General features: G+C 43.1%; 13 protein-coding genes and 1 non-coding gene across 23 annotated transcripts; 9 read left to right on the top strand and 5 right to left on the bottom strand.

Moving 5' to 3' along the window:
• Nucleotides 1–15,205: 15,205 nt before the first annotated feature.
• Nucleotides 15,206–15,278, top strand: trnat-agu (transfer RNA threonine (anticodon AGU)). Its single transcript has one exon. It is a non-coding gene; the product is annotated as a tRNA-Thr (tRNA).
• A 43,486-nt stretch (nt 15,279–58,764) lies between these two features.
• LOC133968614 (receptor-type tyrosine-protein phosphatase F-like) lies at nt 58,765–179,088 on the top strand. Its single transcript, XM_062404762.1, has 34 exons — nt 58,765–59,114; nt 74,938–75,112; nt 86,546–86,691; nt 87,662–87,803; nt 106,557–106,745; nt 110,877–110,987; nt 117,835–118,104; nt 118,969–119,550; nt 119,801–119,934; nt 120,676–120,820; nt 123,973–124,278; nt 126,306–126,499; nt 131,369–131,395; nt 134,470–134,587; nt 134,909–135,481; nt 136,189–136,289; nt 137,424–137,671; nt 139,317–139,395; nt 140,589–140,810; nt 147,297–147,442; nt 151,093–151,205; nt 154,958–154,990; nt 156,385–156,482; nt 160,002–160,125; nt 160,403–160,578; nt 165,641–165,760; nt 166,524–166,678; nt 167,176–167,461; nt 169,187–169,365; nt 172,551–172,677; nt 173,858–173,983; nt 175,022–175,176; nt 175,485–175,620; nt 176,428–179,088. The coding sequence occupies exons 2-34, from the start codon at nt 75,013–75,015 to the stop codon at nt 176,494–176,496; spliced, it is 5,730 nt and encodes a 1,909-aa protein (XP_062260746.1). The 5' UTR covers nt 58,765–59,114; nt 74,938–75,012; the 3' UTR covers nt 176,497–179,088.
• Nucleotides 179,089–183,897: 4,809 nt separating this feature from the next.
• Nucleotides 183,898–193,157, top strand: LOC133968632 (neurturin-like). Its single transcript, XM_062404779.1, has 3 exons — nt 183,898–184,152; nt 189,700–189,991; nt 190,408–193,157. The coding sequence occupies exons 2-3, from the start codon at nt 189,727–189,729 to the stop codon at nt 190,842–190,844; spliced, it is 702 nt and encodes a 233-aa protein (XP_062260763.1). The 5' UTR covers nt 183,898–184,152; nt 189,700–189,726; the 3' UTR covers nt 190,845–193,157.
• On the top strand, nt 191,759–197,437 carry LOC133968387 (neurturin-like). Its single transcript, XM_062404385.1, has 5 exons — nt 191,759–191,827; nt 193,638–193,791; nt 194,224–194,442; nt 196,596–196,673; nt 197,274–197,437. Exons 1-5 carry the CDS (start codon nt 191,759–191,761, stop codon nt 197,435–197,437), a joined length of 684 nt encoding a protein of 227 aa, XP_062260369.1.
• Nucleotides 197,438–204,250: 6,813 nt separating this feature from the next.
• Nucleotides 204,251–215,581, bottom strand: ranbp3b (RAN binding protein 3b). 7 transcript variants are annotated; one of them, XM_062404534.1, is made up of 18 exons: nt 215,401–215,581; nt 213,389–213,444; nt 212,765–212,801; nt 212,600–212,677; nt 212,421–212,492; nt 210,168–210,233; nt 209,870–209,962; nt 209,567–209,661; nt 209,348–209,467; nt 209,106–209,206; nt 208,927–209,002; nt 208,719–208,815; nt 208,234–208,311; nt 207,471–207,598; nt 207,258–207,378; nt 206,529–206,671; nt 206,036–206,237; nt 204,251–205,466 (listed from the first exon to the last, which is right to left on the bottom strand). In XM_062404534.1, exons 1-18 carry the CDS (start codon nt 215,420–215,422, stop codon nt 205,423–205,425), a joined length of 1,629 nt encoding a protein of 542 aa, XP_062260518.1. In that variant the 5' UTR covers nt 215,423–215,581; the 3' UTR covers nt 204,251–205,422. The 7 variants fall into 7 exon arrangements, with proteins under 7 accessions (XP_062260518.1, XP_062260520.1, XP_062260519.1 ...); XM_062404536.1 differs by having other exon boundaries at nt 207,471–207,595; XM_062404535.1 differs by lacking the exon at nt 215,401–215,581 and adding an exon at nt 215,194–215,369.
• A 6,144-nt stretch (nt 215,582–221,725) lies between these two features.
• ccl25a (chemokine (C-C motif) ligand 25a) lies at nt 221,726–224,134 on the top strand. The gene is made up of 5 exons (XM_062405118.1): nt 221,726–221,814; nt 222,348–222,433; nt 222,721–222,829; nt 223,176–223,290; nt 223,530–224,134. Exons 2-5 carry the CDS (start codon nt 222,370–222,372, stop codon nt 223,557–223,559), a joined length of 318 nt encoding a protein of 105 aa, XP_062261102.1. The 5' UTR covers nt 221,726–221,814; nt 222,348–222,369; the 3' UTR covers nt 223,560–224,134.
• Nucleotides 224,135–224,193: 59 nt separating this feature from the next.
• On the bottom strand, nt 224,194–230,486 carry LOC133968876 (serine/threonine-protein kinase NIM1). The gene is made up of 4 exons (XM_062405117.1): nt 229,191–230,486; nt 228,780–229,055; nt 228,120–228,388; nt 224,194–227,927 (listed from the first exon to the last, which is right to left on the bottom strand). The coding sequence occupies exons 1-4, from the start codon at nt 229,258–229,260 to the stop codon at nt 227,172–227,174; spliced, it is 1,371 nt and encodes a 456-aa protein (XP_062261101.1). The 5' UTR covers nt 229,261–230,486; the 3' UTR covers nt 224,194–227,171.
• Nucleotides 230,487–231,871: 1,385 nt separating this feature from the next.
• On the top strand, nt 231,872–237,085 carry pnhd (pinhead). Its single transcript, XM_062405349.1, has 7 exons — nt 231,872–232,206; nt 232,774–232,869; nt 233,448–233,593; nt 233,903–234,179; nt 234,993–235,174; nt 236,099–236,157; nt 236,749–237,085. Exons 1-7 carry the CDS (start codon nt 232,155–232,157, stop codon nt 236,897–236,899), a joined length of 963 nt encoding a protein of 320 aa, XP_062261333.1. The 5' UTR covers nt 231,872–232,154; the 3' UTR covers nt 236,900–237,085.
• Nucleotides 237,086–238,748: 1,663 nt separating this feature from the next.
• On the top strand, nt 238,749–240,768 carry admp (anti-dorsalizing morphogenic protein). The gene is made up of 5 exons (XM_062405347.1): nt 238,749–239,043; nt 239,139–239,275; nt 239,372–239,488; nt 239,575–239,764; nt 240,344–240,768. Exons 1-5 carry the CDS (start codon nt 238,749–238,751, stop codon nt 240,766–240,768), a joined length of 1,164 nt encoding a protein of 387 aa, XP_062261331.1.
• Nucleotides 240,769–241,032: 264 nt separating this feature from the next.
• LOC133969033 (excitatory amino acid transporter 1-like) lies at nt 241,033–245,016 on the bottom strand. Its single transcript, XM_062405346.1, has 7 exons — nt 244,767–245,016; nt 243,957–244,094; nt 243,587–243,794; nt 242,701–242,934; nt 242,348–242,542; nt 241,898–242,032; nt 241,033–241,732 (listed from the first exon to the last, which is right to left on the bottom strand). Exons 1-7 carry the CDS (start codon nt 244,942–244,944, stop codon nt 241,594–241,596), a joined length of 1,227 nt encoding a protein of 408 aa, XP_062261330.1. The 5' UTR covers nt 244,945–245,016; the 3' UTR covers nt 241,033–241,593.
• Nucleotides 245,017–246,152: 1,136 nt separating this feature from the next.
• cib3 (calcium and integrin binding family member 3) lies at nt 246,153–249,865 on the top strand. Its single transcript, XM_062404204.1, has 6 exons — nt 246,153–246,305; nt 246,980–247,014; nt 247,364–247,475; nt 247,846–247,993; nt 249,311–249,506; nt 249,598–249,865. Exons 1-6 carry the CDS (start codon nt 246,255–246,257, stop codon nt 249,617–249,619), a joined length of 564 nt encoding a protein of 187 aa, XP_062260188.1. The 5' UTR covers nt 246,153–246,254; the 3' UTR covers nt 249,620–249,865.
• Nucleotides 249,866–250,058: 193 nt separating this feature from the next.
• LOC133968257 (ras-related protein Rab-8A) lies at nt 250,059–255,008 on the bottom strand. The gene is made up of 8 exons (XM_062404202.1): nt 254,827–255,008; nt 254,238–254,298; nt 253,555–253,615; nt 253,371–253,448; nt 253,177–253,266; nt 252,996–253,061; nt 252,859–252,909; nt 250,059–252,744 (listed from the first exon to the last, which is right to left on the bottom strand). The coding sequence occupies exons 1-8, from the start codon at nt 254,948–254,950 to the stop codon at nt 252,655–252,657; spliced, it is 621 nt and encodes a 206-aa protein (XP_062260186.1). The 5' UTR covers nt 254,951–255,008; the 3' UTR covers nt 250,059–252,654.
• A 1,352-nt stretch (nt 255,009–256,360) lies between these two features.
• Nucleotides 256,361–266,352, bottom strand: LOC133968478 (tropomyosin alpha-1 chain-like). Of its 4 annotated transcripts, none has more exons than XM_062404561.1 (9): nt 266,016–266,346; nt 263,013–263,138; nt 259,259–259,392; nt 258,272–258,389; nt 258,109–258,179; nt 257,893–257,968; nt 257,505–257,567; nt 257,352–257,421; nt 256,361–256,684 (listed from the first exon to the last, which is right to left on the bottom strand). In XM_062404561.1, the coding sequence occupies exons 1-9, from the start codon at nt 266,127–266,129 to the stop codon at nt 256,602–256,604; spliced, it is 855 nt and encodes a 284-aa protein (XP_062260545.1). In that variant the 5' UTR covers nt 266,130–266,346; the 3' UTR covers nt 256,361–256,601. The 4 variants fall into 4 exon arrangements, with proteins under 4 accessions (XP_062260545.1, XP_062260547.1, XP_062260546.1 ...); XM_062404562.1 differs by lacking the exon at nt 256,361–256,684 and adding an exon at nt 256,740–257,161 and having other exon boundaries at nt 266,016–266,352; XM_062404563.1 differs by lacking the exons at nt 263,013–263,138; nt 266,016–266,346 and adding an exon at nt 260,547–260,876.
• A 4,549-nt stretch (nt 266,353–270,901) lies between these two features.
• ap1m1 (adaptor related protein complex 1 subunit mu 1) lies at nt 270,902–282,042 on the top strand. Its single transcript, XM_062404690.1, has 12 exons — nt 270,902–271,096; nt 272,143–272,299; nt 272,411–272,478; nt 272,593–272,723; nt 273,297–273,444; nt 273,813–273,939; nt 274,228–274,370; nt 275,423–275,494; nt 275,770–275,928; nt 276,147–276,272; nt 280,719–280,794; nt 281,207–282,042. The coding sequence occupies exons 1-12, from the start codon at nt 271,055–271,057 to the stop codon at nt 281,227–281,229; spliced, it is 1,272 nt and encodes a 423-aa protein (XP_062260674.1). The 5' UTR covers nt 270,902–271,054; the 3' UTR covers nt 281,230–282,042.
• The last annotated feature ends 6,316 nt before the right edge of the window (nt 282,043–288,358 follow it).

Genomic DNA, 288,358 nt, shown 5'->3' with positions numbered 1-288,358 from the left:
CTATCGCTGTTTAGTTTTATTTTGAACAACATTCCTACTGGTTGCAAGAGCATTAAAGTGGTTTATATGTCAAGATACAAATTAGTATGTTGGTGTGATGTTTAATATTTTCCTTAGTGTCGATCAAATCAATCAATCTACTGATCTTATTGACTATGTCCCCTTATGTTCAGAGCTGTTATTGTGCAAAACACATCGATGATCGACACATTTTAAAGGTTTATGCAAAGAGTATATTCCTACATACATGATACTCATTCTTTTTGCCACCTCTATTGTACCAAGTACCATTTACATTAAAAATCAATTAACTGTTTTAGGAGAAATCCAAGACAATTTTAGAGATCTTGATCATGTAAAAGAAAGTAAAACTAAATATTAATCCTGGAGCCGCCCACTTATCCTAATCCACACCATAGTGTAATGGGTTCTTGCCTGAGTCAAACTCCACCCCTCCACTTAATTTCATGGAAATCGATTGAGTCGTTTTTCCATAATCATGTCAACTAACAAACAAACACAGTCGAAAACTTCTCGGTGGGGGTAAATATAAAATTTGATAAATTAACCTAATACTTAGTGTATTGAAATCGCTTCAGGCCTCATATCAAGATACTGTGGTTTGGACAATCTAGTTTTAAAGTGTCTTTGGCTCATTTACGACCTCTGTGATTAACCTCATGTTTCCACATCTCTGCAGCTGCTCATGAATCCAGTGTTTCTATATCACTGAGAAACACAATCAAAAAGACTTTGAACAAAGCGGAATTAATCCGACTTCAACTGCAGCATTAGGTATAAAAACATGATCAATATGTGCCAGCCACTTCCCATTTGCAGTTCTCCCTCATAGACAGAAATGTCTGTCTTTTATAATAGTCACTCATCCATGCACGGTGAAAGAATTAAGATTCACGCTGGGATTCCGAGGAATTAACCATGGTGGATTTAAACACCCTATCTCTCGTGTGCTTTGTCTTCATTAACCCAAAGATCAATATGTCATTGCCTCAATTATGGCAGACATTGATGACATTGAGCCCGCCATTCCTATTTGTTCCGAGTCACTTCATCCCGCCCTCAACCCCACGGTAGGGCCTTGGTACAGCGACTCGACATGCAGCCGCTCCCGCCATCTTGGGTCTCGCCTCCTGAAAGCCAATTTTCATAATAGCGCTTGTGGAGGAAACAGAGCTTGTTATGGCCGCCTGTGCAAAATTCACACACGTGCCCCGTGGGAGAGGGGTTATAGAGATTAAAGGGTGGTAAAGGGAGAACTGAAATGTCAAGCAAACAAACAGAAGGTCTAACGAAGCCGGAGCTCGGAGGAGAGTGCTGCAGGCGGATAGATGTGATAAATTGGGCGAGTTCGAGGTTCTTCAGTCCAGCGAGTTCTTCCACATGCACCTTGATGTCACGCTAATTCACAGGCGGTGCTGTGTGAGGGATTTTTAAATGTTCTCTCCTAAAAAAAAGGAAGGTCCTTGATGGAAGTGCGTTTTCTAAAGAGAAATCACAATAAAGGGCTCAGGGCTGTTCCTAAACTTTGTGATGACTGCTTTTTGGATGATTTCATGCGTTTCAAAGCTTTTTTTCGCTTTTTCTTTTGCAGTGTCTTTTTTTCTTTCAGTGTCGAACCATTTCAGCCTACTTCCATAAAGACCCATTTCAAAGGGGCTTAACAATACCCCATTAGATTTTTCAATTTCATCACACAGACGCAGGCAGAGAAAGGCTCTGATGTGGGATCAGGAAAGTGCAGAGAAGCGCCTCTGATGAAATGCTGGCTTTAGCTGCTCGGTGCTCGTCCGGACGCGTTCCACGAGCTGCTCCTCATCTGCGGGTCAGCGGCACGAGACAAGACTGTTCAGGCGCGTGTGATGAAGATCCAGGTCAGCAGAGCCGGTCCTTTCCTGGTCGGAGCCGAGAGGAGCAGGTGTCACCAAGCCGTGTTTAATAGGATCTCCACAAGCCTCTTTGACATATTCCTCGACTCCAGCGCCGCGTCCCACTTTCTGAATAATATCACCCCCGGTATAAGCACGTTGAGAAATATTCGACTGTAATATTTTTGTATTGAAAGCAGAGAGACCGGGGCATAGCAGGAATACAATTATTTTAAACAGGGATTTACTCACTTCTCGCTTAACGTTATAGATATATATTTAATTAAAAGTCTCCCCTCGGGTTCTTATCTGCCTCTCAACCCTCATTTTTAAAATAGCGGCAGCCTGAGAGTGTAGCTACCTGCCGGACGTAAACAACAACAAAAGGCATTCCCCTGCTATTCCCAGGGCAGGACCTCGGGAGAGAACACAAACAAACCCTAAAACACACATGGCTGCCCCGCTCATGACCCGCTCAGACGACCTGGCACAGCAGCCCGTCTGTCGGTTGTGCGGTCAGCTGCTCATCACAAAGCCTCTTGACAGCTTTCGTCTTTATTTAGGTTCGTCACCTCACTGGCTCTGAGTCAGCTCTGGCTCGCAGAAGGGGCTTATTTCCTTACTTAGGTTGCCACGGCTCGCATCCCCGGAGAGACAAAAGCCATTGTAGACATTGTGTCTTCGCCGCTCACCGGGGCTGCCCGCTGCGTCTGGGAGCCTCGGCTGCTCGGTTGGCAGTTGTGGTGGAGAGACAGAGATCAAGGTTTGGCTGTGGTTAAATTTAGATTTTAAAGTCATGGGGCCTCTTTTGTTTTTTACCTGAAGCTCGTCAGAAGGCCAGAGTGGACTATTTGAAATGTCCTGGGAGATAAAGGAGCGATTTTTATAGATTTTGAAGGAACAGCTCGAACTTTTGGGGACTGCAGTCCTTCCTTTTGTTTGTAAGAGTTAAATTAGAAGTTTGACTCCAGTGTAATATTTCTGCATCAAGTTTTGGAGCTGGATCAATCTCAGAGTTGGCTGGCAACAAATTACCCTCTAGGGGCAACGGCTAATATTCTGGGGCTTCACACACAAGCTGAGATATTATTTTTAGGCCCAGAAGACATTTTGGCCAATTTACAATGTACTATGTGCATCTCGGTTCTTATGTTCCGCCTATTTTGCTCGTCACACAAACTTTTTACCTGCCTTATGGATTCAGAATATCCACGTGTAGAATCTGTTTATTGAACTGTGAGCTGGAGCTGAGAGTTGATCATATAAAGTTAAAATAATACAACCACATACTGCTCAGAAGTTCATCAATTGACACATCGTATCTCTTTTGTTTGAATCGTACGCTAGTTATTCCATACGCTTTCAGTGTTTATGCTAAGCTAATCCAAGCTAATAGCCTCCTGATTCCTTCTCTCTACAGATATGTGAGGGGTAAGAAAGTGATTTAATGCCCCAAAAACGTCAGTGCAACTTTTCAAATATATAATTTCTAGAATTGTTTTTCTTTCAAATTGCACATATGTATGTAATGGCATTGATAAATGAAACTTATGATGACTCTGCCGACTGTGTTCTGTAAAAATAATAGTGGGGAATGCAGTAATTACTCATGATGATGGGACACCTATACACGGTGCATACGGTATGTAACTTAATAGTTGCACAACACTGACTAGCTCCATAGAGCACTTACTGTGGAAGCGTCTCACCCCTGCATTAACCCCTGCTCGGCTGCCACCGGGGCGAGCATGGAGATTGTTATTTTCAAGGCAAACACAATTAAACCTGTGGGTTGATATACATCACCAGAGGCGATGTGAGGGAGAAGCGAGCATCTGTGTCCTGACATGTTGCGCGGCTTCCTGCCTCCTCTCACATAATGCTGCACATTTGTCACCCCCGCTGCCGCCTACACGCCGGGCCGCTGATGTGCAGGAGAGTTCACGCTCTCTGGAGTGGCAGCCGCACTTTTATGGCAACAAGGTGGTGCGGGCTGGACGCGCTCGCTGGTCGATGCAGTCATTATTCAATAAACACTTTTAGCATATACCCAGTTATGAAAGCAAAAACACCGGTTTGGGTGCGATTATCCTTTGTGTCTGCTCACTCCAGGACTTCAGGAGAAACAAACCAGTGATCAATGGCTCCCAGGAAGGGCAATAATGATGTGTTAAGTAGGATTTAACAGAGGGAGGCTTTGAATATTCTGTCAGTTCTTTAAAAGTTTCTGCCGACCTCAGATCGATGTGACACTGGAGTGCACAATATTTATTTTTAACAACATTGATTTGACCCGTTTTAACCTTTTGTTTTGTGTCGACTTTAGATTTAAAACATTTGAATTCTTACCACAAAAAGCAGATTACATCAGGAATACTAAAGGCGCATACATTTTAAATGTAATAGACCTACAATCATTGCAATCAGGTCACTGCCAGTAGGAATACTGTGCAGTGGGTGGTTTTACAGTACAATTGGGTTAGGGGTTAAAGTAAAGGGTTAACCATGTAATGTTGAGGGTGTTAACGCATGAACATACACCACCGGGCTATCTTTACACTGAGTGGCTGTGTGTGTGTGTGTGTGCATGTGTTTATTTTGTGCATGTGCATCTTTATCTCTCTCTGCAGCGCTGGGCTATATTGAAAAGATAATCTGTGTTTTTGTGCCATTCCTGCCAAAAACAGTAGACTGATAACCTGATTCGCTAGTAACCTTACACTTGGGGGACACTGATGACAAATACCTTCCTGGGAGGCCTTGACAGCCGCAGCCCATATATTACTGAAGGGTCACCTTGGCTCGGTCCCCATCTCATCACAAAACAGCGCTCAGTGCCTCCTCACTATGGACAAAGCCATACTTCATGTAGCCATATATCTCACCTGCTGCAGCATCTCGGGCTGTATCAATATAAATAGCAGAAAACTGATAAACTCAGTGCGGATCCTTGCCGTGTTCTGTAAAGAAAAAAAGGATAATATTTTCTCCGATGTTCCCGGAGATAAAAAAAAACTGCCTGCTCCCTGTTTCACATGAGAGATTGGACTCTCCGTCTGCACCACGCACACATTTATTTACATGGAGCCAGGCTTACAAACAGACCCGGGAACAGCCATGCAGAGGATCATCTGCGACAAGTATAATGTAAGATTAAGTATTGATGTGTCACAGCACCATAGCCTGAAGTGTGCAAGCGTATCTGGCATGCGTTTCAGTAACCACAAAAGACAATGTTCCAAATGTGGAGCAGGCCTTGTGGCAGATTGTGGGATGCAGCAACTTAATACATACGCAATAAAATAAAGTACAATAAGAAAAAAAAGGGGGGGGGGGGGGGCTGATAAGTGCTGGTTACCAAGCAACAAGCGGCTTAGAGAGAACTCAAACAATAGCTGCTGCCCCGGTGTCTGCGGGCAAGTGTCATGTCATCTGTTCTGATTATTAAGCACAGAGAGGCAAGTCAGATTCACAGACAAACTATCCTGGTGCTGTTAATGGCTCAGCTGTTTCTGCCACACCATTAGCCGAGGCTGGGACTGTGAGTTATTGTCGTGTTGGAGCAGCTCCAGAAACACAATGATCAAAAGATGGTTACAAATGGTTTATTGATTCGCGTTGTTAGGTGTGTGTTCGTGAATGTGTCGTCCGTGACCAAATATGTTGTGAAGCCACACATTTACATTCACACAGACATGTGATCATAAGAACTCTGTGTGTGTGTGTGTGTGGTGCTGAGTAGGAGGAAAAGTTTATGGACTTGAATTCCAATACGTGTGTGTTAACAGCTTTTATGAGTAAACTTTGGTTTCTTTGTGTGTCTGTGTGTGTGTGTGTGTGTGTGTGTGTGTGTGTGTGTGTGTGTGTGTGTGTGCGTGTGCGTGTGTATGATGTGTGTGTAGAATCTGATAGTTACCCCTTCTCCCTCAGTGTTTCACCTCCGATCAATGCCCTCCCGCAGGAGACCCTATGACTTCACTTACAAAGAGATTCTGTTACCTTCTCCCCCCCCCCCTTTGTCTCGGAAACAAGACCCTCGGAAAGTCTCCTAAAGCCAAAGAGGCTTTTTTTCAGCCATTTTCTTTTTGGGGAGCCTCCATTTCATTACCCAGTCCTTTGTGTTGGCCGCTTATCTGTTGGAAGACCTCGACTGATAACTACATGCACACAGAGGAAGGAGAAGAACACAGGAAATAACAGCCGGTGGAAGGTGCACTTGCCCCCCTGCTGAATGATTCCCATCCCAAACCGTGGGCCTTTCTACCCTTTAACTCCAATCTGAAATCTTTAACATTTTAATTAATGTGTCGTTATTGTGTTCTTCTGTTTGCTGGCCCGGCCGCTGCTCTCCTGTGCAGCTGGAAAAATGATCGATCAGGTTTCACGAGTTGAATGGAAACTGACGTCTAATTTCATCACTTTATCTCCAAATGACACGTTTGAATTAACATGACGCGGCCGGTCGATGGTGTTGTCGCTTCGCACAAACAGCAACAAGGTGAAGTATAAGCAGGCGTGTCATGCTGTCATGTGCAGCGGTGGAAGTTGTGTGAGACAGCGACTCAGACGTATTAACAGTATTTTTATACATGGCTTTTTGAAACCACTATACTACTTATCCTTGCAGGGAGCTTGAGCCAATCTCAGCTGACAGTGGGCCAGAGGTGGAGGTGGGGGGGGGGGGGGGGGGCACCACAGGGCAAAGACAAACAACCAAAACCAACTCACAGGGAGAACATACAAACTCACCATGATACCTCCCAATACATACAGTGTAATGGAGAGTTTTCTCTATAGGCTTACTGCATCATTAGCTTATGATAATGTTATCTGAGTGCATATTTGTCTTTTTAACATAATGACTGGGAGATGAAGATAATTACCCACCCATCCATTATCTATACCGAAAACCATTCACACACCTATGGACAATTTAGAGTCTCCATTAACCCCATTCTGTGTGTCTTTGTACTGGAAAACAAAGAAAAAGGATTTGAACCTATAACCTTCTTGCTGTGAGGCAACAGTGCTGTACACAGCAATTATGATATATTAAAACTTTTTATCCAGTGTTTACAATCAGTATTTTGGGCTATAAATACTTTCTTCTCCTATTCTCATCTTAATAAGTATGACTAATTTTGCGTTCTATTTAAATCAGTCTGTTCTTTAAACTGTTTGTTTGTTGACCTGTCCTGTTGGATATCAGCAATTAACTCAATATATGTATTGTTATTAACACTGATAAGATGATGCATGATGTCCTAAACTGTAAAAAAGAATAACATGCATGTTTTAATCACATGGAATCATCCCCTTGAAGTGTCATCACATTATTAGAATCTGTATCCCAGTACTTTTACAGGTTACTAGTGGGCGTCAACCAGCTACTCTGAATTATTACAAGCACCTCGTTCAGTGCAGCACTCTGTATGGGAGCAGCTGGGCTATAGATATATTTATACCCAGTTACATAAAGGAAAGAGGGTCGGTTCTATCTATTTTTCCAGTGTGTTAATGTTAAAGCCCTGACAACAGTATAAGTAACAATGGACAAAACCAGGTCAAAGAGCAGGAGGGTTCTGGACACTGTTTTCATGACAGAGTGGAGCGGCAGGTCGCGAGGCTTTGTTGAAATATTCAGGCTGACTGTAAGAAAAACTGCAGTTCAACAAGTTTGTGCTTACAGTGGCAGTTTTTTGGGACTTCTGAAAGTGGCTGGCGACTGCAGCAGGAGCAGGTTGACAGATTGATGATTCCCAGCCTCTCAGTGCTTAGCAAATACAGATGGTGCAGTGTATAAATGGAGGCTTGAGGTCCGCGACACGGAGGGAAAGAGAGGAGCGAGCGACCCAATGAGACGTGTTCGTCCAAATTGAGATCGCGAGCGGAGCCGAGTGAAAACGGAGTGTGTTGGAATTAAAGGGGGAGATAATGGGACAGAACGAGGGAAGGCGATGAAGAGCGGGGCAAATCGAGGTGGAGCGAGAGTACACGGGGAAGATACAGTGGATGGGCAGAGAGTGGGCCGCGCTGAGAGAAGAGAGCTGTTTACCAGAGAGGGGAAGGCAGCGACCGAGAAAGAGTCTGCAACAGAAGAGAGATAGATAATCGACGTGGGTGGGGGGGAATGAGAGAAGGGGCGGTCGAGAGTGAAACAGACAGTGACAGAGAGCACAACGGGTGGAGAATAAGATAAAGGTAAGCAGGGGGCGGGAGGTTGTGAGGGAGAGGTTTCCAACAAATGGCCGACAGCTGTGAAGAAAATAAAAAATAAATAAAACAAGGTAAGGAGGGCTCCTGTCTCTCCTTGTGGGCCGACCAGAGGGCAGCCGACCAGAGGGCAGCCGACCAGAGGGCAGCCGGCAGGGACGCCACCCTTGCTGGGGCTGCCCGGTTGAGGGTGTCGGCCGGGACAAGCACTCGCAACGGCGACATTAACAAAGCGTGAAATTAAAACTGCCACGCTGCTGGGACCTCGGTCCTTCACCCCCGGCGAGGTCTGCTCGGAGGCTGGCGGGGGGGCGGTGGCGATGGGGCATTGGCGGGCTGCGGAGGGGTAATAGAGCCTGCTGTATCACTGTAATGATGTGTGGAGAAAGGACAGAGGAGGGAGATTATAGAAGGAGGCTCTAATCACCTCTGCGTGACTGCATGGCTCTATCTGGAACCACAGGCTGGCACACACAGGTGGCGTGTTCATGGAGTGACAAGCACCTCTCTGCTGTGTGTGTATAGGTGCAAATTAAAGAAATGCTGACGAGGCCTGTGTGTGTGTGTGTGTGTGTGTGTGTGTGTATGTTTCCCAATTGGATCGGCCGTGCACCTTGTCACCCACTGCATTACACCTGCATGTCTGTTTTCTCCGGTGGACTTCAGCTGACAGGATAAGGTGACATCCCGGCGAACGCATTATTTGGCATTTCGATTTGTAGCTGACACTCTGACATGTAACGGCCGTGGTCATAACCACAGGTTTCCACTGCAGTTGTCACCAAAGTTTCTTTCTATTTTTTAAAGCTCCAGGATGAGACTGAACCGAATGATAGTTATTCTTTACCTGCAGCTCACAGCTTCTCTCTGCTGTGGCCTGAACAAATTGTGTGAAGGATTCATTTAGATGCTGTCGTCCTGTATTTTTGAATCCTTTAACATTTGGTCAGTGAAGATGTTATATAATAGAGTATTGGCTTCATTGTCCATGATTTTTCTTGTTTACTAAAAGTCTCGCACAAATTGAGTTGCAGCTTTTGCAAAAAAAATGTCACATCTTTTCATTAACTGATTAAATATCTTTCTCACAATTATATCTCACATTTTATAGACTGAACAATCAACTCTTTCATTAAAACATTTATCGACGCATGAATCAAAGATAAAAAGTAATTGTTAATTGCAGCCCAATAAGAGTTAATGCGGATCATGACCTCATTTCCGCAGGTAAGATTTACACCTAATTCGATGTTTGGTGGAAATTTGAACAGTAGACAACAACAGAGGAGGGGACATATTTCTGCCAAGCCAACACATGCTATTCATCATAATTGCACTGACTCTGACGTTCCCAGTGAAAGGGAGGCAACACGCGTTCTCACAGATCTCAATTAATTTCTGTCTTTAAACCTCCTTTGAATTCCAAATGGCGTCATCAGTCCTTTGCCTTCACCCCCGCTCCGCTGGGAGATGAGAGGGATCCGAGGACCGTGTTATGTTTCATTCATGTACGTGTCACTGTCGGGGGGGGGGGGGTGCTGGTGCTGTGCAGCAGTGGCGGACAGTTAATAACCCCGGTGTGAGGTCTGGTGACGGGGTATCATCAGCCGGCTCTGTGCTGTTGTCAGGAGCCATTTACCCCAACCAGGCTCCTCGGCTAATGGAACATCAGAGTCAATAAAAACAATCATCACTGCCAATCCTACTGAAAGCAAGGAAATTATTTTAGGGGGTCAAGGAAAACACGGCTGAAGCATTTCAATCTATCTGTCCGGAGAGTGCCTTGATGTGCATTTAGCCCCACAGCCTATTACAGTCGCAATCTTCTGTGTTTATGCCGCTGCCAATACGCCGATGATCACAGCGGGGGGGGGGCGGTTCTCCTGCAAAACAACGCCTCGCAGTGATCCAGCCATTGTGTTATCACACAGATCCTTCATTTTGATCTCTCTTGGTGGGCTCGGGCAGTCGGCTGGTGGGAAACAGAAATCTATCTCCGGCTGCGTTGGATTGGGCACAGACCTTATCAACAACAGTGGTTTTTACTCCCACCATGGCTTAATGAACCGCTCCCAGCATCCACTCAATATCTCTCCAGTGGGGACCTCCATTGTGCCTCTGAAAGGTCAATAGCTGGACAGTGTGTCTTTGAGAGGCTTTCTTCCTTACTCCAAGACTCCTAATGGTGTTCAATGGAGAGAGCCACACTGCATTCCCGTGGGCCTGTTCCCAGATATCCGCCCGTGATACCTAATCCGGGACCATTAGCTCTCCTTCCAGCCATGAAAGAGCGCGGCTCCCTTGCATCTCAGGAATTAAAAATTAACCAGCTAATATCCATTTGTCTGATGGGATGCTCTGCGAGGGTGAAACAGCAGATTCCCCCAGCGCTGCTCTGTGAGGGATGACTTGTGGAACCCAATCTGCTGCAGGGAAAACGCTGACAGGGACGGCAGGAAGAGACGGAGGGATAATGCCCGTCCATCACATCCATCACCACCGACTCACGTCTCTAACAGCTGGCTACCGCGAGATGACCTCCTCCATAAAACTGGAGTCTATTCCTGGGCTGTCATGTTGCACACATTACTCTGTGCCCGCATCACGACCTTGCTGTTAGTGTCCTTACATGTGCACCCGTGACACGACACACCTCACGCAACACGCTGCATGTTCTGCCGTGTCATGCAACATATAGATATATTTAGCGTTTCATGAATAATTAGCGAGGGGACACACGGACTGACATGTTTGTGGCATCTACGTTGTGGCAGCAGTGTCCAACACTCAGCACAATCCTCCACAGTGCAGAATAAAAAAAACACATTTGTGCTGTGTCGTCTCCTATTTTCTTCTCAGATCTCCGTGCTCAAGGGCCTGGGCAACCTGCTGGCTACCGTAGTGGAGGGAGAAAAGACACAAAGAGGAAGAGGACAGGCTTGTTTCTCTGCCCCCGTCCCTCTGCAGGAATTTTCTGCCTTTGATTTCTTCCTTTTTTTCCATAACCAAGGGCTCTTTTCACTGTTGCCAACTCAATGAAAGCTTTCGTGTCCTTCATCCATTTCCAGCCCACCACTCTCTTTCTCTCGCGGCCTCTCTTACCGCTGCTGTCTCTTTCTCTTCGTTTCTCTGCATTCCCCTTTTTAAATATAGCTTCTTTGAAAAAAAATGCTGTGTGTTTCTTGCAGCTCCAGTCTTTGAAGGAGTGTTTCAGATCATTCATGTCTCTCTCCCTCCCTCTCTCTCTCTCTCTCTCTTTCTCGTGGCTTAAGAGGTGTGCTTGTGATGCAGTGAAATGTTGTCTTTGCTGATCACTTCATATGTAATAGCGCTCTTAAAGGGAATTCCTATTATCTCAAGCCTTCAGCTGATAAATCAGTCCGGTGGATATCAGACAGGAATATATTATAGATATTGGACGTGAGTAGCATGGAAGAGAAAGAGGAAGAGCTTTTTGAAATCGGTGTGATCCCTAAGAGAAAAACATAAAACTCACATCTCCTCCTCTGATGGTGAAGTGATAGAGATTTTTGACGAGTGAATATTAGGAGGTTATGTTTTCACCCCCCTGTCCGTTAGTTCTTTTTACTGGTTTTACGTATAACTGCTGGATGGATTGCTATGAAACTGGGTGGAAGGACGTGGCATGAGTCAGGGAAGAACCTATTTAATTCTGGTGCCGATCCAGATCCGGGGGGGGGGGGGGGGGGATGCAGGAATTTCAATTCCTTGCGTGATAGGATGTTTTATTTATTTTATTAATTTCAATGGAAATTTAGCCCCTTCAAAACGTTTTCATTTAAATATCTCTAGTTCTGTATTTTTAATTTTTACTGTTGCTTTGTTCTCACTGTTTATAAATAGACTCACATCTGCTCTACGGTAATTTTACAAGCTATGTTCATCCAATGCACAACATTGTAAAGCTTCAGGTATTCATCTTTAAAACTGTATTTAGATTTGGCTTTAATACTCTGCCTCGGTTACTGGTGTCTTTCGATCTCCTTCTATTTAAAATATCTGTACTGTCGATATCTCCATTAGCACCTCGTTCTCTCCACTGACAGCTTTGTTGTGGTTCTGGTGGCTATAGACTCTCATCTCTCTGCACTGAACTTATTCTTGACTAATTTTGACCTTTTATCATTCTTACGCTCTTGTGTTTTATGTGTTTTGTGTCTTACCCGAAGCCCAAATTTCCCTCGAGACCTGTAGAATATCTATCTCTCTATATATCTATCCATCTTTACCAATTTAAGGGGACAACTGGGCCTTTGCAGAGGTTTTTTCTAGTTAAAAATGTCTCATTATTGTTATTTTTTCTATATTACTGCTGCTCTGAGGAATAAATCGTGCACCTTTATCACAATAAAGTCACTGCTTGTTCGATAGTGGTGGTGTAGTAGTAGTAGTAGAAGGAGTATTTCATCATCAACAGCCTTGCAGAGGATCTGTAGCATCAGCTGATCAAAGACGAATGAAATGTGCAGCAGCACAGACTGAATTCAGAGCTTCAGTCTGTTAAGGAACAACCGTTTAACTGTGTTCATATCATGCAGATACACCAGGAATGTTCCAATCTTCATCTCTCCTGCTCATTTGTGTTGCCTTGCTGCTGCTGCTGCATGCACATGCATAAACCTCACACCCCCCCCACCCCCACTGTGAGACTGACACCACATGATCGTGTCCAGTTATCAAGCTGCTCGATGCAATTTGCAACCGAGTGCAAGTGTGACTTTTATTCCTCCGACCATTTCCTCTCAGGAAGGGAGGTTCAGCAGCGGCTCGACGAGTGCTCACTTCAAAGTGGGTCTTCATTCTGTCCGACTGCTGAGACGGTAACCGCAATCATTACCATGTCTCACTGCGTGTTGGTTAATGATTCAAAGCTCTGTGTGTTCTCATCATTAACTTCCATTAACTGTTTTCCTGCCTCATTGAATCCTGCGTTAATTGTGCAACAGTTGTAAGATGAAAGCATCCTGCTCTGGAGACTGTGTTCGGTCCCTTGATCATTGTGTATCAACAACATTTCTGACTTTTGTGTTTAACCTTTGAGCAAAACACCTTTGAAGCAAAATCCAATTAATAATACATGAAATACGTTTAGAAAAATATCAGCACGGCCTTTATTACAGATTGTGTTTTGGGGAAAAAAGGTTTGATCGTGTGGCAAAAGAAAGAGGTTTGTATTTTTTATTTCTTATATTTTCCTGAATATATTGATAAACTGTGAATATCAAATCAATTATTAACTACATTTTATCATTTTAAAATGAATTTACATTCTAAGAGAGGACAAATACATTTATGACAATAACAACATGGTAGATAAACTGACATATTTGTTTCCAAGTAATGTTTGTTAACCATAAATATAATAAATAATAATAATAATATTAAAATGAACGTTAGTGCTGGGCTCATATTGGAGTACTGACTCAGGTTTTACATCCAATCCAAGATGTTTGTTTTGCTCAGAGCTGTTCCCTTAGATTCAATTTTTCCCTGATAACCACGGCCAGACGTGTAAGTGTACGTCTGCTGACTCTGAGAATTCATTTATTAGATTAAACCGGGGAGACCAAATGTTTTCTGATGAAACGCAGATGGGCTGCAACACGGTAACACGCTAACGACTGCAGGCGGTCTCCTGGGTTTACCATCTTCTGGTAAAAATCAAAGAGGAAGTCAAGGAATAAGCAGCATTTAACTCAGTTTAATAAACTGATTAAAAACAGAGATGCTCCACGAACAAAATACAAATAAAGAATTGGCAGAAATGAGCTAAATTCCACTTCTGAGAAAAAATATAAACGAGAAAAAATACCACCCATCTCACCAAAAGGGATAAATTGAAAAGGCTAGTTAATGGAAACCCTGGGGCGAAGGGGAGATTAACCGAAAACATCTATTGAACAGTTGCTCTTTTTCCTTTGTAGAACAGATTGCAACGATAACCAAAAAATATTGTTCGAATATTGAAAAATAAATGTTTTTTCTTTTCAATGAAGACCATGAAAACTGAATATGTTTACTTCAAAGCCTTAAAATCATTAATGCATGTTAACTTGACCAACACATCATTATTCTCCCCATTATGCAGCAGGACACATTTATTACCACATGAAAACTACTGGTTGTCATTTCTGTTGTGAAATACAACATGACGCTGGAGCCAGTTTCTATAGATAAATGTTAGAAAGCCTATAACTTATCACTGTGTTGATAGAACCGGCGCACAAACATCTTCACACTGGTAATTTCCCTGTATGTGCTATGCAATTTGGTTTCAGAATAAAACCACAGGAGCAGCCGCTTGGTAATACATGTTGTTGTTATATGTCGGACAGCAGAATATCACTCCAGTGTTGTTTTACATATTTTTGAGACATGAATCTACATCACGTATTTCATTCATTTCTCATTGTTCAGATTTCAATATTAGTCGATTTGGTTCCTTACCCAGAGCAGCTCAATCTCCACAGGTGCAGATCTGTGTGTGCTCTCTGGTTCTCTCCCTTTTGTCTCACTTTGAAGCAGATTAAACCGGGAATAATGAAACAATTATTACACAGCTCATGACTCACGTGTAATCAAAAGACTTGTGTTAAAAAACAAGGTTTGAACCCTTGACTCCCAACTAGCCTTTTTTAAACATGGACTACTTGAGAGAAAGGACTGAATAGAAGTCAGTAATCATTTCTGATGCAGTGAAAGATTTGCAGTTTTAATAAAAGTGCAGGATTTTCACCACTTTTTAGATTTCTCATGTTTCATTAAAATTTCTTGAATTTCTCATGGCAGTAAACAGAACCTGTGTATGTCATATTTATCTTTTGGGTAACAAGGTACACAATATCACCACCACTCTAAATACCACAGGCAATGACTTCCTCTGCCCGTGAATTTCACAAGTAAACGATAATCTGACCACCAATCAGCGCTGACTCCTGCTGCTCGTGTATGTTCTGGTTTCACTGGACTCCGATGCTGTGTCTCGATACAGGGACCAGCTCTTGTGGAGGAACGGGTTTACAGCGCAAGGACTCATGGGAAATGTTGGCTATTTATAAATCCACCCGGTCGAGACTTTCTCATCTGGCGCCGTGGCTTAGTTGGTAAAGCGTCTGTCTAGTAAACAGAAGATCCTGGGTTCAATTCCCAGCGGTGCCTTTATGTAAATTATTTAATATTCCTCACTCCTTCACCCTGTATACTGCTGCTAGCACTTCATTTTGATTTAAATTGTTTCACTATTTTATATGTCACGAGTTTCATGTCATATTATATGTTATGTTAAATGTTGTATGTTATTTTTTTTATCTTGGAATGCCCGTCTACTGCATAGATGTTGCCGGCCAGGTCATAAGAATTTCACTGCTCTGATGACGCTGTTATTTGGTGCATGTGACAATAAACTTTGATTTGATTTGATTTGATATGAAGGAGGCATTTGTCTGGAGGAGTCTTTGAAATGGGTCTAGCTGCACCTCTGTGATGCAATCGGTCTTGAAAATGTATCCCCTGAATGAGAATTGTGACCATATCACGAGAAAAAAATGTCAAAATCAAGAAGAAAGTTGTTATAATACAAGAATAAAGTCATAATTTAATGGGCAAGTCATAGTATTTTGAGAATAAATAACTATATTTTAGGTTATATGTTCCACTCCTCTTCCTCCAAGTCTGTTTAAATATGTTTATGCTTAAATTGATCCACATTCCTCATTTGAACGCAGGCAACAGGCAGATATCAGATACCCCCCCCCCCCCCCCCCTCAAAAGATTACATGTACCAGATAATCCATTCAAAATTACAAACTATACAGAATACACTAACTGTCACTAAAAGCCAGTGTTCCCATCATTTCTCTGCTTCACCTTAGGATTCTTGCTCATATATATATGCTATTTGAATGACACTGTAATGTAGACCACGCTATAGGTTCTGCTTTATGTATTTCATTCTCTCAACAACCTCTCAAAGCCATGAATCACATTCACACACATTCTCCACAGCGATTGCAGTGTTTTGACAGAGGAAATTTAGATGGGAGGAGCCCGGAGATTGAACCACCGAGCACTTAGTGGACGACCCGCTCTACCTCCCAAGCCACAGCCGCCCCACGACTCAGCAGGAAAGTAAATGCACCAGTATTAAATCCGCCTTCAAACCTTCAAGTACTAACAGAGGGGGTTCTCGATAGAAATGAATCTCTTTACAAGTAATTTCTCTCGTCTGATTTCCCCATAGAGTTCAGTATAAAAAATTAATAAGGAGGAACAGCTGATAAAGGGACCCATGTATGAGGCTTCATTCCAGGAGTGTTATGGTTAGAGAATGATTTGGTGCTGTAGACGTTTTTTGATTTGCAGGAATTTAGCCGACCGTTTAATCCAAGTTACGGCAATAATTAATAACAGGAAAAAGTTAAAAGTGCGAGTATTGTTCCAATACTCAGATGGATATAATTTGTTAAATTGGCTGAGGAAGATAGGATTCATTATTCGATATGTCATTCATTCCTTAATGAAACATCCCTGCGCAGGAAGCAGCATATCTCCTGTGTTACCTTCAATACAAGGATAGTACTGAAAAAACCTGATTGGACCAAGTTTATTCGATGTCTGGAAAAGACAAAGCCCGGTGGCCCTCGATGGACTCTTTAGCGCCGTGGCTGCAAATGTCATAAGATGTGTGAAGCTGAAAAACCGGCTCAGTTCTGGCCACCAGAAATGCGCAACAGCGTTATTGAGCACATGCATCTATTTCTCTGCCTGGCACCTACATATTGACGATCGATTTATCAAAACAAAGGCCTCCCGCTAAGTGTAACAGTGCTGCCTCAACCTCTTATTTGTCTGAGAGGATCCTATTCCTGGATCATTGTGCCCTGTACAAGGTTATCGTTTGTCCATACTCAGAGAAAAAGAAGACTCCTGCAGGCTGTCGCTCGATAAAGAACATTTTATACAAGGCTCTGGTCAAAGACCTTCTTTTCACATAATTGTGTACATTACTTTCTCTTTCATTCACTTTGAGGTGGCATAGCAACTCTTTTTGTGACATGAATTAGGGGTTAATGTGTGTGTGTGTGTGTGTGTGTGTGTGTGTGTGTGTGTGTGTGTGTGTGTGTTTGTGTGTTCAATGGAGGACCTACCTGGTTGCCCAAATGCAGGAGACATTAACGACAGGGTGAGAACTCGTGTAAATGTCATTTGTCCCCGTTATTATGGAAGGTGTGGTGGAAAGTCGGGCGACAGTTCAGAGAGGGGGCTCTGCCAAGCTAACGATTGATCATGAGAGGTTAGAAGGCGGAGTAGACGGGTTGTCAGAATCCTAAAGATATTCAGGTCCTCATTACCGGGGGTCACAGTGTCCATGCCCTGCACGTTCAGCCGAGTCGCTTGAGTGCTCATGCACTAACAGTCAAGCTGCACTGTAAGCAGAGCCCTCTCTCTGTCCCCATTACACTGCTTCACTTGTGTATTCTGCAGTTACTGGAATCCGGCCTTGGTTGCCTGTCGGTAGTGATTCAGCTAGAAATGCCAAATCTAGATTTGTAGGTATTGATACCTTCTTCAAATTTCTAAATTGCGCTTTCGCTGCAGTGGCTGTGCACCAAATGGTCTCTGGTCGAGCTTTTTTACTTAACATTTGAACGTGAGCAAACTGCAAAGTCGTAACACTTCTCCTTGTCAACACACAGCTTGTTAACATGTTGGTGTTGGTCACTGAACAGCGGGGGAATATTTCCTGCAACCGTCTCCCAAGGCTGTCTTAAAAAACAATTTCAAGTCCTGGCGAAAGAGCCAGAAAGTTGGCCTGCACTTATAAATTATAGATTACAGTCTTGTCCTGAGCCTTCACAAGGTGAGAGCAAGGATGAGGGTGAGGACTGGGGGCTGGATGCGTTTTATTTGCTCTAAAAAATGAGGATAATAGGGCAGTATTTATAAATGTTCTATTCTCAGGGATGATACATGAAGTTGCTTATTGCAGAGGTTGCCATTGTGGGGGCCCGGGGACCACCTGGATGAGCTGGAGGGGCTCCCCAGGAAAAACAGGAATAGTTTAATTCCACTATTTTAATGAGAGAACGTTTTTAACAATTCTATTTTTAATCTTCCCTATTATATCAGATCTGCATGATCATTCTTTTTATTCATTCACAGTATATTAAGTAAATAATTTTTCCAATTTAAACAGGAGGCCTTGACTCACACAATCTGGAGGGAGTGGTGGTACATGATGGTATAAGATACATTTACACACACAGGCATCCAGAACCACAGATGCATGCACGATACAGCCATTCATTATCTATACTGCTTATCTTTGTGAGGGCCGTTGAGGGAGCTGGAGCCCGTCCCAGCTGACATTGGACAGGTGGCGAGCATATTGCAGGGCCAGCAAAGAGAGACAAACAACCCCTCACGCTCACATTCGCACCCCACTGTCACTAGCCCCGATGTGCACTCCCACATGTCTTCGGACTGTGGGAGGAAGCCGGAGTACTCAGAGAAAACCTGGGGAGGACATGCAAACTTCATAGAAAGACCAAGAACGCCCTGGGATTAGAACCAGGAACCTAGTTACCCCTGCATTACTTTGTTGCCCATGATACATGTATGTGACTATATTCAATTGCACACACACATAATCATTGTGCACATGAAAGTGGGAACAACCACATACATGCTACCCTAAAGCTCAAGAGTCTCCTGACAATGTCCCAGTGATCAAAGTCTTTCAGTATAAGCCAGGTCCTCAACACAATTAGTATATGTTGATTTTTAGACAAAATATTTAACACAAAGAGAACAAGTAAAATTTAAACAGAATAAAGATAAATGAATAAAATGGATCGGTACAGAAATTATAGAACATTATCACACTTATTATTATAATAGATATTATTATAGGGGCATGAAGTAGTCCTATAATAAGAAGACAACGCATTTTTTGAACACGTGGAAAGATGATATGGATGAAATATTTGCTGGTAAATTAGAAGGAGCTTTTAACATAAATGCTTTCTGGGATATTGGCTGAAAGACTGCGGGAACAGAGAAGAAGAGCAGCATAGAGTGTCTCAACAGATAATTGGACGAGTAAGGCCCCATCGATAACTGAAATGTACATGATTAAGGGTTTTGTACATTATACAGTGGTGCGTTGTAATGGGCCAATAACAAATCTACATGGTCGATGTCTAGAGGAGGAAGATGAATTTTAGATGCAGTCTGATGTACAAACATTGGCATTGTGAAAAATGTTGGTTAAACAAGTTTTATTTGTTACAGCGAATGGAAAATAGTGTCTTGATCAATAAAGAACACTAAAAGAAACTATATTTCTACACAATGTGATTAATATGTGATCAGTTAGATATCAGAATGTATCATTAGATAATTGTCTTGCAATCCATAGATTATTTCTGGACTGTATCGTTATCGTTATCCTGTGACATGTATCATAATGTTGTCCTGTGACATGTATCGTAATGTTATCTTTATTCTGGACCATGTATCGTAATGTTATCGTTATACTTGGACATGTATCGTAATTTTATTGTTATTCTTGGACATGTAACGTAATTTTATCGTTATCCTGTGACATGTATCGTAATTTTATTGTTATTCTGGGACATGTATCGCAATGTTATCGTTATTCTGGGACATGTATCGCAATGTTAGCATTATTCTTGGACATGTAGCGTAATGTTATTGTTATTCTGGCACATGTATTGTAAGGTATCCAGGAACAAGTATCGTAATGTTATCGTTATCCTGGGACATGTATCGATATTTTATCGTTATTCTGGGTCATGTATCGCAAAGTTATCGTTATACTGGGACATGTATCGTAATGTTATCGTTATACTGGGACATGTATTGTAATGTTTTCTTTATCCTGGGACATCTATCATGATGTTAGCGTTATCCTAGCTCATGTCTTGTAAAGATATTGTTATCTTTGGCCATGTATCGTAATGTTGTCGCTTTGCATCGCATGGTATCTTTGTCCTCGGAGATGTATCGTAATGTTATCGTTATCCTGGGACATCTATCATAATGTTATCGTTATCCTGGATTATGTATCGTAATGTTATTGTTATCTGGACCATATGTTGTATCGTATCGTGAGTCGTGGGACATGTTGCTTTATGCTTTTTCAACTAAATGATATCTGGCAGTGTTTCCTCAAGAAAAGACAGAACCGTGCACACGCAGTTCCTCAGCCTCTCTCCAGCAGGTGCTTGGTGCGAAAACAGAAATAAAAAACGACAGGTTCGAGGTCCCCCAGGTTCCAGTTGAGTCGAGGGGGCCACGGCATCGAACACATCCGAGTGAACCCGAAAAAAATCCCGCTGATCGACCAGTGTTTGTTTTGTCCACAGAGGCAGAGAGAAGCGTGACTGCGAGGGGGGGGGGAGATCCGCGCACTGCTGCCTGCCTGCCACTGCTCCTTCTGCGGGGAGGAGGGACGGAGCCGAGCGCGCACCGACTTCTGCCGCACAACTTGAAATTTACTTGCGGAGAGAGAGAGAGAGAGAGCGCGATAGAGAGAGAGAGAGAGAAGAAGTGAGATCTCTCCTCCTTTCTGGGTCTGTCGTGTTTGTCTCTTCTCGCTTGAGCCGCCACACGGAGCTCTCGAGCGGGGCTGACGTGAGCGCGTGAGCCGAGGAGCTGCCACGAATAGATCCGGTATCCACGACCCCGGCCGGCGGAGCAGGGTAAGGACCTCGTGTTCCTCCGGCGGTTGGACTCGTATCTTTTCCACCCACCCTCCTTCCACCTCTCTCTCCCGGGGACTGGTTTTTCCCTTCCCAGTCCCGCTCACACCCCCCTTGTTGGTTTCTCTTTTTTTTAAACACGAAGTGGATTTCTACAAACTGAAGCCGGGACTACACGCAGCGGGTCCGGGGGGAAGGAGAGACATGCCCACGGCGGTGACACGGAGGAGATTGAGTGAGTTGCACCCGTTATCCGCTCCCCATGTCCCCCATTGAACTTGAGACGCAGCTAACTTTGTGACACCGGGGTTAGCTAACGTTGTGTGTCCGTGTGCGTGTGTGTGTCTTGTTGAGCTGGACACACTTTGAATAAGACATTGCCTTTTATTTTGTAAACGTGTGAAAGACATGGACGCCAGCTCCCCGGGTCGTTCTCTGTGGCTGAACCGGGCTCCGGCTAACGTCAGCGGCGGCGAACACAGTCCGGAGTCGCCGTTTGTTTTTTATTTTTTTAAAATACAAAAACAAAATTGCGGTAACTCTGAATGCGCAGCTAGCAACTTTTATTTGCGATTGAGAGAGGATGCTAAAGAGGCTCACACACATACACACACACACATAGCCTTTATATCAACATGAAGGTATGTGTGTGTGTGTGTGTGTGTGTGTGAGGAAGATGATGAAGAAGAAGATGCTGAGTGTTCGTCACTTCTTTCTCAAGTGTGTTTTTTTCTTTTCCTGAGCGCGTGCACTTTTCTGCTGGGAGGTGCACGTCTAGCTGTGGTGCGGCTTCACGTCCGTCATGCAGCAGAATCTGTGCAGAATTAAAAACACAAATGATCCCGAACGAATCAACAGTAACGTCCATGTCCTTTTATTTTGTATTTTAATTGCATTGTTATAATTTCCCCTTCCATCTGTGGCCTTGCATTGGAAAAACGAGTCGCCATAAAGGTACCACAGCCCCCCCCTAGGGAACATGCAGTCTTTGCAGTGTCTTTATTAATCAGCACCACACACACCACATGCATCCTGAGTTTCTCTGTGTCCAGGGAGCATGCACACACACACACACACACTCCTATGTGATGCATGTGTCATTCATCTGCCCTCGGACATCCCCACTGCTGCTGCTGCTGCAGCATCGGCTGCGCACACAGGTTCGATGCCATGACTGGGCTCCTTGCAGGGTTGAGGCTAGAAAATAAAGAAAAACAGAAAAGGGTTAGAGACATTTTTTCCAGCAATCATCGGCGTGAGAACTCAATTGTCAAACAGTTTGCCTGTGAAAGGTGTGTCACTTCACTGAATAGCAATAAATCCCTCATGAGGTATTGAACGGATCTGAAAGGGTGGTGGTGCATGGGAGGGAGGAGGGGGGGTGGGGGGGGGGGTCTTTCACTTGGTGGATACACAGAAAGGTTTTCAGCGTTGCATCCAGCCCCTCAGCCCTGTTGAGTTTATTTAAAGACAGGATTGGAAGCAGTTTTGCAGGGCGAGTGACATGCCGAAGTAGCCTCATGGCCATCCTTTATCAATACACGAATCCGATTATAGCTGTCACAGGCACAATGAAGAGACCTTCACCACGAGCCAAACTGTAACAGGATGATGCAGGGTGGGTTAGTTTCTTGGAATTGCATCAGAAGCTTTACTGCAAATAAACCCCAGGCCCTGCTGCATGTTTGGGTTTTTAACCTTAAGCTCCTGCAAGTTGAAAAGAAGGTGTCATGGTGTATTTCTAGTCTAGATTGAGGGTAATTTGATATTAAACTGTCCTGTAGGCTGAAGCCCCCACTGTGCTACTGTATATGAGTGTCAGTCTACTGTAAAGCATTGTGGGTTTTACATGCAATTTCATCAACACTAAAGAATGAATGCTGATTAGTGGAAATATGCTAATTTATTCATAAAGTAGACAACTCTCCCTGGTGCTTTGTGAATCAAGAATTCATGGTTACCTGTGGAATGGACATTTTCAGTCTTAAGGAGATCAGATCCAATGTTGTATATTGTCAATAAATATCAACAACACACTGATCCAGATTCCATAGATTTATGTTTAATTTAATCATAGGTGTACAAAAATAAAATGTAAGCAATATTAAACACAACTTGATTGAACTTGATTAACTAATCAGTAATTAAACTGTGCTACTAGGATCCAGCAGCCTCCATTTTCTTAGTGCTTTTGAGCTCATGAATGGAAATCTACTATTTATGCACTTGATTTGTTCAAGTTTAAATATTAAATGAGTTGCCATATTAGTTTTCATATAGTGTGTATTTATTTGACTCTTGTGTGAGCCTCATGTAACTATATTTAATACCAACAACAAATATTAATAATACCAATAATACTATTCAATTTGACAACATTGGAATCTGCACCAGTTGTGTCAGATATACAAACTCAGGTATTGGAATTGGATTTGAAGTGCAAAAGAAAAGTGGATCAGTACATGTAACCGTGTGTGGACAGGCCTGTTCGGTGCCATGCTGCTGAAGAATTATGGTTATCTTCAAATATGTCGGCCATGTATTGCAGGGAAGCTCCAGGGTTTCCTCACTGTGTTCATTCTGGTTTATCTTCCTGTATATTCTCCATTTTAGTGGGCTGTGAAAGACATTATACAAAGAATCATATTTTTCTTTGACTATTTTGTAAAAAGAGACTCTTTTTCACCACTCGTGTTTATTTGCTGAATTTTGGCACATTATCTCAAGCTATGCGGCCTACTTTATACTGCTGCCACTTCAAAACCAAAATGATTCACGAGAATGTATTTGATTTATTTGACCTAATCCCCACGAACCCTGGGGGATTACAGGGTGGCCCGCAATGGATCAGTGCATATTTATTCTTTTTGTTTCTTGCTGAAAGAGTCAACACTTAATTTGGTGTTTTTTGTTAGAGGAGTTTAAAACAGTTCCTGGGCCTGTTGCTGGTGACGTAATCTGCTTGGCATACATAATGGGAAAAGCTTGGTTACACAGAAACAATAACCAATCGTCAGCCGAGATCCATGCTTGGATTGTGGTTTAATTCTGGCAAACATAGAAACTCAAGTTTAATTTTCAACAGATTGTTCATTGTTGAAATGCTAATAAACTAAATTATTGGTGTTATTGCTTTATCTTCCCCTTACAACCATTTCTGATGTGATTAAACCTCAAGCAGCTTAAGAAACCATCACAGTTTCCTTGTTGGTTGTTGTTCCATATTTGGAAAGACTTGTTCAATACGTAACACATTTAACCAGATAATTCTCATTGTTTTATGCTGAATCTGGCCTGCTATTTGATCTGGGTGAGCCTTTGTATGCATTTGTTGATGGTATTTCCTAGCAGGTTGTGGTCTAGGGAAAGTATCCAGGGCATCTGCCTCAGCTTCCTCATTCGTCTGCGTTCCCTGGCAAGGGCCGGGGTGAATGGCACTGTTAAAGGGCTCCAGCTCCTCTGTGGCCACACGCTGAAAAACCACTCGGCACAACCCTTTCCCAGCTGACGCTTTCTCATGCTTTCCATATGGGTAAAATCTTAGTAATTTCAGGGCCCTGGAGTTAATGAGAGGTTATGCCCACAGGGTGCTGGTCTGTGGTGGGTGGGATCTACGTTTCTCGACTTTATGGGGGATTATAGCTGCTCTTCAGATGCCTCGCATTGGCCTGCTGTCAGGGCGTTGGCACAGAGAAACCAGAACTCTTTTTAACAATCTGGCTCCAACTGGTTTTGATGGGGGATACAGGACCCAGGCATGAGGGTCACATGGGACCCGGGCTATAAGCTGATCTCAAGCATGTAAGTCTGTTACCAAGTGTAGGTTTCAAGATCAAATTCTGCTACAGATGCAAAATATGCTGAGTTTGTGCTGAGACATCAGGATGTTTCACTTGTTCATCTTTGGGCCTGGAGCAACGGCTATTGTCCTGTTTACCAACCCATCCCCACTTGGAGACAGGATGCTCTTAGCCGCACGCTTGGTGGAGTTTTAACAATGCTTGTTCCTTAACGTCAGCAGCATAGAGGCAAGGAGTGATTTACTACTCTGTCTACCAGGGTAATATAGGAGCAATTTGACTGCTGATTGAAACCAGGTCTCTCATTTCAGAGTCCACTGGTGGCATTATAAACCATTTACACCAGTGTTTTATAGGACAACCCTGCTATGGGCAAAGTGGAAACAGACGCCGCCTAAAAATGGCCCGTGCTAACACGCTAGGCCTATTTTTACCCATTCCTTGTTTGATTTGTTGTTTTACCTCAAAGAGTGTTAGTGCTGCTGAGTGAAGCAGTGAATATGGATGAAACTGAAAGGTCATGTGTTAGGTTAATCAGTTCTGTCTGGTTTTCATTTAAGCACAAGGACCTCCTAGATATAGGAGACCTTCTGCTTTGAATTATACAACCTTTTCTGCAAGTGCTAAAGCGTGTTCAGTATGTCTGAATCAGAACTATTGCCTGGGTTCTGTGAAAATTGCCTCAGGCAAATTGCTGTGTCTGCACAGGAAATTTTTGCACTTGATCTCTATCAACATTTGTTAGGAGGCAGCCATTAGGCAAATGGACCCAGCAGCCTTAATTATGTTTTTACCACCTAAGTCTTGCAAACACACACAACTCGTCAGAGTCAAGAGGTTGGCGGACTTCTCTAGAAGAAAGCTGTTAAAGACTAATGGGCGAAGGGTTTTGGCTTTAATGTGAAGCAATATAAGTATGTAATGTAATAAGCCATGGCCATTAGTGGTTCCACATATTTTATTAGGTTTGGAATAGTGTTGGTTTGGTAAAGAAAGAGTTTTTGTCTCCATTTGGATTTTTTTCACTTTTTAGTTTGTGAACTGATAACCACTTTGTAAGTGCAGTTACCATTGTTAATATAACAGCAGCCGGCATTAGAAAGAATTCATGTTTGCTTAATTAAATTGGGTTTTTCATGTAAGTTCACAGAATAAAAATCTGAGATGAAAAAGTAAGTAGTTTCAAGTCCTCAGTTTATTATTTGCCGACAGCTCAAACAAAGCGCTGCTCTCTCTCTTTTTTTTCGCCGTTGAGAGATTTTTTTATGTGAGAAATGGAACTTTCAGACAACTGTGGAATATCATGCACTCAATGTGCAGTTAGCCGCCCATTGGTATTCATAACAAAGTCTGGGGTGAGATGTAGAGTTTGTTGCTATTCGTCTGTCGTGCCTGTAATCTCAGATGGCCCAAGATGGCTTTGCAATCTTACCACAGACGCCATCTAATTAAAAAAAGCACAAAATAGTCCACATAGTAGTCAATTCTTTAAGGTGTCGTAGTTCTTTTGTATTATTCCTCCTTGTTTTCCAGATTAGGATGCATACATGTCTTACCGTTTGTGATATTTCTCTCCACTGGCAACTAAATGTAATTATGTGAATCATTTCATTCAGCTGCAGATGGTATAATTATCTTTTATTATTATTTTTCTATTATTGTCAGTGATTACAGAGGCTTAAATAGTTAAGTATCAATAACAGTGTGTTTAGCAAACCAGTATTAACATCAGTGGCATTGCTAGCTCAACCATGTGAACATAAATGATTGTTTTTGTCCAAACATGCTAATTGCAGGTTTGAGGGGCTCTGATGAGTTGGGTGCTTACTCATAACATGGCTGCTGGTAGTGTAGGAACATATTTTCTCTACAAGGTATTGAAGTTTTATATTACATACAGTTAAAATTAAATAGTAGTGAATATATTGGCAATATTTTGAAATTGGTTGGGCCTTAACTTGCATGAAAATATGAACACCTGGTAATGACAATGGCGTGTATCCATGTGGTCTAATAGTTGAGCGTCACCCAGGGATAGCCTGCACTGTGCTTGATCTGGTAAATCTGATGAATCCAACAATTGACCATTCCATTTACTCAATATCTGCTCAACAATGAAGTCACGTGATCGTTCAGCTGGAGTGATGTCTCCTGTTTTGACACCACATCGGGCGGCTTTTGTTGCATTGTAAAGCACCGCTTTTGTTTTGTGTCATCCTGCTGAGAAACCACTTGAAATGGGACAAACATCCATTGTTAAAATATTTTCTCTCGAATGTTGTACGATTATACTTTCCGAAAGTTGAGTGTTATAGTGAGTAAAAACAGAAAAAGGTAAAGTGAGGATCTAGTCATGCTGTTCTTATTTCTGCGCCGCTGGAAATATGTAAAACTGGGATGCCACTGTAATGCATCAGATCCAACTGTGAATTTTATGAATCATTAGATCCCAAATAGCTTCTTGTCCTGTACAGTTGTCTAATGTGTGTGATTTAATCTCCCGTTTATGGTCCTCCCATAGATTCTGTATGGATGCTCATCCTGGGTTATGGAACACACGACAGTTTTATCACATCTTGTGTATTGGCAAATTTACCAGCGAGTTGATGGGTGTGAACATGTGACATACATGTAAGACCTTGGCGCCTCTGCTGTGCATTTGTCCAGTCAGCACATGTGCACAGATGACGTACTCTTTCATTACGGTCGATTGGAGCGTCAGCAACCATCATTCATTTTCCTTGGCATTGTCAACCTATCCCTTTCAGGTTCCCATCTAATTAAAACATGCTTACACACTTGCACACACGCACACACACACACACACACACACACACACACACACACACACACGTGCTCACACAGAGACACAAGCTCTGCCGGAATTGATGCAGACCATTACATGAAGGTCAAACAGTCAGACGTCTTATCAGGCTAGACTTAAATGTCACACACTCCATGCTTCAAAATGGAAGGATGATGACAAATTCACATAGGTTATGTAGATTACACATTGACTGCAGTGAAGAAAGAGACAGTCTTCACAGAGTTTGACCTGGGTGGTTATCAGGAGTCATTTATACTAGCAGGGTATTCTAGGAAAAATATCCTTTGAGAGATGGGAAACATGTTGTTCTAATCTTTCATACCCTATAACTCACTGATAGTGACATTCTTGCATAACATAACTGTTGTATAGTTGATGATGGGATGGAAATGTTTGCAATGTGACAGCCATATAGTTATTCTTTATTTTTTTAGGAGAAAGAATCATGACCTTTGGCAGATTTAGCGTCTTTCATTGGAACGATGTCAGCACACCGTAGCTTTTCCCAGTTTTATTTTTTTCTCTTTCTAAAAAAGCTCCTGTCCTAGAGGGAATATCTGTCCGAGCCATTAACGGTTTTGGCGAGAAGACAGTCATACAAGCAAATGGAGTGAAGTTCTCCTGAGTACTTTCAGGTGCAAAAAAATCTTGCTGACTGAAACGGATTTGAAATTGGCATCGAGACATTTTTTTTGGGGGGGACCCTCCACCAGGTGGCTTTTAGCTTATGGAAGCAGTGCAAGGTAGTTCATGCCTGGCAGCTGGAGCACTTAAGTTTGGCAGCATTATGATAACTGAAGACGGCCTAAATTCAATTTTCATGCATAGAGGGAGGGAAAAAAAACAACAATGACAGCTCATGTGTTGATTGTAGCAAGCAAAGACTGTGACACAGGAACTGTGGCTGCCAGTAGCTGGGTTTGCTAAAGCGGAACAGTGAATGGCAGAAAAGTGCAATGCTTGCACTCTGTCTGCCCTGCTGGTATGGCAGATGGATGGGATTTTAGCGAGTGGGGGGGGGGGGCAGGAGATGGGAGGGGGGGGAGATGACAGCTCTTCCTCCATGGAGGGCTACTGATGGCCTTGGCTCTGAGCGCCTACCGTGTCGTCAGAGCCTTGCCGCCATCAGAGACCATTAGGGTTGACAGCATGTCATTGTGTCACACTAGACCTCATGGGGAAGCCACGAATGAGTAAGAAGAGTAAATAAAGATAGCCCACTTGGAAATGAATGGGAGATGGTTAATGGAAGTCAAAAGATCTCTGCCCTCTTGTCTACAGCAGCTTTACATATGTCCTGTAGAGATGATGCTTCATTTGGGATATTTTCTCTGCTGTCCAAGTGCTTTCATGGCCCTGTGGCCTTTGCTTTCAGCAGCGAGCCTTCACAGTTCGTGTTGGGGATGTTTTTCAAGATGGCATGATTTGATTAAACCCAAATATATGACACAAGTGAAGATGAGTGACTCCAATATAGCCATGTAATGCAATCATTCTGTGACTGATGTAAGGTTGAGCAAAGCCAAAAAGAGTGAGGCTTTCGCACATCTCTTTTAAGCATTGCTCACCCTTAGATGAGTGACTCTATTAAAGCCAAGTAATGCAATAATTCAGCGGCTGATTTAAGGGTAAGAAAGGCTGAAAAGAGTGGTCCTCTCACAGCTAGGCTCAGATTGCATGGACATTTTTGGAGTTTAGTGTGAGGCTACTTATTGTAAATAATTTACTCTGTGGGTTCCGGTCGAGCTAGTGCCTTTCAAATGCTGAAATGTGTGAAGAGTGCCCACATGGTCGGACTGCAAAGAAGAATATCGTGTACTTTACACTCTGTGGTCTTATCAAGTCAAATCCAATTGTACACAGTAGACAAGACAAATTTGCCCCAAACATGCATGTTGGTTTTATTCTCTTCTCCTTGATGACCTATCAATTTAAAGCATTTCACTAAAGAAAGAATAGTAAAGCATTTAAGTATGTAAATATTTTTTTGTGGGACTATGAATGCTTAAGCTAACACTGAATTGAATTTGTTATCCTCATTATTTGAAATTATTTTTGTACATTAAGCCCAGCAATATTTGATATATATCCCCCTTTGCATGCTTTGTTTTTATACCTTTCTCTGAATAAGACACTATACTCCTGTTATATGTCAAGCCAAAGTGATATTACTTAAAAAACTGCCAAGAGATAAGGCTGAAATCCTTATTATTTTCCATGGGGGCATTGTTTTACTGCCCCACTCTCGTATCTCTGCGAGTAAATGAAGCAACGGCGAATGAAGAAGCACTGAAACTTTTGAACTTGCTTTAATGGAATGTCTGTGCAGTGACCAATATGATAAGTTGGTTCCCGTATCCTGTTTGTATATAAATATTGGCTATGATAATATAAATGACCCAATATGCAGTCGCACATAAGCAGCATTCATCAGGCTGACAATAAGTATGTTTCAAGGTTACACACCACCGTGCAGGGCTGAGATCATGTGGAATTTTCCCGACTGTAGTCAGAAAGTAATGGAATATCACAGCATGAGGTCATGGAGTCGCTTTGGTGGTGGAGGGAGGGAAACTCATTTGGCTCTTACTGTAATAAATGGAATTTATTATATGTTTAATGTTTATGGACACTGGATAAATGGCTGTTTTCCATTTCAGCAGCGTCTACAGTGTATTTGCCATAGGCGCACATGAATGAATGTGATGGATCCTCCATAGAAGTATACATGTTTTCATTTTTACGTTTATTTTTATGTTTATTTTTATGCGACAAATGAATAATTAAGGAACTTCCATTAAAAATGGCTAATACCACATATCACAGCATTTACAGCCTGAGCTAATTTGTAATGTTTATTGCTGAATTTCTTTTAAAAGAAAATACATAAACAGAGCCTGACAAATGACATAATATGAAACTATAAACAAAATAGAACATATACATGTGTTATAAAGGCTTATAAAATTGAAAGGGATGACCCCTGATCATCCATAACTGTTTGACTGATCAGATTCAGAGACTTAGAATTTAAATGATCCCTGGTTTGAAGTTATGCAGGAGAGGAATTTCCACATATTGAAACCCTGAAGAAACAAGCTGTCTGTCCAAAGGACTGTTATATGAAAGGATATTTTACAAGTCCCCTCAGATCAACCTAGATTACGTGAGCCTGAAATGCTGAGATGTTAAACTGTATCACCACACCTTAGGCAATCCTTGTCACGTGCACATTTATAGTCTGCAAGTCTGCATTTGTAATTTTAATGACAGTATTAAAAACGTAATGTATATAATGTCTTTAGACCAAGGCCATACTGAGATATTACAAACTCTCAATTCCAAAACCGCATGGTTATATAGCATCTTAAAAAGCAGCCATTTCATCTTTGCAAAATAGTTTTAGATTTAAGGTCAATATATATTAGATAATAAAGTGAGTCTGGAGTTAAAAACTTGAACAGGAATATAAACGCACAACAGAAATCAGCATTTTTAAATAAATGTCTCTTAAATAGTTTTTATAGACTGAGCATTACAGTTTTAGTTATTAACTTGTCGGTGCTCTAACGATTCAACTATTCAATTGTTACGGGATATCTAGATTATCACAGACTTATCGTTAGATTTGCCAAGTTGTTAGCCGATGCTACATCCTTAGTTATTATGGATGCACTTTCTCTGAGTAAATCACTTCTCCTTACGTTATTTGGTGATTTTGCATTTTTATCGTGTAGACTAACTATAGTTAACTTACAGTTGGCACTGTGAGAACCTGGTTATCGACAGCGCCTTTTGGAAGTTCTTCTTCAGAGTTCAAACAATTTCCATCACTGCCTTTGTTTCTGCCTACCAGGGAGAGTCAAGAGAACCCTGTGGACGCAGCAAGGTGAGATCCGTGCTGCTGCTCCTCTAAAAGGGCAATGATTCATGACGCTGGCTCCCCCGTCCCTGGGGCTGGGAGGAATAGCTGGCATTATCTTCTGCAAATGGGTTTGAAAATGCTCCTGGCCAGGTTGACCAAGGCACTGATTTATAGCTCAAGATGCACTGAACAGTTACGCTCTCTTTCCGAAGCATAGGTATGCCCCCCCCCCCACACACACACACACACACACACACACACACTCACACACCATCACCGCAGCATGCCTGAACATGCACACAAACTCATATGTTTGCTCACACCTCCCCACTTCACTGCTCACAATCTGTGCATCATCAGTTAAAGATTGTCCTGGCCATATATTAAGAAGAAAAAGAAAGACTTAAATTGATGACACCAAAGTTGCAGAGGGAATGAAGTAGTGCTATTGTTCTTAATGTGTCATGCCCAAGGATAAGCAGTTTTCCCCCCTTTATCTTTCTTTGTCAAGGCTTATATATAGATATGAGCCTTATCCGTGACTTGAAGCAGGACCACTGTCAGAAAAATAGGAACTGCCTCCTGAAAATGTTTCCTTTTAATCTTGAATCTGAAGAGAAAAGGCTTCCCTCTGAAATAGAGTGAAATAGTCTGGTCAAGTCCCTGCCGGATACTTAAACCTTCAGAAAGCCTGCTGATTGCTTTGTCTGTCTTCCTCCCTAATAAGCTCTCTATCCCTGTCTGAGCTCCAGAGCCTCCCAGCAGCTCTGCATTTCCCACTTTCAGCAAGGTAATATGGCCCACAATTTTGGAATTAATTAATTGACAAAGCAAACTGAAAATGTTTGAAAAAGCTTTAGTCACTTGAAATGGTTCAGATTTATTTAAAGCCTTCGATTGTCACGAAGCAATTAACACGGCAAACAATTTCACTGAGCCCTGTCAGAGGGGCTGAGAATCTTCTAGTCCTTTTTTAAATCAGACAAACTCCTGATTCCCACGCTGGTTCTTGCGAATTACTCATTGATGGTCTTGTGCTTCCCATGCAAGTAGGAATCAGGCTCATTATTTAATCAACAAGGATTTACCAGCGGACAGAGTGTAAGCAATAGAGTGTAAGCAACAACGGAATTGCCGGTATGTTTTCACATCAAGCATGATCTCCTGTGATTGTGCTTAGCTTGTTCTCATCAGAATTGCACAGCCTGGCGGAACAAGGGGGTGGGAAAGTCAGACTGCAAACAAGGGCTGCACAAACCGGTTTGGACGTACTTTGTGAAGCGTTTGAAATGCAAACTGACAGGGAATGTTTTAGCCAACATCACCTGCTTCTAGTATTGCGGTCCATCCCATTAGCAAATGCCCCTTTTTCCGTCTCACCATTGTTATGTAAGATCTGGAGAGAGGCAGCCAGCGTCCCGTCGTTCCAAGGATCTGCTGGAGCTCCTTAGAGGATCAGCAGTCGCTTTGGGTTTTAATGAGTGACATCTACAGGCTGTGTGTCTCGTAGGTCGCCCCATGGTGTCTGTACACACCATCATCCATCTTTGAAACATTCTGCGCCCCCAACCAGAAAATCTCTTTTCCCAAGATGGATGTTAATGTTTCTAAAGGGTGCATTTAAAAGTGGATCATTTAAAGGCAACGTGTCAGACTGATCTTTATCTGATGGCTTTGCAGCTTGACTTGAACTCCCTTGGTTTTTCTGTCTTTGCATGATGATTAGCTTGTTTTTCTTTTGCTTTCCTTGCTTTTTGCTGTTCAGTCTTCTGTGTTAACTTACCTCATGTGATTTAGGTAGAGAACTCCCAGGGAATGGTTAATCCCTTTAAGTCTCGAATGGGAGTGAATGCAATAGAGTAACGACTAGCCGCATGTTGTGTGCACAAATTAGGGAAAAGAATGATCTTTTTGTATTTGTCTCTACAAAGGGTATACTCTGAGGTGTTTAATTTGTATTTACATTGTCACTTTTTCCGTTTATTGTTCAGGCTATCTTGCATTTCATGTTTGATCACTTTCAACCTTTTAATGAGGCTGCTGTGGCTTGGCAAGACAATAATTGGCAACTTTACCCTGGAGTATGGTGATTTGGAGATAAGACAAAGCTACTTGATAATTGGCTGGAAAAAAAAGGGTACATTCAGCGATATTCAGGTACTAAAACTTTTCAAGAATACCACATCACAGAATCTCTGTGCTACATTTCTGCTTTCATTGAACATTTTCAAAGTAGAATGAGAGGTGCATTGGTAGTGGTATTTGAGATTGCTTCTCATATATGAAACTCTGAAGTAATAGAGTGAAAAGTCAAGACTTGCCCCCCCCATACAAAGCTAAAAAGATGGGGTTTGAAGTGAAAAGCAAGAGACAGAACCAAGGCAAACAAAGAAAGCTGTTGAAGTTTTCGTTACTCTCCCCTCTCAAAGGGTGAAGATCATCAATCTTTGATTTTACAAAAAAAACTATGTAATATTTCAAAAGCATTTACAAATGTTTTCTAGGATTTTGTCCTTGTCTCTTTATTTCGCGGTGACTGTCACGACACCAGGCTTTGTTTTGTATTAATGTCTTTGTCAACCGATGAACACACATACGGCAAAGAAAAGTACAGCTGCTTAATAACAAGACAATTTCTCACTTTTGCTTACTGCAAGTCTTATCTATGCTTTCATATCTGCACAAAGCCAGGTCACTTTGATTTGATCTGAAAGTAACGCGAAGGCAAACTTTATTTGCAGAAGGAAGCAGCACAACACAACACAACAAACATACATCAAGGTAAAGTTTAGAAGGCTGGGAAATAACAAAGATTATTTTTTAATTGAAATATTAATTGGTGTTCTAATTAAGTCTTAATGAGGTGAACCTTTGGTTGATATCTGATAAGAAAGCAGGAAACCCATTACGACACAGAACAGAGACTAACTGATAAAAGGGTAACAGCTTCAAACATGTTAATCAGGTTCCTAATTGATATAAAACATCAGTTTACAGAACTGCATCTAAGTTTTGTACCAAGTCTAATCCTTTGATTTTAGACCATTTGTTCTTGTCTTAGTCTTCTGACAATGCAGCACAATACAAAAATCCAAACAACAAACAACCTCCTGTATCTAGAAATACAACTTGGTTGGTTTGGAATCAGTAAAAACTAAATTAATCAGAACTTTAATGCTGCCAATTTCAGTACGCACAACTAAAAAGGGTATTTATTCAAAGTTAGTGTACAAGAAACACTGAAAAGAGTGAAAATGGATATATTTTTATGGAACTTATATTGACCCATCTAAAAAAGTGGCGGGATAGGCCTTGATCCCAACTCCGGGCCTCAGTCTAACCACAGAGGAAATCCTGACTGCTTCTGAATGAAGCTGGAGTGGTCTGAACCTAACCCCATTCGTGATGCTTTAGGAAACTTTCCAGTCATGAATGGGAACAAGGTCGCAGACACAGGAACTTTCCACATCTCGGGGTTAAGTGAATTAAGTTGGTTTCGGTTGAGAATTAAACCGTCTACTCCGAAATGCAAGCAGACAGAAAATATTGTTTTATAAGATAAGCTAAAATAATATGTCATCGTCTGCACATTCATTGCTGACCTGTCCTATCGTTCAGAGGTTCATTTACATTTTAAGCAGCATATCATGGTCAAGGACTGTGTATACCTCCACCCAACAGCCTCTGTAGCATTCCAATGAGTCTCTGCAGCAAGAGATGAGCCACTTGATTAGAGAAAGCCTGACCTGTGGTGGTAGCAGAAGAGCAGTCACTTAGTTCTAAAGCTTCAAAGAGAACCAAGGCAGTGATTGACCTTGTTCTAAATTAGGACAACAAACACCTTTGTGTCTATTTTGTAATCAGCGCTTAATATGCATTAATAACTTAATTGGATTTGTCAGATCAATGGATTTATTATTCTTTGAAGTTTGAAGGAAAAGCAAGCCTTTTGACTCGCGATGTGAGTCTTGCCAATTAGCTGTCACCCTCAGGCTTTTCGTATATGCAGGATTTTTTTGTGTCACAGATTTTAAGTGCAAGTAAATGTTTGTCAATAACATGCCAGTCCATCAGGGTTGATGAATATACGGCATGTGTCGCTCTGCATGTGTGACAACGTAGATATCAGTATCAAGTGTCACCGTCATAAACTGTGAAATATCTACGTGATTGGTTTTTAGCCAAGGAGAAAAATATATATGTTCATTGTTTTAATATATACTGTAGTTTCTAGCTCATCTCATCTCATCTCCACAGAGGCTCTGATGTGTTAGATATAGCTTGGACATCCATATATATATATATACCATGGGAATGCAAAAGCAATAAATTATCCACAAAGGAAATCCACTAGAAAATGTAATTACCAACATATAATTTTTTCAATAATGTAATTTCAGCAGGTGATTGCAACCAATGGAATTATATCCGGCTGTTTCGATTGAGGTATTTTTTTTTCTCGCTATGTTAAGCAGTTCCTGTGACTGGAGAAACGCTTTATTGTATTTTTTATTGGGAAATGCTGACGTGAATGTGGTACTCAACATTTTGGGTGAGTGCTTCCCTCTGTGGTGCTGCTGAGCACCCCAGGCTGCAGAATGATAAATTCATTGTTTCTTCTACTTCTTCTTCACTGTTGCATCTTTAATAACAGTGCTCAGAGATCACACCGATGTTTTTGTTTAAAAGTTTTTCAGCAGTATACTCATTATAGAGTTTATATTCCTGCAATCATCGAGTAACAAATAAGCTGTTTTCCAAATAAACCCTTTCAGTGAAATAGTTATATCAATCGAAGGGAGTTGAAATTCATAAATCATATTACCCAGCATTTTCTCTGGCGCTGGCAGCAATTCATCTGAATATATCCAAATATGAACTGAATACAAATCCTGTAAAGCCTGTTGAGCACCAGACAAATTGCCCATATCCAAATTAGAGAGGAAAAGCCCTGAAATTAAACAGTTCCTCATCTGTGCGATACATTCGAAGGTTATCTCCGTCATTAAAGGACAGGAGAGTGACACTTCAGGGTTCACGCTGGATATGAAAGAGCGCTGCTGCAGCCACGGGACCGGAGCTCAGTAGGTGTCCGACCTGAGGCTCTTCTCCCCTCTGGTGCGCTGCTCTAATGTGAGCATGTGCTTCTTCGCATTAGCAAGAGCAACGCTGCAGCTGCCATTTGATTGAACTGTTTTAACAGGCCAACAAAGTGTTTGTGTGTGATGCTGACACAGGGCGACACTAGTACACAAGACCAGATCCTCCAGCACAAGTCAATAAACAGCCGGAAAAGATGAGGATTATATTTCTCCCGTCAATCTAGAAAGATAGGAAAAATAGCAGCGTTGCCCGAGGCCAAACTCCAAAGAATACCTTAGAGTTTGGCTGCTATATTTGTTATTGATCTTCATAATAGGGATTAGACTCAACAGCAGTGTGTGACAGGTAGAATGGTCCTGTCGCTTGGGGGACAGTTGCTTTGGTTTTTGGTTTTAATATTTGCCCAGTGATGAACCTGTTATATTTTCCTCTATGCTCTGCCACGATCCCACTCACTTCTCTTATCGTTTGTCAATACACTGCATCAATTTATAATGCAATTGTCTTAAAGTTTAAATTAGACCATGAACTGACTGAAACCTGTGATATTCATGTGCTCTCTATTGTCGTTTTTGTCTCAGAAATTCACAACAGTGCAAAGTAATGGATGATTATTTTGTACCCAGGAGGAATTTATTAGGTAAAACTAATATTTTTTGTGTAATTTATGTTCCTTTCAACCACAAGTCAAAGAGACACGCGGCCTTGGCTCTTATTTTATCGCTGCAGATCTTCTCATGCCCCTCACCTCATTTTTCTTCGAGCTAGAAGCATGAGTTCAAATCGACAGGTCGTGCTCCTGCTACTCAGATGAAGTCACTTAAAACTTGTGTCAGACCTTTTATTGATTATAATTTGTAGAGTTTAGTAAGGCAGTAATTAGATAGCAGTAATTAGATAGCTTTCCATTTACACAGAAAAATATTACTCAAAACTATTTTTGGGATGAGCAGTTAACATATTTTACATGGTCATTGAAATCTATATAACATCCATATGAAATTACATATATTTACAAATAAACCATTGAGGTAAATGAGGTGATGCTCTCCACAGTTATAATTATCTTATCTGTCCATGGTCACCCTCCATAATGATAATCCACACATCCCGCTTGGTTTCAATTATGCATATTCATTATTAAGTAGATTTTAATTATGGTTCTGTTGTGGGTGCTGCAATCAAAGCCCCACACCGACCTACTTTTAAAGTTGAAAGAATATCCACTGAAGCTCAATTATTCTTTAACTTTAATAAATAATTACTCTGGTAAATGGTAGGTTTTGCAATTCCATGTGCTGTTTGAGCACTGATGATTTGTTGCATGATCAAAAAACGGGTTTGCAGGCTTACAGGCTTATTTTGTCACTGCAATTAATAAGGAACAAATTCAGTATCTTGCATGAAATGAAATTTATAATGTTTTTCATTCTGTGGATGAAACTCATGCAAGCTGCTCTGGACTTAATGTCCCTTAGCTAGTGATGCATTGAAGCAAAACACAATGAATGTTTAACGTGTTATAAATAGAGTTGATTCTGCACACTCGGCCTTCCACAGTTTATTTTCATGAAGGGTTTTAACTTTGTATTACGTTACTTTGCCTTCTACAGCGGAACGGACTTGTCTTGTTACTTGTAGAAACAGACTGTGTGATAGCAAGAGAACCAGGAGCCGGATATGCAAAAAAAAAAATTAAAAGAGCTCCAATTAATTTTGAGATTGTTTAATATAACGTGTTTTCACATAAGACTTCGATTTAAATATTGAAATTTGTTCTGACAGCCTCTCTGGATGCTACCTCGGAGTGAGTCACTTGATGGTACGTCAGGAAGCAACTTTGACACACAAAGAACTAGTGTGTGTTGTTGTTTCATTGTGTAACCACGAGTCAGGTTTAAAATGATAACCATCACCTTCTTCACATAATGTGGAGGAAGGTATCGTGTACATTTTTTGAAAAACAACTACAAACACAGATTAAATGGCCGCGGTGTAATGAGAGCCAGCAGCACTGAGTCTGTTAGTTTGGCAACGGAGCTCTGACGCACCCTCACATCAGGACCCATTAATGTTGTGGCAAAAACGGATGTGAAGACTAACCGCCCGCCTGAATAGCTATTCTCTGTGGTTTCTCTCCATGTTAGTGCTGATTACATTTAGAGAAAGGCTTCTTTCTATTAGGTAAGAGGGCTCACTCATGAATACAAAATGTTCTGCAAGGGGCCAATTAATATTATGGAGTTGTTAAAAATAATACATTTTAAATTATTCAGAGTCAGTTAGAGGAACACTAAGGGATTTTCCCAGGGATTTTCCCCCCAAAGGCTTTGCTTTGCCCTGTAAAACAGCTAATGTTAAGCAGAATGGTAATTAATGAAAAGATAAATCTGGTTGGACAAAATAATTAATTCAGTTTGTTGCCTGTCCGACCCAGAACAAAAAATGTAGTTAAAATTTGTGGGTTTTTTTTCAACTGTAAGAGCTCTCAATCATAAAAGTGCCACATGTTTTTTTGTTTCTTTTTCAGAATTATGTTTTTGTGACTCAAAGTATTCTTACATTTGTTGTGCTCCTTTCGGGGGCAACAGTCTCACACTCACTTATTCTGTCCACCGGTTAAATATAATTACCCTGCAGAGCTGACCCAGCTAACACACTGAAAGCATTATAATCCCCCACTTGACATTCACAAAAGTTTGTTTTCCGTTATTATTATTCTTTTTTTCCACTTTGAGTCATTGCTAAGCTCCTTTTCATGTCCACTGTCGCGCCACTTCACGCTCATCCCGAGTCGCTTTCTCATTTCAATAAAGAAATGAGAATGTTTTGCAGCATTAAACACAAGAAAATTATTGTTATCCGCTGGGGACAAATAAAACTGAAACTCATGACACATCCTAATGGGCTTCTCATGGTTGAATGGCAAAAAAGAAAAACCTTCATCTACAAACGAAACAAGCAACAGATCCACGCTCTGACACAGAGTGAGGTTAAAGGCCTGTTTTCAAGAGCTGTATGACATCAGAGATTTTTTTTATGGTACGATCGTCTCGATATGGAACGCCTCATGAACCGCCCCAAGATTTGTCCCATCAATCTACGATGTGAGAGTGGGCTTCTTCACAGGCTGTCTGCCATTCTTTCATTCTGGCCCTGTTGGGAATGGTGATTGGATCCCAGTCAACCAGCAATAGATGGATTGGCCCTCAACCAGGATGATGGAGTGGCCCGGCTGTCTATGCACGTGTATATAGATTCATGTGTGGTGGTGTGCGGTTGTGCGTGCTTACCCTGTATGCATGCTGCTCTCGGCGAACAACAGCACATCTGTTTCACTCCATCTCCTCTCTCTCTCTCATTTGAATTTTGAGTTCTCTCAATCATTGCCAGTGCTGCTGTGCTCACTTCCCAGCTTCTGGGCGTCAGAGGAGGACGGTGTTCCTGTGAACAAGTACTCTTGACTTGGCCATCAAATTATTATCAAGGCAAAGCGACTCGTAATCCCAGTGGAAATGAGCATTCAAGCCGGCACCATTAGAGCATATGTGGCGTGAGACGCGGTAACGTAGGAAATGTGAAGTAGCAGGCCAACTTTTTTTCACACTCATGAAAGTAGAACACTACTCAGTAGAGCGCAAACCACCGCCAAGGTCTAACAGGCCGCTTATATCCAATCAAGCTGCAACAAACTGCACACACTCATTGATATCAGTCCAATCAAGATCCATGCATCCGTGAAAATATCACAAAGAAAAATCCTATCTTGCATTTTTAAAGAAAAATCATATACAAATTCATTCATCTGCTCTAAAATTTAATGGGTTCTTTCCCCTGTCACATCATTCCACCAAGTTTCGTGGAAATCCATGGGGTAGCTCCATCTAATCAACCGGACAGGGGGTAAAAATGTGACCCCCTTGGCTTAGGTGATATCAGTGCAAATGTTTATACAGGTTGCAAAGATAATAAGCATTTATCTAAAGTAAATCCACACAGTTTGTACACACTTTTCCTGAAAGTTAAATATTCAAACAGGCGGATCTCAAGGCACGTCACTCATACTTGTGTGCACCATGTTTTATTAGTCTGTTCTCTTTTTTTTTAACGACTTGTTAATTGCTTTGTCCCTGGTTATTGAGATGACTGCCATGCACTATTACACCAGTTTAATGGCGTGTAACTATTCCCCTTAACAAAGCCATCAATCACAGGTGCTGCTATGGTAACAGCATTAGCCATTATGCAGATGTTGCAGTGAAATGTATGTCACACCTAGAGAGGTCGCACAAATACCACACACGAGTTCCAGGGCCTGTGGAAATCAGTCTTTGTGCAAATAGCAACTATACAAATTCTGTGAAAGTCCAATACATTCTATGGATGCTATTTATGAGTGGTAATTTTCACGCATGGTTTGCAGAGCAATCATCAGAAATCCAATTATCGTTATTTGTGTAGAAGGGCCACGTTATTACAATCAGAGCAGCGTTAACCCTTGACTCTTTTCTTTTTTTACTTTACACTGTACTTACATTTTCCATCTAAACTCTTAGTACCTGTTTGTTGGCCTTGAAGCCGCAGAACATAACATAGAACATGCTAACACAGATTTTCTATTTGTCCTTTGGACAGACGAGTGTCTGCTGGAGACAGCTTGGATCTCACACTGTGCATGGCCAGGTTTAAGTACTGTGTGGTATTGAACCCTCTGGTGATAATAGTCATGACAAAGGTCTAGTCGAGTGTCTCTGCTTCAAAGTAGGTTGTTCAAGATGTTTTCATTCAGAGTCGTAGCCTCAAGCCTGAGAGGGTAAGAGTGAGAGTCCAACAGGCTATTTACGGCTAGTACCTACTCCTCTGCCTTGTTAACGGAAGGTCTCTGTGAAATGTGAATATAATCCAACCATCCTATAGAACAGGACTATTGGAGGTTTGACTTCACAGGAATCCTTGGGCAACTTTATCCATTCTTCAAAACCAATTAATGCACATTGTGTTCCACCATGGCCCCGGAGTCGTTCATCCATATAATTACAGCAGTGGTAATGGTGACCTCCACATCCCCAATTAGACGTATGTTTAAACAACCTGTACGATTTTCAGTACAAGCAACAACAAGCAAAACAAAAATATGACACAAAAACCAAACCACCACTAATGACATAAAAGAAATCGTTTGTTTGTTATTCCCAAAGAATTCAGTTCAGCTTGGTTTGAGGAATTTTCCTGTGTTCACACCAAATAATGACTGTTGGATCTATATTGTGGAAAATAAATCAGAGTCAGAGATCCACTTAGTATCTTTGCAGTGGACCAGTTCTCTTACAGTATATCTACGCCATGCTAGTAGCTAGTTGGGTCAGATGTAACTGTAGCTTATACAGTGAGTGTCATTGGTGTGATTAACGCCAAAGGGAAACAAGAGCTGGAAGAGCCTCCAGTGTCACTTTGGAGCACTGTGGTTTCCCAGTATAGTATGGCTACTGCGGCAAGACTGATAGACCGGGACCGTGCGTCCACAATGTTGAAAGGAGGTTGGGCGCATGTCCCGAAACACTAGCAATCAAAATGCTCAACCGCCAGATTTGTGGCCAGTGAGTCATCATTACACGCTTAAAAAAAAAAAAGTAAGATTCTATGATTCCTTTGTTTTCACTGCAGTGTTAAAACTGTGTCTGACTGTGACCCCAAATGTGATGAACCGTGAAATCTGTGTGGCGTTAACAACACTGCAACAGATTCATTCAGCTTAAACTGTTGAATTTAGTAAATCAGCAAATCCTTCCCTTAAACAAACGGCACATTGTCGTTGTTGCTTGTGAGGGTTGTCTTTGGAAGTGGCTCGTTGGGGAGAAAGCTTTCCCACCCATTATGTATATTGAAAACTACTACCGTGCTATGTGATGGGTGATCTGGCGGCCTTGGAAGTTCTTCGGCTTTGGCATTATGACAGCGTTGGCTTTGCCCCACTTACCTCCCACCCCCCATCCCTTGACCTCTTCATTAGATAAATAGGGCAGCCTATTCTCTGGCCTTCACTTGTGATGGACAGCATCTGGCTGTTTCCGATACCCACCGTGAGAAATGGGGAGACAAAAGCCTCCCTCTCCTTCCCTTTCTCACAGTTTCCTCCTCTTCTCTTGCCCCCTTGCTCGAGTGTCTCAAAACTGAGAATTGTATGATATCATATGTCTTTGAATGGTCCGCAGATATGAGAGAGGGCGGGACACAGCAGATGCCCATTCTCCTAACTCGCCGTGTTGTTTTTCAGGCGGAAGTTGAATCGATTGGTCACACTCTGCACAAGGACGACGGTAACACATCCTCCTATGGCAACAATGCAGCACTGGGTGCCATTTTTTTCTCAGACATATCGTCATGCATTCCTATGTGGATTTAGACACATTAAGAGATTTATTTGGCGTGTCAAGTCAACGCACCAATAACAGCTCCTCAGCTGACGCTCTCACCACATCCTATACCCCTCCTCTTTGCCTTATGCTTCCTCTTCAATTTAGTTTTAAGAACAACTTAAAGTACAACTGCTGACTGAAAGGTATGACTAATTCTAAGTCTGGGAAAGAACTTGGAAGAGAACAAGCTGTAAGTTGCATCATCCACCATGCTGGGAACGCAGGCAGTTACACTTTTTCAGGATGGCTGCAGTGAAGAGTGTGTGTGGGGGGTGGGGGGGGGGGGGGGGGTTGTTGGGCTGCAACTAATGATTCATCTCCTTGTCAATTCATCTATTGACAATTCTTACAACACATCCATTAAGTGATCAATAGATTATTGAATAAAATGTCAAGAAATGCTGAAATATGCCAAACATCACCATCTTTAGCATGTTTTGTTCTTTTTAACCCAGAGATAAACTATTCCCACTTGTATGAAGATCAAACCAATACATATTTAGCAGCTCACCTTTATAACTGACTTTGCAGTGATCATAACCTCCACCAGGACTACAGATCTCAGACTGTCTGGCCCTTAACTAGCAGGACAGAAAAGTCAACACCTTCTTCATTTAAAAAGCTTGAACCTGCATTTTTTTCCAAACACAAACTTGATCATATTGAGTTTCTGAAATGTTGAAGAAAGTGACAAACTGGGCCTGCGTGTTCTAATGTGCCTGAAAGCCAAGCAGAAAAAACATTTTATCAGCACTTTGTCTCCTTACCGTGTGTGCACTAGTGCAGGCAGACAGGCAATCCATCATCAGGCAAATATAGTGTGTGTCACTGAGGAAAGTACTCCGACAGCAAAGTGAGTGCCACACACATCCATATTTTTTTATGTCCACATGCAACGTTAGGTCTTCCTGGCTTGAAATTCAAAACCTCGATTCTCTCCTTCCAACCTGAATATGTCATGAAGTGAAAGATTTTACCCCTGAACAGCATTTCACTGTTGTTATTATACATTTTTTAATTACTTAATTAATCATTTCTTCATTCTTCGATTCCAGAAATGGGTGTTTGAAAGCATACCTATTGTGAAACGTGGGAGCATAATTGCTTTTATAGTTTTCTCTGAATCGTGTCACATTTTTCACAGTTGGATGATAATTTATAGGGGACGGCATTTAAAAAAAAATTATAAAAAAATGAATTTTTCCTTTTTTCAGTATTCAACCAGCTTCACTAAGATGGCAGATTACCAAATGAGGCTTATGCTTATTGTTAGATTAGAAGTGCTTTCTGAAAGAATGTTTGCGCCCTCCTCCTTTGCAGCTCATTTGGTGCAGGGCAGGCTGACAGCTCAGAAAGAACAAGCCTAGGGGAATGCAGTGCGCACGTCTGATGTCGTATCTCCTCGGTCCAGCACTTGTTCTTTTGGAGCTCTGCTGAACCAATCCTACTCCCCGTACTCACCAGACCCCCAGGCCCCACTTTGATCTCCTTTAACAACCAGGACAGCAGTTCAAGCATCTTGTTATATTTGACTGTTTAATCCATCAAATGTGTTTGTCTCAGCAATAGGCTAATGAACATCTCTATCTAGGCCTCGCTTCTGTTGAATAACTCCTGTGATAACAAATGCATGTAGTTTTAAACTTGCATGACAATTTAAATGGGTAATGGGCTTGTAGCTGGAAATTGCTAGTGTCCTATTGGTAGGTTTGATGCTTATTTTATACATCTGGATTAAAAGTACAATGACTCTGCATGAAGAATGGCAATTTACTCCACTCACATTTGACAATGGATACTGTCCTAATACTGTCCCCTCTGCTCTCCTCAGAGCTTTAGTCGAGGATTTGGACCTGAATCAGCCGTTCAGGTTGTGTCCTTCCGCTAGCATGTCCAATACAATCTCCTGTATCAGCCCCCCCGTGGCTAAAATGCCAAGCCACTAAGCAAAATGTCTCAACTAATTAGGAGCTTTAGAGTAAAGCTGTGGAAATGCGTCATATGACGTATTTCCACAGCTTTCCAGACCTTTTTGGGTCCTCAATTTCCAGGCCCACTGTATTCTCTCATATTTTGCCCTTTACGTTTCACTAAAAGCCTTAAATGTTTTCATCTTAAGTGAACTCCAGCTGAAAGGCTTTGCTTATTTTGTATTATTATAGGTAATGTCTCCAATTGTAGTCTCATACTTTGCAAAATGAACAAATGGAGAATGTTTACTCCTCGGAAATGTTTGAACATTTTATGCCCCATAAATACAAACCTTAATACATTATGTTAGTCACATAATGCAAACAGCAAAGAAACCACTCATTGTATTTATTATATCTGTAATTTAACAAGAGTGTAGTGTTCATGAGTTTCCTTGGTAACATACGGATGGACAATCTGCTGGGCTTTACAGGGAGACATGTTGTACTATCAGCGGGAGAAGACAAATCTTGAATTAATGTGTTGTGAACTCAAGTGAACCAATATCGACTCGTGTTTGCCCAGTTTCAAAATTTGCCCAGATTTCTGCCATTATTTAATTTTGTATACTTAAAAATGATCTGCTCTTTTAACTGCACAAATTTACATTTTTATTGCATTTGACCTTGGCACCTCCACCAGGAGACCTTAGTTCTAAAAAAAATTACTTTTAAAGTAATATTAATTTTCATGTGAAGTTTCTTCAAATTAATATCACATGGCTTGCCCCCAATCAGGCAAAATGGTATTGAAATATTCTCACTTTGAGATTTTCAGACAAATCTATCTGGCCTGGGTCCTGCAGTTTACTTTAACATCTTTTGGACGTAATGATGTAAACAGTGTCATGATAGATAAGTAGATACATAGATACATAGATTATTTATTGATCCCTAGGGAAATCTAGGCCTCCAGTAGCACCACTGGGCGGTTTTATCACTCTCATACAAAGTGCAGTAGATTACCGGTACAGATGAATGCATTTTGTAACACATCCTTGCTCTCTCCCACACTTCTATTGTAAAATCCCACTGGAAGCCGCCCATTGTTGCAGCTCGTACAGTTTCTGCACTCTTCAAGGACTGTTTCAACTCCTGAGAGACATTTCATTGCTTCACGTTCTCCGTGCCACCACTCCCAGATGCTCAGTGCAGCGGATCTGCATTTCATAGCCGTTCATACAACTCAAAGGACCCTCAATTAGCGCTAACTATTTTTATATCTTCTGGGTGGTGCTTCTTTCATGTCTTTTATTGTATGAAATGGAGCCAACCAGATTGCATGTAAAAAATCCATAAGGGGTGGACAGCGTGGACAAGGATGTGTCCTGTTCATGAGGATGTATGGACTATCACAAGGCTTGTCAGTTTTCATTTGTTTATTTCATGGCAAGCAGTCTGGTGACACAAACTGACTGGTTCTCCTTGAGAGTATCTTGTGCATGTCAGTCCGTATTATTGATGCAGGGAAACATGTAGAAAGATTCGGCCTTGAGGATTTTGGTCTCTTGTAGGAAAAACCTCTGTTGCCCTTATTTTCTATCCTTTTGTCAAGTAACAAGGACTGAGCAGGTAGGTAGACACTTCTATGCAATTCCCAGTTTGCATCAAGTGTTATGAACATTTACATCTGGAAGTAGGGATCCAAATGCTAATTACAGTACATAAAAATGAGACTCCAAAATCATATCTAACACCATTGCTCTTTCTTTGTCTTTAAGATATGTTCATTTCACATTGTGGTATTAATTGGAATACTCCCTTTATTACTTAACTATGAGTAAAAAAGATCAAGCAACAAAAAACAAGTGTTTATTGAGTAAGCACGTGATTATTTATCTAAGTATTGCGTTGTCAGATTTCAAGTTTGTTCCAATCAGCATTCCTGAACTAAAAGATATTTACTTAACAATAATATATTGGAAGGAATGGCCACATAAATGATTTGAATAATACAATTTCAGGAATAAATTAAAGTTATATTACTTGCTGGCCAGGAAACATTATTTACGGGAGGTTGGTTTTCTATGACTGTTAAATACCAGCCATAATTAGGTTGGTATCAGTGCTGATCCTGTCCATCACTACCTGTAATTGATGAAATGAAAAAGGTTAAAGACTTCCTCCTGCTGATTTTCCAAGCTAGCATTCAAACCAGTACAGCATACATTACCTCTATTAGTCGCTTTCAGTGTGTGTTTCACTGCCTCTTAAATTCAGGACTGACACTAAGCTTGCTGCGGCTGGTGGTGCATGCATATAATGCTGCTATAAGGGGAGATTGATAAGTTCGTGGCCTAAGGTAGAAGCAGATGAGTTATACCCCTCCCGTTACATGCACTCGCAATTCAACTCTTTGAGTGATCGTGCGGAAAGTTTGAAGTTAATAACTTTCATGGTATTTCTGTTTCGAGTAATTGAAGATTGCAAGTCAGCACTGTCTGAGGAAATGGACAACATCGGCCTTCGTGCAGTCATCCGTTCGGTCTCAAGGGCTTATCACCCGAGGAGGTCTGTGAGGACATGGTGAAACACGAAGAGGGGGGGTGGGGGGTGCCCCATCTTACAGCTCAGTGAAATAGTGGCCTCTACTTTCTGGTGGTTCAAGATGGCAACTTCCTCACAGATGAGATCCATATGCTCCTTGACATCTTGAGTATGTGTGTAAATTGCAGAACAAACTATGGGAAATAAATGTTGGATTTCTAGAATTGTATCCTTCTACCTTGTGAATTTATCAATCAGCCCCCGTACTCATAATTTCAATGTGGAGGCTTGTATCCTTGGCCTCACACAACCCTTAAATCATGTTATAATATTTAATATTTATAATAAAATGCAATATCAGAGCTGGCGAGGCATACTTTCACACGCTCGATTTCATGCCCCTTAAGTTAGGACTTGTCTATCGTCTGTAGACTCGGCTTTACTTTGATTCTTCTTCCACTCTCCACCTCTGCCGTTTGTGTCGAGCTTTGATAAACCTGACACCAGGAGATGGATTTCCCAGCCAACCTAGCTCTAAAGTAATGGGAACCCAGAGCGTAACAAATGGTGGTGCCAGTACAGAGCTGGCTCCACTGGTTGTGCAGGTGGTCCGCCATTCCCCTTGTCAAACCCCCCACTGCTCCCCCAAAGTGGCCATGGAGACTTGGGCAAGATTATTTTTGAGTTCAGGTTACAGACCAGCTCTTTCACTAACCATTAGTCACACTCCAATTTCTGTGATGGGGATTTTTTTTTTTTACTGTCCCCTCACATTTTGTAAATGTACACACAGCCTTTCCCCCCTCAGACTTGAAAGGTCACGGCATGTTTTTGTAATTTCATGTCTGCTCTGATTATTTTCACTTCAACTGGGGTGCTGCGCCGGTGGAAAGCAGATGTCATTTAGCTCTAACACTTGGAAAAGTGTAGTGTGGTCTCCATTTGACATAAATGATAAATAGAAGGTGTGCACTCAAGTGACCAGGAAATGTTCATTTTAAATTTCAAGTTAAAAGGGTTTGAAGGATCCCACCCCCCACCCCTGTCAGACCGGGGCTTTTGTTTTCTAACAACTCCTGGCTGTCGCTGAGCCAATAATGGGTATTGATTGGATTTTACTGACCTGTTTGCTCTTGCAAATGTGTGTTGTTTTATTCAGGGGAAGCTAGAGGGTTTTGAATGTGTCAGCATATTCAGAAAGGAGAATGTGTGAATCACATGTGGGAATAGAAATAAATTTGACACACAGAAGGAACCCATAAATCTGGGTTAAAAGCAACATTGATTTAACCTGGTGAAAATTTGATCATATCACTACAAAATAGCTGGTTGAATGATATAAGCTAATAGTTTACCCTTAAAATAAATATATATTAAGTTAATGTGACTCCCTTGTCAGTTTTAGTTGTTAAAATGTGATTTGACCAACTTGCTACTCAAAATCGGAGTCATACTTTGCCCCGGAGACTGTTCTCATTCCCCCACTTGTATTATTTAGTTACAGTTTAGCTGCTTGATTTAAATTGCCAATTTAGTCTAGGGTATTTGACATGTAGACTAATTTGCATAGTCAATTTAGGGACACAGGGTTAGTTTAATTCTGCAGTGAACATATTTCGCTGCCATGGTGGCTTGTCCGCCCACAAGCATTGGCCATCTGGTGACACAATTTTGGAACTGCTCCCCAGGAAAATTAAGCAGAGGGTTTCCAAAGGAGTTATTTTCCTCAAGAACGCATTTGTATCACCATGGTGCTGTAGAGGGGGTGGACACCAGAACACAAACACCTGTATATTGTAATTGAGACTCACACAATGGCCCTAAAGTAAACACTCTGTTATCATGGTCCAAATTAGCTGCGGTTTTCATGTGTGCATGTCAGTCGTGTGAAAGATATTCACTTTATTTATCCCTCTGCATGTTTGTGATGGGAGGACGAAGTAGCATTTATTATTCTAGTCGGCTGCACTAGAAAATATGATACTGTGCTGAGCCCTCCAGCATGAGAACAGCATAGAAAAATATTGATCATTTCATTATTTCATAGTCGTCTGGTGGTTGTTTCCTTCTTAGCAAGTTGCCCCTATTTCTAAAATCTTTAAAAGGGGGTGTTGAAATTGGGTTTTTGGAATAAAGTAAATAAATAAAATGTGCTCTATATACAAATTGGTACTGGTGTTGTTACATTTGTATTTTTGTTTTAAGCTACCATACTATGTTTTATTAATGTGTGTTGTGGAGAGTCTAGATGTGGCAAGTATTTGTATCTAGGACAAATCGCATTATAAATCCACATGCTGAGTTCTCATTTGCATGTCAAAGCTATTATCAGACGAGTTTCCAAACCCAAAGGCCACGTTGATGGAAAGGTGGCATTTGTCCATGGCAGCGCTGTTCCTAGTATTGTCAGAAATATAACTGCAGTGGCAAAACCAGTTACTGAGATCAGAAGTGATGTGAACATTTTCCTGCTGGGAAGCCTCTTCATAGGTGAACACAGGGCGAAACACATCGGGAGATGCTGGAGGAAATTACATCACGGTTCACCGACCATTTCAGTTTGGGTCTGTCCGATGGGATCAGCCATGTGGCTCAGAGCACGGGCCAACGACCAGTGGAACAAGTAGGCGCCTTACCTTTCTGGACAGTCTAACTTTAAACATGCAGCACCTCTTAAAAGCTGACCTGTGATCATGATGGCATGCTGTGTTTACTGGCTCGCAGCCCCCCTAGCGTGACCTAGAGTATTGCTCTGACCTCAGTCTGAAATATTTGATAACTGTGGGAAGAGGGGGGGGATTGTACTGGGATGCTACAGTGTAACCAGCATGGTGGCCCCATTAATGCCATGCTGGTGGGTCAGACAGTAGGGAGCCTAAATGGAATTTAGTAACTCTGAGAATGCTGATCCCTCTGCCTTACCCACTGCGAACACTCGGCTATAAAACCTGCGATAAAAACTAACCTACTTAATTTGAGTTTAAAGTTTAGTTTCATTACGTCTCCTGAAGATCATTAAAATGTTGAATTTGTTTAATATTTCTGTCCTCGGGAATTTAACTGAGATCTTGATTCACAGTGGATTTAAATGGAGTTGCAGCTTTAGTTTTTTCTAAATATTTAGCTCACTATACACAAAGTTATGTTCTGAAAGAGAAACAAAAGGATACAATGTAAGTGAACCAGTAATTTGAACATAAGATAGTTTTGAGTGTTGCCTTTCTTTTAACTTGTGTTTTGGGTTGCTGATCACATCCCTAGGTTCCCCCCCCCCCGACATATTCCACTGGTGAAGAGTGAGCTGACAGTTGTCCTGACTCTGCTGTCAATGTCCCAGAGCTCTTTGTAAGCCGGGACACTTTGCTAAAAGCAAGAGAAGACACACACATAGGGGGAAAGAAATTTGCAGAGAAGGTTTTTGATATCATGATAAATTTGCCAATGAAATGATGTGAAAGCTATCAAGTATTAGTAGAGGGATATGCCTTTGGTGTGTTTAAAAAATGGAAATCCCTTAAAAGCTTGATGGTTTGAATCCTCTTGCTAAGTCAGGCTGGGACGTGCAGGTATTTTTCCCAGACGAGGTTTCCAGGGGCAGAACTGTCTCTGAGGTACACAGTTCTTTTTTTTCATTTCTATTTGCGCCTCAGAGAGCACTGCACTTTAGCACTTTATGTTTAGCAAAACTTCCCCATCAAGAGGTAAAAATGGCACAGAGATCTCTGAACTATTTGAAAATAAAAATGTTCTTCCCCTCCTGGAGCACTCACGCTCACATTCTCTTTTCATTATTAGCTTGCTTCTTTAGCCACAGAACTCTCTTTTTTACCCATGAAGACCAATGCTCTGAATTGAGTTCTCCTGATCTGTCACGCTGCAGAAATCCCTGAGATAAGAAAGAGAAGGTGTTACTCTTCAAAGGGCTAAATGAAGCTGAATGGCTGGAAAGGGAAAACTGTCTTTCTTCTCCATTAGCGCTCAAATTAATCCACTCGTTTCTTCTCTATAAATTTATGAGGCACCGATGCTATAATAAGAAGTTTATGTTGAATATTTAATTTCCTTAATTATTTTGTGCTAGCTTTCTAGTCAGCCAGTTGAAGTCCATTTGTTACGCCCTGCTATGAATGGCTAATGAAGAGCAAAGCACCAACATTTCCAGTAAAGCTGTGGTCGGCTCGGATTTCTGTTTAGCCGAAGCTAGTCATTTATTGAGTGTATTTAAACTTTGTGCTTTCCTTTTATCAGGAAACTTATTCCCTACTGCTCATCATTTAATATACACTATCCAGTCTCACCAATAAGTACCATGAATTATACTCAAATGTAAGAGTTAAAATTTTGGCAGCAAGGAAAGCAGTTAAAAAAAAAATCACCATTCTTTCTTTTAATTGGCTGTTTACTTCTACTAGTTGTTATAAAGTTGGATGCATAATATTCCTTTACATGCAAAACGTCATATAATTTTAGTTACCCTGTGCAGTAGAATGATGACTCTGCCATTGTTCCCCCATGTGTCGACTGTTTTGGTCAACAGAGGGCCCTTATCTTTTCCTGTCAGTCAAGCCATTGTTGAAGAGAGGGACCCTGCAAATGCAAAATGGCACCAGTGATGGATTACTCTTTTATTTGGCAGGCTTTTCATCTGTTGAAATGGTTTGTGTGTGTGTGTATGTGTGTGTGTGTGTGTGTGTGTGTGTGTGTGTGTGTGTGTGTGTGTGTGTGTGTGTGTGTGTGTGTGTGTGTGTGTGTGTGTGTGTGTGTATGATTGTGTGTGTGTGTGTGTGTGGATGTGTTTTTGTGCGCACTCAGGCATGCATGTTTGTGTTTGTTTGGGGAAATTTGTTGGTGCAGTGTAACCTAAAGAACATAACTGTTGCTTATGTGGCAAAAAATCAACAAGAAAACGATATTGCTTACTTTTAAATTATGTAACGATTAATTACTAAACAAGGGAGGAATCCCATGTGACAGAAAATCTTGATGCTACTGAGAGCAGTCTCTTCTATTCATTGTATGTAAATGATCATAATTTATTTCAATATTTTAATTTAGCAATTGGATAGTATTACTATTATTGTATATTTGAAAGCTTTTAAAATATTAATCTAGTAGGTATTTGTGTGATTTATTCAACTAAACATTTCAACTTTGCTAATGTGGCCACTAAAACTAGAAATACTGATCAATTAAACAAATCATCAACGTTCTATTCCTGGAAACGCCAGTGAACTGTTGTGTTTTATATATTACACATCTGCCTGCCATTAGGCGGGGCTCTCTCACCACACTAAAAATATCCCATAGAACAAAGTGGTTTGGCAGGATTTTGATTAATTAAGTTTATTTGCTTGCTCTGTCAAAATAAACTTAATTAGTAACCACATTCAGCACAATCATGTAGACCAGCAAGGAAAGGAGACTGCTGATGCTAGCAATGCTAGCATTAGCCACACTCAGCAAGCCAATATAAAATTGTTGACCTAATTATTTTCCGTTAATTACCGAGACGTTATTGGCCTGACACCGTAGACGGATCTAATTTGTCCCACCAGGGTTTCATAATGAACAGAATATATTTATACACCTCTCATAATAAGATACAAGTTGTATGACTTAGTAGTTTGCACCATTACTTCGCTTAGTCCCTCCTTGCCCATTTCGGAAATCGTCTAAATTTACATTTATGTTTAGTTGAAATTAGTGGTTATGAATATCCCTATTATTTACACAGCCCAAGCCATGAGCATGCAGCCCATCTTCAGTTATTCATGCAAGAGGCTAGCTCGTAATTTGTGGTTTATTTCCTTTTAGCTGTGGAAGTAGCGTTCTGCAACAGAGGGAATAATTTCATATCCCCTTCCTTTTGATTGCAGTAAAGTGATGCACTCTGGTGCAAAGCTTTGGGAGATTTCCTAATGAGAGCCATTAACAATGCTAAAGTTGATTTGTGTGTTTTTGAATGCATCCCTTTGTGTCCGAGTGGTTTTTTTCTGAATGTCAATGGAACGTTATTATAATATTAGAACATTTTATGAGAGCTGCATCCGTTTGTTCTGTGAGAAGAAAAAAACAATTCCTTACGATTTCGAAAAGCTCTTCACGGACTCGTATGTTGTTGTTTTTTTGTGGTTGAAGTATAATACATATTGACACTGAACATCCGTGAAGCTTAGAGTGTATTTGAAAAGCAGTTGACACTTTTCACTATAGCCAGTCAGGCTACTTATCTTCCTGAGTGCTAGCACCTTATCCTCTGTGTGTGGCAGAAATGTATTGAGGGAAAGCATCTGGAGGGCTGTCTTGTCAGAGACAAAGTGTAGCCTCCCCGGCTTGGTTCTGTGGGGCTTTTATTAGGAACCTCTTTGAAAGTTTTTCAGATTGATCAAAGTCTCCTCAGTACACTCTTACTTACTCCGTCTGAGGCACTGCACAAAGTAGTGGCCTCTGTTTACATCCAATATTTTAGCACAAAGTGAGTTTCTGTGCAGGTTCCAGGTTTGCTGCTGGTTTCTGAGTCATATCCACCTTCGATTCTAATCTGCCTCAGAGTCAAATCCACCTGGAAACACTTGTGTTGTGAATTGCGTTGTTAATCATTTTTTTCTGTTTGGTCTTGACTGTTTTCATTTTCTCGAGATCCCTGGAAAAATGTAAATTATAGATGTCATATAACAAACTGCTTATTTGTAGGAGACAATTTCAAACACTGGATGAAGACGAGGTTTTGCAAACATTCAGGAATAAATACATTCAGAAAGATGCAGAGGTATCAATTTCCTCTCTGGAAATAGCCTCTCAAAACAGGATGCATTGTAGAAACAGCTTGCATCTTTGCAGGACTGTTGACAGTAGCCTGTGAAATGTAACACTGCTCAACAGCTGCTCTGTGGCTTTTCCTTGATTGGAGAACTAACTAGGTTGCTTTCGCTATCACTCTTTTTCGCTCCCACAGAAGGTGAGATGTTTTATGTTATCCCCGTCTCTGAGCACTTTTAGTCAACTTGAAGGAGGGTGCAGATGAATGAGATTTGTGTTGTGTGCCGGTGCTGTCAGGCTGTCAGTTCAGAAATAAATAAAAAAAATGCTCCTGACAGGAATCTCTGCGGATTGATCATTGATCAAGAAAAAACAAAGCGAGATCTCGGTAAATAGAGCAGAGGAAGACATATTCAGGTGAGAGAAGAAGTGGGCTGATCCATGCAGGTTGGAGAGGAGGGTGTCGGTGACATTGAAGGTCAACTGCTAAGACATGTTTGGATAAATGGAGCCAGCATCCATATCATTGATTGTCAGCTCACCCTTTTGAAGTTGCACAGAGTTGCGTAGAGTCCCCCTTGTTCTCGCTCGCTGTTCTTGACCTGGTTCTGGGCCTTGCCATAGAGCACCCTGGGGATCTCCACAGTGCTGGAGCGCTGACTCCCACTCCACTGTAGGACTGTGCAGAGAACTATCCATGCAAGATGAAACAAAATAAAAATGATGCCACATCACTAGTGCTTGCCTCTTATGAACATTACCACCCCCGGTTTTCCATATTTCAGCTCAAAGCGACTTTGCTGAGCCACCCGCTTCTTTGCATTCATTGTCACCTCGTACCCATCGCTGAGTGCAGTATGCAAGGAAGTGGCTCTCTGGAGAGGTCCAGGGAGCGCGGGGGGCTAGAGGGTAGAGAAGGGGGCACAATGCTGTAAAGTGCCTCAGTGTCGCTTCATTTCCCCGTTTTAATTGGGCTATCTAAATGCATCCCCGGTTTGTCAATACCCGCCGGGGTCCCAGATAAAAATGATTTGTCTCATGCATTCTGCGGCATGCTCCGCTGTTCCCCTCAGAGAGCGTGCCCTGCCAGTTGTCAGCAACAGAGTGTAATGGTGAGCGCTCGTTGTTTTAGACTTTCAATGAGTATATGAACAAAAATAGGCACCCTGCTCGATCACTCGTTTTCTTGTCACCTGCATGTTACTAACATGTCAATACAGGCATACAAGCACGTCCACCTTAATGGACGTATATAGTGACTGGGGCCTCAGGACACGGTCACATATCTGAACAGGCACGCACACATGCCAGCACTCGCTGAAGGTCATCACCATGAAGCCAATCTTATCTGTGTTTTTATGTGCTCTGTTTCCCACTCTCCTCGTCGTTTTCACACCTCCTGTCGCCATGTCCCATCCCCTTCCCTCTCGGTGCTGGAGCCAGTGTTATCTGCAGCCCTGAGAAAAATTCATGGCCTAAAGTGTGCTGCTCGTGTTTGGAATGTGGAGCTCGAGTATGATGTGCATGGTGTTTGACATTTTTATTAATTTTGCACAGAGATGCATTACTCTGCATTTTTAAAGGTTCTTAACTTGATACTCTCGCTACACTAATGCTCTTTTTTATATTGTGATGGATGCTAATTTTCTTGGTTGGGGTAAAATAAGTGAGAAACCATTTAAATGTTTAATTGCTTCCTCCAATCCCTGTAACCTGTGCTCTTCCAACCTATGTTTGTCAGTCATAACCTGCCCCATGCAGGAGGAATAAATAACAGCCCGATTACAATCTGGAGGTAAATTAGTTAACAAACAGACAACAGCAGCAGCCAAGTCTCGATAAATTGTGGGCTGGGAATTGGGAGCTAACAGGTGTTGCCCAGCTGTGCTTTTGGACACGATGACATAGTGCAAGTCTTAAGAGCCCATCAGCAGCAGCACACTGACTTTCACAGCTCAGTGTTTACGACACAGGTCAGCATTTTTTCACTGGCCTGCAGCCAGGATTGTCTTTATCAGTGACCCATCTGAATGGGAAGATAAAACACATCTATCTGGATGCCATTTAAAGGAGGGCATTTCTAATTTCATTGTTATAGATAATAGAAGATTGTGTGCTGAGATGTGGTTCTTCTAGACAACTGCAGACTGCAGGGTTTCAAACTACAAAAAACAAAGTATGTTCTCGGGAACTCGTATATATCATTCAATCGATGTGCGTGTCTGTCCCTGCACCAAAAAACCCACTTTCTTACCTCAATGCTGTAACTTTCCAAAATGTGTTTGGCAGACTTGTTCGATGGTGCAGACAGTTATATTGATAAAATCCAGGGCCAGTATGATTCATCTTGAGCAGCCAGTGCACTCTCCCAGCGGATGATGACTGTTGGTGTCTGGCTTGATCAAGGTGCTCTACACCTGCAAGAAAACCCTGGAGCTGCACAAGTGATTTTGTTCGTGCAATAACTCAGAAAAATAAAGCTAGAAAAACATTGATCGCACATCGAATCAAAGCTTTCACTAGAATCTATTAAGTGTGTATTGTTAGCACACTGGCTTAAGTCTAAGAGAGGCCGTCTGCTGCAGATTGAAGAGGTTGTCAACCTTTTTTAAGTCTAATGAAATTAGTGGGGGATGGGTGGTTGTCACAGTGTTATAAATTCTCAGACTTGGCAGGGGGGGTGTTTTCAACTCTTTTCAAGCATGTGGGGGGTGGGGCAAAAGATAAGTCTTAAAACTGCCAGGGCTTGAAGAAGTGGCTCGCGGCAACAGTTTATAATCTTGCACAGGGGGTGACTGCTCAATTCCATCTGTGTTTTGAACTTAACAGCAGTAAAATCACAGTAAAAATTAAGGAAGTCGTGTCGTGCAACTGACACATTACACTAACATTACTGCATCCCACTGTTCATGTTTCTCTTCCACTCCTGCTATTAAGACTCCGAGTCAATAATCTTTACTTCTACCTATTAGTACCGTGCAATTTGTTCAGCAATTTGATTTTCAAATGAATGTGACATTTGAGCCGGTGCAGACTGGTTCCCCCCCCTCACAAAAATACTTGTTCTCCTCTCCTCAGCGTGAAATATTTATTCTCCTGAAGGTTCCCTCAAAATCTCATTAGTTTGCAAAGGATGATTGGTTTTAGAAATGTCCAGATTGGTTGTCCCTTCCTTTTTTATTTTTGCAGATAGTTATGATGTAAACTTTATGATGTTTGTGTCAATGGTGGTTACTTACTATTCCATTTGTAGTGGTAAGATTATTGCAGGACAGCTGGAATATATCTCATTTATATTTCAGGGTGTTCAAATTGAATTACTTTTTTACAAGATGACCCAAATTCCATTTGTACTAAACAAGAATGAAAGTTAAAGATAAAACTGTTCTTTTTTCTTGCTGAAAAGTCTGTTGTGTGCAGAGATCTGTAGCCTGCAGTAAAATGTCTCCCATTGTTAACAACAAAGAAAAATGAACAACACATTTCAGTTTGCCATTTTATATTTCCTAGTTTAAGCCAATAATACATTCAACAGTGTAGTAATGCTAAAAGATGATTTCCCCGTTCAGAAAGTACCAACATATTATGATATAGTTGTTATGTATAATTTAATTATTAATGCAACACAACAATACCAAGTATGGCTTCATCTAAGACCATTGGTCTCGGTCTGAGTCATGGCTCCAAGTGTCAGCAACGCCACGGATATATTTAAAATAACATTGTTATGTGGAGGGCGAGTTACAGTCCACACAATATTATTGGGATAAATGAGCAAACCTCTCCCCAAGGTCCCGCGGCCCTGTGATCTATTAAGGCGCTGTCGTCTCGGATGGTGAATCTCAGAGAGTGAGGGTATTTTTTTGGGAAGGAGAATGGTTGTGCTGACATCCTCTCTCAGTGCAATCCCTTGTCCTTATAGAGCGGAAGAAAAAAACAGCACCAGGGGCTGACTTGGCTGTTCCTCTGAGCTCCGTCATAAATCCGACTGAACATTTCTGAACATCTGTTGTGGATGATTAGCTCCATGGCTAGCTAGTTTGACCGCAGGGAGTGAGAGGCAGTGTGTGTGTGTGTGTGTGTGTGTTTGTGTGTTTTTATGTGTATGCGTGTGCATATTCAACGCCTTGCTGATTTAAGAATGAGAATTTTCTCCTGTTTATTTTCTACGAACCTCTTTCGGGAAGAGAGCGTGAAGGCCAAATTAATTTTTGAAACTGTTTCATTAGCAAACTAAGTGTGTTGCTGGACATGTGTTAAATTGTCACGGCCCTCTGGGAATACTTGAACATTTCAAGGTCGAACTTTGTTAACCCCTTTGTTTCTGTGATAATGACATGGCAAATTGATTTTGAAATACATGCAGGAGTGCCATTTAAAATTCGAATTAGAGATGTTGGCCATGTCAGCCAGCCGTCAGGTTTCTGATTAGATGGCATATGAGCGCACATAAGGTCACATTCCTCCCCTTGAAGGTGGTCAATAGATAAGCCCTAATGGAGTCTCCAAGCAGCGGGAATACATAACATCACATGTACCTTTTTTTTCCTGCAAGAAGGTGAACTGCTAAGTTATCTTTCATTGGTCAAGGTTCGAAAGGTAAGGCCCACAGCCTCCTCCCTCTCCACTCTGAAATTTGACTCCTGTGACATCACACGGTGGGTTTGGCTTCTTGCAGGCAGTCCCCGAACACCCGCTCAGTGTGTGAACAAGCTCTGCCTCTGAAGGATCTCTCCCCAAGCCATATCACTCTCCAGCCACAGCTGGAAACATATTGCTGTGGGAGCCAAAAAGACAGTTCCTGAAACGCTGAAAATGGAATAACTGAGCAGGAACCGGAGACTACTTTCTCTTAAAACAATTTTTTTTTTTTTATAAAACGTCGTTCAGGGATAAACTTTCTTGGATCCTGCTGGATTGTCTTTTCTAGGATTTGGATACTGCTTCTCTCCCTCTCTCTTTCTCCCTCTCTGGAATAAGAGCCTCACATTAAAAAGGAATTGGAGGATTTATTTATAAGTGGACCTAATTGATATGCATTGGTAAGTGTGAATTCTGCACCACAGCAATATTGCAATGTGCCAAAACAATTTAAGTCATTGCTGCTCAAAAAGCAAATGAGGCATGGGACATTCTTGGAAATTGACGGAGTTGCCCTCGACTCTGAACTTAATCTGTCTTTATCTGCCGCTGTGTTTTATTTCATCTCGGGATACACCTTTCTTTCCTCTCACAATAAAAGTAACAAAGTAAGTTGATGTGTTACACTTAAATGGTCAGGTATTTTCTTACTATTCTTTTGTCCCCTGGTCTTTTGTCCTTGCTCACTCTTGCTTGTTAAGCCAAAACAATAGTTTAACCTCGTCTAGGCTTAGCTCTATTGGCTGGCTCTCTGGCAAATTGCCTTGTCTGGTGCAAGCCCTCCCCTACGTATTCAGAGGACTTTGAATAGAAGGGCCATAGAATGTCCCCTAGCTACCGCTGCTAAGGTGAGGCTCCCTGCCGTTCTACTGCATTAGGCCTACACTAAGGCCAAACAACCTGTTTTTCCAGTTGTCTCTATCTCCCTGGGCAATCTGGAGGGTAAAGTTTCAGCGACAAGAATTCCAGCTTGAAGGAGACACTGAAAGTCTTTGAAACCCCAGATAATTGTAGAGCACAACTTTTGGAAGTCACAAATTATGATTTTCAGCCTTTCCCAAGTACAAGTACAACTTGTAAGTCCTGTTTCTTGAACTGTCGAAAGGTTTAAAGTTGTTTTTCTTTTACTGGAATGATCAGACGACTCGACCTAAGACACGTAAAAACCTTCAAGAACTAACTAGCTCTAAATTTCCCCGTCAGCTTTAATGAAGTCTTAAATCCAATGCATCTTCTTTTACTACGACATAAATCTTTAGCCATGAGAAACTCTTGCACGGAGTTCACCTCGCTCGTAGACACAATAAATATGGCAGGTGTTGCACAGTACAAAGTACAAGCAGCCAGTGTCAGCTCGAAAAATATCCTTTGAGCAATTTTCTCTTTTCCATCAAAGGCGTCTCAAGTTTTCAAAGAGCGTATTGTAGCCAACATATCTGTCTGGTTTTGTTTGGCTGTTGAAATTACAAGACTTTCCCACAGGTCTGTCTCACTGCAATGAGAACTTAATATTTTCTCTGCCAGTCAAACCAAAGCATTCTTTCTTTATTGTTTATATATATATTCCTTTTGAGTTAACGATTCAGTTTTACAAACCTCACTGTGCAACACACCCTTTCAAGTCTTGACTTGAAGGGGTAACCCCACACTTCATTTTAAGTAAAGTAATCTTGAGGAAAAATTCTTATGGACTCGAGTGTTAAGATGTCTGCTCAGCTGCTCGGCAGCATAAACAAACGAGACAAAAGACGGTCGGCCACGGCTATTTGCTCAAATAAAGCCAACTCCTGTCCACACTTGCTGACCTATAGGTCGTCCTCCTTCACCTCTACCATGCAGGCCACTGACCCCCCATTCCACTTTTATGACTGTGCCTCAGTCACTTCGTCACTTGCAACCATCCAGAGAAGCATTAAGTGATTTCTACGATGCGACCTGAGGAAATAACCACGGCTATTTGTGTACCACTGCTCTTTATTATATTCACTCAGCAAACATACAAATGATCCTTCTCTTTAATGACTACTTTGGCTAAAGTCTTTCCTATTGAATTACCCTGTATGGGACAGTCAATCAGTCGTTCTCCCCCCCCCCATCGGATTGCTCAAAAGTAATTATTGGCTGAACATATGGATCTTTCCATAGAACTTGATTTCTCATCATTGCTGAATTGGTTGATGTGTAATGGCCTGTTAATGCATGATGGATCTTCTTAATCACTCTTGTCTCAGCCGGGACATGAAAGAGGTTGCTTACAATCACCGATCAATGTCTGTGAAGGCGATTGTGTCAGAGGAGCCAGACATTTAGTCTATGACGCATACTGTAAGCAGACAAAAAAAAAACATCCAGCTTGTGTGCCGATATTAAAGTTCAAAGCTTTGTCGTTGTAGTGACGTGTTTGTAAGAAAGTTCCAGGAGACCTGGGACCTTTTCTTTCTCTCTTCATTTGTCCGACTGTCAGGAAATGTTGCCTGATGGGGACAAGGTCGTGAGTAGATGTTTTATGATGACACGGTCTAATTGTCAATCCCCTGTTCTTTGCTAAATAACACGTTTATGCAGCGATGGGTGAGTGAGCAAGACTCGTCCCTTGTAATGTGCAATGTCACTCAGCGGCCACCGCCTGTGTGAAGAGCTGCCTGTGCTGATAGTCACCTTCTGAGCTCAGTTGTGACACTTCTCTCTCAAAGACAGTCCATCATTCATTGTGACAGGTGCTGAGGAGAAGGATTAGAAAATGGGGCTTTTTTTTCCCAGAGCACTGTTGTTTTGACAATAACACTTTTCCTCAGCCGCCCCGAGCACAGAGCACATTTGATAGAACTAGGTCTGTGCTTTGACATCTACACTAGCTTGTTTAACACGGGTTAGGGCTTCGGCTTGAGATCATACCCAAATAGCAAGGCAGGTTTATTTAAAGGTATGTTGGTATTTTTGCTGCCAATTAGGGATGATTGGAAATTGTCATGTGAAAACCCACTATATCCGCGGGAGTGCAGCCTCAGCTCCCGTCTCTTTAAAGCGATATGAAAATAAGTGGATCATAGTGCTTAAGCTTAGATCATATTGAGCTCTTACTTTCCTTCAGCCCTCTTCATTTTTCTATTCTTCTACTACCCATTCTATTCTTCTCTTTTAAACGTTTCCGTCTACATCTTATGCCCGGTTCTAGCCGGCCATCAGAGGTCTGTTATTTGCTCACAGCCTTGCACCTTCCATTTAAAATCTTAGCTCTATGCATTACAGCCATGAGTTCCTCAATGGGAACACAAATCCGCTTTGTCAGAGAGGACATTTCCCTCCTTGCACAAAACTCATTTCAATTCCACATCATCCCATTACGCCTCCACATTGATTGAAACAGCCACCATTTTCAGGGGCAGCTGCATTTTTATGTGCTCTGTATGTACGACAAGGCCAAAGCTTGTGCTTGTGTGTGTGAAATGTGCAATGATGCAGGTTAGAGACAAACAGGGACCATGACAAATAATTCACATATTCTACTTTGTTTCAAAGTATTTTCTGAGAACAGGAGACGACTTTGGGTCACTGCTCAGTGGTCACTTGCATGACACTGTTTACCTCCTTGGTGTTATATAAGTGAATTACTGTTAGGCTAATATCTTATACCTTGTACACTCTACTTCTGAAGAAATACAAGGTCAGCGTGTTTGCCTGAGAGCTGGTGTTACAATAGAATTAAAGGTTGCTGCTTTACCTTGGTCTTTAGTATGAAGGTATAACTGTAATGCTAAACTGCACTAAAGCAAATAAAATTTTATGTAGGCATGATTTATTTAGTGCTTCGTTCTGGGAGTATCATGGTGTGGTTGATTTATACTTCACCCTTTACCAGCCCCCTTGTTTGCGCAGCTTCCCTATTTTTTCAAATGTCTGGCTTAAACATGGCATTCTATGTGATTACTTTACCTGCTTTCCTCTGACATTCTCCTGGATTCTGACTTTTGGTGCCTCTCGCTGTCCATACGATGGCATCAAATGGTCCTGCTATACACAGGCTTCTATGTAGTCATACTAGCACCTGAGAGTATAGCACGCGTGTCGCATGTTGTAGAGCATGACGTTCAGCATCAGCTTAACATTTAGCTTGCGTTCGTCTTGCTCTTCATCCTGAAACACAGACAATGACTTTGCCTCTTTCAGAGGTCCCTGGCTTGTTTTGGGAAGATGGATGGAGATTCATTTTGTTTCATTATAGTGCCTGACTTATTTATAGCCTGCCTTTGCAGCGCCTGTTGGCCCACTGTGGCCCTGTAAGGATGCTGGGGGGCTGAGGCGTTGATGAAACATTCCTGTGTCCAGGGGGTATTCTCTGAGGAGAGCAGTGCTTGTTTAAGGGAGGGCAGCCGGGTGACAATGTAAGAACCACGGGCAAGGCCAGTGAAATCTAATTCTACCAGCCCTGCCCTAGCTACAGCATTCCTGCTTGAGAGCTGTACCCTACCAAAAAGTCTGGCACTGTGGGGGTGTCATGCCATGTAATGATACTTAACACCCCAGCAACACGGGAGAAACTATATAATTTTATCCTGTCCTATGAATGTCGTTATCACAAATATAGCATTCGGCAGAACTTGATTTAAAAAATAAATAAAAGACACTTTCATATTTTACTTCATCACAGTTTGGAGTTTGGAGTGCCACAGCACCAATCCCAAACCTTTATCTGGATCTCCCCCTTCAGCCTCAGAGATTACTGCCTCACAACCCTGGAGCAGGGATGCTGTCTGCCTGGTAATTTGATGGCTAATCCCCTGCCTCTTCCCTACAAATCTCTTCCCTGATAAAGGGGTTGCTTCTACATTAGTAAACATGGGAGACTTGGCTGCCTTGGCTGACTGTCAGACAAGGGGAATGGTTAAGGGAAGGGGGAAGGAGAGAGATCACCAGTTGCCCCTTTTTAGTTAATAGGACAGGCCCTTTACTTGTTGTCCTGTAAACACATGAAGTAGATTATACAAATTAGATAATAATGTATGTTTGCACAAAAATAATCCCTTTGCTGAGTATCTTATGAGGCTGGTAGTTTTATTTTTTTATGGATTGTAAGTGAGCTGCCAGTGTCGCTAAGATTTACAGAGTCCATTGTTAATGCACATTCATTCTGTTTTTGACCCAAATTTTTGATCCTAATGATTAGTGTGCTGCTGTCACCGCTAGACACGATGGCTCACTTAAAAGGAATCCACTTCCTCAGATCTTTCCTCACAGGCTCACACTGGGCTGTAGGGACTGACTACATGACTGAGCACCAATAGATTCTCGCCTGTAGTCCTCATAAGACTTTTATTAGGAAATGTTAGCCTATGCCCCATTACATGGTTTCTGTTTTCTGGATGTCTGCTCCCCTTCTGTGATGGTGCATCAACAAAACACGAAGCCTGAGAATCAAAACTGATGCCTTGTGCCCAAACACACTCAGCCAGGTTTAACTGCACCTGGCGAGACGGTGTAGAACCAATCTCTGGAATAACTTCAACTTGATGACTACAACAGTGGCTGTGATGGCTTCTCATTTGTTGAGCTGACAGAGGCATTTTAGGCCTCAGGGTGGATCTGGTTAGGTGAGTGACGGGTCCTGTCCCTGCGTGTCTTCTGTGTGTGTAACGGCCTGGTGTTCACTCTAATCAGTGTCAGGCAGTTAGATGATATGTCAGGAAGAATTTGGTGAGATCTCTGTTTTCAGCACATTGCAGACCAGTCAAACATCACCACTAATCAAATGAGCTGCTTTGAGGACGCCAAGTTTGCACGTTTGTCCTTTTTTGATTTTCTAATCAATTTTGCCGAATGCGAGCGCCACACTTTCCCGGCTCTTCTTATATGTTCTTGAACAACATATGCATATTGCTGGGTCACAGCACAAGTTGATTTTTATGATTATTTGATGATTAACATTTCAACAATGTGATTTTATTGCTTCAAGTGACCCAATTTTTAAGTGTTACTGATTGTCCTTGAATGCCACTTGTTTTTATTTGCAAAGATTAAATCCCTTGAATTGTTAAGAAACACAAGAATTCCTGATTGGATGAATTTTCACCGGCACTGAATCACTAAAGAAGCTCTTATGTAGATTTTGGATGAAGTGGATTTTCATCTAACTGTTTGATTAGTCAGTAAAATCCTGTGACTCACAATCAACCCAGAATTTCTCTAACTGGATGTGTCAAAGAGATTTGTGTGTGCACGCGTGTGCATGTACACTGTGTGACTGTGTGTGTGTGTGTGTGTGTGACTGTCGTGTTAGCCGAGCTACAGAAAAGCGACTCTACACTGGTGGTAATTGATAGTCTGGAGGCTGTCTCAGCTGCAGGTAAATCCTATCTGCAGCTGTACTGTGAGGCAGAGGGGTGGGGAAGGGAAGGGAGTATAAATAAGTCTTTCAAGGACTAAGGATTTCAGAATAACTAGAGGGATGCTAGGGGGGAGGACAAGAAGAGCAGATAGCATAGCTGAAAGACAGAGAGATAGTGGGAGAAATGTTTTATATGAGGTTTTCGTAGGCAGTTAAAATTTCTTCCGGGATAGCACCGGCCTAAATGTACATTGGGGCTCAAGAACACCGCTCTGAAGAACAGCGTATTAGCCCAGGTCTTCTTTGTTATGTATCCATTGCTTGCCTACACACAAAGCAAAGTGCATGAGCATAGAGGTGGCTTTTGTTTCCACCAGATTCTTTGAGTAAAATTAAGTCCCCTGCTTTGTCAGGAGGGATGTACAGTTGAGAGAAATCAAGAGGAAGCCAAAAAAGAGGAGAGAGCGATGGAGAGAGATTGGCCACGGTGAGAGATTCATAGGTAGTAATGAGGCCATTGGAGGAGTGCAGGTCGTTGTGTTGTGGCTCCGGCCTGTCAGTATAATGGACCTGGCTAGTCAGCTGGCAATCGATCGTATTGCTCACAACCTTGTCCTCCTGTTGTTCCTCGCTCTCGCTGTCTGTCAACCTGCCATGCTGAGATTGAGGACGAAGCAGAATCGTCCCCCAGACGACAGATACAGTGTGCAGTTACTTTCTCATTACCTGTGAGGTGGCCTGGGGTAAGATGTGGAGGAAGGCAGGCCTGACTCCACATCTACAGAAAGCATTGACAGAAAGCCACCGGAGTAGCATCCTAATTGATTCCTTATTTGTTTATTTATTTATTTTCCTTTTTGCCCATGGCCAGTAACTATCAGGATTAGCGATGTCTCGAGAGCCGATACATCTACACCAAGTTGATGCTTAAATTCTACGTCACATGGGGGGGGGGGAGGGGGGGGGGGGGCCTTGCACTCGAGGAAATATAGGTGTTAGTACATTGTGTTGTGGCCCCTACTATTTTTTGCAGGTTTCCCAGGGGATAATTCCTGGATCCTACAAAATGAATTTAGTTTTAAATAGAGAACTGATATCTATGAGAGTTTGTAGTTCCGTGCAGATTGAAATAAAATTCCTTATCTCTAGAATTTAAATGTGATTTCATGAGGGGACTGTCGGGCCCTGGTGGAAGTATGTGCTCTATTGAATGACATATTTGCTGTTGTATCCAATTTGGTTTTGACAATCATAGAATTTGAATGGTATTTGTACCAACCACCAAATTGCTGAAATTTTGAGCTTCCCAGTCATATCTTTTCAACTGATGATCAAATTGGTTGTTGTTGAATTTTCGATCCACAGCACCAGAGAATTATTGAATAAATTCCAACACTAGCAAAATACGATTTTCTGCAGATGCTCAGCGAGGACAGCAATGCCATGTTAAGAGTTTGCATCTTTAGTTTATTTCTCTTCGGGCACATGTGTGCAGTCGTTAGAAGCATTGTACTTGTCTGGTGAACGTGGTCTAAGCAGAGTCACCCAGCTTCTCGTGCCCTTCATCCACTAGCCCCTGCCTATGCCGCACTCATCTCTTTTACATTTTAAATCCTCCGGCCTCCGGAGAGCGATGGGGATATATGGTTCCATCTGCTCCAACAGACTGGCTCATGGCTCACACAAAGAGAAAGAGACAGAGATGGAGACATGGCCAGAGAGAGAGAGAGAGAGAGAGAGGAGGAAACAGGGGGGATGGAGAGAAACACTGTCAGAAAGACAGAACAGCTTATTAGAATCAGCCTTTTTTCTCTAGTTAGACAGGGACTGAGAGGATAACTGCCTGGAATAGAAGGCAGGGAAGGAGTTGGATTAGGGCCTCAGGGATCCTCTTTTTCTACATTTGCAAAGGCAACTAACCCATGTTAAATCTGTTAGGACTTAACTGTTTTAGTTACACCAGTGCTCGCTTTCTTTGTATAATACATACAGTTTTTTTTATTATCTCGCACAGCATTTGTTTGTCTACCTTTTTTAATTCCTCCAAACACGTTTCTCGTTGAGGGGTCCTCCTTTCTAAATCCGTCCGTATGCTTTGCCTCAGACACCATCAGGCAGACTGTTTCTGTTCCTCACCGCAGATGCCTGATTATAGAGGAGGTGCTTTTCTCAGCCCTGCCTGCCTTAGTTCATCCCTTCCCTGTGTAAACACTAGGTTTATTCCTCTGTAGCCTTAAACCAGGGCGGATTTGGCCCTATATTTATCCACTTCATCTCTTACGGAAGACAAACAATCCAGTGTAGTATAAAAAAAATGTATTCTGTCATGAAGTGAATCTAAGCTAGTTACATGACGTCGCATCTCTGTGTTTAGTGGTTGGAGGGAATACGATTTGTGTAAAAGGATGAAGTGAGATATTGAGCTGCTTTCAAGATTAAAAGACAAGCACAGAGAATCCACCCAGTCCTCTTGAATGAGTGAATCATCTTGACTATCTGACGAATAGTTAATAGTTGCGCTCTGGCGAATCCATTTATTTCCATATTTGAAGTTCAACGGTATTACAAGGCAATGGGTTTTAATCTCTGTAGAAATATAATAATGCACATGTCAAGGTATAAAGTATATTTCTGTCAAAATACCTGAAATCAAACCGCATAGCCCACCGGTATGTGACAGAGGGCTATGCTATTTCATTCGCATAATTTTTCTGCAATGACTATGCATATTAAAGGAATGGAAAGGCCACAGGGAAAATGTCTAACACTCTTACAATATACATCCTGAAATAGCCCAAGCCCCAGTGCAAAGTACTGTGGCAAACAATCACAAGAGTTGCTGCTTTGTCACCGAGCACTGAGGCCACAGCTTCTTTCACATGTCAGCCTCTGCAGGGTCCCTGCTGGCCAAAGAGCTTCTGTCCCAGGCCGTTACAGTCACTAATCTGGCCTGACACCAAGCTGATTTATAATACCCCCTACCCTAAGCACTGGCTGACTAGAGGTAATTGATTTAGAACAGTGTAGACACCTGCTGAAGAGTATGAAGCCCTCAGAAGCCCCATCCCATGCTCACTCACAAAGTTAGCCTCGCTACCTGTGAGAAATATATGCTTTAAACTGAAGATAAAGGGAAAGCTTTCACTCAAGTTGGGCAATACCACCGAGAGGAAATACTTGCACAGTGTGTTTACAGTTTGTATTGTATTCCATATCTTCCCATGCTCCGTTGTAGTTCTCCTGTGCCTAATTTTTCTAATATGTCAGCTCTCTCCTGCTGCTGAAAATCCACCCGTGATAGATCAGCGGATTGAGCTGAGCCTGAACAACTACCTGTGTTTGGCCAGCTATTGATCTCTGAAGCCTTGTATTTGCCAGTCTCTCTGCTCACATACCTTCACTGTTTGTCTTTTACTGGCGGAGACAAGGCTTTCTGCCCAGGAGGTGGCGAGGGAGGGGGGTGGCTGAGGTCCTCTCTTTGGTGTAAGGGAGGGGGGGAGTCAGTGCCTTCTGTGTTGCCTGCCGAGTCATTTTATGGCACCATCTGTCCACGAGCAAACTGTCGAGTGGCGACGTCTTAGCCCATATCTCTTGCATGACAGCGTGAATTTCCTTTATATATATATGCACATCTGCTGTTGAGAGTGCATCTCAGTTTATATTGCTAATTTAATATTTGGCCATAGCACATAACTGTACTTATGCATTTATTCATTTTTACAATTCTGCCAAATTAAAGCAAAAATTTAATAAATAGTTTTCATCTTTTTTTCCAGTCTGTGAACAAAGCTATTGGCTTTTAGAAACCCTGAACTTCACTTAATACAAGGCTTTGTTGTTTTTTGTAATTGTCTCCATTTGTTTTATTTAGGCTGTAGTTTTGAGGAATTAAACGTTAGCTTGAATGATAACATAAAAGGACAGATAAGTAATAAAGAAAAATGTATATAAACAGTAATGATAGTACCTGAATATATGCATATAAGTAGAAGTGTCAATGCAATCCTGTACAGATGTCAACAAATAGGATGAATTGTATAAGCAACATTCCTATTCCATACAAAAACCATTGGAATGTAAGTATTCTTAAACCAAACTGGTTTATATTCTGTCGACATGGCTTCTAAGATTGGTATCACTTCACAATGAGCAGCTTCATACAGATGATTGTTCCAGGTATACACAGCATTTCTTTTATTTGATGAATGTCTGTTTTGCATTGAGTCTGCTTTTTGATTTATTGCCGGCCCTTTGCCCAGCACTTTGTAGTGCAAGCCATTTTCTCGTTGCTCCGCAGCCCGACAACTCCAATAATCACTCTCCAATAAATTCAAATGGAAGTGGCACTCTGGTATGTCTCTTCTACTCTGTGTAATACACATCAGAGTAATACATATCACCTTTCATTCCCAGATTGTTTTGTAGCCGCAGAGATTGGTAGCCCCCCAGAGGTGATTGTAAATCCCCAAGTTCAGTTCAGAGGTAATTTATGAAGGTGCTTGAGTTTTGTTAAATGTTCACTCGACCGGACTAAATGCTGATCGACAGCGAATCACATGGTTTTGAGCCAAAATGCCACGGTCTCTGCTTTCTGTCGAGAGGCAAGTTTGTGCCTGTATCAGGAGATTATCAGGAGCATGGTGCATGACGACTCAACCCTCACGCGTCACAGTTGACGTCACAGTGCGTCATGTTGACTCGGTCATTTCTTCTTAATATATGCTTACATTTAACATGGCAGTTGTGAGTTATACATAATTATTGACGTGTCCTATTTTAACAACCCGATTGATTTCTCTGAGTCATCCACACAGACAGACACTTTACCCGTGTGATTTATAACGCGAGAGCTTTCATTGTAGGTCACCATAATCAGCACTCCCTACTTTCTATTGCTCAACTTGAGGATGTTCACTCGCCTGTTACAGGCGTCTTTCAGTTTCTCAATCTTCCTCTCGGCAGTAAAGCGTTAACAATTAACTCAGTGGAATCAGCTTGTAAACAGAAGTGCTCTCGAAGTCAATAGGTCTCAGCACATTACCCTTTGTTAGGTGGATTTCAGCATGGCCCTGTAAAAAATTCATGCACCACTGAGCATGCGGATACAGCTAGGCTTTTCAGAGTAAGAGTGAAAACCTAATTTGGTTACTTAACACTTTTCATTTTACAGTATGTGGCTCACTAGTTTGCAGCTATTCTCATGGGGTCTTAGGTTGTGCATTCGCCGCAGAGGCAAAAAAAAAAAAAAGAGCAGAGACTTGTGAGGCTAAGCCTTCCAGGGCATGGAGAACTAATCAAGGGCCAAAACACTGCTGTCGAAATTCAGCTTGTAACTGTGTTTATGGAGCCGTTGCAGTCTGTGCCAACACAAACCTCGCTGGTCTTGGTTTATCACCTCCAGAGATGGCCGTGATTAGCTCCACACACTGCCAACTATATATCTCCGTCGTCCCACCTCCCCACGCTCAGGATGACCCATTAAATGGAGATGGAGAAAGAGAGACAACGTGAGTAGGAGGGATGGGAACTGTGGAGAGCAGAGATACTACCTGTAGTTAGTGTAATAGTAGTGTTTGCTCAGCCTCTTCGTGCTCTTTGCGTAGCTCTGTTGCATTATTTGTGGCCTACTACCTCCAGTTGGGTGGCCACTCCCTTGCCTCGCGCAAACACAAGGTAATAACTTGAATGACAGCCACCAGATGTGTGTGGTAAACAAGCAAATGGCATAGGTGTGTACTTTTCATTATACCGCCCACAAAAGCTCCATTGTCCTCTAAAGTTCACCGTTGAAAATGTTCACAATCCATTGTTCTGCTTTTAATTTGCTCACTAAACCTCTTCTGCCTGTTATGCTGTATATATAGAGTGTGAATGTTTTGCTCTGCAATATGGAGACTCCCCAGACACTCGAGACTCCAAAGCCTCTTCTTAAAGGACTTGGAGAGTGGATGCCCTCCAGTGACTGGACATTTAGGGTTATTTCCTATTTACCTTCTTATCTCTTCCACAGTGTCTTTGTGTTTAGAGTAAACACTGCCACCACAGAATTCTCTCTATCTTTCTCTCTCTCTCCTTCCCTCTCTGTATATATATATATATATATATATATATATATATATATATATATATATATATATGTTTAGGATATATGATCTTGACATCTTGACAAATTGGACTGAAGCCCCAGAGCTACACCATAAATTGTTTTTAGCCTGGTTGCAAACCTCTGAAGCACCACATACATCTCACATTTTTTTTGTATGGCAATTCAGAGTAATGATTTCGGTGCGGCTGGTTGTGAATGGCTGTTCCTTAGCAGCGGTTAACGGGGCTATGAGGCTCCAGGCTTGAATTTATTTAACACATCCTCCCCCTTTGTTTCGTCAATACACGTCCAAGGCTTAAGTGATAATGAGGTGGATGGATAAAACAAATCTTTGACCTTGCCTTTTCTTATTTTAATATATTAGGGCTCTCTAACCTGGGTAATCATCTAATTGGGTTTGCATAAACTAACTAAACTACACTTTTTGAAAATATGCAGATCTTAGGCAGATGTTGTGAAACGCTTATTTATAAAATATTAGTTTGTGCACTACAGTTTTAAACTATTAATTAATATCATACACTGTAGCTGTAAAATAATTTAGCTCCTGAATTCATCCTGACTTATTATTCATCAGGGTCTGAGTCTCAGTGAGATAATCGGGACGATCTTTTTAGCCATAATTATACCGGGGTTACTCTTTATCTTTCACACATTTCCCTCTCTTACTCTGACACAAAAAAAAAAAACAGGTTTCAGAATAAATCATTTAAAAAACATAAGCATACACATGCAATTTTTTTCCGAGGGCAGACATCCACCCCTATGTGATCTTACTGTTTCCCTCTCTCTCTCCCACAAAATGACAAACAGCGTCTTCCTGTGCTCTGAGCCACTTGCTCCGATTCTTTGGATCAAACTGCACCATTTCCACGTTGATGCCTCGTCCTTCCCTCCCCGGCTCCTCCACCGCAACACAAATGCACATTGGGGGCACGCATTGTCCCGTAGTGTTTGTGTGGGTCTGGGAGGCACCGAGCAGCACTGGGATGAATAAGTAGCTAAATAAATAAAGAATAAACCTCGCTCTAGGAATTTGTCTCATTGAAGATGAAAAGCATCTCCCTCTCTCTGGCATCTGCTGTGAAAGATATCCCTCCACCGCCAAGGGTTTGGAGCACGGCAAGTAGCCAGCTCTATCAGCCCCGCTCACTCTATCTACCCACCGACGTGAACCAACGCAACTCTGGCATACATAAAACTGAGTGTCAAAACACATTTGTCAGCCAACAAACTTGATGTGAGTTGTGCTCATTTTGCAGAGCGAACTTAGTGCATAAACGTTAAATAAAAACGGGGTCTGAATGTCTTAAGATCTGGCTGCAGATTGGGGGTGTGATCCAGTTCTTTGGCACCCCGACCAGGGGTTTTGTTTATCTTTTTTCTCCAACAGACTGCTACAGATTAACACAGCAACAATGAGCTGCAGTCTCATTATCAGTGAAGGTGAAGACACGGATGGAAGGTTTTTATCTAGAGGTTTTAAATTATTAGCACCTCTGGAACATCTACATGCAGGGAAGAGTGTAATACTGATTGATACAATCACAGCATGAGCCTTCACTGACAATAGATGATGCTGGCTGCATTCACCGCTTTTTATATTCATTAGATGCAAGGCAGGTTGCTTTGGAAATAGATTCGGTAGACCTGAAGCCTAGAGGCCCGTTTCTGTAAGGATCAAGCAGTGATGAAGACGTAGCCGTCAATGATACCTGTCTGCAGCTGCTCATGTGAGGAATTCTCATCATCTCAGCCATGCCCGTCTCTTCCTTTGCCAAGTAACTGAAGTAACTTCTCTGCAGATGAAGATAATGAACCACGGATCGGTACATTGCTACATAGCCAATGTCAGCCACGACTTGTTCACCAGCTGAAGCACGTGGAGTTTAGCATCAACTTCAGCAACAGCAGTTTAATTTCTTCATTCTCCGAGATCTGTTTCTAGAGGCTTAAAGCTAAGTCACTGTTCCCCCGGGTTTTGCTTCTATTTCCATCACTTCTTTTATTTAAAAAAGGCTAGCATGCTAACCCGTTAGCCCTGGCGCATCTTGTCACTTTCTGACAGTGAGTCACCGCAGCAGCCAGTCCGCCCTGAAGAAGAAACGCTGCTCCGAAGGCGCATTGTAACCTCCTTGCCTTAAAACGCAGAGACTGCTGAAGCTAATGGCAAGTGACCATCACCACCACCCTCTCCCAGCCATAAACTCACACATTTGGCAAAGGGGAAAAACGAAAATACAGCGCCTTTAAGATTTTTTTGCGCTCCCAAGAACTATGCCTCACAGAGTGTTTCCTTTCACAAAGAGGGTGGTCGAAGAGGTGTCGGTGTGCTTCCACATCACACATTGAAAACACCACGTGAGTAATGGGCTGCTCAACACCTCCACAGGCTTAAGAATGGAAAGGTTTTTTTCCACTAGATACTGGGGGCATTGTGTTCCTGACACTCCAACTTATTTAGCTGAGTTGAATAGACCAAAGCTGACCGGCCACCCAGCAAGCCTGGAGATATTGCACATTGTGAGCACCTCTCTTTCTCTTTTCACAAATATCAGTATTGTTCAGGCAGCCACTATAAACTGGGCTGTGAAACTGAACAGATGAGCTGAGAAAGTCTTCAATTCCATTCCAACAGGCCTCTTGTAAAAGCTCTGTACAGAATCATTGTCGCGGAGCCCTTGAAGACAAAAGTAGGGCTACTTTGAAACTTTTGAAACTTTTCTCATTTTGGTTCAGTTTCTTTTTTGTTGTCTTCTGGAGATACTGCTTTAATTCCATCAAAAGAGAGATCTCTATCTTTAACATGCAGCGGCCTGCTTGACTGTGCTATGATGACTCATCACAGATGGCCATGGGCTAGAGAGTCGGGATAAGAAATTTAGTTAGCTGAATATATGGGGATGCACAGTTACTTTGTTTGTAACAGAATTAGACATCTACACTGCAGGCTATAACTAACTGGAGGTAATTGATCTAAATCTTATCAGTGGGCCTCGTCATTTCCTACATCAAATCCAATTTCTTAAAAGAATCAGTGCATGTGCTGTCTGTTTTGAGGGATGGCCTTTTTTGTTTTTGTCTCCACCTTCTACTTAGAGTGATGGAGATGTGCTCTCTGTTTTATGGCTCGGTCAGTTATGGTTAATTTGTCGTACACCTGCTCCTCCTTTGTTGACCAGTCGTGTGTGTGTCCCCTGGGCTGTGTTGCGCGCTTGTTTATGTATGCATACATGTTGTCATTGAATGAGATCATGGCACTTTGTTGATTTCGAGCCCATCTGGAAGACACAGTTTCAATTTCTTAATGGGAAACATTAAGTGGGCGGCAGTCCCGTGGGACTAATGTTCAGGGGGTCCTCTGGGTTTTTGAATGATCCTCACCGGGAGCGGATGACTGAGAAGCTTAATCCTGCGTCCTGACCTCCCCTTTGTCCCTGCTATTTCTTCCCATGAATTCTCGCTGCCGAGCTGCCCTGCGTTTCTTCTCGAACTCTTGGCTGATGTAGTCTCTGCGTGTTACATTCGCTCCACTTGTATTTTCCTCTGCCCCGAGCAGGGTTTTGTTGTGGTTATTTGGTGCCTTGTTTATCGCGACCAAAGATCCCCAGTGTTGTGCGCTGTTGTCTTCTTTACAAGTATACAAAATTCCAGTCTGCTTTGGTTCTGCCTTGCGACTTGTTTTTGATATTTACTGCTTTACCGTGTTATTATGTTCATTCAAATATATGCAAATGTACGGTGAGTCTGAATACTAATGTTTTCTCTCCTTCTCTGCCTGTGTTTGCTCTCGCAGGTGTTAGTCTTTGATCCTGTCGGAGTGGGACGCATCGAGCAAGGGACTGAGGAGGGAGCAGTGCCAACTTGGAACATGGTGCCTAATATTCACCTGGCAGTGCCCCTCCTGCCCAGAGGGGTGTTGCTGTTCCTGCTACTCTTCAGCTGCATGGTGTTCTCCTCTGTGGCAGAGAGTAAGTCAATTCATTCACACAGGAAATCCTTAATACGCTTAATAGGCTTAATAAATTGCACTTTACACTAGTTCCTTTTAACAGGAACCAACATTAGCAAAGCTGAACGTAACCCACTACATCATGTAAATAAGTTGCGTACAACAATCAGGTTTAATCTATAAATTGTTTATAAATTAGCAGGATTACACAAAAACGACTGGAGGGATTTCTATAAAAAGGTAGAATCCATTAACTGTTGGTGCAGATAAGGAGGAAGGATCCTTTATTTGCTTTCACTTTCTTTAACATCATGAGATATAGGACATAACATTGTTCTCAGATAATAATTATAGGATCATAATGTTAAAAGATCCGGCAGGTTTAGGGGATAGATATTAACTAGTGTGGGCACTTTGGTTTTGGTTTTTATTGTTTGTTAGTTCGCCGGATTATTCAAAAACCACCAAATCCATGACATTTTGTGAAGGGATACAACCCAAGGGAGTACCTGTATCATTTTTGAGACGATCTGAATAAACAGGCAGATTCAGGATTTATTTTTACTCTATTTATTATTGAGAGATAGGTATGCAGTCTCTGATTGCCTATTCCAGTTGTGGAGTCATGCAAATTCAAAATAAAATACAGATTATATTTAAATTAGGTGTCTTTGGTGGATTCCAGGCAAACAGAAATATCTCCCCCTCCAATGCATGCCCCAGAGTACAGAGAGCCTTAGCATGTGCACTAAAAATAAGTGTACAGTGCATTCAGTGAAGCTCCACCGGCCTCTGTGCTCGCCTGTCAATCTGAATGAAGCTTTTTGGCTGGAAGGAGTACTCTCAGAAAGATGTCTCGCCATTCCCGTGCCTTTGGGTCTCAGGGGCACTGCTCTGCCAAAGACGGGGTCAAGGACCGAATTAATTCAACACATGACCTCACCTATAGTGCTGTCACTGGGTCACTGTAATTCAATTACACCCCAACCCCTCCCATTCCTCCAGCCGGCCACGCCAACTGCCCTGTCCTCTCGTACATGGGCCCAATAGGATTTGTTTTTCCGTACCCTTTGCCTCCTCTCACTCAGCCCCTTGTCTCTCGCAGTGTGTCTGGAGTTTTGCACAGTTTAGAGTTGTGAACCTGACCTTGTAGAAATGTTTTGCTCTCCTGTCTTTGTTCTGCTGGTTCAGCGAGACTGTCTTTGTTCTGCTCTAAATGGGATTAGACCAAATCCGACCTTGACTGGAGTAGTAGTGGTCAAGTAAGACGAGGAGATTTGCCCTGAGATTACTTCATACCTAGAGTTGAAAGTGCCATGTATCTGACTCAGGTAGGTTGGCAGTGCCTTTCCCTGTGCGCTCAAAACCAAAGTAGCGTGTTGCTAAACCTCTGATTCTTCCCTAATTCAAAATAACAAACTCTGAATTGCTTTAAAATTCATATTAAGTATGAATTGTTGATGATTAATAATCTTTCACAAAGTGATTGAATAACTGCAAGGTATTCTTTGGGCTATGAATAGGTGGCATCCTGCTTCTCTTGACAAAGCAAATAATCTGGAAAAAGATCTGCTTAGTCAGTAATTCATCTATTTATTCGCTCACCATATTTTTTTTGTCATGTTATGATGTGTACCTGTGCTCCTCTTTACCTTCATTTTAATTGCCACCAAGAGAGGAAACAAAATTGATTCAGCTGCATTTGCTGTGTAGAGATTATGGAGGAAAAGGTACTGTCGGGGGCATAGGAGGTCCCAATACATTATCTAAAAGTGCTGATTCTGTCAGATGCACACTGCACAGTTTGGATGCGACCTTGATTATTTAGCTGTAATGCTATTGGGCTGTTTTTAATCTATATTGTGCAGATATGTCCAAAGTCAATTATTTTGCAAAAATGCAGGACTGCTGAAGGTATTTAAATTATGAGAAAGACAGGTTTTGTGACAGTATTTTGTGCCTTCAGGGCATTTTAAATATATACACTTCATTTGCTAGAGTTAAATATACACATACACCTGAACATGCAGTTGTTTGCTGGACAAAACGTTTAACTTGGTCCCGCCTTTGAACAATTGCTTCTTGTGGACGGTGTTTTACTTAATCCTTTGCTCTCTGTCTGTCTCTGTGAGAGCATAGTCTCCCCCCCCCCCCCCCCCCGGTCTCTAATTTCAGTAATCGCATCATTTACCCATAAAAACACAGAACCAGGGCTCTTCATTAACAGATAGAGATACTCTGCTGTGTCATGCTGTAACAAGCCAGGACGAGCCTCTTTACTGAGGGACCTCCCGGACACTGATACTTGGATAGGGGGGAGAAGAAAAGGAATTTCATCTTAAAAGGGAAGATAAAAGAAATAATAAGTTGGTAAAAAAGCCTGGCTCTGGTCTGAGGTTAAACTAGGGTTGTAGTTTAATGAAAGCACACTTTGGAAAAAGATGTAGACCTGCCATTATGATAAAGGAGTCTTTCTGTAAAGCCAACAGACATAGAATTAAAATAAGACAGTTGGGGGGCAAAAATAACACCTACCACTAATGGCAGGGTTGTGTGCGTTTGGTGTCTGTAATTTGTATGCCACTTAGTTATGTGAACTTGATAGTTCTGGTTTGGATTTCCTGTATTACAGGGTAGACACCAGACAGATATTATGGGCGGATAGTGCCTGGCAAGGCTCTGATTACATGGGTTCAGTCGGGTGTCCTTGTCTCCCCGTAGCAAAAGCTGTCACAGATGGCAAATGTGCGGGCAGGGTTGAGCCATCTCCTCTCATAAAAAACTAAAGGTTATTCCATTTACAGTGCAATGTTTGCTGATTTAGGATGGCCACATGTCAGAGGTTGTTGTCTTACTGTTCGTTAGGCACGATTCCCGAGCTGCGACATTTCATAATGATTAACACCACACATACACAAAGTCCCCGACCAGCAGCACCAGTGATGCTCTGTGACATCATTGATCCTCTATCGCCATTAAGTCAGCTCAGAATACAGTGTGATTACTGCGAGTGCTGATCGCAGACGTCTCATCGATCCCGGGGGAGCTCGGCCTAATCAACCAGCCCTCTATACAGCCCCCTGGTACACAATAGGCCACTGGCCCCCAAGGTCAGCCTCAAAGTCACACAGAGCCAGCACTTAAATGAAATGGTTATCTTTTTGTAGTGCTGTCATTGTGAGTTATTCCATTGGCTTTAATAAGCTTTTGATGTATGTGGCGCCTTCACGTGCCTCACATGTTGTGATCTCGGGCGGCTTTTCATGTGAGGTGCATCAAGGCCGTCTTAAGTTTAGAGAGACTTTTCGTATCAAACCACAGTAAGACTCTCTTTTAGCATATTATTTGTGTTCCCCTATGTACCACAAATAGACTACTGGCATTTGTTTTTACTTGTATAGACAATATCTTAGCCTCTGTGTTTCTTCATCCAATAAGTAGCCCACAAAGAGGTGTCCCATGGGGATGCTATGCTAAATATAAATGTCTGTAAACGGAAATATCCCCAAATAACCAATAAAGTTCCCATTACACCTTAAATCCTAAAAACTGCCATGTACTACACAAACCCATAAAACAAGGTTCATGGATTGATCTGGCAATTTCTAAAGCGACTTCACCGGACTGACGTGATGGACATGCCAAAGCGGTTTGGAAAGCAGCGGACAGACGGGGGGGGACTGGGACTGCAAATTGGATTGTATTTTTAAGTGTCCATATGGTCACCCAGTTCAGAAAACAGAAAGGAAAAGGAATTGATTCTTTTTTAATTAAAAGTAACCATATCCACCTTGGAGAGCCACTCGGAGACTAATACATTTAAAACACAGCTGTGGTCCACACACATCATACAGACAGTAGTGCAGAGGGAGGCTGAGGAGGAGATAAAGCTAAACAAAAGAAGATGTTCTCCTCTGAAGCAGCGGGAGAAAGCAATATATATGAGAGGGAAACATCTGCAAGATAATGTTTTGCAGGAATGCAATTTAGAGGCGGCAGAGATTTGATGGGAAGTTGTTTTCATAAGCCAGTGCAGCAGTGTCAGAATAGAAGGAGGGAGGGGTCACAGGGGGTTAATGATGTGAGATTAATAGTTTAATTAGGGAGCTCAGTGGCACGGCCAGAGGCACTCACCCAAACCCTCGGCTGTGTCCCGGTTTCGGCGATGCCACAGGACAACAAGAAGCGCCAGTGTCCTTCCAGAAAAGGGCAGATGGGGAAAGACATTGTAATTTTCTGCTCATACTGACGGCTTTATTGACAAAACGCGACTAAATACCTCACTGCCAATTATAACTTGTTGTTAATTACATGCTCACTTAATCTTATGGTATATGTATTGGTATAATCCAGTATTAGAAGTGATTTGGATTTAATTTGGGTTGAGAGATATTATGTGGGAAATGCTATTAAGTATTAAGGGATGCCCATACGCATCCCGATCTGATTCTTCTCAGAGAAATACAAGATAGCTGCCGTTAAATAGGGCATAATTGAATATACTTTTGGAACAAAGCACCCATGTATTGTTTACTTTTGCAGTTTCCTCTAAGGTACTTTTTAAAGGCAGTTAACTCAACCCAAACAGCCTGAGGACATGGTGCAGTATAAAACGTAGTCTGGTCTCAAGTGGATTCTCCTGTATTTCACGGATAAATGGTCACCTTAACTTTTTTTCAAAGCTCTAAATCGAAAGGGGAGCTACAAAGTGCCTATTGGTGCCTGTAAAGATAGAATTCCATTGTTGTTTTATGTCCCTACAGTAGCATAATTTAATTTCCTGCTCAAATTTAGCTTGCGGAGAGTTGAATTATTTAAGGCCTCTGCGCCGTGTGGGTGAGAAAATGAGAACAATGGCGGGACTTCTTTGTGGTCTCGGAGGGAGGGGTAATCAAGGGGAGGTAAATTAATGAGGTTACTGGGGTCACAGGGGGGTGCATGGTGATGGATGATGAGCTAACCCCAAAATGGAAGCTCAGAAGAAGCAGGGAGGCATCTCTGCAGCTTAGCCCCTAACCCGCCCCCTCCCGGGATCGCTTAGCGCACTTAACATTTTCCCTACACTGGTTTATTAATGTCAGAGTCCGAGCCGGGGTGACCATTGGTCTTGGTGCTGCACCATTAACAAACCCCCCCCACCAGTTGCCTGAGTCTTCCTTTCGAACTCCCACAGCAGCTTTACAGAGTGGTTTGGATTTCCATTAAAACGGTGTCACACTAGATGCTTTATTTCCATATTCAAGCCGCATTGAAAATGCACTTCTTCCCCCATCTTCGTATTTTGTTTTGCATGCAAGTGTCCCCAGATTGACACGCAGCTAGCCGCCCACACATGCCTTCAAATGCGGCAGTCGTCCTTCAGTTTCTAGATGGAAAAAACACTTAGTATCACGACGGCGCAAATGAGAACATTTCATCAAGCGAGCTAAATGAACATCGGAGGTGACGTAGCCCCAGGGTTATGCAGATGAGCGCCGCAGCTCTGGCGACACATTAGCAGGCTTTTCTTGGAGGTTCGGGTAACATACAGTACGGATTTGGTTTTGCATTTCACATTTACATTCTCCACATTGTGTATCAGTCTTTACAGTGGGTTGTTTTTCAGTTAATTATATAGTGGGGCTCCAACCAGCAGGCAATTATGGTGGTTGCATCGAAAAGAAGGAAACCCATAAAATGTAAAGTATAGTTTGCCCTCGTTTTATTACCATAATTTCAAAAACAGCATGAAGTTGTATATATTTCAATGTGTAATACAACAACACAAGTAGTGGTTTTCTCTTAAGAACGGACAACAAAGAAAACGCAGAGCCGTGTCTGCCTTCATCTAATGGCTGTTGAGACTTTCCCTTAAGGAATGAGGTGGGTTGAAAGCAGCCACAGGTAGTGAGTCATCTTTGAATAGATCTAGGTAGGGCGCCAGTTTAAATACCACAGGTAATATAAAACCTCAGACTCCCAATCGTGTGATACCAGGAACACCCACAATCCGCGCCATCAAAAAAAAGCACACAATGAAGCGTTTGTTCTTTGCGTGTTTGTTAAACAGTCGTTTTAAATGCCTACTCCAGGCTCAGGTCACCGAAAGCACATTGTGGTTTAAAAAAAAAATAAAAGTCATCCATTGACTGACAGACAAGAGGAGAGAGAGAGAGTGCAGAGTTGAGAGATGCCTCGCTCTTTCATAATCAGCTTGAGAAGATGAAAGCCATTACATTAATGTTGCTCACAGTGGGAAGAGAGGAGTGAAGGGTAATTGCACTTAGAGTTCCTGTTCTTCTCTACTGTCTTGAATAATTCACACAAGGCTTGAAGGCCTGATAGAAAGCTCGTCTTCGAGGTCTACGGGGTGTTGAAAGTTTCATGGTTTTCCTTTTTTCATATTCTCCTTTTCAGGTTTAGACATTTTGTCTTAAGTACAGTATCCCAGTGATGACTAATCACATTGTTCTTGTGATTTCACCGAAGTTCCGATCAAACTTCAAATATTTAGACTGAAGTTATTTTCTCAGTCACCTTTCGTCGTGTACGCTCAGCAAGTTCACAGCGAGGCTGACTCAGCGAAAAACAAGCGGAGGAGTTGATGGACTACGGTGAATGGGCCGCTTATTGCAATTGCATCGCTCTTCATGACTCTTTATAAGGTGATATCAATTTAACAGATTTAAGAGATTCAAATTTAAAAACTGGATAATAAAAATAAATCACCTTGACCTGAAATCCCTCAACTAAAGTGAGATGAGTATGTGAAACCCTCCCTGTAATGATTCAGTCCTTTTGTCGCTCTACACAAATCCGTGCACAAATACACGTGTCTTTTGGAAAAAAATTAAAAATAACAATGCTCCATGGTGTAAAACCGAAGTTCAGATAGCAAACATGATGTTTATTGGTTTAAACAAACAGCCTGAAGTGCAGTTGACTTACCGGGGTAAATAACTCGCAGTGGAGGCAGCTTTATACGGAATTAATTTCAAACAAGTTGCATGCTAATGGCCTGAAAAGGCGTTAATGGATGAGTTCCATTAAAAACAACCACTGCTGATGCCATCAGACAAAATCCCACTAAGTGTTGCCTCGTGAAAATGATAACTTGCTGATTCATTATTAATAAGAATTAATGGTTTTCTCTCTGCCCCGTGTGTATCGATCCCTGATACTCTACACTCACACAGCAGCTCTCACCGGGCACTGTGGCGGGCTTGGGAATACACTAATTGTAAGCCACACAAGAGCTATTTGTTTGGCTCTCCCTGCTGTCTCTGCATTTATTACGAGCCCCGCTCAGAGGCCCAAACACACACACAGACACACAGACACACACACACACACACAGACACACAGAGACGTGAGGTACTCATCGCAGAATAACAACCAAAGACAGAAGAAGAATGGAAGTAGAAGAAGAATAGAAGAAACAGGAACCCACCCGCAAAGCTGTGTGACTGTGTTCGCTTGCTTTGCATTTGGTCTCGTCTTCACTCCATTCTCGAGTGAATGGCGTCCACAGTAGAGGAGCAAGGAGAGAGGCCTGATTCCTGTGTTCACCGGCTAATGGCTGCTAGCTCCTTAGCTGGAAAAGTCTCATATGTCGTGTGTGCACTGAAAACAAATTCATAATACAAGGCCTGTTTATTTGACCTTGACAAGGTCATCTACTGTTTGCTGTACAGGGACAGTTTGTCCTGACCATCTGTCCTGCCTGTCTCGTGCAGTCTCTCTCTGTCTATTAGAAGAAAAGCACACCTGTATCAACGCTGGAGTTTGGGAATCCCCCCACATCTTTTCATCGCTCTAATGATCTGAAACCCCACAGATAGAACTGAAGGCATGGGGTTAACTGAGAGAAGCTGTTTAATCCCACACATGGAGCAGTCAGCCGCTCTGTAGTCTCCATCAGGGCTGTCTAAGCCAGAATCTATACACACTTGTCAATACCGTGCCCTCTAGGTCAAATTTGAATTCCATGTCAACAGAGCACATGTATGCATATTTGATATGGGGGATATTACTCCTGCCTCATGCACGCACACTAAAGCATGAACGCTAAACCGTCTCATTTTGTACTACGTTTTTTAAACCTTATGCATTAACATGGTCAGAATTAATTTCCCTAATCACTCTATAATTAGTTTGAGAGTCAGGATCTGTAGCCTACAAGAAACACCTTATTAGTCCCACCCAAAAATTGTGTTTTCACTCTGTATTGTTTATTTTGCGATTAAAAATTTTTTTTTTCTTCATGCTGCAGTGCGTGTACTGTTTTACATGTGGATCACTTTTTGATCTTTCTGGTGCATACATGTGTTAATTAAAACCAATAGTTTCAATGATTGAGTTGTAATTCAGACATGTTTATCTGCTTTGATAGTGAGGAAGATAACCCAGTTTAGGTGTTTACGTGATAGCTGCTGTAATTAGAGTCATCCCTTGATCTGGTTGGTGTGAATAAATTACTATGGTGAGCATGAGGCACTCACGTGTCGATAACCTCAGCCCTGAAATCCATAGCACCTCACAACCAGCGCTGGCCCTGACAGATGTGGCAGCCCTTTCTACACTCTGCCAGTGAGAGGAGAGCGTGCGTTCAAGCTTTGTGTGTCAAGACAGGAGTTTTCAACGTGACGTATCAAAGCTTAGGAGTGTGGCTCAAAGCGTGCAGTCACTGGTAGGGAGAGGGATTTGCATAGGTAGGCTTATGTGTTTTCCACCTCGTCCCTGCCATTGTTTTCATGTGACAACTGCCTGACAGCCAGGAAAATGGGACACAGGCAGAGAAAAGAAGGCAAGAGTCTGGATTTTTGTCTCTCTAAGAAAAGAAACTGACAAACCCAACAGTTCACTATCCTCACCCACCAGTGGTGGCACAGTGACGGAGGAACTCAGCCGAGGCTCTGTCGAAAAAAAATAAATACCTCTGCCCTTCCATTCAAGTGTGTTAGGACATTATTAACCCTGTTAACAAGTCTGGGGTTTGGGGTCAGCGCAGACCCTTTGGAGATCTTGTGATTTGATGCCTGGCAGTTTCCTGTATTAGCAAAGGACAGCTCAGAATGTGCCACAGTTTCGCCTCAGAGTCAAAGGTCAACTATCAAAATTCAGGGGAAGCTTGTTTAAGAGGATTAATACAGGAAAGGCTCAGCAAGGGCCAGTTTGCCCCTTTTCCTCTACTTATCCCTGAAGTCCTGACAATTCCTAACATCCACTGGTTCCCTCAGTTAAATGTTTGTGGCAGTACATGAGTTTGCATCCTTTAATTTGAAGCATGTGCCGAGAACTGTTTAATGCTGCTTGATCCCCCCCGCTTAGGGGCAGATGTTAGCAGGAACTACTGCTGATAATCAGGTCTCTGGGATTCCAACTCACCATCCATGCATGCACTGATGCATTCTCAGGCACACACTCTTAAAAGCTTATCAGGCCTGAATCATTAGCAGAGCTGCCGGTTGTGTGTGTGTGCGCCCCAGTCACATTTTGACGTTGTAGAAAAGGATAAGTCTGGTCCCTGGGAGAAGCAGGGGGAAAATATCATTCAAATGTCAGGTGGGATTAGGAACTATGAGGGGGTCACAGGTCACAGATGGGTGGATGAACGTGTTGGATTACTGTGCATCGCCAGGCTCGTCTAACTGCCTCCTCTCGCACTGCAGCACGCTACAACAACTTATCACCGTCTTTTATGATGACGTGGATTTGATAGTGTTTATGTTTGTCATGGTTAGCTTATCGTGATTGGTTTTCAAAAAGACCACATTAGCTTTAATCTGTTTTTCAAATGTGACACTTATTTGACAGTGGCTTTGACACGTAAAACAGATTATAAACGGAATGAATAATGCAAGATAGATGCTTTCATTTTACTCTTTAAAGCTGGGGAGAGGTGGTGTATCTCAGTGCATCCCTGCTGTTACCAGTATTATCTTTAATCACATGTGACAACAGACCTGTCCAGATACTTGTGTTGGCAATTAATGTGTCTTTATGTAACACAAATGACAAAAATGTTGTGCTTTGCTAGACTGTGTATGCACGTCAGAGCTTTACGACCATTTAAAAGGAAAATAATGTCATATTTCGACAATAAGGTCGTAATATTACGAAAATAAAACTGTAATTTTGGGCTAGCTGTTATTCTAGAGAGGGAACATGAGGGAACAACCCGTTTCATACCTCTGTTAGTACATCTGTCCGTGCATCTAGTTGCATTGATGTGTGCATAAGCATTTCACATTAAAAAAGAGTTATGTATCTGCACACTCCTCACTGCCTGCATTCCCCCCCCCCCCTTGTTGTACTCTGAAAGCTCCTCTTCAGAGATGTCCTTAAGAAAAGACAGCAGGCACCACCACTCTCTCTACAGCCAACCAAGGGCAGAGGGTGATTATATAAGACCTGGAGAATGTGCTCACTAACAGTCCCATCTATACCACAACCTAGTACAGTGTTATCCCAACTAGATATTGACCCCGACACCCCACCTCTACCCGATGTTATAGTAGAAGACATAAAAAAGAAAAGAATGGTGGCAGCCATTGCTGGTTTTTCCCCAGCGTGTGCTCAGCGAGGGAAGGCTGGCGTCTCCTCTGTGTACACAGCATAATGATTCACCCGTTTGTGCGTGTGTCTCTACGGGGCGGTCTGTTCGTCATAACTGCGGGTTAGGTGTTCCCCACCTCCCTCTTTAATGACTCTGGAGATGAAACACAAGCTGACAGAGCTGGTAATAAGGACACCGAGTTATGTTTTTGAAGCCTGGCTTGTGTAATGCACATCTGAGGCTGTAAATACAGCATAAAGCATTGAAACCACAGCTAGGCGCATAGGTGTGCTTATTGTAGCCCCATGTCAACTAAGACAGGGACTGTCACTGAAACACGCACACCATTGTCCAGTGAACAATGACGTTGGGTGTGGTGCTGGGTAGAATCACCCTAAAGGCAAACACAGAAACCACGGTTAGAGGTTCACCAAGGTAATCTATAGTGTTTTTTATAAACAAACAGTATCTAGAGTAAACTAATAGACATTTCAGAACCAAATCACAATAGATGCCTTAATTGAATCCAAGGACATCCTGTCAAATAACCTGGTTAACTTTGAAAATGTTGAATTCACAAGCAGTTTTTATATTTGAGGATGAGCATTGTCTGATTATTTGTCGTGTTTTAATTGATGCTGAAGCAAGAGTAAGAAATTCATCGTTATGAAGTGACAGACAGGAACACAAAGAGACCGAAAGTGTGTGAAACAACAAAACCTGCGTAGGTTGCCTCATTTGTGAGCAGAAAGTCTTACCCACAGATAACCAAGTTTTATATAATGACGTGACTAACATCACCTTCACCTCTCCCCCTCCCTTCTGCTCTCCTTTGTCCTTCCCTCTCTCCCCGTCATTGACTTCCTTCCCTCCCTCTCCAATTCCCTCTGCCCCCCTTTGCTCCATCCTCCTCAGGCATGCCGAGTTTCGTGAAATCCCCAGAGGACCAGACGGGTATCTCGGGCGGAGTTGCATCGTTTGTGTGCCAGGCCACTGGGGACCCCAAACCCAGAATCACCTGGATGAAGAAAGGCAAGAAAGTCAGCTCCCAGCGCTTTGAGGTGAGCACTCATGCGTGACTCTCAGATCTCTGAACACTCCCGGTGCTCAAGTAAACACGGGGCACGCACAAACACAACTCACGTGACAAAACATTGTACAGACTGAGGCGTCAGACAGCCTCTGTAACCCTCTCTCGTTAATGACTCGTCCACATGTTCATCTACACATGCACATGCGCCTGCAGCTTGCACACAAAGCCTCCTCTCCCTCAGCACACACACTCAATTGCCCGGTTATTGAGCATAACGCCGTCTCTTCTCTTCTCTAAGCAAGAATAGACAGGCTTCCCTTCCCCGGCATCTCCTCCTATCTTGATTTATAAAGTCCGCTTCATCTCTTTCAATCTTTTCACACCCTCACCCTTCCCCTTCTGTTCCTCAGCTCTACCATCTCTGGCCTTGCGCCCCCTTGATGTATTACCTGATGTATTTTCCCTCCCCCTTTTGAGCTCTAAGGAGGAGAAGGAAGAGCCTTAGGTGGGATCTCACACTGCTTCTGACCAGTGTTTCCTCTGTAATGTAATGTAGCCATGGCAGCTGGGAGGACTATTGGTTTAAGCCCCTGGTTGGTTTTCCTGGATATGATCTAACTTGTGGTTCTGCTCTGCATCGATATTTTTGTATTAGATTTCATATCATCGTTCACTCTACAAATCACGATTGATTCCCTCTTGTGTTCAAAATGAACGTTTTTGGGAAACAAATAATTTCATTTGCCATTTTTTTGTGGGGAAAAGACAGACTCCACTCTCTGCTTGAAAAATCTAATTCTGCTGCAGGAAATGAAAACAGGCCTTTAAGAAACTGGTCAAGCATTTGCAAACAAAAATGCTCTCATATTAGAAACAATAATATCAGCAACACGGTCACATGAGAGTAGAAATGAATGTTATCTACATTTTGCAATTAATTGATATACTTGGAAAATAAATAACATTCCTGCCCCTTTGCTTTCCTCTGGTTCTCCTAGGTGATTGAGTTTGATGACGGTTCAGGCTCCGTGCTCCGGATCCAGCCGCTGCGCACACATCGAGATGAAGCCATTTACGAGTGCACATCCACCAACAGCGCTGGCGAGATCAACACCAGTGCGAAGCTCACAGTGCTTGAAGGTAAGATAAGCCTCATTTTTTTTTCTTCTTTCTCCATCTTGCTTTCAGTCTCACTCTTTTCTTTAACTCCTTCTTCTGTCGCTGCTGCTGCAAAAGTTCTCATTCCACTATATTTAAAAGCTGATGCTGGCGTTAATGATACACACATAAACATTTGCTAACTCTGAGGATTCCTGGTATTAGAGGTGTCTTAGAGGAGTAGATACATCCTAATGTTAAAAACTATAAAACTATATTTTATATCAGCATATGTATGACACTGAATATACATTTACTATACGAAGCATTTTGGGTGAATAAATTGATTCATCTAAATCCTTACAGTAACATATGAGAGTCAGTGTCACTAACAACTTAAAGAAAAATGCTCTTCTTCGCCATATAAACAATTCTTATACTGTTTTCAACCCTAATACCCCCCCCCCCCCCTGCCTGCAGGCTGCTTTGACATCTGTAGACCTTCATCCTCATCCCACCCATAACAAGTTAATGTATGTGATTCATGTGGACAGGGGTTCTGCACCTCTCCCTGCTCAGCCTTCCATATCACTGAGCCGTGGACAGGAATTTCCCCTTTAATTGATTGTAATTTTGTCATGTGGGCGCCAGTCACCACAGGAGTTGATTCCATTAGAAAATTTCAGGAAAAGAATCTCCAGAGCGAGCCAGGGGGAGGATTACAGCTGTTCATAGCCATTACACTGGTATTAAAGCAGATCCACCCCTCATTCAGATACAGCCTTTCTGTCCCCAGTTTGAATTCTGTCCTCATAACACCCCCCCTTCTCTCTTTTTCTGTCCGTCCCACTGATTTGATGATATCACTGGCCGGGCTTGCGTAATCTTCCCGAGGGACTTTTCTCTTGCACAAAGAAAAGTTTTTTTTCTTCCATCTCTACCCTTCCTTTGCACTGTATCATGAGTAAAGCTGTCTTCAGAAACAAACAGCTCTAACATGACATGTCGTGCACATGTCATGAGATGAGATTAATCACAGTGGTAGTGTTGGGGGGCAAAGTAGGAGAAAAGTACACATTCCCTCTGTAAGTGCAAGAGAAAGACACACAAGTGTCTTACTCAACAGTGAGCAACTGTTGGAGCTGCTAATCTCAGAGTCAAGTAACATACCGACACATGCCATATGATGGAGTTTTCTATTTGTAGGGCTTTGCCACTATGCTCCACGTTCACTGTGTATTTATACTTTTAACCCTGGCTACACCCTAAAGCTCTCAGTTTTTTGGCCTCAGCCTCATGTTCACGTTTAATTATTATCCATCCATCTATTATCTATACTGCTTTGTCTTTTGAGGGTGGCTGGGGAGTGACTGAGCCAACCCAGCTGACATTGGCGAGGCAGGGTACAACATTCAGACACAAAGATACTGAGATTCACTCTTATGGTTAATTTAGAATCCAGCCCCAGTCAAACCGGGATTCAAACCAAGACCATTCTTGCTTTGCTAACCACCATGTGCCACCCTCCAGTTATTACACAGTCTTTAATCTCTCAACAAAAAGAAAAACATTCCCCTTTAGTTTTTTCATGTCATACATATATTTAAAGCTGCTTTAATAAGTACCGTCTGTGATAATAATCACCTGACTGGGCTCCTCTACACAGAGCCGAGACACTTTTTTAGTCTCGTTGTTTTCGTCTCTCAAAATCCAAATAATGTAGGTTCATGAAAAAAAAAACCTGTGGACAGCTGCGCTCAGCCTACGAGCTCAGGCAAGTCCCCTCCACGCTACCTGCACCGGGTGACATGGCAGACAGCCAAAGCAAACGAGTGGCTGGTGGAGTTGTCGTCTGTGTTGAAGCTTTGTCAAGGCAAAGTTAAATCCACACCAGGAGGCTAAGAGGACGGTGTCAACTTGTTATGTGCATCGCAAATAAACAACCTGTCAAAACTGATAATAATAATCTTAAAGGTCTGTTGCTGTGATTCTATTTTTGAATCTTTTCTGCAGAAATATCCTCACACAGATTGTAACTGTCTATCTAATTATATGTAATTGTTGTAATTGTATTCATCAGCTAGCAACAGATACACACTATTTGACAGTCATGCTGTCAGTGGTCATTAGCATAGCCTACTTTAAATTACAAATAGAATATGTAAAAAATGTGTCATTACTTTTCATTTGGAGGAAGACTTGTGTATTTAATGCAGCAACAGGGGCCGGAAAAGAACCTCACATCATATTTAATCAAAACAACTCCTTGAATCTGCTCACACACAACCCCGAGGATGTGCTGGACAACTTGGAGTGTGTTCACACGTGCACACACACACACACACACACGCGCACACACTCACATCCAGGCATGTTATATATTCACTCACACAATCACGCAGACATGCACTCCCTCACTGAGCATTGGCGTCATTTGGGCTCTATTTTTAGACTATTGTTTGTAACGCAGCGATACATCAAGTTTCATATCAGCAGAGCTACACAAGAAAATGGTGGGGCAGCAGTAAACCGCCGGAGACTAATGATCCGCCTCCTTAATGGGCTCGTGATAGCCTGGAGGTTTGAAAAGTCACGTCAGAATGTGTCTGCCTCCGATCCTGGACAGAGTGATAGACTCTGGGGAAAGGGAAGAAGAAGGGAGCTCTCCAGGTGTGCTCGTGTGAAGGGAAAGAAGAAGAAGAAGAAGTAAAAAAAGGAACTGAGGATTGCTGAAAAATATGCTACATCTCTGTCAACCTCCCCTGAATAAAAAGGCGTGGAAAACTTCCCCTTTCATTAAGAAAAAAAGAGACCCCCCCCTGTGACTTAAAGTGCACGTGATTTTTCCGCATCTGCATTAATTTGTCATTGAGCCCCCCCACCACCACCACCGAGATCAAGAGAGGCAATAAGAATGGCAAAGTCATTATACCACTAAGTCGATCTGGATTATAGGTTTTAGCCGAGCAAAGGCAGATTGCACATTAATTATGATTATTCCATATAGTGGCTTTTTATCTTGTAATGCCAATCATGCAAAAATATGGATTATGGCAGTCACACTGGTGCACTGGGTTTCACTGCCGTCTCAGAGGAAGGCTCATTTCAGAAACGTATTCGAGTGTCTCGATCATTTGCTTGTAATTTTAAGTGTAATTCAATGCATCTATGATAATTTTGTGTTTGTTGCTTATGTAACACCGGGCCAAGAAGTCCACTTAAGATACTGAATCATGTCAAAATCACAATTAATTGGTTTTGACAGATAATTTCACCCACCATCTATTTACTTTATTTCACTTGCTGTATACGTGTATGGATATAAGTGAAAATGCTTGTTATACTGAGCCTGCTCCTGACTGTAGCCCCCACAGGAGCTGTCTCCCGGCTGATGGATGGTGCCTCTCTTGTTTACCTAACCTGAGCAGATGATTCGAGGCTGTGTAGTCTGGCCCGTCGCTCACCTGTGAGAAGCTGCTCGGGCATATTTTCATACCAGCTGAAAGCTTTAGCACCTTTTCAGTCATGAGTCTCGAGTCACTCTGTAATTCTGTCACGCCGTAACAGCTCCGCTCTTTGTTAGTCGTGGTTCTCACGCCCCCCCCCTCCCCGCCCGCCCGCGAGGTCACGCCACCTAGACTTACATACAGGCCCAAAGTCAGCTCAGCAATTCCTCATTATTGTGTGTGTGTGCGTGGTGGAACTGAGTTGTGACTTGTGTTCTTTTAAAGTTCCAAGTCAACATCTCAGGATTCTGGTCTATAATCATCGTTTTGTTTGGAATAATGTTGTATGTGCAAAACCCACTCATCAAACGTGTGTGTGTGTTTGTGTGTTTGTGTGTGTGTATGTGTGTGTGTGTGTAGGAGAGAGAGAGAGAGTCAGTCAGCTGTGTGCAGGTCTGACCTGTATGGTTAAATAATGATGCAGACGCCTCTGAGACCAGAGAGGAGGTGTGATGGAGAAATATTGTTCCCATCAGTCTCTCATGTCTGTTTCTCTTCCCCTCTCTTTTACCTCTATTTCCGCCTCCTCTGTTCCATACTTTTTTTTCAGTGTGTATCTACCCCTGCATCTTTTCCCTGTGTCTCCTATCTTTGGTGAACACAGTGGACAGTGTGGTGGCGGTGGTGCTATGACGTCGTAGAGTATTATAGAGAGATGACCAGAGGGAACAATGACTCATTACTCGGGTAACGATGCCGATGTTCTGACCTTGAGCGTCCCTCTTGAATTGAACTGCCTCAGTAAATGTCCAGGTAAAAGGCGCTTGTCTCTGTGATGTATGAAATAAGCTACTGCCGGCCAGAAAAAGACATCTCTGCTCACGACATCAGTCTTAAAAGCAGGGTGCTGCCGGCCTCTCCATGTCGAGGCAATGGTTCATAATTTCACCGCGGTTAACATTTTGAGGAGCACGTAAAATGCAAAATGCAATGACTCAGATCCAGAAATGACTGAGGTGGTGTCAGAACCATCACACAACACGAATGGTCATGCTAAAAACTGATGAGGGATCTGTGGTGCAATGAACTGAGGGATTGTTTGCACATATGGACGCCGACACTTTTTCACAAGACCACAGTCAAATTCTAGTGAAACCGCTCAAAGAGAAATCCATAAAAGAACAAGGTTTTAATTGGCCTCTATCAGCAACCAGGGAATTGCAGCATTGACAAGTCCTGGGAAACGTCTCCACAGAATGTCACTGGTATCTTAAAAATGATAAGTCTCATTTTCCAAGTAAAACAAAACAATCCTTCCGAGTGAGGGGATTCGACACAAGCGTTTAATTGGAGGTCACATATCAACGCTGCTCGGGCACAAATGTTGATTTTTATTTCCCCCTTTTATGGCATGAGAATGAAATGGCTCACATTACTGTTTGGTCTGCATTACTTCTGTATTTTCACAGCAAGTGTTTGAAAGCCATAAATCTTTACTCCAGCCAAAGCATTTGGAGTCATTTCAATAATCCAATACCCCGTCCAAACCCCTGGAAAGTGAGCGTCCTGACCCTCACCTGCTGACTCGCTCTCTTGGGAAGTTTCTCTGGCAAAGCCTCTCCAAAATAACATAGAAAAGCTCAAACAAGAATAAAATTGTCAAACTGATTGCTGCGAAACTCGCTGTGACTCGAGGAAATTCCTCAAACATGAGCAGAAACTAGGTAACTACTCCGTGACTTCTGTGCTGCGCACAGAGAACATGGGCTTGTCCTCTGGGAGACAGCGGACCTGTCTCCGGAAAGGAGGAATGTTATCTAATGGTACCAGATCAAAAGCCCAGCTCATTACTGGAATCCTGCACTGTCTGAATGTGAATGAGAAAGCTTCTCCTCCAGACCAGCTGCACACCTTTTGCTGAATTTCCCTGGCAACTCCTTTCCTGAACTTGTTATGTCGAGGGGAATGTTTTTTTTTTTTAATGCTTTTAAAGGTCAAACACGAAATATGCAAGAATTCAAAGATCCTCCTTTTGAAAAAAAACAGCCCTTTGCTCGTTGAAAATATGTCAACCATCAAATAATTGCCCCTTGTTAATAGAGAGCGCTCATATGAGTCCATTATACACCTCTTTAATTCTAAGAAGGGAATGAACAGCATAACTAAACACCAGTGTTGACAACTTGTTTGTTTTCAAAAGGAAATCTTAATTGAATTTAGTTTGGCTTTAATGTCTTGCCTGTGTTTGCTATAGTGGACCTGTGTTTGGTGGCAGTAAACAAATTACAGCCTCACCGGTTAGAAAAGGCCTTCATTTGCCTGGCATGCATTATAGTCCCGGGTGCATAGGCAGAAAATGACTGCGACACAATGCCAGTAATAAATATCTCAGGAGCCAGGCAAGTGCGGACAACAAACCCGACTGGATAAACAGCACCGAAATCTCATTGCTCCTCTCGCCAGGCAAGATAAATACACACCAGCTACTGTATATCGGAATGATTTAATACTACGCCATGCTCCTCCGACAACTTAATCGCCTCCTTTCCTTTGGCTATTCAAATCATCCACAATGACCAAAATATAGTCTGTTGTGTAACGGCTATTCCCCCACACTACTTTTTTTCCGCTCTCTGAGTCTCTCTCTGAATGCTCGTGGGTTTCAGTAATGTGTGTGCTGCCGTTTTAATAGCAGCTCCTTCACTCTGTTAAAAAAAGGTGAGTGTTCAGTTCATGTTTAACATTAAACACCGTGGGTTGTTGATGACAGTGGTGCAGGGCGTGAAGGTTTGTTGGAACAGGTTTGGCTTCCGTTTTAGGCAGGGCTGTTATTTCTCCAAACAGGCAGGGAAGGGGAAACAGAGGAACCAAGTTGCACGCACACAGAAGCACTCAGGGACGTGTTTCTCTGCACACACGCTCCCACACCAATCTGCAGGTGGACTGCCGCCACCTCCCAAACACTGTTTCCAAGCTCCATTGTGACGGTCGGTGTCACAGATTTAATTTCTCCCACCATCTGCTGGCTGGAGGCCCAGCGTCGTAGATCATATCCAGGCTGACAGATACAAACTGCATCTGTCTTTTGCGTGCTTCTCTCAAGGACTCGCACAATATGGCGAGGTGAAATCACTGCGCTGGCCACCCAATCTGCATCTTTACATCACCGCTTCCAAGGACAGGCATTGTAGGGAGGACAAACAGTGTTTTAGTTTGGTTCAGGGCTGGTTGTCTCTGAAATATTATATGATATATAATATAGTAGACATTGTCCCGGGTCCGCCAATCATGTCCTTCAGTTCAGTCATATCGATAACCGGTTTGTCAACATATTATAAACTATAGTCTCTGCTTCCTTGCACAAACATTTTCACAATTGGTGTAGCTGGTACACGTTTTTTGTGGATTTAATCAGCAGCAACCACCCTGACAAAGTGTCCTTGAGCAGGACATTGAAGCTCTAAGACCTTTAGCTGTACTCCTTCTCTGTGTGATCGATAAATTATCATAAAAAAAAACTAAACTCAATTGTTTAATAGACCCCTCAAGGTTATTATCTTCAGTTGTAAGGTACGATGGATGTGCTATGATTGATGATAAACGTTCAAATGATCAATAGCCAGCCACGCTGATCCTGGCTGCTCGATCTCTCCGGCACAACTTGACACCGGGCTTTATTTTTTGCGGGTTATATGTAAGACATCTGGATGGAGTCGTTCTTCCTTTGAGGCAGCATTTTATCATCTGTACTTGTCCATCAATTGCTCCATGCTTTTGGCAAAGGTGTATCTGTATACACGGCTATGTCTGCGTTGTCAGTGCTGATCATGTCTGTAAGCCTCAGGGGAGAGAGGGAGAGGGAGAGAGAGGTCAATGAATAAAAAACAGCAAAAGAAAAGCCGTTCCTAGAATAGCAGGACCCAGAAAAATAGTGTGGAAATTAGTGCAAAGAGTGCACAGTCTTTGTTTTGTCTTCTCACAAGGAATAAATTACAGCTGTTCTAAAAGAAGTCATGTGATCTGCTCAGCTTGTTATGGTTTCCCAGCAATTTTTTAAATCGTTAGAAATTTTTGATTGCATGTAATTTGTTTCAAAACCTCAAAACACATCTGCAGACTGTCGAAATAACCAAACTGTGATTTTACATTTCTCTAATTTATCCCACACTTTCTGCCACTCACTGAACTTCCTGATATGTCAAGGTAAACCTCACGCTGGGACATATTAATCCCAATTTAAGTGGGCCTATGATTTTCAAAGAGTGCTGTAACACTTGTCTCTCAAGAACACACTTGCTACAGAAAGCTGGAGCGAGAAAAATGCAAAATGAGCACAGACGAAATCCTCCGCCTTTTTGTAACCTGATCCATTCATGATGCTAATATCAGCTCCTGTAAAGTCTCAGAACCAGTCCCTGTGGTGGACTCGCTCCAGACTAAGTTATAGGTATACTGGTTGTCTCTTGTGTATACCAGTAGCCTAACGTGAGTCCAAACGCGATGCTAAGTGGACAAGCTAGTTAGCAAAACCCAGAATGTTTCAGTGTTAGAGAGAGTTTGAACCTTCTCCGTATGTCACTAAACACGCAAAGCAAAATGGCGCCCTAGTGTCAAAGATTTAAATCTGTGAGTTTCAACATGACAAGTGGTTTGTTAGCTTGTAAGATAACTCTTTTATTCTCACAATCTATCACTTTCACTCTATATTAGAGCCAATCTAATTAATAACAATTCACAAGCTGGAGAAATTATCCAATTGTCTGATCTATGTTAGGAAGAAGTGTAACAGCCCCTTTGTTTGACAATAACAGTGCAGAAAAGCAAGAATATGCTCATAATATGTTATATGTACATAACCAGTATAACTCTGCAATCAGTGGCGATACAAATGATGAGCTGTGTAGTGGTAATACCTCTTGCAAACCTATTGTACCGTATTACACAGTATTGCATAGGTGTTCCTGTTGATATATCCACTCTACATAACGAGCACTGTCACCCAGTGTCTTCTCTGGCTGCTGTCATACATCTACTCGGAGCAGAGATGTCTTCTGTCAGTGTTTAGACTTGAAGTTATGGCCACTGTCGATTGTCAGGACATATTGAACCGCTCGTCCGGACGTTGTCTCTGCATTTGAGGAGATATCGGAGATGTGACAAGACATGCACATCTGTTAATATCTGCACATTGTCAGGAGCAGAATAGAGTGTCCGTGAATTGACATTTGCTATTATGCATCTGCCACAGGCAACTGCAACAGGCTTTCATTGTTCAATTACAGATTTTTACTCAAGATTTGTTTGTGAGAGCATGTCAGATGTGTTTTTCACCATGCATGCTTTCAAACTGATGCCTTAACCACACTAATATTTTAAGGGGTTAAAAGTCATATGCTGTCTTTGTATGAGTGCTCTTAACCCTGCAGGCAGCCACTGTCAGTGCAATATTGCATCATATTCAATTGTTCATTTCCTCATTCTGTTTTTCTTACTTTAAAATTGTTTGTGCACAGCTAAGGTACAAGCTGTCTCTCAAACTTGGTGCCGGTAACCATTGTTAATAAAGAGTTTTTATTTGTATTAAATATTCAATTTCCTCTCCATGGCAAAAGAAACCATTATAATGTAAATCATGAATCAGAATGGCACCGGTTTGACTGAACATTGGAGAAAAGCAGACTATTTTAAAAAGTACAGAATAAGAAACCATTTTAAATCTGAAACTGCTGTAGAGCCAATACTTCTGACGTTCATCTGCATGTTGATCATGAGCATTGGGAACCTGAGAGTAAAATTACTTTTGGCTTCATCTCTATCGAACAATTGCTTTATTTTATTATTCTTGATTCATAATTGCACGCTGCATTGTATGGTGCATATAGATGATTCCATGTGAATGCTCAGATGCTGGATACAGCTGCCTGCGGCTTTCTTCTTTCCTCTGAGTCATACAGAACCAAAGATTAGACAACACTCGCACCAGGAAAATAGAAATCCCTGCACAATAGAGCACAATTAGCAATCTTATATAAAGCTCTGCAAATTGATTGACTTCTATCGTCAATTATAGGTGTTTCTAATCTTTTGCCCCCCTGCGCATTAGTTATTAAAACACACACAACCTCAGAAATCATCAAACTAACACTTTTATTATCATTATATAATTAATAATTATAAAAAATATGACATCATTCCCCTATTATTTGACTTTTATTTCAAATTGAATTGCAGGATTAACCCCTATAGATGTGTACTCTTGTTTTAAGTGGGGTACTACCCATTAGATTAAGATACGGATCAGGGGGCAGATCCAGGATGATCTTCACATTTCAAGGTTATTCCTACGATTTCCCAGAAGGAAAAAAAAAGGTTCTAGAGGTGAAATTCAGGCGCATTTATAGATTTGATATCTATCGATATGTTAAATTTTATGTACCTTGCTATAATTCAAGTTGACTGTTGGGCCTTGGCGGAGGTATGAGTTCTACTAAGAGCTTTTCTAATATTACATCTTTGTCACATTGTTTTTTTTATTTCCCTACAAGAATATGAAATATTGTCTGACCTGACAGTTTTCTCTTCATTGATTGGTTATTAATAAGAGCCAGGGCCTGTGCTCCTGCATGTAAAGAGCAAGGTCCTCATTGCAGCTCTGCAGGCCAACAAGTCAACGACTCCCCAGGCCCTGACTGGATATAGATGGATGGGCCTGCTGCATGTTAGGGAGGGATTGTATACCTACACTCAATGAGCTGGCTAATGGGAGTCTTTTCACCCTGACCCCTTTTCCTCACTCATTTGCACACCAGGCCCTCCTGGCTTACCTACCGGGCCAGAGAAAGAAGAGGAGAAGGGCTTGACTCACTATCAGGCGAACGCTTGACATTTTTGTCATGTTTAAGAGGCATGGGCCCATTTTGACTAAGCTGCTAAGCTGTGTTTTTCAAGGCTGTGGTTGATCGCTCTGCTTACAGCTGTCAAAGGCACTGTTGATTTTGCATGCGTTACATCTGCATCAATATTTCTTAACCTCTTCTGCGAAGGGAAGGTTGACTTAACAAGCACACTCCGACTCCGGTATGCTGCGCTGCTCCACACTCTCGGTGTCGGGGCATGTTCACCAGTCAGTGGGACGAGCACATTCCTGTGTCTTTATTTCTAAGACAACAACGAGGCCCTTTTATATTTTTTGTAGTCCTCCATTTATCAACTGTGACTGTTGGGGAAAACAAGTCCCTGATGCAATTGTGGTGAGATTAGAACCAAGATGGTGATCGAATCAACGTCAGAAAACAGTCATGAAAACATGTCAGGCTTCCCCAAAGGCAGGAGAGTCAGATCACTTGTTGACATAGCCATCATAATTTGTAGATGTTGCTATAACGAGAAATGTGTACCTGGTCAAAGGTCTTGTTTCTCTCGCCTTTGCTTCTGATGTTCAGCATTAGCAGGAAGTATTGCACCCTGCCAGTTTGTTTTTCGAGGTGACCACTTAACAGGCTGCAATGTGATAATTGCAAACAACCAGCACTTCAGCGAACCCCCTACATAATCAAAGTTGAGGCTGTCGACATTGACTCACAGACTCTGTGTATTTTTCATTATCTGTGACTGAGGGAATAAGTAAAGGCTGTCACAGGAGCCCAGTCAGTGAGGATTTAATTAACAGAACCTGCCACATTTCACTTCATCCACTGCCTTTCTCAGAACTCATAAAAGCCACCCCTATCTGTCGTAATTACACTAAGCACGTCCCAATAAAGCTCTGTTGATGATTAATTTGAGTCGTGGAGAGGATCAATTAATTCATTTATTTGCAAACGGCCGCACTGCTTCCGTTTGTAGAACCCATTTCATTAATCGTTACGCTTCCTGATTTTTTGGTCCTGTCCTTTTTCTTCTTTCTTCCCTGACACCTGGAGGAATAACCTGTCTTATTAGCCACATCGCATTACCACAGACATTTACCAAGAGCCCAGAGGTTCTACCATCTCAGAGGCAGTTACATTAAAATGAGCTGTAAACCACAAACCGTGTACCCTGTAATACCATAATCTCAAGGGTCTTCAATCAAACTGCTGTTAGTAGGACCACCAGGCAGGAAGTAGAGCTGTAATCTCAAAATGAAAGCCTACAGCTGTGCTACAGCTATAGCGTAGTTAATGGAGGATGTGATTCTGTGCAGCAGCGCTTGTCCCACAAGGTGACTCGGTCAGCAGAACCATGTGAATTCAGAAGACCACCCCTGGGTTGCAGTAATGGGTCAGAGGCCATGGTTATGTACTAACCGGTGCGCCGCGGCATTAATAATAGGCGCGGGGCATCTGGCAGGGCCGTAGATCATCCTGACGACGGTGGAAGTATGATATCAGATCGGAGAAAGAAAGCAAAGTGGAGATAAATCGGAAAGTGGAGATGGTAAAAAGAGAACGAGGGGGGGTACAAAAAGGAAGGCATTGGGGGGGGGGGATTAGATGTCTGTTATTGATTATCTGCCTGTAGGCAAAGAAAGTCAGGCCAAATGTTCTGCTCAGCCAGACAAAAAAAAGTGTATTATTTCAAAGGTCATGGCATGCATTACAGCCTTTTACTCTAAGTACGCTTGGTTAAACAGCAGAATAACAGCAACCCCGATTCCTCCTCCAGCATGTAGGACTAAGCGTCTGAACAGCCACATTAGCCGTGTTTTTGTTATGGCTGTGTGTTTTTTTGCGATGGTTCCGTTGCGTGCGGGTGTGTGTGTGTGTGTCTGTGCACGCCGGTGATACGCACCGCGGACTGTTTGCCCGATGCACCAACATCTCCATGGAAACTGCCATAACACCTGCTCCAGGAGATAGCGTGCCAGAGACAACCGGCTGGACAAGGAGTGCAGACTATTTAGATTGCACATTTCAAAGCACATTGTCCATTTGCATTCATTTTCTCGCTGCCTAATCGCGACTGTAGTAAATCTAGACTCATCTGCCTGATATAAAAAGAAGCTGCTGTTGTGTAATTGTGAATGACGTCACTGTTCACACGGACTCTGTGATTTTCTTTTTTTTTATCTTGTTGTCTTTGTTTTTTCTTTCTCTTCTTTCTTTTTTTTTCCCGTGGAGATTTTCGCCATTTTCACGTCATTACAACAGAGTTACATCAATGGCCTCCTTTGCCGGGCCTTTGATGTTGCAGTGGGAGTTCTGCCAAGTGATATTGCTCTGAAGTGCAGGAGGGTCCTGCTCACATGCCCTTCATGGCAGAACATGTGAGGAAACTCCCTGCCCTCCGATGCTTTGCAAGTCAAAGAAGGCAGAGGTAGTTACATGGATACCACTCGGGGTCAGGCTGCCTCGGTCGCTGCCGGAATGCCACAGGATTTCAGAAAGAAACACCTGCAAGAACCACACAGTGTATCAAACACTCACACACTGCACCACAGGAAATGTTCCCAAGGAACAAGGAACAATGTAATGTTACTATAAAGGGAAAGGCTTTTACTTCCAGATACGTTAATGGATAACCACTGTCCAGCAGAGTCTAACACAGCCATTACCTTTGTGTTCCTCCTTAATCCCTTGCGGTTAAACATTCCCCATGTGAACTTGCTGACTTTCTTTACACACGTCAATAATCAAACTATTCCGAGAGCTCCTAAGTCGAAACTCAGGTTGGCTTCGGCTCTTTGTTTGCACCTCCAGCCGCCGCTGACACCTCTCACATTCTTCCGTGTCTCAGGCAGATGCAGATCTCTGGGTTGACGATGTTCCACGCGAGAAACAGCCGCAGGCGAACTGCTCGCTTTGACTCCGCAGACGACCTGTCTGCCTCCCAGAGCCAGATTGACTCAGCACCAGTTGAGACACAACATTTATTGCTCTGTATTTAGTTTCTCTCTCTCCGGTCGGACGAGCAGAGAGGCTGGATGATTAAACGTTTATCGGTTGAAAATAAAAAAAAACACAGAGGCTGTATCTTTGTAGTTCTCTCGCTCTAACACATTTAACAGAACAGATTCCGCTTTCAAACATTTAGTGATCACTTTAGAGCTAAATGCGTCACAGCTTCAAACATGCGCAGGCAAATGGAAATACCAACAATGGCAGACATACTCTCAAGAGCTGCATAACCCCTCCCCTCCCCCCCAATAAAGACAGTGCACTGATGTATGTTTGAAAGAGGGGGGTTTTGGAGCAGTAATATTTCATGAGGCGAGTGCCTGTGCTGCTGCCACTGTGGTCCTTTGGCTTGTTCTATCAAAGGAGGTTTCACCTGTAATTGTTGTCATCCATCACCTGGCACACGTGGAGATCACAAGGTCTTTTACCCCCTTCTTAATATTATTATTTCAACTCCGATGTTTAATCTAAATAACTTAAGAGAGACTCACTGTATCGCCTTAATTTTTGATGCCGCACATTGACGCCGAATTCGATTAACTATTGATACAGAGCAAAGCAGGATGCTGTGGGCAGCTTATGAGCATGTATCAGTGATGTTTTCTCATGAATATTACCAGACACGCCGTGTGCCCCCCCCCCCATGTCTCATGAATGTATGTTCACTCCGAAGGGTGCGCCTCCCCGGTGAAACCCTCACTTAAAACATTCATGGCAGAACATATCATTCAGCACTTTGTGTACTTGAGAGCGTGAGGTGGAAGAGGATGCCTCGGAACACTGGAATGGAAATGAGGCAAGGATTTTTTTTTATGCAGAAGTGTTGTATCTTGAGGCAGTGTGTCGGGGGCTCCCCTGTTATGAAGGGGATGGGGAGTCTGGAGTGTGCCCCCCCCCCCCCCCCCCCCCCCCCCCCGATTGAGATGAGTATGTTTGGGCTGAGGGAGAAATCGCTGGCTGATGTTAGTGTGGGATTGAGCTCCTGCAGCCTCCCAGTGGGACGGGGGGACAGGGATGGGTCTCTTGCAGCAGGGCTCTGATTAGACCCATCGCCCTAGCTGCCACGCTCCACTCACACTGGTAATTGGAGCTGGCAGGAGGTTGGCATGCACCCCTCCTTCTCTCCTCCCATCCCCTCTCCTTTTTTAGTTTTTTCCTCCCTCTTCTCACATTTAAATCTCACCTCTCCTGCCTGTGGCTGTTACAGCAGAGGCACACCTCCTTGACACAATAGTTTATGATTACGGTATCATGTTTTCTTAATTTTTTACCAATTACCATATTACCAGAGCCTCTTCTCTTTACAAATGATGTTGCCAGTGTTTCCCCATGGCTCTTGTGTATAGTTACGGCCCCCACTGCTTTCCTAATTGAGTAGTGCCATCAGAAAACCACATTAAGACTTCCCCCTTCTGCCCCCATCTTTTTCTACTTCGGCGCTCTAACCTCTGAAAACAAGTTCATCTGCTAAGCTGCTCATATTGCAGTTGGACTGTGCGTGATAAAATGCTGCTGGGAGAACAATGGTCCTATTTACCTTCCAAATCATGGAGGAACCAGTTCGTGCGTACCTGTCTCTACCTCTGAGGTGTTTCTGGCACTGCCTGTGGCCTCACTCATTTGCAAACTGTCTGCACTGTATTAGTTAATCAGTGGAAAAAATGGTTTGCATGCAGCCTGCGCAATGCTGGATTGTTCAATCTGCATATATACAAAATAAACCGCCGCTGTGATAGTAAGATTGAGAAGCAGAACGCAATAATCTACTTCCATACCACACATGACACAAGTATTATTTTCTGCTGTTGTTCCCCCCCCCCCTCCTCTAGCACTCTTTATCTCGGTAATGGAGCGCCTACGTGACATTATCGCCTGATTTTCGCCTTATTCGTAATTTCTTGCCCTGCCTAGACAGAGGAGTGGAGCTGATGAATTACACTAGGGCACAAGAGGGCCCTTGTTTTATTAAAAATGCCCCCTATCTTGACAAACATCAAGCTGCATGGCCCGCACTATTTCATTGGATTCTCTCCAAATTTCCCCGTGCCTTTTGTCTTCCTTTCAAATTAAAGAGGACTGAACAAAGGCATATCTTTGTCTTCCTGGGATGACAAGTTGGCAGACGAGGCCAGCCACAGGAGTTAGAGTAGCAGGAATAGACAGGCAGTGCTCAAACCTCACACAATAGCTCGGCAATATCTTTGATAAACGCCTTGGAGAGAACTTTGAATTTATTTCCTTTTCTACTAAAAGCCAGGGACATTTTTAGAAAGATATGTTTATAAGAAATGTATAGTTTCACCTTTCTATACTGAGCACCGTGTCGGCAGTGGAACCAAGTTATAATGATTACCTGTAAACTTTTTATTCCAAAGGTTTTATTATAGGTGTTCTTAAACAGCCTTTCATCACATATTTAATATATAAAAAACATATTTTCTACAATTTGACAGTATGTAATTTCACTGCGAGTGAAATATCACTGATTGTGCAAACCACGGCTCTGCTGGCAGGGTTCTTCAACATGTGGGAGGCCAGCGTGTCACAGAGTTTATCATTGTGGGTCTGTGGCCCGGCCACTGAGAGCAAAGTGTTATGTTGTGACAGGCAGCCAGAAAGTCAGCTTAGCAGTTAATATTGAAAACAAGAGTGACCTAGAGTGACTAACTTTGGACGTTTCCGAACAAGCACCTCTCTGCCTCTCTTTATATAACCGTACTTACAGCGCAGCCACACTTTAATCCAATAATGTCCCAGAGTGGACATACCATGCAAAGTCGTGGTGCAGGTTCCACTAATCAGACACACTGTGAGAAAAATGTCCAGCTGCTGTAATAACAGTTCACCTGCAGTGCAAACATTACGCAGAGGTACTGTATAGGGGATAGATTGATATAGAAGCTGTGCAGCAGCTGTTTGCCTTTTAAATTATTCCCCGTTTTCCTGATATGACAAAGCCGCTGACTCGTGTAATAACTCCTTTGGGGTCTCTCACCCTGTTTTCCCATTGGTTTGCATTTTTCACAGCTTCGGAACATTTGCCAATAATCCTAATCATAAATATTCTATAGGCACCAACAACACGTGGCTTTGGTGAGAAGTGTCCTGATATTCCAGTTGTTGCCTTCTCACAGTTACACAAAGCACCATTGCATAAATAGCCTTTCCCAGCTGAAGTACACAACTCTGCTTTCTGCGCCTAACTGTGTGTTGTTACCATTGAAGAAGCTGTAGTTATATTCTGGGCGGAAATCAAATATTCAAACATTCAACTTATGAATATGGTATGTCAGACTCTCCTGACCTCTCCTGTACACTCTCTCAGTTAACCGGCTCGCTGTGATTGACAGCACAGTGTCACGCTTCATTCATTCAATTGGTTTCCACCATGTAGTTAATATATACAGTCGACCCCGAGTGGAAGCTGCACCTTCTTCTGCATTTCTAAATGTTGGAAGCCCAATCATGTGTGACGTGCTCGAACAGCAGGTGTCAGATGATGCATGAACACTAGGAATAAAGGTGATGTACACAAAGATTTCACATCTCTATAGCAGTTACAGTGTGTGGTACACCAGTATCTAAATTATAATTATGCTTTATGGATAAAGTTTATTTTTATTATGAACACACTGTATCTAAAGTGAATTATAAGCAGGTGATGCTGAGGTGTAGCTCCTTCTGGGTTTGGGATAATTCTATTGTTTCCTCGTCCTCAAACCCAACGGTTTGTAGACATCTACAAGGAATTGTTCTTTTTTATTCTTTTCCATTCCCCGTCTCCATCTCTCATCCTCTCTGCCCTTGTTCCCTATCTCTCTCTCTTTGACTGTTGTAGAGAGTACAAACCACAGAGGAACACAGGGCGCTCTACTGTTACCATTATTCATACGGTGACAAATTGTACTCTATAATTTCACTGTGCTTTCAGTTGTGTCGTTTGTCGAGGTATCCTGATTTCGGTCTGGATGTCTGAAACAAAAAAAAAGTAGAATCCTGTATCGTCAGACAGGAAGTTTGCCTCGCCACAGAGATAAGACGCCACGCAGCGATCTGTCAACTACTTTTGAATATGAGACGATCCGGGCTGCAGGCCAAACACAAGGGTGAAGGGAGGAACAACTGCTCTGCAGGAGATCAGAACAAAGAACATCACAGACACTCGTATTCACACTCCAGCCATATAGTTTACTGTGTGTTTACATGTGGGTTTTTCCGACTCAGACAAACAGACGCTATACTGTTGGCGTCGGCCTAAAAAGTAGAATGAAACTAATTAGATGGACACTTGTGAATGAGTCAATAGATGTTTTACCAAAGCATTTGCTGGGTTTCTTATGAACAGCTCAGACTTTAGACAGTCGCACTAACAAGAGAGCAGTGTGTGTAGTTAAAACATCACAGAGCTCCTGACACATAGTTCTGACAACAGACAAGATCAAAACAGCTTTTGTGTTTCCCTCGGTGAATGGAAAGAAAACAGCATTTTACATACTTTTGAATTTTTGAATCATCACAAGTTGATTTTGAGTAGACCAGTCTGTTATAACCATTCAGTCTTAATTTCATATTATTGTAAAACCTGTTTCTAGACACAATTTCCCTCATGGTTCCTAAATAACCAAACTGTACATCTTGTGTTATTGTTGATCCTCCTTCCAAAGGGACTAATCCTTGCTTATTGTTAACCTGCAGTGAGATATATCTTTTCATGCCGAACCGTATTGGCAGCAGCGTGTTATTACCACACAGAGAATTCATCCACATACAAGGAGGAAGATTAAAGAGATTACATGTTGGAGAGCAAGCTGATAATGATCCCCTGCCAGGGCCTTCGGGTTTCCTCTTTATTAAGGTTGTCCAAAGGTGAAATTGGGATTCATCACGAGTGCGAGGCCTCAGTTTGTTTCCCTTTGCTGAAAAAAATTTGACTGATGTTACACAACAACACAACTCGCCATCACAGAGTGAAACAGCGGCCAAATGGCAACGGTTATTTCAAAATAACTAAAAACCCAGAGCTGAATCACTGGATACGAAGAGTTGGATTATTCATATAGGTTGGTTGAGGTTGTGGAGGCGGCTCATTAATGCAGGGGTGCCCAAAGGCAGATTGTAACTATCCTTCCTCTGTTTAAACCTGAGACTCCCCATGCTGGGTCATACGCTTGTTATGATCCTCAATCAGGGACCAATTTTAGTTTTTTTCAAATCTAAACCATCATCATCAGACCTACCATTCGACAGTTGGGCACAATGTTTACGTGTGTGTGTTTCCTGATCAGCGTTTGGCCTCCAGCACCTGAAACTAGTTGCTCTCTCTCTCTCTCTCTCTCTCTCATCCTCCTCTCAACTCAGCACCTTTCGCAGCACCTGAGAGCCTATTCTGTCAGAATCTTGTTTTTCGTCTTTTTTATTTTCTGTTTGTGTGTCTGCAGCCATACTTAAGTTCTACCATTGCACTTTTTCAGAGAACCAGGTCCCCCATGGCTTCCCCAACATAGACATGGGTCCCCAGCTGAAGGTGGTTGAAAAGACCAGAACTGCCACCATGCTGTGCGCCGCCAGTGGAAACCCAGACCCGGAGATCACCTGGTTCAAGGACATGCTTCCTGTGGACATCAGCAGCAGCAACGGGCGAATCAAACAGCTCCGCTCAGGTACAATTGATTTCCACCTGATTCACTTTCTTTCAAGATGTTATTCTACATGACATATGGAACATGTTTAATTATAGCAAAGGCATGTTGAAGTCTAAGAGATGACATTAAATGCCAACAGACACACTGATAGTCGTGTTAGACATGAGAATGATGTGAAAACACAAAGGGCCTTTGTTGTCATGTGTGACTTAATTTATTCTCTTTCATCACCAAGCACATGAAAGTTTTACACAGCTTGTCATTGTCGCCGCGATTAGTTGGCCGGGTTCTCAGACGATTCTATTTCTCACAACAGCTGCAGCCACTTTTTAAAGTAGCACAGAATATTGCGATGAGGTTGTTCGTGCGTTCCTGCAATCCGACAGTGATACATGAGCTTGTAACCTTTCAAAGTACAGAAAGAGAATTCCTCACCGCATTAAATATTCTGTAATCCCCTCTTAAACATACGGCTGGGTCACAATGAGGCCAGCCGGTGATGCATTAGCTCGGATTCAACCTTGAAAAATACAAAAATCAATGAGGTACCTTTTGTTCGCTGTATCAGTGCACTTGATAAATAAACAGCGCTCGCCTGACCTGGATCAGATTGAAAGATTAGTGGCTTTTGACCAGGTTCGGTCTTGTCACTCCTTACTAAATCTACCTCACTTAGAGCGTGTCAGGCCGGGCTGCGGGTCTGAGGCCCCGAAGATTAAAGAGGCGAGCTACTCCAGAAGAAGCCAGGTGCTAAAGCTGCCCAGTGGAGGCTGAATACAGGTCACTGGAGCACGCTCACTTGGACTGTGCACGTTCTCACAATATTAAATCCTGGCTCTACTACGAGAACAACCCGAATTAGATTCATCGCCAATTAGATACTAACAAATCTACTAATTGTTTGATAATGTTTTTATAGCAAGGAATAAATTGTGCCTATTAATACGGCCTTTTCTATCTTTTTTGTATTTTACTCCCGGCAACACACGTTTAATTAGTTTCCTTCCTTGCACATAGCGAGAGTGTCTGAAACGTGCTGATACGTAATGCCCCTCGAACTTCTTTCTTATCCGCCACCCTTCTCTTGACATCTGCCGCCATATCAGCATCAGCCACATGACCTGAAATTAGAAGTGCATTAATTTGCTGCCACAGTGTAATGGGAAAGCCGGAGCCCAGTTCCTCATATTGCATCACACATTTCCAGTTAGCACACATTAGACACATTAGTCTCTCTCTTTTCACGCCATCCAAATCTAATACCTCTGACCTGAATACGTTTTGCCCCGGCGCCACTCTAATTGCTGTGTATTACTGTCATTCATTTTCTCTTGGCCATTTCACTAACTGCGATCTGCACAAAATAATGGGGGTTGGGGGGTGGGGAGGGTCATCTTAAATTGGAAATCTATTTTAGTACACCATTCAAATGCTGCTGTGAAGTCACATGTGAAGGGACAAAGCTGCAGTAGCAAAGAAAATCTAAATCTGTGTAGTTTCCGGTAATTTACAGACATCATGTACAGTCCAAAAGAATTACACCTCCTTAATAGCGTTGATGAAATACTATGTCACATTGCATCAGTTATTTTTTTCTGTGGCAGAAGCCATGTTTTACTAACTTATCTCTCAACCCTGTTTGCATCAAAATTACTCCCACCTAGGTGGTACACCAATTAGAGGTAAGGATGATGAATAAAGTGTGTTGCAAACTATCACGTTCAGACCATTCCCCCACATCAGACTCCTGCATCCCCACCAGTTCCACATTACCAGGCTCATTCCCGCTGTTACAGCAGCCACCCGCCCTCCCCCCACTTCCCCCCGTTCGTCTCTACCCCAACATGTTCTGTCTGATCATGTTCTGTCTGCTCCTTAACAAACAAATGATCACCAACCCTGATGCCAGGAGAATGGAAATGCAAAAAGATGGTCCAAGGTGTTATAACGTAAATTAGCTTTTTCCAGTCTCCTGTTTTGCTGTTAGAAATGAACCATGTTTTTGAGTGAAACACAAACACACACACAGACTTACAAGTTCACACAGAAACAAAGCATCTTTCTGCTTCAGCCTCTTCTCTGGCTTTTCAGTTAAAAAGGGGCAAGGACTTGCATTTTAAACTAAAGGCCACAGTCGCCACTAGAGGATCCACCTGCCTCCTCCGTGCAGTTAATGTAAATTCAAATGGCTGCATTTGCATACAGCCGACGCAGCATTGCCCCCCAGCATGGGAACAGGATGCCTGGTGGAGATTGTTAAGGGCGAAGGTTCCCTTTTTATGGAAATCCTGCTTTTCTCCAGAGTAAAAGCATGATTTCCAATCAACAACAGAGAGGTAAAAAGTGGACGCCTGGGTCAAGCTGCATACATTTGGGACCGCCAGCAGTCTGTCTGAGTGTTATTGCGTCCAGAGCAACTAATACAGTCCATATTCAATTAGGTGTTTAACTCTTTATGAGTTATGATAGCCTCATGACAGCCTCTGGGTCCCTCCTGCTCGGTGAATGACCTTGTGGAAGATCCAGCATTCCTCTAGTTGGGAGTAATTGACAGAGTTTAGTGTTTCAGCTCTGGAAACTGTCACACCAGCAGCCTTCTACATTCCAGTAGTACTTCCACTGTTTTTTCCCATGGGAGAGTGGGTAGAGTGACAGATTTGTGACACCAGCATTAGTATGCAGTTGCATGTCAGCGCTGAATCAGTCAGCGATGAGCTCAGCAAGCGGAGCAAACACCTTGGAGGGACGTGTTGTCATGAGATCTGAGGTGGTGTTATCACATGTCACTGCCCCGCCCTGTTCCGCTCCTCCTTGTTTTGGTCTCGCCTTGATTCGAGTCCTTTACTGGTTGGTGGTGAACCTGTTTGTTGCATTCATCTCATACTGCATGATGTGGAAAAAAATATGTATCCTGACATCATCGTACACTGAGTATTTTTGTCATTTTCAAACTGCATGGTGGCTGACTGCCTCGTACCATGCTGTGTTGGAGACATGATGACTGTTTCTTTTGGTTTTTGAGAAAAAGCTTTCTTTTTAATGTGTATTTGTTAAATCGAGGGAAACCAGGTAAGTTTGGTGTTGTTGATCTTTTTTTTTTTAAAGTTGTCAAATTATAAAATGGCCTCATCTATCGGCCATTTGCAAATCAGTAGCAATGATTCGGTGATGTTTCTGGACATGGTGTGTCACTGTGACCACCACAGACAGGACTCCTGGGCTTTCATGGTTTGTTAGAAACAACATGTTAGCCTTCTGTGTGATCACTGCAGCTTCTTGGGATTGTGAATTCTAATCCAAGCCATCTGGCGGAGGAGTGTCCCCCCTTGAGGCTTTCAGTGAGACATGGTCAAATAGTTTGTAATGAAAGAACACTGAAATGGCCTCCACTGCTAAATGTGTACTCACAGGCTGAAGGAAGTATATCTGACCTGGCGGCAATTTGGAGCAAAGTCTCCTGTTATGTTTACATTTGTGCTGTACTTAAATATGGTCACAATTTTATTTAATGTCCCCATTAAGCATCTCTGGAAACATTATTCTCAGCTCAAAACACTTCAGAGTAACGTCCCTCCTGAGGGTCTAAATAACGTCCCAATGCTAAAACAGTGTTAAACACATTTTGCACAGTAGTTGATATTACGCCACAGCAGTTTGATGGCTTCTTAAGATATAACATAAATTCTGCTGCTTCTCTCGTGCAGTACAGCTGCAGTAGAGCTTAGCTGGGTTCTAACATCTGGCTGAGCTAGATAACCCTCAGTGACATAAACACTTTGGTTTGTCAATTAATTCCATAAGCAGAAAGCCTAATCAGACTGTGATTGTTGTGGCATGTTATTCAGATGATTAATTGACCCTCAGTCATGGTCTTTTTTCTCCTTAACACGACTAGGCAAATATTCTGTTAGCAGCTCCTGTAAACTTGCCAAATAAGCAAAAGGCTTGTGTTGCTGTAAGCATTTTTATTTTTTTGGACAAAACCACGTCCGTGTCTGAGACACTTAATTACGCACGAACTGGGTCATACTAATTGACTACAGGCTCTCAGGCGAGTCACTGTACAGATATCTGCTGTGGTTTCATGCAAAGTTATATCTCATATTCCACAACTGTCAAGACAGCTAAATTTGTTAATCCTCCATGCAGGAGCTCTGCAAATTGAGAACAGCGAGGAGTCCGACCAGGGGAAATATGAATGTGTTGCCATGAACAGTGCTGGGACTCGTTACTCTGCTCCTGCCAATCTCTACGTACGAGGTAAGGTCCAACGTCTCTCTCTCTCTCACTCTCTCTCACGTCTAATATTTGTGTTGTGTCATGTCCTTGCAAAATACAAAGAGCTGTGTTACCCTTTGAAAATTCTTGGCTGTCTAATTCTAAATGTTGTTCACTCCAGCAACCATGCAGCTCTGTGTCTAATCTCCCTTTAAAGACCCTGAAATCTCCCTTTAAAGAAGTGATTATAGGTGATTAAAGCTCTTCTCAGGAGTGCATTGCAGTGTGTGATTGACATATTCCTCACTCTCCTGCTAGCTGTGTTGCACCTGCCAGGGTGGCACAACTGAAACTCTGTATAATAATGTGATGTGTGCAAAGGGTAATTCCCTCTGTCTCTGTCCACCTTCAACCTGGGCAGAGATTGAATCGGCCTAGATGAGTAAAAAAAAAAAGAACGTGCAGGGCCTTTCATTAATGTCTAATCGCCCCATTTATACCACTTCTTCTTTCTTCCACTCACCTTCAACAGCTTCTCTCACCATTATCCGTGCACTGCCATTATTCTCACCAACTGTCTAACCTCAACGTCCTGTTTGGCCGCGAACTCGACCAGGTGCGGCCTCTGTGAAAACAGCTGCATTGAAACAGATTCCTCTGCTGGCACTGGGAGCTGTGACAGGCCTTGTTTCTTTTTTGTTTTTTTTTACCCTTCTGACTGTATCGAAAGGCTCCATTAACCCCCCCCCAGCACCAAAAGCCATGAAGGTGCCTGGAGTTTCATGGTTTGTTTTTGTTGTGGTGTGTCTGCAGACTAATGCAGGACAAAGGCACCATTCTACCCGTCCTGGAAAGTGCTGGAATAGGGGAGAGAATAGTTGAGGTCAGGCCCTGTGAATAACACCACCACACTGTCTGATGTTCATGAAACACAATAGCTGCTCCAGTTGTTCGTGTGGGTGGAGTTGGGTGTGAGAAAGTGTCGGGGAAGAAAGAGACATTTCAGCTATGACTCTTTTTTTATTTTATCCGTCATAAATTCGAATCAAGATGACTATCCTTACCAGACAAGTCCCCCGTTCTCTAATAGTAGTATCAGTATTTACCTCGTAAAAAAGAAAATACAGGGGAAATGTTTTTTCAACCGACAGTGGCTCCTGGATCAGAGGAACCAGAGGTAAAATCATCTTCAAGGACCATCGCAGCATCAAATTTACAGATTAAACCCCGGGGGCTCCAGAGGGTTTAGATCTTAAATCTTGACAGAGGGAGGTAGTCAGCCAAACAGCAAAGGCGAGGGATGGATGTAAGCCTCGTCTATTAATCAGGCCATGTCTGTCACAGGTGCAGACATGGCCTTTTTTTCTCCACAGAGGTAATTACAGTAGTTGTGTGGCGTGGCGCCAGCAGGGCCCCGGGGCCCAGCTAGTCTGTAACACACCACCCAGGTAGCTGTCAACCCATTGGCCCCGACACCGGCTCTTTCCACCAGCCTCACCACACCAGTGGAGAGATAGAAATCAAACCAACCGTAACCTTTTAAAAGTGTTCTTGTCTGCAATGGGGAACAAAGGCTCGAGCCATGTTTTCACTGTGTCTTTGTTGCCACTGCAAGAATGAAGAGACAAGACCCGGGGCTGTGTTATCACTGGGCTGCTTGATTGGGTTTAAAACATGAGGGACTCCAGACAAATGGCCTTTGACGCGACTCTTCCTTTACTCTCTTCCTTTTCATTGAAAGACACCAGAGGGAAGATTTAAGCTTTCAATGTCTGCTCCAACTTGTAAACATAACAAGCGTTGGAAGCAAACGAGTCATTGGACAACTGTTCACTTTTTACAGTGTTGATGTTTGGCAGTAGGCTGTTAAGAGCTGATGTTAAACTTTTAATACAATTTTAAAATGACGTTTGGGCTCTAAACAAATACAAAACAATGGTGTTACAGTTCTTAATACCTTGAGATGCACACGCCATCGCCATTTAATGCCCAGATGGACTGTTTCAATATTCCATTCTCACTTTTTTTAGTGGAGGCTTTAAGAATCTATCACTTATATGTTTTGCCTTCCAACAATATCTTCCTCCCCACATTTATTGCCTTGAAATGTCGATAACCACAACTTGAAGGCGACATGAAAAGATTAGCAAGGGAGAAAGAATGGTGTTATTATTCTCCATCAACAACCTTGTAACACCCGCCCACACATACATCCCTGTCAGACTTCCATTAAATGGGCTCTTTATGGGTTTTGTGTCTGAGAAAGCGTTTCAGCTTTCCACTCACCTGATCCAATTCCTGTCTGCAGGTGCACTACCACGCTGCAAGCGCCGCACCCGCCGCCATCACCCTTGTCCTGACATTTCAGAGCCGCCACAGAATGAATGTCCTTATATTTCTGTGTGGGAGGGGGAGGCGGGCGGCGGGGTGGGGGGTCTACTCTGCTCATGGATTGTTTTCCCCTTCCTGCCTGTATATCTATTTATTGTCCTTCCTCTTCTCATCCGTTAAGAGCGCGTGAATGTTAACGTAGGTGTGCGGGTGAGCCTTGTTTGTGTCGGGTTGCTTTCGGTGACCCCCCCCCCCCCTCTCTCTCTAAAGAAGGACTCCATCAACATTGGCAGAATCACAAGCGCACTGTGATTGTGCATGAGCGCTCATTTGTCAAGCGCTTATCCCACAACGGAGGAGGGATGTCAGCCTCTGTCTGCCGGCACTCCCTCATATATCCATGTGACGTGTCAATATGTCACAGAGGATAAAGTGCTGCAGCTGGGCTTCTCTCTTTACCAAAATGTCTTCATGCTGTTCTATGTGTGTGTGTGTGGGAGTCAGAGAGGGAAACTTACAAATGTGAGCAATCTGAATAAGTTCTATGAGGAAGAAAGTGAGGTACAGAATCAGATTGAGTGACCCCTACATCAGCAAGTGCTCCTGAAGGATGCATTGTGCATGAGGCATAAAGAGTCCAGAATCAGGAACTTTTTTATTTGATCTCTGATTCATTCAGATAAAACATAATACTTTTATATTGCTCATCTAATGTACCAATAGCATTTTGAACAGCACAGTAATTGTACAAGTGTGATATCAGTCAAATATCTGGAATAAAGAAATAAGTCTTGATATACTCCACTTAGGAAGTAAATAAACAAAATATAACTTTTTTTAATAAAAAACAATAAATACAATGAGTGAGTTTCCCTCCCTGGCACCGTATGTATGCATTTTCCTGCTAATATCTGTACCATGTCACTAACCTCCACTGGGTCTAAAGAAAACACTGTTTGGTTTCACTGTCTTGTCTTCCTCCCCACTGTCTTTTCATTCCATCGCTCACCTCCATCCAAATCACTTCATCCACAAACAGATCAGCGGGAAGGTTGGTCATTTTCACTTTCAATCCCTTCCCTTTCAATTTGATGCAGATTTTAGAGAAGGTTGCCCATCCCCTCCCAGCCCCTCGGATCAAGAGACAGATACCCCAACCTTGAAAAACCCCAAATATTAAAAATAGCTCCCTTCCCCTCCTTAATGTTTTGTCAACATGTTTGCATGAAACCCTGAATAGTTCTTGCATGCTACACATCGTCACTCCCTCAAACCGTGTTGTGATTAGTCTTTGTTCACTGTCCCTGTGCAGCTTACTTCAGTCATTATTAGATCTCTGTTGTGTTGCGTATTTTTCCAACTGCACCCTCAGTGTCACTGTTAGCGTCGTGCACCAAAAGCTATAGCTCCTTTCACTCTCAGACTTTCCACCCCTGCAGGGACATGGAGCCTATAATAGATTACTCTTGTATTCAGATGGCAATGGGACGTGTCAGTTATTTAGGCAGCAACACCCCTGCTCTCCTCCTGAGAGACACCGGTATCAGCAGGGACAAAGCTGTTCTCAAGAGATTGTCTTTTCTTTTTCTTTACTGCCATGGATGTCCTCCACCCAGAGACTGAAGGTGTGATGAGTGCATGTTGGTGTAATGAGAGGACAGCCCCCACATCTCCCTTTTAATTTTGCCGCAGGAGGTCAAGCAGGAAAGACAAGTTTATGATGTGGTGCTGCAAGACGTTTTTAATAAACGTAAACTCTATAGAGGTTTCTGTAAAATAACTAGTAGATTTGATGGTCTTGGCTCCTTTATCCACATGTTTACAAGTGGAATCTCTGTTTTAGTGTTAATGAATAACAACATTGACACCGTCCACGGTAGGTTATGTTTTGGAAGTGATTTCTTCACTCCGCACCATCTCCAAAACACAGCCCCACAAAGAGCTGACCTATGGAATATTTAAGAATGAGCTGGCAAGGTGCTGACAGGGGGATGATCAGCCATCATGGTTTGCCCAGTGCTGCTGCCAGGAAGCCGGGGAGGTTGCTGACTCTGTGCCAGTTTGCACAGATATTGATTCACCGAACAGGTTCTGCTATCCTTGGGCACTTTGTCAAGGCAGTTAAATTTATAGGTATCCAGCGAGCGGGCAGGCAGAGTGGAGACAGGGCTTATTTTGTGGTTTTGATAGAGTCCTGGAGCTCGTCTCTTCAAGCTGCTCTCAACAGGAGAGAGGCTTCGGGGGAATCGATAACAATTACCTGCCCTCTAGTCATTTTGTTCCACAGCACCTCTCCAAACTTAACCGCACGCCATGAATTATTCACAACATTAAGTGTTCGATATACACAGGCCCCATTGACTGACTGCTTTTAGCTCTGTTTGGTCTGCTTCTCCACGGTTTCACTGTTTCATAAGCATATGTTGTGAAAAATAGCAGCACTCTGAGAAGCTGCCAGGGTGTGAGAAGACACCCAGAGTGGAACACCGAAGCCTTTTTTATTTTGTACTAACTCATCTGTTGTGCATTAGTCACTGTGGAAATCAGATGTTCGCTCATTTTTATGAGAAAATTGGACCAAGTCCCTCCTTTATCTTCTGCCCCCAGCGTGCGCAGGCTTCTGATCCCGTCCCATATCTTTCCCGTGCATGCTCTTCCTGAGAATGCTTTCCTCGCCCTGTTCCCAGGCTGGTAACACTAGTCGACCTGTCCCATCTAAGCATGAACAAATCATCTCAGTCCCTGTGAACTCCAGAAAGCTGATGTCATGGCCGATAATCTGTTAGTCTGTCTTTCAGTGTGTGTCACTTCACTCCGGCATGAATCCCCCGACATGATGTAACTTCATAAAGTTGTTCCCCTCCTGTTCACTGAGTCATCTTAAAAACTTTCGACTTTTTATCATTTATCCTGTTTTAATAGTCAACTGCCATCGTTACTGACACCTCAACTTTGGCTGAACTCTTTGGTTTTAGGATTGCCACACATCTCTCTGAATAATTAAGACCTTAAGAAATACATTTACTTTTGATTTACCCTGGGAATTGTCGAAAAGTAAGTCAAAGACCTAATTCCACGACATTGTACCAGTCTGTCAGTTTTGCGGCACAGACCTGGAATATTAATATTGAGACACTGACATATCGAGCCAAGAAGTTCAAGCCTACATGATTGTATTAATTAAAAACCAGCTTCAGGGTCTATATACATCCACTCAATTATTTGGGGGGGGGGATTCTGAGGAGTGTGAAGCGGGTCCTTCTCCTTGTTACAGCGCTGTCCACGAGAACCTGCCTTCTTCCTGACTGGAATCTCAAAACGTGCTTTTGTGTTTTTCCATTTCACCACATAATGAGGGGGAATAACAAGCATGGCTGTAATGACGTTCCGGTTCAAATTAGATTCAGGAGGAGAGGGAGGGGTGAAGGGTAGGTTGGGTGGGGGGGAGCGGTAAGGGAAGGTGGAGGGAGCCTCGCATTTTAAAATCCATTTTCATGGGGGCCGGTGCAAAAGAGCAATTACACTGAGGTTTTTTTTTTTTTTTTCTAGAGAGACACAGAGATGTTGTTTGTGCATTAAGGGAAACAAGCAGCATGAATCCTGCAGGGAGACCTCCATGCCTCGATGTTTTGAATACATACAAGCAGCAAGTAGTGAGGTGGCAATAACGGCTTCTCACTCGGGAGCTTAATGTTTGGCTTGGCCTCACTTTCGAACACAATCAAGGTCAAAGAAGTCAGAGCTCCTCCTTCCTGCATGTCACAGCCGCACACTACGGCAGTGTTCAGCATGTCATAAATCCAACAGGTCTGACACTGATGGATCTTCACACAGCAGCGTCAAGTTAGTTTTTGTTGGCTTTACCGTGTCAGGCAAGTTGGCTGTCGTTGCCCAAAACGTACCAGAGGAAGATCTTTAAGTGTATAAGCATTGCCTGGGTGTCTTTATTTAGATTTAGAAAACAAGTCGTATGTAAATGCCGGCTGCCTGTTTATTGTGGGCCAGCTTCTCAGTCTCTGCATCGGTGTTCGCCTTGTCCCTGGCGACGTCTACCGGGCCCTTCGTGTCTCCATGGGAACCCCTTTTTAATGTCAGCCTATCTGCATATCAGGAACTGCACAAAGAGAGAGAGAGAGAGAGAGAGAGCGCGAGGGCGAACGACAGGCTGAGCAGAAGGAGCCAGCGAGAGGGAGCAGGAGGAGAAATCAAACAATGCCATCTCCGCAGGGTCCCTCAGTGATGCAACTCTCGCCACCATTTGACACTCTGACAAAAGAGGGCCAGACATAGTCTCCAGCAAAAACTGGGCTATTTTTCTCATTATATTCTGTTTTTGTAGGCAAGCGGATAAAACGCCCCCCTCTTAAGTTTTTCTTGTGGAGTTTCCACAGCCATCTTGTGACAGTCCTATTATTCCCATTGTGCTCGCCCACACACTCGGACAAAAGCAATCAGCCCTCCATTTTGTCAGCTGTTTTGAGTCGGAGTTTAGCATTGAACTATAAATTCACCTTACACATCCAACGTACTCACTCCTTTGTCCTGTTGCTTTCTGTAGTGCGAAGAGTCCCACCGAGATTCTCCATCCCGCCCACCAACCAAGAGGTGATGCCAGGCGGCAGCATCAACCTGACGTGCGTGGCCGTGGGCTCTCCGATGCCCTACGTGAAGTGGACGACGGGCCAGGTGGAGCTGACCAAGGAGGAGGAGATGCCGCTGGGACGCAACGTGCTGGAGGTCACAAACATCCGCGTGTCGGCCAACTACACGTGTGTGGCCATTTCTTCTCTGGGCATCATCGAGGCCACCGCCCAGGTCACTGTCAAAGGTGAGAGGGTCAGGCTTCCTCTGAGGATCCTGCCTCTAATGGGAATTCTGTTCATTTGAGCCTCAGATTCAAAATCCAGATACGATTCAGAAATGTAATAAGAACAAAACAAACCACTTAAGTCAATTCAACTTAAACATCTGTGGTTTTTATTTATACTCGGAGGTAAAAATGACATGCTGCTGCTGTTCACAGTCTCTTTGTCAATGAGCATCGATGTCTTTTATGCATCTCTGTCTTCATGTTGGTTCAGTTCTTTTTTTGTGAGTGTTTGTGCGAATGTGGCTTTTCCCAGCCTGTGTGTGTCTGTGCCGATGTGACTGTGTTGTCTACCCGCTGCAGCCTCTCTTATCAGTTGTCGTAAAAATTGATCCCACTTTCCACTCAGCTGATCGATACACTGAATGTCACAGCCATTTAGAGGGACCGCCGCATTACAGCCCCCACCCCCCATCTTCAAGGAAATCATAATGAAGATACCCTGTTTTTCCCCCCCCATTGTCCTTCAGTCACAACAGGAACCCCTCTTGCAATTTTCTCATATTGTTTGTAATGGCCCCGGCCGGATATAAAACACAAAATTGTGATTTCAGTCTAGCTTTTCTTTTCATTTGGGGATAATGGCTGCTGAGAGTACTATAAGGATTAGCTTATAAAACAATCATTTCAGTGCGATGACTTACAGAGCGAAGCATTATGGAGTCATGTCTTTTCTCCACAAGAGCGAATTCATCCGTAATGTGTGGATTCTGAGAGTTATGCTGTCAAATGTGTCAGACATCCAATTTTTTTTATCAAATAACCCACAAGTCCTAAAAGGCAATTTCTGATTTCCAAGCTAATGCCCTGCTTCTCACTCCTCAGCCCTGCCAAAGCCCCCAGCCTCCCTCATTGTGACAGAGACCACAGCCACCAGTGTGACACTCACCTGGGACTCCGGAAACCCAGAACCAGTGTCCTACTACATGATCCAATACAAAGCCAAGTCCTCAGACAATGGCTTCCAGGAAGTGGAAGGTGTGGCGACCACCCGTTACAGCATCGGCGGACTCAGCCCCTACTCCGAGTATGAGTTCCGGGTCATGGCTGTCAACAACATAGGCCGCGGGCCGCCCAGCGACCCAGTCGAGACCCGCACCGGTGAACAGGCCCCCTCCTCACCTCCGCTGCACGTCCAGGCGCGCATGCTAAGTGCCAGCACAATGCTGGTCCAGTGGGAACCGCCCGAGGAACCCAATGGGCAGATCAGGGGCTATCGAGTGTACTACAGCTCGGACCTGACGGCCCCGCTCAGCGCCTGGCAGAAGCACAACACAGATGACAGCAGTCTGACCACCATCTCCGGCCTGACTCCGGATATCACGTACAGCCTGCGGGTGCTGGGCTTCACCTCTGTCGGGGACGGACCCCCCTCTGACGTCCTGCAAGTGAAAACGCAGCAGGGAGGTGAGAACCCAGCCACTGTTAATGGTCCTGTGTGTTAATGTGTGGTTTAAAAATGTCTTTCCTTATTTTGTATCAAATATACTTTCATATAACTTGAGATATGGTTTAAATTAGACTAAGCATGTATTATATTATTTTACAGAAGCCTTACTATACAATCAGTTTTTGGGATGTTGTTTTTAATATTGACATTAGGCTTTTTTTTCTTTTATTTATTCTAACCTCTATCCCCTCTCCCCTCTGCACCCAGTCCCTGCGCAGCCGTCCAGCTTCGAGGCCGAAGCCGAGCTGGACACCCGCATCATGCTAACATGGCTGTGGCCAGTGCAGGGCCCCATCACAAAGTATGAGCTGCAGTACTGGGAGGCTGGCTCAGACGACAAGGTTAGAATAACAACACAAAGTTATAATTATTTCATGACCTGATTCTCTCTACCACACACTGAATCTATCTCTGTATGTCTGTCTATCTGTCTATCTATCGATCTATCGATCTATCTATCTATCTATCTATCTGTCTGTCTGTCTGTCTGTCTGTCTGTCTATCTGTCTGTCTGTCTGTCTGTCTGTCTGTCTGTCTGTCTGTCTGTCTGTCTGTCTGTCTGTCTGTCTGTCTGTCTGTCTGTCTGTCTATCTATCTATCTATCTATCTATCTATCTATATATCTATCCATCTATATATATATCTGTCTGTGTCTCTGTCTGTCTCCGTCTCATTTGTGGTCGTCTCATATTTTACTGTGCGAATGAAGACAAATGAATCTCGCCTGTTATGATGCAATTTCTCTGAATGGGGGAGCCTCGGCTGAGAAGTGTTATTGTAGTTCTGCAGTCAGCTCCCCAGCTGATGAGAAAGATTCAGTATTGTAACAGACAGCCCAGTTGTTCAGTGCTGTCTCGCAGCGTTGTTGCCCTTCATTCAACTCTGCTGGACCACTGCACCAACCAGAGGACAAATTGTTTTTTTTTGGGTGTGAGATGCTCTCAAATGTAGCTGCATGAGAGTAGGAGAACCAGCAGTTTAGTCCAAGATTATTATTCCTGTAGCTCAAGATGTGAAGCCACTTAACTGTCTTTGATTGTAATTCATCAGAAAGGTTCTGTCTGACTCTCCCCCCCTCACAGATACACGTGACCTTCAACCCGGCGGGCTCTCACGCCGTGGACGCTCTGAAGCCTGACACCTTGTACCGCTTCTCGCTGGCCGCCCGTTCTGAGATGGGTTTAGGCGTTTACACACAGCCCGTGGAGGCCCGCACCGCCCAGTCCAGTAAGTTCCAACCATCTTCTCCTCCTTCCTCTCCACTGACTTCCTCTCCTCCTCGTCCACTAACCAGCGATTTCGTACGGTGACGGTCACCCACAGCCGGCTGACACAGATTAAGGTCATCATCCTCAGAGCAGCACAAAGTTGACTTTCATGGAGCTTAAAAAACAGAGATTGTGGGCAACTTGAATGTCAAGTCAATTTCAGCACGACATACAGTTAAGTGCTGACAGTGCAGCCGTCGCTGCCAGCCTCACCCTTCCACCACCTGCCCTCTGTCACCAACACTAACCCTCCTGTCCGTCTATGTGAGGGCAGGCACCCTAGTCACTGTCAAAGGTACGTTTAATGTGTCCTGGTCATACATTTGTGAGCGGGGCTGCGTTATTTAACCTCATGTCATAATGTGCTTTTACAGAGAATGCACCCAAAATGTCCCTCTGCCACCTCCCTGCTGATGTTTTTGCTTGTTCAGAAATAAGGAGGTTCAAAATAAAAAAGAATAATTGCACCTTCTGCAACTTATGATTTGGTAAACAGTGTGATACTCGCAAAAGAAGTGTGTAATAACACGTATTACTGTTGGTACACACTGTGTTCTACTTAGCAGGGAACACCTTAAACCGTAAGACTGTAATTAAAAAAAAAACTAAAGTTATATTTGTGTATTTTTCTGCACAAAGACAACTATTCAATGGTGTCGAAGAAATTCCAAAATAACAGATGGACGGTTACAATTCACATTAAAATCCATTTCCAGTCAGGAGCGTAATTGCTGTGGCTGCACCATTAGAATAGAAAAGATCGGAACTGGGTGCATGGATATGTCTTTTTAAAAACACCCCCCCAATCGGGACAGACAAAATCATTGAAAATCTAACACCTCTGCCAACCCCAGAGTTACATAACCGTCAATCAAGATCAAGAGACGTGATGAGCCTGTGTCCTCGTGCCTCCTGCCAGCCGCAGCAACAAGGTCACACAATTTGGATTTACATGTGACGGTAGGACGCTGTGCAGCGAAGCCTCGGGAAGGCTCAGCAGCAAACAGACGGTGGGACAGAGGGACATTTTTTTTCAAAGTGCTGCATTTCAAATGTTCACTTTTGTTTTTTATTAGGATTCAGAGCACTGAACAAAACTGAGCTTTATTCAAACTGCAACTCTACCTCTCAGGGAAGAGACTCGACAGGTGGACAAGTCCCATGAGAGTTTACCTAAAACTGAATGAGAAATTATATAAGTAAAATACAACTATGAACAAACCTTATCTCCATCGTGAGAAATTAGAAGCAATCAGACCTTCTCATCAGTTATACAAACCTTGAACAACAAGTATACATGAGTAATTGTATATTAGGGTTTAGTGTTAACCATTACCGTTGAGCAATAAAAAGAGATCAATATTTGAGAAACAAAAATAAATATATAACTTTAACCTAAAGAGTTAGGTATTGGACTTTATCTCAGAGGGGGGGGGTGTACTCCATCCCCTCATCCATCACATTATTCACCAGGACCTGGATTTCTACACATCCTGAGCGATTCATCTGCATTGTTGTGATAAACAGAAACACACAGTGTTCTCAGGTCTTGATAGTTTTCTCTCTCGTGGATCAGTGACCACCTGATGTGACTCTCTTCTCTTTTGTTAAGCCTTAATATACTGAGAAGGTAGAGCTCCATGTCCTAACATTAGTTTATTGGATTTGCATCTGAGCTCACTGTCCACTGCTCTGCTGATTAGAAGAGACATTTCATGGGCATGCTTTGTGAGAAACCCCGGCCTCGAATTCCCCTTTCCTCAGTTTCTCATTTTATCCCCTTTTTTTTATAGTCGAGTTGAACAAGTTTGTGATTGTGTTAGATGCATGGAATTCATGAATGCTTTTCAGTTTGTTTTCTGTGTTGTACTTGTGTTCCATTTTAGAATTGTTTATTATTTTCTGCTTTTACCTCTGGACTTGAGAGATGACATGTTTTCCTTACTGCCTTTTTAAGCTGTAATTTGAATAATAATTGAATCTAGTTTAAATCTGATAAATATTTTTTTTTTTTTGTTGGTAATCCTATTATTCCAGACTGGAGGTGTAGCACGAGATTGCCAACTCAATCTCTGGGGGCGCGCACCAGAAGAGTTTATGATTATAAAATGTAACAGGATGAGGTAGACAGGCTATAACTGAGTCCAAAGAAATGTAACGTCCCCCAAAAAATGAGAATTTGTAATAATAATCATGATAATAATAATAACAGCGGCTTAAATTGTAGCTGCTGATTATGAAATTACAGCTTTATGTATATATAACCTCAGTAGTAGCTCAGTGTATCTCAGCAGCGGCTCTGACCGGGTCTGACACCACTGTTAGGAAACTCAGGGCTTCGACATTGATGTGTGAACGCCGTTTAACACGGTTAAGCGTTTGTTCACACAAGGGCACATCTATGGTCAGTTTACTGCCTCCTCTGAGCCCTGAGAGAGGCAGCAGAGAGGGCGATTAAGGGCAAATCACGTCTTTATTAAAAAAAAATAACGCTGCCTTGTAAGATTTCGGCACATTTTGTGTTTTGTTCACTTCACCCTGTAGTTTCACGGCCTCTCGCATAAATTCAGTGCCAAACACAGCTTCAGCAGTAGCCCCGGTAATGTGTTTTTGAAGCCAGTCTCTCAGTCCAGAGGCAGCACCCTGTTTAGTATGGAAGCTGTTTGTATTCAGCATAAAAATGAAATGTCATATTGGCTTTTGCAGTCTAATATTATTGAATTTATCAACTACAGTCTGCATCCAGAGAAGATGTCTTTAATATGAAATAGATTGATTGGACATTGAACTAAGACTAAGACTTAGACTGGTAGACACATGTATCCTAAACCCAGCTTTGTTTACTTTTAAATAAACTTAAATAATCACAATAGCAGTATTATATAATTACTTTATATAATTATAGAGATGTCCAATGCAATAAATTAGCACTTTCAGTTTTCTTATATAACCTGATACGTATATTGACATTTTATTTTTATATTGACCACTGTACAAACAGCTTCCACAGTTTTGCCTTAAGTTTGCTTGTGTTTAGTTTCTTTTTTCGTTTGCTTGATCCATGCCCCTCCTCCGTGTGGTTTTGCTCCCCCCCTCCTACCCTCCCTGCAGCCCCGTCCGCTCCCCCTCAAGAGGTACACCTGGTCAGCCTGAGCTCCACCAGTCTCAAGGTGAGTTGGGTGGCACCACCTGCCGCTAGCCGCCACGGCGCCATTGTGCGCTACACAGTCAGCTACCAGGGCCTGGCTGGAGAGGACACAGAGCGGCACGACGTGACTGGCATCGGTGCAGACGCCACCAGCTATGTGATGGTGGGCCTGGAGAAGTGGACTGAGTATCAGGTGTGGGTGAGGGCACACACTGATGTGGGCCCGGGCCCTGAAAGTGCCCCAGTGAAGATGAAAACCAAAGAGGATGGTATGTTGACACCTGTTGAGAGACATGAGGGTTTCTAATACTTAACATAGAGTGTATGAAAGAAATTTCACAAATCTCACACCATGCAATTGTATATCACACTTTGTATGCATGTATCAAATTAATTCACATATAGGCATGTTTGCACAGACGTAATTACATATATGTTAAAAAGCTCTGTAGGCTCTGCTCCCAGCACTTTAGAAGTTTTTTGCTAAATGTGAAGCTGTTTAAAAACTCAGTGCTGGTGTCATAATATTATCCCTCTATGACTTTTATTTGGTTAAAAATACTGTGAAAGTTGTATTTTTACTCTTTCAATAAACTACTTCAAAGCAAATAATTGATTTCCTTCGTTAACATGTGGCCTCGGTGTCAGGAGGTTGAATGTGATCGAGCACGAAACAGCAAGAAAACAACACTGTCACGTAACCTCGTAGATGGTTCCCAGTAAACACAAGTGTTTTGTGTTAATTCACAAAGAACACGCGGCTGAAACAATGTGCGCTGATGGAGCTGAATGCTTCTCCTCCTGACAAGCTCATTGCACCTGAAGTCTTCTGATCCAATTGGACGGTTGACTGATTGAACGGTCAGAGGGTAACGTCCCGATTGGCTCAGATAGGAAATGTGTGCATCAGTCTGTGAAACTTTGTGAATCATTACCGTAGAAATTATACTGGGAATCTAACTTCTCTACAGCTACACACACAAATTAACACATTCACACACATGTATATATTCTTCACACACACACACACACACACGCACACACAATGGGTTGTAAACATCTGCAGGGTGTGAGATTATTTGTGACGGATCATTTCATCAGCTCAAAATATGAGGGGCCCTTGTTTGACTCCGTAGACACCTCTCCTGAAGCAGAGTGCTCTCAGACTCTCGCTCTCGGCTGTTGTCACTGTTTCTCTTCGCTCTCTTCAACTTCCACTGCACATTTCTCTTTGTCCTGTTGATCAATTATGAGTTATTAAGGCAGCGGTGGTTGGAGAATGGGGTCAACTTCTCTTTTTTTCTCCTCTTCAAGCTTCTTCTTTTAAGCTTTAAGACTTTGCATCCGTGGCAGGTTGAAATCACCCCCAGGCCTCGGCTCGGCGATACTTTGCTCACTGTTTAAATGCTTTTCTTATTTTCTTTCTTCTGTTCCAAGGAGGAGAAGTGGAACACATCGCTCCCTCCTTTCCTCCGTTTTTTCACTCCTTCCTCGTTTTGTTTGCAGTGTGATCGAGAGCGGCTGCTCCTCAGAGAGGAATCGTCTATAATTAATGTGTTTGAAGTTTGCTGCAACACAGCTAATTTCATACCGGAATTAAGGACATTACAGACATCGCTAGACCCCATGCTGTACCGCATGGGGTGTTTTCGGGACACGGCCGTCACAGAGGGTCTGAATTTGAGTGGAGATCATTTTGATTCATGGCCAGTTCTTGTCGCACTTCCTGCTACATGAGCACCAGAGTCTATAAAAATCTCAGGAGTCATTATTTTGATAGTTCTGGCTCCTCATCACAAAACACATGGAACTTAGGGAAAAACACTAGCTCGACATATTTTAGCTCGTTCCTCCCTCCCTCACTAGCCCCGTTTTCACAGCACTTGTTTTAGGCGGGAATGTTAAACCTTTATTTTGTCTTCCATTTCTGTGTAAATGGGGGAGTGGGGGGGGGGGGGGGGGGGGGGGGGGGGGCATCGTTGCCTTTATGCCTGCAGCAGATGTAGTCACAGAAGCACATCGATGTCTGTGCAGAAGGGAGAACTGGCGAGGCAGAACAGATCGGAAGCTGTTGCGTTACACGTCACGCCTCTGATTCCAGAGTGCCATCATACTCTCTAAAATCAGACCCTGGAGCAGCGCTATTCTGGCTTTGTTTGGCTCAGTGTGGAAAAGCAAAGCTGGCCTAATGAGGGGTCTTCTCAACAAAGCTATAGCAATGTTGAGTTGTTCTCTCTGCTGTCTGTCTTACTCTTGCAATCTGCCTCCGTCCCTCTCCCCCTTTTCTTGATTCCAGTGCCAGGAGCACCCCCCAGGAAGCTGGAGGTCGAGGCCATAAACTCCACAGCCATCCGGGTCACCTGGAAGCCGCCGCTGCCGGGGAAGCAACACGGCCAAATCCGAGGATACCAGGTCATCTTCTCCCGGCTGGAAAACAGCGAACCTCGAGGCCAGCCTAACATCATGGACGTTGCTCTGCCAGAGGCACAGGTACTGGATGATGTCTCACTTCTGTCCAGTCTCTCTCTGTCTCCCTTTCACTCGCTGTATCTGTCTTATGATCGTTTCCCATTATTTTCATTCTCCACCGCTCCCCTATTCTCCGAGTTCACACTTCATTTCCCCCATACTGGGTGACACACATGGAATTTTCTTACTGTCGACTGCAGTAGCCCCCCCTCCACCACACACATACACACTCTCCTCCGCCCCTCTTTTTTTTTCCATCTTTCTCCACATGTGACATTCGACTCTAAATTGGTACCCTGCTCCTAAAGCTTTGGATTAGCTGTCGTAACAAGATCCATTCTAATTCTACAGTAATAGCTATTAAATATTTTATATGTGTTACATCAGGACGGGGCTTAGCGGAATCAATGCACCTCTCGTTGCGAGTTTAGCAGTAATACATATGCACTGCCTTGTTACCATGTTTATAAATTAGAGTTATTTTCCTGACGCCGTCCTTTACACATTAATGCAGGCGGCTCTGAATCGCCCCAAAGCTGTGCAACGTCGTGAGATGGCTGAGAGATTGTAATCCTTAAGAAGGACTCACAGATTCATGAATATCTTAAAGCCCAAAACCCTACTCTTACTTTTCCCGCTCTTTGGGCGAGGGGAGACCAGCTTAAGAGCCTTTTCTCTGATTGTTTGCCGGGAGTAACATTTGCGCGAACACGCATTCACTCGCACCCTGGATGGCCTCCAACAAAAACATCTAATTTGAACAAGTACACACTCTCTGGCTGCAGGAACATCACAGGAAGAAAAAAAAAAACAGAGCAGCATTGTATGTTTGCTGATAAATACTGAGCAGCAGCTGCAGGGAGAATGGCAGGTTGCTGGTTCAGATTCCAGGCAGTGCACACTGCTGTGTCCTTGAGTGGAGCTATTAACCCTCATTTGTGTTGGTAACCCCCCACACCCAACTCCCCACTGTCTCTTATCTTATCTCTACAGAAGAGGAAGCCCTGTCAAAGTCACCTTGATACGATGTGTCATGTGTGGTAAATCCCAAGTGATGCAAAGTAGGAGTTCAGTTGTGTGACAGGGCCGTGAGTGATAAGTACAAGAAGAAAACAAAGTTGTTAAGTGACTCAAGTCAACTCACCTGAGACTCAATATTCATTTCTGGGCACAACATGAACATTGAGTGAATTTAAGATGCTGAATAACTGTATAAGAGTCCCAGTCCAACACCTTTGTTTCACAGCACTAGTTTCTGGCACCTTTCTCCGACAGTTAGTTGTTGTTATCTAACTTTGCAGCGGATTGCTTGACAGCCAGGGCAGCATCCTCTGGTCTGGAAGAGCAGAACAACATGGTGGCTGCTTGTCTTCCTGGAAGTGTTTTCTTCATGTCGACATGTTCGGCATGACTTTGATTTGCGTTGGGAAAAGTGAACTGAACATGAACATGACCCAACTTGTTGTGCAAACAATAGACCCCGCCATGTCTCATTTGTGCCGGGTTCACACAGCAAACACAAAGACACGCTGCACTTTGGTGTTCAGGATAGCTCTCATGTTCCAGTTTGGCGCCCAGGATACCTCTCAAACTCGCGGTCCCCTCCCCAGGCAGAAACCTGAAGACCTCTTCCCTTCTAGTGTTTTTCTTTCCTCCCTCCCTCCATCTGCATTCCCTTTCTCTCTCAGCAGCCTTTTTGCACTCCCGAGAAATCGGTTGAGTAATGACCAGAGGCTTGCGTGCGAGTTGGTTATCCTTGATGGCGTCACCTCAACAAATTGTTTTCTGCGGGACGGCCCTGCGTAACCGACCTGCACGAACCTGCCCAGATGTCACAGTCCACCGACACTCCATCGTACATGTTTGACAAACTGGTTTCAGACCAATCCCTTTACTTTTTTCAAATCACCTTTCCATTCACATACCCCAACAACAAGTGGGAAAAACAAGGAAGATAACGTGAGCAAACATGCTCAGCGTATATCAACATAGTAGTAGGCGTTCCAGCTGGCTGAAAAGATTCATGACTCATGCTTGAGTCACGCAAATCCCTCAAACGCACACCTGTAATTGATGGGAAAGAAAAGGCACTTTTCTTCCATCTTGGCACATTACATAGTGTTTCTTTGAGTAATTTACCTAATGTGTTGTGAAATGAGCTCCATAGCCAGCCTTTCACCTGCATTGGATACACATCATGCCTGCCGGCAGGAAAAGGAGAATCCAGAGTTTTCAGCATTGACAACATACCAGAGACTTCAATCACAAAATCTAAGTTTGATTGCGGTTTCTGTCAAATTCAGTACCACCTCTCTCCTTTGCTTTGTCTCACTGTTCCTGGCTCCTTCTCTCCGGTTCACACTCTCTCAGGGTTAGCTGAAATGCCGGGAGGAGAGCTAGGAAAGCTTGCCTGAGCGTGGGCGGTTTAAGCGCCTCTTTTCGTTTCAAGCAGAAGCCCACACAGCGCCCTCATTTCCCTGCTAAATTTAAACCAGAGGCCATGTTGACAGTGTGATGGTATCGACCCCTTTCCAGCCATATTTCTGTTGGGAAAAGTGGCCTGACCCTGAGTGGGCACCACCGCACCACATGGCCAACTCCATCACTGCGGAGTCACAGCAGCCTCCAGGCTCCTGTTTTCATACAGTCATCCATACAACCTGGGTCAAAATGGCATGATCGAGTTTAAAGTCATTAGCCAGCGTCTATACATTTTCTGCACACGTTTGCTTTACGGCACAGGTTTGCCTTTTTTTCCAGGTTCATTTCGTTTGACCACTCATGCGTTATTTTGTGGTCGGTGTGTTTTTGTGTGTCTGTGTGCACGCGAGGAAAGCACGGTAATGCTTCACTACCTCTGAGGCCTTCAGATTGGAGTTGAATGGGAATGGGGGCGAAAGAAGCACCTCAGCCTGCTGCACTCCATCAATCATGACAGCTCCTTCTCTTCCACATCACTCGTTCCCTCCTCGTTCCCATTTTAATAGCCACACATCTCAGCCCATGTCATCACATTTGCATTCGCCCGTCTGCAAAATTATACCGCTCCGTTCCCACAAATGACCCTTATCAGCAATGATGTGTCTTCAGCTTGCGTCGGCAATCGAAATATAAATGAGGGATAATTTATAATTCTCCCGTGGATAAAAGCAGAAAAGCTCAAGAAGTTGCAATAGAAAGGGATTAGGCCCAAATGAGATAGGGACTCATGTGAGCCATGTTCGCTGATCTGTTGACATACTGTGTGGAGTCGACGGTAAACAAATTAAGCAATTAGGCACGTCGCAAACTGTTATTCATGGAGTTAAGTAGCAGCTGTTCTTAAATGCTACTCTTTAATGTCCCGCTAAGCCAGGGGAGCATGAGGCTGCAGATTCTGATGCACCAGGTGTCTCGACCAGTTGCAGCAGGGACCACGCCGAGTCCTAGCTCATGCTTCAGTTAGCCAGTTGGCGATAAAGACCCATCCGCGGGGAGCTGGGAGGAGAAGCTAGGGTCTTTTGTCTTTTCATATCCCAACAGTCACTGGGAGGATGATGAACGCAGTCTCTCTTAAGCACAATGGATCAACAGTGTGTGGGGCTCGTTCCCCGTGTTTGTGAAAGTCTGGAGGAGAAGGGGATTATAGATGAGGAGGAAAGCAAGGATCCTTAAAGCATTTTGTCTTGTCTTAAAGGGCACATGTCTAATGATAAATAATTGGTGCTCTCATTTTTGCAGGTAATCCTCAAATGAACCTAACATTTAAACAAATGCCGTCTGATTGTTCCTGCAATGAGCAAAACAACCAAAATGTCATTAATTGTATTAGAGAGTCAAGAGACCCAGAGATCTCTAAATCATGGTAAAAAGAAAACCGTCTTGCCTCGATCTACCACCAGGGGTAGGTGAAAAATGTGTTTGTTGGTAATTCGCTCATTACGTAGAATTCTCAACGGTTAAAATTCAGTTTCTGGTCTCGTAACTTCTCCCACTTCCTCTCGTCATCCCCTCATGTCCCAGCATTATCACTCACTAATCCACTCCATCTCGTGTCCCTAGTGGTTCACCGGCAGCTGTTACAACAGCCACGCGCCCTAATGATCAAATCAAAATGTTTTCCATCATCACCCTCACCCACCGCTCCTCCTCGGCCCGAACCATCCTTCCCGTCTCCTTTTTGTCCCTCATCAGTGTCACCGGTGTCACCACCCCCACTGCCCCTTGTCAGCCAGGCCACCCATCAGCGAGCGCCTCTGCAGAGGCCGAGCTGCAGAGCGAGTTGCTGGTAAACGCCAGCAGTGGCGTTCTGCATCGATGGGGTTTGATGTCACAGGGCTAGCATAGCGGCACTGATAATAGGATTTCACGCTCTGCACCAACGGAGCCCCACGGCACAGAAATGGGCTTTCACTTCCCCCAGGAATCACTCGGCCAAGCACAGCAAGGAGCAACATTTTGAAAACATATTAAAAAATAATGAATAAAAGCCCCACTCTCCACTTTTGTACGAAAGAGGGGATATTTCATGGATTCTGCATTTGGTTTATGTCCAGTGAGATAGAGTTTTTTTCCAGTGCGATTGTGCAGCCGAGGAAGGGAACGTTTTTATTTGATTCATAGGAAAATGAGAAACAAGGCAGTGCATCATAAACAGGACTGAGTTTCACAATCATTGCTCAACTCGTGTTACACAATTTGTTTTATGCCACTCAACATGTCTTCATTCTTTTCTCCACTCCCTCTCTTCCATCACACTCTCTCTGTGTTTTTTACACTGCATGACTCTGACACCAACATTCATCTGTCTCCGAGCGAAAAAAAGACCAGTGCTTTTTTTCCGTGTCTGTTGTGTTGTCTCTGACTCATTTCTCTCCCCAACCCTGTGTCCTGTGTCTTCTCTCTCATCAGTGGAATATTGAGGAGTCCACCGAGCATGTGAGTAACCCTCATGTGTGCTGCTGGGTTGTCTTGCAGGGCAGGCCTTATCCACTCTGACGTTTTTTGCAGGGGGTTTTGTGTTTGCTTGAGTGTTTGGATTATGAATTGTGTGTGTTTATTTCTGTGCAAGCCGTGCCTGTAATCCACTCGGTGTGAATCCTCGCGACAGATCATAACCCCATCATAACCACAGCAAGAGATGTGTGCTCTAATGGCTCCGGGTTTTCATATTCGTGTGCGTGTGTGTGTGTGTGTGTGTCTGTGTGTGTGATGTTCTCTAAGAGATACTTCAACCACCGAGCATGAGGATTTTTTTTTCACTGCTGATTGCATTCACGTCTAATATTTAAACATTTTACTGCAAGACAACTCGAAGTAACAGCTGGGCAGTCACTTGGATGGGAGGCACTTACTGGAGCGACCATGCAGAGCCCCCCCCCATCCCCTACCCCACCCCCCCACCCCCACTGAGCGCACGGTGCAGTCGAAGGCTGTGTGTCACTATCTGAGTGCGGCACTGACATTAATCAGGCTCACCTAACCTGCTGTCTCCCCCACTGTTCCAGATGACATGTCTATCTGAGGGGAGGAGCTGTGTGTTTTATCAGCTCCACACATCTCCAAGATTGCCACCAGCCTTTCATGTTCTTTTCATTTGCCTGGATGGCAGCCCACTGTTCCATGGCTGTCACATAGCCCTTTGTTATGGCTTATTACTTCCCAGACGTCAGATTGCACTAGCTTAAATGCAGTTACTTACTGTTCCCAGTCAGAAATTCAATAGAAAAACCTGCCAGAATAACAAACGCTGTTTTCAGCATTCGTACTGGGGCAGATGGATTGTTTAAGAAGGAAAAGATAGAAATGGGATTAATCCGATTGGAGACCACCCGTAAAGGTTGATGGATGCTCTTTCTGTTTATATATCAAGATAGGTTTTTTTTGTCTTTATGTCTAAGTGAGCCAGTGGGACGCATGCAGATCATTTTATTTATCTGATGACATTGAGTTAAATAGAAAAATCTGGATGCCTGGCACACATGGCCAGATTCCTCCAGCTATACCCACATTGCGTGAGTCAGGCTTGCCTCTCCTCCAAATGTGTTGATTAACACCTGACAGACAGAGACGTCTGAGGAAGACATCTGTTCACACGTCTGTATTATTTCTTTAACAGCCATGTTTAGGCAATAGCAGCCTGTGAGCCAGTTAAATCATTCTGTGTGACTAGCTGCAGACCAGTGGCAACAACAGCATGTCTTGTCGACCCGCGGCTCATTCACAGAGGACAGAATTGATTGAATTGAAGCCATATTCATCTTTCACATAATTATGGCAGGTTTAATTCAAACAACACATGGAGAACATCAGATGTTGGGCTTAGGCAAAAGCTTATCTGAAGCAAATGTATTTGTTTGAACAAAGCTGTCCATTTTTCCCCTGGCATGTTCTACCCCAGTGAGGATCGTGGTGTAGGGAGGCTTGTAGAGAAGAATCCATTTCTATAACTAGTCGACTTGATAATCTCTCTAATGCCCTTTGGTGCTGCTCTAAGCATTTGCGCTGAAGGAAACTTTGAAGCCCCGCTTTTTTCCTTTTCTGCTGAGTTTTAAAAGTGTTAATGGACCAGATTCGTTCCTGCCAGAATAAGGAGGAAAAAGATGTCTGCGGCTGCCTCGGCTGAGACTGTGAAAGCCATTTTGTATGATTCAAGTAATGAGACTTTCTCCATAAAGTTTAAATGGTTTTATGATTCAGTAATTTAGCATTTTCCTGCCCATCCCTCTCAAAGGGGAGTGTGGGAGCACCGAATGTCCCTTAAAGAGAGGGGCAGTAAAAACCATTGTCAAACAGGGCTGGCTTATATAGACAATGTTCTTCAATGGTCAGGAAATTAAAACTTCATTAGTCGGAGAAACAGCATTAGGGTAGAGCCATATACCATTTTACCGAGGGTGTGGGAAGTTTGCAGGAAGTTCCAACAGGAAGGCTCTTAGGCATCGGTGCATTCGTCCTCCCAGTGGCCCCAGTGAGAAACAGGCAGCTCCAGTGTGTGTGCTCAAGCCACAGGCGCTAATTTGTTCTCTGTATCGAGTGTGTGCACGTCTGCACGTATCATTGTGTGTGTGTGTGTGTGTGTGCATACTGGTATATTAAGTTGTGTATTTATATACAGTACATATAATGTACACAGGTGAGTATGTGCGTTCACATATGCGTGTGTGTGTCTGTTTACATACGTTCTTTGTTTAAGCTCAGGGTGTTTAATTCAGTGTGTGTGGGTGTGTTTTTATTCAGTCTGATGCAGTCTGGTGAAGTGAGTGCCAGCACTGCAGCAGGTTACCAATAACAGTGTGTTACCGCAGTTGTTTGTTCCTCACTGCTGAGTTACTGATTGGTTCAACCACCTCAGTGTGTCTGTTTTCGTGTTCGAGCTGTGTGACTATTTACCGTACTTGAGAATCCAGAGGTCGTTAAGTGTAACTTTAAGGATTTAAAAACAAAATTTCTGATGTTTATTCATCTTTAAGATTAATGTTGAAGAGTTTAAAACACGTCCCACAGTCAGACGTGCTCTGTTTTGTGGGTAGTGTAGTGATGATCCTAAAATCCTCTGGGTATAATCTCGTGCTTATCCACGCAGCAGACACGAACACTGACACACCGGTGACGTTCTGGTTCATGTGGTTGGTTTGTTGGTTAACGGGTTATGCGTGTGCCTTAAGACTCAGGGTGAGGAGCTTTTCTTGACTAAGAAAAGTTCCTGGTCCTGTGTGTGTGTGTGTGTGTGTCTGTGTCTGTGCGCCTTCAAAGTAATTGAATGCCTAATATTTTTTCCTAATAGGCAAATTGATCAAGAAGCCTCCAGTGGATGGAGAAAGGGGTTTTAATCCTATCATGGCTTCTTTTGGTGCTGTGTGATTTTTTAGGGGCTAGGCGCTTGTGTGAAAAGGGTTTCTCTCTCTTTTTGTTCCTGGGGGGGGCGGCGGAATGCCACTGAGGCGGTGTCATTCTGCTCACTGATTCCTTTTAACCTCTGATCTTGTGGTTTTTTGTTTTTCATTTTGCAGGAGGCCATCATTGCCGGGCTGCATTCTGAGACCACGTACTCTGTCACTGTGGCAGCGTACACCACCAAGGGGGATGGAGCCCGTAGCAAATCTAAGGTCATCACCACGACGGGGGCAGGTCAGAGTTGGTTTATATCATGAGAAACGATTGGCTGTGGGCCACCTGTGCACAATGAATACAGTGGTGTTATCCTTTAGGCTTGAAAGCTCTGTCTTCCTCATTCAAGACAGTGTTATCTTTAGAAGACTTTATATCACCTGTATGTTAGCCTCACATATGTTCGCTATAATATCTAGAAATGCTGTGTCAATGGTAATAGCTCCCTCTAAGCTTCCTGATGTTGTATCAGGCAGTTTTACTGTCTTCTTAAATCTGAGTGCAGTTTGAAATAGATCCTAAAATTCATTCATTGGTTGTTTTCTTAAATTTGTTGTTCAGTGCCAGGCAGGCCGACCATGATGATCAGCACCACCATGGAAAACACCGCCCTGATCCAGTGGCAGCCTCCCAAGGAGATGGTGGGCGAGCTGATGGGCTACCAGCTGCAGTACAAGCGCACCGACGAGGAAACCTTTACCTCCCGCGAACTGAGGAAGATCGACGACCACTACACTGTCACCAGTCTGCACAAAGGCGCGACCTATATCTTCCGCCTCAGTGCTCGCAATCGCGCAGGCATCGGCGAGGCCTACGTGAAGGAGATCAGTACCCCAGAGGACGTGCCCGCGGGCTTCCCCTTCAACCTGCAAGTAACAGGCCTGACTCAGGCCAGCACCCAGCTGACCTGGGAGCCGCCGCTGGTGGCCGAGAGGAACGGCAAAATCGTGCACTACGTGGTGGTGTACAGGGACATTAACAGTCAGCAGAACAGCACCAACCGCACCTCGGACACGCACATGACCATCCTGGGCCTGAATCCTGACACCACCTATGACATCCGGGTGCAGGCGTACACCAGCAAGGGCGGGGGACCCCTCAGCCCGAGCATTCAGAGCAGGACCATGTCCAACGGTAGGACAACTGCCGGAACATTTGTATATACACATAGCTGAGGTATTTGATTTGAATACATAACATCAGTGCTGCACCTTTCAGTTTATACAAACCCTCCCCGCGTACATTCGTGAGTGAGAACTGGAGCCTCGCCTGCTGATGCTCACTAACCGACTCTTTTTCTTGTCTTTATCGGCCGCGTGTCTTCCTCATCTACCACTCAGTACTGTACAGCACTGTTTATTGATTTCTAGAGTACTAATCTCATTACACGCTGCAGTCACATTACCATGCCTCCTCATCCTCCCTCCCACTTCACACAAATCTAACACGTACGCGGCATGAACCTCCTCTTTTATAATCTTATAAATGTAATGTTTTTTTTATTTATAACCAGTTGTGTGTGATGCCTATTTTGAGACACACGTTGCCCTTTCCCACTGCAGTATACATTTCTCTGTAATCATGTTGTTGAGTTCGGCTCGTTGCATATATCTTGTTGTGGAAGCGGTGTAATAAGTGGAAGGCTTAAGGAGATGAAGGCTATTTTCTTGATCAACTTGCCAGTGGCTTGTCGAGCCTGGTCTCGTTCTTCACATTGTTTACTGAGAGGGCTACATGCTGTACACTGCTGTGAAATTCAATTACACACAGAAATTACAATGTGGTGTACAAGATGTCTCAGTTAAGATATTAATCAAACACTTTTTTTCTCCCACCCCCAGATTTTCCAACACTAAACTTCGGCGTCAAGGCTGTGATGAAAACATCCGTCCTTCTCAGCTGGGACCTGCCACCGAACTACAAACCCCAAGTGCCTTTCAAGGTGAGTCTCCCTCCAAATACTTAAATACAGGTAGAACAGTTGACCTTGAACACTATTGAAATAAACCTTTATCAATTACTTTTATACTTTGCAATACATTTAATTATTATGTTTGAATATTGTGAAATCAACATTTTTTCAATACTGAAAAAGGAAAATACAATACTTTATTTTTTTAATTGGAAAGCCATTACTGTCATTATTACTTTCCACCAAAATGCTAAATGTTTGATGCAAAATAGACTCAACCTACTGAAACAACGCAACAAACACAATGCGGCCAAGTCTGCTTGTCTAACTTTACACTGCCACAATCCGGAGCATCCTGTCTCTATAAATTGCTATCTGATGTGGAAATGCACTTAAGGGTGTATCAAAGAAAATGTACACAATTATCATCAGAGCATCACAGATCCGAGTCTGCTAATTCCTCTCACTGAACTCCATCTGCACACACAGTGTTCCGTCTCAGGACTGATGAGCCTCTTCCCTCAAGGTACAGGCAGGAGGTGTAGGTCACTCGGAGGCAGGAGAAAATGGAGCTTCCTTAAATACAGGGAACAGACAGTTGGTCTGATATACCAGACGTTTACACTTATGCTGATACTTTTGATGTGTTTATGTGGTTTAATAGTACAGCTTTTCCATCTGTACTGATATTAATTCCACCGTGTGGCAATGAAAGTAACTTTGAACTTGAAAATGTACATTTACATAATGTTACATCATTGAATCACATCCCAACGCTATTAGTGGTTAACACTTTCACCAGGGTTTGATGCTGTGACTCTGCTTATTCGCTCTGAAAATCAAAAAAATAAAGAAAAGGAGAAAAACAGACTCAGTTTCACTTATGAGGTGTAATAATCTGTCAAAATGATCGATCAATTCTCACTCTGTGTTAATGGAGCAAAGACAATTTGAAGTGTAAGAAAATAGTAGATATGCACCGATGGGAAAGTGGGACCCTGAAGCAGATGAGATGAGGTGTCGGATTAGATGGACGCCTCCCTCAAGACTTTACTGCTTCTGTCAATGTGTGAATGACAGGATTGTGTTTGCCTAAGAGATGTGTTTTACATGTATAGAACCCAACACCATTAACTCGTACGGTTTCCCCTTGTGTGCTTGCAGATCTTATATAACCAGCAAAGCGTGGAAGTGCAGGGAAACCTGAAGAGGAAGCTGATAGCGCAGCTGCAGCCGGACACAGACTACTCCTTTGTGCTGACGAGCAGGGGCAACATGGCCGGTGGTCTGCAGCAGCAGGTGTCCATACGCACTGCTCCTGACCTGATCAAGACCAAGCCCAGCACACATCAGGCTGAGGGCGGCAAGATGACCATCGAGCTGCCCAAAGTCCAGACCACCACACGCGTCAGGTCAGTGATCACAGGCATCGGACCGTGCACACAGGTTTGCTCTGACACTGGGCACAGATCCACCGACAGATCATGACTCTTGTTAGCCGGTCGACCTTTTTCTTAAATTAGCATAAGGGACGACGTAGCTTTATGTCTGTTTGATTCTTGGCTGATGCAGTGACCCAGGATTTTCCTCCAGCGATTAGTGAAGTGTCTTGTGGTTTACTCAGGCTCCTGCTAAATCGACAAACCCACACAGTGGCACTTGGAACTTTTAAGTTAGACAACATTCATTTATTTGTGCAGAACCACAATCAAGCAGCTGTTACTCACGAACACATCACGTCATCATTTTAGAGTGAACATATATAATCACTATAAAAACATCAAATTGAGTGAGTAAATAAATGTTTCATAGTAATGACTGAGGGAATTAAGGGTGTAATTTTCTAGTTTGTGGCCCCACACCACTTAACAATTGTTGTCATCATCCCTGTGGAGGTAAATCACTGACAACTCTGAAAACTGAACAACCTTTTCTATCTGCAGCCACAGTACGAGTGGAACAATTGTACCTGATCAATACTGAGCCTATTTTCAAACTTTAAGTTGCAGCTTCTAATCTCAGCCAACCTTATCACACGGCAGCTGATTATAATTGTGACCTTTAACATCAGGGTGGGCTGTATTATCTTTCGACTCAAATTGTCAAGAGCAGAATTGTGGCTGACCCTGACGAGTAAAGCTTTTGCTTCACATAGACACACACACACACACACACACACACACATGCACAGATAAATGTGAGGGGTGGGGAGTGCACAGGGTTGATTGGTAAAAAGATTACAGAGCTGTCAGGGCTGGCCAAGTTCTGGCTTGGATTGACAGGCAAAGAGCGCGGGGTGATTGAGGATGTGGGAATGGAGGGGTGTGTGCGCGTGTGGGTAAGAGTGGTGGGATGAGGAGTCTTGTTATACATGTCTTCTCCCACTCCCAGACTTGACTGACTGTTGAATCGGAGTGGAGGCCTGGAGAGAAGGGGAGTGAAGCAGCTGCTTTCACTGTCAGCAGCAGCTGATTTTACAAGTGGTTGAATACAGCAGTGGGGAAAAACTTAGAGCTGAGAGGGGATCGACTCGGGGAGAACACGAGCGAGGCAGCAAGAGAGAGCCAGCACATAAACAAACACACACACAGATGTTTGTACATTGTGAACACGCAACGTCTCAGTTTGAACACAAACTACTAAAAGTCTTTCTAACGCTTCTGTTTTCCTTCTAATTTTGGTGTTAATAATGAAGGCAGTGAAATACACATGAGTAGTCAAATAGCTGCTCCTATTAACCTGTGGAATCCCATTGGGATCTCTATTAACTGAAGGCTCTTCTCACTGGGATACTGTTTGTTCCAGTACGCATGGCAGATGTTCTCAGTGATTAGCCATTAATTGGAGAACGCAGTGCCAGACTGCTGGTGTTCGACCTTGGTTGTACCAACTTGTGTAGCACTTAAGTTTTGAAATCTGCCCAGCAAGCCACAAAGTGAAAAAAATGTCTTCCTGAAGGATTAGACTGCGTTGTTAATGTGCTTGGCCAACATTGATCTTAGCCTGCATGTGCTTTACTCAGTCTGTCTTAAACACACGCTTTATTATTCTTGGCAGGTGGTACTACATTGTGGTGGTGCCAGTATCCCAGTCACAGCGGCAGTGGAAGAATCCAGACGAGATGGACCTGGATGAGGTGAGTGCCAGCTGGGGGCTGATTGGCTAATGTGCCAGGTCAGGGGTTTCCAATAGTATCTCCCTCCTTTCCAACTGGGTGGGATGTCATGGGTTGCAGCTAATTAGCTCCACCCTCCTGGGCTCAAAACGGGGGGGGGGTTGGCAGGGCAGAGAGATTTTAAACCATGACTCATTGGGGTGGGTGGAGAGCCTCCTGATTGGACGCCAGGTCTGAAGACAGTTCCCTGCTGTTGAATGCAGCACTTTGATTGGTCAGAGAATAATCTTAACCTTGTATGCCAGAAATAAACTTAAATAATGTGGCACTTTTTAATACAGTAATTCCTCATGTTTTTATAAGTCAGGGTTTGCCAACTCCACACAAAGTTTTGCACAAGGTATTCAAATGAGGATAAAGATTTATCGCTGCTTCATTATTCTATTGAATAAACATCTTCTTGGTCCATGAGGGAATTTAAGTTAATGACATGCCTGAATATTAATAGCATGATTTTCAAGTAAACTGCCGGGATCGCTGGGTTGAGTTGCCATTGTTCAAGCATTGTTTAGACATAACAGAAGAGACCAGGAGAGGGAGAGAGAGATGGGATTCCCCGAGTCATTAAACACTGAGCAGGCCATTGTCTCCTCCCCCCCCCGACATAATGATTTAATAAAGCTACATCTGAAGCGGCACGTGAGACATCACTAACAGAAAACAAAATGCTTCTGAAAACACAATGCCGCAGTGCCGTGTGCTCCTGTTCATTTATTAACCAGGCTGGCAGTCATGCTGAGATTGTGTGCTGGAGCCAGTGTTGATTGCTCACTTCATAGCTTGGCTGTAATCGTTAGCAAACTTATTTCAAAGAGCAGAGGGACATTTTTAGCTGTGTGGAGTCATTATGTCGAATTTGGAGTCATGGCAATACCCAGACCTGGACGTAGTTAAGATTTAGATTAAATGTTTGAGGTTCCAGTTCCTTTTTTGTGCATTAACTACTGGGGATTTTACACAACCCACTATTGTTATATGTGCCATAAAGTGAATGTTGTGAATAATTAACCCTTTACCTCCACGTCACCATGAGATGCAATAAATGTAGCTTTTATTCTAATAAGATATTAATGTTTTTTTTGCTTTAGAAATTAGAGGTCAGGGTCCTTCATAACCAAACTTGACTTTAACCTTTGCCTCGATGTTTTCCACAGCTGCTCAAGGCGAGCGAAGGTCCCGTCCTGAGGCGTCGGCGCCACCTGGATTCCTCCAAACCTTACATTGCAGCTAAACTGGCCGCGCTGCCCCTCAGCTTCACCCTGGGGGATGAGAAGAGGTACAACGGTTTCTACAACAAGCCCCTGACCAGTCCACAGGAGTACCTCTGCTTCGTCCTGGCCATGCTGCGATCCGACGGGACGGATGCTGCAAATTATGTAAGACACTCATGCACCTACATTAAGTAAAAATTCTAATTACCAATCTAAGACAGACAATCATTCCTTCAACATCATACCTCATATGAGAGTTTGGGTTTATTTAATTCATCTGATTCGTTTCAGTACACATGTCATCTTTTCTTTTTTCGTACAAACTATTTAGGTTTTATCACCGGTCCTCAGGCTGTAACTACACTGCCCCTGAAGCATTTCCACAATGGCAGTGGCGAGCCAAATTGTTGTTCTTTTTTTTTTTACTACCATTTAGCCTTTAATACTGCTGCCTATAAAAGGCATTGCAGCCTGTCCTGATAACTCCCTTATCAGTGGACAATTAAATCAGAGATCCGGCTCGGCCATTTCTGCAGCCAGCCGGCCCCCGGTGCAGATGTCTTTACAATGCTTATACAAGACTCTTGGCTTTCTAAGTGGAGGCCTCATACACTCATCAAACAGCAATAACACGCAGGCCCGGCTCTCCATTGGATGGTCAGGGGTAAACTTCAGTGCACGGAGAATGAGACTCTGCGATTGCTCTGGGCTCCTCCGCTACCCCGGACATGCATATTCAGTAGCTGGGCCCTGGGCAGCCACAGAGGGAGAGAGAGCGAGTGCTCCGTGTCCGAAGCCAAATCCCAGACATTTCACCTATTTCTTTCCACTTCTCTCTCTCTCTCTCTTTCGCTCGCTCTGTGCTTATCTGTGTGTCTCTCTCGCTCCTCCTCTCCCTCCATCTTTCTCCACCGTGAAGAGAGCAGAGGAGATTGATTAGTGCGGCTGGAGTTAAGAGGAGTGCGAGGGCCTGGTTACAAGGCCTAGGGAGTCTGTAAAGCAGGCCTGATTCCCTTGAAATGCTGCTTTAAATGTCTCTAAAGCCACCACCAGCCCCCCTACCCCCCCCCACCCCCTCCCCGTAATCCCCCACTCCTTCACTCTGAGTGGGGAAGGGAGGTGCGAAGGGGGCTACAGTGGGCAGCCATGATACACTCCACTTCAAAGGAGACGCTTAAACCCCATTGCAACACTGTTCCTGCACCTGCCAGACGCACCATTTGTCTCTTTCTGTGTTCTCCCCCTCCTTAAACTGTGCAGCACCCTCCCACCTTTAAACCTAATCGCTCGGATTAATCAGGCTTCGCTCAGTGAGTCAGTCCGTGTGTTTACCTTCACTTCAGTAACCTGGTTATCGGCGGCGCTAGCTGCTATGCAGTGACCCAATTTGATCGACTTTGTGTAAACAACACTCCTGGTTTCCATAGCTGGTGTTAAGAGAAAGCAGCTCATTAAAATCTTGATCTCTAATAACACCTTTATGTGTTATCTTGTATAATGAAGATTCTGCTGCATTTGAATTAGAGACAGAAGCTGCATTAAAACAAGTGCTTCTTACCAAAGAACCTAAAATACCCCATAATGCTACGTTATCCTAGCTTTCTCCCTCCACCAATGAAAACATGCTGTTCCCCCATATGATGCTGATGGCAGAAAACCAGCAATGAAATAGACCAAGTGAGAAGCAGCAAATGACAGAGAGGAAAAGCAGAGACAAGTTTGTATAATGGATGCATGAATAAAAATGATCCCAGTAGAAAAACCCTGGAGAAAATCGTGATTTACTTTTTTGTTCAGATCTGTGCAGCCCCAGTTTAGAGTTTAACACAAGGTATTAAATTAACATAATTGCCTGGACAAACCATAATTTAGATAGAGAGGGAGATGCTGTTACAAGGATTGAAAGAAGGGTCCCAACTTGTAGTAGTGCATCCACACCCAAGAGTTTGAATATCTAAGTTTGAATAAAGAAATTAAAAACTACAGATCTCCCACTCCTATACTTTGACTGAAACTCCGTCCAAATACTCAGGAAGAAATAAAACTTGGTTGGTTCGAAAATACTGTAGGAGATAGGACGAAATCCAATACGTCACCTGCTGCATACAGTATAATAACCACATAATTTACAGTAACAAGATTGTTAAAGTGCATGTAAACATCTAAATTCTCTCATTTCTCCCAATAACCAGTTGTTTAGTTCTTTAGTTTTTAGTTCTACATCTAAATGTACTTAGCTCTCGATGTGGCAACTACAGGCAAGCATTTCATTGATTGCTGCACAAATCCCCTAACCGCACTCTTTGGGAATCTCAGATACCACAGCAGTGTTTGTGTTTGTCACCCCCAACACGGCACTTGCAAACATTTATTACCAAACACAAACGAGTACAGAAGGTAAAACAGCGAGCTGGGATACCGAGCAGTCGCCAGGAGCTGCCTCGAGCAGGATCTTCACCAGACCCGGGAGAATGAGACAAGAAGTAATGGAGTAAATGACTTGTGTCTTTACTGCACTTCTTCGCCACCACCCAAACTCCCCCAGCGTAGATCAGAACGACCGCCAGGGTTTAATAAGCCCTCGTATATCAATGGCCACAAGCAGCCAGCAGTGGTTGGAGGGAAGAAGAGAAGGAAGGAAGGCAAAGGGGGGATGAGAGAGAGAAAGAAACAGTGAGAGTGCCTTCATGTCTCCCCAGCACCCAAGGCAGATAAACAAGCCGGGGGAAGTGTGAAATGGGATGATAGATGCTGGGTGTGTATAAACAGTGTCGTTTAATGCAAGAAGAGAGTGAGGGAGGGAGGTAGCATGAAATATTGTGTGATGTGAGACGAAGGGGAGGGTGTGTGTTGGAGAGAGGAAGAGAGGGAAGCAAGAGATTGTTTTGTCTTGTGTCCCGTCCAGCATGTGAAACCGGGATGAGAGAGAGAGTGAACTTGTGGAAGAAGGGTAGATTTGTGCCTATGCGTGCTTTTCTTTTGATAAGGACGAGGTGAGAGTGGGGCGAACGGAGAGAAACCGAAAAAACAGAGAGTGTTCAGATGTGTTCACCAACGTTTTCCTTTTGTATCGTTGTCCAGGAATTTATATTCAACTCATTTTCAACAAGATTTGGCTTTGTGGCTCTAATGTCTGTCGGTGCCCTAGGCTCAGAAACCCCCTTAACTGGCCCATTCTAAATGTAAAAGCCTTTGACAAACAATATCAATGGGCATCATGGTTTTGTTTTTTCAAGCCCAATCTTTCTCCAAGGGTGGTAAAAAAAATAGGCAACATTGAGAGGATCATGTGCTCAACCTGCTCTGTCACTTCCTCCTAGAGGCTTCTCCCTCCAGTTATGCCTCGAGATATCTGGGCTGCTTTGTATTCAGACAGCCGAGGAGGGAGGAGAGCAGTATCTGGAAAGGAGGACATGTTCGGATAAAATGGAGCAGCGACAAAGAGAGGAAGAGAGAAGTGCAGGAGTGTGAGGGAGAATGGTCATCCTACAGGATACACTACTAGACCCTGCAGCTACATTTCTGTTCTTCACACACAGACAAACACACACACACACACACATACTGTACCATCTTTCCCATTCAGCTTTTCCACCTCTGCTTTCTCTTCTTCTCCTTCCCTCTTCCTCCCCTTCCCTTTGCCTACGTCTAGCACCGATGAGGACGTTGGCTCCTCAGCCTCCCTGTGGAGGCAGAGACAACAGCAGATACATAATGGAATCCTTGCATGTTTTTTTTTGTGTTTGTCTGGCGCACATCCCTGCGGCTTATTCAAGCCTTTTTTTGGAGAGAAGTGCGCTGGAGGTCAGAGGCATGTTGAAACTAATGCGCCTGTTCTGCACATAGCGGATTCTATGCTCAGGGGAGGGGTGGCACAGCGGATGACTGGGGAAGTTGTGTAGCCCACGGGCCAGATAGCAGACTTGAAATACTGCTGCTACCACAACACCTCTGCCTCATTTTCTCTCTCTCTCTCTCTGCCTCTCTGTCTCGTCACTCTTTGCCATCTCTCATCACCCACACTATCTCTCTCTATCTCCCTCTCTCTCTCTCTGTCTCTCTCTCTCTTACTCTTACTCTCTCTCCTTCTCCATCTCCTGTTCTCTTACTGTGTCTCAGACCAACACTTACAACCCACCCGTAGGCACTCGACTCTGAGCCGCTGCGACCCCGACAAACACAAACACTCTGGAGTTTCAGAGCAGCTGGAGAAAAAGGCTCAGAAAAGCTGGTGTTTTGTGTATCCTCACACAAACACACACACGCACGCACACTCCTACACACATTTGTTTAGTCTTAACACATAGTCACACACCTTTTCTTTCTGTCACTGACAGATGCGCACGGTTCCTTACACATGCAAATACATTTTACTATCATTCACGCACAATGCTTTGAATATACAGCATCTGCTTCACAGTAGTAGATCTCAATTGGAGCCCTAACGCTCATTTCTCTCCTCTTCTCATCATGGACGGGGTTGTTTTATAGGTCATAACAAATTAATTCACTTCCTTTATGAAGCCTGTTTAAATGAAGTTGCTTAAAAATGTTTTTATAAAAATGTTAAAGGTCAGAAATAACGAAAAACTCTAAAAAGAGATCTGTCATCACTTTTTGTTGTCTGAGTGACACCTTGCAATAAATGTTCAAGGCAGAATGACCTCAATCTTTTTTATGCAGTTCTCTGCACTATCGATATTTTAAAGAGATTTTATAATTGTTGTCCTCTGAACTGAAGGAATTCAGGTATTTTATCAACATGAAAACAACCTGCCCACGTGCTTACTGTACACAAATACACACACACACATAACTGTTACTTTAATGTCTCTCACTTTCTCTGACTCACTCCCAACCTCACACATTCCATCACTGCACCATCACTCCATTGTGATCCCGCCCCGCGAGGGCAGAAGCATTCGGAGCTGCGTGACTGAGCTTTAATCAGATATTAGAGCCGTTCAAATGGATGATCCCAGAACTTCGCCGTGACCAACAGACAGAAAGCCCTCTCTCTCTTTGCCGGGCCCTCGCCCGTCCGCCCCATATTCCTCTCTGAAAGCACAGCTGCAGTCATTTGTTACGACTGGAGAAGAAGAAGAAAAAACTTTCTCTCTTTTCCCAGGATTCCCAGCAGGGCCACATCCTGCAGCCTTATTCGGGCCGTCCCGAAGGAACAGGAAGCCTCGTGGTGTCGTCACATCAGCGGCGTCCCACCGCGGTGTCCTCTCTCTTTGTTCTTAGATAATAGGTTCCTCCCGGAGGCACGCAGATCCCGAGAGAACTGCTCTAATGTGCCTGATGTGTGTATTTGTGTGTGTACAAGACAACTGGAAAACTACTGCAGCTGTAAACTACTGCTTCATGATACCAATGTGAAACTTTTTATTCTCTCACTCGAGTTATCTGGCGTCCGTGCCTCTTGCAGAGTGTGCCGGTTCGCATGTACATGATTGAGACATGCTGTAACATTAACATTTTTCTGCCACTTGCCCAAGAGTAGGAGAGAGATAACACAACTATGTGACAGAGTGCAGGGGTCTTTGAGCTCATCACAGCTTATCTTTCTAATTAATATCTGCCTGTGTGCCGAGGAGCGGGCTGCTGTGCGGCTAATGATCCGGATTACTGCTGCCTGCCGCCCCGCCACTCCCGCTGCATGCTGTGAGCCCAATTCCCTTCGAGGGCTGCGATCTGTCACCCATGCCCCTCCGCACACACACACTCCCCCCGAATCTACATCTCCCATCGTCGTTCAATAGGAGGCACTCTGAGCTCATAACGACAGATGTCTCGTACCTCCCTCTTTCTTTTTTTTTACCTGTCACCTTGCTCTCCCGCAGTTTGACTCCCTCTTCTTTCAGAACACTTTTTTTTAAACGCCACACTGGCTGCGTCGCCTCGTGCACCCACTCTTCGGATACACACTTGCACACCCCTGCCTCCTCCCCCGCACCGTCATTTGTAGATGAAGGAGCGGGGGAGATGTCTCATTTACAGCCAAGGTGGAAACGCACCCTCACAGTCACCTCCTCCTTCTCCTCCTCCTCTTCCGTCACGGTGTGAACACTAATGAAGAAGAGATGAGTCCTCTCCTGTGCCCCCATTTATCTCAGCGGCCAAGGGACATGCACACTAATCCTCTCTCCGTCTCTACCTCTCTCGTTCTCATGTCTCTCACTTGCTCTGTCAGCAGCAGTCGCAGTTTCCTCTAATGTCATGCAAGGCTTTAATAGAAACATAATAATAACGTCATTAGCCGAGATGCTTATTGTTTTTGGGAGAGAGTCCTTTGTGTTTTCTCGATAGTTTTATGTATTGTTCTGCTGCACACCCATGAACCGGGCTCTATTATTAGCATGAACTTTTTTCCAACATTGTTGCGGGTACAGAAGATTCTGTGTAATAAATGTCTATCATTACATTTTTGGAATAAATTGTTGTGTTTTTCTCTCATTTAGAGATATAAGAGGTTGCTTACTTTAATATTTTGAGTCAGAGGTTGTCTTCTAGTATCAAGAACCAACAGTTCTTTACCTAGTCAAATCAAAACTTCAACATTTTTATACCATAAAAGACCTCATATGGAACCCTTTCAATTAAAAACTATACAGTGTCTCATGCCTTCTGTTTTCTGTCTCCTCACAGATGACGTTTTCAGCCAGTCCCTACTCAGACCCGATCCAAGTCCCAGCCAGTCTGAGCGAGCAGCCTGAGATGTTGTGGGTCATGGGCCCAGTGTTGGCCGTGGTCCTCATCGTCATCATCGTCATCGCCATCCTGCTCTTTAAGAAGTAAGAGGCCGTGCCCATGTGTCATTCCTCACTTATTCCTCTCTGTGTTTGTTTGAGGTCGAGCTGCAGCGACACGTGTGATTGTAAATTTCTTTTAGTTGCATCAGGAATAATAATGAGACATGCTCCCCTCTGCCCCTCGCACCAGGCTGCTCACACGCCAAACTGTAACAACCAATTTCCTTACAATAATATATGGTGTAATTGCAAAGGAGCCAGAGGCGAATTGATTTGTCTTTCAGAAAACTCTCATTTCTCCCCGAAGGATTTTGGCCCCAGTTGGCTGTTCTTTAACAGAACTACTATATGAGCTGTCAGCTGGAAAGGCAGCTGACATTGACCTCTTAATGAAAAGTATAGCTCGGCTGTCGGTAACTTTTAGGTTGGAGTGGGAAGTGTGCTTCAGCCAACACCACTGGTCATTTCAGGTAACAAACAGAAGGCTGCAACAGAGGGCTTAGCTAAGAGCTCGAGCTGTATCTCTTAAAAGCTCCTCAGGTGCCCGTGTGCAGCCGACACACCAACAGACAAAGAACTGGGGATTCACAGACAAATGATATTATTATACATGTAAAATAATTTTGCAAATGCTTCATTAATCAGTTGGTTAATATCTTCTTTGTTATCTTGATAACTGAATAATCATTTAAGCCATTTATTAACAAAAAATTTGAAATATTTTGTGGCTGCTGCATATAAAATGTCAAGGTGACTTCTCAAAATAAACGAAACAAGATAAATGTATAGACCAAATGATAAATTGATATATAGAAAAAATGAAAATAATAATTGTTGCAGACCTAAATACAACCATCCATTATTTCGGCTTGTTGGTGTAAAACAGTTGTTTATATGTTTATATCACCTCATTAACGATAACATAATGGGTTCCAGACACTATAAAAATCACCATTTTAGGAATCTATTACCTACATTTAAGCCATTATTTACCTCAGTGGACTTCCTCCTGATTAAGTCCCACCTGCATATCTTCTCTTAATGGCACCGTTACAAAATGTCTTATTTCCCATCACACAAGCCTCCAGCCTGCCATCCACGGCCTTGCAGACGGCCATGTGGCTGCCATCTCCAGCAGACTGAGAAAAGGGACTGGTTAATAATAGGTCTGGAGACAGCTCACTGCTGAATAGCACGTCCTCTGTTTGGAAGCCCTTTCTCCACACAGACACAGATTGACAGAAGGAACTGTGGGAGGTGGCTGTGTGCCCTTGTCACAGTGGACTGGCAGCAAATGTGCAAAGGAATAATCACTCTCTCAGCTTGGATTGTTATTGCTACCTGCATATTCACCAGCGCCAACCGCAGTCATCACGAGGTTGTGTTCAGAGAAGTCTCCAATAATTATTAGGTTAACTTTTCTATGCTGTGGTTTACATTTCTGGAGGAAGTACATTCAACCTTCTGAAAATAGCACAGAGTCAGAAGAGCATTGAGTGAGGAAGTTATCGGTCCATGTGAGAAAGAATTACATATTAACCCCCCCACCCCCTTTCTTTTTGTCCTCTATGAAAGCAGCAAACAGGAAAGGTGGGTACTGTTACTGTTACTGTCAGTCACAACTTCATCCCCCCCACCACCCAAGACCCCTTCATATGTGTTGTTGAATTGTTGGTGTTCACCAGCTCTTAACGGTTGCAGAGTCAGTTTCCTCTCTCTCTCTCCTCCAATTGGTCTTCCAAAAAAAAGAATCACTCAAATATAAACACAAGGGCATGTCTTCAAACTGTTCTGCCTGATCTGATTTGCCCCGTTTTACAAGAATTACACGAGAAGCAACTGACTCTGCAACCTTTGATAACTGGGGTTAAAGGAACTCCAGGTCACGTCTGTGTAGCAGTGCATGTTCCACATCTAGTGCCAGTGTTCCCCCTCAGATCGTCCTGTCTTCCATGGTTTGTCTCCGTGCTGTGTTTCATTATCCAGCCAGTGTCAGCGCACCCCTTCAAGATTGGCCCCATCTGAATATGCCAAGGCATCACCTGCTGCTGAAAGGGCCATTGTGGAGTAAATGCCAGACGAGGAAACTGCTGAAAAAGAAATGTTCCCATCTCTTAAGCTGACATTTTCCACCAAGACTCATTCCTCCACTTTTAGCCTCCCCCCCGCCCGCCTGCTTCCTCAAAGCAGGAGTCTTAACAAAGGGCCCTGTCCTACCCTCATTAAGTGCTCCCCGTACGGCACACACACTCCGTGTATAAGTCTGTGTGTACTTACATTCTTACACGTCTTAACCCTCACTTCGAGCCTGAGGAGAATAATCCCATTGAGAAGGCTGCTATGTTTACTTAAATCCAGCACTGAAGTGTCACGTAGATTGGCATCTGATTGGGGGAGAGTTAGAGATGAGGGTTGTGGAGAACAGATCCCAGATGCCCACTTACTTCACACACACACACACACACACACACACACACACACACACACACACACACACACACACACACACACACACACAAGCAGCTACCCCCCAGCACCAGCAGTGGGAGAACCGGATACGGTCTGGATCAGCTCTCGGCTGGAGAGGAAGAGATGCTTGTCATAGATTAGCCGTCACGCTGCTAACATTAGCTTAAGCCTTTGCTGCAAAAGTTAACAGGTGGCAGTGAGGCCCAGGGCCCCGATGGCTGAGGTGGACCGGGTTAAGGCTGCGCGTGCACCCCCAGCTTTATGTATTCTCACAACGCTGGGTTTCAAACAGGAGGCCCCCGCTCCCTCCTAAAAACCCACGCTCGCCACTTGCAAATGGAGTGCAATGAGTTGTGAAATTTCCACAGGGCACCCTGATGCTTTCTTCCGCCCATTTCCTTTTGCAGTCAGGAGGCGTGTGTGAGTCTGCAGCTGTAAGTGAGAGAGGTGGCAAAGCGTACATCTGTGTGTGTATGTGAACAGATGCTGCCTGTCTGAACATCCAACTATAGGCAGGATGGGTTCTCTGTACCCCCTCTCCACCCGATGGACAGACTCACGGCCGACTGAGCTGAGCCAGGCCGAGCTGTACTCTCATGTCTGTGCTATGTTAGACTGAGCTGGGCCAGGCCTGGCAGTGCAGGTGCTGCAGAACCAGTCTAATTACCCAGTGTTGTGCCACCCAGCTGATGAGCTAATTACAGCATCTTTCCTCTCAATCTGGAAAGCCAGTAAACACAATGTGTGGTTATTCGCACACACACACACACACACACACACAGCAAAGAAAATCACACTTTGAGATCTTTGCTACACACAAACACACACGCTCAAGTACACATTCCCACACAGCAGCTGTCACCTATCCAGCAGCAAACAAACTCAACTTAGTCCACTCCAGGAAAATGATGGCATTTCTTCAAACACATTTAAACTCCAGTTGGCAAACTAATGGGGGGTTATGCCCTGCTACCTACTGTGTCTTGAATTGCTGGTCCTCAGAAAATAATTTTTGAGAACCATTAACTATGCAATTAACCTCATCAAGTCTGCAGCACAGTGAAGACGTTAGTCTTGTTTTCCAACCAATTAGAAGAAACATGAATTTATGCTCAGTTAGTACATTTTGAATGTTGACGGCCATGTTACCGCCCCTGTATTGAGCAATTAGCTCGTCTCCACTCAGTGTCCTCATCACCTACTTCCTGTTTTTGCTACGACAGGAAACGGGCGTCACCTCTACCCAAAGACGACCACTCAGGTGGGGTGAAGGACTCCCTGCTGCCCAACTCCTCCGACCCCGTGGAGATGAGAAGACTCAACTACCAGACCCCAGGTAACAAACGATGGTCTAGCAATCATAGCTTTATCTATGCATGGTCAAGTTTGCTAAGCTTTCCCTCAACTGCCCCTGAGAAATGAACTCTTGCTGAATTTATGTTATATGGGATTGATGGTAGAGGCGGGAGAAAGTCCCATCTTCAGGACTGTGTTCATCACCAAGACAGTTTCAGATTAAAGAGCTGATTGTGTGGTTGACTTTACATTAAAATGAAACAACACTGAACAACAGTGATGCATAAATGTACTTGAAGCAAGTGCCAACACGGATATATATATTGCTTCCCAGCCCTAATTACGACTTGGAAATTGATGTTAACGCTTCACTAGTCAAGGCACTTTGCACGGTAATGTTGAGAGCTCTCAGTATAACAGAGAAACCCAACTGTTCTGAGCAAACACTTGGCAACAATGGAGATGAAAAGCTAGCCTTTAAACAGGAAGAAGAGCTTGAACGGAACCGGACTCAGTGTGGGCGGCCATCTGCCTTGACCGGTTATTATGATTGCAACTTTGGAAACTCATAATAACAGTGGCTCAGACAGGACGTGAATGCAGAATTAACCTCCCGTGAACCTGTATGTTTGTCCATGGGAGAGCGAGTGAGAAAAGTTTGTTGTACCGGGCATGTTTCTTGAAATGTGTGACTTTCTGCTCTCAGTTTGTGAATTATAATCAGAGCAGTGTTGGAGAAGAGTTCAGGTTCACTCGACGGTTCTTTCATAAAAATGAATAAAAAAGTACACTCTGCCTTTGTGACGAGGGATTTGAAAACACAATCGCTATGTGGAATTCATCAGGCAGTAATTTAAAAACAGATGATTTCTAAAGGTGACTCGTAACTATAATAGTGTTCCTTAATATATTTTATTTTCACCCTTTTTTTTAATGGTTGGACATTTCATTTTCTTTTTTCATCTAAACTCAAAAACAGCCTCTCCAGAAGCAATCTGCTTCAGCAATGAACACCTGCCTTCCTCTCCTTTTTCCTCTAGACGGGTCTCTTGTTTATTAGTGCCTTGTAACAGATGTTGCTGTGTGCAATTTATGGGTCCTGCTTATTTTGTTATTTCTCCGTGGGCTAAAGAAACCCGACCAGTTCTCAAAAAAAAAAACACACAAAAGAAAAGGGTCGATAAGAGAGAAAATAAACGAGTCGTGTTCCCCATCATATTCTGCTCTAATCAGAATCAGTGGAGTCCTGCCGAGTGATTCAGATTCCACTTGCGTTAGTGAAGTGGGGCGGGTTCTGGTGGAGGTGATGGAGGGGGGGTGCCCGCCTCAGCATCAGTCCCCCCCCCCCCCCCCCCGGTCCTCAACCCTCCCTCCTCCATGAGCTCCTTTCATTCCACCCAGCTGGTAATGAGTCCTGCTGCCTCCAATGTCAAGGTGAGCCAGGCAGAGGGAACAATGGAGCTGAGAGAAAATGTCAACCCCGGCGCACACAAGCGTCTGTGCACTTCTGTGTGTTTAAAGATCCCATTCGACGTACACACACAAACACACACACACAACCACACAGTCACACACGGCCCCTTTGAACCCCTGCAAAGGAATTAAGCAATGCTGCAGCTCTGAAGGAGGCCTGTTCTTCCATCCTCCCACTCCACCTCTTTCCTCTTTCGTCTTCCATTTCTCCCTGTAGGGTAATCTTTCTCTCTCTCCCTCTCTCTCTCTCTCCCTCTCTCTTCATCTCCCTCTCTCTCTCTTTCTATCTCTTTCTCTTTCTCTCTGTTCTGCTCTCTGTCTTCACAAGTCAACATTTATCTCTTTCTCATCCCTGTCCACCTTCCTTTTTGTGTGACTATCGAAAATCTCATGTGTGAGACTGAGCTGAGTGAATATTGAACAGGCCGTTCCTCTGTCTCTCGCTCCTCTCTCACTTTGATTCGCCCGCAGCAGGTGAACATGTCTACTCGGATTCTGATTGTTGTTAAGTGCTCCGGCAGATTGGAGCTCTTGTCTCCAGCATGTTGGTTTTGTTAAGGGATATTTCTGGTACTTTAAACGTGAGCTCTATTTCCCGGTTTCTAGATGTAAATGATTAATAGGGATAAAAATGTTTTATTGAGCAAGACCACTATATATGGAAACTGCGAAGCGGCTGTAATGTAATCCCCTGGGGCATTTGTCTACGTCAAAGCACTGATGCCATGTCAACAGAATATTTTAAGCTAATAACATTACCTCCACTGGGTCTGCCGCACTTCTCTCTGCTCTCGAAACCGCACTTTCCTCCAGGAGTAAGTGCTTTAGTGTTGGATTTCTTCTCCTGTTTGACCGGCAGTGGTGGAAACACTGCAAACATGATGGTAACAAAGGTGTAGTGTATGGACCTGTTGCACAAGTAGCCACAACTTCAACATGTCCCTATGGACTAAAATAAGCCTGTGAAAGCTTTGCAAACTTTGTGGTCAGTCTTTTTTCCAATGGCAGTAAGTTACGCCTCCTCGAACTCAGTGTTGTTACTCCGCTCTGTCACAGCCTGCCCTCTGTAACTCTCGCTCACGTTTACATAGTGAGATTCCTGCAAAATCTCATCTCTCATGAGATTCATGCTTGAACGAAACTCACATTTATCTCGAGGAATCCAGACTCTACAATCTAAACATATCAGAGCACTTTTAAATTGCTGTCTTTTTGAGGTTATAACAAAATATTCAGCTCATTCAAAACATTTATTTTTCCTCATTAATTATTTATAGTATTTAGACCCAGACAGATTTATTATTTCTGACCCTGAAGTAAAAATACCAGAATTATCCTTTAAACAGACCTGGGTTGTAGCTTCTGGCTCTCCAGCAGCAGTTATGTTGTTTTATGAATAAATGATTCATCCTTCCCGGAACCTGGATCAGATTATATTTGCAAATACCTAACTATTATCACTCTGTATTTGAACGCTTCAGATAAAGCGTGCAGGGCCATTTACAGCATAGGGCAATTTGCAGTAAGTATTCACAGGGGAGCATTTCCGGTCTCATAACCTGGGTCGTAGTGTCGGGCATCATTTCTTTCGGTGAAAATAAGGTTGTAGCCACCAAGGCCAATGGAGCAAATAATGCAGGCAATCAGACGGTAATACAGGCTTGAAACAAACAACCAGCTTAGTCAAATTTGGAGTCAAAGGTAAAACGATCACCCAAACTGCCATCTGTGATGAGAGACCATCTTGCGTTGGATGTATTATCCCATCTAAAGGTCATTGAGGTGCAGCCAAGCGTTAAAAAATACACATAGCTACTATCATAGATATAAGATAATAAAAATACCTGACTGATGACATGATCATGTCCCAAGGAGATAAAGTTTAGGGTCATGCAGGACAAAGTGCACTTGTTAGCGACGTGTTGACCCATGTGTACTCAGTGGACTTTACTGCTCTGTACTCTCGGCTTGGACCACACCTTTCCTCATTTTGACCTTAACTACCCTCCTGGTGTTTTGTGCTTTTATCTTTCCATGGACAAAAACACTGAAATACTTGACTAGCCACATTTAGCAATGAAGGCTCACTCTTAGTCTCACAAGGTGAAAAAGACTAATACAAATCCAAGCTTTGTGAGCTCGTCTGTGTCACAGCCTTACGTACACTGCTTGAATTGTCCTAAGAGAGCAAACACTAATATCTGCAAACCAGCTTTTAAAGGTTATTTGCGGATTTTGTGAGGCCCTGGTCGGATCCTGAGCCGTCCCCATTGATTGAGTGTTCTTCTTCCTCCTTCCTTCACTCTCCTCTCTCCACAGGTCCCAGCTCGCATCGTTGCCCCAACACTCCAAGTTAGTCTGCTCTCTCACCTACTGTGTATTTCCCACACATGCAGTCTCTCCTCTCTCACTCACCCCCGATCCCATTCCCATGTCGCAATCCTGACAGACATCACAAGCCCACAAGCTTGATGCCTCTGGCACTTCAAGGATGCAGCGAGGTCCACTTCAGGCCGTGAACTTCCCTCAACACCTATTTGGTGCGAATGCACGAGACTAGATGGCTTCACGGATGGTTGAGCAATACGGACAGTTACACTCGCTGTACATTAGCCTTGTTATCTATGACTTCACTCTCCATTTAGTATAAAACGTGGCTATAAAAGACCTGGCCGAACAAACACATACACACTAATGTGAATGTGCTCTTTTGTGCCCCCATGCGATAGTATTAAATTAGTCTAATTGGTCAGGTCTCATTTTGTGCAGTGGCTGTAGCTACCGAGCATTAGCCATTAGCATTGCGGCTATAATGAGCTTTCAGCAGTCGCTAGTCTAAAAGCGTGACCCATGACCTCACAGAAGCCCTCAGCCAAAGGCACTAATGTTAATATTTCCACCGTTTGAAGGTGTAATCCTGATCTCTGTGTGACTTCAAGGCTTTATGTTAGGTTAATGATGCTCCATGTATAACTTGGGGGCGTCTTCATGCGTGTCATACAGTTAACTTTTTACACATAAGGCAAGTTCCCGGCAATCCATTTAAGCACAGAGCCTTGCCAAGTTCAGAGGCACAGGGGGAATTTGTGTCGGTAGATTAGCAATAAATCATCCAATAACCCGGCGATGAGAAATCTCGAGAGCGGTAGGGGGGGGTTGTTTGAAATTAATCCAGCCCAAGCGCTCCAGGCTGGGCCGAAAGATAGTCTATTGTAGGGACAGGGATTTTCAGAGAAATGAGTTTTGGCTGGTGACCAGTGACTTTTTTTCCCTGCTCCCTGGGAAGTGACAGTGTGACTGATTTGTAGAGACTTGTGGGTTCTTGCTCTGATCCCACCTCTGCCACCGATTGAGCGTTGTGGAGTCAGAGATGTCTGCCTCCTGCTTCCTTCCAGGAGCATGCTCACCCAGTCACTCATGTGCATCGCAGAGCCAGCCCCACCTCTGTCCTCCTCACTTAGCATGACGATATCACCAAATGTCACCAGCCTGTTTCAACCTGTGTCCTCTCTCTCTCTCTCTCTCTCTCTCTCTCTCCTCTCCCTCTCTTCATGCATTGTTGAACAAAGTGCACTCTCCTCACTGTTATACAGCCACCTCATGGTCCCACCGGCAGCCTCACTCACCCTGTGGTCCAACCAATGTTTGTGTGTGTCAGTGTGATTGTCTAATGTAGGAGGAACAGCCTGGTCTCACTCTCCTCTTTGTCCTTTTCCCTCCTCTTCTTCCTCCTCTTCCTCTCCCAGGAATGAGGGAGCACCCGCCCATCACTGTCGTTGACCTGTCCGACCACATCGAGCGACTCAAGGCGAACGATGGCCTCCGTTTTTCCCAGGAGTATGAGGTAAGAGCCGTGTGCTATTGTGCTCATAGCGTATCAGTGTCTAGCAAAGCGTATAAATGTGTTTCTTTGTTATCGTGTCTGGGAGGACATTTTGTGTTTATGTCTCTTTGATCCCATATGCATGTATTCAAATGGATTATAGAAGACGTCCTCCGCAGACATTCTTCAGTCATTTTTACAGCTCTATTACCGATCCCACCAGGAAACCAGCACTTACATTAAATGCTGCTAGATGCTTTTTCACGAAACTAGCAGGTGGCGAGTTGCTTAAGCAATCTGTGTGCGTCCTGATGTTTCCCCGAAGAATGTTATTTCACAGGCGGTCTCTGCGATGCAGCTCTGTGAGGGATTATCTCTTGTCAGTGTTCTTCCTCCAAAAAAGGGAGCAAATTTGCATTTAAAGTGGCACATGGTTGGTGTGGGGACTAAAGCGAGGCCAGATCAAGAGACGAGGCATCCCTGAATGCAGAAAAACAAGAGGGCGTCTTTTATTTATTTGCTGTGATCGTTGGATCCGTTGTGTCTGATCAAGTCTATCCCTTAGATTGATGGATGGAAACAAAGCAGCTGGAGTGACTGCAGATCTTTTTTTTATATTCACCATCACCTAAAAGGTTACTCGATTGCCTCTGTCTGTGCCCAGCATGTGTTGCTACAGTATGAAATTGGCAGTGCAATTTCACACTCCAGAGAGAAATAGAAAATGTATTTTAGTGGCCTTGTGACCTTTCCCCCGAGCATCACCACAAGCCCCAAACTTTAGCCAACATTTCATAACTGTTGTGCTTTCTGCTCTGTCCAGTGCTGTGGGGAAAAAAAACATCTATCTGAAAGCCTTATATAACTGTTCTATCATTTAACTAGTGTTGCGCACTTAAAAAAATACATTTACAGCTGTAAGTGGTACTTTATTTTATTAGTAATTCATGGTTGTGCTTTTTCTCGCACATGATTTAGACCTTCATTCCGATTTGAGATGTGATTACATTCTCAGTTCCAATCTAATGCGCTCTAACTGAACCGCTCTGCATAAATCCAACCCTCACAAAGGTTGTTAAATTAGTTTTAGAGATATTTATTCAACTTCATGGTCATTATGGAGGATGTGGTTTGTTGTGCTGTCAAGCTGTGTTATACTGATAGGATAATTTCCTCCAACCCATTTATATCAATGAAGACGGAATAAAACTTTGGTCTTCAAATCTGAGAGGGGTCATTATAATGCTTGAGAGAGACATGTTATAATATATATTTTTTATCCATGTATGCCTAGTTGCACTTTGTTTTGATGATTTTTGATGTGGTTGGCTGTGAAACGAGAAGCTAACTGGGGAGACAATTAGGCTTTGGTTGTGCTGCTCAGTGCCTCTCCAGCACTTTGCCCTCACGGCCTGTTGAGTTAGTGTAAACGAATCAAGCCAGAGAAGTGGCTTGTCTGACTGCAGGCCACCAGCTTGGCCCCTTTCCCTCCGTGCACCAGTCATTCCGAGCCAGGGAAGACCCCCTCCATGCCCGGCAGATGGCCACCCGTCCCCGCGCCAAACAAGCCGCTGTGGCGGAGCTCATGGTGCTTTGTCACACTCACGTTCGCCGGCTGCTCCCGCTGTGCTTTACCATCATGGCTTCGGAATTTGTCGAGGCTGCACCGCTACGTCTCCCTGATGTTTTAGTCGGCCTGACACTTCCTATAGCACCAACGCCAGTCCGTAGCACACTGAGCCATGTGCACACTGGGTAATGAGCAGGATTTGTCAATCAGGCCTGCTGCAGCTCCTCCTGACGGGAAGCAATATCACGCTGCACTCGTCATAGCGCCATCATTATATTCATTGGAAAGCATTTCCAGTGTACGAGCGAGAATACCTTTTTCGTTTGCTTCTCACCTCTTCCTACCACCTCTACCTTACTTGTTTGCTAGTTGTCATCGGGGCTAGTGTGCCCCGCTGTGTTCACCGAGCTCTCATATGGATATGACACGTTTTGACTGCAAATTAAATCTTTCTCTTCACGCTGGCAGGCATGGACAGAGAAATTGGCAGTGCCGAGCTCATCAGCAGCAATAGGCCTATGCCCGCATGACTCTCTCCACTGAGCAATTTGGAGCTGTTTCCTGCATATGAGCACTCATACACATTTTTCACATCTTGTTTCAAAGTCAAATAGCACATACACAGCGTTCCCTGGTAACTTAAATAGTCAGATCTGAAACCGCTTTTTTCCGTAATGTAACTTTGAGATGGTCACTTTACACTGTAGGACAGATTAATGAGCACTGCTGTTGTACAATAGTATTGAGGCCACGCTGCTGTGTGTGACTCTATCTTGTTATAGACAGGCAAACCAACAACACCATTAATAGTGCTGCTTCACTGGTCTCTGAATTCTCCCCGGACCTCACCTTGATCCCTTTATTCGATCCTTTATCAGCTTATAATAATTATTATGTTTTATCTGTCAAGCTTTGACAAAAAAACAATCATCTCTAATAATTAGTTTAGTGCCTCGGCCACATCAAGTAATTGAAAGAATTCCAAAAGGAGTCGTTCAGAGTCCTGCTGGATTTGCGAGTCAAAAGGTCCGGGGAATTAGTGGACAAGGTTCCTGTGTGAGCCAGTGGAGATCGATAGAGAATAACAAGAGACTGTGACTTTATTGAGCCGAGGGATGGGAGGCCGTCACATACCCCCCCCCCCCAGATCGATAGGTATGCAGTCGGCTGTCGTCTTAGCCCGAAAGACAAATGACATCAGATGGAAAGGTTTAAAAGCAGAGAGGAGCTGAAAGGGAGAAGGTGAAACAAAAATAGAGCATAAGGAAAGGAAAAATTTGAAAAGACAGAAAACAGAAAGAGAAGAACAGTGGTTACCGCGAGCAATCAGGCATGTGACTTTGGAAAATCATGTAATTCAATAGGACTATATCCTAAAGGGACAGAATGAGTATTCACGGTTGCCTGCAACTCCTTAAACCTAATTTCGTTCTCATAACGTTGGTTTAGAAGCTGGAGGAATTCATCGGGCTCTCTGGGCTCAACTGATGGAGACGATGTGAGAGCGTAAAAAAAAACGAGTGCTCTTATATTTCTGCCTCATTAGCATTCAAGACATAGAGTGCCGTGCAAATAATTAACCTGCTAATGCACCAACAGCAGACGCCGTGTAGCAATATGGCACTTTGTTAACTGATGGCTTCAGCCGGGCATAGTGTCCCACACAATTTAAAACCACTTACCTGTAGCCCTCCTCTGTGGCTTCTGAAGGGACACGTTGGGGGGGGACACGTTTTAAAGGCTTTGTTGTCCTGATTTAGAAGTGGTGACAGCAGACAGCGGTGTAATTTTGTCCCATCCCTTCCACCAGTGTTAAACACAAGAGCCTCCCTTTGTGCTTTTTTAATCTTACCCCCTTCTTCTTTTTTTGTTGCTCTGTGTCTCTCTCTGTCCACTCACTCTCTTATAATCGTCCTCTCTCCATCTCTTCTGTTTGCTCCCCCTCTATTCATCCCTGCCCGCCCTCACAGTCCATTGATCCCGGCCAGCAGTTTACCTGGGAGAACTCTAACATGGAAGTCAACAAGCCAAAGAATCGCTACGCAAACGTCATCGCCTATGACCACTCCAGAGTGGTGCTCACCTCCGTTGACGGTAAGAGCTCATGTAACCACTTAACCCCTCAGGCGGCCATTGACGGAGGCCTCCTCCACCGGTTCCAAGGACATTGTGTGTGAAAAGCAGCCGCTGCTCAGAAGTCTCCCGCTTCCCTTTGATACACAGTGTTTTGATTTGATCGGAAAATACCATTCAGAGCCCGATTGTCTGTTCAATGAGCGTAAAAGTACTCAGCACCAGTTCAATATTATCAGATCAAATAACCGTACTGTGTGACATATGTGATATACGCCCTGTGTGTTTTCTGTCGCAGCTGTTCCAGGCAGTGACTACATCAACTCCAACTACATCGACGGCTACAGGAAGCAGAACGCCTACATCGCCACACAGGGGCCTCTGCCAGAGACACTCAGCGACTTCTGGAGGATGGTGTGGGAGCAGAGATCCAACACCATAGTCATGATGACGAGACTCGAGGAGAAGTCACGGGTAAGGAGAGACCCCCTTGATGCACTCATTTATTGATTTGCACACACTCAAATGATTTACTTACATTATTTATCAACAATAACAACATATGAATGATTACTGCATTATTTATTAGTGAGAAACTTACTCAAACTCCCCTTTGATAGGGGTAAACAATGAGATCCCCTCAGAACCAGCAACCAACACATTTGGATTATGCAGTTACTCAGTAGAAAAGCATCTTTTACACCATTTTCCTTGCAGTGAATTTGCCATTTTACTGGCAGTGTTCCCCTCCCTGTAAATGTTCCACTTAAACGAGTTCCCCCCCGACACTGTTTACAGGGGCATCTCTCCTGCATCCTGGGATTAGCATCACCTCAGACTGTAACAGGTGAAAGAAATACAAACAAGCGAGGTTGGGTTTTTTGTTTCCTTGGAGCAGAAGGATAAAAGGTGCAGCCAGACCTTTCTCCAGCGCCCTGGTGATAGGTCTGGATTTTGTGAGATTGGTAATCAACTAGCGAAAGAACGAAAACCAGAAATACGTTTCCTGTCGGGGAAATGTCACCAAAACAAACTTGCTCTCTGCAGATGATGATAAAAAAAGGTATTATTTCATGTCACTTTGCATGAGATACAACATCCTTTACCTTGTTACTCAGCCCAACCACCAGGAGGCTGCAGTGAATGAGGACAGCTGCAACACAAGAAGGAAAAACAAATTTACTTTCATGAAGAACTTAAGACCATTGAAGTCGACAGTACAGTGACATATTAGACAATTTGAGTCACTGAGAGTTGAAATGTGGCCAGAAATTGAGTTTCCTGACATGGTGTGTATATATTGATGTAGCTCGACAGCAGTGGAGTAACGTTACACCCAACAAAGCCTGGAGGCATCCAGACCCCCAGCCCTACTTTAAAGCAGGATTTGTCAGCCTGATCAAAGTCACAAGCACTTCAAAGAATATTGTAGTTGTCTGTGGACAGTATCGCTTCATGTTGCTTCTCTTCTCCAGCAATCTCTAAAAACTTCTCCATGAACTCCTTCTCAATCTTTTTGCCAACTAAAATTGCAAAAATAGCTTTTTTAGCATTTTTCCCTCCAGTTACTTGTCGGAGTTAATCAGTGCAACCATGCATGTGATGACAACACTCACATACCCTCTACTGAGAGTATGGAGATGGTTCAATGCATATAATAGTGTATTTATATTGAAAGGCTCGTAAATATGCACGTTCTCTTTCATTTATTATTTAGAAAATTGCACAGAGAGTTCAAAACTTGATTGTTACATATTATACTTTGCAGCACCGTGCCAAAGTTGTATAAACCTGGAGTGTCTCTGTGTGCACTCTCTGAATCTGGCTCTTGAAAGCTATAATGAAAACTCTGAAGTTGGAGTTTAGAGGATTGTCACCCAATAACACATGTGATCCTAAAATACATTCAAGTTAATAAAAGCAGGTTTAAAAAAAGGAGCACATGGGCAACTTGAGATTCAAAATTATTTAATTACCACCAAAAAAGCTGTGTTCATGAATTCCTTGGAGGTAAAAAAACAGCGTGGGTCCCTGCCAGTATGTGGTGCACTATAAGTGAGTGCATACGATTCCCTGATGGAAGACAGTCCCCAGAATAAGACGTAGTAATAGAGAGTGTAAATAAAAGATTTAATTTCCAGAATCTTAGAAATTGATTTTTTATGTTGGGAGAAAAAATCATTACCTAAAGTTGAGTTTCCTTTAAAGTGAGTTAATAAAGAAACGACCCAGTGTCAAGTAAAGATTCAAAATTAACTTCCTTCAAGAAACAATCATCAGCTTAAAGTTATTGATGATATCAATCAATAAGTCAAATTATGAGTCTTTGTTGGAGCAGAGCTCATTTAGTGGCACCTTTGAGAATACCTGCAGGGCCAGATAGGACGACCTTTATTACACATTCAGTCAATCTCAGTGAGGATACAGCCTCCTCTCATCCCTCTGTGTACAGTCTGCAATGTGTGTGAGTGGCAGGACCGAGCGCCAATCCCAGAGTCACGGCCGCACATCTTTCCACGGGCACAAAACGATGGAACCCTCCAGAACACGGAGGAGACTTGAAATGAAAACATTTGCCCGGCCTGTCCCCACTTCCTACACACTTCCGAAAATCAATTGGCTCTCCGGCGCGATGGAGAGTGACTCAAAGAACCGAATCTGCCCTGCTGCTGCTGGGGGCGGAAACATTTTTGCCAACTTATATCTGAGTACTTTGAAATCTTTCATTTCACGAGGCGTAGCGGCAGCAGCAGTTCCAAACCAGAAGCTGGTGACTAACACCGGTTTTAATCCTTTATAACAGTCTCTAGTTTCATCGCTGACATTTATTCTACTGTAAATAAAATAAATTAACTTTAATGGCTAAACGTTTTTGTAAATTAATACAATATGTACATTAAATTACTCTTTAAACAAAAGTCTATCTTAATTAAAATTACAATATCCATTATTCTGAAGAGTTATTGTGTAGTTGAATGTCAATTAGCGTAATGCGATTCAACAAACAGTGAATTGAAATGATTAAAATTGCCACTGTGTTGAAAATTACATTATTTAATAATTACTAAAGAAGAGGAGCAATACTATCAAAATGCAAATTACATCAAACAAATAATGTTTGCAAGTTGATTGCGAGGAGTCATTTAATAAGATAATTACAGAACATCAGTTATTGCTGCATTTTCAGGGATTCCTGCTATTTTGTCCCGGCCCTTTCCATAAATACACATCCTCCACTATTTCTCCCTCTCTCACACAAACACACAGACACACACACACATATGGTGAGTGAGTCAACCTCCCACCACCCAGGCAGACTGATGTCTTGGGCCAAACAGAGCAGGAGCTTGACAAACATGATAAGATCCGCAAGAAGGATGATTTCAGTGCTATCATAACAAGTTAGTAAAACCCCTAAAAGGTCAGAACTTGAAATGAGACCAAATGTATTACTCACTTATGTGTGTGTTTGTGTCCCAAGAACCTGAACTTCTCTCTTTGTGAGGACCAGTTTGAATTACAGACCTTCCAGTGGGATCATTTCACAATTTAGTTTTTCCGCAATTTCTCAAAGGGCATTTTAAGGGGGGAGGTTTGATTTTAAGGTTCAGGTCGGTGGGAGTGAATGAATGATGTCAATGATTGTCCTCACAATGATAGAGGCGTGTGTCTCTAAATATGTGTGTGTGTGTGTGTCTGTATGTGTGTGTGTGTGTGTGTGTGTGTGTGTGTGAGTGCATATCATCTGTGCATCCTGCAGAAGTCCAGATATGTGAGAAGTTCAAAGAAGAATCTGTGTGTGTGTGTGTGTGTGTGTTTGTCCTTGTGTGGTTGTGTGTTTCTTATGGAGAATATACCACCCAACCTCAGACTGCGCAGAGATATTCATTACTGGGGTGACTGCTAATCCATATGTTTGTACTGCGAGCGGTCCCCTATCAGTCAATTGAGTTTCCCCTGCAGTGTCTCCCTCTGCCTCTGAATGGAGGCTTGTCACCAGACCAGGTGAAATATGAAGGGTGAATTATGAAGGGTGAATTTCAGCGCGTTGTGTCTGTCGATCCGCAGCAGCTCGCCGAGACAGCCAAGGTCCTTCCAAATGTCAGCTCAGTGCTGCAGTATGGATATGATTAGCTTACCCGCATCGCATCTCTTCCCCTCATGTGATCCGAATCAATAGCAGCAGGTCCTTGTCCCAGAAATCCTGACATTAGAACTGGGCCTGCATTCGTCCACTTTCTAAACGGACAAAGAGATATAGCAGAGTATGGTGTTAGTGCTTCTCTGAGATGATTCATTTTACATCTTTACAATCTTTAATGTTCAGCATTTTGTTTTCCAGAATTACTTTCTGACTGATAGAAGACCTGTGGTATTCAGGGTTTAAAGTTCACTGTCACTGCAAAGGATTTGTGTCAATTGGATTTGAGAGTATAAAGAGTAGATCTATTCAGAGTAGATCTGTAGGGGAGAGAATGGAAGCTCCAAAAGTGTTTAAGACCATCCACTGTCAATACCTCTTATCCTATTGGGGGGTTGGACCGGTCCTGAGGCCAACACACAGAGACAAACACACATTCACACTCAGTCACACCTACAGACCAGTTCGATTCTTCCAGATCCAGTGCTACCCACTGTACCACCGTGCCATTTGGTGTTTAAGACATATACTGGACATGTTCTGAACCCAGAAGACTCAAAAGAGCTCATCCGGCTGTGCAGAGTGTTCAGATAATGATGCCACTCGACTCAAACTTCCTCACCTTATGAGAAACTATGGAATTAGGTGTTAAAACATCCAAATGAAGCACAGTTGTGTGCTTGTTTCCAGCAAAGACATTTTTACCGTCGACCGGAGCCAAATTTCAGAGACAGCCAGTCGTCCATTTCATAACGGTGGTTGAAAAAGGTCTCTTTGCAGATATCTGAGTAGGGACTGTGGCCAATTAAGCCGTGCCAACCACAAGGAGTAAAACAGATTGTAGCAAAGGCCAGTGTGTCACTCTCTAACACACACAGTGGAGTAAGTGCCAGTGTTTGGAGGATCTCAACAGATAAATGTGTTTTCTGCTCATATGGAGCCAGGTGGCTGAACCTGCTGTCCTGTCACCCCAGACCAGAACTGGCTTTGAGACACGTCTCCCTCCACTATGCAGAGGCCAATCCTCACAAATGCCCCAAAAGCATAAATCACAAAGGCTTTGCAGACCACCTGACAATTAATTCATTGAAAATGATCACAGGCCGATAAAAGACGACGTCGGCTTTTTTTTAATGCCCTTTTGATTCCTGTTTCAGCTGCAGACACACACTGATGCACTCGCCTGATACGCTGCTGCTTGTTTTTTTTAAAGGATAGAGGAGCTGACTCAGAGTCTCCAGCTTTTAATTAGTCTGTGGACAAAGCCTGACCTCTCTTCTGTTCCCTCCTCTCTAATCAGTGTGATCCTACGAGCCTCTCACCTGCCTCACGGTGGATGTGGGAGGCAGTTCACTCCTCACACTGTGCCCTCTCTATCTCTCTCCCCTCTGCCAGGTGAAGTGTGACCAGTACTGGCCAGTGCGAGGAACCGAGACCTATGGGATGATCCAGGTCACCATGCTGGACACCGTGGAGCTGGCGACTTACAGCGTTCGTACATTCGCCCTCTACAAGGTACAGTGCTGCCTTTCTCTTTGCAGTTGCACGTATAGTATGGGATTGTCATGAAGGACGTGTTCCCAGCAGGTAATTGCGGTTTATCATTAATGGGGTCATATTTTAAAATGTAATTTCTTATTTTTCTGAAGGCCGATAAAGGCTATTACCACTGGAATCGTTTTTTTTTCACCGGTGTAATTGGTTTTTAGCGTCAGAGATTTGTCTCTTCCTCTCGACAAAGCCAACGGAAGATTTCGTTTTTTTCACTTTGACTTCAGTGCTGCGCTGATGTGACACCTGATACCTGGTCCTTTACATCCTCCTCTTCCCATTACTTGCTTATCATTTCAAAAACATTATAATTCTAAATTAAAGGAATGTCTAAGGCTGGAGCAGTTGCTTGGTTTCAATCAGGAATGGTGAAAATGCCACGGAACTGTGTTTTGGAGTTCAACCCTGAAATTACACACGTTTATCTACACTTACACTCGCAGAATAATCACAGCCATGAAAGTAGAGCACGTAATGTGCTGCTATCAAAGCTATGAGCCAAATCCAGACCTTTGCTTAAAATAGCTCCATTTCTGACAATTAAATTACTTGTTCTTTTCAAACTGTAACTATTCCCCTTCATCAGACAGAGCCACCTTTACCTGCTCAAAACATTTGATCCTAGCATGACAGGTTTCCCTTTTAAAAAAGCAGCCAATTACATTTTTCACAATGTCACAGTCTCCTACCGAGCTCACACTCACATGCTTCACTCGCTCTCCTGCAGAACGGCTCCAGTGAGAAGAGAGAGGTGAGACAGTTCCAGTTCATGGCCTGGCCAGACCACGGAGTGCCAGAGTACCCGACACCCATCCTGTCCTTCCTGCGGCGGGTTAAGTCCTGCAATCCTTCAGATGCAGGGCCCATGGTGGTCCACTGCAGGTTGGTGCACAGAGAAAGGAATTGGTTCTTTTTCTAAATGTCTCTTAGTGCCATAAAACATGTAAATTCAATATTATATAAATGTGCAAATAACAATTATGATATTAGCTTTAACCTATTGTATGTGTCCCATTACAATTTGAAGAGGAATAGGAAAGAATAGAGTGCTTTTTAATATACAATCATACTTAATATAATGTGAAGTCAGATCTTGATAGACATCCATATACTGCCTATATTACAATAGAGGTAAACACAAGATGAGAAGCTTACAGAAATGAAATAATAACACCTTATAATTTTGATGTTATTTGAAGCTTAAAGTCTATTAACTCTTTTGATTTGCAGTCCAGTCCTGTGATTTAGAGCCAGTTCTGTCTTTGTGTTTTCAGTTGACCTCGTAATACTGTGTAAACACAAGTAAGACATTTACCTGCTACACAAAAGTAAAACATTAAATTATTAACCCCTCCTCTCTCTCTCTCTCTCCCCTCCAGTGCGGGCGTGGGCAGGACAGGCTGCTTCATCGTGATCGACGCCATGCTGGAGCGCATGAAGCACGAGAAGTCCGTAGACATCTACGGCCACGTGACGTGCATGCGCGCCCAGAGGAACTACATGGTCCAGACCGAGGACCAGTACATCTTCATCCACGAGGCCCTGCTGGAGGCGGCCACCTGCGGCAACACCGAGGTGCTGGCCCGCAACCTGTACGCACACATCCAGAAACTCACCCAGCCCCCGGCCGGCGAGACGGTCACTGCCATGGAGCTGGAGTTCAAGGTGACTGACAGGCACACACCTCAGTGATGTATTACTCTGTTTGATTACTCATGCAGTCCACACTGAATGAGCCTCACTAGTCGTGTCCTTGACTCCTACAGGAGGAAATGAAGCGTGTACAGATTGTTTTTGAAATGTTAGTTTACTGGGTAGTTCACAGGGTCGAGACTGGACAGGAAGGGTTAATAATTAAGAGTCTTTCCAGTCTGCCTCGGTTTCTCCATCTTCCCTGAACTGAAAGCACCAGACTGGACTCTTCCCGTCATTGTCTTCACTTGTCAAACTACAACACACTGCAGAGGCCGACCTTCAGTGTAGTGTCACCGCACTTCAGTGTCAGAAATAATGAATACACCCCAAAAAAAGTCGATGCAGAAACATTTGTATTGGCACCGGTGCTGTAACGTCACAGCAGAAGCATCACAACACAAGGAAAAACACTTTTCAGGCACCAGAACACAAACACATCAACACACCTACACATGGAGAATTAGGATGTGACTGGCACTTACACAGACACACAGCTGCTGTTCAAGGTTACTCGAAATCACACACACACACACACACACACACACCCTCTGTCAATAGCCATCAACTGTGATGTTATTTCACACTTTCCTCCCAGTGCAGCATCAGCCCTCTTGTGTCCATAATCCATTCTGTTTGAAGTAATATAACATCTACACTTCTGCCAAAGATGGAGAATGGAGAGAACGAGAGAAGGATTGTGGCGTATACAGGGGGCCACAGCCTTTCGTGCCCACACAGTCTGGCCGCAACACAACACACAAATTCTCCCGACGTAACCATGACTGTCCGAGCTCGTTCCTGTGTCGTCCATCTGTGCTCTGTCCACTGCCAGCACCGAGCCCTGTAACGCAGGCAGTCCTCCGAGTAAGCTCTGGGACGCCTTGGGAAACGAGTCAACTGAATGTTGTAGATATTTAATTGCTAGTAGACAAACACCAAAACAGAAGACAAAGGGGGTGTAGGAAATAACAAAGTAATTTATTCGCAATTAAATTAACAAAACGACAGAAAGAAAAAAAAATCTGTCGCTCTGGGAGCGAGCGAGCGAGTATAGGCTGAGTTTTAAAAACAAAGAAAAGGAAACAATAACAACAGAACAGAGCTGTCAGGTAAGGAGGACTGAGGCTACATCCTAACTTCTACTATTTCCTTTTAAAAACTTCATTGTCACACTAAAACGTCTGCAGACCTAATCTAATGAGTTTAAAACTAATACAGAGCCCACAGCACTTCCAAACTTCTCAGTTTAAGTGTCTCCAAAACTCCAGAGTCGTGTGGACACAGGCGTATCTGAAGCAGAGTTGATGCATTTTCTAACAATGACGTAATATCATGGATGTGTCCAGACTGACCTGGTACTGACAGCTGCTCTGACTTGAATGTTTGGGGCACAGTGGACCTGGGTGTGGTCCAACGCTGCTGATTAACTCCCAGAATGCTCTGCAGCCGTGTTGACAGGAAGCAGAGTAAACCAAACAGAGGAGCTGTCACACCTCCTCTTGACTCCGATGCCTCCTCCTCGGCTGATTTTCTTATTTATCTTGATGGAAAACATCACGTCTGAATAAAGACTTGTCAGGGAAACGTTTCAGACTTCTGTCTTTGTTTACTTCCGGTCACGGGTCACTAATTTGTACTCTCTCCATCTCTCTCTCTCTCTCTCTCTTCCTGTCTGCTTTCTTTAAAAATAAACAGAGACTGGCCAACTCCAAAGCCCACACGTCACGCTTCATCAGCGCCAACTTACCCTGCAACAAGTTCAAGAACCGCCTGGTCAACATTATGCCTTTTGAGTCCACCCGCGTCTGCCTGCAGCCCATCCGGGGCGTCGAGGGCTCCGACTACATCAACGCCAGCTGCATCGATGGCTACAGGTAAACTTTTAGAGATTTGAGCTGAATGCAAAAGTGCTGACTTCATTATTACAAATAATGTTCCTTCTGGACATCAAAAATGTAAATTTGAAACTGGACAATGACCTAGAAGGAACGATATCTTACCATTGATATATGAATGATTGTGGATATCTGAAATTAAACTAGGATTTTTTGATATTATATATTTCGTTTGTTTTCCAGTTGAATATATATGAAAAAATGTAACTTAGAGATTGGAGTGGGGTTGGAATACATTTCTAAATTGTTTGCTTAAATAGAGAGATAATACTCGACAGTGTTCAGAGTGACCAATCAGAACAGCAGAGGCTCGTCACAGGAAACGTCTCAGGGGAAATGTTACTCCTCCTCTGCTCATATCACAAGAATGCTTGTGGTTTTCATGTGTGTGGGTTTGGAGACTGATCAAATGCCAAAACATCCTTTAATTAAATCAGAGAGTCAGCAGTTTAACCTAAGTCGTTTTTTTAATGTCAAGTCTAATGTCACGGAACGAAAAGACTCGACACGACAGAAATTGCATCACTGTCCTGACACTTCCCCGACTTGCTCTGGATGTGACAGGTCTGTTCTCTGAGAGATTGCTACCGGTGTGAAAAATACAGGAGGTATATCCACAGCGGAGCAGATAAAGATGTATGGGAGGGGACTGAGGATGAGGCTGCAGTGGCCAGTATCAAGTTGCAAAGAATCACTCCTTGCTTTGTTGATGTGGCTCTCATCCGCTGAGCCGCTACCACTTTCACATGGAAGCTGCCGCATGTCCTTGTGTGCTCCACGAGTCCAAATTGCTTCCTAGAGGGAGGAAGATGAAAAGGCAGCTCTCTGTTTTATATCTATATAAGTACAGGCAGAGTCTTCTGCCTGTACTTATGCGAGGAGATGGATTTAGCAGCCATGAAATGCCATTCAGTCCATAGGAGGCTTTGCTTCATACGGGGATACGGCGGAGACAACACCTCCACCCCCCTCAGCCCCAAGCCCTCAGCCCCCAGCCCCCAGCTCCCTCTCTTCCTCCGGCCCTGTTGTTAAAGGGGAGGCTCTCCTCAGAGGCCGACCCTCTGTTGTTGCTGTGTAAATGGCATAATTGCAGCGGGAGAGAATGTAATGAACTGTGTTTTCTACACTCCTCCCTCCTCTATGTACTCTGCTTTTCTCCTTTTCCGTCCCTTTCCCTTTTTATATCTACTCCCTTGCATCTCTGTCTCTCTCCATTCTCCTCCCTAATCTGTCTTCTGTGCACTTCCTCACTCTCTCTCGCTCTCTCTCTCTCTCTCTCCCGGCACCCTCTTCTCCCACTCACCATCTTAATTTTCTATCCCGACTTCGTGGCAGAGACAGACGTATCCGGGTGGGGACCTGTTGTTTTCACCGGCGGCACTGTGTAATTAAGCCGCTTTTAAAGCCCAGGCATAAATAAAAACTAAACAGGAGCCTCCAGTGCCCTTCACCCCAGCGCCTTCAAGAAAAGCCAATAATATGCTAAGCTAATGAGAGGCGAACCATTGATTCCAGCTATGCTATCAGGGGCGCGAGCCTGGATATGCTCTGATGCAGGCTGGAGTTTTAGCATTGTAATGAGGTTGAAATGAAACACGATGTCCTCCAGCACTACAGTCATGTGGGATGATGCAGGGAGCGCGTTGTGCTGTGTGGCAGCGCACTCGTCGGGACAGTGTGTGCAGGGAAGTCCGTATTGTGTGATACGGTTAGAATTGTTTTTGTTTTGGCTAGGGGCTGTTTTTTTTGGAGAGGTTAGAGGGGTCCACCCTATCAATTTGAAATTAAGCATTCATCCCCTGCTCAGCTTTGCTCTCCTTCTCTTCACTGCCTGACTCTGTTATTAAATTCCCCTTCTCCTCATCCTCATTCCCTTCCTTTCCCTTGGCTTCTTCTTCTTCTTCCTCTCTCCTCTCCTCTGCCTCCTCAGCAGTCAGTCCTACTTTGCAACTCCAATGGCCAGCTGAGAGAGCAGTGCTTTTCATCTCCTCACGTTTTTCCTCCTTACATCTTCTCTTTGTACTTAGCACCATCTCCACTCTTTGCATTGAACCACCCCCCCACTCCTCCCTCGTTTTCATCTTTTAAATTTCTTTCCTCTCTCTGCTGCCTTCCCCTCTTCTTACACCATCTCTGCTCCTCTCCACCGATCTGTTGTTTCTTTATTTGTGCGAGCGAGGCCCTGAGCATATTCTAATCTCCCGGTTCCACATTAGAGCTTTGCCTGCAGCACCTTCATTAGTGGTTCAGCCGTGGCTCAGTGTGTGACCGAGTGTGTGTGTTTGTGGTAGCGTGTCTGAATGTACATGGACAAACTGCTGCACGCGTAAAGGAGCACACCTGGATGCAGCTTACATGTGCCACAAACATGTGAGTGTGTGCATGCACGCCCACGCATACATTTGTGTGGGATTACTCAGCTGGCTCTCTCTCTTTCGCTGTCGATCGGTGCGCTGCTGCCACCTGCTGTTTGCCAGAATAACTGCTCCGCCGGACCAAAGTCACGTAGGACACAAGCACAGCTCCGGCAGCTCGGGAGGATGAGCTCATCTCTATGTCTGTGAGCATATCAAGGGCTGGCTCTCTCACTCTGGGTTGTGTTACAGAGAGGAAGGAGGAAGAGGGAGAGGATCTATACAGGCTTAAATAGCTCAATGATGAGCGTGGCTGCCAGGGATTATTTGCTATCTTCATTAAATGTGTTGGAATTTGTCGTCCGCATTATGGCAGAGGCGATTTGACAGACAGTACAAGGACGACGGAAACATTTCTTTATCGTCAGTTTGCAGCTGAATGCTTTTAACAACGTGCCTTTTATGGGTTTTGAATCAGATTTTCCACAAGTCGGTCTGTTGAAGGTGCCTCATGTATAAAAATCCCCCAGATGGTCTACTTTGCTTTCATTGAACAAAAATGGACTAAGAAAGAAAGCTCCGCTGCAATTCTATTTGAATGGATCTGTGTCAGAACGTGTTTGATCGTTTTAATAGTCAGTTTAGTTGCAAGGCTCATATCCTCTGTATGTCTCTTATCACGTTGAGGGTTGTAGTGACACCTAAAACAACTGAATCCTCTCCTGGTCATTACTTTGTGCTGTAAATGTTATATTTATTCTGTCTAATGTGTTAACCCTCTGCCTCCTCTGTGTGAATCTGAATCTTCAGACAGCAGAAGGCTTACCTGGCCACCCAGGGCCCGCTGGCCGAGACCACCGAGGACTTCTGGAGGATGCTGTGGGAGCACAACTCCACCATCGTCGTCATGCTCACCAAACTACGAGAGATGGGGCGGGTAAATAAACACACACACGCCATCAACGCATGCAGCACCTACACATATGAGACCTACTGGATCATTTCAATGGAAGATAAGGATCTTTATATGCTGAGTTGGTTCAGCACTGCTTAAATATTCATTCATTCCAGCTCTGAGCAGTAACTTAAATAAATAATCTGCCTCCTTATCAGCATGGAGGGAATGACTCTGGTCTGAAACATGCTACTGTGCCCATTTGTCACTATATTATGCATTCCAAGGATACAGATACTTCCTGCTGTATTACCCTTTCATTAAAATTTTGATTAGTTGTTTACTGGTATATGCTGCTCTTATGAAAGCTGGGAACTTCTTTATATACCTTTCAAAGCTGCTTTGTACGCATGTGCAGTCGATGCATCGTGGTCACAAATTTGCTTTAGCACAATTGCTGGAAACCGACAGAAACCAGTGATGTGCCAGACGTGCATCCCTGTACTTTCCTCTGGTTTCCCTTTGATTCCACCCCTGCTGGAAGTCGTAGCCTCGCTCTGACTCTCCTGTGGCTTCTTGCCTGCCTCCGCTCTGTCTACGGCCCAATAAAGGCTAAGATACCAAAAGAAAAACAAACAATGAAGGTGCTAGTCAACACATGTTTTTAACCTTTGGGCGAGATATCACATCGATGTTCCACGAGTAAACAGCTGCTGACTCCAGCTTCATGTTTTCAGGGTCTCAGATCTCAGAAAGCAAATAAACTCAAAGCATCTCCCAGAACTCTACACATTTTTTCTTTCATGGAAAAACAAACATCTGCGAATTTACATCTGTACCTGTTTGATTGAATCCATAATGTCTCCGACTGGCCTGTTCTGTCATGTTAATGCTCGTGATTCCGACTGCACTCCACTGCCTTTCACAGCTTTTATCACCCTCTCATCCCATAATCAGAGTTTATGAAAAGACATCATCGCTTAAGAACACAAACAAATTATGTAAATATTTTCCCACTGAACATGAATCAGACCATATTTCACAGCCGCAGATAATATGACTCAGAACCTTAGTCATATTATTTGCCTTCTCTATTAACACCCCGGCAGTTATTATGTAAAAAACTTAAAATGGAAATGCTTAATGTCTTCTTCTTCTTCTTCTTCTTCTTCTTCTTCTTCTTCTTCTTCTTCTTCTTCTTCTTCTTCTTCTCCTTTTGTAGGAGAAATGTCATCAGTACTGGCCGGCAGAGCGTTCAGCCAGGTACCAGTACTTTGTGGTGGATCCAATGGCAGAGTACAACATGCCCCAGTACATCCTCCGAGAGTTTAAAGTCACAGATGCCAGGGTATGTTGGAGTCGCTCTACGTCTGTGTTTGTGTGTGTGTGTGTGTGTCGGTGTGTGTTTGTGCGTGGGTGTGTTGGAGGGGATGAGGGTATATCTACATTTTCCCTCAAACACAACCATCCAACCCAAATCCATCCTAATTCTTGTTTTCATTCAAATGCTGACAGCCGCTCTAAGTGTTAAGAATTACACCTGTGACTCCGAGCTGGAGATGATGTGAACGCATCGCATGTTATTTCTCCCGACAGGTTGACATCCAGTGAATGTGCCATCAAACATGTTTATCCAGAATTAGTAAACAGTACGCCTGCTCCATGGATTGTATGTGTATATGTGTGTGTGTCTGTGGAGGTGTGTGTGTTAAAGTGCATGTGTGTTTTTTCGACACCACAGTGAAAATACATGAAAAGCACAGCCTCATATCCCAGAGGGCCAGAGCTGAAACTCCCTGTGATGCAGGAGTATCCACCAGATATAAATACACTATATACTGTGATCTCAAGGCTCCCAGTGCAGCAACACACTCATCCCACTCCTTCCCCTACATTTACATATCTATACTGTGTGTACATACATTTAAACAGAGGGAGATTTGGAAATAAAGTCTTGATTTGAACCAAATAAAAGCGTTAGAGTCCCACAAGCCGAAGCCTGGGTGCTGTGAGACGTGTGAAACGGGGTTGTGTGGTTGGACGCCACAGCCCTGCTGGTTTTCTCTCCTTCCTGCCTGTCAACTTCATTCATATCACATCCCAGGTGTAAATGAGGTGATTAGATGGCTGCTGTTAAACAAACCAGCAGGGGCTCCACACTCATGGGACGACCTGAGAGACACGGCTGTGGTGTTTTGTTGTGTTTGTTGAGTGCACATAGGAGCAAAGGCCACAGAGAGATGTGTGTGTTTTATCTTATTAAAGAGATGAATGGAAATTGTAAAGTGAGCAGAGCTGAGTTAAACACACAATTCACATCAATCTAGTTTTTCTCTGGATGTTCCGCTGCCTTTCAAATGCACTTAAACTTCTCCTTCTCCCCCAGGACGGCCAGTCCAGAACAATCCGCCAGTTCCAGTTCACTGACTGGCCCGAGCAAGGAGTGCCAAAAACTGGAGAGGGCTTCATTGATTTCATCGGACAAGTCCACAAAACCAAGGAGCAGTTTGGACAAGACGGACCAATCACTGTACACTGCAGGTTAGACGGCTCAGATTCATCCTGAAATTAAAACACAGCCGACAGACACAATGGATGAAGCCACTCCGGTGCTTTGAACAGACTCACACATGTTACTGATGTCACAGAGCTCCTTAAAAATATCACTGGTGTGATAAAGAGCATCCAGAGATTCTCATATACACATATAGGATGTTTTCTAATCAAAATAGGTATATTAATCCATTATTTGAAAGTACACTGAGTTTAATTCCTGTATTTTGAACATAAAGTCCTAAAGAGCTTCCGACAGTATATGTGATGAGTATCTGTGTGTGTGTGTTCCTCAGTGCCGGGGTGGGCAGGACCGGAGTCTTCATCACCCTCAGCATCGTGCTGGAGAGGATGAGGTACGAGGGCGTGGTCGACCTCTTCCAGACGGTGAAGACACTTCGCACCCAGCGGCCTGCCATGGTGCAGACCGAGGTAAGGACCACGCACAGACAAGGATGTAAATCCCACAGCGATGGGACGGATTTTCAAAGTCAGTGTTGTATATTGTGAATGTGTAAACATGATGTTATCTGAGTGTCCTTTTGGTGTAAAGCTCCTCTGAAACAAAGACTTAGAGACAAATCCTTCTTTAATGGAGGTTTTATAGGCGGATCAGAAATCACACAGCAAACTCATCTGGTGTCATCACAGAGGCTCAGCTGTGATTATTGTTTTCTAGGAATTAAGGATTGATAAATACTTTATATAGCAAACAGGGAAAGGAGATAATAAAGCCCATCAGAGGAAAGTGTCATGGTGTTCATTTAAATTAGTTCACAGTCATTTTAAAGATATAATATGGAACTTATGTTTATTTATGGCGTCAGCATGAAACTAGGGTGTTTGCTACTGATTTTATTCAGAGGGATATTAAACGTTAAAGAAAATTAAATACAAAAAATTGTAGACGCAGAAAATTGATCTTTCATTTATGCCTGAAATTACAGAGTCACTTTATTAATTTGGTTCATCTTAACTAACCCAAAGATAAATGAGGGTTAACAATTTGTTTCTTGTAATACTTATAATAATATACATAAAATACAATAACAAAGTAAAGTGTGTCGGATTAGATTTTAATGTCAAAAGTATGAACAAAAATATGTTTACTGAAGGTTTCCTTCTTAAATGAATCCATAAGCACAAGAATGAATGATCTTTAAAAGATGCACACAGACCTCCTCACTCTCTTCTTCTTCCTCCTCCTCCTCCTCCTCCTCCTCCTCCTCCTCTCCTCAGGACCAGTACCAGTTGTGCTACAGGGCAGCGTTGGAGTACCTGGGGAGCTTTGACCACTATGCAACGTAACCACTCCCTCCGAGCAGCCTCCCTGGTCAGACCTCTCAGGAGTGTGCCAAGTGTCCCATCTCAGCCACCATCCACTCACTTGACCCCCCCCCCCACCCCAACCAACCCCCAACCTCCATGCCCCAACCTTTGCGAAGAAAAAAAAAACAGCCCCCCCCCCCGCAGCTACCGGAGGGGAGGAGAATGGCACGTGCTTGCAGACCCAGTGACGGGTTTCAACCAATCACAGAGATTCGCGTCCACGACTTGTAACCAACCACGTGAACTTCTTTTGCTTTAAGAATAACGGAACCATCACCAAGACTCTGACTCTTGTACAGACGCGACGGAGCCGGGCCGACGCCCCCCGCCGCCGGGCCACGCCCCCAGCGCTCGGCTCCGTCCGAGCCAAACCTCCCTGATTGTCAAAGGCTACTGGTAGCACTAAGAGAGCTCTCTCTCACTTTTTTCTTTCTGTTAGTCGACTTGTCAATATTATTGATTCATTATGTCATTATCTTATTGTTTGGTATACTTCTTCTTTTCTTTTATTTTGTGGATGTTTTTAATAATCATTTTAACATCAGACATTTTTTCTCCTGTCTTAAAAAACGGCCCCAGCCTCGGGCGTGCATTATTTTCATAATCGGTACTTTTTTTATTTTATCTTAGGGTACTTTAGCACAAGGGACATGTATTTTTAACACGTTCCTAGATACTAATACAAGAGGACCACTGTTCTCTGAGCTGCTGTCGGATTTATTTTATCATATCATCGTTTTATTCATATCTTGTGTCATAAACGTTGTGTTTCATGGTCTTATTCAGTTCAACACGTCACGAACAATTTGCCTTTTCACTTGCCATTTCCGATTTAACAAAAAAAAAGTTATAATCAGAGAAAATTGACTTACGAGCACAAACTTGATTAAGGTGTCCTTCTGCAAACCTGGTAGCTAGCTAGAAAAAAAACAAGTGAATTGGCCAACGAGAGACGAAATAAGAGGTGTACAGAAATGGAAAGCACATGATTTCTACGTTTTTCCTTTTGGTTGTTGTTGTTGTTGTTTGTTTTTCATCAGAAGCCAATGGCATTGAGGCCTTCATGCTCCGCGGCGGAGAACTTACCTGAGGAAAACAGACTTTTATACCCAAGGGGTAGTCGACAGAGAAAGAAAACTCCCTGATCTCTGAACATTAACGCTCTTCAAGTCCCTCCCTGGCTCCTCGCTGCCCGTTAGCCTGGACAGTTCGCTGGAGTCGAACCAACACACGCTCACACACTGACAAACACACACACACACACACACAGACACACACTGAACGGAGCGGGAGCGGTTCGTATGGGCTGAGACGTGGAGCCACCGACGCTGGCACCTGTACAGAATCAACCATTCCTACCCGAGGGAAAGGGACTCAGCCCTTTGGACTGAATACCTGATATTATTTTATACAGAAATAGAACTATAAATATATATATATATATAATTGATGATTGATTATATATATGTACAATTACACAAAGATATATACACAGCTTCAAAAGTATATTGTTAAAAAGGATTAATTCTGCTGATCTACCGACACTAGAGACACTGCAGAGAGCCTGCTGTCCTAGAGTGTGTATTAATGGAAACACCATTGTATCTACTGTAAAACCATAGTAACTTTGACAGCTGGTCGTCCATCTGAATGAGCAACAGCAGCACAACCCCCCCCCCCACACACACACACACCACCACCCTCCACCCATCCAAGAGACGGACGACTCCTCACTCAGCACAGGCCACCGCACCACTCAAGCACATGTCCTCTGCCGCAGGAGGAGGAAGAGGAGGAGGAGGAGGGAGCGTCCGATCCAAGAGGCCTGTATGTCGCGGTGGTGCTTGTGGCGGCCAGTGGGGGAGGCGGCGATGGGAGGAAGAAGGGGGGGGGACTTGAAAAACGCTGGCGAAAAAACACAAAATGTTCATTTTTACCTTGTGAATGCTTAGTGCTGTAGGGGTTCGATCTGTTGTACACACAGTCTGTTTTCTATTTGTTGATAAAGAACTGGAATTTAAAAAGAAACTGTTGATGAAAAAGAAAAAACATTGATGTTAATAAAGTTAAATAATTCGGTTTTTGTACAAATCCCCGGCTTCTGAGGTTTTTGTTTTCTTCAAGGTGTTGTTGTTTTGTTTTTTTTGTGCCTCTGCTAAGGACGTTTTGTTTTCACCCGTCTGTTTGTGGGTTTGTTTGTGAACAACTCTCCAGGGCACTTAGTGGAAGGATGTGGTCTGAGTCCGGGAAGGACCCATAAAACATGTTGGTGCTGATCCAGGAATTTCTTTTCTCTTTCTTCGACGATCGTTTATTGACGTTCTCAATGATTTCTAAAGGGATAATTCATGGATCCTGATGAGACAATTAAGGAAAATTAAGGGAACTGAAGTTTATAAATGTGTGAACTTTGGTGCAGAGGTGGATTCTCTTCTGACTGACTTCTAACTTGTTCTCTTTCCGTGAGTCTCACTTCATCTCCTTGAATGTCGCCTGTTATTCTGCCTGAATATATCATCTGATGTATGAACACTGTGATTTGACTTCAATATAATGTGTCATTTGTTTCAAGGCTTTTCTGAAACTTCTTTCAACGATGCAACTAAATAATAAGACACGAGTGGAGCCTGGTGTATAAACTTATACTCAAATAACACAAAATATTAAATGAATCAAAGTCTTTAGGAGGAGATTATTGTTGAAAATACAACACAGATTAGACTTTAAATATGCTAATATCTGCTCACAACTACTTTACAGTGACAAATCCTGATTGATCAGATCGACTCAGTCTGAGTCGATCTAAATAATAATCATATTCCAACTCACACAATGTAATTAAACTTCACCTTTTTAGTGTCTGAGTTTTGAAAGTTTATATTTATATTTTTAAATGATATTCACGGTATTTTCTGTTATAAATCATTTCAAGCTCAAGTCTCATTTTGTGGATTTAGATATTACACCCTCACATCACTACAGCTGATGACGCACAGAAAGGGAAATCCACTCAATGAAGATGTGATGTCATACACAACCTAACAACACTCCTTTTCTTATGATTCCAAGGAGACTACTACAAAATACTAAAATACTAAGTATTTATTTTTAGTTTTGGAGTCTAAAACTCTTGACGATAAAAGAACCAAAGTTGATTTGAACTTATTTTGACTTTCACTGTTTCTCTGAGCGTGAATGTAAATATCTGCTCTCGTGGTGAAGCTTCATTATCTCCAGTCCTGTAGATTAAGATTCTCCTTCCTGATGAAAACATAGACACAAACAATGTATTATCACTGAAATGACTGATCCTCTTGTTCTGATGTGTTATGATGATGATGATCCTGATCCTGATGCACCCGAGTTATCTCGTGATAATATTCTGTTTCTTAAAGAGGATTCTGTTTGTGAGTTCTTAGGGTTATGATGTGTAATGTGGAGATTTCATTTTAGCATCTTACAATTTTGTTTTGGATCCCAAGGAACCAAGTGATATCATAATCATCATCATCATCATCATCATCATCACTGGTGGAGCATTTTGATTCTTCAGCTCTTGGTTCACCTGCTGTTTCTTTCCTTCACTAACAAACTCCTGTGCAGCTCCGTGTTATTCAACCTGAGGAGATAATGTGAACAATCCAACAGGAGACTGAACGATCTACGCTGCAGGACATCCTGATGCTGAGTCATGTGTTGTCGTGGAGCTGAGTCAGAACATCTGCGTGAACTTGAGCTGCTCTGCCTGCTTGTTGAAGCCCATCTGTTGGATTCGTCACCTGACACAGTTCACACCTGACGACTTCCTGCTCAAACCTGCAGAGGAACCGGCAGATCCTCGAGCTCCTCACACTGGCCACAGCCGGGCACGTGACTCCAGCAGCAGCAGAGTCCTCAGAGCTCCAACACAGACGTTTCCCTCCTCTTCACCCGGAACATCTCTGAGGAGCAAACTGGAGGAGACTGAGGCCTGGAGTCACTTTAACCTTCACACACGATCATCTAAACGCTCAGTGGACAAGAACTTCACAGCTTCACAAGTTCTGACATCTGAGTGGCAGTTTGTGAGGCCTTCAAAGTCCAGAGGGAAGGTCTGTGTGTGTGGAGCCTCTGGAGACCTTCAGCACCACGTCAGCAGGGAGGACTCACCAGAAGAAAAGCATGAAACACACGCTCTTCAAACCTCAGCAGATTCAGACCAGGTGGAGCCTTCTGCTCCAGTTACGGGTTCACGAGGAGACGGGAGACGCACGTCAGCTCCAGAACACTTTGAACATCTGGCCTCAGAAGAAGCTTCCAGCAGATCTCCTACAGCTGCAGCGACCAGGGGTCCAGTGGGATGAGCTGTGGCCTCTGCAGACTGGGAGATCGGAACACGTGCACACCTGTACGTGCACTCCTGGTGCTGCATCAGCCCTCTTGGTCCTAGCGGCAGCAGAGCGGTTTACAGGCGGAGAGGACGCAGCAGATTAGAAGAAGAAGAAGAGATCAAACTCTCGCCTCGACGGAGCGGAGCCACCTGAGCTGCTGAGTCACTGTGGCAGATTAACAGAGAGGACACTTATCGTGACGCTGCTGGAGCAAATCAAAATATTTGTTGTATTTAATTCACAATTAAAGCTTGTTTAACTTCTGGAGGCTCTATGGTGAGAGGCTCTCTATAATGGGCGACGTGCAGTTCTGAGTTTCTGGCAGGAGGGGGCAGCATTTAGCCGCGTTCTCAAACGTCTTGTTCCAAACGCTCACATGTGGTTCACGTGTCTCCAGTGTTTGTGTGTGAAGTAAATGCAGCGCATGTAAGTGGAGCAGGATAGAAAGGAGCTGAGGGGACAAATTGTAACACAAACTGAGGCGAGCTGGGGTCAAAGTGTCTCTGGATCAACACGAGCGTCTTGTGAAACGCGAGCTGGGGCCCCAGCTCACAAACTGCACAAATTGCGTTGTATATTTGTTCTGTAGCCAGGATGGATTCTACCTTGTGACCACTTTCTCCCAGAAGGACGTGTTTGCTTTCACCGCTGCGCAGGAAAAAAAGAGACCCTCATTGTCCGAGTGCATCTTTTACACAAACGCCTGTTTAGATTCGGCTTCTCCGAAAAGTAGTTTTCCACTCGCCGAGACGACATTTGGCTGAAGGATCCTCGTCCAATCAGCGAACCACATCTTGTGCAAGACGAGCGTAGTAGCAACATTTGTGCCTTATTTCCAGCCGTTCTAATGACACCTCCACTGGAATGGAGTGTTTATAGTGTAACTGATTGAGGGCTTCCTTAAAATCTTGCCCAAACCCAAACAAAATGTGTTTCTTCACTCATCCACGCCCAGTGGAAAAGGTTCAATTCGATGTGTATGGGATTCTATCTCGTTCAAAATGGAAACACACTGTGTTGGGTTATTTTCCTCTTGTATATGCCGACTGTCTCCCTGACTAATGCAAGTGAAGCTGCCGAGTGAGACTCGGTTGTATACGGATCAGATGTATCACTCTATTGTCTCTGACTTGATTTAGCAATTAACAGCTGTTGGGGTTTTATTACAGCCGAGGTCGGCCTATGAAAACCGTACACATCTGTGAACAATATGTATCGAGTCGAAAAGGTTCCTGCCCAGTGTCAGGAAATGTTTCTGCGCCGAACGTTCTGTCTCAAGGCCAAGAGAGCACGATACCTCCCGCTACCTGGAAGTCATTATGTATTTACGCAGCCTCCTCTGGCCGATAATTGAGGTGCATGTCAAACAAGTTAGTTCTAATAACTCTAATGATTTCATTGATTTTTTTTCGCGTGCACCTGCCGAACTTCAAGAGCAAAAATCTCCTCTGGCTTTCTCCGGGGTTTAAGCAAAGGGGAGAATTTGAGTCGGCTTTACTTCGGGGTTTACACCTAATCTCGACTTTAGGTCCTGAGATAACAAACCAAATCCGTCAACGCACATTTCCCGTGCGAGGCCACGTTTGGGTAAAGAGTCCTTCGCTTTTTCTTTTTGCATTTTCCGATTCGTCAACGCCGAAGGAATTTGAAGTCGTGGAGAGTTTGCGTGTGGGTTTGTGTTAAACACCACACAGTGTGATGTGTTTCATTTGGCGTGAGGGTATCCGAGTGACTCACGGCGTCAGAATGAGATATTTGTGAGCAAATGATTTGTTTCCTGTTATGATGTGGCCTTCACCGGAGGTTCCTGCTTTGTGTCGGCGTGTTATGCTTAGATCTGATCCGTCGGTTGTGTTTGGGTCGTCGTTGTAAATCTAGATTCATCAAACTCCAAAGCTGCACCTGTACCCCGCCTCCCCCCCCTCCTCTCTCCTCCCTTCCATCCCTCCGCTGGTCCCCAATCAGTTTGGCCTTTGTATACATACCTGACCGACCCCACACACCTGACGCATTTCCTCCGTGGACGGGCTATTTATTTAGATTTGGGTCTGGAGAGCCTGATACCTTCCCAAAGCACAACCATCTGTTCCTCATTTGCCGCTCCAGGCTCAGGGGCTCACACACTGGTTTGTATTGGAGGAGACGTGAACGTGAGATCCTGAACAACAACAGCCGCGGTTTTATCCGCCGCCAACTGTAGATTGAATCATCATGAAATACCTCTGCTGTGATAATTCCATTTAACTCGGGTTAACGTTGCATTAGCACCATTAAACCAATTGTACACTTTCTTAATTCCTCCTAAAAGATTGGAAAACACTTGGTTGATCGGACCGATCTGCCCAATTGAGGCTATTATCAATCTCCCTCTTAAGATGGCAGCCTCTCGAGCGGCAGAAGGTGAATGTAAGCCCTCGGCCAGGCCAAAGCATCCTTTAGTGCTCCTGGACCTAGAGCCAGGGAGATTATCATGTCAGGAGTAATCCGACTCGGCCCACAAGCACAACTATGGAGGAGGAGGAGCAACAGTTGAGGGGGGGAGGCAGGCCGAGGCATCAGAGGAGCTCTGTGCTCCACTTACAGTCACCACGCTCTCCCTCCTCACCCTCGCCCATCTTCTCGCCCCGCAGAGTTCCCCTGGCTGCAGCTGAGGAGGAGACCTGCTGCTGGAGAGAGGGTAAGGAGATGAGCTTTTTTCCAAAAATGTTTCTGCAGGAAGGAGAGAGAGATTCCCAGCACGTGGAGTGAATCTTAAAAGTCCTCTGGTCCCTACCTGACAGTGTTCCTCAGGTCCTGCGTCGCAGCCTGCTCCTCTCTGGAGGGAAGTTGGACGACAAGAAGTTCTGCGGTGATGACAGGAGTTGTCTGAGGTGAACCAGATGCCAAGTCGGGGGGGGGGGGGGCTTCTCTAAACAGCCGCCCTCTCGTCTGTCTGAGTGGATCGACCTGCCCGTGAAGCCATGAAGCCGTGAAGCCCATTGCCAACAGCTGAAGGAATGCTGATAGTGATCTTTGCCACTTAACAGCCGAGTTCTTTGGAGGTACAAATGTGATAAAAGAGAAACACAGCCTGGACCTGAATCAAGTCCGGACACCTCCCCTACTTGCAGGCACAGGGAGTAGTGATGCTTTTCTGGGGAATAAGCGGGATTCCTGTCCCAGCGCCTCGCCTGTGATGATGATGGACTTACCTATCCAGCACTTGCCTGTGGAGGTCAGCTGAAGACGAAGCCACGCAGCTAAGTCTGGATTAGCCGGCCGAACGGTAAGGACGCCACATCTTCTTCTGTTAGTTTAAGCCAGCAGCTTATGGGGAAGGCGTTAGGTGCCGCTGACGGGGAAGCCTCGCTCGACCGCTCGAGTGGCAGAAAGCACACGTTAGATTATCTGTATCAGCAGGCGCCCCCCCCCCCCCCCCCCCCCCCCAGGCAGTCGATGACGCCAGCGATGTTGGGAAAAAACGACGAGAAAGAAGAAATGATTAATAGTCTTTTAATCTCTTTTACAGGATTTAAATCTGTCGCCACAATGTTTATTTTTTCAGGGAGGAATATTTTCCTTCCGTGTCACTTATCCATGATGGTGGTTTTCATCATTAACAAGTGTGATTGCCTCGGCGCTCTGTTCCCAAAGGTTCGAGCGCCACTCCAACGTCTCACCAAACACTTAATCCACCTAATTATTCTTCTCCCTATTTATCATGTCTGAGGTTTAATTTCTTTTTGCAGTGCTGCACCTTTAATGCTGTAAATAATTGGCTCAAACTTTTTTTTTATCTGAAATTATAGTGCCCGGGGGGGAAGCTTGATGATACTCGCTATGGGCATTTTACTGAAGTGATGATCCCCCTCTCACTAAGCCCATATCATACGTAGAGATTATACTGTATCTCGCGGAGCCCCGAGAGAGGCCAGATCGAGGTTAAGCCGAAAGTCAATTGAGCTGCTCAACTTTCATAACCTGCCAAAGCTGGTCATAACTGCAGGAACCTGACGGGATAAGCTGCACTCGTGCACCGCTCCTCATTGTGCAGCTTTCATTTTGCAAGATTCTCCCTCAAATATTCACTGTGCACTCATGAAAATGAACATTTGTTTTTGCGCCGAGCAAATCACAGACATTTAAAGATGTAAAACATCATCATACTTCAGATGTCTGTACTTGCTTGTGCTTGCCGGCATGGGTCATATTTGGAAACGGCATTCAACGTGTGCCAGATGGCCGTCAACCTTTTGTAGCTGCAACATCAACATGTTTAACATGGGTTTAGAGCCGGCACTGTTGTGTGAAAAGAGGATCTGGCACGGACAGATTAGCAGCCAGAATAGCAGCTCGCCGACTCGTCCTCACAAAGCGGCTCAGACGGCGTCAATCTTTCTCTTTCCCCGGCTCGCTGAAACAAAACGATGAAGCGAGGTGACGTCTCCCTGCAGAACCTCGATGTCCATCAGGAGAAGCTCTTTAGAGGCTCGGCACCTCGGCTCCACCCGGGCCGTGACGAGGGCAGACAAATTGGGACAGGTGTCAAAGGCGTGCGATTCATCTCTTCGTCACACCTGGTCGAACGCCACCCTGAGGGCAGCAGCTTTGAGTTGTGCGTTTTCGTGTTAGGCTGTCGGGTCACTGGATTAATCTGAATAAATCCCCGGGACCCAATAATAGGCCCTCCGAAATAAAACGGGAGCTTTTGAAGCTTCGCGCCTACGCACGCTGATGAGTCGTGTTTAGAATTCGTAGAATGTTTGTAAGAAATCCTGACCCGCACATGTCCCCCCCCCCCCCCCCTCCCCCCCTCCTCCCACATCTTTTTCTTTCTCTTTTCAATAATGAACAGCAGCTTTCTCTCTAACAAGGAGCCGGCTTGCTTTAATTATCCTATGGTTACTGAGTGAACCAGCCGCAGCCGACTGAAGTGGATGCCCAGTAAAAAAAATTACAGCACTTTCTAACCTATAAGCCTTTTTTCCCCAGTTGCATTAGAACCCGGGCTGGATTTAGAACCGCCAATCCTGGCTCGGAGCGTCCACTTTATTTCACGGCCCTGTTGCGGCCCCCCCACCCCGATGGCACCACAACAGCCCCTCGCCCGCAGAGCATGTCGCTTTCTCCCGTCATCATTGTTCCCAGTGAGAGGCAGGGAGAGCGTTTTTCAGACGGACAAAATGAGAAGTGCTCTTCTGCATGCTGGCCTAACCCCTGAGTTTGAGGTGTCTGGTGGATTAACACACACACACACACACACACACACACACACGGCGAGGGCCTGGGCTCCGCCACCAACGCTGCAGCCAGGTGTTAACCCACGTGACTGCAGATAAAGCCGGCAGGCATTAGTGCTAATCCCGCCCTGATCTTTGGAATATGTCCCTATTACCTCCCCAAGCACTCTCTAGCTGTCCCCAGGCCTCCTGATGCTCACTTAAGAGGGGGAAGACGAGACCAGGGCCCCTCTAGGACTCACTCAAGCACCTTGTTTCCTTACAACGACACAGTAGGTGCCTTTACCGCTGTTTGTTACCCTCCTGTTATCTTTTGGGCGCAGGTATTTGCGGGGTGTGTTCAGAGGCAGCCGGGTCACATGGGCAGAGCCGAGGACACACAGCGGCGGTGGCAGTCGTGTGTTTCCAGGTGGACGCCTCAGGTGGGGCAGAGTTCGCCCCATTGGACATTTGTAGTCATCAAGTGGCAGCAGCATTATGTAAACTGGATTATCTGGTGTTATGTGATGGTGCTGCAGGGAGATTGTTTGTGTGTGTGTGTGTGTGTGTGTGTGTGTGTGTTTGGAAGTTAAGTGGGTGTCTGGACAACGGCTGTAGATTGGACTTTGCCTCGAATCTCCGCTGCACAATCAGCACGTCGTGTGATTTGGGGGGAAGTGAAGCCTCGTGCACGTGTGTAGTCGTGGCGTGTGTGAGTCACGGCGTGGGAGCGCGGGGCCAGACAGACCGGCTGTATGTCCGTCAGCAAAACGCCACAGAGCTGGTGGCACATCAAAATTGGTATCACGCACAAAGATGCTTTTCATTGGCGCCGGTCTGTGATCTCCTCTCTGTCATCACATCACACTGGTCCGGATCCAAGCGAGCTGACAAGATGCCCCCCCACCCGTCTGCCAGCTTCATTCATAAGTGTCAACCACAGACGGCCCTTATCCTCATGGTGACAGATCTCCACTTCATCTTCCATATAGGCCGTGGCATTCTGTTGAGCGTCCCCCTCTGGCACTGGAGGGAGGGGAGGACTCCAGTGCCATGCTACTGTAATTACATTAACGTCCAGCTTAGCAGCGCCACGGCCACTGACCCGATTACTCCTCTGAAAACACTCATTTCTTTGGTGTGATGTGAAATAATGCGACCTTTGAGTGGCAACAAGAGCGCGGTTGAGGATCCGGCTGCGACGCATGACTCCGAGGATACAGAATGTCTGAGGAATGGCTTTGAGCCACTGGGGGAATTCTTGGCCGAGCATTTTTTTTTCCCGCGTTGCCTCAAACGCTTTAATGACCTGTTCTCCTTCAGCTGGTAGCTCCTTCAGGTGACGTGTGACTGACAGCTAACACAAGGTGTGCTGCTTCTTACATACCTCCTCCTCACCACCACTCGCGCTATCAAAACAACTTCCTACTGGGGAATTCACACGTGTGAACTTTGCCTTTTTTCTCCCAGTGAATAGACTGGTTTCTGTGTTCTGGCCCTCACACGTTTGACCGGGCCTCCGAGCGTGCACGGGCACATCCGGGCCAGACAAGCTGCGGCTGCGTGGGAGCTGCTCCGGTTGTCTTTGCGACTCGCCTGCACTTTTTAATGTCTCTTGTTTGTCGATGGCTTTTCCTTCTGCTGCCGATTCCTCTGGGGCCTCCACCATATGCTCTGTTAATGCTCTTGTCTGTTTTCTGGAGAACAGCAGCGTCCTCCTCCTCCTCCTCCTCCTCCTCCTCCCTCGTGTCCCTCTGCTGCTCACCTAAAAAAACACTGGCGCTCCCCCCCCCCTATCGATATCTGTGTATTTATGTCCTGTGGAGCCGGGGCCAGTTGTGGATATTAAATGTCTGCCCTGATTAATCATCTGCGACCATCTGAGCGAGCGGCAGAATGCTCCTTGGCACTTTTATTGGTGCCAATCGACTCAATATAGAACTGATGTGTTTCAGAGTGGAGCAATTATGACAATCACAGTGTCCTCAGGGACATGAGATCAGGACCGTCCAGTGTCGGAGGCGTCGGAGGACTCATCTGTCTCTCGCGAGCTAATTGTTTTACCGAGATGAGCCTCGGAGCGAACGGGCTCAGGACGTTGAGTAATTATCCCAAACTGAGCGATTAATAGAAAACAATGATCTCATCCTTCTCTTCACATCATAATAAACTCTTTGTTTTAATTGGGGAAATGATCACGAGAAGCTTTCTGGTGCCGACAGAAACCAGAGGAAACTTTCCACCGAGCTGCAGCCGGGCGGCGAGTCTCATTCTGCAGGAGCCGTGGTTCCACGCTTGATTCCCAGACGAGCTCGTGAGCTGAAATGTTTGACTTTCAAACGAAAACCCCTTCATTGTGCAGAGGCCACTCACAAACCCCATATGGAATTATGAGAGATGAGTCAAGCTGTGACTGATAGGACTGGTCCTACCTGTTTATACTGTGTTTATACCACTGCAGCTTGTGTGTGCAGCGTCTTTGTATTTTCCCACTGCCGCGTCCAAAACACTCACACGCACTGCAGCTCTCCTATAGTTCCAACCTACTTCCCGGCAAAAGTTCAATTCCACAAGAAAGACCAAAACATTTTTCAACAGCAGCTCAAAATCACAGAAATCATTCATTGCAGCTTATTTGTTTCTATACCCGACAGAGATATGTGACATTCTGTCCCACTGTAAACAATCCAGCGGTCTGTATACGTCCAGGATCCAGTCTGGTAAAACACTTTGCAACAAGGCCGGTCTGGATTTGCTGTTAGCCGCTGCCCGTTTACCGTTTCCGGCTCTGGGGAAATGTTTTGCTCGCTGGTGACATGATACGAAAAAATACAAAGAGGTCAGGTTGTAAAACATCTCAAATACCTGCGGACTGACGGTGAGGAAAGAGGAAAAACGTAAAGAGTAAGTGAGCAGGGCCGTGTGCAGTGGGTGGGAGGGGCTGTGATAAAGGGATGTTCAAGCCCACATGTTCATTGGGCTCTAATCATACACGGCATAGGAAATAGGTGCGGTGAAGAGATTCCTTAAAAGACAGGAATGGATTTTCCCTTTTTTCAAAAGGACGTTTCGTAAAAATCTGCACAAAAAGGGGATGTTGTTTTCTTCAGGAGTCATGAAAGGACGCTTAAATTCACATCAGGTATTTTAAATGACACAAGCTTTGAAGAGGTTTCCATGGGGAGAAGGGGTGTGGGGAGGAGGAGGGGGCGGGGGGGGGGGGTCTTGCATAACTCATCCTTCTGTTTGAATCAAAAAAAAATCTGCCGAGATGTTTTTCTGCCCTCGGGCGATGCAACTTTGAACACACACTGCGTTCTCAGGTGTCAGCAAGTGATGTGGAGCCCACAGCTCGTGAACTCAGAGCTCAGTGTGAAAACGAGCTGACAGCAGAATCAGGAGAAAGTAAACTGACAGACAAATAAAGAGCCGCCGTTGAGAGACGTGGATTCACGGGCGGGGGGGGGGGGCACCGAAATGTGACGGCACAGACGAAATCCATTATGACGCTGTTCTCTGTGATTCCTGTGACTTCTGGTTTACATGGTTCGGATGAGTGACCGCTCTGGACGCTCCGGACAACTGACGCTCACGTGTGTTCTTTCTCTCCGCAGAGTTTCAATGCTCCTCCGTGTTCTAAGATGAAGTTATGGAAAGGTGCTACTTTTGCCTTCATGCTCTGTGGCGCAGCCCTGTCCATCCTCCTCGTTAGAAACATGGCCGCCGTCGGACAGTTCAGACCCAAGACAAAGTATCCACACACATCTTCATCCTCCTCGAGAGCGTCTTCATCGTCGGGATCGACGCCCAGAACCTCGCTGCCACCGGCGGTGCTGTCCCGGCAGATGGGCGGATCCCATCGGAGAACCCGCTCGGCGGACAACGTGAACTCTCTCCTCACTGATTGTAAGATAAACACTTTTTTCCTGTTTACTTCCTGTTCCTCACCAGGTGTCGTGTGAAGAGGTCTCCGGGGTTCAGGCCCGACACTCAGTACCTGACTCTGTAGTTTAGAGAACTGGTTTTAATGTCATCTACTGTGACCTGCTGTCAATTAGCACCTCATGATTCACTGGAACTGCACAACATTCTGCAGGTGTCTTGTTATGATGATGATGATGATGATAATCAAAAGCTATCACAAGCTCCGATAATGATCTCAATACACATTTTGTTCTTTGAACCTTTTTGCCAACGACAACATGTTTAGTTGGTGAATCATCTGAACCTTGACTTTCCTGAGAACTTTATCCACAGTTCAAAGAAAATCAGATACACCGCTCGTCACCTGTCCATAATGGTCGACTTATCTCCTCTTTCAGTTACCATGATGTTCCAGAGCTTCACCGAGGGCGAGCTCCAGCATGTGGTCGGCAGCTTGCTCGACCGGAGGAGGAGGAAGAGCCGGCGTCAGGGCGACAGCCAGGCCCGGAGGACTAAGAGAGCGCGGCGGCCGAAGCCCTGCTCCGTGAGGGAGCTGGAGATGACCGTGAGCGAACTGGGTCTCGGCTACGACAGCGACGAGACGGTGCTGCTGCGCTACTGCAGCGGGAAGTGCTTGGCCCACCGGCACAACTACGACATTACCATGGAGCACATGATGCGGACGGGCTTCAGGAAGAAGGGCCGCAAGGACAAGGTCGGCAACGGGCCCTGCTGCCGGCCCACGGCGTTCGAAAACGACTTTTCCTTCCTGGACAACAACAGCCGCTACCACACGATACACAACGTGTCGGCGAAGAACTGCGGCTGCGTATGACCCCAGAGAAACGGACGTGTTGTTTCTTCATGCTGCTCTCGGCCTCGGGTGGAAGTGTTAAACAGGGATGCTGTTAAAAGACAAACGCAGAAATCTTTGGAATATAAACTCAAGGAGAGGAGGAAGAGAAGGGAATATGTATTTGGCTGCTGCACGGCGGCCATGACAGACAGACAGACTTTGAATGCGTCTGTCACCACAGCTCGGGACGTTTGTGTGGATTCCAATGTAACAAAAAAACAAGACAGAACATGACAACGTTTTTTTATCATCTTTTCTATCTGTGTAGTAACACTGTGAACTGTGAACAACAACATAGCAACATTATTTGTGATATCGCATCTGATCGGTGGAACATGTTACTGCATTTCAGTGAATCGTCTTTCAGGCAAAAGAAAGGGCTCAAATGTCAACACACAAACAAAACAAACAAACAAACAAAGATACGTTGAAAGCACCAAAGTTTTCTTTAAGTTCTGTGCGGGACAGTTTGCACCGTTGACCTAATTATAGCTTCTCGTGATAAGCTATATTGACACAGGGCACGACTGTGTTTGTTGCATCCCTGTTACTGATTGCAGTGTTATTACACAGGTATAAGAGGAAGTGTTATTGATGATGAAAGAAAATACTTTTTTCTATAGCTCAAGGTTTGATACCCACTTTTAATAAATGTTTTGTATATGGATGATTTGTAGATTAACAGGGAGGACCTGCGTCACAACACACGTGAACAATATGAACATTGCTACCATTTGCTCTTCATAGTAAATCACAAGTCCTTTTTTTATTTTTTATTTTTAAATAAGCCAGTATTACAATTACCCATAATCCCCTAGAATTGCCAAAACACACCAAGTCAATTCAACGAGATTAATTCATTCACAATCTTAAATCACAGACTGTTTATAAAGATGGACGACAAGAAAACTGCCCACAAGGGACACCAAGCGTTCTTGATCGCCCTCTGGTGGCTGGCTGCGGTACAGCACATCAACCCTGCTTCCTCCGTGTTGAGTGTGGGAAGTTTACAAAATAAACCTAATGCAACCGATTGAATCAGAGACTCCCGATCTCGAATCATAAATATCAAACTTGTAGCAATAACATGGAAACTCCCGAACAAGTTTGATATTTCCGATAATCGGCTCCGACAGAAACACACTAATAGTCAATGAGAGCCAGTTCTGGGAAGAGTCACCAACCAGATGCTGCGGCTAAAAACAACAATAATTATGGGCACAATTAAACTTTTAAAAGTTAAATTTTAAAAGTAAACGATGGTTTCTGTTGTGTCGGTGCCTTGTGTCACACTGATATTCGTTGTCCAGTAAATTTGGTTTCAATTGGTTATGAGAGGTTATAAAAACAAGACGTCGACTAGCAATTGGTCAAGAATCGACATTTAAAAAAACAAGATGGCGTCACCACTGTAACTTCATCTTTGCCCAAACGGGAGGAGGCGGAGATCTGTCGTCCATCTTTATAAAGAGTCAATGACTAATTTATCTAGCGTGAACATCTCGTGTGTTAACACCTCTGTAATCGTCTCTGGTTGTAACTTGTGAATGTTTACACAGAGTTTCTGTAAAGTCTCACGTGTGAAAGAGTCAAACGCTCTTTTGTGTTTCTCTTGCTGACAGAAAACTATGAAGTCGAGACGTGATCTGTAATGTGTTCGCGCCCCTAATCCCCCCCCCCCCCCCCCCCAGCCTGCTGTGATCAGGGCAGCCTTCTATTGGCCCATCGAATGCCTCCTTGTTGTTTTGCCTCGTAGACTTTTAGCGGGAAACTAAGCTGTTGAAATTAATTATGAAGCATTTTTTTCACCTTCACTCTTTATTTGGTTTGAACCTGTTGCAACTGTTTGCCTGAAGTACGATAAATGATATTGTTCTGTCTTTTTTCCTGAGGAGGTGCAGTGCAGGGCGCGGATGCGGTGCATCTTTATTGTAGTTTATATTGTATTTATTTGGGAAGTAAATTATGGTTTTTGCATATTTATTTAGATTACCACACAGAAGAGGGACAGCTTATTATCATTAAGCAACTGTGCCAAAAAATGTTTTATCTAACATTCTATATTGACTGCTGAATAAACGTTATTTCAGAGGTATGACGGTGATCATTTCTCCCAAACTATTGATCTTTGGGTGTCAGATATTCTGTATTCAGCCTGTATTTAAATAAATAAATAATTACGTATTAATAAAAATGTTATCATGCAACCTCCTGTTAATAAAGACCAAGTGAATGCTGTGAGGAAATGTGAGGATCACAGCAGCAGGAGGATGAACTCATAAATAAAACACAAGTTACACCTTTTGTCCTGAATCTACACTGTCATTGTACCGAGTTGTGTGTTCCTCCATTGACATGAAAAAAGCCTCTGAAGTTTATTTTGAGTTAACACCACATAGCACAGGACAATGTGCAGCCAGAAACTCTCACTGGATTAATCCGCAGCTGAAAATAGTCCCGGACAAATTACCCATTTAGTCTATTGTCCGGGACTAAATGGGTCCCGGACGAAACTTTTGCAAAAAAAGAAAAATACCGAAAGAAACCACTGAAGCATCTTTTTGTGAATGAAACTAGCCCCCGTTTCTCCTTTGTCTACATTTAAATCTTCAGAAGGATCTAATAGGATTTGGGTGGAGTGCCAGAGGGTCATCAGAAATCCAATTAGTTTCTAATGAGATCTAAAAAATTGGATTTGATTTCAACAGGTATCGGTTTAGATTTGACGAATTGAGATGAAATGTGACAAATTGTTGATTTCGATTTGGGGAGTATCCACACACATCTTCATCCTCCTCGAGAGCGTCTTCATCGTCAGGATCGACGCCCAGAACCTCGCTGCCACCGGCGGTGCTGTCCCGGCAGATGGGCGGATCCCATCGGAGAACCCGCTCGGCGGACAACGTGAACTCTCTCCTCACTGATTGTAAGATAAACCCTTTTTTCCTGTTTACTTCCTGTTCCTCACCAGGTGTCGTGTGAAGAGGTCTCCAGGGTTCAGGCCCGACACTCAGTACCTGACTCTGTAGTTTAGAGAACTGGTTTTAATGTCATCTGCTGTGACCTGCTGTCAATTAGCACCTCATGATTCACTGGAACTGCACAACATTCTGCAGGTGTCTTGTTATGATGATGATGATGATGATGATGATGATGTTGATACATCAAAAGCTATCAAAAGCTCCGATAATGATCTCAATACACATTTTGTTCTTTGAACCTTTTTGCCAACGACAACATGTTTAGTTGGTGAATCATCTGAACCTTGACTTTCCTGAGAACTTTATCCACAGTTCAAAGAAAATCAGATGCACCGCTCGTCACCTGTCCATAATGGTCGACTTATCTCCTCTTTCAGTTACCATGATGTTCCAGAGCTTCACCGAGGGCGAGCTCCAGCATGTGGTCGGCAGCTTGCTCGACCGGAAGAGGAGGAAGAGCCGGCGTCAGGGCGACAGCCAGGCCCGGAGGACTAAGAGAGCGCGGCGGCCGAAGCCCTGCTCCGTGAGGGAGCTGGAGATGACCGTGAGCGAACTGGGTCTCGGCTACGACAGCCCCGAGACGGTGAATTTACAATTAGATTTTCAGTTTCAGGTTGTGATTTGAAGGAATATTTAGATTTGAGAATTGTTAACAAGAATTGAAAAAATTCTAATAATTTTCCACTGGATTGGCAGTTTTTGGTTTGAATTTGAAATATCTTTGATAAAAATTGTGAGATTTTAGAGTTTTTGAAGAGTATGCAAGAACTTTGTATCAGGCTAATAACTGAACAAGTATATTCGGTGTGTCGATGCTGATTCCCTATTGGAAGTTCGATTTGAGGTTTCTTTGTTTGAGGTTTATTATGAACTTCTAGCTTAGCTTTCCCTAAGTGTCATGGAGACCTGGATTTAAATGTAATTGCCCTGATACCGTGAGCCTCACAAAAGAAATAGTTTTGGGTTGAGGCAACAATTTCCCAGAAAGAAACATCGAAACCTGTAATTCTGCAAGAACAATCAGGAGGTAAGTGACATTTCTTACCCCCAACAATCAAGTTGTGTTTTCTCCCGTCTTAGGTTCTTTCTCTGCAGGATTATGCAGAAACTCGTGAACAGATTTTCATGAAACTTGGTGGGAGGATGGTACGTGGGCCAAGAAAGAAGGCATTCAATTTTGGCGCAGGTGAGGGGAGCATTGGGCTTTGGCAGAGGTTCGAGCTCCACTGAGTGCCGGTCTAGTTTTAACATGATTTTTATAAATGCAGCCACAGACACAACTGACATGAGATTGGGAGGAAAATTATACGAAAGAATGAAAATTAGCACGAGCATATAATTACACAGGACGGTCAGATGTGTTCTTCAGCTCACAGAAGTCTCCGCCGAGGCTAAAAGCAGCAAAGCGAAAACAATCGCAGGCACAGGACGCCGTGTATTCTGACTGAGGGGCACAGCTGTGGGGGTTTCGCCAGGTACAACTCTCTATAGGTCTGATCCACTGCAGACATTTAAACGTGTCATGGCAGGTAAAGCATACGTGTAATTGATATCATTAATTGTATCTGCATTCCTTTCATGTGAGTCAGACTCAGGTTGTTGTGCCACTGACTCACACCGACACACCGACACGCTACAAACCCATCATTGATTTAATTAGTTACACCTGGAAAAGGGGTCTGTTGCTGTGTTGAAATGCACTCTGGGATATCACTAAGAGGCGGGGGGGGGGGGGGCGGGTTTGTTGGTAATGTGCTCCAATCAGAGGAAATCTAATGACAGCACTTCAAGACATTCCCCGCAGTTTGATCATATATTTATAACAGTTTGCGAGTATCCAAGCAGGAATTTGGCTTTGACTTAAAGGCAAAATAAAACATGCAAAACTCGAGTCTGAGTGTTTTCATGTGACAGCAGCGATACATCTGTCCTACACTGTGTGTTCTGGGAATAAATCATGTGGAGGTAACTCAAGAGCACTATTTATTTGAGCTATATGCCGCCCTGCAGATGCCAGTCCCGACTTGGAGACGTGGGTAAAAGGGTTCGCTTCCCTCTCGGCCCACCCCTGCAAAGAATCCTCTCACTCTACTGCACTGCAGATGTAAATTATCTGGGATTTAATGTGTTATCGCCATATTTCAACCTCCCGGGTAGCAGGAGAAGCCTCCTCCTGAGGTGCACAGGCGAGGAGACGGAGAGCTTGTTACGCCCCGCAGACACGAATCCCAACAAAATGAGACAAACCGCCACCTCGGAGTTTAAACGGTGGCTGCAGGCGTTTGGCGGCAGCACGGGAGTTATCCGAGTTTAGAGATCAGAGACAGGTCACACAGAACGACGTGGCGGCGGCTCGGTCCTGTTAAACTGCTGTGTATTTGTGAGGGAAAACATAATCCTCTCCCTTTGGCGTTTATTTGGCCAAGTGGAGCACATGTTTGAATGTGACTGTGATGTAACTGTATTTATTGCAGCTGCGGGAGGAGAAATGATTTCAACACTCTGCGTTCGGAGCAATTGAAAATCTGATAAATGGAGAATTTCCTCTTGAAATTAAACTTTCACACCAGCGACCAGAGGGAATAGAAAAACCTGGACAGCATTCCTCCAGCAGGTTTTATTTACATTGTTTTCTATGTGTAATTTCCTTCCAACTCAAAGAGCCCAAAATATGCTTTAAAATGTTTATAGCTGCCTAAAAGTGGAACCACTTCGTCTCGGATGTAAACAGACATTTCCGCTACTTGCCACTGTGGTAAATGTTCCTCAAGCAGAATGTCCCCAGAGGCTCGGCTGAGATCCAGGGGACGTCCTGGGATAGAAGAAAGTACGATCAAAAGCAACACATGTAAGAAAATACAGCGTAATAACACATGGCAGCCATTTGATCACAAAGTATGATTCATCCCCAGGAATCTGAGGCATTCTGTGGTTTGACATTTAGAAAAAACAAAAAATAAATCATTACAGTTATTTGTTGCTCCTGACGTTCTTTTCACTGGGTGATAATAGAAGGTGAGACCTCTGGCCAGCGGGAGTTTACGAGGTCCAAATTGAAAGAGGTGACACTCTTTGCCTCCGGAGGACTTCACGTCAACAGGGACGCCCAGCAACACCCAGTGAACCCCCTTCACCCATTAGCCTCCCAGTTGGGTTCTTCGTTGTTTTACGCGAGAGGATTCCTGGATAATCTTCCTTCGTCTTGTAAACCGAGCTGTATGGGGGGAAAAAGCACATTCTGGGCAAAATTAATGATTATTTGTGTTTGCGGGGTTTAATAGGAAACCCCCTCGATATCCGTGTCAACATCCTAGCGTGTTGGAGGATAATAGAGTTAGTGTATACAGGACATCTGTTGTTGGTAACAGCGCTGACAAGATCTACAATAAACATGCCAAACTTTTGAAAACCCCCCTCCCATGTCCAGCTGCAGCTCGCTGCCTCAGCTCGAGACGTCTCCGGAGAAAGATGGCGGGGATGGAGGATGCAGCGGTGACTCTGGAGGACTCGAACAACTGCAGCGAGCAGGTGGTTCTCGTCCTCCTGAGCAGCTCGGGACTCTCCAGAGATTCATTCACACAGTGCTTTTAGCCCCCCCCCCCCCCATGACTTGATTACATTAAAACACTGGGCGTGACCCTTTTATTCGATTAGAAGATTCTACTGTAAAACATAAGGTTGTGTAAACATTGTTTAAAAGTGGAGATGTGCACAGGTCACAGAAACCTCATGTTAATTTATTATTCATGAACACCCTGTGGCACAAATTAATATTTAATACCTTTACACCTAGATAGAAATTTATAATTCACTTAAATGATATGATCGTTCATAGAGATGGTGCACTGTCGCCTCCCAGCAGGAAGGTTCCCAGTTCGAATCCCATTTCGTCCAGCGTGGAGTTCTAACTGTGGACTTGATTTGGGATTAGGTTGATTGCAAACCGTGATTTGACGTGGATGAGGCGTGAACGTGAGAGCGGTGGCCCTGTGATTCACTGGTGACCCATCCAGACGACACAGCCTCTCGCCCAATTGGCTCCAGCTGCCGCCCACGACCCTCCAGGAGTCAGTGGTGCAGATAATGAATGGACGCTCAGAGAGGAACTGCTCAATCTACAGCTCAGCTCATAATGGGAGACTGTCATGTGAACAGGGTGAGTTGATTGTCTGACGGGGTCCAGATGCTGCTGCTGCTGCTCAGATCTCCCACTGACCGCTCTCACTCGGAGGCCGCGCTGGTAGAGGAGCTAGAGCCGTTTGACTTGGCAGCGTTGTCTCTAAATAGATCTCATAAGAAACCGACTCTGCTGGTGCAAAAGAATGACGGTCATTCTGTGAGCGCGGCTGAACAGAGGATCCACTGTCCTCTGGTTTTCACGTCCTTTGGTCAAGTTCCTGCAAACAGTCCCACTTGGTTCCTCTTGCTGGGGAAATGCCGCTGATAGCCCGCGTTCTGGAGAGCTGCTGGACCATTAGCAGAGGGGGGGGCATTGTTGAGCAATCAGAAATCAGCGTGTTATTGATGCCACACAGAGATATACGTCAGGCCTCAGTAGAGAAGCTGACGGTTATCCCTGCCTCAGGATTCTTCTTCCACTTTCTCTCTTTGCACCTTGACACCTTTACACTCACCTTTAAAATACTTCTAATTCCAGTCAGATATGTATTTAAACAAAGAAAAAGGACTGGTCATTGCCGGATGTTTTGGCTTGTGCGTTGGTGGGTGTGTGTGTGTTGTTGGGTGTGTGAGTGTGTGAGTGTTGCAGGGGCTTTGGGACGGGGCTGGGATGGGGAGTGGCAGGATTTGATGGTTGGATCAGAGGGAGGAGTGGAGCAAGGTGAAGCAATGAAACGGAGTAATGATTAAATATAATAAACAAATGGAATAGTACACAAAACGGAATCAGGCATGTTACCTCAGTCAAGGAGGTTATGTTTTCACCCCCGTCGGTTGTTTGTAAAATGGATTCTAGATAAGATTAATTCAAACAAGAACTCTGCTCACTGTTCTATTTTTAAATACTGGCACACGTTTGCAGAACTTACATATTTGACATTTTAGGCCCCTCAGCCCAATCATCTTCTCTTGAGATGATCATTTCAAGACTCTCTAGGATTTTCAGGAACCTCTGCTGTTATTACACAGTTATTATTCTCAAACGTGTAAAGGACGAAGAGGAGGCAGGAAGTTTTGCTGAGCTGTGATTTCAACATCAGTATTCATTCAAACTCAGGCTGATCTAAAATCCATAATCAATCCTCCGGTATTAGAAAGTTCTAGTAGCTGTTTGATATTCGAGACACGGCAGCTTTTTCACATAACAGCTCCCCCTTGTGGAATAACACGAGAATGAAAATAGGGTATAAGCTATAAACAAATGAACACAGATGACAAAATGAAGATGAATGATAAATAAACAGAATATATATATATATATACACACACTGTATATGGGGTGTTTCTAGCGTCTGACTCAGATAATAGTGTGGAACCATATCTGACTATTGAGTAATGTATTTATTTACGTTACGTGAGGACTTTAACTCAAATCCACGTCATGCTACTCGTTCATTCCGGGTAGTGATCGCACTTTATTTGTCCAACATTTCCATCCTGGAGGAGGAGGATGCTTCTCGTAAATTCCTCACAGCCGACAGTCGTGTGCAGTGATTCTCATTTTCCCATCCCTCTCAGGATGGACTCGATTCCTTGTAAGGAAACAAGTGACACAAATAAAGAATTCTTTATGGGATCAAATAAATGTTGCTCTAGTTTTCATGGTGTTTTCTCTTTTATGTGGCCCCTGTTGTTTTCCCAGGCTGCTCGGAGAGAAGAATACTGTATAATATAGCTGTGATATATATTTTCCTCACTTCATTGTGACACAACACATCCACTCCCTCTGCTCCTTCTGAGCATCCCACATATTCTCGTACTTTCATCACCGTCTTTTATCAGCTTCTCTTTCTGGACCTAATCCCCTCTGACATGGTCTTCTCAAAGCATCGCCAAACCTTTGCAACTTGACTAAAGCGGCATGACTCATTTACGGATGGGCCTATTGTAAACATGCTCCAGCTCACAGGTGATAACAGATCTTGAGAAATGTGGCATGTGCGGCTGTAATTTGAATTTCTCGCTCCCTTTTAACTCTGTGTGAGTTATAGCACTGAGCCAACTGTGCAAAGAAGAGCGATGAGTGGAGGGTTAGCAGGTGTGATTCGTCCTCGGAGCAGAAGGAATTCTTAAAAGAGGCTGTTTGCGTAATGACACCAGAGATAAGGCTCTGGCCTTTTACATGTTTAACAATGTATATGAGCTGCTTCTCATTCTGACATCACGACGGGTCACGACCTGAAGTCGACTGAAATTCAGGAGCCGCTGCAGCACAGACGTATCATCTTACAACAACTTCCACATGGTCTGAAGTCATGCATCTCCACGCTGCGTCATTTGCATTTAATGGGTAGAGATCTGAATATTCATTGGATCTAAAAACCTTACAAATGAACTCCCTGCTGGGACGAAGGAGGACGTCTCATTCAGAGCAGCATCAACATTCAATAAGAGACAAGAGCCTTTCACAGAGATATCAGCAATTGTTTGTTTGCTGATGTACATCGATAGGAGCACTAGAATAAACTAGAACTTATGAAATCACATTTAAATGGACTAGATCCAGATTTTTAAGAGGGATCTGCAACAAATTGCACAAACCCATGAACATCAGTCTACTACATATGTCTGCTTTGATATTATTCTGAGAAATCCACGAAAATGTGGCAAAACATCTTATCTCACAAAAAAAACATCCTAGAACCAACCCCCTGATCCAGATCTGCTTCAAAACCTCATTCTGCTGCCAAGTTTTGTGATAATCAGTCCAGTGGTTTTGCGTAATCATGCAAACACACAGACACACACAGACAGACAGAGAAAAAAGAAACAGACAAAAACATGGTTGAGGTAACACTGGAGAACAGGATTTTGTGTTTACTTTCCACATAAGTATATGTTCATTATATAAGTTATTTTTTATTGAATTAGTGTCTTCTTCTTGCTGAACACCCCCTCACCTCACCCTCCCCTTCCAAACATGAAAGAGAACCTGACCTTCAGTCGGAATAAGAAAACTCAAAAAAAAAATTTAGTTTGTCCAGTTTGGGCTACTGTAAAAAATAAATGGCGGCCTCCATAGAGCGTCCCTAGGTAAATATACAGTATTTAAATATAAGGGCCAGTCCTAGGGTCAAGAAAACATCAATTCAAACAATTTAGATGAAACACACAAGTGAAAATATCACTAGGATTATTTTATGTTAAATCTCTACTAAAATATTCCTCTAGCTGAAATAGTACACACTTTAAGTGCCTTCAGATAAAGTATTAAATTGAGCTCTGGGGGGGGGGGGGGGGGGGAGTCGACTGTTGTTGTGCTGTGATCTCAATGCTAACGTCAGCATGCTGATGGGTTCACTGTGGCAGCTCTAACAAAACGCTACTTTTCTTATTGCCACGTCCAGTAGCTGGGGCTGTGAGTGTCTGTAGTTGTGCAGATATTTGGTCAGTAGCAAAAGAAATGGAAAGATAACGTTATCGAGCTCTTGGCAGCAAGAGGTAACAAATCAGAGGATCAGTTATTCTGAGCGTCCGTATCGTCCAAACAGACCTTCAGCCGTACGTCCTGCAGATTCTCTCCAAACCACAACTGTGAACCTATCGGTGAAGAAAGCTGGTGATTTAGGGAAGATGTTTTCACCAGTGACGTGACCTGTGTTTAGTCCCGCGGTCATGTGGTCGTATATATATTTATTTATGTGCGTCCACACCGAAGTCCTGACATCTGCTCCCAGGTAGCCACTGCTGCATTTTCAAGGGGTTATAAAATTGTGTTTTCATTCACTATTTATAATCCTTTCATTAGAGCTCAAGAACCACTGCTGTGCATCGTAAAGAATTTAGCCATAAAGCGCTGCTTATCCTTGAATATGTTTTACACAACACATGGAGATCATGCTGTTACTATGATGATTATTATCCTCACACGACCACCACGCCTAAAGCAAACAATTAAAGGGAAGGCACGATTCAGAAAAAACTGTTATGTTTCTATGCAACACGCTGCTGCTGAACAGGTACGACCAGCCTTCACCATTGAATTAACTCTATATGACAAATGTACCTGTTAAACTCAGAGTGAACCCCACGTGTGACGGTCATACGGACAAACTCTGTACAATTGTGGCATCTGAAACTATAAATATGTGGTTTTACTTAAGATAATAAACCCTATTGAAGTCCACTGGCACAATAAGCCGGTGTGCTACCTTAATGAGGCTTTAAAGGAAGAAACATTGTCTTAGTGAACAACAGCAGCTTATAAAACCAGCTCGTAAAAAAGGAGGAGTGACCTGCTCGAGTCAATATAAATAACAGAAGTTACAATCCTCACTCCTTCCCTGCCTGAAGCCAGTGGCATATCTACATCTATACATCCTCAGACCGCAGCGCCCCCTACTGGAGAGCACTCCTCCAGCTCTGCACACTGCTCTCAGTAGGTCTGTGTTTGTTTAGTTTGCTGCAGAGTTCCTTGCGCAACAATTTTTTTTTTTTTTGAGGAGAGAATGGCCCTAATCCTCATAAATCAACAAAGGCTATGAGAGAGGAGGAGTGGAGTGTTTTTTATTACTCCACAGGCAACTCCATCCCATGAATGAGGGAGAAAATGACTTTGATGCCGACATAGCACAGAGGAAAACAATGGCTGAAGACTCAATACAAATTATAGTCATAGCCAGTCGCTCGTTAGGATTGACTTTCATTTAAAAGCCTTAAAATAACAAAAGATCATTCAAATGACGGCATGGAGATAAATAATTACAGAATAACAAAGGAACATGGGAAAGAGAACTGTATCTGGCGATGATGGGGAACATAATAACAATATAAAATAAAATAATAAATGTTTACAGCAACAAACTAAGACAAACAATATAAGGTCCAGTAAGAACTCTGGTGGAAATATTTAAACAAATAAGCTTTATAAGCCACCAGGGACAGAACCGATGCTGGAACATATTAGTTTGACTTTTATTATTTGCAACTCTACAAACAATTAATAAACTACTACACTCTGGTGGTCCCAGCATTTACCGCCTTGTTATTTTTCATATGATCATACATTGAACTTCTTTTAGACTGTCGGTCCCATACATTGAGATATTTAGAGAGATGATTTAGGATTTGAGGATGTATACGTTTTGGGGGTTTTTGTATTTTATTTTCTGACAATGATTATTTCAAACAATCTCCAGCAGAGTAAATTATAGCCAATCGTCAATATGTGACAATATTAAATAGTGTACATGTGTACTGATGTAGTAATAACTCCTGAGTATTCATTTAGTAATAACTACTGAGTTATGTGATAATGCAGCAATAACTACTGAAGGCTAATTGAATAATGTAGTAAAGACTGAGAACTGATGTTATCATGTCGTGATAACTACTGAGCACTCAGATAATTGACTGGTTTGAATACTGCATACTGAATGAATACTGATGGTTGTATATTTCATTAAGCTTTTTATATTGTCTATACTGTCCCTCTGCCCCCTTGATTTTTAAAGCACTTTGTAAATATTCTTTTAAAGACCTGCACATAGTTCACTCGCCCTTTTCTAATGTACTTTGTAAATAAAGTGTTGATTGGAACATTAAGTTTGTGAAATTAGTCAGGTGAGGTTCTTTGCTGATACTTATTTAATATATATAATCGTGAAAACTGGTTTAAAAAACTTGCAGCTTTGACCAAAGCAGTATTCTGTACTGTATGCAAGTACTTTTCAAAGACATAACATTTTTTTAAACTGAAAGCGAAGCCATGTGTTGGATTGTAATGCCCCAACATCTGAAGTCAGACTTTGCTTCAACATTTCCATTTCCAGGAGACACTAGAAATCTACTTTAACAGCGACTCACTCCAGGAAGGCAGATAGGGAGGAGAGGTTTGGGGCAGCGGCAGTTGTTCCTACTTTAAATTTACAGATTGTGTTGGACTGCTAGGATAGATACATGCATCAAATATTCACAACCTTGTGCACACAGTGTTTATAAGCAAGGTTTGGTCAGATTCCTGCTCGGGGCAGTTGGGGAACAGCATTCATCAAACTGTGGGCAGGCCCAAAACATACGAAACAGATGAATCACTCATTCCACGCACTTTTCTTATGTTCAAGGTTAAATCCGTTATCTTTGGTTTATACTCCTCCTCTTGTTTTGATTTAACACAGCTACCTGATGATAAGTGGCCAAAGTGCATCCTACTCAGTTATTGTCTTATTCATCAGGATCTTGCGATTGTTATCAAATTTAAATCAGGAAAAGAAATGTATCACAGAGGTCAGTCCAAAATGGTTTATTTTGTAAAGGGGGCAGTTGGAGGAGATGAGAAAACATGGTGCGCTACTAAATGATGATATATTCAAATGTACATGACATTCAAAGGGTATTACAGTTTCACTCAATTTTCCACACATGTAGTTAAGTCTTCGTTCCAACATGTTCTCCAAGTGTAAATGGATAAAAAGTTTGTATATTTTCAAAATAAAAAATATAAACACAATAAATTCTCAGAATGTTGAAAAACAGAAGTAACAGTTACATGCAGAATGTAGACTGATGAGTTAATTTTCTTGATCGAAAAAAATCATAATAAAGAAATAAAAAATAAACCCTCGAGGTGAATAACTTGCACATCCTGTCAATTTGGAGAAACTTTTGAGGTGAATCCTTCTTCTGCCCTTTTGTCCTCACATTTCACTCACATTAGCAGAAACCGCATTGTTTCAGTCCTGTATCACTAGAATGTAGGTCAATGGGAAATTTAAGAAACTTCTATTAATCACAACTTGAGTGGTCTTGGCTAGCCATTACAAACAGCACACGTGTTGAGATGCTTCATGAAAATGACGGCCCAAAATAAATTACATTTTCCAAAAACCTAACGCACAGACGGGTCGGGATGGGGAAGGAGGGAGGATGGGACTGGATGTAGGAACAAATGACTGGATGACTAGTCAAATACACTGTGAATGAAGCTCCTCTGGATGTGTGGTGTCCAGGGGCACGGCTGTAGAGTGAGTAAAAAGGTCCCAAAGTAGAAACTGCAGTCTTAACATGTGCCATACTTTAAAATGTAGAGGAAAACACCCTTACGCTCATCAATATGATGAGCAGAAAAGTCCCAAACCAAAGCTTTGAAGTCTTTATTTTTGCTATAGGGGAGAGGAAAAAAAAATAAAAAAAATACTCAAAAACAAAAATAAAAACACAAAAAATAGGAAAGGGAGGGGGGAAAAAAACGGCTCCAGATATTACGCTGACTGCAGAGAAGATGAACTGCACAAGTTGGGTGAGACACTCCGGCACAGGGGGTTATTTCCTGGAGCTAGACTTCTAATATCCAAAAGTACTGGTCTGGAGGACCCATGTTGGTCAAGGGGTGTCCATGGAGATGCCTACAGCAAAAAAGCTTTAACAGCAGCATCTTGGCAGGCTGTCCACAAGTGACGCTATGTGCTTCCTGTTGCCTGGCTCTCTTCTCCCTCTGAATTACCTGCAGGAAGAGGAGTGACAGCAGGTTGGCAAATGATTTGTCAGCGAGCTGGTCTGGATATGTGTCCCTTCAGCTGGCAGTTCATTATTAGGAAGCTACAGCTAATAAACGCTATATGATTCCTTCCTGATGTCCAGATTGTATTTAAATTGTTTTAAAGCAGCATTGATTCACCCTAATGAGCACGTTGGTGTCTGTTATTTAGCCTTCCTGCCATAATACATGGGATGGACAAAATAATGGAAACCCTGTCACTGTATAATGCAACATCACCACAGAATTGCAGCCTCCAAAACAGGAAGTTAAACCAGCACCTCTCGAAAACACTAAACTGAACTTTAAAACCTTCAAGAGACTTATGATAGAATAGTTGTATAACACTGCATTTGTTTATTCTAGGTGTTCCTAATAAACTGCCAACTGAGTCCATATCTCAACTGCTGTGGCACAAAAAAAGCAAAAGGTAACAACACAAAATAAACACTGAAAATCAAGACAACAAATTTGAATTGAAGCAAACGAGAGAAAATCCAAACACACACTTGAGCCAAGACATAAAGATCACGTACTTGTAGCAGGAGCGGAGGCTAGGGCTGAGGCCGAGGCAGAGGCATTGTCATCCTCGTCGCTGTCGTCCTCATTGGACTGTGGTACATCGGTATCAGGGATGGTTGTTGTCGGTGTCTCAGGCTCCTGCTCCACCCTGCTCTTTAGGGCCAAGATACGGTGATGTAACGCTGCAGCCAGCTGACCTACATCCTTAGAGCTACCCTAAAGGAGAGGGACACGGGTACAGACAAGTCAGCCTCACTGAAGAAGAAAGACGAACCAGAACGGCCAAAGGGTAGAGAACATTCCTCCAACAAAGAAAAAAACAAATCTATCTTGCTCTCGGAAATAAAGAAAACTACAGGATTTGTCCGTTTCACTGGATCTGCAATTCAATGTATTACAAAAATAAAATAAAGAGTCTGTTTGAAATAAAGCCCCCATTCAAATATAGACAAGCAACATATCGGATAAAGTCCATTAATTGTCCGAGCTTAACGACGATGGACATACCGATATTAGGAAGACCTTGACCCCCTGGTCCTCTGTGTCCATGGCAGTGATTCGCACACTCTTCTCGCTGGCTTTGTCCACCTGCATCTGGGGCCAAAGTTTAGTGTTGAGAATCAACCGGAGGCTGCCCTGGGTCCTCATCACTGGAAAAATGGAACCACAAAGAGCAGGAATGAATTACAGACGCAATCGGCCACATGATTCACTGTCCTTTCAGTCCATATCATTCTTTCTCACTATGACCTCAGCAGCAATAGGTATACAAATAATAGTAATAACTATAAGACTTTAGTGTGGATGCTATAAGTGACTGTTTTTTGCCCTTTAGCATAGATACAGGAGTAAGAAATGTTACTGACAATGGACTCATAAACTGTGATATAGTAAAACCTGCACAAAATAACTCAATACTTTTTAAAATTAAGCAAAAATCTCAACTTTTGTTTTGCTTACTTGATGGAATAAAATGTTTTACAAATCATGGTCCATTTACAGTGTGTATACGTTTGTTGTGATGTCTTGTCTCTACTAAAGGGCTCCCCCTTGTGTTCAATAACTTGTAATATATATATACCAATTGTTATGAACTTTCTAATCCCAGCTCTTTCTTGCAAACGGACCCAACCAACCAGAAAATACATGCATTTAAACACTGATCACCAAACTATAGTCAAATTCAGCTGTACACAAGTTGTTGAATCCATTCATTTCACGTGCAGCTGTGTTTACCTAGACGGGACTGTAGCGAGCCGTCGTCCGTCGATGCCATATCATTGAGCCTCAGCAAACCCCGACCTCGCTCTATCCACGACTGAGCGGTTTTCTCAAAAACATACAACTTACACTGCATCTGTAGAACAAGGGCAGACAAACAAGAACTGTAGCACTATCTGACACGTGTATTTAGTGCAATGTCATGGATCAAGAGAGCCCACCCTCTACCTGTAAAACATTGCTTTCTGATTCCTCTCCAGTCTTGACGTCGACTTTCTCTAAGACGCACTTCTTGGCTGTGGCTTTGGTGTACGCTGCTGCAGACTCCTCCAAAGACTCCGAGACGCTGTTCACTGCTGAGATGAAACACGTCAGGGAGAAATTAGCATCCTACTCCGAATGTTTGATCCCTTCACGTTTCATCAATTCATAGGCATGTGTGAAGTGTGCTCCTTCTTCCAGGATATTATATTGGGACACAACAACAATACTGTCTGCACAGCTGTGGACGAGACAGTGCTGTAACTGTGAAGGACACATGGAGGCACTCTATCACTTACACCAGAGCTGCAAAGGCCGCTGCTGATCATTCACAGAAAAGAACCACTTGTCTGTTCCCACATTGACGAATGTCTGAGCAGCAGCAGCTTTGAAATGCTGGATTTCTTTTCATTGTCACTGAACAAAGTGGACCGTCGCTCTCAAGGTCCTAAACTCTATGTACAGCATCGTCTCAGCAAATCAGAGACCTCCCCCCACATATAACATACATGAAATATTGGACTTGGCTGCAATGTATGTGTTCATGACTGGTTGAGTATGAAACCAAATATAAAACTTTATATTTAACGACAAAAATAATAAAATTACAGCCTCCATGAAACCCAATCTTTCAGCCATCTACATTTGTAATGTGAGAATAATCTTATATTTCTTCCCTATAAACAAGCAGGAGATATTTTCAAATGATTTGAATTCACTTCACACTCACACAAATGTGACACAATTCTCTGCGGCACCTTATCCCTCTTTAGCAGTAATTTGTCTGCACTGTGAATAAACTGCGAGTCTGATGGGAAAGAAAGGGGACAGTTAAATACCCTCTTTAGTGGGAAAATGTTAATCAATTCAGTCAATGATATCAACACAGAAACCGGCATTAATGTTTAATTGTTTGGATGCATCACTGGTGGTATGCGCATCTCAGATTGAGTATTTTACTATAGGCACAGGTCTTTAGGCTGAAATGATCAAACACACAATTACTAAACTACTCAATATGATGCTGAAATCAAAAGACTTGATGTAACATTTTTCAATGATTATTGTTGGTAGGATTACAACACATGTTGGATGTCTGATAAGCTGCTTGTTTAAACAATGCAAGGTCTTTTTGTGGTTTATGATTGTGTGAAGCCAGGTGTATAACCAAACACGGAAGCATTGTTTGAGTAATCAGTGGGGTTGTGTTTTTACCCTTCTCTGGGGTGGTTTCCTGTGATGAGGGCTCTGAAGCTGGGGTAGCCAAAACCTCTTTATATTCCTCATTTGCAGACTCACCCTTGGGAGGGCTCTGGAAATACAACAAACGTGTCACTGGAACTCGTTCAAAGCCGAATAATTAGGCGTGTTGCCGATTTTGGCAAAATGCGGAGTGACTATGCAACAGGCGGTTTGGACTCACCAGAACTCTTTCAGACATGTTCTGCCCGAAAACGAATTTTGCTGCATTGTCTGTACTGTTTGTGTCATTTTTTGAACTGGAAAAAGGAAGAAACAAAAAACAGTAGTGAGTTTATTGAAGTTAATCATAAATGAAGATGAGTTTCTAAAAATACTCAAAGGAGGACACACTCTTATTACCTTGGGGTAGAGACATATTGTAAGAAATAATTAGTGCCCTCTGATTGAGGGTCCAGTGGCACACCATCCTTTGACTTGCCTTCTGTACTGTTTTCCTCCACCTAGAAAAAACCCGGACATGTTAGATATGGAATTGTGCAAAATCCCAGATGAAAACTCACAAATCTGTTTTTAATGCAATCCTGACTCACATGTTGCATAGTAAATCACAAACGGGTGTGAACAGTTGGAGAACAACTTACTTTTGCTCTGTCTTTAATATTCTGACCAAACACAAAAGATGTTGCTTCATCTGTCTCCTTCATCTCTCTCCCACCTCCATCGCTGTTACCACTTGCTCCATCTTCCTCATTTTCATGTTTCTGAGACAAGAAAAACAAACCAAAATAAAATATCTATTGTCCATTTTCACAGGTGTGTTTTAGCACTTGACAGTTTTTCAACCAGTAGCCTCTCTTCACCATTGACTTGCTGGCCGAGTGCTCTGTGTTGTTCAGGAAGAGGGACGGGGGCCCATCTGAGGACTTTTTAACACCATTGGTTCCACAACTGGAATCTTTAACAGACAGAGAAAAAGAAGACTGATCATTTACATCACTGTTTGTTTACCATCCTTAAGGAAATCTATCCTGTGAAACACATGCAAAAATAACCACACAAATCATCAGTATTGACAGTTAAAGAATTATCAGACTAAGAAGATTTTAATGAGGAGTAAAAGTTTTTATCAACTAATGCGGGCAGGTGACTCCAAGCTAACTCACTGGACTCTATATGTGATTTAGAGGGTGGTGCCTGGAGAACTGCAGGGCGGAGGACACTGCGTTGTTGCTCCTTGGGTTTCTGACTTGGGACACCTGCAAAAGACAAAACTTGTCTCATACTTTTTTTTTAAAAGCACAATAAGATGTTTTAAGGTCTATTAGTTCAAGTCTAGATGTACCTTTTCCACTTGTGAGAGGGGTCATATAAATGAGTGCAAGTCTGGGCTCAGGTTCATGAATTTATTTTCCATTTCAGTAAACTCTGTGTGAGACAATGTTTATGAATGAAACAACCAACCTGAACTTGGGGCCTGTCCGTGTATGAGAGTTGGTGGCTTTAACCGGAATCCCACCGGCTTCTCCTCTGGTGAGAGAGCACACAAGGGGACAGACATCAAAAAACAGATCCAAGAGTTGCAGAGAAAAACACAAAAGGCACATTCCCTTTGTCTTTGCACTTTCAAAACCACAACAGCAGTTACCACCACAACCCTTGTATAGCCTCAATAGTTGTCAAGCACTCCGACTCCTGTGCCATAACATGACAGGCTCTAGGGCCTGTGGTCTATTTCTACCTCTGTGTATCTCCATCTCAGCAGCTTTAATAGCCTGGCATGACCTGGACTAAACCAGGGCTTAAGTACAAAACCTAAACACTTGTAAAAAAAGCACTGCAACCCGCTCTCCCTCAACATTTATGAGCTTATCCCCATGTCGAGCAAACAGTCATGTTTAATTAAATGTCAAATTGTGTTTCCTCAGCCCAGACCTTATTTTCATTTCCCTAGCCAACCCAATTCATAGGACACAGAGGAGCCACAAACAGTTGTACAATGATTCAAAAATACACATAACCACATAGCAATCTTCACAAGTCTGTTTTAAATTAAGGCTGATTGCTTGGAATTGAAATATAAGAAATCATTATATCTGGTACTTAGCAGAGTTTCTGCCTGCTTTTGGAGTAGTTGTACCAAGAATCTATGTTACAATTTTACTGTGTGCCTATACACATTGTACTTTAAATAATTCACACAATCATAAACAGTCCAACTGCAGTTAGAATATCTGTACATCTTTCTTTTCCAAATTAAATCAGTTTCATCTCGGCTCTCCTTCCTAACAGAAATCTCATCCTGTTGAGAGTAAGTCCAACACGGTTGAATTAAAATATTAATGATGGCAATGCCTCATCATTGGACAGTGACTCCAGTCAAATACATGTGATGAACCATAACCAACATGGTGTCAAACAGAACATTATCAGCTGTTAAGTGATAAATGTGATTGAGTTTGACCCAAATCACATTCAAAGGACGGCACTGGCATGGAGCTGAGACCTGAATGCGGTCTGTACCAACATCAAATTAAAATGCAACTGACTGCTGCTAAATTGGAGTCCTGAACCCACTGCTATACGTTTTTATTTTTATAATTCTTTAAAAAAAGAGACAGAACTTGAGAGATTTCCCCACCAATTTCAAATAACTTGTAGCGAAACCGTGACTATATGCTCACCAGCAAAAAACACAACTACCTTATAATCCCTGATAAGCCATTCCTCTGACATGTACAGGAGTACTACACACACACTGCCGCCAAATATCAGCACATGACACGGAGGAATCTCATAACAACAAACCCTGTGCCTTGACCAATATCCAGGTAAACTCCACATCTTTACTGGCATCATAACATGTGGCTGATAAACTCTGAACTTCCTAAACTCACTTGGCGGTTCAGACATAATTTAGAACTGCTACAATATTATGTACGGGCATCCTCCTGAGTCACACAAGGTCATAGTGTTCCCACAGTGAATAAGCTACTTTTTTACCTAGTTCAATTTGATCTAACAGTGAAAATTAGTTTACCAGGCTAATAAGAATTGATACGATTCTCCTCTCTATGCTTGTTATATTCCACTCTCTATTTGCAACACATGACCCTAACAGAGAAAGAAAGGACAGGGGACCAAATTCCTTTAAAACAACCAAATCTCAACCAGACCCTAACACAAGGAATGAGCCTAGCCGACAGATATCCAACTTGACTGGGAATTCACTAATCTGGAACAGCAAGTTTCTTCAGATTAGAAAAAACGTATTCAAACTAATACGTGGAAAAAGGGAACAATTAAGTTGATTTTTTACCTAACTGCACTCACTGACCTTCAATGTACATTTATTAATGTTTCCATTACCTAGAACTTATCAATACATTTCTCATAACATAAAAGATGTCTAATATTGTGCTTTGGCTTGAAACATCCATTTTAACAAACGTGAAAGATAATAAATCTTTTTATTCTCTTCAACACCAATGAATTCCTCCTCTACGGTAACATGCGGGTTAACCAGAGCTGGTAGGATTTGAAAGGGGAACATTTGCAGACAGGGAATACAGAAGGATTATTTGACATCTTATTTGAAACCACTGCTGTTACGACTTTAACAATCAAACATCCTCAAGAATGACTTTTGATTTATAATCCATGGAGATGTGGCCTTTAACTTGCAAAGAGAAACTACGAATGATTTGGATGTCTCACCTGGCTCAGAGTCAGAGTTCCCAGTCGGAGACTGGCAGAAACTCGAGGGCATGAATACATTGTTCTTGGGAGCTGCAAAGTAGGACAGGCATTGCACTCAGCATACAAATCATTGTGTACACCACAGGCAATCAAGAAAAAACAAAAAATGCTCTTGGTTTGGTTGCCATTGGCCTCACCAGAATGTGGGGGTGGAAACGAAGAGGTCCTTTCCCTTTTCACTGGGGGGCAATAGCTTCCTTCATCTTTGTCTGAATCTGAAGACGGTAATAAAATATTAGTTTGAATAAATTCATGTGAAACTATTAACAGAGACAGGGGCAGTTTGGACATTAGATCATCACCTTCTCCATCCTCTGCACTTGAGCCATCTGCAGATCGCTGAAAGAAAACGCAATAAGTCATTTAGTTCATATTTCTCCCGAAAGAAGAGTCCTTATCCTTTGAACTCATTACAAAGTTGAGAACACAAATAATAAAAGGTTGAATCCCAACCCGTAATAATGGATAAAGGTGAGACCTGGTATTCATTTTAGCAAGATATGGTTGACTGGACGTCAACATACACTTAATCTGCAGTTTACTTGGTACAGAGAGCTTAAACAAATGCAGCCTAATACAGCTGTCATGCCATTTATCCTACGTTTATGAAGGTTAAAATGTTCAGCTTCAGTACAAACTGTTGGTGTGCATTCAAGTTTATGATCATTTTGGAGGCTGAGTTATACAGAAAGTGATTATTTTCAGCCTTTTCATACCAATGACCAGCAAATAACAACTCATCACTGTGTAACAAATTTACAATTTAACAGCAACAAAGAAACATATTCTGCAAATTAGTATTATACTATTCAGTGACATTGTTTTCCTGAATGAATCGAGACTTAATGCACCTATTTAAAATCTGCTCAATCATAACATTGGTTTTCAGTCTTGATGATAAACACTTGACATCTAGAGAAACTTACCTTCTGTGCTTTTTCTTTTTGGAAAACAAACACAGGAGGCGCTATGGCAGGCTTGTCTGTTAAGAGAAGATGAAGGTTGGTCATCCAGGCACCAAATTAGGTAGGAAATTATCACATTCTTACTGTAGGGTTGAAAAAGTAGTTAAGGCAATCGACTTGTATGGTCTTAACCCCCCCCCCCCCCCCATGAAAGCAGGGACCACATTGATGTTGTTCAGGCCTTTGATGATAATCAGCAATAAAGAAATGAACACATGATGCAAAAGGCATCCATAACATTCCACATTAAACAGAGCATATGACCGGTTAAAATGTTGTTGCTTTAATTTACAGCTTATTCAAGTGTCAGTCTTAGCTGGGCCAAAAAAAGAAAAGGTAAAAGGGAAGCGTGAGAACATTGTGACGAATGTGGCAGTGGAGATAAAAACAAAACATGACTTGACTTTCAGAAGCAATCCCACGATACCATGCGGGTCTTAAAACAAGTACCAATAAGAACGAGATCACAGTGTGTAGACCTCAACTAAATCCTCCTAAAATACCCAAAACAAGGGGACAAAATGAGAAACTATCAAGGGGCGACATTGTAATAGCCACGTTTTAAAAGAGCCATCCAACTTTGTCACTCCACATCGCCAGGGTGCTCTGGTAATCAAATGGGAGAATTGTGTCACACCAATGTTGTGTTGCCCCTGTTGTTGTGCGTATAGCTCCTGTCACAAGCAACAAGGACAACACACAAAACCCAGTGCATGTTATCAGCTGAACTCCCATCAGGCCACTTGATGAATCTCCCTCTCCACAGTGTAACCTCTCTAAAGAGATGTGTGTGTAATCCTGTAACGTTACCAGACAAAGGTTTCCCTCCGTCTGGGTTGGGCCTGTGACACCGAGCAGGTGTAGCATCGTTCGGGGGAAATAGTCCCAAATACACGACAACACGCCGGCAGCCACGGTAGGAAACCCCTGCCTCCCTGGCACAGCCCCTCATGGCCGAACACTGGCTGTTCATGTGGGCTACACGTTTAAGGGGCAGAAAAACATGACAATAACGTGTGACCTACATTTCCCTGCTAATGGCCCAGCTTTGTGTTCACCTCCGCCTCTGCGATGCTCAGCTGTCCTGTTGTAAAGGTTGTTAGAAAATGCAGCGTGCAACCCCGATGTTCACTTCTGGAACTCGGGCAGCGGGAGACGTTCCCGGCTTATGTTAACCAGCTAGCATCTTGCTACACATCTGAGCCGCTCCAGCAAATAGTCGGCACCGCCGGTTGCTCGCTAACGGGGCAGAGTTGTAGCTTAGCTGGCCGGCTACAGCTAGCTTGCTAATGCGCTCCATCCCGCGTGAGTCATCTCAGCCGGGCAAGGACAGCAAGATGCTCGCTCGATTCCACCGCACACTGAGCAAATCAACACGATAACAAGTAGAGGGGACCGGGGGAACTTAGCAAATGTCCACAAAGAAGTGATCCCACTGAAGCATTAGCTCCGGCTTGACGTTTGTGTGTCTACGCGCCTAAATGAACCCAGACAAAACTAGACTGCATTAACAGACAAGGATGTGAAACTGTAAACGTTATATAGAAGCTGCAGTTGAGATAAAACATTAGCCTCGTTAGCTCCACAATGTTCCACCCGAGGCCCCCCCCGTCATGCTTAGATTCAAACCCACAATAAGATCGCGTAGCTCGCCGCAAATGGCAAAACACACCGCCTATAAATAGCCGGGTGCTAGCATCAGGGAGCTAAGCCCAGCTAGCGGCATGCGACGTTCGAGGGCGTTCCGAAGGCGCTCCAGGAATTACCCGCAGCCGGGCCAGTTAGCATCGTTAGCCCCGCTCGCTACCGCCGTTGTCTTGCAAACGCCGCGGAGCTCGTAATTCCCCGGGACTCGGCGCACAACTCGCCGCCACCCAGCACCGCTCCGGTGACCGACCGCTCGGACGGTGTGCAGGCTCCGCTCGTAACGCCGCGGCGGCCGTATTGTTTTTCTCTCACTGCCACTCACTCACCTTCGTTTGCCAAGTCCGCCATTTTACTTCGACGCTCAACACACCCACAACCCACCGCGCAGATAACACACACAGATCCACGCAGGGATGTGTTGTCGGCGGCGGGGCAGCAGCACGTTGGGCCCGTTTCCTGGAGATGGTCCTCGACCCCTGACCGCGTCCGAGCCCCTCGACCCGCCTCGCAAACACCGCCTGACGTCGCCCTGGCCCAGCGAGAGCGTTGTTGTTGTTTTTTATCTAAAGCTTTTTTTAAATGAATTCCAAGAAACTGATCCAAGATCCGCTGCAGCTCGCCAGGACCTCGGAGAATGTGATGAGCTGCGGCGCGAGGATGACACAGAGTTTTAAAAATAAAGTTATTACATCACGAGGAGTCGCTTGCAACAGACTTTACTGATCTTAAGAGAATAGTTTATCAACTTAGGAGTCCTTTACTGACCCTTTGATGAACTTTTAATTACAGTCTTCCTCAGTATCATCGGTTCTGAACCTTTGCTTTTGAACTGTTATACAAGTCAAGTTTATTATCATTAACATTATCATCTATTACAGTTATGATAACAGTAACAAAAACAACAGAAATACATGTGATGAATACATCTCTTTTCATTTATAAAATGCAGCTCCAGTGAGTTACAATAAATCAAAGACATAAGGTATAAGATAGATCGAATCAAAAATAAACACATGGTGTCACAAAAAAGGATAAAATGAATTAAAAGCAAGATCCAAGAAATAGGTCTTTGTGTTCTTACAACTATCAATGGAATTATAATGATTATTATGTTCAATAACAGTTATAATAACATCAATAACATTCTGGATAAAGTGCACAAGAAAAAATAAATAATATGAGGAATCTCCCATTCAGCTGGAGCTCCTGAGGAAAACCAGTCATATGTGACAGGCATGAGTGGGAGTCATAAGAAAAGATGAGTAAATTGTGAAAATAAATAAACACACGAGGGACGATCCTAACAGTATGTTATTCCCAGTTTGAGGGACATTCTAATCCTCAACGTTCACTTTTTAATCAATTTCTTTCTTGACACACTTTCACCTGCTCCCTCTTGTTTATGTAGCTCTCCAGTTTCTCCCCTAGAGGTGTCCTTGCACAGGAGGTGAATGTGATCTAAAACAAACAAGGCATACTTGGCATTTCACTGATTCAGATCCCCCCCCCCCTCCACCTCCAGTAATCACCATGTGGAGGTTTCTACACGTGGTGGCGCAGTGCTGCCTCACAGTGAGAGGGTTAGAATACAGAAGACAGAAAAAGACTCGGGATGACAGGGACAAAACAGGCCTTGTTGATGAGGAAATATAATCCAAACAAAGAGAACCAACTCATTCTGTAACAGGTCAGTAATGTTATCTACGAGGCCCACGGTGATAAGCCACAATCGTTGGGGTCAGTCTTAGATGTTTAGTCATTTTACTGTCAGTGTCCAAGAAACATGTTGAACTCATTTCCTTCCTCATAAAATATGTACACAGAGTTTTGGGATGTTTTGAAATCATTCTGTTTTAGCACCAGCTTCTCTTTTTTGTGTTGCCTTTGTACCTTTAAACAGCTACTTTCACTTCACTGGGAATCAAACATGATAATTTGTTCCTATAACTGTGAACACAAAGCAGCTCCAAAGTGACTGGACCCTGGATTAGCTCTTGTGCAGAGATCATGTGACTTTGGGCAGCTTTAAATCCTATTCTAAGTGAACAGCTTTTCATTTTGAGCATTGATATCTGACATTTGTGTTTGATCAAACTACTTTCATTTGATTTGTGCTGCGTACAGACAGTGTTGTGCTCTTCTGCTGCTCTGCATGGGTAAATGCCCGTCGTACTGAGAATGTAGGTCAACGCGCCTTCCACCAGAGGGCAAATTAGCATTTAAATCTTGAGATTAACTTTCACAGATCAAGATAGCTATCAGGGTGAGTAAAACTTCTCACCGAGGTCTTTTTAAAACCACTGATTTTCCTTTTACGCTCTATCAACACAACACAACATAAGATAACACTAAGGTGGGCCTTAGCACATACCTCGACCAAGGCCAGACAGGCTGCACCAAGTTTCACACACTTATGAATATCAAATGTTCCTGATTTCCTGTGTTCGCATTAAATCAAGGGGGGATGTAAAACCGTCTTCTTTGTCCTCCAGTAACCTGAGATAAGCTTCATGAAATTCAGCACCAGTATGTTGTAAACATGAGACTGGGTTCATTGGGCCAAAAACGGTTTAATTCCAACTTTTAATTGAGATAGATGCATATCTTATTTTTGTAATTTCCAGACCAACTAAAAACACCAAAAAATTAGCTAAATTGACTTCGTATCATTATAAAAGGGAACTGCAATAATCAGATCATCTTGTTATGACCTTGCGGTAAAGATATTCAATCAGTGATAACAATTGTAGCTTCTCTGTTGAAGAGTAAAAACCTTTTTTCCTGCTCTGACCTTCTCCCTCAGTCTCATAAAGAAACCGGGCTTGGGCAGAATTTACTGGACAAGTACAGCACACAGAAATAAACATGAACTGCCTGTTTGTTTTGTTGGTTCAAATTATGGTGAAGGAAAAGTGAAAAGAGAACATTTCTTGAGACGCTGTATTGCTCAACAGTGACCCAAAGTTTGCAGAAAGACAATTTTTTGCTTCAGGCAGGACTCAGTTTGCAGACAAGCTGCTGCATGTGTTTCTGCTGTTTGCCACACACGGCCCTCATCTGCCAGAAGAGCACGGCTTGTACTTCGAGCTATAACAGTTTTCCTTTCATTTCTTTTTTTTTATGAACCCATCACCGCCGTACGATACGTCCAATGTCCACTGTTTATCGGTTACTTACTTTATATCAATTGGTAGCAGGCCAAGGACATTAATTCCTACTGAACTCTGATTATAATAAAGCTAAATGTTCATTGCACATTTTTCATGTATAATCCAGGGGAATTTGACTGTAAGCGATATGGGGATAATTATGATGCGGACATTCTTTCTTTTAACCTCAAAACCATCTTCTGTGATATTATTTAATACGCCTGATCTTATCTACTGAGCAGTATCATGTGTGAACACATCTTGTCGATACTATGCAGAACAGCTGAGTGACGGCTAAATCTGAATGAAAAGCTAATGCGATAGCTTGAAAACTGCCCCCAGGATGGTGCAGAGTACCAGCTAGACAATTAGCAATTTAGCCACAAATAAAAGTTCAAATTTAAAATTTTGAATCTGATTTTTTTTTTATGTCGAAGGGGATACGATGCAATGCCAATGCCATAATCAAACCTGACCGAAGCTAACATGATCTAAGCTAACCCAACCTAAGCTAACCCAGCCCTGACCTAACATAGCCTAACCTAACCTAACCTAATCTTATCTAATCTTATCTAATCTTATCTAACCTAACCTAAACCTGACCTTAACTAACCTTCCGGTTTAGGGTTAGGGTTAGGGCTAGTCACATCCTATATACCTTGTGCCTTCTGACTGTATACTATGTTTAGTAGACTTTTTCTTCTCATCAATAAAGTACGATACATAAGAAAGTTTGGAAACTGAATACTTTTGATGATTGTTTCCCTTGTTGACACAGGCTGTTTACAAACAGATTGGTTGAAACAGTAGTAAATATTAAATATTCAGGCAGCTCTGTCCTCATGTACGCTTGAGTTGTTTTCTACCAGGTGCAAAAGTAATGTTTCTTACACAATGATAAATGGCTTCATGGACGTCTTCCTTCACATGCACTCAAAAACAACAGCAACCACAGAGAGATGAAACAACATTCATTGTATGAATGGAACGCTGAAGGCAGTGCAGTGTATCATGACACGGCCTCGCTACCCTAGGCAGTGGACCATCATCTCTCCCGACAGCTCAATGCCAAATTTCACAATCACAACCAGGAACAGAGATAATCACAGCCAACTATCATTTTTTTCTCTTGTCAAAGTCACAGGTTGCTTTGCCAAGAAACAGTCAGATCTCTTTCATGAGGCTCAAACCCACGAGGCATAAAACACTGAGGTAATTCTGCAATAAAACACATTAAGTTAAATGTATTTGCACCGCCTCAGAGCCTGGGCGGTAAGTGAGAAGAAACAGGAAATTTGCAGATTCCTTGTGCACTTCATGATGCCCACTCGTAGGGTTCTGCAGCAGCAGTGTAGTAAACAACTGGAGTGAGCAGAAGTTTCCTGCAGGCTAAGGAAACGAGGAGGGCAGGTCCATGAAATGCCTCATTGGGCCTAAGCAGTGGGGGTGTGAATGCTGGTGAGTGTATAAACAGTGAAGGGTGCTATCCGATGACCACTCAGGCACACAGGGCTCATTAGTATCTGTCACTAAGTGTTCAACAAAGAGAGCACAGCAGTTTTATTTTCAGGAATGAAAAGGGAAAGCTGTGCAGGATACGCACCATGACAATGCTGACAAGTCTTTTTTTTAAGTTTCTCAACTGACAGAACACAACATGACTCAGGGGAGGAAAGTTCAAATATCTGCGCTTCTGAAGTTTCACACATCAGAGTTACGCTGAGAATACAGACGAGCATAACAGTCAACAAGCTTTTGTTGTTGAACTAGTTTGTTTTTCAAACAGAATGGTTCTCAGTAAAGCACAGTCAACCGAGGAGAACCCAACGGCCCCTTAAAGTCAATCAAGCTGCAGAGTACATTGACATAAGTTTCAAACACACAGCAATTAAGTAATTAGAATAGAAACCTGATATCACCGATGTTGACATATCTGACACCTCTCTTTTATATATTTGCATTAATATGCAGTGATGATGACTTATTGACTTATCATTTGTGGCTTCCTGTCAGCGCAGAGGATCAAAATGGGTCTACCACTTGATTTATTCTTTTATTGGAGTCACTTACTCGACACAGACATCCTCAGCTATGTGCCTTTTACAGAGTGATCCATTTAGCTTAGTTTTAACGTAAAGATATGTAACATATGTTTTTTTGTTTCCCATAATTTTGGAGAAACAAAAATAATAATAATAATAATAGAATTACTAATAATACAGAGAGAAATAATAGTAATGATAATAAATAATATCAATAATACAACTATTAAATAAACAAAAGATATTTACATATTACCAACATGCATACATACGTTCTTTAGTGCATCAAAAACAATTTAGACTAAAGAAGGGCGTTTTTGTGAAATATAACTTTTCCATTTCTCCCAAGTTTCCTCAAAGTAGGTTTCCTGGATTATCATGGAGGAAGTGATTTGTGTCATAAAACAATGATCATAGATCATATCATACCAGTCTCCTTCTGATGGGGCGGGGGGGGAGGGATGCCATATGTTCAGGTGCCAGGTGACCTGTGTTGCTCCTAAGAACAATAGATAAAGCTTTAGTTTATGGCCTGATACAACTTGTGGGGATTTCCACACACAATTAAGAGTAAATGTGTAACAGTGACACTTCACCTGTTACTAACTTTGTGCTGCACACAACAAAACACTGTTGACTTGTGTTGTGTCGAAGAAATAAAGACAGAGGTAGGATGTCAGCTGAGAACTCATCGAAAAATCTAAATAGAAATATTTATGTTTTTAACATTATATAAGCTAATATCACATGTTATTGTATTATCAGTCATTATTTATCCGTTTGGTTGTATACAAACAACAACAACACAGGAATTGACTTTTAATAATGTTGTTTTTATAGGAAATTTGTTCACTGTCTTTTCAAAAGCTTTAGAATTATAGTGTACAAAGCCAATGAGTTCTGCAGGATCAGATTTAACAGGTACATCTTTTCACAAAAGGACAATTGTCTGTTATCCCATCCCCTGCATGTTCAAAGCTGTTTTCAGGAGCGAGGACTGGACAAGCACAACTTCTTGGATGAGGTTTGAGAACATGTTGCGTAAGACTGAGTGCACTTAACAACTTTATTCAATAGCCTTTATGTGAGGAGGAATATTCCTGCGTGAGGTTACTTTCAAACCTTGTGAGACGTCAACAGGCCGGGCTCCAATTACAACGACCTGAGGCAACACACGAGTTAATGGTGAAAAATGTATAATAATACAAATGTTCACTTTCATGCCCAAAAATGAATCTTTTAATGTTTGATTCATTCAATTAAATCATAAACATGTCCAGGTCTGCTTTATGATTCCACTATTTAACGTAAAGGTATACTTGGTAAAATTGTAATATTTGTATTCAGCAACACATCAAAGTCTTCATCTGTCTGTCATGAGCTCCGGGGGGAGGAGGGGGGGAGAAAAGGGGAAAATGAGCTGAGGTGCAAAGGTGAGGTAATTTATGGAAATATGATATCCAGCTCAGAGCCACATAAGAGCGCCTCGCCTGCACAAGTTGATAGATGCAAGACGAGAGCGCTGCAGACGACACCTTGAGCAATAGAGGTGAGTAAATGTGAAACTATGACAAGAAGCGAGAAAGGAATCTGAACTATCAGGACGTCGCTCAACGATATTAATATTTTAAACTACGTAATGTATGTCTGTAAACTTTATTTTCTGTTTTATTTGTATTTAGAACTTGTGGAAAAGATGTTTATTTTTTTTTAACTTCATTTATTTCTTCTGTATTTATTTACCTACCGATAACAGCACAATTTAATGCACTTTATCACAATCTAAATATGCAACATTTGATCCGTGTTAAATCAAAAGTTTTTTTTTTTTAACTGAGTGACTTAATCAAATCTAAATACAGGAAACATTTGCAGACAACGGACGTGGAAAATACAAATGTGTTTGGGATTTGTTCAGTAAAATCTTGACTGAAGTAGGGTTAAGAAATCATCAGAAGTGAAAGGACAGCGAGATTAAACAGATTGAATTTGACACAAAGTTCAAGGTTCATTGTTTCAGATGTGGGCACAAGAGGAGTGGCAGGAGCCATAAAGTAAATATTATAATTCTCCTCCTCTCAGAGCCGAAACTACCGACGGCACCATGCGGTTCTACCTGACGATCCTCCTGCTGGGACTGTCCTGTGTCTGTCTCACGCTGGCACAAGGTAAGAGGCTGTGGACGGACGGCAGTGTCACATTGACAGGACGCAATAGAGAGCTGTGGACAAACAGACTAATAAAATGAAAGGACCAGTGAGATTTAGTTGTACCTGCGTGGGTTGATGTGCCCTCACTCATGTTTATTGCACTTTCAGCTCTTCCTGATTGTGCAAACTTCCTTTTGATTAAACGACTCATGTACTTTATCTATGTCATATAATACATATTATACTGTGATTACGTGGAACTGGATTTTACCAGACTCCTGACTTGGGGATTTCTGATCCCTCAGTGTCCTATGAAGACTGCTGTCTGAAGTATGTGAAACACATAAGCCAGAGACATGCAGTGGGTTACAGACTGCAGGAGCAGGACGGCGGCTGCAACATCCCTGCTGTGATGTGAGTACACGTCCACCTCCAAGAGTGTGCAGCTCACACAACTTTAGGACATGTAGAAAATACATTAGGCTTTCCAGAGTTTGTCTGTAACCAGCTCCATGATCTCCTGACACTTACTTTAATGACTAAGTGTGTGTGTGCGAGTATGTGTGAGCATGTGAGTATATATGAAGACAGTGTGTAGATATTTTGCCTCATTGATTCCGTCGCTGATTCCTATCAATCACTTTTGTGTATTTTCTTCTTCAAATTCAATAAAAATATGTTTAAAAAGATTTTCCAGTCTTTTTTTTTTATTCTTCTTATTTCTCATTGGCTTGTTGTTTCTGTTTCAATGATTGTGTAGCTTCATCATGAAGAGGGGGCGTGTGTTTTGCACCAACCCCAAAGAGTCATGGGTCCAGAATCTGATGGATAAGATCGACCAAATGGGAAGATATGGCAAAAGACCCGGGAGACGGGTGAGTTTACACTGACGATAGTTGTAGCACTTCATTCCTCTCCATTAGGATCTTCTTATTTTCAGTGCGAGTTTTTGTATTGAGATCTGTTTTTTTAAGTTAGATTACAGTTAGTTGCTCCACTAGAAAGTACTTTGAAATACTTTGACTGCACTGACAGATTTGTTCTCTTATAGAAGACAGGGATTTGTGCAGATCGACCTTTTAAAATGAACTTTGGATGTGTTTACCCTTCACAGCCCTATCGACTGCAGAAGAACAGAGGCTGAGGGCGTCGGCCTGCTGCCTCGCGTGTGTCCCTCCGCCCTCTGGCAAATCTTAACATTGAGCAACAGTGGTGGTTTTATGGCATCTGACTGGCAGGCAGTTGAGGAGGTTTGCCAAATCCTGGAGCATCATATCTTTTGTTTCACTTTCCAGAAGGATGAGGGTCAAAAGCTTGTGTGGATAAAAAAAACTTTGTTCTCCGGGGGTTGAACGGCGGATGTGACTGAGTGGTCTCCAGATGATGCTTTCAAATAAATAGACACATTCAACAGCTGCTTCAGTGAGAGCCTGTTCTCGCCTTTCAGATTTTCAATAAGCTGCTTAATCACACAAATGGTGATGGAATCTAAACACTTGTAATTAATAAGACATTTCTTGTGTGACGTACCCGTGCTTCTATGGAATATGTGTGTGTATGCAAAGACCAATTGCTTAAATAGTTTCTGCAAAGTGTGTCATAATAAAAGAGAATCTCCTGTGTTCATTTCAAAATGTCTATATTTTCATATATTTTGTATTCAGGTTTTGTTGTATTTTGTAGTGTGTGTTCAAATAAAAGCATTATTAAACCAAACAAGTTCAAAGTTGTCTTATATCTTTCTTTTAATTGTGTTATTTGCATTAATTTCTACACCTTATTGTACACTTTAGAATATTCAGAGTATGGATTTTAATCATAATAATCATCATATTGTGTAAGAAGCTTTAAAAAGCTCTACTGACTTCACTCTGTGTTCATGGGGCTTCAAACAAAAACAGATCGTCCGCAAACCAGCAAGTCGGTGGTTCGATGCCTTACACCTTCGTTCCACGTGCTGTTGTGTGATGGAGGAATTGCTGCACATAACTGCACTGTATGAATGTGCATGTGAACAGAGCTTAGAGTCATATCAGGACTGGAAAAGCACAAATACAAACCATACCAGCTTTATTTATCTTATAAATCACTTGATATTATCAAAATTAAACACTGAACACAAAAAATGAACGGATGAATATTTTCCATAGTTGTTATTTGAGTGTGTGTCCCACTTTAAAATCTTATCAGACGTGTGTTCATTGCAGTTGTTTTGCTTTGCAGGGGTTGTAGGCTACAGCTCATTGACTCAGTAGAATGATTCCAAGGAACCTCTGCAGAGAGACAACAGGTAGCACATGTGAAGTCTTCTGGTGTGTTGATTTACAGCCAACATGAGCATCACCCTCTCATCTCCAAGAGCATTCAGAAGAACTGCAGGGACATGCAGCTGATACAATCTCTCTGTGAGCAACACACTGTTTGTATATGTGCACATTGATGATTTCCACACATTGGGGCCATGCAGAGGCTTCATCTTGCAATTTGCTATCATACAATCCTGCAGTTCATGTATTGATGTCTATTTATCAGACAGGTATTAACACATCTGCTCTCCAGATCTGGACCTGCACATGAGTACGAGGTAAGAGTTTTTATTTTTAAGTTGCGCAATCAACATTTAAAAAATCTTTAATGCCCAAAGTATTTGTTTTATGCTGCCTAGGCAAAGGTGATTTATACTTATTTTACTGGCATTAATGGCATATACCTCTTATACTTCAAAAAGTTTGACAAGTAGACTCACCACCTTCGGGAATCTGGCTGCAGCTTGGGAAAGATATATGAGCTGAGACCCAGTTTCTTCTTGTGTTTATCAAAACAACACGTCAACGCTCGAATGCATGGAGAGAAAGAAATAAATGGCTGGTTGGCATCATAAGCAGAAATCTGGGCAGTCTTTCATAAAGCGGAGAAAAAAACGTGAAAGGAAAGTATGAGACAGGAAAACAATATATGGGAAAATCACTTTAGGCTGCAACAAATGTGATGAATTACAGGGAATGGGATGTTTGAACACGTATAAATCAGAAGAAGAGAAAGTGAGGCTGTTACATGTCGCGGCAGGTTTTAAAAACTGAAATAAAACCAATAGAAGTCACGGCACATACTTGTTTCCTATTGTTTCATCTCTTTCACCTTAATGGCATAAAAAAGCTTTGGAAATTAGAGTGAACATAAATCCAAAGACTGACCTGTCATCTTGACTCCTATGAGTCTAGAAAGGGCAATAAAAAAGGGAAAGCTGCCATAAATCACAGCACATCACAAAGTGAAATCACATTATGTTTATTATCATTTCTCTATCATCATGTCATAGCTGCTACTTTAGCTCATATGCATATGAGTATTTGTATATATATATATATATATATATTCATGTATACTATGAATCTTGCAGTTAAGTAAATGTTGCAGACATCTGTTAACTGCTTATACTTTTAAAGACATTTCCTGGGTTGTATAAATATAAAATATTAATAAATATAAATTATTAAAAATTGCACATAAACATAAGTGTTTACATTTAATCAAATTATAATGACCCTGTCTAAAATATAATAACATTCATTAGTTTTTAAATCACAAAGACCAAATTTGTTTTGTAAACTCAGCATCCCAATTTAAATAGAATGTCAGCAAGAAAATTCTGGGACAGATTTTGTTCATGTCTTTGCTTTAAAATAAGGAAAAATTAAATGTTTTATACTTAATTATTTATAAATACGTTTAAAACTAGAAGAAACATCAAAATATGTTGCCCCTGCTTATTTATTTGTTTGTTAACTGTATCTACTATAATGCTAAATTGATGTTAAGCATTTATGAGAATTCATTCATCATTAAGAATTTAATTAGTTATGGATGAGTGGAAAAAATTATCAAACTTTTTACCACGGATTCATCTACAAAGTCTGGACGAAAACCAAAGTGTTGAAATGTATTGAAAATGTAAGAACGCTATTCAGAAGCATCGTTGTTGACCTTTGACCTGATTGGCATTTCCCTGATCATCATTGATATAATTTAAAAAAGTGTAATAAAGAAACTTATGGTTTTTATTTCCGCATTCGTGGCAACCTGAGCCTCGAGGGCTTTGAGTTTCCCTTCATTTCAAATAATCTCAGAACATGTTGGAAGTTGTCACAGAATGTGTCTCCGGGCTGAACTTTCATTCACGGGGAATCAGCGACACCTCCTCAACGCCAGAATCAAAAGTGAAACCATGTTCTGTCCTTTGAGCTTCACCAAGAATCTGGTGAAATCTGCTAAAGGATTCATTCAATATTTGATGGCTGTTCTGCTAGAGTACGACCAAAAGAACCGTCTCATGAACTTGTGTTAAACATGGAGTTTGTGCATCTGTTTGTGTAACATCTACAATGGTGTCATATCATGTGAAGGCAAGACAAGTGTAGGAAGTGAAATTGACAGGTCCACCTTAAAAAAATTATTGATGTGTGCTGCTGGTCACATTTTAACCAACTCTATACTGTATTTGTATATCTTTATTTATATTACATTAATGATTGCCACAGTAATATATGTTTGCCTATTCCCATATAATGATTGCTCTGGTAATGATGTTTGCACAGTTATCAAATATACAACAATAAAAAACTATCGTAGATATAGATATAAGTTTAACCTTTGGACAAACTGAGCTTGGCCTCCTGGCTCCAGCTCCACACCTCTCCTCACAAACTGTCACATCAAACTCTTTGGAAGAAGTCAAAGAAGCACGTGGTCCAAAGTGCTACATGATGACACAGACAACAGAGTTGTGTTCATTCAATGGTCCGTCCGAGTCCACTCTCCATCGGAGTCTGTTCTGAGATTCCCTCATGCACTGCTGGTTGTGTCCCACAGCCTCCACACACCTCCTCTTCTGAATGCGATGCAGTATAATCCGGTAGGTGCCGCACACGGGGCTCCTCAGGTCCACGCTGCTGTTGAGGAGGTGAGCCCTGGTGATGCCGAGATCCTCCAGCGCCGCCTTCACATGTAGTTCATCGGGGCTGAGGATGCGGGTGGGCTCGGCCAGATGTGAGGGAGTAGAGCTATAGGAGGGAAACGCCTGGGGGTACTCTAGGCCTCTCATCCAATCACTGGACATGATCTGTGCCATCGTGAGGCGATCAACAGGCACCGGCCTCAGGAGGCCCTTGATGACCTCCTGGCAGGATTCAGGTACGTAGGAGGGGATGGCGTAAGAGCCCTGCAGGATACAACATTTCAGTCTCCTGGTGTTTGTAGCTTTGAATGGCATGGTGGCGGTCATCATGAAGTAAAGCAAGATACCCAGCGCCCACATATCCACATATCGACCTATATAGCCCCTCCCCTTGAAGAGCTCGGGGGCGGCGTAAGGTGGAGAGCCACAGAACGTGTGGAGGACGTCGCTGGGGCAGCAGAAGACGCTGAAACCAAAGTCGCCCACTTTAATGCAGCAAGTGTTGGTGTAGAAAACGTTCTCTGCCTTCAGGTCCCGGTGCACAATATTACTGTCATGCTGGAAAAAGAGAAATAAAAAAAGGAGGAATGTTTGAGATTGTTAGATTCAGTTTTCTTGAAAGGGAAAGTCACATGAAACTTTATTTAACTTTTTTTTGTATGATATTGTTAATAACGGCCCCTCTGTCTTTCATTTTCATGCTAGAATACACTGATATCATTGTTCACCTACAAGCTACTGTTGACTGACCATATGCTTGACAGCAGACAGGACCTGGGAAAACAACAGCTTGCTCTCCAGATCAGACAGGCGCCCCCTGGTGCTGATACGCGAGAATAGCTCTCCTCCGCTGGCGTACTCCATGACCAGGTGGAGCCTCCTGAAGGTCTCCACCACCTCATACAGCCGCACTATGTTGGGGTGGGCCAGCTTCTCCATGCAGGAGATTTCAGAGGCAAAGAGCGTCTGTGAGCGCTTGTCCAGACGAACCTTATCCAGAACTTTAACTGCCACTCGCTCTGTGAGACGGAGACAGGACAGGGGACAAACACATTTCACTCTGTGGCATGTGGGCGCAGCCTTTTCATCACTTTGACAGATTTATTGTAATTTGTTTAGTCATTTGCCCAAGGACACTTCTGCAGACTGGCATTGATCTAACGTCCTTCTGGTTAGAGGGTGACCCGCTTTCCCCCCTCAGCCACTTTATAGAGCATCTTTCCAGACACTAAAGGCAACATTTCAAAAACAAAACAAATATTCTCCAAATAGAAACATAAGCAGTTTTAGTAAAATGCACAGATATTTGACCCTGTGACCAAAAACAATCATTTAGCCGCAGTCTAATCTAGCCGCATGTTGGATCACTGAAGCTGTAGAAACCGGAGTAAAGAACATCCAGCATCTCACCTTTAGTCAGGTCATGTATTCCCAGTCGGACCTCGGAGAAGTTGCCACAGCCGATCTGCCCTCTCAGCTCATAAAGCCCCACCCTCCTTCCAAACGACAGGTCGTTCATCACCCTCTCCGAATGGGTCAGGTCGTAGAAGGCCTTCCCAAAAGCTGTGCGCTGCGTTGACTCCCGCTCCTCTGCCACGTTCTCCTTTGCCTCCAGCCTGTTGTCCCCCTTCGTGGGCAACAGGGTGAGGATCCCCTCCTGAGGTGGAGGCGTCTTCAAGTGAGTCCCTGAGGTTGAGATGATGAGATGCAACAGAGACGATTTTGAAATATGTATGAACTTCATTATATTGGATGGAATAAAAGTGTATGCAGAAATTACCAGATCCTACAATATAAATGTAGGGATGCGTCTGTACTCACATGTTTTGCCTTTTAGGTTCTTCCTGCTCCTCTCTGTGTTGATAGCGTTATTCCTGTTCTGCAAATACATTATTCCTGCAGAATCTGAGGGTTTGGAGATGTTCTAAATCCAAAAATAGGAAAACCGAGACGGTAAATGTCCATGAACCAAAAACTACAGAAAACAAACAATGTAAGATTCATAGTTTGAGTTCAAAAGCATCGGCATGCATCAGAGAACTTGCTCCAATAAAGTTGCTCTGGTCCAGAAGCTGTTCTACCACCGCTGGTCCACGACAGCTCTTTTCCTTGTGCTGCACCATTGTCTCCTGATGTATAATCCAGACCTACAGGCCTGTAATCCCACAGTGTCGGACTCCACCCACACACACAGACAATAGACAAGCTTTACAGAGGCTTCTTTAACCCCTAGACTGGAACATGGAGGCTGATACAGGGGCAGGAACAGGACACTGATGGGATTATATGTGCTGCTTATAAACCGTGCTAGGGGTCAGTGGACTGAAGGACGGTGGTGATACCACTCGACCTAGTTCAACTGCTTGATGTTAAAGCAAAGTATTGATGAAGGATGCACTGATAACGTATGGAAATTCAATTATTTTGTCATTTTCCACCAAATCAAAACCAAAAAACAGCAATTTAATCTTCATTGACTCAACCGGAACCTTAAAGGAGAGCACACAGGACGGGAAGACACAGTAACACATTGACCTGAGCACTGAGAATGACAACAGACAGAGACACAAGGCCAGAAGGTCCAGGTACTGATGAACTACCCCCATCACTTCTGTCCACCTCTGTCCCCAACCTGGACACAAGGATTGTGATGCAGTCATTGGGCATAAGCTTCATGCTGCAGATGAGTCATCGTAATCCAATCAGAACCACAGTGACTATCTGAGCACGTGCACTGCTGAATGAAAGTCAAAGGAGAAAAGAGGCTGAATAGAAAAATATGCAAGATCCGAGGAGACTCATCTGGAAACAGGAAGTCAATGTGCAGTTCACTATCTGTGATGAAGACGACTGATGAATGAGGAAGAGATTACAAATGCATTTGAGATGTCAGAACATTTACACCAGGCCTGTTTGAATTGGTGTTAAACCCCTTTGCATGTTGACAACTCAATTTAATATCAAAACATATTTAGAAATTCGTAGATTTGGGCTTTATATCTACTTTAAAATCAATAAACTGATGCTGATTAGTATTCAAAGTATTCAAATTGACAAGGTGGTGCCTCTGTAGATTGTGAATTCCTATAGTTTCAATAGATAACAATATTGTGGGGACTGACAGTTTATTCTTGTCCTTGAACCGAACAGTTCACAAGCTCTGGTGCTTTCTGTTGGATTAAAAATGGCATTTGAAGAATTGCAGATGTTCAAATGTTTATTTTCTTGTTTGACTATTGTTTCCTTGTTAAAATTTGAACTTTAAATGTCAGCGTTTAATCCAGTTATAAGTGCTCAGAGAGGGGGGAATTTGTAAGAATCTGTAGCACCATTAAACTTTATCTGCGGAGGAAGATCATGTGACACATGAAAGCTCCACACAAATGTTTTAAATATAAATACAAGCAAGGACACACAAACATACTGAAACCTAGCTAATCAAATAAAAACAGAGAGCACACATAAATCTTTGGCTAAAATTAATATAAAAAAAAAACAATTCAAACTGATTCAAAAGTGATTTAAAAAACTGGTTAATCTATTCTCAAACTTGATAACCTGCGACCCCTGATGACCTCTGAATTAAAACTGCATATGGACATAAAGAGTCCACAGTTTATTCTTATTATCAGCCGTGACCCTTTAAGGCCCCAAAACCTAGGATTCAAAATAACTACTTTTGATCAACTTTATAGAGTTTTGACTCAATCGACAGAATATCATGGGATCTACATAATTAAATCAAGTATGAGTGAATGTGGGTTTGACCAGGATTATGATGGAGTTTCAGTAAGATTTGTTGTAGCTGAGTGAAAGGACTCAACAATGGAAACCGCTGCGGGCATCACACTAATCAAGGTGTCTGAGTGCCGACGGCTCTCTGAACGATGATCCGTTGATCCCACAGAAAATGAGGGAATCACATCAACACTTCAAAGAAGGACTAACACCTTATTAAGGCACGAGTGGCGGATCAGTAAAAAGCCGACTTTGTAAACGTCTCTTCTGTGAGTAAAGCAGAAAGTAGTTCATAACGAAAAGGAAACAAAAGATATTATTTAGAGTTTATTTTTTAGATTAAAAAATTAGTAAATACTAATAGTTATTCTTGTCGTTTTTGCCAGTGTATTGGTTTCTTAGTTTCTGTTTTAGATATCATAGACTTGGAGTGGCCTACGTGTTTGGAAGCTGTTTTAACACCGGTGATCCTGTTTTCTGTCTCTATGTTTCTCCCTGGAGGGAATGAGCAGCAGCAGAGGGTTGAAGGGCAGCTCTGAGAGGTCTGGCCATTTGGTGTCATGTTGAATAAACACAAAGGTGCTGGAGCTTTCTGAAGGGGAGGCCTCAAGGGGCCCCCACGCTGATCCTGTTTATGTGTTTTGGCCGGGTTTTGTTTTAAGTCGGAGGTGCTAAACACCTTCCCCCTGAGATAAAAGATGATTAATGCTTTGAATGAGCGACGCTTTAATGGCTCGAGGCTACTTAAGCCCTTCATTAGGCTGAGCTCGGGCCCGGTTGACACACTGTGATGTCCCATCGCGGCAGAAACAAGAGGAGCTGTGCAGACTCCCTTTGAAGTGGCCCCTGCCTGTAAGAACACACGGCCCTTCAGCATGGAAATTTGATTAGCTCTCACTTCTCTTTTTGACTCCACACCACTCTGAGACCTGGCTTTTCGGGGTGACATTTGGGGCTGAAGCTCGATCCCACATAAATATCAGAGGCACCGCTGAGCCGAGGGACACTCAGGATCTGGCAGCCGAGGAGCAGCTTGGGACTAAAGCCATGGACGTACCCTGGTCGTTGTTTCTCCTCCTGTGCGGCCTCCACATGACCTGTAAGTACTGTTTGCTTTGCTCTACTCTGCTGCTGCTGCTGTGACTTTATCCAGGCAGCTATTCACTCACTGGATTAACACCGTGTCTGCTCAAATGTACTTGCTAATCCCTTGTTATGTGATTAAACGTGTGGAGAGGATGTGATGCTGTGGGATGTGTGTGTGTGTGTGTTTAGTTCACTTGGGACTACTGCACCAGGAAGGTCAAATTACCACTCTGAGAAACACATACATAAAACATTTCAGTATTATTTCCTAACTCTTATTTTCATTACGGATAAATGAATAAAACACTTGTTTTCAACACAGTTAGGCAATAATCTCTAAAAACATTTTTCCTTTTGTAGCACATATTGAAATAATCAATGTTTTCCATTAACAAACAACCCTGAAGAAAGTAAATCCTGCCCAGTCGCATTTTGTGTTTAACTTAATTTTAACCTTGATTGCATGCTTATGTCTCCCCCACCCCCCACCCACACACACACAAACACAATGAACTGATACAACATGTTACCATGTGACGGCACTGATGGTACTAATGTGTGTTAATGATGTGTTTTCCAGTGACCGGGGTGTTGGGCAAACACATCGATCCCCGAAACCTGTTCACGCAGAGAATGTGCTGCAAGAGACAGAGCCACTTTGTGTACATAGGACAAGGTAACGCTCCACAACCCTTCAGGGATTGTTTGTTCATTTTTCACACTTTTGCACTTTCTTCTCTACTTTTTGTACAAATTTTAAAAAAATGACGTCTTCTCGTTTTTCATTTTTGGATTGTTCAATAGCAAATAGCACATAGATAGCACCTATCTATGTATCTATCTATGTGTCTATGTTTCTATCTATCTATCTATTGAAGTATCTATGTATCTATCTATCTATCTATCTGTCTATCTATCTATCTTTGTATCTATGTATGTATCTATGTATGTATCTATCTATCTATCTATCTATCTATCTATCTATCTATCTATCTATCTATCTATCTATCTATCTATCTATCTATCTATCTATCTATCTATCTATCTATCTATGTATATATGTATCTATGCATCTATCTATGTATCTATCTAACTATATATCTATCTATCTATCTATCTATCTATCTATCTATCTATCTATCTTTCTATCTATCTATCTATCTATCTATCTATCTATCTATCTATCTATCTATCTATCTATCTATCTATCTATCTATCTATGTCTGATAATTTTTTCTCCATCTCCCCCATCAGATATCTCTGGGAGCCCTGTCAGTGTGGATGTGGGGTTGTGCAGGTCTCACTGTGTAGCAGCCTCGTCCAGAGTCTCCTCACATGAAACTGGGCAGCAGGATTATTCCAAATATTCCACCATGCTGGAGTTCCTCAGGAGCAAGAAAGTAAGTGGCAGTTCCCAGCCTCGCCACCAGGGGGCGTCATTGTGACTCGTGTGGTTGTCTGATAAGGCGGATTTGATATAAAGGAAGTCAATGTAAACATATCAAGACAACTAAGTTTTGATTTATATATCAACTTTATATAAAATTAATAAATGTCACTTTGGTTGATCAATAAATACAAGTGGGGAGATTTTGGTGTAGATATCATACAGTGGGAGTCGAACCACTAAATGCATCTGATTCCTCAGACATGTTGAGACATGTGTGACCCGGAACAATTAAAACGACTTTCCCTTCACCTCCCTGAAGCTGAGGAGCCGAGAAGCCGGAGCCGTGGAGAGCTCGGAGCCGCAGACCCAGCGGCCTTCCTGCGGGGCCGAGCATCTGTGTGCGCCCACCGGGATGCGTGTGGAACGGCTGCTGCTGCTGGAGGGGCCCCGGGCGGTGGAGGTGGTGCAGGAGTGTCAGTGCGACATCAAGCTGAGTCAGTGCCTCCGAGTCCCGGCGCTGAAGACCTACTTCTCCGAGACCCCGTACGAGGCCGTCATCGACGTGGGAGGATGCTCCAGCTCCAAGGGCTTCCCAGGTGTGTGTGTGTGTGCGTGTGTCTTTGTGTGTGTACGAGTGTGTGCACGTGTGTGTGTGTGTTTGCAACAATCACAACAGAAAGTGGTGCTGAACAAACAGCAGGTCACGTGCAGAATTGTTCATTTAGAAATTTTAACTTTCAACCAAACAAAGAATTATCATCCACGCAAAGATTGATTTACATGATCTCTATAAACTGATAATATGATAGGAACGTTTCACAATTACCCATTTTTTTATTATTTATTTAAACAAGTCTTACATGTGTTTAGTTTTTTACACTTAAACATTGTTTTAACTTTCCTTTAATCAACTTTGACATTTTGAGTCAAGTAATTTATTTCATATTCTAACGTGTAAGCATGGTAACAGGGAACAATATCAATATCTGAATAAGGACTTGATTAAGATGTGCTTTGAGTGAAAGATTTAAAGCCATTTAACTTATGTGGTTATATTGCTGTTCACTATACTGATATAGTTCAAGCTTCAGGTCTTGCCCATGTCATGGGCAAGAAACAAATAGAAGCTACATTCAAATACATGATTGAAGGATTTGGTTTAAATCAACAAAAAAAAGAATATCACAGTCTAATTGAAAATACAGGGTTTCAGGTCAGTGTTCAGATATCACTGATGTAAACAAACATTTAACAGCATCAGAAAAATACACATAAATTAAAACTTCTCTCTCATTGAAAGGCCCATCTAAGAGCTGCTGTGGATGTATCTGTTTGTTTGATTCTCAGATCATAACTGAACTTTTCGTCCTCCATAAAAATCTAACATTTCCTTTAACGATCACTCACAGAGGGATTCTCCTGTGTCCCCACCAAGTTTGACTCCGCTCTGGTGGAAACCCCCAACAAAGTGGATCTCATCCAGACGGTGGTGGCCTGCGAGCTGAAGGAAAGCTGCTACCGGGTCCCGTACGTGGAGTATTACTATGAAATCGTCCTTCACGCAGATGGGGTCCGAGAAGAGAGGCTAAAAGTAAGCACTGAAACACAAACTCTCATATTTTCATCCACCAGAGCTCGTTTCTTCTGTGATTAGCTCAGCATACTTCACACCAGCCGAGCGATTCATTTCTTTCACACTCTTTTGTGAAAAGCTGAGAGGAAACGGGGATGGAGTTTGGTGCCAGACAGTAATGAAGTATCTTCATTCATCACATACATGTGTGGGAGACGGCTCTTAATCAGGCTAATCCGCTGGCCGCTGGCTGGCACCGCACGTCACAGACTTCAGGATGTTTTGCTTATTCATGCACAACCTGCAGCAATACACAAGTCCGACTGGCAGGTCTCATTTTGAATCAGAGACAGAGGAGGAATTTCTTCCACTTCACCAACTTCCAAGGAACATGGAGAAGAGGAAATAGGCTTCAGAGGCCACATCTCCTCCAAGTGCAAATTTATTTAGAAAAAAGCACATTTGCCCTCATCAGGGTCTAAAAAACATTATAAAGAAGACGCTTGATCACATGGCAAAGAAAACAAACTCCACATCCTGAGCAGGAACACTTTTTCCTGGGAGATGTCTTGAGGAAATGAGGATTTAGATCCAGTACATCCCATTCAACAAACTCTTTAAGAAAAAGACTACCAACCAGATATGTAACATTCTTAAACCCACAAATGAATCTGGCCTTATTTGGGACATTTTCTGATAAATGAAGGGGTTCGATGGAGAGGATTTGAAACTGATTTCCTCCTCCCTCTCCCTGCTGTTGGTCATCTGCTGTGTTGCAGCCCCAGAGGTGCGAGCGGACTGCAAACACAAATGGCCCCTGCAGGTGTCGAATCCAGGCAGTTAACATGATAAACAGCAGCTGGCCCCCCGGCTCAACTGGGTCAATATTTGTGACCAGCTGTGAGCTCATTGCCCTCTCTCTGTGTTGCTAATTCTCCACAGGAAATAGATGTGGGCAGATGCTTGGGAGGCTGCACTACAGGAAACCGATGCCTTCTCAGGTAAGTATGAACCCCAGCTGGTGGAGACACACACACACATACACATACAGACACACACACACAGACCCACAGACAGACACACACCTCCTCTGCCACTCCCATGACAATTGCCTGTGAGCTCTGACACCTCCTGTGCTCTGCATGTTGGCCTTTCTGGTGGATTCCTACAGCCGATGCTTCTTTTAAACTTTCAGCATCATAGATTGTAGCAGGCTTTTTACAACAGCGCTGTCAGTTTAGATAAAGAGTTCCACTTTCCAGATTCACCTCATAAGACATGGAGTTTATGGCCTGATTGAGGGAATTTTTGCACACAAGAGAACAGAAAGAATTTAAATTGTATTCATTTCTGTCTCAACACATTTCTGCTAATTCACAGAAGAGATGAAGAGAAGTAATAATATACACAACTTTGTCCGTGTGTTACGTTCTAGTAATAACACTGGCTAATAGAAACTGTAGTTTAATTATTTATTAGGAATTTCCAAGGAAAAACAGAACCTATGTCATGGGACACACAAGCACATACAGAGGTTGTTTAATACGGTGAACGTGATTTTAATCTATTTATTTTTATATTTTCCTCTCTAGGAATCCATCTGATCCTGGGAACTGCCACTTATGGGCCGAGGGACAGTCCAGCTCCTGCGTCCCTCAGAGCTATGAGAGCCACAGCTTCCTCAACCAGCATGGACTGATCCGCACCGTCCTCTCCATCACGTCCTGCCTTTGCCAAACCTGAACACTGCGCCTCCTAGTGGGAAAAACTACATCCAAGACCTGCAGGGGCCTCCCGAAGTCTGACTCACAGGGACCAAACCATATACTGAGACTTTCTTTTTGGACTTTTCTACTCTAAAGTATTATTGTATTATATGTAATATATGTAAAAATGATAATTTTTGTAAATAAATTGGATACCACATCATTATAATGAATTGTCCTTGTACCACTGTGGAAAAACATTTGATCCAAACTGCCAATGAACTCAATCACATGTTTGTAACAGGGCAGATCACATCACCAGGAAAATAAATGATATTTTACAGTAAAACAAATAGTGAGGTGGCCCAGCTTTGATTTGATACACAAGATGATTAAAAGCACAAACTGTATAGTTATTGTTTGAGTGCAGTAAAAAAAGTTAATCTACACTGCAATGAGATACTGGCCGAACTGAGTCTGAGACTTTAATGACAAGGATCAATGAAATCTGAAATCGATTTGAATAGGTATTGGGGTTAAATGTTTAGAATGAAGCTTTGAAGAAGAGATGAGCGAAACAACTTTTCAAACGTGCCTTTGAAACAACACACGTGCACGTGGCTATTGGCTCCTTATTTTGATATGAAAGTGTGAAACAACACTTTTCTGTGACGGTCACAGTCTGTTTCATCTCAAGAGACGTTTTATGGCTTGTTTGGAAAGTGCCGCGTCGGAAAAGAAAACTTTGATCTCCTAAATGTTTATTACAGTGTGGGGGAGCACTTTTCTTCTCGGTCTCAATTTGTCTCCTGCTCGTGCGTCATTGTGCGTAAAGTTCACAGGGACCAAATGGCCCAGTGCGCATTTTTCCTCGCTGGGTTCTGAACTACAATTTACTGGATTTAGTTAAACCCAGTCCAAACAGCAGACTCCAGAAATGTACTTTTTAAATCAATGTTAACATATTAAACCATCTAACATGGATTAGATAGTTATGTGTCTAAATGGATATGATGGATAAACGCTCGAGCAGATTCCAACTTTCCAGTGTGAAACCATTATCTATGGAAATATTTGGGGGGGATTTCACACAGTAAACTATATTCAGAATGAAAAATATAAATTGTTGTAAATGTTATAAAGAGATTCGTCTGCTATGGGGAGGCAGGAAACTCGAGTGAAGCGCTTTTGCGCAACACGCCAGTTTGTGCCACGGAGGAGGTCGCTCCATTTGGATTTCTTGCAAAAAAAAAGAAAATACAACTTAGAAGTTGTGGTAATTATCCAGCTGTAAGTGAATAAGCAGTTATGTTAATCTCTCGACGTGTAGCCAGTGACACCAGGCTCTTTGTCGAAGTAATAGGTTCGACCTAAAACACTGTGCCTATTATTCTAAATTAATGGAATCATTTAGGAGCAGTTAACCTCCCACGGTGCCCGCACTTCCTCAGGAGATCAGCTCTAAGTTCAGTCTCTTCACATTATTTACAGTTTAAGGTTGCATATCAGATACATATATATATATAAATATCCCACAACGACACACGCACTGGTCTCACTGGTCTGTGCCAAAGGCTGGACTTAGTTTATTTGAGCCTTTATTGCCAGACGTGGGGACAATGGGCTTGAATGGAATCTACAGTGGGGGTCACACCTTGTTAACGCTGCCATTAGTTCCCCTTTACATTCGCTGATTGGTGATTTACATTTGCGACCAAATAGCATCTTTACTGCTGTTTACCGAGACCTCGGGGGCACTGGGGAGCGAACCCGGGCATTTGATATAAAAAGTGGAGCCTCCAGGATCCCGCAGTCACTCCAACTCCAAGTTTCTGGCTGGATGTTCCAGGACACCGGTGCGCCACCGACCCACTCACGCCGCAGAGATGCTCATGTTCGCGCTCAGCTTCGCCGCCCTGGCGTGCACGGTGGCCGCACGGCCTTCACTCAGCTACCTGGAGAATCACTTCACCGCAGAGGATGAGTCCGAGGAGGTTCGTTCGGCCGCCATCAAGAGGCTCCTGGAGGTTTTTGGGATGGAGGACCCTCCCGCTATCCATGGACACAAGCAGGCACCTCAGTACATGCTCGACCTGTACAACACCGTGGCCGACGTGGACGGTGTCACCAAGGACCCGTACCTTCTGGAGGGGAATACTGTGCGCAGCTTCTTTGACAAACGTAAGATCTAACATGCCCTTTTCAACGGGCTCCTGCAGAAGATGAGACGTGATGGGAGGGTGTTTGGTTTCTAACGATGTCCTTTTCAATTGCAGTGCGAAGTGAGCAGGTGGAGTTCAGGTTCAATTTGTCCACGGTGGCGAGGACAGAGAAGATTCTGACTGCAGAGCTGCATCTGTTCAAGCTGCGACCTCAGGCGTCAGTCACCTTCAACAGACACCACTTCTGCCAAGTATGTGACATGAAGAGATCAGTAAAGAACAGTCAATGATGCTTCTCTCTCCTGGATGTGTCTAATGTTTGGCTCCTTTCATTGTGTTTCCTCCAGGTCAGTGTTTATCAGCTGCTTGACAAAATCAACAACACACAGGGCAGGAAGCTGCTGTCCTCTCGACTCATCCCAGTCCACTCCACTGGTTGGGAGGTTTTCACCATCACACAAGCTGTAAGTATAGCCTCTTCTGTGCAAACACTGAATCATGTGAAGCATATTTTGGATTTGAACTGACCGACGTGCTCTTCCTCCTGAAGGTCCGCTCCTGGATGGTGGATGAAGGCAGCAACCTGGGCCTCCATATTGTGGTCCAGACCCTGGGAGGAAGCCAGGTGGATATGAAACTGATCCGCTTTGCTTCAGGACGCAGCCACCACCAGAGCAAGCAGCCCATGCTGGTTCTGTTCACCGATGACGGACGCCGCTCCGCTACTCTTGAGAATGCAGGTGAGTTTCTTTGGTCAGTTTGGTAAAAAAATAAACAGCTCGGGCATTTCTGTGGTTTTACTGCTGATGAGCAGGGGTGCAGAGAAGAATTTTGAAGCCCAGATGGAGCTCTGGCCCCCACCGCCCCCCCTCATTCTGATCTAATCTTACTTGATCTATGGTGATTTCTGAGTCTACATCAACAATGCAAACAAACCTTTGTGCATTTTAAACTGGACGAATTACTTATTTCTGCACTCACCTTCTTTCAACGTTTAGAAACAATTCACTCTGTCGTATTCTTGATAAATATATAATAATATATATATGTTTTAGAAATTATTTTAGATTCAAATTATTTGAATACAAGCAATATGTGTGTCATTTGGTTTATTGTAGAACTGATAACAAGTAAGGATTAAACACATTGGATTTATCAAAGCTAATCCCCTAGGATTTATCCAGAGGCATGAACAGCTTCCATGCATGTGAACATAACAATAATTAAGCTTGACTTTAAACGTACTCTTTATAACTTAACTTTGCACATACAGAACCTAAGCGTGATGTCTAACATAAAGTTTTCCTTTCCTCCACAAGATTTGAATGATACCCCAGTCACCCCCAGCCTGCCCCACGCCCCCATTGCAGGCCCGCCCTCCCGCAGCGCCCGCTCCCTGGACTACAGCGAGGAGGAGGGTCTGTCCAAGTCCTGCCAACGCCAGCCGCTCTACGTGGACTTCGAGGAGATCGGCTGGTCGGGCTGGATCGTCTCTCCCAGGGGTTACAACGCGTACCACTGCAAAGGCTCCTGCCCGTTCCCCCTGGGCCAGAACATGAGGCCAACCAACCACGCCACCGTTCAGTCCATCATCAACGCCCTGAAGCTGATGAAGGGCATCGATACGCCGTGCTGCGTGCCGGACAAGCTCTTCTCCATCAACCTGCTCTACTTCGACGATGAAGAGAACGTGGTGCTGAAACAGTACAACGACATGGTGGCGGGCAGCTGTGGCTGCCACTGACATCCACCGGTCAAACGACAGCACATGTATTCTTAGAAAACACAATGTAAGTCGAGTTTGGGGACGTTGAGACCTACTGCCCTTTAAAACTCAGCTGATCCCAATGAGTAATGTGCTCTGTCCCACATGTGACTTTGTAATATATGTAAATATCCATAAATTATAATATATGGCAGTGATGGAAGAGACATCCTGTGAAAGATGTAAATGTGTATATTTTATGTTCTCTGGTGTGAATGATTCAGAATAAATGGTGCAAAGAAAAAGAATACGATTTGAATTTATTAGTCGTGACAAACCAAGCTACGCAATTATTTCCTGAACACCATGGTCCACTCTGTGCAGTTTGTATGATCACAAGAAATAGTTAATTTAATATACTGATATGTGTGTGTTCCGTCAAACAATGAACACTAATTTAAAGCCTCTTTTTTTTCAAAAAACGACATTTTGTCGAAAAACGCTCAAACATTTCAGATAGAAGCAGCAGTTTGAAAAAGTGTTGTCAGAAATTAGCTTGAATTTCATTCATTTTTCTGACATAAATTAAACCCCTGTAGAGTTTTTAGGAATGTTGTGAAATTAGACACTGTTTTCACTTCCTTTAAATGTATCCGTGCAACATTTATGCTTGAAAATGTTCCTGAATTAGATTTTTTTTACTATTTACATGATGTTTCTAATCGGTAAGCAGCTAAATAAGAAGTATAGTATGATAGTTGTTAATGTTGCTATCGTTGCCATATTTTCCTGAGCATAATTTGTGCCTAAATCAAAAAGCGTATATTTGTTGCAGGAAGAACATTAAGCGAGTTTAACGGTTGGTCAGTCAAAGGGTTTCTCTGCCTCTCCCTCGACCAAGCACTCCACTGGGGGAGCCTGCCGCTCATGTCTGGAGAGGTGATGCACGACTCCCACACCGAAACAGTCGCTCAGCACGTTGGTGGTCGTCCTCAAACGATCCCTGTCCACAGTCACACAGGAAGTGTCCATGTTAGAAACTCATCACAAACGTTATCTATAATACACATAAATTCACTGGCAGTGTATTGTTCAGACTCTATTTGTGTCGTGAGGTTTTCAAGTCGTGCACAGACACACACACACACACACACACACACACACTCACAGCATCCAGTCGACTGTGATGATATAGGAGATGCCTTCAAGGGGCAGGCCAGTTGATGACAGCACCATAGCCATTGTTGCCATGCCGCCCTGTGGGATTCCAGAGCCACCGATGGCTGCTACTGTCGCAGTGATACTGGAATAACATGAATAAGAACAAACAATAATGATCAACTACGCACAAAAGAAAATACATGTGAATAAAACAACATGGAAGAAACATGGTGAAGTTAACACACAAATACTGAATGAATTCATATGAATTCTTGATTATAGATCAAAAGCTCCGGTTTAATGATGAGTTAATAGAAGCCTAAATATTAATAAATATATAAATTCTTCAACATTTGATCAAGTATTATTAACCTTTATCTGCAGCACGTATATATATGACTACATTTTTCAATGAGAAATATCATTTCTTTTGTGTGAAGTAAAAATGTGATCGTACCTGACAATGACAATTTGACCCAGATTAAGTTGCACATTGTAAACCTGGGCTATGAAAATGACAGCGACGGCCTCATAGAGGGCTGTTCCATCCATAGTCAAGACGGCACCTATAGGCACCATGAAGCGCGTCACCCGTTTGTCCATTCTCAGATTGTTCTCCAGACACTTGATGCTGATGGGTAGCGTCACAGAACTGGGGGGTAAACATATATATTAACTTTAATGGTGATCACATCATTATTCATAGCCTATAATACAAATGAGCTTCACTTTTGGAGAGACGTCCATCGTTGTCTTTATATCTTTCTCCGGTAATAACATGGAGATGTTAATCCTGGAAGTGCATCTCACCTGGATGAAGTCCCAAAGGCGGCGGTGAGAGCCTCCAGGAGACCGGCCATGAATGTGAAGGGATTTTTGTGTGCGAAAATGAAATAGATGAGCGGCAGGGTGATAAAGCTGTGGATGACCAGGCCAGTGGTCACAGTGAGAGTATACATGCCAATCTGTTGTCCTAAAACACCGTCGTCCTTCAGCTTCAAAATCTGTCCTGCAACCAGGAAGAAGATTCCTACCGGGGAATACCTGCAGAAGACCAGATGAGATGCAGAACATCTGATGTAGTGACGAGAAATGCCTGTAGAGGGCGACTGTAGAAGCAGCTTGATAACGTGTCCTCCTATTTTACTCACCAGATTAAGACACCCATCAGACGCATGATGGCTTTACTGAGGCAGTCGAAGAAGTCCTTCAGAGGTTTCGCCTCATCCTCCATTTTGGCCAGGACGAGGCCAAAGGCGACGCAGAAAAACCCTAAGCCCAGAATGTTGACCCCGTCGATGGTGCCTGGCATCGGTGTTGTGTTATCTAAAGTCAAATCATGTAATGTTTGTACACCTCATGATAATAACCACTTACAACAATAGGTTCAACTTAAAAAGAAAGTAAAAAAGGGAATGATTTAATGGAGCTTACTCTTTACAGTTATGTTGAAATCGAGAGTTTCCTTTTCAGAATAAATTGTTTTATACTGAATAAAAGACAAGAAAATCCTCATTAGGGACTAGAAAAGAAAAAGGAGCATGAGAGAAAAAACACACCAGCATCACCTCACCTTTCTGAAACAAGCCTCCACCAGATTGGGAGGAAACATATCTCTGCAAACCAGAACAAGGGTAAAAAAAAAATCAAAGATTAACGAGGATTAGATATTTGACAAAACCTTTTTCACGCCCACCTGATCAGATCCAGAAAGGAATCCAATGTCTGCATGGTGCCCGATGTACCACCAGGGGACACTGAGTTGTGCGTGGGGGATTTCCCTGGCTGGATTAGAACCACTAGGACGATGCCAGTGAACACAGCCATGAAGGTGGTCGTCGAGTAATAACAAAAAGCATAGAGCCCCATTTTCCCCAAGGACGTCCTGTCCACTGACGACATGGCTGAAACAAAAAGACAAGTAAAACAACCTTGCAACTTCAGCTAGAATTATAACAACGTGTAAGGTTCAAATACATAGAAAACCCTTTGAAAATAATGAGCGTATTTCTGATATTTAGAGACAGAGAAATGCTGAACTTTTTTCTCCAATGTTGGGCTCTAACCTGTGATCAGACTGGAGATGATGAGAGGAAGCACTATCATCTGCAGCATTCTCAGCAGCAGGTCTCCAGGAAACATGAAGTAGTAGATTTGCAGGTCCGTCATGTTAGCCGCACGTAGAGCATAACCCAGGCTGACACCTTGAGGAGGGTGAAAGGAGCCGTGTTCAACATGTCAGGCTACTATGGTATATTCTATGCAGCCGAGATGCCGATGTTGTTGTTGAAGTTGACGTTGATGAAGGAATCTCAATGTTCTTGTTTGTATAATATGTTTATTACACAAGATTATAAGATTTGCAGGTCAGGACAGGCACCATGTTATACCCGGAGACAATCACAAGCCAAATACTGAAAGTCTGACTTGCCGGGGTCGAACACACAATATATAGAAAGATTGGTTCCACTTATGAGGATCTCTGACCAGATAAGGGCTTGTTCCGTACTTAAAGTTGAAGACGTATCTTAAAGAAGATTCCCTCTGCACTTCAGCCATTAGCAGGTCAGAGATCATTTCCCAAGTCACGGATCATTCCAAAAGGAAAAGGGCTAACGGATAACATATGGGAGAGTATTTAAAGAGTCTGAGAATTTAAGAATCAAGACGCCAGAGATATAAAGAATATACAACAATATGAAACAGCCTTTTTAGTTATATACAGTGAATAAGAACAAGTGATGATATCTGTTCATTCTCCCCCTGGTCTATAGCTAAATGAAAATACAATATTCATTCAACACTGAGATTAAAAGAAACTTAACAAGGAGAATTATGTAGAACTTCAACTGACAATAATCAACACACAGACTTACCCAGGACAATAGCAACCACAGTGAGCAGGAGAAAAGCATTTCTCCGGACAAAACCTTTAACGTTACATTTCCAGAGAGACAGTGAAGTCAAACTCCAGGGCTCAGAGTTCTCAGGACATGTGTCCCTGTCTCGGTCAACTAGAGTGTCCTCGCTGCTCGGCTTACAGCAGAGAGGCATCTCGCTCACAGACTGAGGACAAAAAGAGAGAAAGAGGAGTCTTCACATGCTTTTACAAAAGAATACAACAGTTATCCAGTGAGGTATAGATGTTAGAAAAGGAGAAAATTTACAAAATCTATTGGAAGAAGATAGTAGAAGTAGAAGGTAGTTTTCATTCGCCTAAATCCAGTAAAAGAACTCGATTCAAACCTTAGGAAGAGCTGTAAACTTCCTGATACTTCCCTCTCGCAACTTTCTTTAGTCTAAGTTTAAAACCAGTATTATAACTTATTCTAATTCTAATTAACTATTTTCTGCTCCTCCTAACCCAGAGGCTTTTAGTCTATTTGTCTTTCTACACAACATTGACTCAGCGATCACTAAATGTTGCTCTGGATATTAGATATCAGAGAAAATAGGAACCATCTGAAATGAATGCTCAGTGCATGATGGGATTTCCCCCAGCTGTCTAGATCTATAGCAGCAAAGCTAAGGGATGGTTCAGGACTACCCTGATCCAGAACTAACTGTAGGCTTTATCAAAAAGAAATGTTTTAAGTTTAGGAGTAATATGCTGCAGGCTTTGGGACCAACTGGAGGCTTTCCCCAGACTTATTGGGACATCCTGATAACAAAGAATTACAGTAATCCAGTCTACAGGGAACAAATTCATGGACGAGTATCTCAGCATCCATCTGAGACAGGAAGTTCCTAATTATCCTTAGGAATCCTTGTGCAGGTAATTTTAATTAATATTTACAAATAGGAATCTAAGTTCAACTCAAACCAGTTTAGTTCCTTCAATCTTCACATGATGTTCCAGTCTCTGGGACAGAAACTCCTGATCCCTGGTGTCAAATGTGCCACTAAGACTAGGTATAGACACAAGTTACCATTCCCTGGTCTTGTTTCTAATCTAATCCTAAATATATATCCAAGGATTAATTTATGTGCCATGAAACTAAACCTTATTCTCAGCAAAACTATCTTTGCTCATTACAAAACCCTGTCTGTGAGGAGTGTAACCTGAGCGGGACGGGGGCGTTGACCATAGTGTGGCACTAAAGGGGGTTGACACCACTTGGCATGATGCTGAGCGGCAGCCAGCGCTCATTGTGAAAGGGGCTGCGACTCACAATGGAGAAAACAACGAAATGCTGCCACTATAATGGGAACCGAAGGGCCCGGTGGCAGCCCGACACCTGATCTCCTCTTTGGCCCAGGCTTCCCTTTGTCCCGGTATTTCATATCTGACAAATCCACAGGCCCGGAGGCAGATGAGGCTGGAGCAGCAATGGAGCTGAGGCTCGTTGTCTGTGGGCTCAGACATGGGGAACAAACAGACCATCTTCACAGCAGAGCAGCTGGACGCCTATCAGGTCGGTGCCCCTCATCCTCTGAATACGGCTCAGTGCAAACTACTGACATCTGTAAACAGGGCTAAACACACAGAGGAGGGCTTGAGGCCGATTGGATTATTTAGAAGCCAATAGAAAATGAATTGGAGTGATGCATCCTTCAGGGAAACTATGAACTAGGTCGAAGCTTCTCTGATGGTGTTTGTTTATTCAATATTGTTTTTGTTACTTAACCAAACCAGGATGTTAACTTAGGTCTGACACAGTTAGTGACAATTGCATAAGAGTTAATCATCAGTTGTTAGGGTTAGGGTTATAAAACTAGGGTTAGGGTTAGGGTTACATAAAATGATGTATATGATAAAGGGTTAGGGTTAGGGTTAGGGTTAGGGTTTAACTTCTTCATTTTAAATAAAGAAGTTAAAATGAACTCTCGGATTTGCTTTATGACAAAATAATAATTGATAGATAAGTCAAAATGTGCAGTATAACTCCAAATACTGACCCCAGGTTGTATTTTGTACCAAACAAGTGTGTGTTTTAAAGTAATAACTTCACATGTATGTCTCCCATAGAGTTTTTCTACGATCTGAATATGTCTTCAGGCAGATAATGAAGCACAAACAAACGAGAACATCTACATCCTCACCTTCTTTCTCCCTTTTATGTTTTTCCTGTCTCGTTTGCAATTGCAGGACTGTACTTACTTTACCAGAAAGGAAATCCTCAGGTGAGCAGACGGCTCCGGTGTTTATTCACTCGTATCAGAACAACGCTCAGTCATATCCATTGTTAAACACCTGACTCAGCTGAAATTGGTTCTGCACAGTACTGCCCTGTAACTCTAAACTACTGTATCGGCAGCCCTGTTATACTGTGGGGCAGGTGACCACTGAGATCACATGGGATCTCCAATCTTGCTATTGGAGAAGCATTTCAGAACCACAGCAAGATGTTTTAATGCCTTGAGCTGATTAGGAGTTTTTTTAATTATCTTTCTAAACCGATTTGCACCTGTAGAATACACAAGGTTTCATGTAATTCAATGTTGAAGGTTCATTTCTTTAAACCTTTCCCAGACTCTTCTACCGTTATCGGGATCTGGCGCCGCAGCTCGTTCCCCTCGACTACACCAGCCAGCCAGATGTGAAGCTACCATATGAGCTGATTGGGAGCATGCCAGAGCTGAAGGTAGATCCACTGGTCCGCGCACACCCTGCAGACCCGTGCTCCCCCCCCTGTGTGCCAGATCCATAATTAATGGGCAACTAATCGACAGAATTCTATGACAGGTTGTATGTTACCCGACTCCTTTAAACTTGAAGAAAGCAGGTGGGTCCCCGGGGACACACTCTGCGGGAATGGGTCAATTATATGCCTCTTTACGTGCTGAGATAAAAGGTCCAGAGGTGTGTTAACACGCGGGTCACTGACATGTGCTGAGAAGGGGGGGGGGGGGGGGGGGGGCTGTCGAGATCCCGCTTTCCCTCACAGACTTTCACTTTTTCCAAACTTTGTAAGTGTTGGAGACGTAATAACTTGGTGTTGTCCCTGCGTCCAGGACAACCCGTTCCGTCAGAGGATCGCCGAGGCTTTCTCTGAGGACGGACAGGGGAACATGACGCTGGAGGACTTTCTGGACATGTTCTCAGTCATGAGTGAGATGGCTCCACGGGACCTCAAGGCTTACTACGCCTTCAAGATTTATGGTAAAATATCGGGGAAAAAGGATTTAATCATAAGAAAGTCCCCATTGTAGAGGTATAGACTGGCTTGACTTCACTTTTAACACAATATAAACTGTATTTATAAAGATGGACGACACATCCTCCCTGAAATGAAGCCAAAATATGCCAGATATGAACGCTGAGTGAATTTTCAGTGGGAACTAACCCTTTAAGACGATTTACAAACAGGAAGATAGTAAGTTCAAATAATGAATATATGGTGCAAGCAATTAAAATGTGTCCTGATGTAAAACAGGCCTGACTTGAACGCAACATAACCCCTCAATCCCTGGAACTAAAGTTAGTTATGAACCACTGTTTTTCTGGGTTTAACAATATGAATCATGCATTTTAATATGGTGCAACCATATGTCAACAGAGGGTGCACGGTGAAGAGTTACGGAGCTGTAAGCATGACGGATGGTGCATGGGTTGTTATAAATGATTCACCAGCCCATTATGGAGGCAAAGCGCTTGTCAAAGCCCCCCCCCCCCCTCCTAATTAACAAACGATGACAGATGAAGAAGTTACATTCACATTGTCGTGGTCATGGATCAAGGAAAGTTTGCATCCATTATTCAGACCCGCAGAGGAGGGAAATCAAGGAAGGTGACACACCGTGCAAGCACAGTTGCATCACGATGAAGATGCTTGAGCTCAGACGCCTGAAGCCAAATGAAACATGGGAAAGTATAAAGCCTAAAAAAAATATGTTCACTCACAATCTTAACAGTCAAATTTGTTCCAAGATATCAGCTGCAACAATAGCTCTGTAAAGAGTAATTACTTCCAGCAAGGGGTTTATGGTTGTTCATCAGCAAGGTTATGCAAAAAAACGATCGAAAGGAACTCAACTTGGTCAAAGGATGGGAGATGATCCAGGTGTGTGTGGATCAGGGGCAGATCCAGGACTTCTTCTTCATTTCCTGTAACATTGAGAGATCAGGTGCTTTGTTACATATTCAACGGTTTCCCAGAGATCAACTCCTGGATCTTGATGAAAGAAATCAGGCATATTTATGAATATATTCCTATGTATGATGGATGTCTCGCTGTAGCTATTTATTCTTTTCATAATAAATTATTCTGTCATATTCTTTCTTGGTTAATAGCTTGGCCCAAAAATGTCAGAAACTTTTCCAAATCACAATATCCCAAAGCCGAAGTTGATAGAAAAAGGAACAGTCTTCAGAAACCCAGCAATTTTGACTGATTACCTGAGTTAGAGACTTTTTTTTTTCTCCTGTCATTGATTTATCAACTGATCATTTCTCTATATATCATCTACCTTCTCCAAGACTTCAACAATGACGACTTCATCTGCAAGTCCGACCTGGAGAAGACCGTGAACAAGCTGACCCGCAGCGAGCTGACGGAGGACGAGGTGAGGATGGTGTGTGAGAAGGTGATCGACGAGTGCGACCTGGACAACGACGGACGCCTGTCGCTGGAGGACTTCCAGCACATGATTGTTAGAGCCCCGGACTTCCTCAGGTAATCCACCGTCACCCATGCACCGCGGGATATAATGTGCATTTAGCTTTTAACTCTGTTTAAATCTGAATTCTCTCATTTCTGTCCGCAGCACCTTCCACATAAGGATTTAAGGACAGGAGGACCTTTCTTATGCATCTTGTTTTTGCTTGTTTGTGTATTTTGTACAAACATTTGACCCAAAAAAACAACTCTCACAGACTTTTTACATTTCACAACCAGAGCAAGTACTATGACTCATCTTATCTTTAATCTTATCATCCCTGTTAACATTTGGGATTTTGTACCAAATGCAGAAATAACACCAGTCAAGGTGTGACCGTACGACTGTCATCAGGTTGGAGCATCGGCCGATCCATCATTATAAGGCACATGAATTATGATCAACAGTAGATTTCTTTCAAATACAACAGAGCATAAAAGAAACATGTCAGAATCTTCCGCCTGGATTCACCGGACCAAGAATGAGAGTCATTTGTCAAGGGAGCTGTCGAGCTTCAACTGACCGTGTCCATTTCTCCGAGTCAATAAAGAAAACCAAAACAAGGAGGCTGAGCTTTATAATCTTGTTTTATTAAATCAAAATTACACATATATCTACAAACAGTAGATATATTTTCATATGTGTTTAGAAAGTACAGTACAATTTAAGTAAATCTCTTTTTCAATGTGATATTTACAATGTTCCTTTCACATTTCTCTTTTCTAAAAGGTTTTGCATTACTCTCCCTGTGTACTTCACAACGCATGGAATGAAAATCAGCTGTAAAAACGGATTTGTATACGGTTATATTACGACAGGTGATGGGACTATCGAGAAAGAGGATATGATTTAAAAACAAAAAAATCAAAAAAAGAAGGGAGGTATAATTTCGGCTGGAAAAAGCGACACAGCTCGAGTGCCACGAAAGCTCCCCATGTTTCTGTGGACGACTTAAAGCTAGGGCATCACTCAGGTGAGAAAACAGCTCTATGTCTACATTTCTACGTGCAGATTGTTCCGTCTTAACCACTCAAGGTGAATTTCTCTCTCATCAATGTTGCAACGCAGGTTTCTACAAACAGAGCACGTGTCCTGCTTTCTTTTCTTTTTTTTTGGCTCAGTGATTTAAAACAAAAACAAAAAAACAGCCACACATTCATCTTTACACGTTTACATACATGTCTGAAAATCACGTCACACACATATGCACAGGTCCAAGACTCACGATGCATAGCTCACCTACAACAGGACTGAGTAAAGGCGGTTAAGACAAATGGTCGCGAGGTCCCAAAATTATTTGATATTACAAAAAAAGGAAAAGGGTGTAGGCAAGGAAAAGCCCCCCCCCCCCCCTTGGTGTTTGTGCATACAGGAGCTGGATTTAGACACAAGTTAGCAGGAAACACGGGGAACAACGGAAACAGACTCAATGTTTAACAGGAGCTGAAGGAACACGTTTGCATCACACAGCTCGTGTTGACTGTGGCTCGTGGTGGTTATAAAATACTGGTTTCAATTCGGGTGGTGGGTGGTGTGATGCATCCTGTGCCACTGGTGCCACCTAGCTGTTTCAATCGGGGGCCACAACAAGACAACGGCACAGAAACATGTACAATAACACTAGTGGGACCAGCTTTAACTCATCACTCTTAAACTAGTTTGGCAGGACAGTAGCATAGAAAGAGAGGCTCACAGATTCTCTTATAGAAGTATATATAACTGCTGGAGGAGGATTTCTTTTTCAGTGATCTTCTACCAGGAGAGTGGATGAAACCGCAAAGGGGATCAAGTCAGTTATAAGTAGGTGCAGTTACATTTTCGGAGGTATCCCGATTTTTTTTTGTTACAGAGACTCCTCAGATCAAAATATAAGTTTCTACTAGGTAATTGTATAGCTGTACTGCAAACTATCACTCGGCACTGACTACACACATCACACGAGTTACTGGTAAAGTGCAAGGAGGAGAGCTGCTTGGATTGAGCAGGGGGGGGAAGGGTTTTACAGCGTGAAACCTCAAGAGTGAATATATTTGCTGATTGGAATGAGCAGAGACGTCATTTAGCTTGAGGGCGAGTTAGAGCTGCGACAAAACCTCCACGCGACTCAAATGAAAGGCGAAACTTGAAGTAAAACATTTTTTAGAGTGCAAGTAATTTGATACATTTCAAATAACTGTTCGGATAATAATGGTCTAAATCTTAATTTGCTGGTTCCACTTTCCCAAATTGTGAGGATTTGGTGTGTTTTGGGGTAAATTTGCAATAGTAAACTTTTCGGTTTCGACTGTTGTTCAGACAAAACAAGACATTTGAAGAAGACATCTTCTATTTTGTAACAAAAACCAATCAACTAATCAAGACAATAAGTGGTGAATTAATCAAACATTATAGTTTAAGAAAGGATCTTTTAAAAGACCAGAATTAAACTGTGGAGGATCAAACTATTCAGCAAGCGCCTCCAATCCAGTGTCAGCACATTTGCACTCAGATGTGTTTTAAAATCAAGTGACAGTTTATAGTCGCATCAACTGACTGTCAAGGACTGTGTGCAATAGTAAGAGCAGGAGTTATAAAGCCTTTCATACCAACTCCTCTCTGATCCTCGACTGAAGTGTGATTGATTCTTAACTGCTGAAATGAAAAGAAGGTTTGTGCAGCTCTGTCTCACTGGAGTCAAAGCCGATCGGTCTCCGGGTGAGATTTATCACATAAAAAAGGGGAAACCACGAATAAAAATAGATCTAAATGTCACATTTGTATTTATAATCCCTAAACCTTGACAAAATTATATAATTTTTCTTTCTCGGTTGTGCTACCAGCTGTATGAAATGTAGAAGAGGCTAATACAAGAAGTAAGAACGGGTCTTTTTTTGGTGCCGTGGAACATCTGAGCAACGCTCCAGGTCCAGTCCTCCACCAGTCGAGCGGTCTGACTCGTGAAGACAACAGATCTCCTTTTAAATGGAAGAGATGCACCACTGGAAGCTTTCAGAAGAGGAAGAGAGGAGAGTAAGTCTTCCACTCACTGGGAGTATGATGGTTTGTGTGGACTGGGAGGACAGGCCATGGTTGGGCAGAAGGGGGGAATGGGGAGAAAGTGCTATAAGCAAAGCACAGTCCATTTATGTCCAGCCAGCTGGCCGCCACTGTTGAAGGCCTCGGTCCTCAGAGGAGGCTGCAGCGGAAGAAGCTGGTTTTTTTCTGAGGCTCGGAGATCTTAACTCCGTGACTGCTCCCCTGCGGCGCATTTCCCTCCTGCAGAAGAAGAACAGAGAGGTCACCGCTCTGTGTCAAGTGGAGCTGTGCATTTCAAGTGGCTGGTTCTGGATATACAATACTAAACCAAATGATCAAAAAAGCTTATCTTACCAATTTTGTGTCCATCTTCGATTTGATGTCTCGGGCCAGTGTCAAAAACGCCTGAAAACCAGAACAGATATATTGACACATTTGTTCATCTATTCAACATGTTGTGAAACAAAAGAAAACAGAATATAACTACTTACGTTTTCCACGTTGATGTTGGCCTTCGCACTTGTCTCCATGAACTTGATTCCAAATTCTAATGCAAGCTGAAAGAAAAAACGGAGGAAATTTACGATACAGTTCACAAATCTTTTTTTAAAGTAACACTTGTAACTACAATCTAATAGAACCCTCTGATCATGTAATACTGTGACTCCTCACCTGCTCCCCCCTGTCCTTGGACACCTGCCGCTTGTCGTTGATGTCACATTTGTTGCCGAGGACCATCTTCTCAACATCAGAGGATGCATGCTTGATTAAAGAAATAAAATCACTTAATATGTTGCAAATCAGATATTTAGAATAGGTAAGAGGTAGTTAACACATAAACCAGGTTATGTTGATCTAGTAAATACCTCCTCTATGTTTCTTATCCAGTTCTTGATGTTTTCAAAAGACTTCTCGTTGGTGATGTCATAGACGAGCATGATGCCCTGTAGAGAAAAGTGTCAATATTGAAAGTGCCGGAAAAGCTGAGGCTTCCTTTTAAAAGAGGTGGATTTGTGTTACTTTTGTGTGTCGGTCCACAAAGTTACCCACCATTGCTCCTCTGTAGTAGGCAGTTGTGATTGTTCGGAAGCGCTCCTGGCCGGCCGTGTCCCTGGAAATCAACAGAAAGGCAACGATTAATATGCAATACTTCAAAAAAGGTCGATGTCAGGAAAGATCAGAGGGGGGGGGGGGGGGGGGGGGGGGGATTCCTGTACATTTTGCTCAGCAAGCTAGCAGAGGGGAAGTTGTTTTATTCTTGGAAATATAGCGAGGGGCTGCGAGAAATGTCTGAGTCAGTGGTTGAGACAGTCTCCATTACTCTTCCTGCCAGCGATACAAGTAAAATGTCTGGGTAACAGATCCAATCGAGCCCATGTGAGAATACAGCAAGAAGAAAAAAACTCCTGCTTGGTTCCATAATATGTGAAAGAGAAAGTGCGGAGGATGATCAGACATTTTCTGAAGCTGGTGCCTGACAGCGGCTTCACTGAGGCCATTTCTCCACAGAGTGTCAGAACAGATACTAGATATGGATTTCTGGCCAATCAGAAGTTGAATATATTTGAATCTTAGGACCATAAACATGTGATTTGACCACTGAGGACATAAAACTACACATACAGAGTGATAGAAATATGAAAATGTTAAAAAGTGACTTTTACTTTGAAGTCTTTTGAGGGCCGTCACTTTGAGAGAAGAACACTGACACAACACATTCATCTCGAACTCACCATATCTGCAGCTTTATCTTCTTGCCGTCAAGCTCTATCGTCCTGATCTTGAAATCAATGCCTGGAGGGATAAAGGAGGATCGTACATGTCATTCATACCGTTAGCTCGTTAGCATCTGGCTTCCGACACAACACAATACCACTTTAAAACACTGGGAATGAACTAAACTGGGAGCTCAGTGGGTTTGATACCGCAGTAATGTGTGTATAAAATGATACGGGTGTGTTTATAATGGTTAAATTACACAGTTACAGCGGGATATGTAACAGGCTTTCCGGTGTGTGCCAGGAGGTAAACGGGGCCTAAGAGCTGACGTCAGTGTTAGCTGTTAGCTTAGGAGCACCCGGCATGAAAATATAATAAAACACACACATCCCTGCTTTTACATTAACCTCCCCCCGAACACACAGACAACAATATACACACTATCAACCACTTTATCGTATTCATAACATCTCATTTCACAAGAGGAAGGGCGTCGTTATCAACCGAACGACAAAGAGAAACTACAGCATCCTAGCTAGCGCTCCAGCAAGTAGACGGAGCCCCCGTCAGTGTAAACACACAGGGACACGGGCACAGTCTCACCTATGGTCGAGATGAACGTGGAGTTGAAGGCGTCCTCTGAGAACCGGAACAGGACGCAGGTCTTCCCGACACCGGAGTCACCGATTAGCAGTAATTTGAACAAATAATCGTACGTCTTCGCCATACTTGATGTTAGTGCGGAAATCCCGCCCGGCGCGGCAAAGATGAACTGAAACGGAAAGGACGCCCCCTTCTGGCGCGGAATTCACCTGCAGGTTATCTCTGACCAGCTGAGAGTTCACGCCCCAAATACAGTAAACTACAAAACACTGCAGTAAACCACTTTAAACTGCTCAAAACTACTAAAAAATACTGTAAACTACAGCAAATTTCTGTAAACTACTAAAAACGAGTGTAGAGTACTGTAAACTACTAACCACTTTGAACTACAGCAAATTACTGTAAACTACAGCAAATAACTAACTACTGAAAATTACTATAAACTATAGTTAGACACTAAAAACTACTATAAACTACAGTAAACTATTATAAACTGCCAACTAACCACTTCTTAATGTAATCTTCTAACTAACCACTAACTACTGTAAACTACTAAGTAACCACTGACTACCAACCGTGGTGCGGTGTTATGAGTTAGTATGGTCCAGTAGCCTTGACGTCTTCTACTACTCTCTGCTACACCTTATACAACATGTTATACAGATACTGTTTTTCTACACATGTTCCAAATCATGATGTATTATAGCTTCAGCTACTGCAGCGATTCTGTACATATGTATGAGTTTATTTGCTATTTTACGTGTTTATTAACATTGAATATTTCAAGTGTACGCATTTTTATCTAAATTTATTATATACACACGCTACATAAGCTACTAGGCTTATAATAAGAATACATATTATAATCGTGCATCACATGTATGCTAATGGTATACTTTGTACTTTTAACAAGTACTTATTGTACTGTTAAAATTGATACTCATGATTATGATTACTTCCATAACATGTTGCAGATTTGAAATATTGCTTTAAAGTCCAGCTTGTTCTCAAACCTTTAAACCATGGAGACGTCTTCACTTAGTCACTCTACTTTCCAGACTACTTAGTTACAGTCTTGTAATTGGGAGATAATTAGTTTCTATGGTTTTATTATGTCATTAATTCATGTGTGATGCTCCTGTGTGAAGAACAAACTCAAAAATAAAAATTGATGACTTTTGTAATCATAATAATTTAGCATTTAACTTATATACACCAACAGTTGAAGCTCACCTATATATTTGTTATACACTTTAGGCCTAATCTTTAAAAGTAACTTTATAAAGTGATGTGTTGTACATTTAAATGGAGAAAAGAAGCCATCTGTTACAAGGATCTGTAGCTTTGTCAGTGAGGAGCTCACTGTGTTAGCAGAGAACTCACAATACATTGTGCATGTTCGTACATGTAAATTGAAGGGTGAGCTGCCTCTCCTGTTACAGTTTATGGCTGCAGTTTGAAACTGCGTGAGGGACACACTCACACAAACACACACCCACAACACATACGTCGAACTACGCACAACCACACATCGTCATTGTCATCAGCTTTATTTGTGCTCAGAGTTGGTCTAACACAATGTCCAGCACCAAGACTAATATCAGATGGACCCAAAACCGTATTTAAAAAAAGAGAAAAGACACAAAGGAAACATAAATATATAAAAAGGGGTACAAGTGTTTAAACAATCAGAAATAAGAGTAAAATGACAGGGAATGGATGGCATGTAGAAAATAGGCTTTTTTTTTTTATTGCTTGACGTCCTTGACGGCCTTTTACAAGCTGTTCAGCTCCTGCAGTGTTTGGTCCAGGACTTGTTGCATTCCTAGGTTCTCCTCTTTTGCAGATGATAGTTTATCTGCAATACAAAAATTAGCAGCAGATATGAAATATAGCGGATGTTGGTGGACTGTCTGGTTTATGTTAATAAGGCAACGCAAAAGCAATATCATGTGTACAATATTCAAACTTAGCCATAAATACTAACTACATGTTGAAAAAAAATATAAGCGAATTTATAGCTGAGGTACAAAGTGTATTACAACCTTACGAATTAGATGTGAGAAAGATGAGCTCAATTGAAAAGGCAGAAGACAGGATAAAATAGAAACATCTTTATTGAGCTTTACTTGAATGGAAAAGCAGGAAGGAGCAGTGAGAACAGAGGGGAAGAAGAGACAAGGTGTTTCCAATCAGGCCGAGAGATACAAAGGAAGAGTGCAAACATTGTGGCCGATGCAAAGGCCGAAAGATTACAAGGTGTTCATATCATTGAGGGCATGATCCAGCTCCTCGCTGATAGCCTTGTATTTCAGCTTCTGAGTGTACAGCTCGTCTGCAGACGGAGGGGCAGACAGAAAGCAGGCGGAGTCAGAGGAAAGGGAAGAGTTGTGCAGACGACAGGAGGAAAAAAGAGAGAAAAAGAAGAGGAAAATTAAGAACATCAAAGATATGAACAAAGGTCAAAGTGAAGAGACACTGCAGCTCATTGCAGGATTGAGAGGAAGAATTGAAATGACGTGTACCTTCTAAGTCATCTATGGTCTTTTCCAGTTTAGCCGCTGTCCTTTCTGCAAACTCTGCACGGGTTTCCGCCTTAAAGGAAAACACCATATTAATCATCCGGGTAGAGATGAGGTTCTCTTTGAGGAACCGAGTCTGAGCAGACATGAACTTACCTCCTTGAGTCTGTCGCTGAGGACTTTTATCTCCTCCTCATATTTGTCTTCTTTCTCAGAGTACTACAGAGACAGAGGAATATGGGAAGGATGTCATTTAATTGCCAAAACAATATCGTCTTTCTAAGTTTACTTTGTCTGCGTCTTCTACACGATTGGAACCAGTTTTTCACCCTGAGATATGATATAATGTAGATTTTTTCCAGTTCTCCACCTGTCATGTGGGGGTGCTACTTGCTCAAAGGGGATTTACTGGACATTTCATGCTGTATTCTGACATGTGCACACTCTGGACAATCTCCAGGGTGTTTATTAAAGTGCTGGCAGGAGAAACTTCGGACATTGACCTAAGCAACTGACTGGGACATTTGTCAAACAGGGCACTCACCTTGTCAGACTGAGCCTCTAGCGATTTTAGGTTGTTGGTGACGTTCTTGAGCTCCTCTTCCAGGTCACCACATTTCCTGCACGGACAGAAAGACTTGTTCCAGTAACCGTTTCTGGCCCTGAATGGGTCTTAGGTGGTTGTGTGTTTAATCTTGGCAATAACCGAATGAGGGCTGCAACGGTGTGCATATAACCTCATCGATGTGTTTGTGCTTACAGTTCTGAGATCTCCGCCCTCTCCTCTGCTCTCTCCAGCTCACCCTCTAGGATGACCAGTTTACGGGCAACCTGAAATTAAGAAGACACAAAATCTAAATGACCTCTGATTCATCACTCAACTGGAAGATGAATGTCGCCGAACATGTGATCTGTTTTCATACCTCCTCATATTTGCGGTCGGCCTCCTCAGCAATGTGCTTGGCCTCTTTGAGTTGCATCTCCTGGATCTCCATCTTCTCCTCGTCTTTCATGGCTCTGTTTTCAATCACCTTCATGCCTCTGAAGACGAGAGAGACACACGGCATTTAACTTCGACTGGACCACAAGGTTCTTGACCTTACTGAATCAACATGGCATCTAAGACTCTTCAAAATCTCACCCCGCCTTTTTTCAGCCCTAATATTGTGGAGATGCTTTGAAGCTGCCAAAACAGCTTGTTGGAATAATTCCATTTAACTGTCCATGTGGTTCTGTGCTGTCTGAGGTCACTGTTCAACATAAGCTTTGAATTTGTAACTTCTCATGGGAAAATAAATACTTTCAGAACTAACAGCTCTGCAAACGTCTCCAGTCTGTGTTAGAAAAAAGGTAGGACCACTTTATCGGCGAGTCAGGGTGAGAAAAGACATTTCCCTTTAGGTCTATGGACTTTTCAGCAAAGCGTCTATAAACAGGATATACAGCACGAACACGTAACAGGAAGAGAAACTAAAAGTGTAAATTAACTTTAACACCTAACGGACTAAGTGTCCCATGAGGCTGTACTTCCCCTCTGGAGTTTTTACTCCACTGACACAGCAAAATTAAGTGTTTTCAAATTAAAGATTGCATTCACTGTAATATGACTCGTTGACTTTGAGTTGAGCAAACTTAAATTGTTGTCCTGTGATGGTTAACATCAGCAGAGTAACCGCAATATTTCTGAACAGCAGCGCACTTTGACAAAGACAATTTATTAAAAAAAGATATCTCAAATATAATTTATAGCTTCAACAGCCATTAAAACATCATTTTCCAAAACTACAACTGATGGCAGGTCCATAATTTGTGGTTCCTATACCACAGATAGGTAATAACACGTTTTCATTATGATGAGTCATTGTTTCTTTGTTGCTTTGAACTGGTGTGAAGCCGTCACCGGTCGTCACCTTTCGCTCTCATCTGCAGCTTTCTCTGCCTCCTCCAGCTTCTGCAGGGCTGTGGCCAGTCTCTCCTGGGCGCGGTCCAACTCCTCCTCCACCAGCTGGATCCTGCGGTTCAGAGACGCCACATCGCCCTCGGCCTACAGCAACACAGGTCACAGGTCAAAGGTTAGCCTCGCACCGTGCTCAAGAGGAAAACCTGCTGTTAAGGGGGGGTCGGAACTGCTAATTCAAAACTGGCTCCATGATACCAAATCATTACCCGGATGTAAAATAACTAGCTGCTTAATGCTTTGAATTTGAGGGTGAGTTGAGGGGTGTTCAGCTGCAGCATGGACTTGATCTAACTTGGGAGGTACTGGCTCTCTTCTGAGTGATAGTTTTTGGTTTTGAGTCCATCAGAATGACAGTTTTAACCTGAACACAGTCACATTTCCAGTCTGTAAGATTAAGGTGTTTGGATCTATCGGCAGAAATATAGAATAAGCCTAGTGGAGTTTTTACAGTAGCCCACACTGGACAAACTAAACACCTTTTGAGTTTTTTATGACAACTGGAGGCTACCATACGTTCCCTTTCATGTTTGGAAGGGGAGGGTGGGGTGAAGGGTGTTCAGCTGCATCATGCAACTTCACCACTAGATGTCACTAAATTCTACACACTGAACCTTTAAATCAAGGCTCTGGACTTGTCTTTTTTTTAAACGTAAAACCCAGCTTTGTTAAACAGATTGTTTCTTCTTCCCCCCTGTTTCCTGTGTCACTGGTATCTCACAGATGTCTGCTCTCTTCTTCCTGTGCAGAGGAGGCGGAAGGACCTCACCTCCCTGCTCTGTGTCAAAATAGCTCAGAGGGCGAGAGGAGCAGAGACAAACAGGAAGAACCTATTTCCTATAGAGAAAAAAAGCCCAAACTTATAAAACTTTACCAGCCAACTATCCCTTATCTATCAAACCATTTTGAAGTGATAGAGAGGCGCTCGCAGCTTTTCTCAGTGTTTCACTCGAAATGGGGCGTGTTGAGGTTAGATAACACAGCCGAACAAAAGTATGAGAAGGAATGTGTCCTTAGTGATGCCTCAACTTCCCATGAGCCTTTGGAACGACCTCGTTTAAAACAATACAAGATAAAACACGATACTTTTACAACGGGGGTTCTTTTCAGAAAGTTCTAAATCCTTTGTGTGACCGTTTTTTTTCTTGCACATTCTTCTCAATCCACATCTGGAGGGAGTGGCCATTAGAGTGAAATAAATGAATGAGGCTCAGCTCGGGTGAAGGGCGGATTAATCTCACTTTTTCACGCTCTTTCTTCTCAGAGTCCAGCTCCCTCTGCACGTCATTGGCCCGTTCGTCCGCTTCATCGATCTGCAGCTGCAGCGTCTGGATCTTCTTCTTCACGGACAACATGGTCCCGATCTGCGCTTTCTTTTTTCCTCGAGAACGAATTCCAGGAAAAACGGGATGAAGTGAAGGAGCGGTCCGCCGCGTGGGGCTTTGGGAAAAGTTAGTGATTTGCGTCAAGTACCAAAAAAGTTGCCAGATCCGACTGGAAAACGCGTTTTCCTGCTTCTCTTCTCTCTCAGGCAGGAAATCAGGGACGTGCAGGGTTGGGATGGAGGGAGGAGGGAGGGAGAGAGAGAGAGAGAGAGAGAGAGAGAGGAGTTGGGAGTTTTCAGGAAATTTATGTCGAGATCCTCCAATCCTGAGGAGTCCTGTATTCAGATGACATCACAGGATTTAGGAGAGGAAGGCACCGTTCCTCCACAAAAGAAGTGTGCGTGTGCGTGCGTTTATGTGTGTGTGTGTAAAAGAGAGAAACAATGAGTGTGTGTGTGACAGAGAGACAGAAAGAGAAAGAAAAAGTGTGTCTGAGACAGATAAAGGGTGTGTGTGTGTGAGAGACTTGGACTTATATGGCAAATCCAAGGTGTTGCCCAGGCCGCATTTTTGTCCTCTGATTAGAGATGCGAGGGAGTAAGGCCTGAATCATCCGTCTGATTCAGATGCCTATGGTGAAATCATGTCCACAAGAAAATAAAATTAAAAGTGTCTGAAATCTAAGGGTTTTAATGGTTTTCTTCCGAGGTGGAGGTATGGGTGGGGGGCAGGTTGGGGTGGTGGGCCGCCAGCAATCCTCTTCATCAGGGGCAGTTGACCTGCACTGGCCTGGAATGTAAATTGATCTGTTTGCAGAAAAGGCCCGAAGCCTTTGGGTGGAGACACATTTCTTCAGCGCCCCCTTCTGCCTCCTCCTCCTCCTCTCCCTCCTCCTCTCCCTCCACCTCCTCACCTTTCAGAACAAAGCCTGACTGCATTTGCTCTGTCTGTCCTTGTTTCACACGTTCAAGCCTTGTACCAGCATCCCTCATCAGAAAAAGTGATGGAGCAACATTTCGAAAAGCAGATCTGTTAAGACATCTGATTCAGGCGCTGGGAAAATCCAGGTGGAGTCGACGTCAGGCGTAAACGTGCGGATGGAGCTGGAGGCGGAAGTCATCTGTCGTCTGACCTTTAATCTTTGGGGTTTTATCTCACCGGCCATCACTGGTAATTCCAGAGATAAACTGTGGGGGTGCGCTCACTTGATGCTATCTGACTTGAGCGTAACCATTATAACTGGTAAATCGATTATTAGAAAAATAAGTCAGGAAATGATCAACTGATCTTTTTAATAATGTTTAATAACTCCCTGTGTAAAATGATAGAGGAAGGAGATGTTGTTTACATTTTGAATGTTTGGTCACACAGAAAAGTTTGATGTCACATAACACTGAATTGTTTCCATCAGACAAAAGATAAGAATTGATCTAGATAGTTAGGTAAATGAACATAATAAATGAAGAGGAGGCTCTCTAAAGGTTATTGGTTCTTGACCATTGTTCTGAGGTTTTTACTTTAAGTCCAGGCGGAGGAGGGTGTAATATCTCCACCCCAAAAAAGGCCAGGGCATTGATTTCATTAGACACTGCAGTATGAGGTTCTCTGTTTGCTTAAGCTGCATTCCTGGGATTCCTGGTCGGCTACAGGCCGGCCAATTTTTGTCTGTGCTTGAGAAATAGTTCAGTTCCAGACCTGAGTGAGCCACCAGTGTTTCCCAACACTATCTGGGTTAGAGGACACAAACAAGTCATTTCATGATTCATTTCCTGGCTGTTGGTCGACTTCAGCAGGAGATTCTAAGTTGTGGACACAGCTGGGTCGCAGTGTGAAAGTCGGAGTTTGCTGTGAATTGTTTCTGACATAAAGATTCTCCTGTACCAGAATATCTTTAATACACAAAAATGGGGTTTTAAAGTAAATCTCATTTGAAACCTTTTACACAATGGTCCTTTGAAGTGAGTTCTTTCATTTCTGTGTTGTGGTGAAATCAATGAACCCTTTTAAATAATGTGTCGTTAGTTTCCTTGATTAGAACTGAACAAATAACTTTTTATGTTAATGTCACTGTTTTAATCAGTTTCCTCCATATTGTTTCATCCCTCGGAGAACAGCCAAACTAAATCTCGGATTGGACCCAGTAGGAGCAGCACCCGATGTATTTGTAGCTCATTTCAATGATTCTCTTATCTATTTTTTGGGGGAAAGTACTGAACCTGAATGTTCCGCTCTCACTGATCTTCAGTCAGGGAGCAATGTTTAGTTCCGTCCATCTGAACGAGTAGATATTGATACTTCACAAGACTGAAATGTAGAAGTTGTGGTGTACCACTGTAATGTGGATAACGTTTTTCAGATGGCATCTTTCGTGGTTAAACTCACGTCTCCGGCCTTCTTCTCCGACATTTCCAGATTCTCCTGAGCATCCTTCAGAGCCTCCGAGTACTTGTCCAGCTCGTCGTCTGTTCCCTTCAGCTTCTTCTGCATAGCCAGCAGCTCATCCTCCAACTGAGAGACAGTTCAAATGACACAGTTAGAAAGGATACAGCAGTTCTGGCAAGTAGGAAGGAACATTATCGCATTTTTTGTTTTATCGTAGGCTGGATTTTGATTTTGCTATTATTCTTGAGATATTTCAGATAGGTGACGATTTATTTAGGAATGCTCTTCTGCTTATACTTTTGGATTGGATCATAACAAGTGAAGGGGATTTGGTAAAAACCCAGAAGCACTTAGGTTCCAACCTGGGTTCTCTGCCTTATTTTTACCCTTATATGGCCATACACATATGTTATACAACTGAGGTGGATGGAATTTGGTCAGGGGGGTTAGTAAATAATTAATGTAGGGCAATCTTATGCAACTTTTCCCCCTAGAATAGCAGGTTCACAGTTTGTTTGATGGTTCACTGACTTGGAATAGAGAGAATGGGGCCACTCTCATTCCCACTCCTCACCCACACTCACTGTGGTGGTATGATCTCCTGGGAGAGTGTGTAACTGACCCAAAGGGCTTCAACAGCCAGAATCAGGCCCAGCAAGTTCAGGAGTATTGTTGATATGTAGTCAGTGTTTATCGCCAATAATCAGCAAGGAAACTTTTAAAAAACGAAGATTTCTGGAGAGAGTTTGGTGGATTTGTTACAGCCGCAGCTCTTCTGGGTCAGGAGGCTGGAGATCATGAGGAATATCCAACTCTTGATAGATTTTGTTTAACCACTTCATTGCTCAGACACAGACCCCAAAAGAATTAATCACCACCCACACAGGGCACTGTTGCTCAGTAAATGTTACATGCAACATGCAACATGCAACATGCAACATGCAACATGCAACATGCAACATGCAACATGCAACATGCAACATGCAACTTAACCACTAGATGTCACTAGATTCTACACACTGAACCTTTAAGCCAGAGTTTACAGTCATGCATGAGGATATTTGACAGGACAGTATTTTGAGACCAAGTGGTACTTCAAGCCAAATGCTAATGTCAGCATGCTAATATGCTCACAATGCCAATGCTAACATGTTTTTTGTTAGCAGGTATAACATGTACCATGGTCACCATCTTAAATATTGTTAGTTTGGTGAAAACCCAGAAATTGGACAAATTAAATTTTTGACACAATGAAGCAGTCAAAGTTATTACAATCATCCTCCATGGACATCCATCCAATAGACGTTGAGACATTAAAGTCTGGACCAACCAACACTGCCATCTTTAGGGTAGCTAGTGTGGCTAAAACTTTTAATAATACATCATCGGGGCATTTGAAGGAAGCTCTCAAGTACTGTTCATTTCCTTGTAGATTTGGCGACACAATCCCTTAATTGCTGCTGTATTGTCTGTTCCTTCTGTTCCGTGTAATGTAGTTTGGTGTATTTTCATTTCCTCACGTCAGCCTAACTTTACTCTGTCGCACCAAGAATAGCAAAGAAAGCTTCTCCTAGTGGTGCGTGTGTTGCTGCCATCCAAACAAACTAAAGAGCTCTACATAATCTTCTAGGATTTCATGCTGTCTGCTCCTTGTTATAGAATACATGCTGAGGGCCCATATGTGCGGTGCCAGTGACAACTGTCACTTCATCTGCTCTCTAAGGGTATGATTAGGGCATTAGCCTCCACAGAGAGGATTCTTTCCACTTGCTTTAATGTAGATCCTGGCTTTGTCCAAGCCTCTTCAGCTCCCTGCTCCCCAGCATTCCTCTCGCAGTGCCATGATGACGACACCACCACCCATCGCCAATAACTGCCTCTATTTGGAAACCTCAAATATCCTCTTACGTCTACAGAATCTACTTTGCTTGTATCAAGTGGTGCACGTATCTTTTCATTAAGTTGGCCCTGAAAATATGAAGATGCCTGAGGCTCTAGCAACGCAGTGCCAAATACGGGTGTGTAGACATTTGGAATGTTAGAGGTTTTTCCTGAGATTGCACAGACTTCGATTTGAATAGCGATACTGGGTAACTCGGTCTACTCCAGTCAGAACAACAGCTGCTGTAGATGATGCGTTTTAACTTCTGCAGCACCATCCCTCTGGTTCACTGATGTGTCCAGCAGTCGTCACTCCGCTATTCTGTCTGCTTTCCCCTGTGGACGTCCTCCACCTTCTCATGCCCACTTCAAGACAAGGCCCCTGGGCTCAGGATCAGCTGCTCTCTGTAATTCAGCATTTGGTGCTGTAGGAAATACTTGACATTTTCTTTCTGAGCCCCTCTACAGTCTGCTCAAGAGTTAGGCGACTTACATTTCATTTTAGAACAAGCTATTGTTCAAATATCACTTATATGTTAATATTATATATATTAATAGCAAAAGCGGGCTGTTTTCACAAATTGATTAACCTAAATTAGATTTGGAGCAACAACGTATCATAGAGGTCAATGTAACTAACTATCAAAGTATTAAGAACAAATACAAATTAGATTCAAGCAATATATACCTAAATACTTACACTTCAATTAACCTAAATTAACAACTCATTTTGTTAAGTTTAATTTGTAATTTATAATTTGCATTCAGTTGACAATAGAATAGATATTGCGGCTATAACTTTATATTAATATATTAGTAAACTGTATATTATATTAATAAATTGCATTTCAGTTCCTCATTTTGTACACAGTAGGTGCATAATGTATCAAGTCCTTTTCATGTGCACTTATATTTGACACTTTTCCATCTGTTCTTGTTCTTGCTGCTGTTAAATGTCCATGTATGGTATCAATATAATCTATATTTCCTTATCTATGAAAGTCAAACTATTGATTGACTTCCCATCTAACTCCTCATTCAGCACAAGTACAGTATCTGCTCTGTCACTCCATCACATCCATCCTCCTGTGGTTTCCTATGAATCCCATCATTCCCACTCACCTGCTTGCATTTATCCTCTGCTGCCTTTTTGTCCGACTCGGCCTGCTCTGCCCTGTCGATGGCGTTCTCCTTGTCCAACTTCAGCATCTGCATCTTCTTCTTGATGGCCTCCATGGCGACGGTCGGGTCTCGGGCGTCTCGCAGAAAAAAACTTTTTTCTCTTCTTGGTGAGAAGCCGCTGCAGATGCTGAGAGCAGAAAGCGCTCACAGGAGTCCTCACAAAGTTAACGGGGAGAGCGAGTGGCAGATGGAGAGAGGAGGAGGGAGACGGAGAGGGGAGCTCAGAGCGAGGGAGCACAGGAGAGGAGGATGCAAAGTGAGAGTGGCTATCGAGCTCTACGGGATTTAAACTTGACTGGAGGTTTGGAGACAGCCCCGGTCCCCGGTGACAGCCCTCTCCCACCCTTTAGCCCTTCTGCCACTCCCCGCCATGGTGACTCCACATCTAGATTCCCCCCCCCCCCCCCCCCCCCCCCTCACTTAAGTTCACTTCTCAAAAGCTCAGTGTGATGTTTGTGTTTTGGCAATATGCAGCTTGTCTCCTTATTTGGCTCATGGCCTTTTTGTCCTGGGCCGAACCGGAGAGGAAAAACAGATAAGAAGCAGGACAATCATCCAGAACTCAGACATCAAAAGGACATTGTTCACATTAGTAACATGAGTTAGTCGAGATTATTTTTTTTTCGTCCTCTGGGCTGCATATCTATATGCCTATGTTCTTACTCAGGAATGTTCAGATTGATGTTAATACCAGAGTTGGTTAGAAAGGACATAGTTTTCATTCTACCACGGAATGAATAGGGGCTGCATGGAAAATGATCCAGCCAAAGAAAATGGGGGAAAGAACTGTCTGCGTGTGATCTACACCAGGCAGCCGGAGCGCTTCAGTCGAGCTGCACAGACGTAAACTACAGGTCTGCTGCAATTAAGATCCTCTTAACTACTATTGGTTTGACAGACCTGTATTTAGATCTGTTCTGTAATTTGTTAGTCGCACAATATGAAAAAAACGTTGTTGACGACAAGGGTTAATTAACATATTCCAGGAATATTACTTTAACCATCCATATATTTGGAAAGTAGGGGGTTTGTGGTATAGACTCTTTCATATTGTCTCTTTTAAGTTTAACATGTTTCCACATGAAAGTTTGAATTAGAAACCAAATGGCAAGAACAGCAAACGAGAAAGAAAAGGAAATCTATATCTTTAAATTACAATTAATATTGGTGAGCAGTGTTTAAACTGAAATAGAATGGGCTTGTGTGCGTGTGTGTGTGTTTGTGTGTGTGTGTGTGTGTGTGTGTGTGTGTGCAAGTGTGCAAGTGTGTGCAAGTGTGTACCATAATGACATCAACGCTGATGGACCTGTGTGCTTTCTCTCAGCTCCACTGTGCCAGCTGCCTCAGCTAAAAATAAAGATTACAAGGAAAGTCAAAGAAAGGTGAGGCGTCCAGCGGCCATTCAAGTGACATCTGAAGATAAACTCTGACAGATGCATCTTGGATTTTTCATGTTGTGTTGCGACGACCCGGTTGTTGTTATTCCTTTTGCAGACATTATCCTGGGTGGTTGGTGTCTTGTGTGGCGCAGAGAACGATGTCCAGGATGAATGAATTTAAACCTGAACCTGAACCTGAATCTGTTTGCCTGCAGGTGCTTCGACATTGAGGAGCTTGATGCTGCTCTTTCCATGAAAACCATGATTCTTCACAAGACCTCCTTTGTGAGATAAGAACACTTAAAAGCAAAATAAAGCATTTAAAATAAATCATTGGATTATGGGAGACATTTACAGTGAAAACCCTGAAAATGCTTTTCACTAAACTTTAGTCGACTGCAAGAGTTGTCTTTAATGACAGATTGAAAATGAATCCTTTTTTGGCACAACAGTGTGAAAGTGTTGGCAGTTTAATCACTGCACAAACTCAGGGTTTAACTAACGTTTATACATCATGACCTGCAATGATAAGAGCGCTGACTCTGGGCCTTATTTGGTCTGTCAGGCTGCTCGCTGCACATGTTTATATTACCTAGATATTATTCTGATAAAATAAGGTAACAAATATTGATTTTGGAGGCGTCTCATAGAAATGTGGTAATTGATGGCTTGTCCTGGTGGTGTGGTGAGTCCGAGCTGGCTGTGCAGAGAGCAGAGAGGATGGTTTGGAGCAGAACCAGGAGAGAAGAACGAGGAGCGTAAGAGAGAGGAGGTGAGGGAGAGAAATCAGAACCCTCCCACAGGAAACCGGGCTAAACTCTTCTTCTCCTTGTATGGTAAAAACTCCCCGAAAAGCCACAGGATCGCCTTGGGAGTAGACTCAAAGTCCTGCTAAGTATAAATCACAAAGCTATGGGAATAGTGTAACAGATTAGAGTGTAAATGAATGAAGAACACTGACTGGGACCCTTTTAGCAGCACTCAAGGTCATGCGAGGGATATGTAAACACACATATTACAGTAAAGGCTGTACACGTCAACAGAAAACGTTGCATCTAGTGCAGTGATCAACCAAAGGAAATAATTATATGGACATGTATGATTGCAAAAGTTTACTTTGGCAGCGTACACAGCAACACCTGTGTGTTTATGATGAGTCACAGTGTAGTGAGACAAGCCCAGTCGTCAACCTACGCAGACACGTCCGCCTTCTGTACCAACACGTCCATCAACTACACAACTACATCCAATGAATCCCAAGCACCAAGGCTGACTATGGACGCGGCATCCTGTTATATTTGGTCGTGTAACTCAGTCCAGTTGTATCTCGGACTCCTGACAATGTCTGGGCTCAATCTTAGCAGCCAAGGGGTCGGAGATCTGTCACTTTGACGAGGCACAGTTGTCTCGCACAGGCACCGGCGCTGAAAGGCTTTTCACACCAAGAGGAGGGGTGAGGAGCACAGGGACGGTCTCTTAATGGGGCACCATTAAGGAGGGAATCATACATCCAACATCCATACACAGTCAATCATTCTTTGTTTACTCCAATTCTCACGTCGACTGTTAGAATGTTTATTTGTGACTATTCAGAGGCCAATGAGATTTCAAAGAGGCCTGCCCATTGTCACCATCCGTCATTGCCTCACATCCTCATCGCTGTGTCACAATATTCACCTGCTTGTGTTGCTGTACAAGAGCATGCTAATGACCACAGGCTTAATGCTAAGCCCGTACCAACTCAATAATTACTCCGGTAGCCTTGTGTAGCATAATACACTGACACAGTAATAAGAGGTATATTTTTAGATTCGAGCAGCAGACATTCTTCTACTTGAGTTTCAGGGGTCTTGTTGACTCTGATGAAGTCATTATTTGTTGCTCGGCTGCCGTTTAGGTTTTCACACATCAGCGGTCACAGGCGGTGAGATGATCGGCTGTGTTCTGTTTGGGTGAAGCGCGATTGGAGTTCGGACCGCGACTTCATTCATGACAGTGAAATCACAACTTTGATAAAGATTAACACTCATTTTCACTGTTGGACAATAGTAATAGAAAAAAACAGTGAGTAGCTGATTAAAGGTAAGTGAGGATGTGAAAGCCTGTTGTTAGTGGACTTTACTAAATGATCTTTACACATACCTACAGTAACATTGTTGTGTATTTTTCATCTATGTGGCTTCTTTTAAATGGTTTTAGCAAAGGTCATTACTTAGGTCTAGTTATTTGTTTTAAAGCTTTAATATAAGTATAGGGTGGACCAGTTGGTGGCACAGTGTCATGAGTAGCAGTGTTTGAGTCCTGCAGTCTTCCTTTATGCTTGTTCTCCCTGTACTTGTTTAGGTTTTCTCCAGGTACTTCAGCTTCATTCTCACAGTCCGAGGACATGCAGATTCACGAGACACTAAATTGACTGTGTAAATATGGGTGAGTGGTTGTTTATCTTTGTACGTTGGCCCTGTGATTCGCTGGGAACCTGTTCTGCGCCTACCCTGATTGGCTCCAACTTCCCCCTCGAAGTATACGTGGTATGGATGCTGGGTGGATAGCACATGTATACACCAGTTTGCTGGGTCCGAAATTTGGCCGGCCGGCACAGAGCCCTGACTTCAAACACTGCTGGGATGATCTGGAACACCTACTCCAGGCCAGGCTACATTGCCATAGTCCATGGGTTTGGAATTAGAAGTAAATATGGGTGTAATGACACACATGCTTGTTCAGTTGAGCTTTACCCCCTGTCTGTTTGAGACATTTGATCTGGTGAAGGATGCGAGAATCGGTACTACACACATCACAACACTGAACACTAAAAAGTCACATAAAAAGGTTCACGGGAAGGAAACATGATTTAAATAAAATGCATGGATGACAATGATTAAAATTAACTTTCTTCTTCAATCTTGATAATTTCCTGTTTGTAGTCATCAGTATTATTCATCACATACTGTCATATTTAATTAAGAGCCGCTCCCTCTCACTGCTGCAGTATGGTGCCACCTTGTGGCGATCATCAGGTTGCAGGAGCAGCAGATGCTACACGTTACTTGTCTTGTGCAGATCATTCACTTCTCCAGTAGAGGAAGCTACAGGAACAAAAACAGAGATGGTGACACGAAAGAAGAAGACGAACACCACTCAGAAACCATGAGATCCTTTCAAACTCTCTGGAAATGATTTCCTTTGCCTGAACGTTTTTGCCAGACATTTCCCATCATCATCAAGACAATTTAGAGGTCGTGGTTATGATGCCTTTTCTCAAGCTCCTCTCTTACTGACTGCCTTGAATTATTTTTTAATTCTAAAGCACCTTGTAACTGCGTTTTAAACGGTGCTATGTGAACAAAATATTATTATTATTATTAGTTAGACATTAAAATCTAGGAATAAACCTTCAATACCTTTTCTCAGCCTCCTGCGCTGATTCCTCCTTCTCCTAGGGGGCGCTCTGTAGAGAGAGGCCCGGTCGGTGTGAGGGGGAGAAAAAAACGAGGAAGCCTCTCTTTCCTCCATCCTCCAGTATTATGAATTAAAATCTGCTTGTTTGAAATCATCCCGAAGGAACTTCTGTCTTTAAAAACGCGTGTAAATTAATCCAAGATGTCTGCGAGCGCCGTGTACGTCTTGGATTTGAAAGGAAAGGTGAGATAACTGCACCGGGCTGCTACGATGCTAATGCTAGCTGCTAGCCTAGCGGACACATTCCTCAGTGACAGATTATGATGTGGCCGATTCCGGCAGCAGAGCAGCGAACGCGTTAGCACGGCTTGTTTTGCTAAGCTTCAATGTTTTAAGGTTTAATCTTGTAAGTAATAAATGTGACATAGAAGAAGGAGGTTTGTGACACATTGTGTTCGACCTGGAGAAGACATCAGGCCGCTGGCTAACCTGCAGGTGGTGTCAGCTGTTAGCTAGCAGCCAAGCTCACATTGCAAATTCCTCCAATTCACGTGTTTTGTGCTACACTTTACAAACATTTTTACTATATTCACGCAATGTATTTTCAGCCCTGATCGTCCTCTGGTCACTTCGGCTTTAAAGTTGCTCATCAAGATTGATTTGAAGCATCCAGTTCACCAGGAGTTAATGGTGGAGTGCACATATGTTTGACAAAATAGTGATGCTAAGTTATTTTTATTCAATATTTCAAGTAATACTGCAGATGTGTTTACATCTGTTTGGGTTTAGGGGGATTTAAATACCCATTTTTTCCATTTGCACAGTTTATATCAGGGTGACACTAGTCTCATGATGTGTGGTTAAAGATTAAAGAATAGATGCATGAATGCACACATGTAAAAATGCACCTGATTTTGATTAAATGATTAACTTTACTTCTTACTTTTCAATCTGCTATTTTATCAATAACAATAATCCTCAGGGGCGTGTTGCAGAGAGTGAGTTTAGTGAAATTCTCTTGATTCTGATAATCCTGGGTTGAGAGAAACATTTTCCTGTTTCAGAAACAAATATCACTTTAAGTCTGTTGCAGATATTCTCCCAAACAAACCCTGATTCTTTCACTCAATCCTCCTGAAAGATAATTCTGGCTGCACTGTATTAAAATGGAGGCCCTGCTCTTTATTTACTCAGCTCCAGAGTTCAGGGTTAGGTTCAACCGGCTTTCTGGAACAGGCCCCTGGTTTGCAGCCCTTCCCAGCTTCACCAGTACTGTTTGTTCCTCTCAGGTCCTGGTGTGCCGAAATTACCGGGGAGATGTGGACATGTCGGAGATCGAGCACTTCATGACCCTTCTGATGGACAAGGAGGAGGAGGGGACGCTGTCTCCGATCCTGGCCCACGGGGGAGTCCGTTTCATGTGGATCAAACACAATAACCTCTACTGTATCCTTCCCTGTTAACCTGCAACTTCTCAAAACCTGGTTATTCACTTTGTGTGACTGCTTTGCCTTTAAACTCTTGCTCCGTTCAAATTCTTAACACACAACACATCAGTGGTGGCAACATCCAAGAAAAATGCTAGCGTTTCGCTGGTGTTTTCCTTCTTGTACAAAATAGTTCAGGTATGTTGGATCCCTTTACCTGCTTCGCTCAATACACAACTCAAACCAACGCATGTGTAGTTTATAGATGGTGTTTGAGAAACAAGTTTATGAATCAACATTTGTGTTCTTCAGGTTTTTTCAGAGTATTTCAAGGAATTGGAGGAGGAGAGCATTAGAGATAACTTTGTCATCATCTATGAGCTGATGGATGAGCTGATGGACTTTGGCTATCCTCAGACCACTGACAGCAAGATTCTGCAAGAGTGAGTATCCTCTGTGAGCCACATACCCACTGCCACAAACTACATGTACAGTCATTAAAGATGTGGCCAATTAATACTGTTCTTACTGATTAAGCTTTTAGATTATATTCTTATTGTTCTTTAGTTTAAAGAATGTCCAACAAACATAACAAAGCTCATCTGTCTTTACCGGAGCCCGAACTAAAGCAAACATTATTCTTTTGAAACTTAAAAGGGACAGAAAATTTAATTTTGTGTATTGATATTTCCGTGACTGTAAATTGAGCTTTTACAAGTATAAAAAACTGTGTTTACAGGCTACTTTTTGTTACTACTGTTTTCTCATATCTATACGTCAATAGGAGCTTATTGTCCTGTAAAACAACCACAAATTACCATCTTAACTTTTAGCCCTGTGGTTGCTGCAGCAAACAAACTCTGGATTTCCCCCTTAGTGTTCTTTAACAACAGTAATACGATAACCATGGCAGTCTCTGTTCTTCTTTGATGCTTTCTGGGAACTCGCCACCGCAGACAGTTGATTTCCTTTATTTCCTCAGTTTTGCCTCAGTGTTTATTTTTTCCGTCTCTTAGATACATTACCCAGGAGGGGCACAAGCTAGACACCGGCGCCCCGCGACCCCCCGCCACTGTCACCAACGCCGTCTCCTGGAGGTCAGAGGGCATCAAGTACAGGAAGAATGAGGTTTTCCTGGACGTCATTGAGTCAGTCAACCTCCTGGTAGGAACTGCCTGTTTTAGCATTGTGTTGCTTAAGGAATGCCAGTCACAGAGCTGCTGCACTTCCTCACTGTGTGTGTCACAACACACTCAGAGTGTTAAACAATCTGATCTTGTCGGGTTTTCTGTGCTACTCAGATGATACCCCCCCCCCCCCCCGGCTGCATTTGAATGATCTCTTTATGCTTCTCAGTGTTTCCATTGCATTGATTTATTTGTGACCATTCCTACAATATCTTTAACAATTTACCAATACACACATTTATGTGAACTGCACTGTTAGACTTCTACACTTGTGATTGAATCATCTAAGATGCATGCCTTTATGAACAGGTCCTCTGACACCAGCTGTCAATTTGACATTTTCAGGTCAGTGCCAATGGTAATGTTCTTCGCAGTGAGATCGTCGGCTCCATTAAGATGCGTGTCTTCCTCTCTGGGATGCCCGAGTTGCGGCTGGGCCTTAACGACAAGGTTCTGTTTGAAAACACTGGACGTGAGTTCCCCCTCATGACAGACTGTGGTCTGATTCTGGTGAAAGATGATTTGAGCTACAGGAAGCCTCATGATGGAATAAATGAGTTGTGATAATAACAAATAACACTTTCGAAGTTTGCAGTGAGATTGCTCTTCCTTCCTTACTCACTGGATTGTCCTGTGTCATACTTCACATCCATGTGTAACCACATGCTGATCCCAAAATATGCAGTATACCAGTTCATGTGATGCTGGTACATTCTTCTGGTATTGTCTTTCTGAAATGATCTTTATTTTGTACCTGCAGGAGGGAAGAGTAAATCAGTAGAGCTGGAAGATGTCAAGTTCCACCAGTGTGTCCGCCTGTCTCGCTTTGAGAACGACCGCACGATCTCCTTCATCCCTCCGGATGGAGAGTTTGAGCTAATGTCCTATCGCCTCAACACTCATGTGAGTACTGTGGATTAAACCAACTCACCCCCCTAATGGTCTGCAGCTAAATATAGTCAAGATAGTTAGACAGACTCAGACTCGGACATTGTCCAATCTAATAACCCGAAAATCTGTCTTATTTCAAAGAAGTTCTAATTTAGTTGGATTGATTCGTTTTAGTGCTACTGACAAAACATCTTAACCACCAAATATTGTTCTATTACTGAGAAAAATGGAAAAGTGATTAAACAATATTCAAAATCATTTAATCTATCATTGTTACCATATCTACTCTTATGGATAAACAGTGGCTCGCTGCAATATTTACAACAGCTCCTGATGAAAGGCATAGTTGGTCAATACATTAGATAATATTGTCATGAAAGATGAAACATAACCAGACGTAGATTCGTCATCAACCAGACACGTAATTCAATTACCAAAAGCATTGTCATGATTCAGACATGACAATCATATAATGAGTAATATGCTATAAACAAGTACATTGTGTTAAGAAGGTTTAAAATATGATGGAATGTTTCACAATGGTTTCCTATCCTGTGGGACAGGAAGTAGAACTATGGAGCAGAATTCTTTTGAGGGATGAAATTGTGGTTTGTATTCAATAAAAGAGTCAGTGCTTCATAAGTGATTAAACTTTCTAATGTTATTGTTAGTGTCAGCCTCAGAAATCTAGCGTTTGTCATCTCATAAGCTGTTAAAAATATATATTGTTGGTGGATACACCAAGAAACATGTTGCTTAATTACACAACGTGTCAAGTGGCGCAATGTGTGCTTTTCCCAACATTTCCTCATCGCAACACTGGCTCCACACAATACAACCATGATTATAGGACTATTTGTTGTTTGTGTTGGTGGTTTTGGAAACAAAGCAAACTTTAGTTTTATTCTTCTACTTTCAAAGTTGGTTCAAGGTGTAGTAATACAGTCTATCCACCGGGTGGTGACTGCGTCATGTGCTATTTTAGGTGCGGCGTTTGTCAAACGTGAGAGAACCTGTTTTAAAGTGAATGTGTGAGTAAATACATTTGTGCTGTTGTGTCACAGGTGAAACCCTTGATCTGGATTGAATCGGTTATTGAGAAACACTCCCACAGTCGGATCGAGTACATGATCAAGGTTTGTTACTTCCGCAATCATACCAGGCTCCTGTTGTTAATTTAGAAAACTTGAAAAAGTCTTGTGACAAATGACTGGACTACTCAACTTTAGTCTGACTTCTGGTTTGTTCACATTCTTTGCAGAGTATACAGTAATGGTTTGTGTATCTGTTGCCACGCATGACTAATCCTGATTGAATAACCCTCATTTTACATCAGTCATCATGAACTGGCCCGATTCTCTGCTGAGGCGGAACGCGGTGCTAAACTTGACCTGCTTGTTTCTCCTCTCAGGCGAAGAGTCAGTTCAAAAGGCGTTCCACAGCCAACAACGTGGAAATCCACATTCCTGTGCCAACGGACGCCGACTCACCCAAGTTCAAGACCACAGTGGGCAGCGTGAAGTGGGTCCCTGAGAACAGTGAGATCGTCTGGTCCATCAAGTCTTTCCCTGTGAGCAGAGACTCCTCAATACAATGCACTTGGTTACAAAATCAGAAATTCAACAGTTATTTACTTAGTGACGATAAACACTTGATGTATTTATTGTCCGTGTCTGAAAGCAAGTAAATCAACATAGAACCTTTATCATTTCATCCCTTTAAACATTAAAACACAATCGTTTTTCCCCATTTGTTGTGTTAAAAAGTTTTTGTTGTTACTTGTCACAGGGTGGAAAAGAGTATTTGATGCGAGCCCACTTCGGTCTGCCGAGTGTCGAGGCTGAAGACAAGGAGGGGAAGCCGCCGATCAGTGTCAAGTTTGAGATCCCTTACTTCACCACCTCAGGCATCCAGGTGAGTCCTGCACACACACACTCACTAAACAGTTATTTTGTAAATCTCCCTGCAGGCAGCACATGGGTAGAGATTAAATGAGCTGAAACGCAATTTTCCACTGGGAGATAAGAGAACTTGGGACTCTGGGAGTTTTAAACAGAAAATACATTGTGTTTATTTCCGGATGAATCCACCGAGTCGGTTTTAACAGGTGGTCAAACTGGTTCCTGTTCAGTAAACCACCAGAGAGAAGATTCAAACTCTCAAGTGCTGTTTGATTATCAGCCAGTGCACATGCATACATACACACACACACACACACACACACACACACTCAATCCAAATATCTTTTAGGTTTCCTTGTCGTTGCAGATTTAGAACTTCTGACGAGCCGCTGAGCCTCACACATGTCCTCTCTCTCAGAGCAGGAATTCAAACAATTCATGTGTGTCTCTTTGTTGGCCAGAGGGGGCAGTAAGGCAGCGCCCTGACACTGAAACTCCTTTTCTTTTTGCTGCTCTTCAACTTGAACTTGGACTCTCGCCTCTATGTTAATGACAGTGATAGAAAATGTCATTCTCAGTTACAGATAAGTAGATTCATTGGGTTTTGATTGTGATTCCCATGAATCTGAGAGAGAAGATAATGTTTTTCCTTGGTGTTTGAATGAAAACTCTTGCTGACCACAGACTTGAACACATGTGCAGCACATACAGTATAATCACATGTGATTATATGTGTAGCACTGCAGTAACTCAAAGTTCTGTTTTCCCATGCCTCGATATGAGCACACAATGCCAACTTTACAAACTCTTATTGGAATATATCATATGATTTCACAAAAACAGTGTTTTCCTCAGTTTTTACCTAATTACACATCAGTTTTTCAACAGCTGGACTCATTTGACACTTAACCTCTAAAACAAGACTTTTACAAGTTACATATTTTCAGAGATCAAGTGATGTTTGAACCAGAAGTTGTAAAATACCAGGACATTCATTCAAAAGAGGAACATGGCACCAGATATAGCTGACACTGCCCTAAACAAGTAAGAACGCATTTCTATAAATGAATAAACTTCAAAATGATGCTTCATGTGGCTTAATACAATAATTCAACAGCAGTGATACAAATTAAAGGAAAAATAGAAAAACTCATATATTTTGTAAGCTGTTGACTTCACTCATTGCGCACATCTTTTTTCATATCAGCTTTCACATCTGTTTATGGTTAACCTCTTCACCAACTATTCCCTCAAGAGTTTCAATATTGTTATTGCGAATAGCCGGTTCCTATTATGTGGTGAACTGAGAACACAGACAAGAAAATGTGCTAAACAAGCAGCAGTATTGTTTTTTTAGACTTTCTACAATAAAACTCACTGAGTTCTGAATCCAAAGATGGATAATTAAATCCTATTATTCAAGTGGTGGTACAAAGTCCTTTTGGCAAAAATGCTTGTTAAAACAATTTAAAGGAAGTGTGGGTATAAATCTGTTCGACAGCCTTGGTCACTGAGCATTAATCAATTCTTTCAACTTGTATATGTACATCAAAAACCTTCTTTAATAGCCACCAGTGTACTTTTCATAAAAAGGTCTGAATCTTTTACCAAGAAACTCCAATTTAAGGGTTAACTTTCATCTCATTAAAAGTACCAAGAGGTCAAATTTTCCAGCTTGTCCACATTTCCTGTGAAAGTCAATAAAAATCATTATTAAGTTGCGTGGCCATTATGCAGCCCACTCGGATACGAGGGGCTCAAGCCCAGTTTAATTGAAACGTAACTTACTTGTAATTAATTGTGACTCGATAAGAAATGTCATTTTTTTTTAAGGTTATTTGGCAGCTGAAAGAAATAATCCCAGTTTTGTTCTTTCCTGTAAAATCTTTGCCAAGTCGTAGGCGCTGGTCCCACACTGGAGTCAACTTGTGCTCGGTTCGTCTTGTGTGTCTTCATTTGGACAACAACTGAATTGACATCTTAAGTCAATGAAGTGTCCGATGTCTCTTAAAACCTGTGATGGGGCCACATAAAAACATTTCTTACTAAGGAAAAAACTCATGTCAATAAATATACAGGAGAAATCTGAAACGATGCTGATTAGTATTTCAATGGTTACACAATATAAATATTAAATATACACATTTTATTATGTTAATTTACCTGAAAAGCTCTGATTGTGAAAACCACAGAGTAAATACGTCAGGTTCATTTTTCAGATTTTTTAAATGTGACCTCGTACAATTTGTTCCCAACGTTTGAGAGGACCATGGTTCTCTCTCCAGGCACCAGAGGCTTCTCCCAGCAGTCACATGTTGGTGCATCACAAACACAGACTATTAAGACCCATATTCCCACCGAACCCTTGTGTGGAGCCTTATTACAGAGTGAGCGCAGGCCTGGCCTCAGACTCTTAATGCAGTCAATAACACCGCTCTGTACGTGTGAGAAGAGCCCACCAAGTTTAATTAGATGCGTGTAAATATCAAAGCATGAGAAAGTTCCTCTTAACTCCACCACTAAGTGCAGGGCAGCACACATGTGAAGTGTGTATGATGCACGTAACTGCACCTTGTAAATTTTACGAGCGATGGAGTAACCCGCCACTTTGGCCGAGTGGCAGCGAGAGCAGAGCGGTAGTTACGTTTCCAAACCTCCCGTCTTTAGGTGATGTCGAGAGAAGCCAAACATGTTGGCAGATGCTTTTCGAGGCCGGAGCTCCGACCAAAACCCTGATAAGTCCAGACCACACATGTAGTCTGTACTTACCCAACGAGATACAACAAACAGTCTCCTTTCCTCTCCTCATCTTACAAGCCATAATGATATTTTGCGGAGGACGGCTTTTGATGCCATTCTGCTGACTGTGTGCCGACGGTCAGGCCGACTGCATGTTTGGCTCCTGGGTTCAGCGAGAAGTGCTGTGCCTGCAGACTTGGTGATCCCGCGTCTATGTGTTTGTCGTCATGCGTCTGGCGGCCACGGCGCTGTCTCCCTCTGACCTCACTGTGTAGTGGAAGGTAATAACAAGGCGGCGAGGACCGAGGCCTTACCAAAGGCCTTGCCCACAAATTCCTGCCCTGTCTGTCCGGCTCTGAGCTGGGAACCATCGTGATGGTGACATCTCCCAGAGAGAGGGTGGCATCGTGTCAGCATTAACGCTTCTCATCCCTCCCAATAGTGAGAGCTTGTTTTTTTAGCAAGTGTAAGGGATCGTGTGAAAGTTATCTCTGCGAACATGAACGTGTACGTAGTTATTTATGATGTATAATTATTACCACTCCGAGATGAAACAACATAAAACATGTTGAGATGAGATGGGATTTCTCAATGTTGTTGTTTTGGTGGAATTGTAACAGATGTTATAATAAATCAAGTTATATTTCGTCATTTAAAAATACTGTGAATATAAAACCAACGAGGACATTTTGTTAAAGTTTCTTTTTATAGTTCTTTGGGCACCTGAGTGGGAAAAACAGGGCGCAATCATGTTGAGTGATGGTCGGTGTGCCAGGGTATTTTTATCACCTCTTCTCGAAATCCAGCTCTGTGGTAACAGCTCTGATGAAATGTCGGTTAATGGCTTGTGAAAGTTGTATCTTGATTATGCTGATGTGCACTTCTTTTTTTCCTCCCAAGCCCAAGCCCTGAACAGAACAGTGATGCAAATTCACTCTGTGTGTACCTTGAAAGCTGCTCTGTAGCTGCTTCCCCCTTCTCAGTGTTACTCATACTACTGCTTCCTCATAAACACCACTACTCTTACTATCAGCTTGCCACAACTTTAAAGGGGGAATTCAGCAGAGGACCGGCCTTTTGGAAACTGAAGAAGTCAACACCTGTGTCTTTAGAAAAGATAGCAGCTTGCTCCGTTACATACAAGAAACCAACATACTCTACTGTCTAACCCTAAAAGTAAATGATAAAATGCACACAGAATCAAAAGGAAGTAAAGTAAATTGTTTAGGGGAGTTTTCCTCACACTAGTCGAGGGTAAAAAACAGAGGAGGTCCAACCTTGTACCGGTTGTAAAGCAAATTTGTGATTGTTGACAATACAAATACATTTTGATTGATTGTGCAAATATAACCACAAATTATTTCTAACCTTTAAAAATATTATAATTATTTTTGTTTGCTGAAAACTTTGAGTCCTAACCTGCAAATACGATTTAGTGAATTAGTGGCTCTTCTTTTTGGTGTGAGGGTGTTTTTTTTTTTGTTTTGTATGTGGTGATCAGTCCCCTGCAAACCTTGCACAAAATAAATCATTTTAATTGTAAATTTGTTTAGGATTAAGTACTTTTAGCATCATTTTGCATTAGAAATAAACCGTTATACATCCTTGCCTGCCTTTTAGAATCCAGTGTTAGATATTATATATTTAAATACCTTTCAAGCAAACTACTCTCGTCCTCCATCAGTCATTTTCGTATCTTTCTTTTCTTTCTCTTCAACAGGTGCGTTACCTGAAGATCATCGAGAAGAGTGGATACCAGGCCTTGCCATGGGTGCGCTACATCACCCAAAATGGAGGTGGGTTGAGAGTTCACTGATGCTGAGTGCTCATCTGTGCATGTATTAGGCAACAGTTGGGCAATGCGGTGCAATGTGGTGGGAACCAGCTCTGTACCGATGCAGTTCTATGAAAAGGGGATACACTATAGAACATGAAGCAATGTGGCAACGTCTTGCAGAATGTGAGAAAGTGAACCTTTTGTGTTCTTTCTTTTTTTTTTGTGGGCTCGATCTTCACACTGAGATATTACCGAGGTTGCGCATGTCGGTCTTTTTTCTAATGTTGCCACTAATTGCCACACACCCTCATCTCATTTCCTCTGTGTCCCATTCATTCTGGGTGGAAGGCATCAGCCGCCTCCACTGGATTTCTCTCTGATTCCCTCCTTTTCTTCGTCCATTTGATTAAGTCTCTCCGTTTCCTCCTCAGATTACCAGCTCCGGACCCAGTAGGCAGCGCTGCAGCCGGCAGGTGGAAATCAAGAGTGGGTGGAGTCGAGCCGCTAATGTGCTCCCAATGGCAGGTGTCAGTCCGAGGACTGTCGGTCTCTGCTTTCCTTTAGTTTTTATTATTTGTTGGAAGTTATATTCATTTCTGATCAATGCGAATATTAGATGGAGCCTTTGGGTAGGTAAAATAATTAATTATATTTTACTACTGTGTGGGCGAGGCCAAGAAGAGCAGGAGTAATGTTTACATCCAACTGATTCAGTGCAGAGTTGTACACAATCTATCACAGTGGGTCAAACGGCTTGAAGCAGATGTTACGATTCTGGTTTTAAAGTTCCAGTATTCACCTCCTCACAGGTCAATAACACACTCATCAGTCGGTCTGATATTTTTTACATGAAGCCTCTTCGTTCTGCCACATTTCCTCTTTGTTGATTATCTGTATATATTTGTTACATATGAATGAACTTGGATTCAGTGTTATTAGTTCGATAACTGTAAATTTAAAGAGTTAAAAATTCCTTCACTTTGTATTATCGTCGAAACATGTCGGAGCAATGCCTTCCTGCTTGGCTGTTGTGCTTTTTATTTTTCTCATCAGTTTGACTCCCCTCACATTCAGCTTTGCAAAAACAAAAACAAAAAAAAAGATGAAATGCTGTGAGTGAAAATGACACGGTAAAGAAAACAAGTAAAAAAAAAAAAACACGCTCTTTTCCAGCCCAGCACCTGTTCCCCCCCCCCCCCCCCCCCCCCCCCTCCTTGTCTGCAAACCCACTATTTTAAATCATTAAATGTCTATTTAGAGAAAACTGTTCCGTGGTCTGCCTGCGTCATTTCTCACATGATGTCACTGCAGCCCTCAAGGTGAGCCGTGGTGGTGTCATCAGCAGGCACCTGTCCGGCAGAGCGGGGGGGGAGGGGGGGGGGGGGATGCTGAATGGAGTGGAAAGTTCTGCAGAAACACACACACACACACAGGAGGGGGGGGGGGGGGGGGGCTGGTTTCCTGTATCATGGTTTTAGCTAACCCTGGACGGTTCTTTCCATCCCATCCTGGAGCTTATTCTCAAACAGTGCAGCTCTTAATACCCTGAGCCGTGATATCATCGGCAACTGAAAGCCAGCACTCTGTAAATATGCAGGAGAGCTGGGAAGGATGTGACTCAAGCTGTGGTCAGCGGTCACAGACACGTTCGAGGGAGAAACGTCCGATGGACTAACAGACTGGTTATTGTTCTTGCCAAGCCAGACTGCAGCGGTCCAGCGTGAGGTCATACCTCCAGTTGGTCTCTGAATGGTGATTCTCTTAATTCGTGTGAGTCACATCGAAGCAGGTGCTGCAGGTCGCGACTCCGTGTCACAATGACCTGAAATGCCAGATTTGGGCTCGTTAACTCGTCTCACGTTGGACCTGATCCATTTTGTTTGGAAGCACCTGCTTTTCTTGTAACAGCCACAGCGCAGGTGTGACTCGTCCTTTGCGTGCAAGGCGGTTGGATTTCTCAGAGGCGGAGAATCCACTTGATTTTCGGACCAACTGGCGTCTTGTGAGGGAGGAACCACACCCGGCTGTGGGCGTGTCTTAGGGTTTAAAACAGAGAGAACCTGCCAATAACGATGACACCGCTGAAAAACGTTAAGTGAAGCTGCTGCTCCGTCTTAAGTAAAAACTGGAGAATAGTTTCTCTATGGAAAAATACATTTCTCGCTCTTCACCCTGCTGACTTTGGCAGCTGTGATTGACGGATGGTTCATCCACTCACCTGCCAAGTTTATTGTTTTTCCCAGCTGCCCTTTTCCAAACAGTTTCCAATAAAGCTGTAAGAAACCATCTGTTGTGTCAGGTGGGTCGCGTCTGGGAACATAGTATGAGTCATCAGTTTTCCACGTTAACATGTGTGCTACTCCATGTTCTCCTCATGATCAAGTTTCTGAACTATGACATCTGTCCAAGGATCCTTACGTAATGTCCTTTTTGGTTTGTTGACAGCATGGATTTATCTTTTCACCTCATCTCTGGCACCTGTGTTCAGTTTAGCATGTGAACACACGTCCTATCCAGCAGTGATCAGAATGATCGGAATGAGACTAGGAATAACATCTGCTCCGACCAGATTACATTTATCTCTTCTACATCTCTGCCTCTGCAGCCGTCTGGGTTCACCAAGGCTTGTCTATTCAAATCTATGATGACTGTTAGCTCCCATAAAGATTTAAGCGTCTCTTAGTCCAAGTCATAAATTCTCACACTCACACACACACACACACATACACAAGCACACAAACGTAAATTTAAGTGGCAGTGGGGCAAGAAAAAGTTAATGGAATATGAGGTTTGTATTTTTGTGTATTGAGCGGAAAAAAAACAAGCCACAGCCACAAGTCTGAAGCTATTCTCAGTCAACAGCTGCTGCACTGATATGTGGTTCCTGAAATGCTTTGCACAGATAGAATCAGAGCGTTAAAACAATATACAATTTAATAATAAAGTGCAGTACAACCTAAAACACACCTTAACTACTGTAACCTAATTCTTAAAGGTTCAAACAATAGTCGCGTTCTAATCTTGATGTACTTTTCTAAAAACTAATACTTTGTGGCATTTTAAATGACAGGTAGGAATTTACAGCACTTGGTAATGGTATGAAATATGATTATGATTATCATTGTCTAATCTTTGAAAGAACCACAACAACTTGAAATGAATGTAGCCCATGAGATGCATGAACTGCAGGGACGACACACCTTTGATCTGGTTTTAAACTAACTTAATTAAATTCTCCTGCCAACAGCATCACTGCACTAATAGCAGGGTTCCTACGTCATGAAAAGTCATGGCATTTTCAAATGTGTTTTTCCAGGCCTGGAAAAGTCGTGGAAAGTTGTTATATTCATATTTTCACGTCGTTCATTTACACTGAGTTTTAAATAATTCATATGCTTTTAAAGAAATATACGTTTAAAATATAAGCAGGCATACTTGGGTTAGTGTCATTTCAGGTATACTGTATGCCTTGGAATACTCATTGTTAGTTTAAATACTACATTTTGTCACTTTTTTGCGTATTCACCGAGATTTCACCAAAATGTTCGGTCAAGGAAATTTGGTTCAAAGTCATTGAAAAGTCATGAAGTCAAAATGAGTATGAACCCTGTAACAGGTGAGCAAAGCAGGAACTTTACCCCCCCCCCCCCCCCCCCCCCCTCAGGTGATTACTCTGTTTGCCATGCGGACCACACACTGTTATATAGCAGAAGTTATTGGCAATGGAAAATAACTATGGTTACTCAACCGCAGTCGTGAAGCAACAGGTGGAGGTCGGCCAGCGTGGCAGCGGCGTCGACTTCAAACGCAGGTGCGCCGAGAGGAACCCTGTGTTTATGGATGCGGAACCCCGGTGCCTAGCGACCGAGGGAAACCCTCGCGTGTCACATCGGGACTATGAAACAGCGCGTGACGTCAAGACAGGTCGTTCCCCTCTCAGGCATGCACAGGGCCCCTGTAATCATCTGTGTGAAGTCCGTCACCCTCAGTTGTGAAATACAAATAGTCAAATGAGTCACTTTAGAGGCCGTAACTGGAGGAAAGGTGTTTGAGAGTAGGTGAAGCCGGTGAACGAGACGGGGCTTCCTCCCACAGACAGGACTGAAATAGTTGCTGCACCGGTTTTGAGAACACCAGGAGCTCAGTGTGTGTGGTCCGGCCTTTACAGCAGGGTATTCCTCAAGTTTCCATCCTCCTGTGTAGACGCTGCAACAATATTGGTTTAAAGAGCATATAGCTGAGTGTTCAGCCCGTTTGGCCCTGAGACTCGGGGGTAATCTCTCAGTCTCCGGCCCACACAGCGCTGACAGATAGTGGGCTGGGACGGCCGAGCGTCGTGCGTGACAGTGGGTCACGCCGCCCTGTCAGAAGCCTCACGTTACCTCAATTACTTCTGCTATCGCTTGGTCAAAGTGCACAACCGGGTAAACGTTTGGCAAAGTTTCTATATTTACTTCCCCCCCCGTAAAAAAAGATGTCATGCAACAAAGTGTTTTGTTCTGTCGTGGCCTTGGAAACGGACTCATCAGCACCGGAGTCCAAAGTCTGAGAGATCAGCGAGTACAGTAGAGGACGTGCAGCCCTCCATAACTCACACACCACGTTATTATGGGCTGGTGGAGCAGTGGATCCCAACCTGTGGGTACGACCCCCCCCCCAAACAGGGTGGGTGGTCCCAAGATAGCAAATCCGAGTGAGGGAGGGAGGGAGGCAACTTCAGATATATGGGGGGGGGGGGGGGGGGGGTTACCAGATGATTAAAGGGAAGAGAAGAAAAAACCTGTTACATAGAATAGTTTATTTTTTCCTCTTCTCATATTTTGTTGTTTTTCTAAAGTGCTGGTTCCTTTTCCCTCCTCTGGCCTCTGAGCCCGAGAGTCCACAGCCACACAAGAGGCTCAGCGGGGCTCCGAGCTAAACGCCCAAATATCATCATGCCAACAATGATACAATATGCTGATGTTTAGCAGGTTCAGTGTTTATGCTGCATTCACTTGATATCGTTCAAACCTTAATTACAATCAGCCCAGTCGGAAATAAAAAGTTCAGCCTCAAAGTCGGAGGCACTGACAGAGAGAAAGAACTAATGGAGCTGTCAACAATCCATTAACAGTTCTTATTAACACTAACACAATCAGCTCAGATTAATGAGGATTTCCTTATTCACTCGATGTGTACTTCCCACATCCCTCCACCAGGTTTGGTCGAAATCGGTTCAGTTGGATTTTGCATAATCCAAAACAACCCGATGGTGTAAACGTCACATAAAGTCTTCACTTTTGCTGACATGGCATTAATGTGGCGTTACTGTGTTCATTTGCATGTTATTAGAGTGTTGGAAAGCTAGCATTTGATTATGCTATCAGGTGAAATTTGAAATCAAAATGTTCACTCTATCCTCTGGGGAGCATGAATGGCTGCACAAAACTAAAAAAATAGCTGTTCCATCAGTGAAGGAGTGAGCCTCAGGAGGAAGAGCGTGTCGTCCACTAACCGGAAGGTCGGTGGTTCGATCCTCAACTCCTTCAGTCCGGATAAGTGAGTCCCTGAACTCTAAATGTTCCCACGCTCGCTGTCCTGTCTAGAGATAGAAGAGCTGATTATAGACGGTTGTATGAATGTAGAACAAGTTGTGCTTTGAGTCGTCAATAAGAATAGAGTAAGAATAACATTTAAGTGGAGTGACACACCACTATTGGCTTGCAAGGCTCAAACTGTAAGAATGGAAATCTGTCCTTTGCCTGTGCTTCATTCAAAGGTGCCACAAGACAGAACCGTCAGAAATCATTTTTCATCCCGTCTGCTGCTTTCATCAGACGCAGCTAAAACGACTTTATGAATCAATTATAGATATGTTTAAAACCAGAGAGCGTAACCTCAGACAGTCTCGTATACAGCGAGCTCCACAGTTCACTGACAATAACAGGAAGTCGGCCTCGCTCTCAGCGCTCCGCCGCTTTTATTCCTGGAAAAACTACCATCATGGCATCCAAAACAAAAAAATGCCACTCGCCGCTCTGTGTCAGCAGAGCTCTGTTTGCTTTGTCAGTTTGTCCTCCTGTTACTCTTATTCAATCTGAAACTAAAGACCAGTGTAATCGCTTTCTAAACATGCCCCACGGTAGTTTTCATCTGTGCTGTTGAGGAGTAGCACTGCAGCAACATGCCCGCTTTACAAAAGAAATCTGAAAATCTCTGATGACAATTCTGCTGTGAAGCCTGAGGCGTAATCTGCAGGGGCAGTTTGAATGATGTTTTTTTTCTTTCTCAACTGTCAGAGATGGAAACAACCCCCATTAAAACAAATCTAAATGTGTTCTGCTTGTGTGAGACGGATGTCGTCCTTCATCAAATACACAAAAAGATGAAAAAGCACTTGTACAGTCTGTGTGCTGTTGCAAAAGGCGGAAGTCAGTCACTCTTTTCTGTCACTGAACAAAACCCTTCACAATGACTGGTGCTGGAGGCAGAGTGGTAATCGAGAAGTCTTTTCTTGTGCCACAATAGAGGATGGAGTCCTCGTCTGTCCTCTGTGAGACAGCACAGGACACCTGGCTGTTAGATCTGCGTTCAAAGGGCCTGTAGGAGCTTTCAGTCGCCTTATGTTCTTGTGTTTTATCCGGATAAAGGAAGACAAGTGCACAGCGAGACACACAAAGACACCTTGCACTCTGGGTAACGGCAGCAGCAGATCCTCAGCGGTGCCACAGTGGACAAACCTCTGCTCCCCCATCCGTCAGATTACTGTTTCAACCAGCTACACGTCCACCAGAGTTGCATCTGGATGTTATCTGGACGGCAGCAGCTGAAATAAACCCTGACTCGTTCATTAGAAACCCCCTAATTCACTATGATTGTGCACCAGAACTCTTTTTGGGGTTTTTTCTCCCTGCTGCTGAAAACATTTGTGTTTTCTCTCCTCTCGCTCCTCTGGACATTCGATAGCCCTCTGGACGGCGTCCCACATACTTGCTGCTGTCTTAATGCCGGCCAGTTGCACCGAACGGTATTTTAGCACAAGTGCATGGCAACAGCAAAACAAAGAGGCACAAGAGGAATTCTTTGGCCGACCACTTTTTGAATTACTGATCATGTAAAAACCCGCTGTGGCTCCCAGATTGCAAACATCAGTCCTTGGAGCCTGCATGCAAACCAGTCCCTCTAAATAGGCCTGTCTATTTCTGTTATGGGCTGTGGGGGGAAAACATGTGTTTGACATCAGTGTCACTCGCTGGTTGTTTAGCAGCCGGGGCTTCATTGTCCCCCCCCCCCCCCCGACGGCAGCTCCGCTAACATTAACAGTTGACAATGGCAGAGTTCAGAGAGCGGCAGTAATTACAGTGGAATCAACGAGGCTCACGTTCGAGGACACCGAGGTTAAACGGTTCTCCCGTTAAAACACTGTGTCTCATTCTAAATCCGCCCCGGCTCTTTGAACAGGGCTCTGCACAGACAGCAGCAGAGTAAACACACGCGGGAAACGCAGCGTGACCTGCGACCACAGCAAACTCTCGATCAGGCCGTGTACGACACGCTCGGCATCGAACTTTAAACCACTGAAAATACTCAGGGAGCAGATGCCC

This window comes from Platichthys flesus, chromosome 14 (assembly GCF_949316205.1).
Source record: "Platichthys flesus chromosome 14, fPlaFle2.1, whole genome shotgun sequence".
Classification (NCBI taxonomy): domain Eukaryota; kingdom Metazoa; phylum Chordata; class Actinopteri; order Pleuronectiformes; family Pleuronectidae; genus Platichthys; species Platichthys flesus.
The sequence above is the reverse complement of the archived record's forward strand: the minus strand, read 5'-3'. Positions and strand labels throughout refer to the sequence as shown.

Excerpts from the sequence above, each read along its gene's own strand:
- ccl25a (XM_062405118.1), top strand. The coding sequence starts at position 222,370 with ATGCGGTTCTACCTGACGATCCTCCTGCTGGGACTGTCCTGTGTCTGT. Across the intron at positions 222,434-222,720 it reads CTGTCTCACGCTGGCACAAG|TGTCCTATGAAGACTGCTGT; the intron begins GTAAGAGGCTGT and ends CTGATCCCTCAG. Across the intron at positions 222,830-223,175 it reads TGCAACATCCCTGCTGTGAT|CTTCATCATGAAGAGGGGGC; the intron begins GTGAGTACACGT and ends ATGATTGTGTAG.
- LOC133968257 (XM_062404202.1), bottom strand. The coding sequence starts at position 254,950 with ATGGCGAAGACGTACGATTATTTGTTCAAATTACTGCTAATCGGTGAC. Across the intron at positions 253,062-253,176 it reads CCAAGGACAGGGGGGAGCAG|CTTGCATTAGAATTTGGAAT; the intron begins GTGAGGAGTCAC and ends TTTTTCTTTCAG. Across the intron at positions 252,910-252,995 it reads CCAACATCAACGTGGAAAAC|GCGTTTTTGACACTGGCCCG; the intron begins GTAAGTAGTTAT and ends TCTGGTTTTCAG.
- LOC133968387 (XM_062404385.1), top strand. The coding sequence starts at position 191,759 with ATGGACGACAAGAAAACTGCCCACAAGGGACACCAAGCGTTCTTGATC. Across the intron at positions 191,828-193,637 it reads CCCTCTGGTGGCTGGCTGCG|TATCCACACACATCTTCATC; the intron begins GTACAGCACATC and ends CGATTTGGGGAG. Across the intron at positions 193,792-194,223 it reads GAACTCTCTCCTCACTGATT|TTACCATGATGTTCCAGAGC; the intron begins GTAAGATAAACC and ends CTCCTCTTTCAG.
- LOC133968478 (XM_062404562.1), bottom strand. The coding sequence starts at position 266,129 with ATGGAGGCCATCAAGAAGAAGATGCAGATGCTGAAGTTGGACAAGGAG. Across the intron at positions 263,139-266,015 it reads CAGAGGATAAATGCAAGCAG|TTGGAGGATGAGCTGCTGGC; the intron begins GTGAGTGGGAAT and ends ACTGTCTCTCAG. Across the intron at positions 257,969-258,108 it reads AGGGCGGAGATCTCAGAACT|GAAATGTGGTGACCTGGAAG; the intron begins GTAAGCACAAAC and ends CTGTCCGTGCAG.
- LOC133968632 (XM_062404779.1), top strand. The coding sequence starts at position 189,727 with ATGAAGTTATGGAAAGGTGCTACTTTTGCCTTCATGCTCTGTGGCGCA. Across the intron at positions 189,992-190,407 it reads GAACTCTCTCCTCACTGATT|TTACCATGATGTTCCAGAGC; the intron begins GTAAGATAAACA and ends CTCCTCTTTCAG.
- LOC133968876 (XM_062405117.1), bottom strand. The coding sequence starts at position 229,260 with ATGTATTTGCAGAACAGGAATAACGCTATCAACACAGAGAGGAGCAGG. Across the intron at positions 229,056-229,190 it reads GAACCTAAAAGGCAAAACAT|GGACTCACTTGAAGACGCCT; the intron begins GTGAGTACAGAC and ends TCTCAACCTCAG. Across the intron at positions 227,928-228,119 it reads TGTCTGCTGTCAAGCATATG|CATGACAGTAATATTGTGCA; the intron begins GTCAGTCAACAG and ends CTCTTTTTCCAG.
- ap1m1 (XM_062404690.1), top strand. The coding sequence starts at position 271,055 with ATGTCTGCGAGCGCCGTGTACGTCTTGGATTTGAAAGGAAAG. Across the intron at positions 271,097-272,142 it reads TCTTGGATTTGAAAGGAAAG|GTCCTGGTGTGCCGAAATTA; the intron begins GTGAGATAACTG and ends TGTTCCTCTCAG. Across the intron at positions 275,929-276,146 it reads GGTCCATCAAGTCTTTCCCT|GGTGGAAAAGAGTATTTGAT; the intron begins GTGAGCAGAGAC and ends TACTTGTCACAG.
- pnhd (XM_062405349.1), top strand. The coding sequence starts at position 232,155 with ATGGACGTACCCTGGTCGTTGTTTCTCCTCCTGTGCGGCCTCCACATG. Across the intron at positions 232,207-232,773 it reads GTGCGGCCTCCACATGACCT|TGACCGGGGTGTTGGGCAAA; the intron begins GTAAGTACTGTT and ends TGTGTTTTCCAG. Across the intron at positions 232,870-233,447 it reads CTTTGTGTACATAGGACAAG|ATATCTCTGGGAGCCCTGTC; the intron begins GTAACGCTCCAC and ends CTCCCCCATCAG.
- cib3 (XM_062404204.1), top strand. The coding sequence starts at position 246,255 with ATGGGGAACAAACAGACCATCTTCACAGCAGAGCAGCTGGACGCCTAT. Across the intron at positions 247,015-247,363 it reads ACCAGAAAGGAAATCCTCAG|ACTCTTCTACCGTTATCGGG; the intron begins GTGAGCAGACGG and ends AACCTTTCCCAG. Across the intron at positions 249,507-249,597 it reads AGAGCCCCGGACTTCCTCAG|CACCTTCCACATAAGGATTT; the intron begins GTAATCCACCGT and ends TTCTGTCCGCAG.
- LOC133969033 (XM_062405346.1), bottom strand. The coding sequence starts at position 244,944 with ATGCCTCTCTGCTGTAAGCCGAGCAGCGAGGACACTCTAGTTGACCGA. Across the intron at positions 242,543-242,700 it reads GCCTTTGGGACTTCATCCAG|TTCTGTGACGCTACCCATCA; the intron begins GTGAGATGCACT and ends TTTACCCCCCAG. Across the intron at positions 241,733-241,897 it reads ATCACAGTCGACTGGATGCT|GGATCGTTTGAGGACGACCA; the intron begins GTGAGTGTGTGT and ends GACTGTGGACAG.
- ranbp3b (XM_062404534.1), bottom strand. The coding sequence starts at position 215,422 with ATGGCGGACTTGGCAAACGAAG. Across the intron at positions 212,493-212,599 it reads GTTTCCACCCCCACATTCTG|CTCCCAAGAACAATGTATTC; the intron begins GTGAGGCCAATG and ends CCTACTTTGCAG. Across the intron at positions 210,234-212,420 it reads GAACTCTGACTCTGAGCCAG|AGGAGAAGCCGGTGGGATTC; the intron begins GTGAGACATCCA and ends CTCTCTCACCAG.
- admp (XM_062405347.1), top strand. The coding sequence starts at position 238,749 with ATGCTCATGTTCGCGCTCAGCTTCGCCGCCCTGGCGTGCACGGTGGCC. Across the intron at positions 239,044-239,138 it reads GCGCAGCTTCTTTGACAAAC|TGCGAAGTGAGCAGGTGGAG; the intron begins GTAAGATCTAAC and ends TTTCAATTGCAG. Across the intron at positions 239,765-240,343 it reads CGCTACTCTTGAGAATGCAG|ATTTGAATGATACCCCAGTC; the intron begins GTGAGTTTCTTT and ends TTCCTCCACAAG.
- LOC133968614 (XM_062404762.1), top strand. The coding sequence starts at position 75,013 with ATGGTGCCTAATATTCACCTGGCAGTGCCCCTCCTGCCCAGAGGGGTG. Across the intron at positions 124,279-126,305 it reads GATGAAAACCAAAGAGGATG|TGCCAGGAGCACCCCCCAGG; the intron begins GTATGTTGACAC and ends TCTTGATTCCAG. Across the intron at positions 140,811-147,296 it reads GGACGGATGCTGCAAATTAT|ATGACGTTTTCAGCCAGTCC; the intron begins GTAAGACACTCA and ends GTCTCCTCACAG.